The sequence below is a fragment of the Heloderma suspectum genome, chromosome 1 (genome assembly GCF_057233095.1).
Source record: "Heloderma suspectum isolate Gila_16-S chromosome 1, 16-S_ref, whole genome shotgun sequence".
Classification (NCBI taxonomy): domain Eukaryota; kingdom Metazoa; phylum Chordata; class Lepidosauria; order Squamata; family Helodermatidae; genus Heloderma; species Heloderma suspectum.
In genome coordinates this window covers 101,029,880-101,318,237 of record NC_139458.1, presented here as the reverse complement: position 1 = coordinate 101,318,237, position 288,358 = coordinate 101,029,880, and the positions used below count along the sequence as shown (strand labels likewise).

Here is a 288,358-nt window from a genome sequence, read left to right as displayed (position 1 = left end):
CAGGCCTCATCTGGAGTACTGTGTCTAGTTCTGGGCACCACATGTTAAGAAGGATGCAGACAAGCTGGAGAGAGTTCAGAGGAGGACAATGAAGATGATCAGGGGACTGGAAACAACGCCCTATGAGGAGAGACTGAAAGAACTGGGCATGTTTAGCCTTGAGAAGAGAAGACTGAGGGGAGATAGGATAGCGCTCTTCAAGTACTTGAAAGGTTGCCATGGAGAGGAAGGCCAGGATCTCTTCTCGATCATCCCAGAGTGCAGGACCTGGAATAATGGGTTCCAGTTACAGGAAGCCAGATTCCAGCTGAACATCAGGGAAAACATCCTGACTGTTACAGCAATATGACAATGGAACCAATTACCTAGGGAAGTGGTGGGCTCTCCCACACTGGGGGCATTCAAGGTGAGGCTGGATGGCCATCTGTCAGGGATGCTCTGACTTGGCTTCCTGCATTGAGCAGGGGGTTGGACTCGACGGTCTTATAGGCCCCTTCGAACCCTACTGTTCTATGATTCTATGATTTTATGATCTAATGGGAGTATTCATCTTTAAGGTTCTAGCCATCCTGCAATGTTAGTCTTGTTCAGAGCCGGGGCGTTGCTAGGTCCTTAAAAGATCTGGGGCACAGGCCCATAACACAAGTTTGCACGTGTGTGTGTGTGTGTGTGTGTATATATATATATACACACACACACATATATATATATATATCGCCAAGTCTAAGCGGACCTCTAATATGTGTGTGTGTGGGGGGGGTACATGTGGTGTGCTTACGTGTGTGCATAGATTACATACACAGGAAGTGTGCACTGACCCCCCCCCCCCGGCCCCCATTCCGCATTTTGGAAAACATCCCGCTTCTGCTCAGGCCAGTTTGTAGTCAGTCCACTTCAGCTCAGCACCAAACCTGAGTCAAGGTTTGGAAAAATGAGTCTTAATGCTTCCTGTTGACTACTATGGGAAATTAGAAAAAAAAACTGTAACTTTTTTCTCTTGGTCAAAACTGGATGGTAATTTCAGGAATAGTAGCCCCCTAGAAGGGGATTACACCTGCCCAATGTCAGAAAAAAAATAGGTGCAGAGTTCATATTTTGATTTTCTTTTAAAGGGAACTGCCAATAACATGGTTATTCCTGGGAAGAACTGGATATAAATTTCAGGATTCATTGCCCTATCGGAGGAGATGATGCCTACCAACTTTCAGAATGATAGCCACAAGGGGTTTTGTGCAAGGGTGGCCTTGACCTTTTTAAGTCTCCAAAAGAGACATATTTCTCTCTCTATGATCTTTGTGGACCATTGTTCTGAAAATTACAGACAGCCTAGAGGTGTCCCTAAGTAGGAAAGCAGCAAAGTTTCAGAAGGATAGGTGAAGCAGTTCATGTGGAAGGGGAGTTCTCCACTTTGGAGGAGGGAGTGATTTGCTTTCCCTTCCATGCACCCCCTCCGCAATAGTTTTTGGGTAGATTTGTATGAAAATGCACAGGTCATTAGAGGTGTCCCCCAGGCAAGAAACCTGAAAAGCTTCTGAAGGATATACATGCCTGCAAATTTAGAATTACCAGAATTTATTTACATTTCACCAATGTCAGCAGTACGGGAACATGGGTGGGAAGGTGCTATTGCACTCATGTCCTGCTTGTGAGTTGGTCACTGTGTGAACAGAATGCTGGACTAGATGGACCTTGGTCTGATGCAGCATGGCTCTTCTTATGTTCTTAAATAGAGAGTGCCTCTGAGCATATGCAGAATGCTTTTCTTTCACCACTGAACACTTACATTCTCCCCCTACCAATTCTATTCCCCTCCATGCAACCATCCCTCCTCATCCTACCATCCTCCAGCAACTTTTCATAAAAACATATGTTTTGTTTTGTGCAACTCTCCTCTACCTCTTCCTTATTATGCACAAGCTGTCATTGTATCGTCCTCCCCATAACTTCATTTGTGCCAAGACTTCACCATGACTCTGTTTTCAAAACTCAGTAAGTCTGTTTTCAAACCTAGGACTAAGTTATGGAGAAACTCTGAGCACGCCCTAAGTGCCTTTCCCTCACCACTGAAGCTAGAGTTCGTGTAAAACCACCACCACCACCCACAAATGACAAAACATGCACAGGACTGAGCTGAAAGGAACCGGAATTAGCCGGAACTGGGTAGGCATTAAGCCTGCAGTGCCACGCTCACACCCCTTCATGGATCACTGCCTTGTTGTGGCGAAGGGGCTTGAGTAACTAAGTGAAGCCATACGCTATGCTGTGCAGGGCCACCCAAGATGGACGGGTCATGGTGGAGAGTTCTGACAAAATGTGGTCCACTGGAGAAGGAAATGGCAACCCACTCCAGTATTCTTGCCAAGAAAACCCCATGGAACGTATCAAAAGGCTAAAAGAGATGACGCCAGAAGATGAGCCCCTCAGGTCGGAAGGTGTCCAATATACTACTGGGGAAGAGCAGAGGGTATTTCCAAGTAGCGCCAGAAAGAGTGAAGCGGCTGGGCCAAAGCCGAAAGGACACTCAGCTGTGGATGTGTCTGGTGGTGAAAAGAAAGTCTGATGCTGTAAAGAACAATATCATTTAGGAACCTGGAATGTCAGATCAATGAATCAAGGTAAGTTGGAGGTGGTCAAACATGAGATGGCAAGATTGAACATTGACATCTTGGGAATCAACATCAACTAAAATGGACAAGCATGGGCGAATTTAATTCAGGTGACCGTTATATCTACTACTGTGGGCAAAAATCCCTTAGAAGAAATGGAGTAGCACTCATAGTCAATAAAAGGGTAAGAAAAGTAGTACAGGGGTACAATCTCAAAAATGACAGAATGATCTCAGTACGAATCCAAGGCAACCCATTCAACATCACAGTAATTCAAGTCTATGCCCCAACCACTGATGCCGAAGAAGCTGAGGTTGATCGGTTCTATGAAGACCTACAACTAGGGATGTCAAAGAATTCCGCCACGGATCTCAGTGAGGCCGAATGCCAGTGCATTCAGCCCCCCGAAATCCATAGCAGAGCGAAGCCCCCCGCCACCCCACTCCACGAAAGGCACGCAAAATGGAGCACTTACCTGCTGCTGTCCACGCTGACTTGCAAATGGCGGCCGCATCTGATGAGGCTTTACAAGTAGCTGAGGAAAGAAGGGAAGCGAAAAGCAAGGGAGAAAGGGGAAGATATATCCAACTGAATGCAGAGTTCCAGAGAATAGCAAGGAGAGACAAGAAGGCCTTCTTAAATGAACAATGCAAAGAAATCGAGGAAAACAACAGAATGGGAAAGACTAGAGATCTCTTCAAGAAAATCGGAGATATCGAGGGAATGTTTTGTGCAAAGACGGGCATGATAAAGGACAAAGAAGGCAGGGTTCTCACAGAAGCAGACGAGATTAAGAAGAGGTGGAAAGAATACACAGAAGAACTATACAGGAAAGAACTTAATGTCTCTGACAGCCATGATAGTGCGATCACTGAACTTGAGCCGGACATCCTAGAGAGTGAAGTCAAGTGGGCCTTAAGAAGCATTACTAACAACAAAGCTAGCGGAGATGACAGTATTCCAGCTGAGCTATTTAAAATCCTATAAGATGCTGCTGCTAAACTGCTGCACTCAATATGCCAACAAATGTGGAACACTCAACAGTGGCCGCAAGACTGGAAAAGGTCAGTTTACATTCCAATTCCAAAGAAGGGCAATGCCAAAGAGTGCTCAAACTACCGTACAATTGCGCTCATTTCACATGCCAGCAAGGTTATTCTCAAAATCCTACAAGCTAGGCTTCAGCAATATGTGAACCGAGAATTACTGGAAGTACAAGCAGGGTTTCGAAGAGGCAGAGGAACTAGAGATGAAATCGCCAACATGGAGATTTGATCATGATCCATCATCATGATCCATCATGATCTAATCATGATCCATGATCCTGATCATGATCCATGATCTGGATCATGGAGAAAGCAAGAGAATTCCAGAAAAACATCTATTTCTGCTTCATTGACTACGCTAAAGCCTTTGATTGTGTGGACCACAACAAACTGTGGCAAATTCTGAAAGAGATGGGAGTACCAGACCACCTTACCTGTCTCCTGAGAAACCTGTACAAGGGTCAAGAAGCAACAGTAAGAACCAGACATGGAACAACCCATTGGTTCAAAATTGGGAAAGGAGTACGACAAGGCTGTACATTGTTGCCCTGTTTATTTAACTTATATGCAGAGTACATCATCAGAAACGCCAGGTTGGATGAATCACAGGTCGGAATTAAGATTGGCGGGAGAATGATCAACAACCTCAGATGCTCAGACGATACCACCCTAATGGCAGCAAGCGAAGAGGATCTCAAGAGTCTCTTGTTGAGGGTGAAAGTGGAGAGTGCAAAAGCTGGTTTGAAACTCAACATTAAAACAACTAAGATCATGGCATCTGGCCCCATCACTTCCTGGCATATAGGAGGGGAAGAAATGGAAGCAGTGACAGATTTTATTTTCTTGGGCTCCAAGATCACCGCAGATGGTGACTGTAGCCAAGAAATTAAAAGACGCTTGCTCCTTGAGAGGAAAGCTATGGCAAACCTAGACAACATAATACGAAGCAGAGACATCACCTTGCTGACAAAGGTTCATATAATCAAAGCTATGGTTTTCCCAGTAGCAACATATGGCTGTGAGAGCTGGACTATGGGGAAGGCTGAGCGCAGGAGAATTGATGCTTTCGAACTGTGGTGCTGGAGAAGACTCTTACGAGTCCCCTGGACTGCAAGGACGTCAAATCAGTCAATCCTAAAGGAAATCAACCCTGACTGTTAGGGATGGATGAAAGTCCCTTACCTGTTCTCGAAGCTTGCTTCACGGTGGGGGGGAGGCGCTTCACTTCTCCCCCCAAAGTTCAGGCAACGGGGGGGAGGCGCCCCACCTCGCCCGGCCGAAATTCAGGCTGGGGGGGAGGCGCCCCGCCTCGCCTGGCCGAAATTCTGGATGGGGAGAAGCGCCCCGTCTCCCCAGCCGCAAAAGAAAAAGTGAAAAAAAAAAACCCTTGATAGGCTACGTAATGATTAACGTAGCCTATCACGGCTAGATTTCCAAAGTCAGCCATGATAGGCTACGTTAATCATCACGTAGCCTATCACGGGTGACTTTGGAAAAAAAAAGCGCGTACGCAAATGGCGGCGGCCCATGGGTTCTTTATTTGGATAGGGGTAGTCTACGTAAAGATTTACGTAGACTACGGCGAAAATAAGGGAACGCTATTTGCGTTGTCCTTATTTTCGCCGTAGTCTACGTAAATCTTTACGTAGACTAGACTTGCCAAAATAAGGAACGCAAATGGCGGTGCCCATGGGCCGCCACCATTTGCGTACATGCTTTTTTTTTTCCCAAAGTCACCCGTGATAGGCTACGTGATGATTTACGTAGCCTATCACGGCTGACTTTGGAAATCTAGCCGTGATAGGCTACGTAAATCGTCACGTAGCCTATCATGGGTGACTTTGGAAATCTAGCCGTGATAGGCTACGTAAATCGTCACGTAGCCTATCACGGGTGTGTGTGTGTGTGTTTTACTTTTCTATTTTGTAATGGCAGCAGCGGCGGCAGCAGCAGCCGGTCGGGAGACCAGCCGCCGCACCCACCCCCGACGAAACGCCGCCGAAACGCCGCCGGGACCCGCCGCCAAGAGGGACATTCGGCCACGGTAAGTCCCATCCCAGGGGGGGCGGGGGGCCGGCGGAGAATTTCCCCAACACTTTCGGGGGGCCGAATGCCTCAGCGCTCAGCCTCCCGAAGATTCGTGGAGAAATTCTCCGCCATCCCTACATAGGGATGGGGGAGAATTTCTCCCGAAACTTCGGGGGGCCGAATGCCAACGTGTTCGGCCCCCCGAAGTGGTTTCGGGGAGAAATTCTCCGCACCCCCCTGCCCCCGCACCCCCCCCGGGACGGGACTTACCTTTCCCGAATGTCCCTCCCGGCGGCTGGTCCCGGCGGCGGTTCGTCAGGTCTTCGACAGAGGCAGAGGCAGCAGCCGGTCTTTTGACCGGCTGCCGCCGCCGCCATTCCAATAAAAGTAAAAAAAAAAAAACGCCCCCGTGATAGGCTACGTGACGATTAACGTAGCCTATAACAGCTAGATTTGCAAAGTCAGCCGTGATAGGCCACGTAAATCGTCACGTAGCCTATCACGGGTGACTTAAAAAAAAAAAGCATGTACAGCTAATGGCGGCCTCCATAGGGAGCTGCCATTCACGTTCCTTATTTGGTCACTGTAGCTTATTTGGTCGCTTATTTGGCTTGCCATTTGCGTTGCCCTTATTTTCGCCGTAGTCTACGTAAAGATTTACGTAGACTACAGCGACCAAATAAGGAAAGCGAATGGTGGCTCCCTGTGGGGGCCGCCATTTGCGTACGCGCTTTTTTTTTTTAAGTCACCCGTGATAGGCTACGTGACAATTAACGTAGCCTATCACGGCTGACTTTGCAGATCTAGCCGTGATAGGCTACGTTAATCGTCACGTAGCCTATCACGGGGGCATTTGTTTTTCTTTTACTTTTTATTTCGCGGCCGGGCGAGGCGAGACGCCTCCTCCCTGGCCTGAATTTCGGCCAGGTGAGGCGGGAAGCCTCCCCCCCGGCCTGAATTTCAGCCGGGCGAGGCGGGAAGCCTCCCCCCCCCGGACTGAACTTCGGGGGGATCAGCGAAGTGACTCCCCCCCACCGCAAAGCAAGCTGTTAGACCAGTTAAGTGGCTTTCGTGCACCCCTATGATGCAATGAATATGAACTTGAGCACGCCCCGGGAGAGAGCGGAGGACAGGAAGGCCTGGTGTGCTATTGTCCATGGGGTCACGAAGAGTCGGACACGACTTAACGACTGAACAACAACAACAAATAGATTAATGATCACTTGTCCCATTTTTAGTAAAAAGTTAATGCAAGATTTTTCTAAGGGAAAGTCAGTTGTGTGTGAAAAGGGGGAAGCATTATGTGGAGAGCTTTGCTATCTTAAATCAGGAATTTGGAATCCCTGGGTCCAAATCTTGTCTCTGCCATGAACTCATTACATGGCCTTGGCCAAACCAATATTCTTTCTGCCTCAGTTACATCATCTGCAATATTGAACGACTATATCTCTTGTAGATTTAGGGTGCAATCCTATTGCCATTAGACAGTGGCTAGAAAGCCATAGGATTTTTTTTTGTTTTCTGGGAACTGAGCTCAGAGCCAGTGCTCCAAGGTCGGTTCCCAGAAAACTGCCTCCCAGCTGCCTCCTTGTAGGTTCATCCCCAGCTCCATGCTCATAAGAGCAGCAGAGAGCGGGGGAAAAGAGGGCATTCCTGGGGGTGGGGAGGGGATGGCAGAAGTGCTGTTATGGCGCTTCCTCTGTGCTATCCAGCCTCCCCCCACCCTCATGCCAAAGCACCCCAGCTAGACAGCTGAAATCAGCCATCTAGCCACAAATGCAGGGCAGCCAGAGCATGGAGGAGAGGATCCCCTCCGTGCTCTGCCTGCCCTGTATTGGATAGTCAGCCACCTCCGAGTTCAGAGGCGGCCGACTATCCCCATAGGATTTCACCCTTAATGTCAAAATTGTTGATAATGTATACAAAGTACTTTGAACACTTTAAAGTAGGGATGGCGGAGAAATCCGCCACAGACTCCAATGAGGCCGGATTCTTTAGAATCCAGCCCCCCGGAGTCTGTGGCAGAACTGACTACCCCCACCACCATCCCGCAGAATCCCCCCTGGGATAGACCCTACCTGGTCATTGGCTGGTCCAGTCCATCCACAGCTGTTCACTGCTCCATCTGCAGATGCAAATGGCTGCTGTCTCCTGAGGACAGAGCAACGGAGAAGGTGGTGGTGCGGCAAAAGCAGGAGCGTCTCTGCTTTAGCTGTGATAGGCTACGTAAGTCCGCTGCACCATTTGCATTGCTACTCTTTTCATGATAGGCTACGTAAATACTTACGTAGCCTATCATGGCAAAGAGCAGGGATGCAAATGGCATCCGCTATACCATTTGCGTGCCTACCTTAGCCGTGATAGGCTATGTAAGTATTTATGTAGCCTATCACAGCTAAAGCAGGCACGCAAATGGCATCAGCTATGCCGGACTCTATTTGCTTCCGCAGCCTGGCAGTGGATGGAAGTCTGGCTGCAGCCAGGGAAGATTCCGGGGGGAGGGACGGATTGCCTCTCCCCCCACCCCAGAGGATGCCCCGGAACGGAACCAGGTAAGTAATCCGCCCACCCCTACTTTAAAGTGCTATCTCAAGGCATTTGTATGGGGGGGGGGTTGTTGTTGTTTTAGTGCCATCAATATGCATGTGGCTTTACCATTTACAAGAGGGCAGATCCCAGCCCCAAGGAGCTTACAGTCTAAAATTTTCCTTAGGGGAAACAACAGAAGAAGGGGAGACAGGGGCAAACATGGAAGCAGTGGGCAGTTATTTCAGTTGCACATATTTCAGCTTAGTTACACGTTTAGTTAGACTAGAGCATGGGAGTTAACAGGCTCTGCCAGAGACTCCACATAAAAGCTATGTTTTGAAGTGGGATTTGAGAGAAGTGAGAAAGGGGGCATCTGCAGGTGTTCTGGGGCAGCAAGGGAGAAAGGGCAGAGTCTCTTGAAGGCACAGCAGACCTTCAGAGAGTTGGGGGTGATAGAGGTTGAAAAGCAAAGGAGATAGGTAGGGATGGAGACATATAAGAGAAATAAGGTGAGGCCATAGAGGGCTTTGAAGGTAAGGACAAGGAGCTTGTGCTGGATCTAGGAGTGGGTAGGAAGCCAATGTAGGGCTTAAGGAGGGCATCATAAATTCCAGGCAATGAGACAGTGAGGGGATGATTTTGCCAGCATGCTGGACAGAAGAGGGGGAACCAAGATGAGACAATGGAAGACCAGAGAGGAGAAGATTATCCTAGTATCAGTAAGAGATGGCTTGGACATGGAGTTTTTGACTTATTTTGATTTATCCAAGGGTAAAGGTGTGTCTCCAGCAAAGGAGATCGTTACCTTGTCGTGGTGCTAGAGCTTGAGCACCTCAATGATGTCATGAGCTAAATCGTGAAGGGACACCCAAGATGGGAAGGTCGTGGCAGAGAGGTCAGACTAAATATGATCCCTGGGGAAGGAAACGGCAACCCACCCCAGTATTTTTGCCATGAAAACTAAATGGATCAGTACAACCAGAGATATGTCGGTATACCATCGGAAGATGGGACTCCCAGGTCGGAAGATGGTCAAAATGCTACTGGGGAGGAACAGAGGATAAGTTCAACTAGCCCCAGATGTGATAACGCAGCTAGCTCAAAGCTGAAAGGACAGCTAGCAGACGATGGTGCTGGTGGTGAATGACAAATCGAATGTTCTAAATATCAACACACCATAGGAACCTGGAATGTAAGATCTATGAGCCAGGGCAAACTGGATGTGGTTATTGGGGAGATGTCAAGATTAAATATAGACATTTTGCATGTCAGTGAACTGAAATGGACTGGAATGGGCCACTTCACATCAAATGACCACTGGATCTATTACTGTGGATAAGAGGACCACAGAAGAAATGGAGTAGCCTTCATAATTAATAATAAAGTGGCTAAAGCAGTGCTTGGATACAATCCAAAAAATGACAGAATGATCTCAATTCAAATTCAGGGTAAGCCATTTAACATCACAGTGATCCAAATATACGCCCCAACCACAGATGCTGAAGAAGCAGAAGTAGATCAGTTCTATGAGGAACTGCATCACCTACTGGATAGTACACCAAAAAAAGATGTTATTTTCATTACAGGAGACTGGAATGCTAAGGTGGGTAGTCAAACGACACCTGGAATTACAGGCAAGCATGGTCTGGGAGAACAAAATGAAGCAGGACACAGGCTGATAGAATTTTGCCAAGACAACTCACTGTGCATAACAAACACTCTCTCCCAACAACCTAAGAGATGACTTTATACATGGACTTCACCAGACGGTCGACACCGAAATCAGATTGACTACATCCTTTGTAGCCAAAGGTGGCGGACATCTATGCAGTTGGTAAAAACAAGACCTGGAGCTGATTGTAGTTCAGATCACGAACTTCTTATTGCACAATTTAGAATCAGACTAAAGAGAATAAGGAAGACCCATAGATCAGTTAGATATGAGCTCACTAATATTCCTAATGAATATGCAGTGGAAGTGAAGAATAGATTAAGGGGCTAGATTTAGTAGATAGGGTCCTGGAAGAACTATGGACAGAAGTTCACAACATTGTTCAGGAGGCAGCAACAAAAAACATCCCAAAGAAAAAGAAAACCAAGAAGGCAAGATGGCTGTCTGCTGAGATACTGGAAGCAGCCCAAGAAAGAAGGAAAGCAAAAGGCAACAGTGATAGGGGAAGATATGCCCAATTCTATGCAAAATTCCAGAGGTGAGCCAGAAGAGATAAGGGATTATTTTTAAACAAGCAATGCGCGGAAGCGGAAGAAGATAATAGAATAGGAAGGACAAGAGACCTCTTCCAGAAAATTAGAAACATCAGAGGTAAATTCCAGGCAAAAATGGGTATGATCAAATACAAAGATGGCAAGGACCGAACAGAAGCAGAAGAGATCAAGAAAAGGTGGCAAGAATATACGGAAGATCTGTATAGGAAGGATAATAATATTGGGGATAGATTTGACGGTGTGGTCAGTGAGCTAGAGCCAGACATCCTGAAGAGTGAGGTTGAATGGGCCTTAAGAAGCATTGCTAATAACAAGGCAGCAGGAGATGACGGTATCCCAGCTGAACTGTTTAGAATCTTGCAAGATGATGCTGTCAAGGTGATGCATGCCATATGCCAGCAAATTTGGAAAACACAAGAATGGCCAACAGATTGGAAAAAATCAACCTATATCCCCATACCAAACAAGGGAAGCACCAAAGAATGTTCAAACTATTGAACAGTGGCACTTATTTCACATGCCAGTAAGGTAATGCTCAAGATCTTGCAAGGTAGACTCCAGCAATTCATGGAACAAGAATTGCCAGATGTACAAGCTGGGTTTCGAAAAGGCAGAGGAACTAGAGACCAAATTGCCAATATCCGCTGGATAATGGAGAAAGCCATGGAGTTTCAGAAAAACATCTATTTCTGTTTTATTGGCTATTCTAAAGCCTTTGACTGTGTGGATCATCACAAATTGTGGCAAGTTCTTGGTGGTATGGGGATACCAAGTCATCTTGTCTGCCTCCTGAGGAATCTGTATAACGACCAAGTAGCAACGGTAAGAACAGACCACGGAACAACCGACTGGTTTAAGTCTGGGAAAGGAGTTTGGCAGGGTTGTATACTCTCACCCTACCTATTCAACCTGTATGCAGAACACATCATGCGACGTGCTGGGCTTGATGAAGCCAAGGCTGGAGTTAAAATTGCTGGAAGAAACATTAGCAATCTCCGATATGCAGATGATACCACTTTGATGGCTGAAAGCGAGGAGGAGCTGAGGAACCTTCTGACGAAGGTGAAAGAAGAAAGTGCAAAAGCTGGGTTGCAGTTCAACCTCAAAAAAACCAAGATTATGGCAACCAGCTTGATTAATAACTGGCAAATAGAGGGAGAAAACGTGGAGGCAGTGACAGACTTTGTCTTTCTAGGTGCAAAGATTACTGCAGATGCTGACTGCAGCCAGGAAATCAGAAGACGTTTACTTCTTGGGAGGACAGCAATGACAAATCTTGATAAAGTAGTGAAGAGCAGAGACATCACACTGACAACAAAGGTCCGCATAGTTCAAGCAATCGTATTCCCTGCAGTAACCTATGGCTGCGAGAGCTGGACCATAAGGAAGGCTGAGCGAAGGAAGATAGTTAGATGCTTTTGAACTGTGGTGCTGGAGGAAAATTCTGAGAGTGCCTTCGACTGCAAGAAGATCAATTCAAACCAGTCCATACTCCAGGAAATAAAGCCAGACTGTTCACTTGAGGAAATGATATTAAAGGCAAAACTGAAGTACTTTGGCCATATCATGAGAAGAGAGGATACCCTGCAGAAGATGCTGATGCTAGGGAAAGTGGAAGGGAAAAGGAAGAGGGGCCGACCAAGGGCAAGATGGATGGATGATATTCTGGAGGTGACGGACTCCACCTTGGGGGAGCTGGGGGTGGTGACAGCCGACAGGAAGCTCTGGTGTGGGCTGGTCCATGAAGTCACGAAGAGTCGGAAGCGACTGACCGAATAAACAACAACAACAAAGGTGTGTGCCTCTATTCATAGTTGTTGTTTTACTTCTGCATGATATATTATTGGAGCACAGAACAGAGCATATAGCCCTTATTCATAATGCTGTCACGGGTTGATCTAGTTCTTCTGACAGTGTTAAAAATGCCAATGGGTTGTTGTTGCTTAACAGACATTTTGTATTTCACATCCTCATAATTTTAAATGTCAATACCACATATTTTGAGAAATTATTCATGCCATATTCCTAATGAATTGGAGAACTGGGGGCCATGAAAGTCAAGACCATTTCCCATTCCAGTCATTCATGCCAGAAATCCATTTAGTAGAAGTCTCCCATGCAGAAATATGTTATCTCATTTGACCTGAAAAACACTCCCAATCTGAAACAACATAAAAGCTTGTAAACATTCAATACCATAGTGGTGAAGCTATCACAAATTCACGCAACAAACAAACAAACATGTCAGATGGGGGATGTGAGAGAAAGCTGTTGCAAGAGATCAGGTTTGCTTGATAGAGGTTGCATTTCCAAGCCAGCAAATTAATCTTTGTGTTCAAAGCTAATATACATCCATTTTGAAAAATGGAATTTGAAATATCTTTCAAGCACAAGTTTTTTTTGTTTTTTGTTTTAAGGAAATAATTGGTGGAATCATGTTGCCAAAATGAACCATCAAGCCTTTGTAAGAGAAATGATATCAAGTTAATCTAAAAAGGCATAAATGCTTTCACTAGAAGTTGTAATCTATGCTAACTTTCTAATTCTTTTCATTTTCACAGCCTAAATTAAACAAGTGGGCCTTATTAAGGTCACGTAAATGTTTATCGGTGTTCCAGGGTAGGCTAACATATCAGCATGGATCTAAATGAGATAGCAGAAGTTTTAACTAGTTAGGAACTTGAGTCAGCTTTGAGACTTAAAGAAATACATTCTTTTCTTACAGAAGCATGCCAATTAAATAATCAACTTAAAAAACAAACAAACTTTAACAAGGAAATCAGTTGTATGAGTGAATGAAACCCATGTGCAAATAAGAACATCTTGATTTCTGGAAACAAGAAATTGTATTTAAAAGGTGTGGAAGAAAAGAATCAGGACCAACATAATCTCATAGGATGGGCAGTTGGTCAAGATGACCCCCACAGGATCCTTTCCAACTCTGTAATTCTTTATTCTAAGACCTGGTTCACACAACTGAATAGCCCACCTTGGTTTATGTAAGTCACTGTGGGCTGTGGTGCATGAGGGCAGCCATTTTGAATATTCAGCTTGTTGTATCATGCAAACCCAGGGCTATTTTACCCTCACATAACCCATGGTCCCCAGATTTGCATGACATGCAAGTGACAGATGGGCATTCAATATTCAAAATGGCCACCACCATGCGCCACAGCCCACCATTAGGGATGTATGAAACCACTTACCTGTTTTGTAAGTGGCATCCGCGGTGGGGGGAGGCACTCCATCCCTCCACCTGGAATCCTCCCTGGCCAGCACCGCTCCACAGCGACTCCACAGAGCTGCCGGCCAGGTGCATCCGCCGCTGGACATCTGGCTGCGGCAGGTCTGCGGACGCAAATGGTGGCCGGTGTAGTGACCGCCATTTGCGTCCCTTTGCTGAGCCGTTATAGGCTACGTAAATATTTACATAGCCTATCACGGCAAAAAGCAGGGATGCAATTGGCATCCCCTGTGCTATTTGCGTCCCCGCTCTTTGCCGTGATAGGCTACGTAAATATTTACGTAGCCTATCACAGCTCAGCGAAGGGACGCAAATGGTGGCTGGTGTACCGGCCGCCATTTGCGGCCGCAGCCTGGCAGCAGCCAGAGCCACCGCTGCCAGAGCTGTCACCATTGGAGCCACTGCCGCCACAGCCAGGTAGGCTCTGTTTCCCGGGGCTTTTGCGGGGTGGTGTCGAGGGTTGCTCCGTTCCGCCACGGATTCCCGGGGGCCAAATTCACTGAAATTCAGCCTCCCTGGGATCCATGGCGGAATTCTCTGACATCCCTACCCACCATAGATTAAATCAGCCATGGTGGGCTGTTCATTTATGTGAACTGGCTCTAAGATTTCTGTAACTAGAGCTATCAGTGTGGGTACCCTGAGGCAGTACCTCTCAAGACCTGACAAAGGATAGTGTATAGTTGATAATGTTCTGGTGATGCATTTCAATGTGAGCTCAGATGGCCCAAGAAGCCATAACAAATGGGCAGTGGTGACTCAGGTTTTGCCCCTGTGCACTAGAGGGGGGAGGCAAGTGATGTCTATTTTCTAAATTTATTTTTATTTATTATTCAGATTAATATACTGCTTTCCACAAAAGCAAGAATTTTGTGTGTGGCAGGAAGTTACTCTGTGCCTGAACGGGGTCTGAAAAGTAGGGATGTACGAAAGTCCCTTACCTTTGATGAAAGTTGATTCACGGTGGGGGGGAGGCGCTCCGTCCCTCCCCCCAAAATTCTAGCTGGGGGGGAGGTGCCCCATCCCTCCCCAAAAAAATTCTGGCCAGGGGGGGAGGCGCCCCGTCACTCCGGCCGCGAATCCTGCTCTGCCGGGACTGCAAATGGCGGTGGCCGTAGCCGCCGCCATTTGCGTCCCTGCAGTCAGCCATGATAGGCTACGTAAATGTTTACGTAGCCTATCAGGGTTGAGTGGGGAAAAAAAACACGCATGTATGCAAATGGCAGCGCCCATGGGCGCCGTCATTTGCATTCCTTATTTTGGCACGTGTAGTCTACGTAAACATTTACGGAGACTACGGCGAAAATAAGGGGAACACTATTTCCATTCCCCTTATTTTCACCGTAGTCTACGTAAATGTTTACATAGACTACACGTGCCCAAATAAGGAACGCAAATGGTGGTGCTCATGGGCACCGCCATTTGCATACGGGAGGGTTTTTTGTTTTTTTCACTCAGCCGTGATAGGCTACGTAAACATTTACATAGCCTATCACGGTATTTTTTTAAAATCTAGCCGTGATAGGCTACGTAAATGTTTATGTAGCCTATCCCGGTTGAGTGGGGAAAAAAAACAATACGCATATGCAAATGGCGGCGCCCATGGGCGCTGCCATTTGCGTTCCTTATTTTGGCACGTGTAGTCTACGTAAACATTTACGTAGACTACGGCGAAAATAAGGGGAACGCTATTTGCATTCCCCTTATTTTTGCTGTAGTCTACGTAAATGTTTACATAGACTACACGTGCCAAAATAAGGAACGCAAATGGTGGCGCTCATGGGCGCCGCCATTTGCATACGCACGGGTTTTTTGTTTTTTTCACTCAGCCGTGATAGGTTACGTAAATGTTTACGTAGCCTATCACTGTATTTTTTTAAAATCTAGCCGTGATAGGCTACGTAAATGTTTACGTAGCCTATCAATTTTTTTGGTGTTTTTTTTTTTTAACTGGAAATGGCGGCGGCGGCAGCCGGTCTGAAGCCCGGCCGCCGCAGACGACGATGACGCCGAACCGCCGCTGGAGCCGCCGCCGCCAGGGACATTCGCACAAGGTAAGTCCCGTCCCAGGGGGGCGTGGCAGACCGTTTTGCCATCAATTTTGGGGGGCCGAATGCGCTGGCATTCGGCCTCCCCGAGATTAGTGGTGAAATTCTCTGATATCCCTACTGAAAAGGAGGCAAAGTGCTAACTTTGGTTTCTGCGGGCAATCCTGTGGCACTATGGATTCCCCTATAAGTCTGGCTAAAAGAGATGACGCCAGAAGATGAGCCCCTCAGGTCGGAAGGTGTCCAATATACTACTGGGGAAGAGCAGAGGGTATTTCCAAGTAGCGCCAGAAAGAGTGAAGTAGCGCCAGAGTGAAGCACCAAGTAGCGCCAGAAAGAGTGAAGCGGCTGGGCCAAAGCCGAAAGGACACTCAGCTGTGGATGTGTCTGGTGGTGAAAAGAAAATCCGATGCTGTAAAGAACAATATTGTTTAGGAACCTGGAATGTCAGATCAATAAATCAAGGTAAGCTGGAGGTGGTCAAACATGAGATGGCAAGATTGAACATCGACATCTTGGGAATCAGCAAACTAAAATGGACAAGCATGGGCGAATTTAATTCAGGTGACTATCATATCTACTACTGTGGGCAAGAATCCCGTAGAAGAAATGGAGTAGCACTCATAGTCAACAAAAGGGTGGGAAAAGCAGTACTGGGGTACAATCTTAAAAATGATAGAATGATCTCAGTACGAATCCAAGGCAAACCATTCAACATCACAGTAATTCAGGTCTATGCCCCAACCACTGATGCCGAAGAAGCTGAGGTTGATCGGTTCTATGAAGACCTACAACACCTTCTAGAACTAACACCAAAAAAAGATGTCCTCTTCATCATAGGGGATTGGAATGCTAAAGTAGGAAGTCAAGAAATCACCGGGATAACAGGCAGGCATGGCCTTGGTGTACAAAATGAAGCAGGACAAAAGCTAATAGAGTTTTGCCAAGAGAACACACTGATCATAGCAAACACTCTTTTCCAACAGCACAAGAGACGACTCTACACATGGACATCACCAGATGGTCAATATCGAAATCAGATTGATTATGTCCTTTGCAGCCAAAGATGGAGAAGCTCTATACAGTCAGTAAAAACAAGACCTGGAGCTGACTGTGGCTCAGATCATGAGCTTCTTGTTGCAAAATTTCAGCTTAAATTGAAGAACGTAGAGAAAACCACTAAACCATTCAGGTATGACCTAAATCATATCCCTTATGGATATACAGTGGAGGTGAGGAATAGATTTAATAGATCAACAACCTCCGATATGCAGACGATACCACCCTAATGGCGAAAGCGAAGAGGATCTAAAGAGCCTCTTGTTGAGGGTGAAAGAGGAGAGTGCAAAAGCTGGTTTGAAACTCAACATTAAAAAAACTAAGATCATGGCATCTGGCCCCATCACTTCCTGGCATATAGAAGGGGAAGAAATGGAAGCAGTGACAGATTTTACTTTCTTGGGCTCCAAGATCACCGCAGACGGTGACTGTAGCCATGAAATTAAAAGACGCTTGCTCCTTGGGAGGAAAGCTATGGCAAACCTAGACAGCATAGTAAGAAGCAGAGACATCACCTTGCCGACAAAGGCCCATCTAATCAAAGCTATGGGTTTCCCAGTAGTAATGTATGGCTGTGAGAGCTGGACTATAAGGAAGGCTGAGCGCTGAAGAATTGATGCTTTCGAACTGTGGTGCTGGAGAAGACTCTTACGACTCCCCTGGACTGCAAGGAGGTCAAATCAGTCAATCCTAAAAGAAATCAACCCTGAGTGCTCATTGGAAGGACAGATACTGAAGCTGAAGCTCAAATATTTTTGCCACCTAATGCGAAGAGAAAACTCTCTGGAAAAGACCCTGATGCTGGGAAAGATGGAAGGCAAAAGGAGAAGGGGACGACAGAGGATGAGATGGCTAGATAGCATCACCGATGCAATGAATATGAACTTGAGCACACTCCGGGAGAGAGCGCAGGACAGGAAGGCCTGGCGTGCTATGGTCCATGGGGACACGAAGAGTTGGACACGACTGAATGACTGAACAACAACATAAGTCTGATGGGGAACAGGAATCTGTTGGAGAGTTAATGCTGTGAACTTGCATCTTACGCTCAGCCTGTTGTTGTTGTTGTTGTTGTTCAGTCGTTCAGTCATGTCCAACTCTTCGTGACCCCATGGACCATAGCACGCCAGGCCTTCCTGTCCTGCGCTCTCTCCTGGAGCGTGCTCAAGTTCATATTCATTGCATCCATGATGCTATCTAGCCATCTCATCCTCTGCCGTCCCCTTCTCCTTTTGCCTTCTCCTTTTGCCTTCAGCCTTGTCGTACTCCTTTCCCAATTTTGAACCAATCGGTTGTTCCATGTCTGGTTCTTACTGTTGCTTCTTGACCCTCGTACAGGTTTCTCAGGAGACAGGTAAGGTGGTCTGGTACTCCCATCACTTTAAGAATTTGCCACAGTTTGTTGTGATCCACACAATCAAAGGCTTTAGCATAGTCAATGAAGCAGAAATAGACGTTTTTCTGGAATTCTCTTGCTTTCTCCATGATGCAGCGAATGTTGGCGATTTGATCTCTAGTTCCTCTGCCTCTTCGAAACCCACCTTGTACTTCCGGTAGTTCTCGGTTCGCATACTGCTGAAGCCTAGCTTGTAGGATTTTGAGCATCACCTTGCTGGCATGTGAAATGAGTGCAATTGTGCGGTAGTTTGAACACTCTTTGGCGCTGCCCTTCTTTGGAATTGGAATGTAAACTGACCTTTTCCAGTCTTGTGGCCACTGTTGAGTGTTCCAGATTTGTTGGCATATTGAATGCAGCACTTTAACAGCATCATCTTTTAGGATTTTAAATAGCTCGGCTGGAATACTGTCATCTCCGCTAGCTTTGTTGTTACTAATGCTTCCTAAGGCCCACTTGACTTCACTCTCTAGGATGTCCGGCTCAAGTTCAGTGACCGCACTATCATGGCTATCAGGGACATTCAGATCTTTCCTGTATAGTTCTTCTGTGTATTCTTTCCACCTCTTCTTAATCTCATCTGCTTCTGTTAGGTCCCTGCCTTCTTTGTAGGGGTGAACGAAAGTCACTTACCTTTTCTCGCAGCTTTTTCGCGGTGGGGGGGAGCGCTTCGCTGCTCCCCCCGTGAAGTTCAGGCCGGGGGGGGAGGCTTCCCGCCTCGCCCGGCCGAAATTCAGGCCGGGGAGGAGGCTTCCCGCCTCGCCCGGCCGCGAACACGAAAGTAAAAAAAAAAAAACACGTCCCCTGATAGGCTACGTGACGATTCACGTAGCCTATCACGGCTAGATCTGGAAAGTCAGCCGTGATAGGCTACGTGAATCGTCACGTAGCCTATCACGGGTGACTTTAAAAAAAAAAAGCGTGTACGCGAATGGCGGCCCCCATAGGGAGCCGCCATTCGCGTTCCTTATTTAGTTGCTGTAGTCTACGTCAATGTTTACGTAGACTACGGCGAAAATAAGGGCAACGCAAATAGCCAACGTCACGTAGCCTATCACGGCTGACTTTGCAAATCTAGCCGTGATAGGCTACGTGAATCGTCACGTAGCCTATCAGGGGATGTGTTTGTTTGTTTTTTCTTTCATTACAATGGCGGGGGCTTTTTCTTTCATTACAATGTTCCCGCCCCGCTCGAACACCGGACAAACCGCCAGCCGGACCCGCCGCCGGGAGGGACATTCAGGGAAGGTAAGTCCCGTCCCGGGGGGGGGGGCGGGGGGCGGGGGGGCGGAGGATTTCTCCCCGAAACTTGTTCGGGGGGCCGAACACGTTGGCGCTCGGCCCCCCGAAGTTTCGGGGAGAAATTCTCCGCCATCCCTACTTCTTTGTCCTTGATCATGCCCGTCTTTGCACAAAACGTTCCCCTGAGATCTCCAATTTTCTTGAAGAGATCTCTAGTCTTTCCCATTCTGTTGTTTTCCTCGATTTCTTTGCATTGTTCATTTAAGAAGGCCTTCTTGTCTCTCCTTGCTATTCTCTGGAACTCTGCATTCAGTTGGGTATATCTTCCCCTTTCTCCCTTGCTTTTCGCTTCCCTTCTTTCCTCAGCTACTTGTAAAGCCTCATCAGACAGCCACTTTGCTTTCTTGCATTTCTTTTTCTTTGGGATGGATTTCGTTGCTGCCTCCTGAACAATGTTACGGACCTCCGTCCATAGTTCCTCAGGCACTCTGTCTATCAGGTCTAATCCCTGAAATCTATTCCTCACCTCCACTGTATATTCATCAGGGATATGATTTAGGTCATACCTGAACGGTTTAGTGGTTTTCCCGACGTTCTTCAATTTAAGCCGAAAATTTGCAAGAAGCAGCTCATGATCTGAGCCACAGTCAGCTCCAGGTCTTGTTTTTACTTACTGTATGGAGCTTCTCCATCTTTGGCTGCAAAGGACATAATCAATCTGATTTCGATATTGACCATCTGGTGATGTCCATGTGTAGAGTCGCCTCTTGTGCTGTTGGAAAAGAGTGTTTGCTATGATCAGCATGTTCTCTTGGCAAAACTCTATTAGCTTTTGTCCTGCTTCATTTTGTACACCAAGGCAAGGCCATGCCTGCCTGTTATCCCAGTGATTTCTTGACTTCCTACTTTAGCATTCCAATCCCCTATGATGAAGAGGACATCTTTTTTTGGTGTTAGTTCTAGAAGGTGTTGTAGGTCTTCATAGAACCGATCAACCTCAGCTTATTTGGCCTCAGTGGTTGGGGCATAGACTTGAATTACTGTGATGTTGAATGGGTTGCCTTGGATTCGTACTGAGATCATTCTATCATTTTTAAGATTGTACCCCAGTACTGCTTTTCCCACCCTTTTGTTGACTATGAGTGCTACTCCATTTCTTCTAAGGGATTCTTGCCCACAATAGTAGATATGATAGTCACCTGAATTAAATTCGCCCATGCCTGTCCATTTTAGTTCGCTGATTCCCAAGATGTCGATGTTCAGTCTTGCCATCTCATGTTTGACCACCTCCAGCTTACCTTGATTCATTGATCTGACATTCCAGGTTCCTAAACAATATTGTTCTTTACAGCATCGGATTTTCTTTTCACCACCAGACACATCCACAGCTGAGTGTCCTTTCGGCTTTGGCCCAGCCGCTTCACTCTTTCTGGCGCTACTTGGAAATACCCTCTGCTCTTCCCCAGTAGCATATTGGACACCTTCCGACCTGAGGGGCTCATCTTCCGGCATCATCTCTTTTAGCCTTGTGATACGTTCCATGGGGTTTTCTTGGCAAGAATACTGGAGTGGGTTGCCATTTCCTTCTCCAGTGGACCACATTTTGTCAGAACTCTCTGCCATGACCTGTCCGTCTTGGGTGGCCCTGCATGGCATAGCTTATGGCTTCATTGAGTTACGCAAGCCCCTTCGCCACAACAAGGCAGTGATCCATGAAGGGGGCTCAGCCTGTATCTATGCATAAATAAAACATATCTCACAGAGATGCCATAAGTTTCCAGTGGCCTCCATCTAAGGGAGCTTGAATCCTAAACTCTGGAACCCCTGAGACTTCTCACCACTGCAAGTAAGGTGTATGAACCTAACAATATAGTGGAAAAGTGATGATGGATCTAGCTCAAACAAATAATTCCAGAGGAAGGGAGAGATACAACACCTCTAATGGCAACCAAGAAGAGTTTTACCTCCAAAATTTAAATGGTCAGAAGGAATTTCAGAGTCTTCACTGGAAAGATCTGACCACCTGATCTTGGAGCCAGGGTCTGATACACATCCTCCTTCTCTGAGAGATCTGCAAGGTAGTTCTCCTTGGACTGTCTTTCAGGCAGGTTTGAATGCTATGAGATCTCTAGGCCAGGAGATTTCCTCCAGCACTCAGGCACAGAACAGACATTACTTTAAATCTGTATACAGCAGCTATGCCTTTCCCCCCATTTTTAATCTAGAGTAGGTGCAGGGGGGCAATCTGGATCAAGACAGTGTGGAGGCTAAAGGGGCTTTTTTGTTCTGGATTGGGCCTTCTGTGCCTAGTCTAGAGTGAAAAGGGGTGGGGGAGATCTAGTCACTAAATACAGATTTAAGCTTTAATGTAATATCTGTTGTGGCCTTCATTCACTATAGATAGGTTCCAAGAGCTGGGTTATGAGTATGACAGGCTGTCCCAGGTTCAGCCAGTATCAGGGGCCAGAAGTGTGGGGTAGCTGCCAAAGTACATGCCTATGCATAAGGTCTACTGACATTCCTGTCTGCTGCTGTTCCTCTCACCCAGAGGGAAAGTGTGAACCCACTTCCAGTTCCCTGGGAGAACTTGAACGGTCTGAACTGGCTTTGAATTGCCTTGTTATGTGAAATGTCCTTAACTTCTCAACACCACACAGTTGCCGCAGTGTGGCCTAATTGCTGTCCAAGAGAGCAAAGAATTAGTTATTGATTGAATTGCATATGGATACTGAGTTGTGCTCCACTGCAGCAAAGTCTGTCAAACATGCTGAATGTAAGAGAGGCCTCTATCTTGGTCATTTTGATCAGTGACAATGTGAATGTCATGAAAATCCACTTCCCCATTATCATGCTGTCACTTGCCAAGGCTCTACCTTTCTTTCCATTATCTTCAGCAAGAAACCTTTTCAGAGATGGTTAATAGTGCAATTCCTCTAGAGTTACTTTTATGTCCTGTATCTTCATTTGCATATGAGTGGAGGAAAGGACAGGGGGGAGACGACACTGCATTGTGAAAGGTACCATGCTCACTCTTTTAACTCTGTTTGGTTCTTAGGATTTGACAATCAAAGAGCAGTTCTGTGGTTTGCAACAGCTTCATGCTGACTGGAAATTAGTCTTTTGAATTTTAAGAAATTGCATTAGCCAACATGAATGGTTCCACTGAGGAAAGTTCTTCTAGTCTAGATAATATATCAACCTACTTTCCTTTCTTTCTTTCTTTCTTTCTTTCTTTCTTTCTTTCTTTCTAGAACTGGAAGGGTTCAATGGTCATTTTGTCCAACCTTCTGCCGAACTCAGAAACATTCATTTATCATTCCATAAACCTAGCCAATAAAAACCATATTGGGGCTGTTTGCATGATTCAAGAGCCCATCATGGGTTATTTAGCCCACAGTGAGGCTGTGGTACGTGTGTGTGTGCGCGCGCGCGTGCAGTCACCATTTTGAATATGCAATCCTCACTCGAGGGATGTTGTGTTATGTGAACATGGTGAGCTTGGGTTATGCGGGGGTTAAACCACTCTTGCATAACCCTAAAACAAACCATGGATTATGTGAGGGTTCTTTAACCCTTGCATAACCCACATTCACCAGGTTCACATGACACCATAATCCCCAAGTGGGGGTTGCATATTCAACCTGGCACCTGTGGGCACCACAGTTCATCAGGGGTTAAATAACCCACAACGACCCGCAGTATGTCATCTGAATCCAGTCAACATGTCACATGAAGAGGGCATGGACATTGCAGAAAGATGCCTACAAACCAAATAGATCAAGACAAATCAAGAAAGAGATTCTAATTTCAGGGGATTCCATAAGGGTAGGCAAGGCAAACATAACCCAAGGAAGATCTAATAAGTAATTGGGCTTGAGAGTTCATTCCTTTCAACTTGGTGTGTGGTGCAGGGCAGTAGATATGATTTTGGACTTGGACCAGTAGGATCTGAATTAAAATCCCTGTGTATCTATAAATATTCTTACTGTGTGAGTTTGGGCCAATCAATCACTTATTTTCTCTCAGCCTTATTAATCGCACAGGATTGTTGTGATTTTTTTAAAAAAAGATTGGGATGCAAATGTATACAATAAATAAATAATAAATAATCGAACTGAATGAATGAGAGAATGAACAAACTCTCTTCCAAAAGGTACATATAGTTCAATGTTTTAAATTGGGTGGATCATTTCTTTACCACCTGAATTCCCTGATAACTCCACTTTATGAATTCTATGGGCTGGCTTACACAAGCATGCACACCACTTGATTTCTGATCCACCCTTCCTTAATATGTTATTCATTCATTCTATTTTTAATCTGCCCAAGAACTAAAGTTCTCTGAGTGGATATTGTCATATAGTATTTATGCTAAGTTATTGAACAAACACATCAATACAGATTAAAGGACAGTACAACTGTGATATGTAAAAACTCTTGAAAACTGATTGCTGATCACTTCTGATAACTCTACACTGGATGACTACTCACAGCTGCACATGTTAACTGATTCTACTGAAAAGCATTGGATTTCACGTGAATGTTCTGTCTGTGGTATTGGGCTCATTCACACATGCAAGTCTTGATGTCACAGTCAAAAGTGATTGTCATGCATTTGTGTGAACCAACCCAATCTGTCAGCATTTGTTTATGATAATAGTATTCCTTCTCATCCAAACAACTGATTATCCACGTATTCTGGTTCCCACTGAGGACTATTCAAATAAATAGGATTTCCTTTGATGGATGAATTACCAGTGAAACTTTGCTCTGTGTTTGACCAACTTAAAGTAAGCTCCATTCACCTTTCAGTATACTATAGAAGCAAAGGATGTAATCCAAAGGAGAACCTTAGAACCACATGATTAAATGTTTCTCAAACACCCCATTAATTTCAATAGGAATTTAAGGATGCCTAAACTTCTATTTAAAATCCTAAAAGATGATGCTGTTAAAGTGCTGCACTCAATATGCCAACAAATTTGGAACACTCAACAGTGGCCACAAGACTGGAAAAGGTCAGTTTACCTTCCAATTCCAAAGAAGGGCAATGCCAAGAGTGTTCAAACTACCGTACAATTGCACTCATTTCACATGCCAGCAAGGTTATGCTCAAAATCCTACAAGCTAGGCTTCAGCAATATGTGAACCAAGAACTACCAGAAGTACAAGGTGGGTTTCGAAGAGGCAGAGGAACTAGAGATCAAATTGCCAACATTTGCTGGATCATGGAGAAAGCAAGAGAATTCCAGAAAAACATCTATTTCTGCTTCATTGACTACGCAATTGTGTGGATTGATTGTGTGGTTCACAACAAACTGTGGCAAATTCTGAAAGAGATGGGAGTACCAGACCACCTGACCTGTCTCCTGAGAAACCTGTATGAGGGTCAAAAAGCAACAGTAAGAACCGGACATGGAACAATTGGTTCAAAATTGGGAAAGGAGTACGACAAGGCTGTATATTGTTGCCCTGCTTATTTAACTTATATGCAGAGTACATCATGAGAAACGCTGGGTTGGATGAATCACAGGTTGGAATTAAGATTGCCAGGAGAATGATCAACAACCTCAGATATGCAGACGATACCACCCTAATGGCAGAAAGTGAAGAGGACCTAAAGAGCCTCTTGTTGAAGGTGAAAGTGGAGAGTAAAAAAGCTGGTTTGAAACTCAACATTAAAAAAACGAAGATCATGGCATCTGGCCCCATCACTTCCTGGCATATAGAAGGGGAAGAAATGGAAGCAGTGACAAATTTTATTTTCTTGGGCTCCAAGATCACCGCAGATGGTGACTGTAGCCATGAAATTAAAAGATACTTGCTCCTTGGGAGGAAAGCTATGAGATGGCTAGATAGCATCACTGATGCAATGAATATTAACTTGAGCACACTATGGGAGAGCAGAGGACAGGAAGGCCTGGTGTGCTATGGTCCATGGGGTCACGAAGAGTCGGATACGACTTAATGACTGAACAACAACAACAAAACTTCTTCAGAATTGTGGCCAAACTCTTTAGGGAACAATGCTGTCATTTTTAAGATGGGAGCTCATTATCAGTTGAAAGTACAAATAACAACAACAACAATGCAACATTCTCAGTGGGTTATTCTTCACCAAGTCCAAGAACCCTTTAAATCACTGTTCAAACAGCTATGATAATAAGATGAAATCACAAAGACAGCAGTTCGGCTTAAGCATTCCTGAAGTGATGAAATGATCAACATTGTACTTTGCATTTCCATTTTAAATACAAAAAAACTTGTAAACCATTTTTATATGAAATAGGAGGTCCCATTTATGCCAAAACCAAGAACAGTCACAGCGAGCTTCCTGCTAACATTTTTGAATTATCTGAGCATCTGAATGATAACTTGCATTTCTTTGAAATGTCAGTGTTTGCTACAGCTAGCTAGAGGTATGGAGAGACTTTCCTTTGATATGCAAATCATGACAGGGATCATGCACCAATGTCACTTCTTTATGATTCCTCAACATTTAAGGGGCTTCTAGTGTTTCTCAAGCCCCAAACCAACAGTAGCAGAGTTTACAAAATGTGAGGCTTCATATAAGCCATGTTGCAGCCTCTGTCATTTGAATTTTTTTATAAATCCCTTGAGCAAAAATTAAAAACAGGTTATCACACTGATTGGATGAAGGAATGCGGGGAAAACAGTATTCCAGTCCCAGGCCTACAGCTGACTGTATATGGATGGCAGCAGTAATTGATACCATAATATTGCTTTTGCAAAATTTACAAATGATACAACAGGAGATTGGAGTGGGCAACAAAGGCACTTGTTGACTTGATTGTACAGCTCATACAATGAAAGTCAGATCCCAACGCGGGAGAAAAAAAAGGAAGTGTGAGGAAATAAATGGGATATTTAAATCAGACTCAGTTATGTCCAGACTCAGTTATGTCCACCTGAAAAGAAGCAAGATGCTTATAGGTCCACCTGAAAAGACCCACTTCAAATGCTGATGATCATGTAAAATGGCTGGTGGTCAAGGTTTCTATTCCTTACGTAGAGTCCCCCAGAATTGCTTTCCTCCACACAACTACTTCTGGAACACTTTCATTCCTACTTTCTTCAGTCATTGTCATTATAGACACCACAACTACTTTGCCCCTAACTTACTGATTGCAGAACCTATCATCCCCAAAGAAAAGGCAAAGATGTGGAAGGGGCTTCCTTAAAGCTCCACCGTCTACAATCCCATTTCACAGGTATGCTTTCAGCACTAAATGTCCAGGGCTAGAAGTTAATCTTGGTTTGTTGGGTCCATTCCAACTCTGCCATTTTGATTTTAGTGATTTTGAAATATTCAGATTACAAAATTGTATCATTTTGTATTCTAATGAGCAGCACATCTTAAAAGCATGAAAAAGCCAAACTCTTTGCATTGTGTATTTACAGCATTTTGATGCCTAACTTAAGGAGAACAAAAGAAAAAATTACCAACCAGGTTCTCAGCACACTGCTGTACTCTAGTGAAAATGCCTGTCTGCAGATTTATTAACAGGAGACTTTCCCAAGGATACCTCAGGACATTCATGGGAACATATGCTGCAGTCATTTATGAGAAGCACACTTGGCTTAAAAATAAAACTGTTTAGTTGTGAATCAATTTTCCTTCCTTAAGGAAATTATAGATTGTTTGCAACAGATCTCAGCAGTGTTCCAGATTTCCACATACAGAGTAATTAAAATATGTGACATTCAGTATCAAGAATAGAAGTGTGGGAATGCTGGGAAATAAGTCATTTAAATTCAATGCATTCTGGAAACATCAGTGGGACATAGAAGACTGTGCCACTTGGAGGCTTACTTGTATGACTAATTTTGTTGCTTTCTATGCAGGTATTTCTACAGAATGAGGTAGAAAGCAAGGCGCTTACTCAAAATTAAACGTCTTGTACATGTAGGTGGTACATTGCATTTATATTAGAGATGGGAGAACTCTCCCCAGATTGACCAGAAATGAACTGATTTGTTCCCCCCGCCCCCAAATCAGAAACAAATCAGTTCATTTCTCAAGCCCGTCCAAGAGGCTCAGGTAACGAAGCACTTCTTCCCATCAGCCTTCCAGCCCCCAAAACAACACTCCCGTTACTTACGTGCAAGCAGAAAAGCAGTGGCAGTAACAGCAGCAGTGAGTGGGGAGAAGGGAGCTGTTTTCCCTCTAACTTTGCCCTCCCCCTCCATCGTGATGTGCTTCGCAATGCATCAGGACTGAAAAAGCAGTGGTGCTTGGAATGTGGGAGTCTTCACTGTCTTCTGGAACCAATGACCTGGGGAGGTGGTGGGCTCTCCCATACTGGAGGCGTTCCAGACGAGGCTGGACAGCCATCTGTCAGGGATGCTCTGACTTGGATTCCTGCATTGGGCAGGGGGTTGGACTCAATGGCCTTGTAGGCCCCTTCCAACCCTGCTATTCTATGATTCTGCTATGGCCGCCCTTGGGAAAACTCCGATTTTCTGCTGCAGGACACATGAGGTGACAGGGGAGGAAAGGGAAAGGGGGAAAAGGTTCCTCCTCCCCTTTCCCTGCTGCTGCCACCATTCTACTTTAAGGTAACTAAGGGAAAGTTGCTTTAGGGGCTGTCAGGCTAGTGGGAATGTAGTTGAAACAGTAATGGCAGAGGACCAAACCCCCAAAGGTTTCAGGCTAAGGGTTAATTGTCCTTAGAGTTTTAAAGCAGTGACAGGCACAATAACAAGAGTCACTCAGGGTCCAGAGCTAATTAACAGCTCTGGATGCGTTGGGTGCAAACAGGTCACAAGCAGTGTGTGCAGCGGGGTGGAGCCAAATAAGTTTCCTTTTCAACCTGTTTTTTTTTTTTAGTTCATTCATTCATTCATTCATTCATTCCATTTCTATACCACCCAATAGCCGAAGTTCTCTGGGAGGTTCACAAAAATTTAAACCCACAGCCCTATGTTGGTATAACTCACAGTCCCATGTGGGTTCCATATAGCCATGTGTATACAGAAAGGAAATCTAGGGATGCTGCCTGCCCCACAAAGCACACACACACACACACACAAACACACACACACAGCTAACAACAACATTAGGGGAGTCAAAAGGAAGTTTGGGGTTCCACCACAGGGCCCTTCCTTTTGCTTTCACCATTGAAATAATCCTGAGGGTGGTGGAGAGAGCTATCTAGTTGAGAGACAAATCTCTTATTGCACTCTTCTTGAAACTTGCAATGTTTTGTACCACCACTACAAGCCTTTCTACATGAAGTTTTTATTGGGCATTTGTGATTCCTCACTCACAGTAGTTTGCATGATGTCATTGTTCCCCAGGGCCTCTCCCGCACTTTGCAACCATCACTGCAGGGTTTTTTTCTAATGAGGAAAGTCTGGTATTATTTAGAAATGGCGGAATGAGAAATGGCGTGTAATTGCACAATTCTGCTATAGCACAGTGCCATCTAGTGGTTGTATAATGAAACTTATGGAAAGGCAGAAAAAGAAAACCCCAGGGGAAAAAGCACGTGTAAAGGAGCAAATTTTAATCCCACAAAGAATCCAGAATCAGAAGCCTTGGCAAAGATGCGGGATAAAAGCCTCATGTAGGAATGTAGAAAGGGACCACTTTTTTCTACAGAAAGTGGTGGAGCACATACTTTGCCTGCGGAAGAGCCGTGCTTCAGTCCCAGGTTTTAAAAAGAATCAGGCTGCAGGCAGTGTGAAAGACCATGCCCTTGCTTGAGTCCCTGGGGAGCAGCTAGCAGTCAGCCTTGACAATGCTAGGCTAGATGGACAGTCCGACCTGGCACAAAGCAGCTTCCCATGTTCTTATGAAACTAGGTATAGTTTATGTCCTGTTGTCAGAAGATGAGTAGGAACTATTGATTAACCCTTTTGTAGAGACACTGTAAAGCAAGTAATGGAAAGATGTCAGCAGGGTGATTCAGAGATGCCAGAATTGCTAAGACGTTTTAGTAGCTGTTGGTAGTTGAGGGGGGTTTATATTCTTTAAACAAATAAAAGGAGACATAGGTTACTATAGAAACCAGTTCAGCCATTCTCCTGACAAGTAGATACACAAAGTAAGGATGGTTTCTCAGAGAAACGGAAAATGTATACCAGATGAATCCCATCTTCTGCAAACCATCTGGCATTGAAGTTCATAATGTCTTTGTGTATGTTACGCTACATTTACAAAGCTTAATGTGGCAAGAAAAAAGGTAGGAGGAAATCTGAATAAGAAACTCTGTAGGAGCTAAAGGAGTGGAGAAAACAACATTCCACTCAGAACATCAGATTTGAACATTTCTCATCATCCCTAAAGCAATAAATTACAATGTTGGAGAGTTTCACACTACAATAAATGTACTGAAAGCAGACATGTCAGTCAAGCTTGTGTTTAGAATGATATGGTGCCCATCCATCCAGAGAAGGCAAAAACTGGGTTCAACCCATAGAACTGCGTCTTCAACATGCTGGCATATTTCTGATATCTCAGGCTTCAAGACAGAGATGGTACAAACACGAGAGAAACAGAGAATGCCAACCGGCAAGTTAAACCACAAACCTCACTTTGCTGAGACAATTTCCTCTTCTTTTTTTTAAACTCCAGTACAATATGGGCAAACTGCTAGCCTGACAGTTTTGTGATACTGCATTAATGTAGCTGTTGGTTTGTGTCAGGAGCTTCTGGGGCTCAAACTGATAGTCTTTGGATTTCTGTGCAGATGAACCGCTGAATTACAGACTCCAGCAACTACTTACAGTACATACTGAAATACTTTCAGGCCCTAGGCTGACTCTACTTTCCCAGGCTGGCCGCTGAACTTTCCTAAACCAGAAGGAGTATAAGTGGGCTTCCTGATGCAGTTGAGCATTGTCTGAGTAATAGGGATGTCTGGATTTTGTAAAATCCATTCTGTCTGAATTTCATAGATTGTCAGGTGCCTTTCGTTCTGTCGTCCGCTCAGTGATGGAATTGGATTTTTCCCATTTCCGGAATTTGCACAACTTCGCATTTGTGCAAGTATGCACTTGCGAACCCCCCTCCCGCCCGCAAAATGTACAAATTATCTCCAAATGCACATTTCAAGCTTTAGCCTATGGGGGAAATGTGGATTTTCGGCCATTTTTTAAATTATTATTATTATACGTATTTGTCCATGACTAGATTTGCATAAAACTGTGGAAAGTTTAAAAAAAAAAAAAAACGGTCTGCAAGTCCACAGAATCTGTGTGATTCAGGAAAAGCCGTTCCACTGCAGAATCCAGGGGTCTGATTCATAGAAATTGGAACTCATTTGATTCTGTTACAGATTTCTTCAACATCCCTAGGGGTGGACGAAAGTCCCTTACCTGTCCTCGAAGGACATTCGCGGTGGGGGGGAGGAGCTTCGCTGCTCCCCCCGCGAAGTTCAGGCCGGGGGGGGAGGCTTCCCGCCTCGGCCCGGCCGAAATTCAGGCTGGGGGGAGGCTTCCCGCCTCGGCCCGGCCGAAATTCAGGCTGGGGGGAGGCTTCCCGCCTCGGCCCGGCCGAAATTCAGGCTGGGGGGAGGCTTCCCGCCTCGGCCCGGCCGAAATTCAGGCTGGGGGGAGGCTTCCCGCCTCGCCCGGCCGAAATTCAGGCTGGGGGGAGGCTTCCCGCCTCGCCCGGCCGAAATTCAGGCTGGGGGGAGGCTTCCCGCCACGCCCGGCCGAAATTCAGGCTGGGGGGAGGCTTCCCACCTCGCCCGGCCGAAATTCAGGCTGGGGGGAGGCTTCCCGCCTCGGCCTGGCCGAAATTCAGGCTGGGGGGGAGGCTTCCCGCCTCGTCCGGCCGAAATTCAGGCTGGGGGGAGGCTTCCCGCCTCACCCGGCCAAAATTCAGGCTGGGGGGAGGCTTCCCGCCTCACTCGGCCAAAATTCAGGCCGGGGGGGAGGCTTCCCGCCTCGGCCCAGCCAAAATTCAGGCCGGGGGGGAGGCTTCCCACCTCGCCCGGCCGAAATTCAGGCTGGGGGGAGGCTTCCCGCCTCGCCCGGCCGAAATTCAGGCTGGGGGGAGGCTTCCCGCCTCGCCCGGCCGAAATGCAGGCTGGGGGGAGGCTTCCCGCCTCGCCCGGCCGAAATGCAGGCTGGGGGGAGGCTTCCCGCCTCGGCCCGGCCGAAATTCAGGCTGGGGGGAGGCTTCCCGCCTCGGCCGGCCGAAATTCAGGCTGGGGGGAGGCTTCCCGCCTCGCCCGGCCGAAATTCAGGCTGGGGGGAGGCTTCCCGCGTCGCCTGGCCGAAATTCAGGCTGGGGGGAGGCTTCCCGCCTCGCCCGGCCGAAATTCAGGCTGGGGGGAGGCTTCCCGCCACGCCCGGCCGAAATTCAGGCTGGGGGGAGGCTTCCCGCCACGCCCGGCCGAAATTCAGGCTGGGGGGAGGCTTCCCGCCTCGGCCCGGCCGAAATTCAGGCTGGGGGGAGGCTTCCCGCCTCGGCCCGGCCGAAATTCAGGCTGGGGGGGAGGCTTCCCGCCTCACCCGGCCGAAATTCAGGCTGGGGGGAGGCTTCCCGCCTCACCCGGCCAAAATTCAGGCCGGGGGGGAGGCTTCCCACCTCGGCCCAGCCGAAATTCAGGTCGGGGGGGAGGCTTCCCACCTCGCCCGGCCGAAATTCAGGCTGGGGGGAGGCTTCCCGCCTCGCCCGGCCGAAATTCAGGCTGGGGGGAGGCTTCCCGCCTCGCCCGGCCGAAATTCAGGCTGGGGGGAGGCTTCCCGCCTCGGCCCGGCCGAAATTCAGGCCGGGGGGGAGGCTTCCTGCCTCGGCCCGGCCGAAATTCAGGCCGGGGGGGAGGCTTCCCGCCTCGGCCCGGCCGAAATTCAGGCCGGGGGGGAGGCTTCCCACCTCGCCCGGCCGAAATTCAGGCCGAGGAGGAGGCTTCCCGCCTCGGCCCAGCCAAAATTCAGGCCAGGGAGGAGGCTTCCCACCTCACCCGGCCGCGAACACGAAAGTTTAAAAAAAAAAAAACGCCCCCTGATAGGCTACGTGACGATTCACGTAGCCTATCACGGCTAGATCTGCAAAGTCAGCCGTGATAGGCTACGACAATTGTCACGTAGCCTATCACGGGTGACTTAAAAAAAAAAAAAAAGCGCGTACGCGAATGGCGGCCCCCATAGGGAGCCGCCATTCGCGTCCCTTATTTAGTTGCTGTAGTCTACGTAAATGTTTACGTAGACTACGGCGAAAATAAGGGCAACGCAAATAGGAATACCTTTGGTGTTCCTGTATCATTTAGGGTGCAACCCTATGGGTACCCTAGATACTTGTAAGTCCCTGAACTCAGAGGAGTATCCCATGCTGCAAAGGAGGTGCCTCATGCCTCCCACACAACATTTTAACTAGAGGGACTATTTTGCCTGTCTTCCAGAGGTTCTGGGGAGGGGGAGGGGAGGAGGCTGGGAGAGCAATAGGAAAAGACATAAGCCAGCCGCTCCAGCCTCTTCCCCTGCCCACCCCCAGGAATGCCTCCTGTCCCCATGCTCCATTTACCAAGCGTGGAGAGGCACATGGTGTGGTTCTCTCCATGCTGGCTGCAAGGAGGAGGGGGCGGAGAGAGTGGTTTCCTGGCTACGAGTTCAGAGCCCTGTCTTCAAGGAAAGTGAAAAATCCTATGTCCCCCAGACACTCCCTAGGGGACGTAGGATTGCTCCCTTAGTTGCACTTTGGTCCTGCCCCTGATTTGTCCTTTCATCCTGACTTGCTCTCCAGACCTTACAGCTTTGTCCCTTGGCTCTGTCTGAGCCCTGGTACAACTGCCTGTGGCTCAGTTCTGACAAATTGCCTCATCCAACACCCATACGTTAGCCCAGCAACCCTTAGAGCCATTCCAATATAATGTTTAATTGCTTTTGTATGTAGATACAGCATAATGCATGTAAAGCAATGACAAGAATGGCTGTGTGAGGGTATATATTGACCCTAATAAAGACATTGGGGAGCCAATGCCCACCCTCATAGGTTTCTCTAGCCACACATTGAAAGCAAATCAGAAACTCAAGGTCATTTGTATAGGAATATGAATTGATGTGTAAATAATATGGGACTGTACCCTTGAGCCTGGGTTCTTGGGCGTTGTTTACACATGTTTATAAAGGGAAAATGCATTACAAAGACAACATTCTGAAAACATCCATCTGGCTGAGGTGCATTTATAAAATAACACATGTAGCTAACTAAAGATTATACTTGCTTACAGGATACCAGGATGGCACTGGAGACAAGTTCTAACAAAACCCAAATAGCTGCAATCCAGTGAATTTGGATGTTCTTATACCTCCATGGGAACAATGATTAACCTGTTCTCTTTTGCAAGCAAGATAATATCCTTGGGTATACTACTAGGCCCTAGTAGAATTGTGCAATCTGTACACTGTACTATTGGACTGTACAGGTTCTGTGATTTATGCCTGTGCACATTAGGATCTATGTGCACAGCCCTTAAACAAATATAACCTCCAATATATGAACAGCAGGCATGCTGAGGGGTTGGACCTAGGGATGTACGAAAGGCACTTACCTTTCGCGGATTATGTTTATGGTTAGAGGGGAGGCGTTCTGTCCCTCTCCCTGGAATCCTTGCTGGGGGGGGAGGCGCTCCGTTCCTCCCCCCCCCCCCGGAATCCTGGCCAGCCGGCTGTGCTCCACAGGGATTCTGCGGAGCCGCTGGCCGGCTCCGCCAGCAGCCGGACATCCGGCCGCTGGCTAGCAGGGACACAAATGGCGGCAGCCGTAGCCGCCGCCGTTTGCGTCCCTGCAGTCAGCTGTGATAGGCTACGTAAATGTTTACGTAGCCTATCACGGCTGACTTTAAAAAAAAAATGCGCATACGCAAATGACGGCGGCCACGGCCGCCACCATTTGCGTTCCTTATTTTGGCACGTCTTAGTCTACGTAAACATTTACGTAGACTAAGACGGCGAAAACAAGGGGAACGCAAATAGCATAGACGCTACGCTATTTGCGTTCCCCTTATTTTCGCCATCTTAGTCTACGTAAATGTTCATGTAGACTAAGACGTGCCAAAATAAGGAACGCAAATGGCAGCGGCCACGGCTGCCGCCATTTGCGTATGCGCATTTGTTTTTTGTTTTTTTTTAAGTTAGCCGTGATAGGCTACGTAAACATTTACGTAGCCTATCACTTTTTTAAAAAAAAAAACTAGCCATGATAGGCTACGTAAATCTTTACGTAGCCTATCACTTTTTTTGTTTTTTGTTTTGTTTTTTAAACTGGAAATGGTGGCGGCAGCAGCCGGTCGGAAGACCAGCCGCCGCCGCTGCCGCCGCCGAACCACCGCCACCGCCAGAGCCGCTGCCACCAGGAAAATCCGCCCAAGGTAAGTCTCGTCCCGGGGGGGGGCGTTCCACCACCAGTTTCGGGGGGCCGAATGTGCTGGCATTCGGCCTCCCCGGGATCCGCGGCGGAATTTTCGTACATCCCTAGTTGGACCAGCGGGCACAATATCAATTCCACTCCCATGCACACATAAGATAAAAGTGCTTACCAGGTTCTGCACAAGGTAGTTCCCATAGTTGAACTATCTTCAGTCTTTTAGGGAGCAATCCTATGAAAGCTAGACAGTGGCTGGATGGCCATAGGATATGCTGTTTTCCAGGAACCGACTTCAGAGTCCACACTCCAAGGCCGGTTCCTGGAGAACCGACCTTCCCCCAATTCTGTGCTGCCTCGGAGGCAGTGTGGAACAGCCCCGTCCTCCACGCTCGCAAGAGGAGCATGGAGCTGCTGGAAAGGGGCATGTCTGGGGGCGTTCCGGGGTGGGGAGAGCATAGCTGCCTCCACAACACATCCAATGTGTCGTACAGCAGCCTTCTCCCCCATGCTGTGCTCCTGTGGCTAGACAGCCGTAATCAGCTGTCTAGCCGAAAAACAGGGCAGGAGGAGCATGGAGGGAATGATCCCCTCTGTGCTTCTCCTGCCCTGCTTTGGATAGGCAGTTGCCTCCAAATTCGGAGTGGCCGCCTATCTAGATAGGATTGTGCCCTTAAGGTACTGGTAAAAGTATTATCTTTTCAGTGGGTACAATGTTCTGGTAAAGTAGACATCCTTCTATGCAGAAACTAAGTCAACCCAATTTCCTTTTGTTCACTCTGCCCTTTAGTGCACTTACTCATTGTGATGATGGTTAATAAATCCAACATTCACAATAGAATCACCTTTCTTTATTTTTGTACAGGTGTTTTGGACCTTAAGAAATTATAGTCTGGGTGAGCCAAGAGGATATTTCTGGTTTCCCCTGGGGTATTTCCCCAATATATGCCCTTGAAAAACTTCTGAGATGTCTCAGAAGGACTGCAGAAGACAATAAAGTACCTCATGCAATCCATATTGAATTGAATGGAAGATATTCAGCAGCCCTGCTTATTAGATCACACAGATCACCACAAAACTTCACTGTTCAGCCATTACATGGTTAAAGCAGAGAAATGTTTTTAAAAAATTAAAACATGCTATTTTATATGCCAACCCCCTCCCCACAGTCTGTTTGCAAAGAATTAGAAGCACCCCCAAACAATGTCAGCATATAAATACTGATGTAATCTAAAGATAATTGTTTTTACAATTTTGTTTGACATAAATCACAGGACAGTGCAGGAACAGGAAAAAGGGCTGGAACTTCGATTAACATGGAAATCACTTATTGTTATTCATAAGCAAAAGGGAATTGAAGCCACATCATCATCTATATGCAACTTATCTAATTAAGGAGATACACCTAATCATGTTCTGCAGCACTCAACAATTTATCTAGCACAAAAATATAGAAATAGGAGATAATGAGAAATACAACATGGCATAATTTATTTATCACTCTTCCTGCAAATGATTTCCTAAACGGAATGAACGGTGAGAAAGAGAGAGAGAGAGAGAGAGAGAGAGAAGAGTCCCAACAGCATTTGGTTAAGCAACTCTCAAACACCAGAAGAAAGGAACCAATGTTAACACTTAAAAAAAATCATTATGTGCCCTTTTAGAATCATAGAATAGTAGGGTTGGAAGGGGCCTACAAGACCACTGAGTCCAACCCTCTGCTCAGTGCAGGTATCCAAGTCAGCATGAGTATAAGGTAGGGTCAGGCAATTGGTGGCCTGGATGTCCAATTGGGCCCAATGGGCTTCCCTTTTGGATCCTAACGTGGTTCCAGCAACCAGTGGTCAGTGGCATACTGCCTATGAACAGGGAGATTCTAATTTAGCCATCGTGACTAATAGCCAACTGACAGACCTATGTGCCATGAGTTTGTCTAAACTGCTTTTAAAGCCATCTGAGCCAGTGGCCATCACCACATCTTGTGGCTTTGAATTCAATTCATTCATTCATTCATTCATTATACTTTTAAATGACCCAGCAACCCAAGTTATCTGAGTATAAACAGTAGGGATGTCAGAGAATTCTGCCACAGATCTCCAGTTTAGATTCTCTAAAGAATCCGCCCCACCGGACTCCGTGGCGGAATGGCCTCCCCACCACCACCACCCCGCGGAATCCCCCCAGAACGGAGCTTACCTGGTGGCGGATGCAGCAGTGGCGACAGCTCCGGCGGCAGCAGATGCAGCAACAGATGCAGCGGCTGGTCTCCTGGCCACTGCCAGGTTGCTGCGGCCACAAATGGTGACCATTGTAGTGGCCGCCATTTGCATGGCTTCCTTTTGCCGTGTTAGGCTCCGTAAATACTTACGTAACCTATCATGGCAAAGAGCAGGGGCACAAACGGCGGCTGCTATGCCATTTGCGCCCTTGCTCTTTGCCATGATATGGTACGTAAGTATTTACGTAGCCTATCATGGCAAAAGGAAGCCACGCAAATGGCATAGTGGCTGCCATTTGCGTGGCTGCCTTTTGCTGTGATAGGCTATGTAAATACTTATGTAGCCTATCATGGCTTGGCAGCCACGCAAATGGCGGCCAGTGTAGCGGCCGCCATTTGCAGCCGCAGCACCCCGGCTGTTGCCGGAATTCCAGCTGTGGCCGGCCCTGGCCAGCGGCTCTGCAGAGTTGCCGCAGAGCGGAACCGGCCGGGGAGGATTCCAGGGGGGGGGACAGAGCGCCTCCCTCCCACCGCTGATGCTCCGGAACAGACAGGTGAATGGGATTCGTACATCCCTAATAAATAGTGGTGGCTAGGCAGCTTCAGACATTCTTGGAGGAAACTGATTTTCTGGACCCATTTCAGTCTGGTTTCAGGTCGGGTTACGGCACTGACATGGCCTTGGTTGCTCTGACTGATGACCTACTCTGGGTGAAAGACAGGGTGCTACCCTGTCTTTCACCTGGAATGCTACTCCGTTGATCCTCCTGGGTATTGGTATCAGCCTAATGGTTTAGTACGCTTTTCGCTGTTTAAATTATTCATTGTTTTATACTGTTTAAATTGATTTTATCTGTATGCGGCCCTGAGATCTTAAAGACATAGGGCGGGAAACAAATGTTTGAAATAAAAAAAAGCAAACAAACCATGAATAAAAACAACACATAATAAAACCAAGATAAAATCAGCAGCAAAGACCATTTATTTATTTCATAAATTTTATATACCACTTAGCATATTTATAACTATCTCTAAGCAGCTAATAAAAGCACTCCAGCCCAAAGTAAAAGTGCAGTGACTGGAAAGTAGTAAAAACAGTTCTTAAAATACCTGGGCAAATAAAAAGATCTTCACTTGGTGCTAAAAAAAATTATAATGTAGATGCCAGGTGAGCCTCTCTTGGGAGGGCTTTCCACAGATGGGGAAGGAATTTTTAAGGACTATAAAGACCCTGTCTCTGGATCTATCCACCTTACCTCCTTTGGCAGGGGTACCTGGAGGAGGACCTCAGATCGTGAGCTTAGTATCAAGTAGGCAAATATGGGAGGAGATGCTTGTTCAGGTAAATTGGCCTCAAGCCATTTAGGGCTTTAAAGGTCAAAAAATGCATTTTGATTTAGAAACAGAATGGCAGCCTTAACACATTCATATTGTGATTTGTGTAGAACTATGTTATTTTGTCTCTTGTATCTGCCCATCTCTTCTATCTTGTATCCTTTTTTAAAGCCATCTAAGCTTGACAAACCAGTCCCTAACCACTCACTCCCAAATTCTGAGCTCTGTTGTATGTCACCTATTCTCCAAAGTACACATTTGCGAAGTTCTTCATCCCACATTGGTATGTATGCCTTATGCATTTCCTGAATCTGTTTTTTTGAGGAGCAATTCTAATATATAGCACATAAACAAACATACTAGCCAAAGCAGCAGCAACTACTTCACGCTGAGTTATGTAAATCTGCTCTCACTATCCCAGCATGCTCCCCTGTGTTCACAGTAGGAAACGCAGGCATGCTGGGAACGGAGCAGAGATTACAAAGGCTCAGTCTTATTTAGCCTGCAGCCCAGACATTCACTCGCTCAGCTAGAGCCATTTCCCTTGTAAAGCACAGTAATTAACGTGGCATCCTGACACTCAACAAGCTGGGGATGTGGCACAGATGCACTCAGCAAAAATAAACATGTACGAGCAGAAGAGAATAGGGGCGTTAAAAAGTGGAATAGCTTTATTCTGTTCCTTTCCCCAGTATGTTATTGAGCCTTCCCTCAGAAATGCAGAGGGTCTTAAGCAAGTGCTTAAGTGCTTTGCTGTAAAAGAGGGGCCCTGCAAAGCCCCCTATTTAGCAGATGTTATGCAATACTTGAATATCACAGAAAACACTGCAAAACGTCGACCACGTCTGCCAGAGAACTTATATATGTCATTTGGTCCCATGAACATCCATGTTATGCGATTCCGGAAGCAAAAACCCTACATCTTCAAAGCACTGCTTTCCAAATAGTCGTGGAGGAGCAAACAATGCTGCCTTATACTGACTCAGACCACGGCCAGCAAAAAACCTACATCTTCAGCACACCGTTTTCCAAATAGTTATGGATGATACAATGGCCCCTTATACCGACTCAGACCACTGGTTCTTCTAGCCCAGTATTGTCTACTAATAGGCAGCAGTCAAGGTCTCCAGGCAGGGAAGGGGCTTTCACATCTCCTGCTCTTTTATACTTTCAACTGAGATAGGAGGAAATGAACCTGACAGCCTTTGTACCCAAACCATATGCTCTGCTACTGAGGGACGGTCCCTCCACTATCTAAGCAGCCGGTAGAGCTTCAAAAAGACCCAGTAAAAGGCAGCCAGTTAATACTTGGCTGCTCACCTCCTCTTCCCAGCCAGACTAAAGTTTAAGCCGCTTGTCAACTTCATGACCTCAGCAGCCCTGCCCCTCCGTGTGGGCGCCATTTTGGCCTGGCTACAGCTGGTAGCTCTTGGGCTTATTCAGTTGGGCCTGGCTGCTGTTAGCCTGCTGTCATGCTCATTGGCTTGTGGCCCCTTCCTTCCCAGGTGCTTCAGCCTAGCCACTAGGGATATATGAAAGTGACTTACCTTTTTGCAGATTCTGTTCATGGGGGGGGAGGCATTCCGTCCCTCCCCCCGGAATCCTCGAGGGGGGGAGGCAATCCGGTCCTCCCCCCGGAATCCTCGATGGCCGGCTGTGCTCCGCGGCGGCTCATTGGCTTGTGGCCCCTTCCTTCCCAGGTGCTTCAGCCTAGCCACTAGGGATATATGAAAGTGACTTACCTTTTCGCAGATTCTGTTCATGGGGGGGGAGGCATTCCGTCCCTCCCCCCGGAATCCTCGAGGGGGGGAGGCAATCCGGTCCTCCCCCCGGAATCCTCGATGGCTGGCTGTGCTCCGCGGCAGCTCCGCAGAGCAGCCGGCCAGGCCCAGGCCAGGGCTGTCCACAGCCAGATTTCCGGCCACGGAGGGCTCTGGGTAACAAAACAACAACAACAACAAAAACTTCATCTTAGTCTACGTAAATATTGACGTAGACTAAGACGGCAAAAAATAAGGAAAGCAAATGGCAGCGGCCGTAGCCGTCGCCATTTGCGTATGCATTTTTTAAAAAACCCAGACGTGATGGGCTACGTAAGTCTTTACGTAGCCTATCACGTCTATGGGGAAAAAGAAAAAAAGACACAGACTGCAAATGGCGGCGGTGGCAGCCATTCGGAAGACCAGCCGCCGCTGCCACCACCGCCGAAGCCACTGCTGGATCTGCTGCCGCCCGGAACATCCGCCCCAGGTAAGTCTCGTCCCGGGAGGGATCTGCGGGGGGGGGGGGTGGCAGGCTATTCTGCAATGGATTTCGGGGGGCCAAATGCCCTGGCATTTGGCCTCACTGAGATCCGTCGCGGAATTCTCTGACATCCCTACTAGCCACAACTTGCAGGCTTTGGTTTCCCAGCACTGGGCCTAGGAGTTTTTTACTTTGCTTGTCTGCAGCTTCAAGTATTTTGGCACCCCCTGGTGGGTATTCTAGTGCTGTTGTTTTTTTTAAAGTAAAATACAGTTTTGTTGCCTTCTGAAGGAGCAGGGCCTTAAAGCACCAGCCTCCAGGAGCGGCTGCAGCCTAGTTGAGACACATTACTTTTTAAATAAATAAATAAATAAATCCTTTGCCCTTGGTGGCGTCTTATAGACACCTAGTTGATTGAGTTTCCCCTCCCCTATTTCCTCGTTGGGACACCCTTCCCTTTGTTTTCTTCTCTACATTGTACCATTTTTATTGCACCCAGAACTTTAAATTGCAGATTTGCTTCACACTTTGGATAGCTCCTTTAGAGTTCTGACCAGTTCTGACTGAAACCTGGGGTGGATTCACCGCCTCACTGATATTGGAGCTCCACTGCTCAGAAGTCTGGAGGAAAGCCTGTGCACCAGGCTGGTAAACGCCCCAGCCGATGCTCTCTCCTGACGAGGAGGGGGACATGCCTGATGTGCAAACCCAAGTAGCAAGGAGTGCTGCTCTGGTGAAAGGCCACAGGGCTGTTTCCACACAGGAAGCAGGGGTTGCAAGGATAGCGAGGCCAGTGGGTAAGACAGCCTGGGTAAGATGCTAAAACCTATTTCTTCTCAAGTACAGGTTTTGGAATCAACAGTCGCCAGTGAACAGCCAGGTCCTTCAGGAGTTGTCAGGGGATGTACTAGAGATGCACGAAAGTCACTTACCTGGTCTCGCAGCTTGCTTTGCGGTGGGGGGGAGGCGCTTCGCTGCTCCCCCCGAAGTTCAGGCCGGGAGGGGGGAGGCTTCCCTCCTCGCCCGGCTGAAATTCAGGCTGGGGAGGAGGCTTCCCACCTCGCCCGGCCGAAATTCAGGCCGGGGAGAAGCGCCCCATCTCCCCGGCCGCGAACTTCAAAAAAAAAAAAAAAACACGCCCCTATGATAGGCTACGTAACGATTAATGTAGCCTATCACGGCTAGATCTGCAAAGTCAGCCATGATAGGCTACGTTAATCGTCACGTAGCCTATCACGGGTGACTTTGAAAAAAAAAAAGCGCGTACGCAAATGGCGGCCCCCATAGGGAGCCGCCATTCGTGTTCCTTATTTGGTCCCTGTAGTCTACGTAAAGTTTTACGAAAATAAGGGCAATGCTATTTGCGTTGCCCTTATTTTCGCCGTAGTCTACATAAATCTTTACGTAGACTACGGGGACCAAATAAGGAATGCGACTAGCGGCTCCCTATGGGGGCCGCCATTAGCCGTACGCGCTTTTTTTTTTTTTTTTTAAGTCACTTTGCAAATCTAGCCATGATAGGCTACGTTAATCGTTACGTAGCCTATCACAGGGGCATTTTTTTTTTTTTTTTACTTCGCTTGTAATGGCGGCAGCAGCAGCCGGTTGAAAGACCGGCTGCCGCCCCCGCCCCTGACGAAGACCTGCTGAACCGCCGCCGGGACCCGCCGCCGGAGGGACATTCATGAAAGGTAAGTCCCATCCCGGGGGGGAGCGGGGGCAGGGGGGGCAGAGAATTTCTCCCCGAACAACCTTCAGAGGACCGAATGCATTGGCACTCTGCCCCCCGAAGTTTCGGGGAGAAATTCTCCCCCATCCCTAGGATGTACCCCCTATTATCCTGGATGAAACATCAATACCAGGTGAGCCTTCTACCAACTTTGCCTTGCTTCCTAGCCCCAGTGGTTTTACAGGGTTGCCATCTCACTTACCTGGGTCCTCATCCTCTACCTGTGCTTCTCATCTTGCCCTCCTGGCTTCAAGCTCCAGTTCTGCCACGGAGCCTTTCCCTTGGTGGCAGCTTATCTGTCTCCTTTTGGTTTGCAGAAATATATTGTTAAAAATCTTTAGAAGAAGAACCATAAAGTAGGACCACCCAAAACAGCCCAATGAGGACTGTGCATGTACAGTAGCCCCAAAATGCTTGCTGATGGCTAAAGATGTAGAAAAACAGATAACCAGGGAGAAGGGGGAAATCTAGAACTAGAACATAGAATAGAATAATAGAATCATAGAATAGTAGGGTTGGAAGGGGCCTACAAGGCCATCGGGTCCAACCCCCTGCTCAATGCAGGAATCCAAGTCAGAGCATCGCTGACAAATGGCTGTCCAGCCTCGTCTTGAACGACTCCAGTGTGGGAGAGCCCACCACCTCCCCAGGTAATTGGTTCCATTGTCGTATTGCTCTTACAGTCAGGAAGTTTTTCCTGATGTTCAGCCGGAATCTGGCTTCCTGTAACTTGAACCCATTATTCTGTGTCCTGCACTCTGGGATAATCAAGAAGAGATCCTGGCCTTCTTCTCTGTGACAACCTTTCAAGTACTTGAAGAGTGCTATCATATCTCCCCTCAGTCTTCTCTTCTCAAGGCTAAACATGCCCAGTTCTTTCAGTCTCTCTTCATAGGGCTTTGTTTTCAGTCCCCTGATCATCTTTGTTGCCCTCCTCTGAACCCTCTCCAGTTTGTCTGCATCCTTCTTAAAGTGTGGTGCCCAGAACTGGACACAGTACTCCAGATGAGGCCTAACCAGTGCTGAGTAGAGGGAAACTAGTACTTCCTGGGATTTGGAAGCGATGCTTCTATGAATGCAGCCCAAAATAGCATTTGCCTTTTTTGCAGCCACATCACATTGTTGGCTCATATTCAGCTTGTGATCGACAACAATTCCAAGATCCTTCTCGCTTGTAGTGTGGTTGAGCCACGTATCCCCCATCTTGTAACTGTGCATTTGGTTTCGTTTTCCTAGGAGCAGAACTTGGCATTTGTCCCTATTAAATGTCATTCTGTTGTTTTCTGCCCAGCACTCCAGTCTATCCAGATCACTTTGAATTTTGTTTCTGTCTTCCAAAGTATTAGCTATCCCTCCCAATTTTGTGTCATCTGCAAATTTGATCAGCATTTCCTGCACCTCCTCCTCCAAGTCATTCATAAAAATGTTGAAGAGCACTGGGCCCAGGACTGAGCCCTGCGGTACCCCACTCGTTACCTCTCCCCAGTTTGAGAAGATCCCATTGATAAGCACTCTTGGAGTCCGATTCTGTAGCCAAATGTGGATCCACCGGATCGTTGTTTCATCTAGCCCACTTTGAGCTAGTTTGCTCATCAGGATATCATGGGGCACTTTGTCGAAAGCTTTGCTGAAGTCGAGGTATATGATGTCTACAGCATTCCCATGGTATACAAGGGAGGTGACTTGATCAAAAAATGAGATCAGATTTGTCTGGCAGGACTTGTTTTTGACAAATGCATGTTGGCTTTGAGTAATCACGGCATTGTTGTCAAGGTGCTTCCAGATGGATTGCTTTATGATCTGCTCCAGATTTTTCCCAGGGATTGATGTCAGACTGACTGGTCTGTAGTTCCCAGGTTCCTCCTTTTTACCCTTTTTGAAGATAGGGACAACGTTAGCCCTCCTCCAGTCATCTGGCACTTCCCCGGTCCTCCATGATTTCTCAAAGAGAATAGACAGCGGTTCTGAGAGTTCTTCTGCCAGTTCCTTTATGACTCTAGGATGCAGTTCATCTGGCTCTGGAGATTTGAACTCATTCAAAGTAATGAGGTGTTCCTTGACCATATGCCTTTCGATCTCAAGCTGCAATCCTGCCCCTTCAGCCTGTACTTCGCCTTTGCCAGGGGGGGTCATAGACCCTCTTTTGGGAGAAGACTGAGCCAAAGTAGGAATTGAGCACCTCTTCCTTTTCTTTGTCATCTGTTATCATTTTGCCATCCTTATTTAATAGCTGAACAACCATTTCTTTCCTCTGCCTTTTACTATGCACATAGCTGAAGAAAGCCTTTTTGTTGTTTTTAACATCCCTTGCTAACCTCAGCTCATTCTCAGCTTTAGCCTTCCTGACGCCATCCCTGCAATTCTGTGCTATCTGCCTGTACTCTTCCTTTGTTACTTGGCCTTCTTTCCACTTCCTATGTGTGTCCTTTTTCGTTTTCAGGTCATCCCTAAGCTTTTTGTGAAGCCACATTGGCTTCTTCTGTTGTCTTCCAACTTTTCTTCTTGTTGGAATTGCTTGTGATTGTGCCTTGAGAATTTCCTTTTTTAAAAGCTCCCACCCATCTTGGACTCCTTTTCTCACTAGCATCGCTTGCCATGGGACCTTACTGATCATTGTTCTGAGTTTATGAAAATCAGCTTTCCTAAAATCCAGGGTACACATTTGACTACACTTGGCTTTTGCTTCCCTTAGAACCAAGAACTCAAGTACAACATGGTCGCTTTCCCCCAGAGTTCCTGTAACTGCTACTTTATCCACTAAGTCATCTCTGTTGTTTAGGATCAAGTCAAGGATAGCCGATCCTCTAGTTCCTTCCTCTACTTTCTGTAGGAGGAAGTTATCCGCCACACAAGTCAGGAATTTCCTGGAGGGGCCATGTTTTGCAGAATTTGTCTCCCAACAAATATCGGGGAAATTGAAGTCCCCCATTACTACTACATCATGCTTCCTTAAAACATTGGCTATTTGCTTTTCAAAAGTTTCATCCTTGTCTCCTCCTTGATTGGGTGGCTGGTAGTAGACTCCGACCACCAGGTTCCTTTTATTCTTTGCTCCATTTATTTCAACCCAGATGTTCTCGATGGGGCTACCAAGCTCCTCCTCCTGTATTTCTGTGCAGAGATATGTATTTTTCACATACAGTGCAACCCCACCTCCCTTTCTGTTCCTCCTGTTCTTTTTGAACAAGTTATATCCTTCAATTGCTGTATTCCAGTCATGAGAGTCATCCCACCAAGTCTCAGTTATACCTATCAGGTCATAATTTCCCTCTTGTATTAAGAGTTCAAGTTCATTCTGTTTGTTCACATCTCCAACATCTCCAACATCTTCACATCTCCAACAGATGGCTGCCCAGCTTCTGCTTAAGGAGAGCCCACCCATTTCCCCCCTCTCCTAGGTAACTGGCGCACATGTACACATTTTTAACCTATAATGCTGCTCCTCCTCCCTTTCTTTTGCATCTATTCCTTTTGAATGACTTCTATCCTTTGGCTGTTACATTCCAAACATGGGAGTCATCCCACCAAGGGCTGGATCCAGAATCTGCCAACCGTGAGAGGAAGGGATGTGCTCATGGAGAGTCCCTACACACAATTGTTGAGGATTTCCCCGTCACACACACAGCCAACCCCATTCAGCAGGGTCTACCAACTCTGTTTATTTTCATGGGGCCTGGAGGGGCTGCCGTGGGAAGGAGGGGTGGGGAAGTCCACTTCCATCAGTGTGGTTGATCCAGCATAAATCTGGATCCAACCCCACATTTTGTTTATATCAGTCAAGTCATATTTACCTTCCTGTAGTGGGAATTCAAAGTCATCTTGTTCATTTCCATAAGAACATAAGAAGAGCCATGCTGGATCAGAACAAGGCTCCATCTAGTCCAGCATTCTGTTCACACAGTGGCCAACCAGCTGCCGACTGGAAACTCACAAGCGGGACATGAGCTCAACAACACCTACCCACCCATGTTCCCCAGTAACTGCTGTACACAGGCATACTGCCTTTTCCCATAGACTGCATTACTGTATAGACATCTAGAACCTTAGATATTCTGCTCCAATGCCACTCCTGCTATTTTATTGTGGGGTGTAGTAGGCACTCCACCCAGTTTCTCCTGTAGCACTCAAGTCTCTATAATTAGTGCTTACTTTATATTTGCCTTCTAATTATTGTCTCCAACCTCACAGGATTTAACTTAAAGCCTTTTGTTCAGGTTGATCATGCTTGTGCCAAAGATTCCTCCCTCCCACCAACATCACCAGTCCTCAAGGCACAGTCCATCTCCTGCCAATAGTCCTTCATTGAGGATGAAGCTGAGCCATGGTCCCAGAAACCAAACCTCTCTCATCATCAATACCAGTCACTTCTCTCTCTTTTGTAGTTCTCTTCTTTTTACAGGAAGAATTGTCAAGAACACCACCTGAGCACCAAAGTCCTTCTCCTTTCTCCATGGAGCTTCATAAACAGCTGTGATACATTCACAGCTGTGCCAGGAGTGTCATTCATCCCCATGTGGAAGAGCAAGAAGGGATAATGATCAGTGGATCTGATAGGTCGGGAACTGCCCATCACAAGCTGGATCTGCAGACCAGAGAGGCAGCATATTTCTCCAGTCAACAAGTCAACACACAGCCACCTCCTTACTTCTCAGTAGGGAGTCCACCACCCTTCTCCCCTTCCTGATGCTGGTGGTGGAAACACTCCTGTTCTTGAAGGGTCAGACATCTTCCCACCTAGACTAACCTGCTGCAGCTGCCCTCCACAAGAATCCTCAGAACCACTCAAAGTAAGATTTAAATAATACTGAGCATTCAGATCAGGGGTGTGGAACTTCTTTGAGCCCGAGGGCCAAATTCCATTTCAGAGAAGCTCTTGGAGGCCACATTCCAGTGGTGGATGGGGCCAAAGGCAAAAGCGGCGGGGCCAGAATATCATGTTGTAGCTAGGGGTGTGCGAACCCACCCAGCCCTTGCCCCCACTCACCAGTCCCTAGACTCAAGCCCCTCCTGTGCCCAGCAAGTGGCCTGCACTCACCCCGGCAGCCTCAGCGAGCTCTGTGGTTGGCAATTTTGAAAATGAGGGGAAACTGCACCAAAGCCAGGAAACCACCCAATGATCAGTGGCTGGGGAAAAGGGGGTGGGGCCAGGGGAAGAATGCATGTCAAATTGGGGAACCCAGGAAGGCCAATTTGACCCCAGACCTAAGGTTCTGCACCCCTGATTTAGACAGTGCTTTCAGGGCTTCACATGCATTATTTTGTTATAATCCTCACAGCCACCCTCTAAGGTATGTCGGTGACATTAACTCCACATTTCAAGTGGCGGTGAGGATCCTGGCTAAGAGATGGTGGCTTACATAAGGCCATGGCAGAGGTGACAGCAAGTGAGTGAATTAGGACACATTCCGATGGGCCGCACCCTCGATGACTGTAAGCCCCTGTCAGGGGCTTACAGTCATCCAATGCAGGGTGGGAGAAATGGTGGAGGCGATCTTCACCTCCCTGCCCGCATTTTTCGCTAGATGGGCTTTTGTTGCCCATCTAGCCGGGGTACTTTGGAGGGGGAGGAAAGGAGGCTGGAGAGGTTTCAGGATATAGCTCATATCCTGGCCTCTGCAGTCTCCTCCCTCGCCACCCACCGGAACACCCCCTACTCCAAGGTTGAGTTCCTGACTTCGGAGAGCAGCCAGCGTGGTTCTTTCCATACCAGCTATGAAGGGGGGGGGGTGTCAGAGTTCCAATTTCCCCATCTGAGGTCAGAGCGCTTTCTCTAATCTCAGATTGGGGAATCCAAAATATCCTTGGACACCTCAGACACTGTCTAGGGGCCAATAGGATTGCTCCCTTAATTATTTAACGGCGGAAACCTATCTATGCAAATTTATGCAGAAGAAAAGCCTACAACTCCCTGAATGCCCCAGGCAACCTGGTTGGTTGGCTGATGCTGGGAGTTGTAGGCTTTTTTTTTATCTAAACTTGCATAGGATTACGCCTTAAATTCTGTTATAAACTATATTATTAAATTTTATGTGGTTGTAGCACATTTAGGGATGTACAAAAGGCACTTACCTTTCGCGGATTATGTTTACAGTTGGGGGGGAGGTGTTCCATCCCTCCCCCTGGAATCCTCACTGGGGGGGGGAGGCGCTCTGTTCCTCCCCCCCCCCCGGAATCCTGGCCAGCTGGCTGTGCTCCGCAGCGATTCTGCGGAGCCGCCAGCCGGCTCCGCCAGCAGCCGGACATCCGGCCGCTGGCTAGCAGGGATGCAAATGGCGGTGGCCGTAGCCGCCACTGTTTGCATCTCTGCAGTCAGCCGTGATAGGCTACGTAAATCTTTACGTAGCCTATCATTTTTTTTGTTTTTTGTTTAAACTGGAAATGGCAGCTGCGGCAGCTGGTCGGAAGACCATCCGCTGCCGCCGCCAGACTGCCGCCGGAGCCACCGCCACCAGGAAGATCCACCCAAGGTAAGTCTCGTCCCAGGGGGGTGACTGGGGGGTGGCAGGCCATTCCGCCACCGATTTCAGGGGGCCAAATGCGCTGGCATTCGGCCTCCCCAAGATCCGTGGCAGAATTTTCGTACATCCCTAAGCACATTAGATTTCCAAATACAATATGGGTCTTTTCAAAACTAATCCAACCAAACCAAATACCCTATGCATAAACAATGTATTTACTTTACTCAATATATAAAAACATATGTGAATACAAAAGTAGGATCAGTTTCATCAATACAGATGTGAGAATGCACAATAGAAAACGTGTATCTCAGACTCCAATCGACAGCATAGTCGTACTTGTAACGAAATTTTACCGGTACTCTGGAATTGTGATTGGAATCTGAGGTACGAGTTTTCTCTTGTGCATTCTCACTTATGTATTGATGAAATTGTGTATATATCCCAGTTTTATATTCACATATGTTCTCTATATATTGAGTAAAGTAAACATATTGTGTATATAACTAGGGATGTACGAAAGGCACTTACCCTTCGCGGATTATGTTTATGGTTCGGGGGGAGGCGTTCCTCCCCCCCCCCCCCGGAATCCTGGCCAGCCGGCTGTGCTCCTCAGCGATTTTGTGGAGCGACCGGCTGGCTTCGCCAGCAGCCGGACATCTGGCCACTGGCTAGCATGGACGGAAATGGCAGCAGCCGTAGCCGCCACCGTTTGCATCCCTGCAGTCAGCCGTGATAGGCTACGTAAATGTTTACATAGCCTATCATGGCTGACTTAAAAAAAACATTTACATAGACTAAGACGGCGAAAATAAGGGGATCGCAAATAGCGTAGACGCTACGCTATTTGCATTCCCCTTATTTTCGCCGTACTCTACGTAAATGTTTACGTAGACTAAGATGTGCCAAAATAAGGAACGCAAATGGCGGTGCCCATAGGCGCCACCATTTGCATACGTGTGTTTTTTTGTTGTTGTTTTTTAATCAGCCGTGATAGGATACGTAAACATTTACGTAGCCTATCACGGCTGACAACAGGGACGCAAACGGCGGCGGCTATGGCCACCGCCATTTGCGTCCCTGCTAACCAGCAGCCAGATGTCCGGCCGCTGGCGAAGCTGGCCGGCGGCTCCGCAGAATCCCTGCGGAGCGGAGCCGGCCAGACGGGATTCGGGGGGGGAGGGACGGAGCGCCTCCCCCCCAGCATCAGCATAATCCGCGAACAGGTAAGTGACTTTCGTACATCCCTAACGTAGCCTATCACGTTTTTTTTTAAAAAAAAACTGGAAATGGCGGTGGCGGCAGCCGGTCGGAAGACCGGCCGCCGCCACCGCCGAACCGCCGCCAGAGTCGCCGCCGCCAGGAAGATCTGCCCAAGGTAAGTCTCATCCCGGGGGGGCGGGGGGGCAGGCCGTTCCACCACCGATTTCGGGGGGCCGAATGCGCTGGCATTCAGCCTCCCTGAGATCTGTGGCAGAATTTTTGTACATTCCTATATATAACACATCAATTACAAACAACCTAAGCAACCAGAAATCCTTGGAACAGTGATGGTCACTCACTATTTTGGAAGCAGGAATGTTAGTGAGAAAAATGCATTCTCCCTTAATACCTTAAAAAAACAAGTATTTCAACTTGCTCTTTGCATACTTGCTGCTTAAGGAACAGGGTAATGTGCACTGCTGAGCCACATTAAAGAGCAGCCATGCGAAAAAGGACTTGCAAACAAGAAGAGAATGTCAGAATATTGCCCTCAAGATGCAAAATTTTGAAAAGGTCAGATCAGCAATAAGTATGCTAAATGTATTTTGCCATGAAAATACCATAGTAACAGTCTTCATTTAAGGATCACAATTGTAACAGAAGGTCAAAATATGAACCTCTTGATCAAATTGTTGGTTTCATAATAACTACCTGTTCAGCTGGCTCAAGTGCCCCATCTTGACAAAAAGAAAAAAGAGGGTAGCAATCACAGCAATGTTGCCTTCATATGTCCACATTTATTTTCCATACGCAGAAGACTGTGTGGCCCCCTTCACCCTCACTCAGCAGCATGGTTTTGTGATACCATACCATTGGGGAGCATATATGGATGCTCCAGCCACATGGAATGAGTGTGCTGATCAGGTGAGAAAGACCCACATGGTTACAGTATTCGCATGCACTTCATGCAGTTGTGGGATCACAGCAGGGGAAGTGGCTTCCAAACCCATGAATGTGAATGTGTTGTTGTTGTTGCTGTTCAGTCGTTCAGTCGTGTCCGACTCTTCGTGACCCCATGGACCATAGCACGCCAGGCCTTCCTGTCCTCCGCTCTCTCCCGGAGTGTGCTCAAGTTCATATTCATTGCATCGGTGATGCTATCTAGCCATCTCATCCTCTGCCGTCCCCTTCTCCTTTTGCCTTCAGTCTTTCCCAGCATGTGAATTAGACTGTATGTAGTTATGACAATTAAGGATGGGTGATTTTGCTTGGGTTCTCATTTTTTCACTTTAAATTTGTCCATCGTGGTACCTCATTGGATTGCTTTTTTTTTTTAAGTCCGCCCCAAAATGTGCATGTATTTTCATCTGCATTTTTTTTAAAAAATATATATATATATTGCATGAATTTTAAAAACGTGCACACTTTTGTGTGCACTTCTGCAAGCGTATGCATTTGTGCACTTGTTGCAAACTTCAGAAATGTGTTGATTTTTATTGCAAACTGCATTCTGGTTTAGGTTCGGAAAGTGCACATCTGTTATGTTCACACTGAAATGCAAGCCAAACAAATTTCTCAACCATCTCTACTCACAAATTAACCCTCCTTAATTCTGACTTTCTGCTTTATTGCTAAAGTGACCAATGCAGCTTACATCAAAATATTTTTAAAAATCAGGAAAAATAAAAATATTAAAAGAATAAAAATCCATCCGAGTATGGCAATTTTAAAAAAATGAGCATGAGAAAGCATCATAAATTGTGTGAAAAACATTTTCTAGTCTAATTCAGGGGTGGAGTTATGTTCCGGAACGGTTGGTGTTTCCTAGCTGTGAAGTTTTAGCTGACTTCAACTGAGCATCCTAGATGTATTTTAACCCATTGTTACCCACTTGAAGTATGAATTGGGGCAGACATTTAAATTAATAAAGAAAAAGAAGCTATTCCCACTCCCAAATGCTTAAAATTCTTCAAACATGAAGCCACAGCAGTTCCACAGATTGAGCATTCATCTACGATACCACAGTACTCTTTGCTGATGCTGAAATGGCAACTGCAGTACACTGTCAAACTGATGCATTTTTGACTGATGACTGCAGCATACAAAACAGGACAAGCTTGGATTTCAAACCCCTCTTGACTATAACTGGCGCACACACATCCTGAAAAAATAACATTAGACACAGAGGTATCTGGGAGAAAAATTGGATCCCAACAGCAAAAAGAAAGAACTACTACAGCAAATAGGGTCGTTCTGAAAACAAGCAAAACTTTATGCTTGAATGCTTGCATTGAGTAGTTTGCCTATGTAAATGTCAGGGTGGAAACTGAGCCCACAGAGTAGGGATGTCAGAGAATTCCGCGACGGATCTCGGTGAGGCCGAATGCCAGTGCATTCGGCCCCCCGAAATCCATCGCGGAACAAAGCCCCCGCCTCACCAACCCACGAAAGGCGTGCAGGACGAAGTCCCCACCACCCCAACCCAAAAAAGGCGCGCGAAACGGAGCACTTACCTGCTCCCGTCCACGCTGCTTTGTGAATGGCGGCCGTCCTGCAGCTGCCATTCGCTTCCTCCTCTTCATAGCCGTGATAGGCTACGTAAATACTTACGTAGCCTATCACGGCTAACACAGGGTCACCATTTGCATCCCTGCGGAGGCCGTGATAGGCTATGTAAGTATTTATGTAGCGTATCACGGCAGGGGGGAAAAAACCCAGCGTATGCAAATGGTGGTGGCTACCACCATTTGCGTACACTGGGTTTTTTTCCCTCTGCCGTGATAGGCTACATAAATATTTACGTAGCTTATCAAGGCTAAATACAGGGACGCAAATGGCGGCGGCTACGACAGCCACCATTTGCGTCCCCGCAGGGCTGCCCAGCAGCTGGATGTCTGACTGCGGGTGGCCGGAGCTGGCCGGCGGCTCCGTGGCTTGGCCGTGGAGTGGAGCCAGCCGGGCAGGATTCTGAGGGGGAGGACCAGATCGCCTCCCCCCCGTTGAGGATTCCGGGGGGAGGGACAGAGCGCCTCCCCCCCCAGTGGAAACAGAATGGAACGGAAGGTAAGTGTTCCGTCCATCCCTACCATAGAGCCCCAGAGCAGTTCTGATTCTGAGGAAGAGCAACAACCCGTGGGAGAGGAGCTCGCTCATCGCTCACAGGCACAGCGGCAGGGAGAGATTCCTCCTGCCTGCATTCCTGAGAAAGATAGTGACCCTGGCAGCGAGAGAGTGTGGGAGGGGGGCTTGCTGGATGCTGGATGCCGACGCCAGGAGCGACGACAGATGGAGGGCGCCGAGAGGAGGTGCTCTGCTCGCTTGGCGCTAAAACAATAGTCGCACCCCGAGGACACAAGGGTAAGAGGGAGGATCTCTCCATAGCCCATAAGTTCAGAGTCTTCCCACACTTCTCCTTCAAATGGGGACCAACTGCCTTACCTGGAGCTTAGGCTACTCTGCTATCTACCCCAGTGCAGTTCCTTGCTTAGTTGCTAGTGATTAGTATCTGTAAGAGTCATTAAGTAATAAAGGAATAAAGCCTTTGAAAGAATCCTTTTCGTCTGTGACTTGAGTTGGCTATTGGAAGGGACTGTAAGTGGCAGCTAGGGCACTCCGGACAGTAAATTACTCTGCCTGTCATCAGCTTGAGGACATGGGAAAACTCATTGTTTATTCGTGATGAGTAGCTTCACTATTGGAAGCTAAGAGATTCAATGGTGACATTCAGCCCTTCCAAAAAAGGAAGTGGGAAGTGTTTCTGTTTGTGCAGAGGCAAAGATTCCTTCTGACAGCAGTTGAGGGTTTCTTTATTTATTGTACTTTTGAAGTGCCCAATAACCCAGGCACAATGTGTTAAAAGCACAATACAAACATTAAAACAAACAAACAAATAAAAACGCAGCAGAATAAATTAAGTTAACCCAGCAGGAAAGGGTAAATGCATCCCAGCATATAAAACCAAATTAAAACCAGCAGCAGAATACAGAGCTGAAAACACTAACACAGTTCTTAAAATGTCTGGGAGGTTCTACTCCAGAGGACCCCTGACCTCTGGAGAGGGCTTTTTGGGAAAGTGCAAGGACAACCACTTGAACAATGTCATTATAGTGGATAGTGTCATTATATAGATTAGTCACTAGGTGGCACTGCACTACGTTATATGTGGGTGGAGTCAGGAGCTTTCTAGGTCAGTTCTGTGTGAGTTCAAGAGAAAAATTAAGGTTACTGTCTAGCTTCTTAACTGGTGTGTTTTCTAAGCCTCCCAGGTTTTCCCACCACTTCTTTCACCTTTTGTCTAGGGATGGCAGAGAATTCCACCACGGATCTCGGTGAGGCCAAATGCCAGTGCATTCAGCCCCCCGAACTCCGTGGCGGAATGGCCTGCCCCCCCCGCCCCCCCACAGATCCCCCCCGGGACGAGACGTACCTGGGGCGGATCTTCCGGGCAGCAGCGGCTCCGGCAGCGGCTCCGTTGGCAGCAGCTGCAGTGGTGGGTCTTCCGACCAGCTGCCGCCGCCGCCATTTCCAGTGTTAAAAAAAAAAAAAAGACGTGATAGGCTACGTAAAGATTTACGTAGCCTATCATGGCTAGGTTAAAAAAAATGACGTGATAGGCTACGTAAATCTTTACATAGCCTATCACGTCTGACTTTAAAAAAAAACACGCACGTACGCAAATGGCGGCGGCTACGGAAAATCAACCCTGACTGCTCATTGGAAGGACAGATACTGAAGCTGAAGCTCAAATATTTTGGCCACCTCATGCGAAGAGAAAACTCTCTGGAAAAGACCCTGAGGCTGGGAAAGACTGAAGGCAAAAGGAGAAGGGGACGGCAGAGGATGAGATGGCTAGATAGCATCACCGATGCAATGAATATGAACTTGAGCACACTCGCGGAGAGAGCAGAGGACAGGAAGGCCTGCCGTGCTATGGTCCATGGGGTCACGAACAGTCGGACATGACTGAACGACTGAACAACAACAACAACAAAATCATTTGCTCACCCCTTGATCATTTATGAACAAGTTAGAAAGCACTGGCCCTAGTACAGATCCTTAGGAGATACTATTGTTTCCATCCATTCGTTGTGAGAACTGTCAATTTATTCCTGCTCTCTGCTTCCTATTCTTTAACCTGTTACTGACCTATAAGAGGACAATGACTGCTAAGTTAGCTCTGGAGTATTTTGTGGTGTTGCGGGGTGGGGGGAGGATTTGGCAAAAGCTTTTTGAAAATCTAAGTAATCAATGTCTACCGTATCACCCCATCCACATGGTTATTGATCCTCTCAAAGAATTCTAAAATGTTATTGAGACTGGATAATTTAGGAAGTTAGATTGTAATTCTGTGCATGCTTACTTGAGAGGAAGCCCCCATTGTAGTCAGTGGGACTTCCGAATAAATTTACCTAGGACTGGACTGTACAGCTCATGTAAATGATGAAATCATCTGGAAGTAGTTAACTTTGTATTGTCACTTGAAAATCTAGTTGTTTTGTTTCTTTTAATTTCTCAGATTGGTAAAATTCGTAATTTGCCAACTGGTTGCAGTTTTATGCCAAACGTGTACCTGATAAAATGCGTGTGTGTGGCGGGGGGATGTATTCCAGCTGTCTTCATTTATTTGGCAAGAAATACCTTCTGTCTCCCTCTCACCTCTGTTTTCTCAACTTTGCCAGTGAATTTAGAAAGGTGGAATATCTGGGCAAACAGCATCTCTATATTAGCGATTTTTCATGCATTGGATTTACCCACAGAAGTTTGTGAGCCCCTTTGCAAAGTTCTGGATTGTGCAGGTCCAGTTAATGCAATGACTAGCTGCATTAGCGGAGTTTATTCATTGGTTTTTCCTCATGAAATTTTCCTCATGAAATTTTATTTTATTTTGAAATAAGGTCAACAAAATAAAGGCAACAAAAAGAAGAACATACATAATAATAAATCAAAATCACTAAAGAATTAACTAATTATAAATCTTAGCCTATAACAGATATGCTTATGGAACGTCTACAAAAAAACAGCCTAAGCAGGAGTGCAGTACCTAATGAAAGTAAAAATACAAGTTCTACAACATATAAAAGGAGCCTGTGTAAGTGTATGCCATTTTGTGTGTTTGTGCATATTAATCAGAAAAAATATAGGCAACTCTACTTTTTTGGAATGTTATCAAAAGTTTGAAGTACCTCAGTGGAGGAAATGAATAGAAACCATGATGCCTTACTATCATTCCTCAAGTTAGGATTCCTTGCTCACTGCACTTGCCGAGTAAGTTTGTTACATTTGGTTTATTCATTGGCTTTATAACACATGAAGTACATCCAAGCCATATAGCCAAGAATGCAGAGATGGTCATGATTCCAAGAAATCCACAGAGCTAAGAAAAGGATTGAGGAGTGGTTGATGGGAAACACCTCTTCCTGAGACCAGTACTAGCCAGAGTAGACAATAGTGGACTGCAGATCAGCCTCCCCCAACCTGGTGTCTTCCAGATATTTTGGACTACAACCTCCAGTATTTTTTATGATTGACCATGATAGCTGGGGATGATGGGAGTTGATCCAAAACATCTGGAAGGCATCCTCCAAAACATATGGATCTGCCTGGATAAAAACTCTTACCTTGGATAAGGCTGCTTCCTATCTTCCTAAATGGAAGAACCCTTATTGCGAACAACAAGCACTTTCCCAGATCCCGTGCAGCTACAATTCACCCTTTGCTCATAGGAGGCTTCTTATGTCTTCACAACTTTCTGAAGCACAGAGCATAGAAGTCTGGCGCAGACTAATAGTACCTGAAATGTTAGGGGCGGTACTGATAGATCATATTCCTGGTGAGCCTCTTCTTCTCCATAGATAAAACCTTGTTATAGAGCCCCATCTGGTGGGACTAGAGAGAAAAAATGACAGTTTCTTATAACCCAAGCCAGCTTTCCATCCCAGGAAATTAAATATTATGCCCACTTGAAAGGAATGCAATATGATAACACTTTATCAACTACTCTAAAGTGTTGCTAGAATTTCCAGAGAAGTGGTAGGATATGATTGACACTGTTACGGAAAGTGTTCCAACATTGGTTTGCGTTTTAGCAAATGCGAAGTTCCTTACATGAAAGTAAGAAATGAAAGAAGTGCCGGTTTTGATAATGTTTCTTGAGGGAAACTACTCACCTTCACTGTAAGCAAGATTTTGCGAAATTGGCTAATGCAATTACCCAGTTTCCAGATAACCGAAAAAAGCCATTATCACGAACCGAAAGGCATTAACCTTATTTGACTTCAATGTCAAAGTATATGCGGTATGCTATTACTGAAAACTAACACCCTAAGTAATTGAGGAAAGTACATTCCATGCAGATAAGTTTAAACGATCATCACTATTAATAACTGGGGACAATATTCTTTCCTAATTGAGGCAATTAGCTCAAGACCCTCAACATTACTCACAACCCACATTGGGGTGGTTTAGCAAGTGCCTTGCTACAAGACAGCCTGTCCCAACCAGGTGACCACACTACATCCTATCCCAGCCTCCAGATGCATTGGACTGCAACTCCCTCATTCTCCTCTAGCTAGCATTTACCATACTGGCTGGTAAGGATGGGAGATATAGTCCAACACATCCGGAGACAGCATGTGGTTGAGGGAGGCTGGGATAGAACGTAGTGTGGGATGGGGAACCTCAGGCCCAGGGGCTCAATCTGGCCCTCCAGGGTTCCCCACATGGCCACGCCCCTCCTTTTCCTCCAACCATGGATTGTTTGGTGGTTTTCCGGCTTTTGTGCGGTTTTTTTCCTCCATTCTAAAAGGCTGAAGCTTCTCTGAAGGCTTTGTGACTGGCAGGAAGAGCTTGAAGCTATAATATGCTGGCATTTTGCCCCACCCCTTTTGCCTTAGGCTCACCCACCACTGGAATGCAGACCCCTGATATCTTCTCTGAGATTGAATTTGTCCCTCAGGCTGAGAGGTTCCCCACCTCTGATGTGGCATATGATCCTTGAATGGAAGAAAAAGGAATGACTGAAACAGGCCTCTTTCCTCCAACTGAGAAGCCAGAAGACACAGTCCTGGAGGCACCACCATGTTTTCTGTTGAAGTGGAAAAATACCACTTAACATTGTTAGCATGGGAATGTGTTGCTGAGGTGCCGAGAATCATGTTGGACGTAGTGATTGGGTTGGTGCTAGAGGATGGCGGCTGATTAACTTAATGCGCATGAGTCACAATGCCTAGCATGGCCCTTGTCTTTGGAAACTGGAAAACTTCCTCTGAAGGAAGTTTGTAGCCCCTTGACTCAGCACTGCACCAAATACTGACCAAAGCCTACATCATGTGCCTTGTTTACTTGCTTGTATAAATACCAAAGTCGCCTATTGTTCTGAGTCCAGTCCCAAGGGGCCACACTGGCAACTCTTGCTAGGGATGGACGAAAGTCCCTTACCTGGTCCCGCAGCTTGCTTCGCAGTGGGGGGGAGGCGCTCCATCCCTCCTCCCGAAATTCTGGGTGGGGGGGAGGTGCCCCATCTCTCCCTGCCGAAATTCTGGCCGGGGGGGAGGCGCCCCGTCCCTCCGGCCAAAATTCTGGCCGGGGGGGAGGTGCCCCGTCCCTCCGGCCCCAAATCCTCCTTGCCGGCCGGGACGCCAATGGTGGCGGCCATAGCCGCCGCCGTTTGCGTCCCTGCAGTCAGCCATGATAGGCTACGTAAATCCTTACATAGCCTATCACAGCTGACTTTGGGGGGAAAAAAGCGTGTACGCAAATGGCGGCGGCCCATGGGCACCGCCATCTGCTTTCCTTATTTTGGCACATCTAGTCTACGTAAAGATTTACGTAGACAATGGCGAAAATAAGGGCACGCTATTTGCGTTGCCCTTATTTTCGCTGTAGTCTACGTGAATCTTTACGTAGACTAGACGTGCCAAAATAAGGAACGCAAATGGCGGCGCCCCATGGGCCGCCGCCATTTGCATACACTTTTTTTTTCCCCAAAGTCACCCATGATAGGCTACGTGACGATTTACGTAGCCTATCACGGCTGACTTTGGAAATCTAGCCGTGATAGGCTACGTAAATCGTCACGTAGCCTATCACGGGGTCTTTTTTTTTTTTAACTTTTTGTTTCGCGGCCGGGGAGACGGGGCGCTTCTCCCCAGCCTGAATTTCGGCCGGGTGAGGCGGGAAGCCTCCCCCCCCTTGCCTGAACTTCGGGGGGAAAAGCGAAGCGCCTCCCCCCCACCACGAAGCCAAGCTGCGAAAAGGTAAGTGACTTTCGTACATCCCTATCTACATGGGCCACTAAGCACCACCCATCCAGATTTATCATTTTATTGAAGAAGAAGAAGGAGAAGGAGAAGCAGCAGCAGCAGCAGCAGCAGCAGCAGCAAGAAAAGCTTTCCCTGCTCTTACTCTCATCCTACCCTGCTACCTCTTTCCCTCAGAGCTAAGTCAGGGGAGCTAGCTCATTTTGAATTTGGGGTTTTGGCTTTTTTAGCAAACTGAATAAGGGGACTCATGAAATATGCTGGATAGATAGTGTCTTCTTTCTTTCCCATCACATTTCCCAAAGAGCTGAGCTCTGAAAAGGAGAAACATCTTTTACCAGGCATGTAAGCCCAAAGGAACCTGGAGGGGGAGATAAAAGGCAAAAAGCAGGTAGAGGCTACAATCCTTGAGGCCTTAAAGTAGGTGGTGTAGAATCTCTTCCTTACCTTGCCTTGCTTTCCATCTTCTTCCATGTCTTTGAACTAATTGGCTGCCAATAGTGCTGATGAGTCTGGGAGATTTGGGGACATATGGCAGCTGTGACAGCGGGCCCCTTCACTTACTTGTTTAAAAGATGTCAATCCTGCCCTTTGGCAGAGCTTGAAAGCCAATTTACAAAAACAATATAAAAGACAAAAAATGTAAAAATACACTTACAAGCCTGGTAAAATAAAATAAAATCATCTGGTTAAAAAAAAATGGTCAACCCCCCACCCTGGTAAAAACAACAATATTGGCTCCAGCTGGGCCTTTCTCAAGAGGGGATTCCGCAAATGAGGCACCACCACCAAGAAGGCTCTCTCACTGGTCACCATTATAATTGCCTCCATGGGTCATCTACTAAGGAATCCTGTGGTTGGGTCGCAGTGATAGAGAGCAGGACAAGAGCTGGAGGCCATAGAATCCCTATCTGCACAGAAGAGGTGTGTGTCTGTAGTATGCCTACATATGAAGAATGGGAATTTGTGAGTAAGGGAGGTGCTGGGCTCTCGTTGACTACCAATATTGTTAAATTCCAGTTGACTCTGATGTGTGTCATACAGAACCTCTTTTTCAGGCATTGAAAAAGTCTGTTCAATTAGCACAGGTGAGTGGGGTGGAAGCACCCCGCACCCCACCCCCAATTAAGTACATTCATCAAATCCTGCATGGAGTTTCCATGCATAGAACTGTATAAGAAGGGACTCCATTGAGACATTGAATACGCACATGTGGATCAGGTGTGGAGCGTGCCATCACGATGCTGACTCCCAACTACAATCATTGAACATGCTTTTTCATCATCGTCATCATCATGCTTATTTGCACAATGTTTTTCCAAGGTAAACCGTAGGGATGGCGGAGAATTCCGCCACGGATTTCAGTGAGGCCAAATGCACTGGCATTCGGTCCCCCAAAATCCGTGGCGGAACGGCCCGCCACCCCCCCGCGGATCCCCCCTGGGACGAGACTTACCTGGGGCAGATGTTCTGGACGGCGGCGGCAGCTGGTCTTTTGACCGGCTGCCGCAGCCGCCATTTCCAGTCTGTTTTGTTGGTTTTTTTTAACCTAGACGTGATAGGCTACGTAAAGACTTATGTAGCCTATCACCTCTGGGTAAAAAAAAATCACAAACAAAAACGGCGTATGCAAATGGCGGCGGCTATGGCGGCCGCCATTTGCACTCCTTATTTTGTGCCGTTTTAGTCTATGTAAATATTTACATAGACTATTATGGCAAAAAAAAGGGGGAACGCAAATAGCATAGTGGGCGCTATTTGCGTTCCTTTTTTATTCACCGTTTTAGCCTACATAAATATTTACGTAGGCTAGAACGACGAAAAATGAAGGAACGCAAATAGCGCCCACTATGCTATTTGCGTTCCCCCTTTTTTCCCCGTTTTATATTATGTAAATATTTACGTAAGATAAATTGGTGAAAAATAGGGAACGCAAATGACGGCTGCCGTAGCCTCCCCCCCTCCACCGCGAAAGATTCCGCGAAAAGGTAAGTGGGTTTTGTACATCCCTAGTAAACCGTGCTCAAAGCAGCTTACAGAGCATTTTAAAAAATTACAGAATAAATACAGCAACAATTCAGGATGGTTAATTCACCTTTATAAGTCATAACAAAATTTAAATAGTCATACAAATAGGCTAAACATCTCACAACAAATATGCAGTAAGATTAAACAATCCACTAATAATTTATACTAAGACCTAATGAAAGGGAAATGCAAAAAAGAAAAGAAAAAAAGAACCACCAGATAGGAGAAATAATACATCTTATTTAAAACTACATGTTATCCCAGCCACAAAACCTAAACAATGATGGTCTCGAGGCATCTTCAGCAGCTGCCTTTGTAGCTGGAATCAGTCAGGACCCGGCCCTGCCAGGCTAGATGGAGATGAGCCAGGGACCAGGTCTTGCAGGACTCCCAGCAAAAATACTCAAAGGGGCTAGGTTAGATCGTAACCATTTCCTAAATGATGTCTTAGCACCAGTGTGATGCCAAGGGTAAAACACACAACACCCCCTTGCAGTTTGCAGCATAGACAATGTAAACTGCTGCACAGATGATCAGTAAGCTTAAAATGAAACAGAAATCTCCTATTGGGACATGAAAGCAGAAAATATATAGGAAGGCACAGTCCTATAATTAGGACTAGGATATGAACTAAATGAACTAAAAGCTGTGCCATGCTCTTCCATCTTCATGCCCCCATTATATATATTTTCACAGTGTTCTAGCCATATATCTCAAGGATTAAGTGGTCATCAAATATTTTTATTCTACGAAAAAAATATTTTTTATTATAATTTTATTTTATAGACCAGTCAGTCTGACATTAATCCCTGGGAAAATTCTGGAGCAGATCATAAAGCAATCCATCTGGAAGCACTTTGAAAACAATGCAGTGATTACTCAAAGCCAACATGGATTTGTCAAGAACAACTCCTGCCAGACGAATCTAATCTCATTTTTTGATCAAGTAACCTCCCTTGTGGACCATGGGAATGCTGTAGACATCATATACCTCGACTTCAGCAAAGCTTTTGACAAAGTGCCCCATGATATCCTGATGAGCAAACTAGCTCAAAGTGGGCTACATGAAACAACGATCCGGTGGATCCACAGTTGGCTATAGAATCGGACTCAAAGAATGCTTATCAATGGGATCTTCTCAAACTGGGGAGAGGTAATGAGTGGGGTACCGCAGGGCTCAGTCCTGGGCCCAGTGCTCTTCAACATTTGTATTAATGACTTGGAGGAGGAAGTGCAGGGAATGCTGATCAAATTTGCAGATGATACAAAACTGGGAGGGATAGCTAATACTTTGGAAGACAGAAACAAAATTCAAAGTGACCTTGATAGCCTGGAGTGCTGGGCAGAAAACAACAGAATGACATTTAATAGGGATAAATGCCAAGTTATTCACCTAGTAAAAAGAAACCAAATGCACAGTTACAAGATAGGGGATACATGGCTCAACAATACTACAAGAGAGAAGGATCTTGGAATTGTTGTCGATCACAAGCTGAATATAAGCCAACCATGTGATGTGGCTGCAAAAAAGGCAAATGCTCTTTTGGGCTGCATTCATAGAAGCATCACTTCCAAATCCCAGGAAGTACTAGTTGCTCTCTACTCAGCACTGGTTAGGCCTCATCGGGAGTACTGTGTCCAGTTCTGGGTGCCACACTTTAAGAAGGATGCAGACAAACTGGAGAGGGTTCAGAGGAGGGCAACAAAGATGATCAGGGGACTGGAAACAACGCCCTATGAGGAGAGACTGAAAGAACTGGGCATGTTTAACCTTGAGAACAGAAGACTGAGGGGAGATATGATAGCGCTCTTCAAGTACTTGAAAGGTTGCCATGGACAGGAAGGTCAGGATCTCTTCTCGATCATCCCAGAGTGCAGGACCTGGAATAATGGGCTCCAGTTACAGGAAGCCAGATTCCAGCTGAACATCAGGAAAAATATCCTGACTGTTAGAGCAATATGACAATGGAACCAATGACCTAGGGAGGTGGTGGGCTCTCCCACACTGGAGGCGTTCAAGACGAGGCTGGACAGACATCTGTCAGGGATGCTCTGACTTGGATTCCTGCATTAAGCAGGGGGTTGAACTCGATGGCCTTGTAGGCCCCTTCCAACCCTACTATTCTATGATTCTATGGGCGCTTTTACAGCCATTGATCACCATTATACACTATTCTCCTGTAGTGGAGAAACCCATGGTGGACATCACTGAGATGAAAATATTTCCAAAAGTCAATCTTAACTGCTTTTTGTTTTATAAATGATTATACTCGTTCTGCTGTGCTTTCCTTCCTTGTTGTAGTTACTTTTGCATTCCTTTATGAAAAGTAAAAAAAAACCCAACCACTGTCACATTTAACTTCTCAGAAGCCACTTCCAACTACAGACAATACAGTTGCTGCCAAATAAACCCTTCAGGGAGCCTAAGCCTGTTCCGGATTCTCCATTATTGTACCTATGTGGTATACAAGTTGCCAAGCGCGTGTCACATTCACACTTAAAATGTCAGATGTGTACACTTAGAAATGGTTGGCAGGCTGCTTGCTTTCTCAGCCCCAAGAAGCACTTCTTCCCAATATCTTGTGTGACATGGTGCTGCCACTTTAAGAAATTCAGCCTAGCACAGAGTTAACTTATAGTTTGGAAAACTTACAGGACCGTCTGAATTGGAAAGTATTTGTCAAGCAATTTTATGAAGAGGTCACTAGCATTTGATCAGAGATTAAGCAGAACGATCTAATCAAGCTTCACTAGCTTAAGTGCTTCACGAATAGATTAGGCACAGTAATTGGAAATCAGATTGGAATACACCTCCAGGTCAAAAATCGTTCTTCAAGGGTGTTGCATAATTATTAATAAGTACAATGACTGAGTGATAATTCCCCACCCTCAAGCATCACAATCACAAGCAAGTATTGTCTTGATTAAATTGAGCAATGTTTGGGGAAAGGATTTGTTCTATTGAAACTTCTGTTCACCTGGACCAGACGTTGCTTAACCTCTTTTGTCTGCTCTGTCTTAGCTGGACCCAGAGCTTTGGTGCTTTTGTTTAAACCCTGTAACACCTGTCAGCACTGATGTCCTAGACATTCCTGGCCACCCAAGGCAAGGTACCACTCAGCTGCTGAAATCACTTGGTAGCTCATCCGCCATCAGTTAGCCATCAGTTGCTATACTTTGCTGCTGCTATCACTTGTTCCTGGCCACCCAAAGCAAGCACCACTTTGCTGAAATCACTAGCTGAAACCACTTGGTTCCTGGCCTCTCCTACGGAGGCAGACCACACTGCATTCCTGGTATGTGACAAGCTGCATAGCACCATGGCCTCCTGAGGGCCCAATAACCCCACTCTTTGGTTGTGTGACAAGCCCAGTGCCCTGGTTGCATCCACTGGTTCTCCCACTCCCTCGCTGAAATCATTTGAAGCCGTGGAACCTGAGGTTCTGCCACAAAGCTTGGTCACCCTTTCCCCCAACCACCCAGTTCTGGCTGCCTAAATCCCCACTCTTGCTTGAGTGGAGACCTGAGCTGCATCTGCTAAGAGCTTCGCCGAAAGGCCCCCTTCTCCGTAACAATCCCAGAGTTTCCCTGCATCCCAGTGCCCTCTTCAGGAATGATCCATCAGGATCTTGGGACGGGCATCTTTTAAAGCCCATTCTATCTTCTGGAGGTCATTTACCAATGCTGTGTAGCCTCCAACACTGTACTCACTTTCTCTTTTGGGTGCTGGTTGGATCACGGGGTTCTAGTAAAAGATAAATTGGAAACATGAAATTTGCCCAGTCCTGGTCTAAGTGTGCTTTCAGCCACTACTTTTATTGTGCAACTGCCCTGCCTCATTCACAGAATTTCACAAGGTATCCAGCTGATGTTATCTTCTATTTGTAACCTCCCATGCTTTCCCACCGCTTTTTCTGTCTTTTTTTCTTTCCACAAAAATCTAGGAATGTTAGAGAATTCCGCCACGGATCCCAGGGGGGCCAAATTCCAGTGAATTCGGCCCCCCGGAATCCATGGCAGAACAGAGCCCCCTGCTGCACCACCCTGTGAAAGCCCCGTGAAACGGAGCCTAACTGGCTGTGGCTGTGGCCGCTGCCAGGCTGCTGCGGCCGTAAATGGCAGCTGTCATAGCGGCCGTCATTTGCGTCCCTATGTCGGCCCATGACAGGCTACGTAAGGGGGACACCATTTGCGTCCCTGCTTTAGCCGTGATAGGCTATGTAAATATTTATGTAGCCTATCACGGGCTTGCGTAGGGACGCAAATGGCGTCCCCTACGCAGGACGCCATTTGCGTCTGCACCAGCCCAGCAGTGGCTGGAGGCCCCGCTGTGGGTTGGCCTGGCCGGCGGCTCTGCAGCTTGGCCGTGGAGCGGAGCTGGCCGGGTAGGATTCCAGGGGGGAGGAACGGATAGCCTCCCCCACCCCGTTGAGGATTCTGGGGGGAGGAACGGATCACCTCCCCCCACTTGCGGAACCTGGTGGAGCCAGGTAAGCGGGGTTTCGTACACCCCTACAAAAATCTGCCAAGGAGGAAAAGACACAATGCACAATGTCTTCATTGGTAGCACTAGGGGCTCCTTCACACCGAGCTTTTATCCTGTGATTGAGATGGCTCCATCACGGAAGTTTGCAGGCTCTTTACATGATGCCGTGATCATTCAAAGGCATCTCCTGCACCAGATGCCCTTTGTTCTGTTTTTAAATAAATCGTGGATAATGAGCTATCAAATTACCCCGTTGTGTTCCACTTCACTTTCCTGTGAAAAGAGTAACAGTGGCAAGAAGAAGAGTGAGATCAATGAAAGATAATGAAAGACTCAGCTACAGGGAGAAGGAGGGGGAAGGGGGTGGGGGGAAAGGAAACACGTGAAAAAGGGAGTCGTTGTGATCCTGCATTTAAAACGGAAGCAGAAAGCCCCATTTTAAATGCAGGATTTTAAGCTGGTGTAGCAATGCCCTAGGACCCATCTATCAGGAAGCATCCCAAGACTGCCTTGAGTTTTGGTTGTCTATTTATATGCTTTAAAAGTCTGTGTGGGCCTGATCCCTTCATCACAATTAATGGTATAGACTCCATGCACAAGAGCTTTTTGGCACATCAGAGAACAGATTCTTCTGGATTCAAGTGAATGGATTTCAGGATGGATTAGGAAATTGTCTTTGGTAAATTCAAGCATCTTTCATAATTTTTTTCAACATGGGATAGTTAATCAACAATTTCCTGAATTCATCTCTCTTCTAATTTTAAAATAAAACTGAGTTTTGTATAGATACGTTTAAGTGCTCATTTACATTTGCAAAATGAAAAAAAATACATCTGATAATTTGTTTAGAACTGTTTTGTCATGCGATTGGAAAATAAATCCACATTTGTTTTGACAAACTGTATGAAAGTCCTCCTTTATGCTATAAATGTATGTTCTTTTATTCGTATTTTCATCTGATTTTTGGATTATCTCAAAGCAATACAAAAGACCAAAAATATAAAATCACCTCTAAACATTGATCAATACAAACACAACACCACAACTCCCTAGAGATTAAGAACAAAGCTACCTGTGTGATTCCCTAACATCCTAAACTCAGCTAGTGATTCTTCTTCCCTAAGTCCCAACACAAAATCCTCCACCTTCCAGAGATTCACAGTACAGATTTACACATCATGTATGTGTCATGTATGGATAAATAGTTCAGTAATAAACTGTATAGTGTGTTGTACCTTCTCTTTATTTTTGGACCTATCGGTTTGTATTTTTAAAAACCTACACACAAATTGTGTGTGCATTTAAGTAAATATGCTCTGTGTGCATTTACGTAAATATGATCTGGGATCAATCAATTTTATGGTGTGAAAAGGTATATTAGCCCAGAAGCAAACACTTTCCCCCCTTTATATAAAATTAATTCACTCCAGTCCAGGGTACCATGTACTCCCTGATGTTTCAGGGAGTACATGGATAGAGTATTATTACTCTAATAATGCAGAGTTATTAAGAGTTCTCTGCATAACATTTACTCCATTAATTTCAAATGTGGAAGCACACTCACACAGGCCAAGGAACATACAGAGAGATCAGTTTTCTCCATCAAAATAAATAGGGATACCATTGAGAAGAGAGAGGTTCCATGACTACTTGAAAGTTCAAAGTAATGCACCTTGACCAAAAATTCCAACTTTATATCGATATTGATGGAATCATACATATGTGCCTGTCCTGCAGCACAAGAACAATCTTTCTTTTTATTTTCCCTGCACTGAAAATAACCTTGATTCTTTATTTATAGGATAGTACTTCTCTTCCCCACTGATTTTCTCATTCTCATAAAAGAGAGACTACCATAACACGATTTAGGATTATCATTTCAAGCATGTTTTCAAAAGGCTGAGTAGTTTAAGGAAGCCTTCTTGGCAGAGTACGACAACCCAAGGAAAATTCAAATGCATGAAGCAAAAGCAACACAAGAACTGTGCAGACAATTCTGATGGATAATGATTATTGGTTATTAACTCTCAGAAGAAGCCAAGGCTCTATACCCACATTAAATATGTTCTTATTGAAAATTCATTAATTTTTAATGCAACAATAAGTATTTAATTTAATTTAAAAATAAGGTGTAATCCACTAAATGATTTTGGGGTTATGAAAAAAGGGCAACAACTCCCTGGCTGACCTAATGCCAAAGAGGATCAGGACACACAGGACAGTCTCTAGCTGTAATTGGCTCAGGGTGGCCACTTACTCAAAGCCAAAGAAGTGGAAATGCATCTTCAGAAAAGAGGACACCAATCTGGATAAAATATGCAAATGTATATGTATAGATGCACATTTGGAAATAGTAACTATAATTTAAAAAGAAATACAGCACATTTCACCATAGTGGAAAAGACTGACTGGGTGACCTGTGTGGCTGCTCAGTCTGCTATCCAGGTACTAAGTACTGATGAGCAATGTCAAGGCCCCTGCCAATCCCTCCTTATGGTTCTTTGACTTTAAACCAGACTTGGACTAGGCTGCCCATCAAACACAGAACTGTCCTTTTGACAGCTTTCCAGAATAGAGGACTGTCCTCTTTAAAGTAGGACACCTGGCCACCCTAAATTGGCTGAGCTACTCTGCTACTAAAGATGTCTGACCACTAGTGACTGAACTCCTCTCTGAACATAGAGAGGAGCAGGACAGGCAGAAATGCCTTCGGAAAAAGGTGCAAAGTCAACATCAATCTATGAAGAGGCAGAAAGCCATGGGAAGTAGAGGAAGGCGCTACGTAATGAGTGATAGAGAGCATACTCCAAAGCAGCCCTTCCCAAAGTGGTTGGGGATAATGGGAGTTGTAGTCCAACACATCTGAAGAAGCCAGTTTCGCGAAGGCTGCTCAAAAGGAATGAAGAGAAGAAGACAAAGCTAGAGTCTGAGAGGAGAAGGAAAAGGCAGGAGATATGGATGACCGAAGTTCACATACATATCTAATAGAAATAACCAAACACTTAGCTGTAGCCCTCTAGTATCAAATCAAACTCTTAGGAGTTGGTGCCCCTGTACAAAAACTGCAGAACAAGTCAGATAATATTTTTATCTGAACTCACCAGTATTTAGATTGCTGGAAGTAAGCTTGCACATCACATAGGAATGGTGCCACTTTCATGTAACTTAGTAATACATACATAGACGTTTTCAGAGAGAAATGAGGCATTCTGAGGTCTAAATGCTTAGAATTAATTATAGATTGGCAGCGACAGAAGTAGAAATGAATTTGCTTTTCAATGTACAATCAAGGCCTACTGCATACAGCCTCCCCTTAGATCCTCTTCCCAAGTTCAAAAAGCCACTTTTAGTGATGCAAAGGCAAGAGTATTGTTATACCAAAAAATCCTCATAAAAATTAACAGTATTTGAACATGAATTGACTGCATTTGGACATTATTATAAAGTAAGGTGATTGAAAACTTTTGCTTCCATTTTTAACTAACTGCAGTTTAGCATTATATCCAAACATGGACAAACTGTGGTTAGACTTAACTATGGTTGACAGAAACAAGCCAACTTCAAACTGTGGTTTATGAAGCTGGCTAATTTCAACAAACTATAGTTAAGATTAAGATGAGTTTAGGGTCTGGACATAATGCTAAACAGCGGTTAACTGAAAACAGCAGCAAAAGCCCCCAATATCCTCATGGGTGTGCCCAGTGAGAAGGGAGGGGGAAGTACATAAGCCCAGGGCTTATTTATGTAATGATAAATGTAGTCTGAGTGAAATCTTGAATAAGAAGTGGTCACGGCACTTACCAGTTGTGGTCATTTATATGCCATGAACCTTCTCACTAGTAGTTTCTCTCACTTCTGGATTTTATATATAAAATGAAGCCGTTCCCATTTTGCTAATACATGACCCACTTATAAATCCAGATGCTCAGACACTTCTTTATAAAACTATCAGCCTCGTAAGATCTGCTTATCAAAGTCACCAGGGTCATAGAGTAAGAGTGGGACAGACAGTTCTTCAACTTTTCTTTGACAGTGAGATGGAAGCAAGGTGGTAGAGTTCAAGTATGATTAATAGGTGTCATGTCAGCCAAAATAGGAAATGTTGGGGAACTGGGAGCAAGAAAACCTGATTCAGAGAAAGTAATGATTCTGCATTAACAAGCACTATCCCAGATTCAAAGGAAACATTGAGTCCACACAGGTGGTCAAAGCCAGGCTCTTACATACTCTGGCACAAAAGGTAAGGAGAGAGAAACACTCCAAAAAGCAGAACAACACTGCCAGCTACATTTCCAGCATCTACTGCAATATCACCAACACCCACCAATCAGTGAGTGGCACACCAATGACTCGTCTATGTGAACCAGCCATGGATGGAGCCAGTCCACTCGCATGTGATGGGGAGATGCCTCCATGACATCGCCGCACCCTACCACATGCACTACAAACAACCTATGAGACACAAGGTCATCACAGAGCCTTCTACTGCATGAGCCACTATGCCACCATCAGGAAGAAAAGGCCAGAAATTTGGAACTGCCAGGGATCCCAGCACAAAGGGCTTCGAATCCCCTTATATCAGCCACATGCTGCACCACACAAAGGGAAAATAGCTCCGTGGGCAACATATATAACAAACACACTGGCCAAATCCTATGCGCCTTCAGACCCCTTTCCTGGCCCTATGCCAATGCAATGTAACACTAACTACAGAGGTCATGGAAGCTGATATTCAGCCACCAAACGCAAAACAAAAAAACACTGTCTCCTACCGCCACAACCTCCTCCTATTCCACCATGATGGATCATAGGATCAGACTAACTCTGGGCCATCCACCAGCAGAGTTAGATACACCAGTGCAGCATTATAGCAATGCCTACCTGACATATGCCAGTATATTTTTCACTGGCAGAGACATACCTTGAGATGCACCAGTATAAGGGATTTCCACCAAACCCTAAGCTGCCCAGCCACCATATTGCCAGCAAAGGACTGTGCTGCTAGATATACTTGTTTAAGCTCACCTTTAGTGAATATTATCAGTTGAGGTTTTGAAATATATATACACAGAGAGAGACACTGTTATTCTGTTATACTGTCATTCTACTGCTTTGTTTTACGGTTGTTGGGTTTTGTTTGTTCGTTTTCATATTTTAAATTGCATTGACAGAAGCTAAACTCTCAGGAGGCTATGAGCCAAACATCACAACTGGTGGTGGATACAGCAAGGGCCCTGATCCACTCAGCGCTCTTCCTGCTTTTGATACATTTTACATTGTTTTCTGCTAGGACCATAAGGAGTGCCTAGGTTACATGTACTAACAGAGTATGTTGAGTAATATGCATGCCCAACTGCCCCTCCATCAGAAACACCCTTGACCACCACCTCAGTTGCAGAATGGAGGAATGGAATTGCTATGCCTTTGGAATCTAGAAATTGTATGAAAGGAGTAGTTGTCTATTACAGTGGATATGTGTCTATTTACTTGAGCTTCAGAGACCTAGGAAATGAAGGATGACTTGAAATACTTAAAAGTTTTGCCTTTAACAGTTTAAAACTGATTGCCAATCTACTTTAATAGCTATTATTTTACAAAAGAGCACAGATTCATTGGATATCAATGAATTCCACTTTCTAACCATATGTGGAAGTAAAGCAAACAATTAGTGTTACTTGGCACCAATAGATACCAGGCATTACTCAAGAAAAATGGGCAAAGACTGACCTGGTTGGCATGACACGACAGCCCACCATGGGTTAATTTACCCGTGGGGGCTGTTGCATCATGCTGGGTGACCGCGGGTGCCATTTTTGCATGTTGCCCATAGGCACCTGGCTCGCCTTGGCTAATCATGATGTGCAAACTCAGGTGGTAGGGATTGTTCGGGGTTAGACAACCCTCAAATAACCCATGGCTTATTTTGAGGTTATTTGAGGGTCGTCTAACCCTCAAACAAGCCCTGCTGCCTGGGTTCGCACATCGTGATAAGCCAAGGCGAGCCAGGTGTCCATGGGCAACATACAAAAATAGCACCCGTGGGCACCCAGGATGATGCAACAGCCCCCATGGGTAAATTAACCCATGGTGGGCTGTCGTGTCATGCGAACCAGGTCAGAGTCAGAGGCCCTGCATGTAAATTAAGCCATGGAGGGCTGTCATGACATGTGAACAGGCCCTCTGTGTCAAAAAGCTATTTACAGATGTGACCATTTTCATGTGGAATCCAGACATGAATGTTAGTGTTATCAGGGTGCAAAGGAAATTAATTTAAATGCTCCCTTCTGTCCTTGCTTAACTAGTATGCTTTCAACCATCCATCCCAGATCCTGTTTCACTTCTGCTGTATTATTCTGCAGGTCCCCCAAACTCTAGATATCTAGAAGAGGTTTAACATGACAAGCGGGGCATGATCTGTTAGAAACCACTTTGATCTTAAATGGAAATATTCTCATCCCCACTCGGAGGTGGATACTGAAAGCATATATCAATTCTTAAACCTGTCGGCATTGATTGGCTATTATTTATATGGAGGCTTTCTCTCTTCTCCAGTTTGCTCTAAGGCCACTCAAATTGCAATTTAAAAAACACATAAAGGGGAAAGCAATCTTTTTATCCTCATCATAAGGTAATTGAATAAAGCATTAAGGTGTTCTCAGCCATTTTTCTATGTAAGTAATTGTTATCGCAAGTCAAGAAGCTAGAGTGGGAGAAGCTTTACCGTCCATCAAGTACAATTCCTTGGAAAGAGTGCACGTTATAACTCTGTGGTATTGTCCCAAGACAGTACACTAATATCTTTTTGAGCACTTTTTCATTGATGGCTCCCCAGTGACCTATTCTTGGCAGTTTCTCATTTATAAAACAACGAGAAATGTAATGATATCAGTACAAACTGATGGGTGAGGGAAACCCTAAAGATGAAAAGTGTCAATATTACTTTTTAGCAACCCAAAAGTTTCTGATAAGCTATTGCTGTGTGCAAAATACTGCTTTTCACATTGGCAGGAACTGTTTTAATGTACTTTGTCTATTACTATCTTCCACTGTTTGTTTAAATTACAGAAATCGCCCCAACAGTCCTATCATTCTATGCTTCAGTAAGTGACAAAGGACTATTCAGTGGCAGTACATGGCCATGGAAGCCAATCCCCATAGTAAGGGGAAGATAAAGAGTATAATTAATCATTATAGTAGGAGTAACAGTTCCACAGGCATCCTGGGTAACAAGTTGAGGCCTTTATTGTAACCATGGGTCATGTCCAGGCTATCATTGGGGCAAAAGTCATAGAATCATAGAATATTAGGGTTGGAAGGGGCCTACAAGGCTATCGAGTCCAACCCCCTGCTCAATGCAGGAATCCAAGTCAAAGCATCCCTGACAGATGGCTGTCCAGCCTCATCTTGAATGCCTCCAGTGTGGGAGAGCCCACCACCTCCCTAGGTCATTGGTTCCATTGTTGTATTGCTCTAACAGCCTGATGTTCCTGATGTTCAGCCGGAATCTGGCTTCCTGTAACTTGAGCCCATTATTCCGGGTCCTGCACTCTGGGATGATCAAGAAAGGATCCTGGCCTTCCTCACTGTGACAACCTTTCAAGTACTTGAAGAGCGCTATCCTATCTCCCCTCAGTCTTCTCTTCTCAAGGCTAAACATGCCCAGTTCTTTCAGTCTCTCCTCATAGGGCGTTGTTTCCAGATCCAATCATCTTCTTCGCCCTCCTCTGAACCCTCTCCAGTTTGTCTGCATCCTTCTTAAAGTCCAGAACTGGACACAGTACTCCAGATGAGGCCTAACCAGTGCTGAGTAGAAGGGAACCAGTACTTCCCAGGATTTGGAAGCTACGCTTCTATTAATGCAGCCCAAAAGAGCATTTGCCTCTTTTGCAGCCACATTACATTGTTGGCTCATATTCAGCTTGTGATCGACAACAATTCCAAGATCCTTCTCGCTTGTAGTATTGTTGAGCCATGTATCCCCCATCTTGTTAACTGTGCATTTGGTTTCTTTTTCCTAGGTGCAGAACTTGGCATTTATCCCTATTAAATTTCATTCTGTTGTTTTCTGCCATTCTGTCTATCAAGATCACTTGGAAATTTGTTTCTGTCTTCCAATATACTAGCTATCCCGCCCAATTTTGTGTCATCTGCAAATCTGATCAACATTCCCTGCACCTCCTCATCCAGGTCATTAATACAAATGTTGAAGAGCACTGGGCTCAGGACTGAGTCCTGTGGTACCCCACTCGTTACCTCTCCCCAGTTTGAGAAGGTCCCATTGATAAGCACTCTTTGAGTCCGATTCTGTAGCCAACTGTGGATCCACCTGATAGTTGTTTCATCTAGCCCACTTTGAGCTAGTTTGCTCATCAGGATATCATGGGGCACTTTGTTAAAAGTTTTGCTGAAGTCGAGATATATTATGTCCACAGCATTCCCACGGTCCACAAGGGAGGTTACTTGATGAAAACATGAGATCATATGAGTCTGGCAGGATTTGTTCTTGACAAATCCATGTTGGCTTCGAGTAATCACTGCATTGTTTTCAAGGTGCTTACATATTGATCGCTTTATAATCTGCTCCAAAGAACTTTCCCAGGGGTTGATGTCAGACTGACGGGTCTGTAGTTCCCAGGTTCCTTCTTTTTGCCCGTTTTGAAGATAGGGACAACATTAGCCCTCCTCCAGTTATCTGGCACTTCACCTGTCCTCCATGATTTCTCAAAGATAGTAGAAAGTGGTTCTGAGAGTTCTTCTGCCAGTTCCTTTACTACTCTAGGATGCAGTTCATCTGGCCCTGGAGATTTGAACTCAAAGTAATTAGGTGTTCTTCAATCATATGCTTATCAATCTCAAGCTGCAATACTGCTCCTTCAGCCTGTACTTCGCCTTTGCCAGGGGGTTCATAGACCCTCTTTTGGGCGAAGACTGAGACAAAGTAGGAATTGAGCACTTCTGCCTTTTCCTTGCCATCTGTTATCATTTTGCCATCCTTCTTTAATAGTTGAACCACCATTTCTTTCCTCTGTCTTTTATTATGCACGTATCTGAAGAAAGCCTTTTCGTTGCTTTTAGCATCCCTCGCTAACCTCAGTCCATTCTCAGCTTTAGCCTTCCTGATGGCATCTCTGCAATTCTGTGCTACCTGCCTGTACTCTTCCTTTGTAGCATGGCCTTCCTTCCACTTCCTATATGTGTCCTTTTTTTGTTTTCAGGCCATCTATAAGCTTTTTGTGAAGTCACATTGGCTTCTTCTGTTGTCTTCCACCTTTTTTCTCTTGTTGGAATTGTTTGTAATTGTGCCTTGAGAATTTCCTTTTTTAAAAACTCCCACCCATCTTGGACTCCGTTTCTCATTAGAGTTGCTTGCCATGGGCCCTTACTTATCATTGCTCTGAGTTTATTAAAATTGGCTTTCCTAAAATCCAGGATATGCATTTGGCTACACTCAGCTTTTACTTCTTTTAGAACCAAGAACTCAACTATAACATGGTCACTTCCCTCAGAGTTCCCCATAACTACTACTTTATCCACTAAGTGGATAAAGCTCAGAAGCAAGTCTCATTGGGATTCAATGACGCTGACACCTGGGGAACGTATAGCCACTTACCCAGGAGTAAGCCTGTAGTAATTGGAAACTATACAGTTAAATATTGCCTGTAGTTATTATGGGTTGGAGCTTAGACTCAACCCGTTTAGCTTGAGCTTACTTTCGTTTTCTGTTTAGTTCAGCATTAGCCTGTTCATCAATAAACAACTTCTTGTTTGGGCTACAAGTGAGTACTCTGTTTCATTTATATTACATACGTGAGAACTTAACAAAGCCCCATTGAATTCAACGGGGTTGCCTTTTGAGGGGACATATATAGATAGCTGAAGAAGCACGTCTATATTTATTTAATGGTTAAAGTGGTTAAAGTCGACAGGTCCTCCGTCGCACCTCAGCCAGATTTCCAGCAAGCAAGAGATGGATTTTAGGGCCCTCTCCCCCATGGCTAGGGTTGCCTTTCCCCCTTCACGTCTCCTGTTGGAGTTTAGTGTATGGATCTCTCCGCAATAAGTTTAGTGTATGGATCTCTCCCCTGTAAGTTCCCCCTTCTTCCTCCACGTCTGCTGTTGGGAGTTTAGTGTATGGATCTCTCCGCAGTAAGTTTAGTGCATGGATCTCTCCCCTGTAAGTTCCCCTTTCCTCTTTCTTCCTCCACGACTGCTGTTGGGAGTTTAGTGTATGGATCTCTCCGCAGTAAGTTCAGTGCATGGATCTCTCCCCTGTAAGTTCCCCTTTCCTCCTTCTTCCTCCACGTCTGCTGTTGGGAGTTTAGTGTATGGATCTCTCCGCAGTAAGTTCAGTGCATGGATCGCTCCCCTGTAAGTTCCCCTTTCCTCCTTCTTCCTCCACGACTGCTGTTGGGAGTTTAGTGTATGGATCTCTCCACAGTAAGTTTAGTGTATGGATCTCTCCCCTGTAAGTTCCCCCTTCTTCCTCCACGTCTGCTGTTGGGAGTTTAGTGTATGGATCTCTCCGCAGTAAGTTTAGTGTATGGATCTCTCCCCTGTAAGTTCCCCCTTCTTCCTCCACGTCTGCTGTTGGGAGTTTAGTGTATGGATCTCTCCGCAGTAAGTTTAGTGCATGGATCTCTCCCCTTTAAGTTCCCCTTCCCCCCTTCTTCCTCCACGTCTGCTGTTGGGAGTTTAGTGTATGGATCGCTCCCCTGTAAGTTCCCCCTTCTTCCTGCACGTCTGCTGTTGGGAGTTTAGTGTATGGATCTCTCCGCAGTAAGTTTAGTGCATGGATCTCTCCCCTGTAAGTTCCCCCTTCTTCCTCCACGTCTAATGTTGGGAGTTTAGTGTATGGATCTCTCCGCAGTAAGTTTAGTGCATGGATCGCTCCCCTGTAAGTTCCCCCTTCTTCCTCCACGTCTGCTGTTGGGAGTTTAGTGTATGGATCTCTCCGCAGTAAGTTTAGTGTATGGATCGCTCCCCTGTAAGTTCCCCCTTCTTCCTCCACGTCTGCTGTTGGGAGTTTAGTGTATGGATCTCTCCGCAGTAAGTTTAGTGCATGGATCTCTCCCCTGTAAGTTCCCCTTCCCCCCTCCTTCCTCCACGTCTGCTATTGGAGTTTACTGCATGGATCTCTCTCTCCCCCACACACCTCCTTTCCCAACTTTCCTTCCTTCCTTCCTTCCTTCCTTCCTTCTCCGGCTCCAGAGCGACAGGGGGCGCCGTCCGGGCCTCGCAGAGGAAGGCAGCCCTGGCGCGGCCAGCGTCGGGGGGAGGCGCCGTGGTCAAAGGACGCCGGGCGGGGCCGTCAGCGAGGCTTCTTGCGGCGGCTTCTGCTAAGGGGTGACGTGACGCTCCCCGGCCAGGGTGGCGGGGCCAGGATGGGGCTCTGCTTGCCTTGCCTGGGGGGAGCCGCCGACGACGTGGTGGAGACGCCGGACCCCGTGAGTGCGGAGAGCCGCCCCGGTTTCGGGGAGTCCGAGCTGCTGGCCTGACGCCGCGCTCCCCAGGCTGGCCCGTGGCTGGCGCGCCCCCGCCCCCTTCTGCCCCCGCCGTCGTCTTTGCATTCGGGCTCTCGCAGTTGTGCTTCCCTGCTCGCCGCGCTACGCTAGAGACCCCTCCCCGGGTTGTTACCCTCCGGCCCCAAGCATTAAGTATCGCAGTTCGCACGTTAATCCTTACATTCCGCGGAAACTTTATTTTCCCTTCGGCGGTGGGGAACAAATGTTCAGTGCGTTTGCCTTGTTCTCTCAAGCGGTGTTTTGCTAATTCAGGGCATGTCCCCTTCCTTTCCCCGTTAATTGTTGAATAAAACACAACACAAGAACAAAATATGACGAACAGACCTTTTAACTACCGTCAGCACAATCGTATATATGTCTACTCAGAAAAAAGCCCCACTGAGTTCAGCGGAACTTACCCCCAGGTCAGTGACTAAAGGATCACAGCCTTAAAATAACCCCTAAGGGTGCAACCCTATGCACCTTCAGAGAGAAATGAATCCTACAATTCCCCGCATCCCCCAAACTGCGTGGCTGGTTGGGGGAATGCTGGGAGATGTAGGACTTCTTTCTCTCTAAACATGCATATGATTGCACCCTAAACGCTTAGCTTGATCCTGTGCTACTTAATTGGAAATCCCATTGTGTTTAGTAGCAGTTACTTCCAGGTAACCCCTTTGTACACTGTTGTCATGTTGTCTTGCTGCCTTTGTGCACTGGAAGAGTCAGAAAAATATTTGTTCCCAAAGTTGCAGGTAGAGAGTTCCCAGGGAGAGAGCACAGTAGTAGCTCTATGTTTCAAAATACTTGTCAAAGGGACAATCAAGCATAGGATGCACAAGCCCTGGCAGGAAAAGGCCATGTTTTGGTGCTATTTATCCGGGATATGCGAGCTGTTTGCTCAGATGCCTAGTTCTGGAGTGCTTAAAGTATTTCTGAAGGGGGGCAGCATATGAAATGCAGTTGTGTAATTGCTTTGTGCTGGTATGAGAATGCTCTGGTATGTGTGGGTGGATATAATGGATAGTTACTGATGACACAGTCCTAGGCATCTTTACTCAGAAGAAGTAAATCTCACTTTCAGCCGGGCTGACTCCCAAGTAAACTGTGCATAGGATTGCAAGTCTTAGTATCTGATGATATAGGTTTTAACTACTGGGTTGGATCCAGACTATAGCCCCTGTTCAGGCCTTTGGTACCCGTGGGGCTGAATGCATGAAGGGGCCATCAGGAATGCACGCACCTTGCTCCCAGGGTGCCGGATCCGTCAGCAATGCTCCCTGGACAAAGAATGTTCAACATCAGTCTGAAGGGGGCCACTTCTATGCATGTAGGGTTTCCAACATGGACATGTTTACAGTACCAGAACAGGGCTTCAGCCAGTTGTACTTGCAGCATAATTGTATGTATATCAACTGAGGTCAGTGGGACTTTCTCCAAGGTAAGGCTGTATTAGAATGCAGGTCCAGTTTCCATTGAAATCAATGGGACTTAAGTCAGTCATGACTAATTTTTCATACTGATTTCTTAGGGACCTTAATGTGACTAACATGGTCTAGATCTAAGCACTGAATGCTTCTGTCACAATTTGTTTCAAAGGTGCCTCAAATGTTTAGTTTTGCTTTGATGCACATACTTCAACTGTGCTGAAATAGCATGGCTGCATGAATGAGAAGAGCCCTTCTCCACTCCCCCTCAGCCTGCAAATCAGACGTCTGTATGATTAGGATCTCAAGCGGAGGGCCTGGTCCACGCTAACTGTGGTGGAGGGGAGGGATTTGCGCTGCTCCTCCCCGCCCCGCTAGATGTATGAACCAGGGTTCATACTCCCCTATAATTTCTCTGTTAAAAATACCACCATTCCCATTTTGCAGACAAGAAATTGAAGCTGAAAGTACCTTGGCCAAGTCCTCAAAGAGTTCATGGATTGAGTTTATTTAGAAGAGAACTGGCTACCCCTTCCCAGTCTATCTACTCATAAGCATGTTTTGAATATTTGATCACTGGGTCAACACACACAGCAGATGTGAGATTGGGGTGTCTACTATGTATTATAGTAGAGTGACTTCATTTTCCAGTGCAAGCAAAAACCTTTAGTCAGGTTTATTGCTTTCGCTGCTATAATAACTGCTCCAAAATACCTCCTTCCCCAAGCATTAAGTGTATGCACGTGTGTGTGTATTGTGTGTGTATGTGTTAGAATTGATGTACAAATGTTCAGAAAAAATAAATAGGCAAGAAATAAGCTTCTTTGATAGCAGGATATCTTTTTGAGTTCCTTAGCTACAATTAGGCTTCGGGGCGGAGGGGTCTTCAGAACAGTCAGAAGGCCATTCTTACTGTTGACAGTTATGCAGCTGGATTTGCTGGGATTGCATCTAGCCCAATTGATTTTTTGGTGGTCTGGCGGCAGCAGCCGCTTCCATCCAGGATATCACGTTGAGGATCTGGGCCTATTTTTGCATGATATGCACGGGGAAATAGACACTAGAACACATACATACACACACACACACAACCCTTGGTCTTTGCATTGGACTGCACAGAAGCACCCAAAAGTAATCACTTTCTTTAAGAAGTGGCTGTTCTTTCATTCTGCTCACTTAGCCCTTTGTCCACAGGGTGTGGAGGTTTTGGCTGATTAAAAAATATTGGTCTTTTTTGCCAGTTAACCATTGGATACACTATTATTAGTAGTAGTAGTATTATCGTTACTATTCTATTGGGATAGCAAGAGCAAAATGAGAGAACATCTTGTTCCCATTTAGGACAATATGAATGGGAAAATGATATCATTTTCATAGTGAGAAAAATGCACAGGAAGAAATAACATTTTGATTCCCACACTAAACTTTCCCTTTTAGCTCTGTGCTTGCAGTAATCTTCCCGTGATTACTGCTGAATACCTATTGGCATTCATTCTACTTGAATGTGTTTATTTCAGGACACAACTTCAATGTGGCTGTATTTCTTCACTTCCTGCTTTGGGTTATTGTTTGGAACTCCTTATATAGTTGGCACTCCATATATTTGCTGGAACTCCTCATATAGTCGGAGAAGCTCTTGGGAGCTGTATTCCTGTGGTGGGCAGATCTGAAGGCAAAAGGGGTGAGGCCAGAGGCAAAGAACGGAGGCCAAAATACCAGCATATTTTGGCTGAAATATCTTACTGCCAGTAATTTGGCAACACATATAAACCTTTTAGAATAGGGGGGAAATGTGAAAAAAACAGGACACTGCAAAATGCCAGGGGGCATGGCATTCATTTATTAAATTTATTAATCGCCCATCTGGCTGGTCACCTGGCCACTCTGGGCGATGTACAATAATAAAAACAGTTTAAAACAATAAAATTCTACATTAAAAACATCATATTTCTAAAAATACCCTAACCCACCCCAAATGCCTGCCTGAACAACCACTTTTTTAATGCATGGTGGAAGCTCATTGAAGAGGGGACATGGCGGAAGCTCATTAAAGAGGGGGCATGGCAGAGTTCCCTAGGGAGGGATTTCCACATAGTGGGGGCCACCACAGAGAAGGCCCTCTCCCTCGTCCTCACCAGCCTAGCTGTCCTGGCTGATGGGACAGAGAGAAGGCCATCCGAGGCTGATCTTGTTAAGCAGCCTGTTTGGTGTTACTGGAGGCGCTCCTTGAGATAGGCTGGGCCGGAACCATATAGGCTTTTAAACGTCAAAACCAACACCTTGAATTTGGCCTGGAAAACAGCTGGTAAGTAGTAGGTCCCACTTGCACAACACAGTTGGCAGGACCCATCACTTGTGTGATGGAATCAGTGGGGCAGGAAAGAACTGGCGAGGGCGTAAGCACCCGTTGAATGCTGCCACCAGTGGAGCTGATTTGGCCACTAGCAATGAGGTTAAGCGTGCCTGCCCTCCATGTATGTATGTATGGCACTTCAAGCATTCAGCCTGAACATGTGAGGGTACAAAATATTTAATGCCCCAGCATAGGGAGACATTTTTTCCAACCTCAACATAGGGAGACATAGGATAGGAAGACGTTTTTCTCCTTCTCTCACGAAACTAGAACCCAAAGGGGTCATCCCGTGAACCTGATAGGTGGGAGATTCAGAACAGATAAAAGGAAGTACTTTTTCCACACAGTGCATAGTTAAACTATGGAATTCGCTACCGCAAGACGTAGTGATGGACACCAGTTTGGATGGCTTTAAAAGATGGTAAGATAAATTCCCGGAGGAGAAGGCTATCAAAGGCTACTGTTCTGATGGTTATTTGCTACCTCCAGTATCATAGGCCGTATGCGTGTGTACACCACTTCCTGGGGAGCATGAGTGGGAATGTGCTGTGCTGCTCATATCCTGCTTGTGGGTTTCCTGTGGGCAGCTGGTTGGCTACTGTATGAAAAAATTGCTGGGCTACATTGACCTTTGGTCTGATCCAGCATGGCTCTTCTTACATTGTTATGCTCTTAACCTCTGCATGCATTGGTCCCACCCCCCAACTTCTGACTTTAAGTGTGAAGGGGAATTCCAAGCGCATCCAGCTGAAGGTCATCATAGAATAGTAGGGTTGGAAGGGGCCTACAAGGCCATCGAGTCCAACCCCCTGCTCAGTGCAGGAATCATGCTGAGTAGACAATGGTCAGGAGTTGAGGTGGGGGAGCTGGTATACGAGGAGACATTGGGGTGGTGCACAAGCCCCTGGTCCCCCCCACACTATGTGCCCTCACACATCCAGGCTCAACCACTGAATGGCACTATTGGGAATGACCAGATAAAGATTATAAGGTAATATTTGACTATATTCTTCTAGGATCCATAGCCACTTGCTTGTTTGCGGTGCTGCTTACTTGCCTTAAAGATTGATATAAATATCCAGAACTCAGCAAGAGCAGTAATGGTTTACAGTAAGCCAAGCAATGTGGCTGTTCTTTTATGGACATATGGACATATCCAGTTCCCACTGTTAACATGCTTGGATGAATCCAAAATGCATTCAAGCTGTCTTATTTGGTTCATTGGCTGGATGTTTGGGGCCAGAGCTGAAGCCGCTAACAACAGTATCTGTTCTGTGTTTGCAATTTCTTTATCCCTAACTCTTGGAGCACTTTGAAGGTCTTCCATATGTGTAGGTTAATGATACTGAGAATATGGAACTTCTCTTACCACTTTTATGCAACCCAAGGCTACATACATGGGAAGTACTTGGATCTCACATTGGCATCTAGGACTTTAAATTGTTTATTCAGTTGTGGGCAGAATTGGCACTTAAAAGCTTAGTTCTGGCTCCCAACATTTTGAAATATACTACTGTGTTGGAAAGACCCTTGGAAGGCCAATCCCCTCCTCCAGTACAATTCTCTGAAATAACTTTTTAAATGGCTCCTTTTTGTATTTTCTCTAGGAAATGAGAAGACAGCAACTCGCAGAAGCTGCAGAAAAAAGGCAAATGGAGGTAATCGGGTGCTTGGCACAGAGACTTACTCAGATATTTTCTTACATAATGAATGTGAACAATAGATAGATGGATCTTTTTTGGAAATCACACGTTTTAAGAAGGTGAGGGAGTGGTCATGATTATGCCATTGCTGTTGGCTTTGTTCTGGATTATACTGAAGATGGAGCTTCACAGCTAATGTTTATGGATATTGGCATCCAATTCACATTCATGTCCATTAAGAATTTCTAGGTGTCAAGCATGTAATAAAAGCTTGTGAGTAGAAATACCCCAAAATAGTGAGAAAGACTTTGTAAGGTTGTGCGCTCAGTTTTTCACCAGTAGCATACAGACCAGTACCAGTGGAGTTGGTTTGTGTGTATGCTCCTAGGTCAGGGATGGGCAACTTGGGGCATTCCAGCTGTTGGACTACAGTTCCCATCAGCCATAGCCATAATAACCACTAGTGAAGGATGATGGAGTTGCAGTCCAACTTCTGGAGGGCTCCAAGCTGCCCACTCCTGTCTTCGGTTTTCAACTATCACAACCAGGGGTGATGCTGGAAATCTAGAGATCCAGAGGTACCAGTTTTCCCTTGTTCAGATTAGCCAGAACTGCTAGGGTCTGAGTTTCCCTTTAGGGCTGTTACAAACATTGCAAGCCACCATGTAAAACAAAGCAAAAATTGCTGTTGTGAGCAGGGGCCGCCAGGAGGTTTGTAAATGCCTCGCCACATGATGCCTCTTTGAAAAGGTAGATACGCCAGCATGTCGCTTTGGTTTGGGCTGGAGCATGACACTGGGCCTGTTACCCTTTCCCCCTCTGCTGTTTTCCTGGTTTAAATCCCTGCCTCCATCCCCAAGCTGCTATGTGTGCCAAAGGAAAACACCTACAAAGCATGATGAAGACTCGAAATCGCAGATCTTCAGATGTCGTGTTTAGTTTTGGCCCTCAGTGTTGCCATAGAGTTGTGACACTTCAGTCCAGGCACTTCAAGGCTAGCCCTAGAATAGGCCACCGCAGACCCTCTGTTCTAACTATAGCTCTCCTCAAGAAGTCGCTGAAATCACAGGAATGTGTGGCGCTTAAGAATGTTATTATTTATTTGATTGATTGGTTTGCAAGGAGCTCTGGGTGGCTAACAACCCATATAAAACAGCACAATGTGTAAACATTAAAATCATAACTCTAAAATTAGAATTACATAACATACAATAAATCCATCATTAAAATAGATAAGGTACTTGCTTATATGCCAAACGTCTGTACAAATAAATATATCTTTAGTTGGCACCTGAATGACAACATTGTTCAGGACAGCCAAATCTCTACCAGAAGGGAGTTCCACAGCCAGGGCGCCACCTCTGAGAAGGCTCTGCTGTGTGTTGTAGCCCCACAGGCTCCATTCCTCAAGGGCACCACACACAGTGTTTCCTTGGCCAATCGTAAATTCTGGGTTCGTCAGTAAGAGGGGAGGTGGCCCTTCAAGCACCTGGGTCTTGAACTGTTTATTTTGCATTATCAAATTTGGCGGCCCTCAATATGGAGCAGCGCCTCACAGACCTCGGGGCTTCTGCGCAATTCTAGCCAAGGAAACGTGTGCCCCTCTTGAGCTCTGCATTTCCAGCATTGCCCCCTCCCCCGATATACTTCATACCTGCTAAAATTGCAAACAGTAACCTACCATGAAGGCCTTCTTCTAAGCACTCCTGAAGATCTCCAGCTTCACATTAGGCTTGCATGTTGCTCAATGTATTTGTTGAAATAATCATTCTATTCACCTTAAAGTATGAAATGGTAACGATAGTGGGACTGCGGAGTATTCTATCCTTACAGAGGATGAAGCTGAAAGTTTTATTGATTTATGGTACCTTGATCCCTTGGATGTGGTTGTTACCACCATTTTGTTGATTCCTCAGTGCCTTATTGATGACTAGGGTGGAAAACTGCATCCCAGACTTCTCAGTCTCTATTACTGTTATTATATTTATATCCCAGCTTTTTCCCCAATACTGGGACTCAAGGTTGCTTTACAACATTAAAGATGTGTACAGTTAAAACATATAAATAGAAATATACAAAAGTTAAAAATATAATTAAATCATCAATAATATTAAAATTGAATAAAATTTTAGTATTTTAAAAAGCCATCAACAATATAAACAATCGTATCAATCCATCATATTCTCACAGGTCCAGACTATCCCCAAAGGCCTGCCGGAACAAAAAGGGGTTGGCCTGCCTATGAAAACATACCCCCCAGGTCTTGCCTGCTGCTGGATAGAGAACCCTGGAGGGCAGAGCTGAGAGAGATTAACCCCCCCCCCCCCTTAATCCAACCAGGTCTCTGTAATACAAGCCAGGTCAGTGCGCTCATCCAGGATCAAGTCCTGGATAGTAGTTGTTTTAACATTCACCGACCTGGCATTCAGCAGCAGCAGTTTCAACCCAGGGGGTCTGTTGCCAGGGCTATCCAGGTTATTTGAGTTGGGGGACAATTTGGGGACAGTCAGCACTCTGTTGTTATACACTCCTTTAGAGTGTGACAGTCTCCGCCCTCCGTATCTCCCTCTGCCCTGTAGAAACATAATGGCCACTCCCTGGCTCCCAGCACCTCCCCGCTTCTTTAAAAAACACATCTCTAGTGCAGGCAGCCCTGCAGGCCACACTGAGGCAAGCAGTCCCCCTCCCTCCTTTCAAGCAGGGGGAGAGGCCCTTGCCCTTGTGTTCCCCTGAAGTGGCTCCCAGGCAACCCCGTTTGTTGTCATCCCCTTCGGAGGTGACTCTTGCCAGCTGCAGTCTCACCGGCCCTACCGGGGCCTGGGTTTTATGCCCCAGCTCCCCCTGGTGTTGCAGCTGGGAGCGGGGAGGCACTTGGCTGGACCTGGGTCTGCAAGGAGGCAGAGCAGAAGTCCCCCAGGTGGAGGTTGAACTCCAGCAAGGCAGCAGCAGCAGGAGCACTGTAGTGTTTCCTCCCCTTGCAAGCAGTGATGGAAAATCCAATGTTTGCAGGGTTTTCTCCTACATAGAGAGTTGGGCCAAAAATCTCCACCATTTCCGCCTGTTGAAAAGGTGGAGGCTTTTCTGCCGCTTTTGTACGTGAGGGAATGTGATACATTTTCAGAAGGCTTACCTATAGAATTCAAGATGGCAGAGGGTTTTCTTCCTTTCAAACCAGGAAAAAAAAGGTTCTCGAAACAGTGGCAGAGCCCCAAAATTAGCAGCCCCGTTGTTTGATTTTGGCGTATAGAATGTCAGAATGGGAACAATTCATTCCCACTTGGGCATTCTGTAGGACAGAAGCGTCCAATGGGAGCTCCACCACCATCTCACGTGACAGCAGAGGTTTAAAAGGGAAGAAAAACTTAAGGACACTCTCTGCCACTCCATATCCTATAGGTAAGCACACACATGCATACAAATATGTGGGGCTGCCTGTGAAGATGGTTCAGAAACTGCAGCTCATGCAAAATGCGGTGGCCAGATTGCTAACGGGGACCAGAAGGTCTGATCATATAAGACCAACTCTGGCCTACTTGCACTGGCTGCCTGTATGTTTCCGAGCCTGATTCAAGGTGCTGGTTTAACCTATAAAGCCTTACACGGCTTGGGACAACAATACTTGACAGAGCGCCTCTCCCGACACTGTCGCTCAATATCTAAGGCTCTCCTCTGGCTGCCTACACCAAGGGAAGCTCGGAAGACGGTGACAAGGGAGAGGGCCTTTTCGGTGGTGGCCTCCAAACTGAGGAATTATCTCCCCGATGAGGCCCGCCTAGCGCCAACATTGTTATCTGTTTGGCGCCGGGTTAAGACCTTTCTCTTCTCCCAGGCATTTAGCAGTATATGGTAAGTGTTTAATTGATCCTGGAATGTCTTATGGTTATGGTTGTTTGTTTCTGAGATTGTTTGTTTGAAGTTGTTTTAGATATATGTTTCTTTTGTGTATATTGTCTGTTCATGTGTTCTTATGTAAATGGTGTTTAATCACTGTATATTGTATTTTTAATGTTTTTAATCTTTGTAAACTGCCCAGGGAGCTCCAGCTATTGGGCGGTATAGAAATGTAAATAATAATAATAATAATAATAATAATAATAATAATAATAATAATAATATAGATACACACAGACACACCATGTATATAATTTGTTCTCCAGGGAAAGTTTAGCTGTGCCCTTTGTCCCCACCCACACCCCAAAAGAGTTGGGCCAAAGCATTCAGAGTTCTAGTTCCAGGCCTGCTGATGGTGACTGGGGTGTGGACGCATTGTTCAGTAAAGCCCAGTGCTTTCACACATAGATACTATCACGGTTCTATGTATGATTATGTGGATTTAATAGAAATGTATGAATAAGGCCAGCCTTGTCCATACTTGATCTTCACAAAAAAGAAATATGGAAAAGGTATTTGTTGTGATTCCTTTTCTGTAGGAAAACTAGATTGTAATATTCTTGTGCCCAATGTTTCTTTTCCAAAGGCTGCTTCGCGTGGTATTAAGAATCTGTCATCTGTGGAGCAGAGGAAAAGAAAACAGGAAGAAATGGAAAGACGTCTTGAATCTTCAGGCGCTGGACCAGAAGGAGGCGGACTAAGAGTAAGACCATAAGAAGAGCCTGTCTCAGGGGTAGGCAACCTTGTGCTCGTCAGATGTTTTGGACTACAGTTCCCATGATCCCTTACCACTGGCAATGCTGGCTAGGTGAGACGTGTGTTGTACTCCAAAACATCCAGAGGGCACCAGGTTTCCTACCTCTGGGCTAAGTCAGAGGTGGGCAACTTCGGGAGGTGCAGGGGCCCTTTTTGCCCCCCTGGACCCTCCCCTCAGCCACACCCCCTCCTGCAGGTGTTGAAAATGGGGAGGGGCAGTGAATAAATAAAAAACAAAATGGAGTCTGGAGCTGCTAATTGTGCCCAATGGGTCAAACTTAGCTTGTTTTCAAGCTAATTTTAACCCTTTTGGGTCTCCGTAGCAGCTATTGACACCATTTTGTTTACAAAAAAGGGGGGGTGTTTTTCTGGTGACCCTGCATGTCAGTGGGTAGCTGATCTTGGGGGCTGCATATTGCCCACCCCTGATCTAAGACCAGTATCATTTTTTGCACAGTGGCCAACCAGATGCCTATGAAAGCTTCCAGTCAAGACATGAGGCAATAGCCCTCTACTGTTGTTGTTTCCAAGCAACTGGTTTTGGATTGCTTATGCATATTTACATAAAATTAAAAATTGTAATTTCCCTCGGTGCTAAAAACAATAGTTCTTGGATGACTCTCTTGTCCTTCAGTGGAGTGACTGCCTTTGTTTTTAGAAACAAGGGTGCTTTGTAAAGTGATGTGTGTTGTAGGCTTTTGGCACAAAGAACCCAAATCTCTTTGATAGTTTAGTTAATGCTTTGCAATTGCACTTAAAATCTGAAAACCCCTAGCCTTTAGTCAAGATAGGAGTGTGATGGATTCATATAACCATTTTTTTAAAAATTCAGTAGTTGCAGTTGTTACATCATGAACATACTGTGTTTATCTTTTATGTAGGCTTTTCCTAGTAATTTATTTTCATGATATTCATATTCTGTTATACATATTCTGATGGTCTAAAAGGAATAAAATACCAATATAGAACAGTGTTCTTCACTTCAAGGCCCGAGGGCTACAGGCAGCTGCCACTCACCTAAAGTGGCTCCTGCTTGAAAAATAGTGAAGATCATTGATATAGAATGCTGCATTTCATTTATGTTTTATATGGGGAGATTTTGCGTAGCTTTTGTTTTGTGTAAAGGAATTGAATACAACTCTTCCACTGTCAAGCAGTGCTGTGAATTTAAATCACCTGAACTTTTTGTGTTCTTTTTGTTCCTAGTGGCAAGTTGGATAACTTTCAGCACAGCTCCCCGAGGGAAGAGAGCGTGAACGTCCTACTGCCAATACCTTGCCAGTTCCTGCAGCTGAGTGGCACTTGTTCATTGTTTGGCTTTAGCTGTTGTTTGCCTCTGAAGACGCAGCAGTACTTTGCCGTTGTGGCAGGGCGGATGAAAGATGTGCACTAAGGATATTGTCAAACCAAAACCTCACAAAGTACAGCAGAGATGGCCAAAACCAGTCACTTACCAGTTACGCTGCCATATTGTTTAATTTTGCATGTCTTAACATACATACTTGGAGTTGGGGGTCAGATTGTAAATGTGACAGTTATGTAGATAAATAAAATTTTTATGCCCTGATTTTTTGGGGGGTATTGTGCTTCTAAACATGTCCCTAGATACTTAATGGTTTACTCCCCCCGGCCCCGTATCATACTTGTAAGATCTACGCCACAGTTCTCGGATCTTTTGCTCCAGGCTAAACCTGCTGAAGTCAGCAAGCTTGTCTGAGAGTAAGCTTTTGTGCCTTATAGGGGTGAATTCAAATGCTTAAGAGACATTGTCATGAAGTGAGAAATCCCTGTCCTTGTGTCTTTATTCTTATAAATGCTATCTCTGTGTGTGGGATAAAGAAGTAATAGCAAGCATAGATAGTAGACTGTTAATTTTTTTTAGTAGGGAAAAAAAGCATGCGCGGCCATACTTCTGCTTCACCACAGGGGTGTATATTTTGTAAGAAGGAACTACAGAAGGACAACTACAGGGACTTCACTACCTTGTGGTGAAATTTCTCTCTTAAAAATAAAAGTGTAAGTTTATCCTGATAAGTCCTGGGAAATGGCTGGAGAAAACTGGCTTCTGAAAATTTAAAAAAAAGCTTTACAATATTCTGTTGAAGTAAATACATTTATGTAATTTATTCTGCCATATCTCAATTTTTCCTATTTATAGCATTTGGGGTATGTGATGTTACTCACCCAGCTGCAGGTGTGTGTGTGTGTGTGTGTGTGTGTGTTTGTACACATATCTTACTGGGTGATGCCAGCTATGAATTAGGTATACCAACAATGTGAATTGGGTATACAATGGAAGTGTCTGACTTGTTTTGTTTACTGGCCAATGCATTTGGGAAACCCAGTTAGTTTCCCAACTGTCGTGGGAATGGGCACCACTGGCTGGCTGGATTCCCTTCTGCCCTATAGCTTCCCTGCATACCCCCAAACCGGATTTGGGGGACTCTTGGGGGACCCTTTGGAGCAGATTTGTAGGAGAGGAAGGGGAACTTCCAACACACAAGTGAATTCCCATCATGCAGTGTTGGGTAGAACCCATTCTATTTTTAATTAGTACGTCCAAAGAGTTACATGTCCTATTCATGCAATCTTGTTCTTGAAGATGATTTGGCAATGAAATCAGTTCATGGTGGGAGAAGTTAAGATGCAGTTGATTTTGCCTTTGAAAGTAAAGCTGGTGATTTCTTGTTTGTCCCCAAGGTGGTGTACGTTGCTTCTTTAAATTAAAAAAGGCCTCAATGGAATGCATATAAAACAAAACCTGCACTATATGCAAATTGTAGCTCTGTGTGTGTGTGTGTGTGTGTGTGTGTGTGCGCGCGCGCGCGTGAGTGCACATATGAAAAAAGTGCCCATATAAACTTTCTATACCATAAATGTATAACTTTCCCCATCCCAGAGCATTGTGAATAGTGATTGTTTTAAAGATGCATACAAACTCCCAACAATATTCGACTAAAAGAGAATAACATTCATACAGCTTAAAAGCTCCCAACATTCTCTCAAGTTAACCTTTAGTATAAAGTATGTTCCTTGATTTCTAGCCTGCAAATGTACAGTAATATAATTTTTATCTTGAAATCCCCACTGTCCTTTGACTTTCATAAACTATGCTGTATTTATACAAACTAAACTTGTCTGAGTGCTTTAGGAATTTTAATTGGAATGGGATGACTTATCTTCATTGCAATAAATAAATAAATAAATAACAGCACAGTTTTTAGGTTTGCAATGATGCATTTGACCCAGTTTGAGGAGGAAAGTGATTGGGCTTGATAACCTCTCTTTTGCTCATGATCGTTACGTGCTATCTCTGATTGTACCTTCCGACAGAGTCTAACTCCTGCTTTCATTTTTGTTCATTGTAGTCTGGTTGCGTTAATAAATATTGTGCAAAAGGTTTGTGGCCTTGTTGTAAAATACTGATACCTCAGACCTGCTGGTGATGGGCATTTGTGTTGCTGGCATTCATACCATGCTGTTTTACTGCTTTCTGCTGATGTTATACCAACGTACCAGTAACTCAGAATAACTTAGTAATGCACAGCATCCTTGAGAGGATGGTGCCAAGAAAAATTGATGTTAAAGTGCCAGTTTGAAGTCTCCTGTACTTTTATTGTTTTTGTCAACATTTTAGAAATGGGATTTGTGTTTGATTAAGAGCTATTTCTAAGGACTTCTTGCATTCATGGGTGCATTATCTCTTAGCTGTGTTCTTTTGATAAATTCACCTACAAGCTCTGTCATTCAAAGACTTACGGTTCTCATGAGAAACTGATTGTCATACTTCAAAGGCCCAATTACTTTTGATTCTCAGAGCCTCAAGTAAAGTGGGCTTTGTGTTTGGGAGAAGTATTTTTTTGTAACAAGTCACAGTGTTGTAGAGGAGTCCTGCAAGTATGTCTTCGATAGTAGTTGTTCCACTTGCTTTTATTTGCCTTAAAATAGTACAAAAGGCTTTAATTCAGAAGTATGGGTCTTCAGAGGCATTTTCAGGAGTAAATTTCTCTAATTTCAGTACAATTTACTTCCGAGCAAGACTGTGGATTACAACTTTCGATCCCACTATATTTGCTCTGATTTACCCCAAAGATGACTTGCATACACATAAGGCTGCAAAGCAGTGGATGTAGCCCTGCTCACTTCAAAGGCTACTGCCGGGCCAGAATGAAGAGCTCTTTCTTCATTTGGACTCGATGGTCTTGTAGGCCCCTTCCAGCCCTACTATTATATGATTCTACTGTTGTATGATTCTGGTCTGAATACAGCCCAACAAGCTGATACTAGGCCTTCCTCCTCTGCCCCCTTTTCAATAAACTAGTGATAAGCATGCTGATGATGGGAGTTGTAGTCAAACACAGCAGGGAGTGCCAAGTTGGGGACAGCTGCTCTAGAGCATCCTAAGGCATCTGACGACATGATGTATTCTGCTGGGATTCTTCATTTTGTGTACACAGAGCATTCACTATTATTGGGGGGTGGGGGAGGCAACTCCTGTCTGCATAGGGCTCCAACTTGTGCTAGGCTTTTTGTTGGATTGGAGCAATAGTGCTTAAAGATCCATACCATCATAGCAAGTGATGGTATGGATCTTTAAGTGAAGCAAGTGATTGGCACTGATCAACTGGAGCCAGTGTTGATGGAAACTGAGTCCCTAAATGATCGCAAAGATCTGAGTAGGCCTGTGTAATGGCTGTCAGCATATTTGTCTGTCAGATCATTGTGTTGCAAAGAATAAATGAGTTCATTTAAGCATTTTTAAAAAGTATCTGTTTATTTCTAATGCACCATGGACTTCAGCTCAAATTTATACAGTCATCATTCAAATAATTCTTGAACAATGATTTTTTTCTAGCAAGGCACAAAAGTTATCAAATATAGACAAAAATTAGCAAAACCTATAAACCAAACCCCAGCACTCCTATATATCATGAAGCTGTGTAACCTAACCCCCTCCCCGCAACATTTATCTACAGAGAATGCTCATTGTATTCAGTATGCATAAAACACTTGGATAAATCCATAGACTATCCCACCGTATCACGTAGTGGGATTCCTGTCTATACATGTCCATAACTGCCTTAAACTATACTGTACCCTTCACTCACAACAGATAGTAAAGCCCAATCTAAAGGCAGCTAACAAGCACCCAAGCGGCAGACCCATGTGTCATTTTCTACAGGTGATTGTATCCTCATGTCAAATTTGAAAGGTAGGACTCCTGTGTTAAAAAGACTTAGATGTTTTTGCAGTTAACTTACCCTGGGACTTGAACAGTAGTGCTTCCAGAAGTGGTTCACAGGTCTGGCAGGGAGCCAGGTGAATGTTTTACTCATTCCAATAAATTGTTTGTTTACACCTCTTTTGGGACATAGGAATGGGTTTATAGTGTCTTTAAGACTTAATAGGAAGAGCCCTGAATTTATGCTTCTAGTGGTACTTTAAAGCTATGAAATATGTGAGATTGGGGATGCTCCAAGAAATTGTTGATGTATCTGAAGTTCCTCAACTCCTTCCACTTCAAAGGCACCCTTCTACTCATCTCTTGTCATAGCCAGCCTTAGCTTGTGTGATGTCCAGATGAAATGGAGCTGATGTTACCTTCTGACTCACCACCTGCCTTCCTCTGGCTCTCTGTTGATAATAGTTTAAACAGCGTCATTGTTGGCAGTAGTATGAGTGGAGGTTCTCCGATGGGATGGGATGCATCCATAGGTCTGCTGCTAAAAAGATGTGCATGGCAGTGCAGGCTGCATGGTGGCTTCAAGTAGGCCTTATCTTAAAGCAAATTCAGTGTCCATGTGGTGGCGTCTTGGGGCAATCAGACTATTCACCATCAGTTTTGATGATACTCGACAAGAGATGCAAAGGACAGCCTTACTGCAAAAGCTGCCTCCCCTTAAATCTGAATCTGCTTTCCAAAGCAAGGCCTTCACATTATTTCATCAGGCTAGCCTTGCTTATTCTCCAGAACCAAAGTCAGGCTACCTAAATCATTACATTTTTTTAGTGAGGATGTATCCCTACATTCACAAGAGATACAGGGTTGGATGCAGAGTTATGTTCAGAGTTCTGCTGGTACTGGAGGAAGGCGGTGAGTAGTGATTTGCTGATTTCTCCCACCCAAAGCCCAGGCAGCCCTCTGCGCCACCTGAAAAATTGCTCCAGAGGGTCAGGGGACTGTCCTGAATAGCATGGGAGGTGGTGCTAAGAGCTGCAAGTGAAAGGAGGAAGTGGCAGAAATCCCCACCTCACCTGCTTCCTCCAGTAGGGAACCTCTGATGGGTTCCAGTTCCTTCAGAATGGAAGGAGCAAGTCTGGATCAACCCCATAATTTGCTATGACTACAGAGGCATAACCTCCTTACTTCGTGGGCTGAACTACACATTACACTAGATCTGTCATTAATTTCCTGATATGTTGTCCTTTAAATGCAGACATGTGGATTGAATTAGAATCATAGATCATAGAATAGTAGAGTTGGAAGGGCCATCGAGTCCAACCCCCTGCTCAATGCAGGAATCCAAGTCAGAGCATCCCTGACAGCCTCGTCTTAAAGGCCTCCAGTGTGGGGGAGCCTACCATCTCCCCAGGTAATTGGTTCCATTGTCGTATTGCTCTAACAGGAAGTTTTTCCTGATGTTCAGCCGGAATCTGGCTTCCTGTAACTTGAGCCCATTATTCCGTGTCCTGCACTCTGGGATGATCAAGATCCTGGCCTTCTTCTCTGTGACAACCTTTCAAGTACTTGAAGAGTGCTATCATATCTCCCCTCAGTCTTCTCTTCTCAAGGCTACACATGCCCAGTTCTTTCAGTCTCTCTTCATAGGGCTTTGTTTCCAGTCCCCTGATCATCTTTGTTGCCCTCCTCTGAACCCTCTCCAGTTTGTCTACATCCTTCTTAAAGTGTGGTGCCCAGAACTGGACACAGTACTCCAGATGAGGCCTAACCTAACCAGAATTGGACTACTAATCTGGTGAAGTAGCACAAGGAAGAAGGATGCTTAGTGCTTTTACCTGCACTATTTTCTGATATAATTTGTCCTCCCCTATAGGTGCTATTTGTTCTGTAGGGGCATGATACAGAGACATTTTTTTTTTCTTCACAGACCAAATAATTTCAGTTTTAGACTGTAAAAAATGGTTTAAGGCGCCCCCCCCCCAAAATCCGGCTCTGTTTCCTAGGTTTAATTAGCAGCCCATGCACTGTGGCAGCATTTGGAAAGCAAGAGATCAGCTGTAGATTCCTTGGTGTAATGTGTACTGGGATTATCATATACTGGCTATGTTAAAACATGCCAGTATATAATAGAACATAAATGACCTTAACACTTTTCCCCATTACTTCATTCCCATCTAAATCTAAAACAGATTCTAGCAGTTAAAATCAACCATAGGTTACAATAGCACACATACATTAATTTGTGTGGGGTGTTTTTTTTTTTGGGGGGGGGTTAGAACACACAACTAATGCATGCCTGTTTTCTTTTATCAATTAGAAAAAGCTGCAGCCTATAAAACAAGAATTCTGACATTAATATATATACGTTAAGAAGAGCTGGTATTTTCCATCAGTTTCCGCACAACCTATATTTTATTTTCCTCTCATATCGTAAACACGCTATCACCCTGATTCAGCATTTAATGATAGGCATGGGGCTATTGGATGCAAGCAAGAAGTTATCCAGCCTGTAAGAGATGTCCCATTCATTTCAGTGGAGTAACGTAATGAGCAACCCCCCACAAAGAATGTGTGGGCCAGTCGGGGCCCTTCCATGAATGAGGCAGCTTGCAAGAGTAGGAGCTCACCATGTACTGGAACAGAGGAAGGACCTTTTATTAGGTCAGATTATCTATCTAGCCAAGTATTGTTAGCTCTAACTGGTTGCAGCTCTCCAGGACATTGGGCAGAGAGCTTTCCTATTCCCTGCTACATCATCTGGTTGTTGTTTTTTTAACTAGGATCAAACCTGGTACTTTCTGCATGTAAAGCAGGTGCTCTCCCACTGACCTACACATAACTCTGGCTTAGGGCAAATGATTGGGAATCAGATGTTTTCCATACAAATATATCACATTTTATTACTTTAATGTGAGTCATATTGTTTAAGTCATTCTAAGAATACATTCATAGAGTAATAATTTGGCTAAAAATATATGTCTATTTTTATCTGATTGTAGTAATTAACCTATCAAGAGTAACTTGCTATAAAAAGGTACAGTACTAGAAATAAATAGTTCTATAGTTCAACAATCCACAAAATGGGTTGTGATTTCCAGTCTGCGTGTAATTTTCAGAAGTCCTTTAAAAGCACCAACTAATTTGACTACACTCAAGAAGATAGTGTGGGCCTACATATACAGAGTCCCCAATGAAATGAGAAGGCAATTTCACTTAATCTCCTTTTTGGTTTTGTAATGGGCAGAAACAACCAAGTAGCTGTCTGGATTCATGTCCTTGATGGTTGGAGACTTGTTCTGGATTGGGGACGTTTTTCCATCCACCCGAGAGATCTGCAGCATTCGGCATGGATCATGTTTCAGCAAGTACCCTGCAAATGTCTCCCATCCTCCTCCTACACGAACCATCACATGTTTGTTGTGGAGCATCTGTATTGGCAAACAAAACAAAACAGGAAAGTCTTGAAGGGCAGCATTCATGATTGCAAACTGCCGTTCATTGCTGAAAACAGTAAAAATGCCAATCCATTTGAAATCGTTGGGAGTAGGAACCCAATCCTAAAGATGTTCAGTGCTAGCAAATTAAGACCATTCCACAAATTACATGAAAGACAGCCCAGCTTTTGTCACTGATTCAATAGGGAGTCACAGCCAATCTTAATTCCATTACTTGCATATGACGTGTGTTCCAGCACATGTTTGTCTCCTTCACACTTTACTTTAAAAGAATGCTCCAACTCAGGTGGAAGTAATGGAAGTATGCCACTTGACAGTGTTGGACCTGAGACATGTAGCACCATCATAATGGAATATTTTTAAAATCTAGGTTAGATATTCCCAGGCTTTACCATAGTAAGGTTCAGTGAGTAAAAATGAATTAGAAGCAATTCAAAACTCCATACACTGAACAGAAGATGGCTCATGGGACAGAACCTAAAGCTGGCTTTTCCTGGAAGTAGGGATGCTAGAGAATTCCGCCATGGGCTCTAAAGAATCCAGCCCCCCGGAGTCCGTGGCGGAACGGAGCAATCCCCCCCGCCACCCCACGAAATTTCCCCGGGACGGACCCTACCTTTTGTCGGCCATCCAGTCCGTCCACTGCCCCGGTCTGCGGCCGCCATTTGCCTCCCTACTTTAGCCATGATAGGCTACGTATTTACGTAGCCTATCACGGCAAAGACCAGGGACATAAATAGTGTCCGCTACGCCATTTGCGTCCCTACCTTTTGCCATGATAGGCTACATAAATGTATACGTAGCCTATCACGGCTAACACAGGGACACAAATGGCGGCCGCTAGGGTGGCCGCCATTTGCAGCCGCAGCCCGGCAGTGGACAGAAGTCTGGCTGCGGGTGGGCCCAGCTGGTGGCTCCGTGAGCTCGCCGGGGAGGATTTTGAGGGGGGAGGGACAAATCGCCTTCCCCCCCACCCCCAGCAGATGGCCTGACTGGAATGGGGTGAGTAATCCATACACCCCTACCTGGAAGAGAAAGGAGATTGAACAAAGCCTTAAGGGGCCAGAGGAAAGCAAACTAGCTTGCATAGAAATGTGTCTCATTAGGTATAAGAGGAATGACACATATGGGGCAAGGGCGAATAAGAGATGATATTTGCTCTGGAAACTAGGGATGGCCCTACCACTAGGCAGAGTGAATTGTCCACCTTAGGAATGGATGTTGGAGCAATGGGAGCAGCCCTGTATCATTCCCCCTGAGCACCGGTGGTTTGGTGGTAAATTCTGAAGCTCACCATGACAGTCCTCATAGCCACACCACCAAGGAGTAGGGATGTACGAAAGTCACTTACCTTTCGCGGATTATGTTGATGGTGTGGGGGGAGGCGTTCTGTCCCTCCCCCCGGAATCCTGGATGGGGGGGGAGGCGCTCCGTTCCTCCCCCCCGGAATCCTGGCCGGCCGGCTGTGCTCCGCAGGAATTCTGCGGAGCCGCCAGCCGGCTCCGCCAGCAGCCAGACATCCGGCCGCTGGCTAGCAGGGACGCAAATGGTGGCGGCCGTAGCTGCCACTGTTTGCGTCCCTGCAGTCAGCCGTGATAGGCTACGTAAATGTTTACACAGCCTATCATGTCTGACTTAAAAAAACAACAACGCACGTACACAAATGGCGGCGGCCACGGCCGCCGCCACTTGCATTCCTTATTTTGGCACGTCTTAGTCTACGTCAAGATTTACGTAGACTAAGACGGCGAAAATAAGGGGAACGCAAATAGTGTAGCAGACACTACGCTATTTGCGTTCCCCTTATTTTCGCCATCTTAGTCTACGTAAATGTTTACGAAGACTAAGACGTGCCAAAATAAGGAACGCAAATGGCGGCGGCCATGGCCGCCGCCATTTGCATACGCGCGTTGTTGTTTTTTTAAGTTTTTTTAAAAAAACAGACGTGATAGGCTACATAAAGATTTACGTAAAGATTTACGTAGCCTATCACATTTTTTTAAAAAAACCTAGCCGTGATAGGCTACGTAAATCTTTACGTAGCCTATCACGTCTTTAAAAAAACAAACAAACTGGAAATGATCCAGGAAGATCCGCCCCAGGTAAGTCTCTTCCCGGGGGGGGGGGGCGGGGAGGCAGACCATTCTGCCACCGATTTCGGGGGGCCGAATGCGCCGGCATTCGGCCTCCCCGAGATCCGTGGCGGAATTCTCTGACATCCCTACCAAGGAGAGTCCAGAATTGCAGGCAGCTGTGTTGCTCCATATCAACAAGCTAATATTCATTTGCTATGAGCAGGTCTTTTGTAAATTAAATGGGTCTTAATTGCCCATTCAGACAAAGGGACCCCCAAATACTTTGCATTACAACAAGCAACAATATATCTTTGCTGGACACCGCCCCCCCCCCTCCCACACACACAAGCTACTGTGAGCAGTGCAGCTAAGCTCAGGGGGAACAGGGAATTCTGAGGATTCAGAGTATGCTTAAAAGTATGTGATAACAAGAAGAACAGTGCATAACGGTGACAGCATTAATAAGAGCTTGTCTTTGTGGAAGACTCACTTTAATTCCTTTTTCACTGAATTTGTAGATATGATAAAATAAAAGATTCACAGACATATTAGCAGCTACTGTCCCTAGTTTGGCACAACAGAAGAAAAACAAAGTACTGTACACTTCTTTAAAGTGACAAAGGGCCATTTCAACCTTATTTAAGGTCACAATCGTTTGGCCACTAGACAGTGGTTAGACGGCCATAGGATTGGTCAGTTTCTGGGAACTGACCTCGGAGCCTGCGCTCCAAGGTTAATTCCTGGAGAACCACCTCCCCACAACCTCCCCTGCTGCCTCGGAGGTGAAGTGGATCGTCTTTAACCCATCAGAAGGGAGAACAGGGCCTTGAAGTTGTCCATCAACAGTACCTAGGTAGCAAACGGAGCAGGCACACAGGTTACCTGGTCACAGCCTCCCCCCTTATAGCGAGATGTATTTCTATTTAAATTATAATAGTTGTTTCTAAATTTGCATCTATACATATAAATATGCATATGCATTTTTATGCAAATCAATGTCCTCTTTTTTGGTGATGCCACCCTAGTCCTACAATACAATGTAGCTTCAAAAATATCTCTAGATTTAGCAAATTCCTCTGTCCCAACACTTTCAGTTTCAGCTTGCACTTCCTTTTATAAATAATACCGTTCCACTCTACAACTTTCTTGAGTGCTAGAAAGTTTTATGGGTATCTTTACAGGAAAGTGTAGGGAAGCCTTACAATTCGTTTTTACAAATGTATAGCACTGAGCAGAGGAAGAGAAAGCATACCATCAGGCAGCACATCATCTGTCCAGCAGCTCAGTATCTTAGGAGATGCTTTGGCCAGCCAGAGACTCTTAGGGTGGTATCCAATGGGGCTGCTCCATCTCCACGGGTTCTGTTGCACACGCGGGAGCGATTGCTTATCCAACAGAGATTTCGTGCTTCTAAAAATAACCCCAGAAACAAGTGGAAACACTTGTTTCTGGATTGAGACATGTCAGTGAAGCTCCCTTTTGTGAACTTCCCTAACCTGTCCCACTCTGGAAAACAGCATTTCCACTTGTTCCATGTTATTTTTAAAAGTGTAAAAGCCCAGTTGCACAAGCAGTCGCTCCCACAAGTGCACGGGCACAATAGGATACTACTACCTTTAGCCTACAGTTCTAAACCGCACAGCTGTTTTTTCCTTTTTTCCTACCCAAAGTCAAGACTGCAAAAACTGTTTCTTTCAGCCTCATCCTGGCAGATGGAGAATACAAATTCCCGTGGCTTGAAGTAGCCATGGCCATTAAGGCTGCAATACTATGCACACGTACCTAGGAATAAGTCCTATTGTACAAAGTGGGACTTACCTCTGGGTGAACATACAACATCACACAAATGGGCAGATGTTCACCCAAAGGGGTTTCCCCTTCCTCTCCTCCCCCTGCACCCTTCCAGGTCTGCTCCAGTGTCCCCCATCCCTTCGAAGCATATTTGGGGGGAGGGGCTGTGTCCATTCTGCTGGCAGACCCTCCGATTAAACATGCATAGGAATCCACTGTATGCTAGCATGGATTTCACCCTCTGGATTTCACCTTCTGATTAAACATCCATAGGATTATTCTGTAAACTAAGGGCATTAATTATGGGGCCGTGGTGGCTTAGTGGTTAAGACACTGAACTGCAGACTGGAAGGTCGGCAGGTCAGCAGTTCGAGACCCGAGTGCCGCGTGACAGAGTGAGCTCCTGTCTTCAGTCCCAGCTCCTGCCAACCTAGCAGTTCGAAAGCAAGAAATTGCAAGTAGATAAATAGGTACCGCCTCGGTGGGAAAGGTAACAGTGTTCCGTGCACCTCGGTGTTCAGTCATGCCGGCCACATGACCACGGAAGCGTCTTCGGACAGCGCTGGCTCTTCGGCTTAGAAACGGGGATGAGCACCGCACCCTAGAGTCGGACACGACTGGTTGGGGACACCTTTACCTTTTTAGGAACCCATTACCCGCCATTCAGTACTACATATCCCTTTCCCAATAAAATGTATGCTGAAAAGAAAAGGGAAAACTTATCAACCCCTAAGGGGGCACTGTCACTCAGTGTTTTGCAATGTTAGTGCTCTTCAGAAAGCAAAGGAACTTTTAAACGTTTATAGTCACATATTGCTATCTTAAGCAGCAAGTGCCTGCCCAAAGCTCTGTTCAGTGAGAAGTTTTGCTTTGAAGATATAAATGTCTTCTAGCTTTATTTGGTTGTTGACAGCAATTGGAGTGGGGGTCATTTAATAAAATGTATTTTATAAAATCACTGTGATGGTGCGAACCTTGTTTGATCATCCAAAATCTTTGGAGATACTACATGTGCCAATGAAACCAATGCCATGAAACAAATTGTGACAAAAAACACAACATCATAGAAGAAAAAGTTGAACTTGTTTATGTGGTGAAAAACTGGTTGTGGGTCCTTACTAAGATACTGCAGGCTGCAAGGCACATTACATCACTATTCTGTGCAAAAAAACATTATTGGCCATGGCTCTGAGTAGCCTTCATGCTGTTTTTTAAAATTATCGCTTCACTGTTTTATGAAAGAAAAAGGTTTTAGGAGAGGCAAATGTGAAGCCAATTTTATAAAAGCTGCAATCCTGCAACAGTGAGGCTGCTAAAATCCAGCCAAAGTCAATGAGATTTAGGGTGCAATCCTATGCATGTTTAGACAGAGAAAGGGCCTACAACTCCCAGCATGCCCCAGCCAGCCATGCAGGATTGCACCCTTAAGCAACCTAAGCAGGTGGAGGGTTTCAGCTAAAAGGGGTTGGTATGGTACATTTAATTAAAAAATGGATAACATCTGCTTTGCTAGTTTCTACTCTGCCTTTAGTCTTCAGTCTGAGAAACAGCAGAATAATGTAATAAAATGGAATAATAAAATAATCATTAGATATGGCTGCAAGAACAACAGCAGAGGATGCTTGACTTCAAAGAAGTCTCATCGCCTGAAGGAAATGCCATTTCTGTCCTGCCAAGTTAGGATTCAATAAAAGATTCATAAGCTCTGGGGTAGATCAATCAATGCACACCTTTAGAGGTCACCATTCTACCCAGGGAACAAATGCTTGGACTTTTGAAATGCGATACAACTATATGTTGAAGGCATTTACCTCCCAATCATGTTACTCATTTTAGAGACACAAGCAGATCTGAGCAATGCTGAGAGTCTTACAGTTATTTATCAAGTGTCAGCAGCTTCAAGTTTCGATATGCAAGAATGCTTTACCTCAGGCAAGCTGTTTTCATTTCAGATATGAACACTTCTTAACAGACTTTTGGTTGAAGAGGAAATAGAAGTATTTATGTTGCTTTAGAAAGCCCTCTGCACCCTGCTATTAACACACAAACACCTGATTGGAAAGCGAACTTGAATGGTGAAATGTCCATTAATTAATTACCTGTCAAGGCCCTGGACCAAGAACCCTCAGAGACTGAGTTCTGCAGCAGCAGCAGCAGCTCTGAGGAGAAGTCAGACTCACTCCCTGGTCCTTCCCAAGTAGGGCCTGATGCCTTGAATCCCGCACCCCATCCACTCAATCTCAGGGATGTACTGCTGCCCTCTGGGACTCGTCCAGCAAGCAGGAAGGCTCTGTTGAGTTTCCCCCAACCAGATCTCCACTCAGACCCTCCTGTCCAGAGGCAGCCAGCAACTGCAAGAAAAGAAGTGCTGCGAGCCCTTTAAGACAGCAAGCTACAGCATTTGAGAGGTGGAGCTTCCGGAAAAACCTCCCTGGCCAGGCTGTACCATGCAGTTGCTGCAGGCCAGTGCTGAGGTAACTTGCCTCTTACCTTAGCTGCAGAATTGCAAGAATTGCAATTAATTATTCTTAATTGCAAGAATACCTGGGCCAGTATCCTGATCCTGCTTCATTCCAGATTTGCACCACCTCACTGCCTTACTTCATGCCCTCTCATTGGAGCGGTCTTGTCGCTGGCATTATGGAAACCCTGATCGATCTGGACATCACCAGTTTTACTTTTTAAAGCATTTGCAGGGGCAATAAAAATGTATGCCCCTTTTTTTTTTCAAGTAGAAACTCACTTTTTCTTTCCGAGATGGCTTCCTTCCTATACCAAACATTCTCCCCAATTAATAAAAACCAAGGGAAGCCCAGGACAAGATCATGAGAACTGCCTTACAGGATCAGTCCAAAGGTTCATCTATTCCAACATTTTGCCTCCAAGAGTGGCCAGCAAGCTGACCCTGGGAAATTCATAATCAAACCATCATGCAGCCATGCTTTATTGTTTGTCTTCAACAACCAATCATTAGTAGTTTGTTTTTAGCCATCTATTGGTCTAACCCTTTTTTAAAGCCATCCAAACTGGTGGTCATCACTACATGCCGCCAATATATCCAATATGCTAACTATTCACTGAATACCACCTTTGGTGTGTCCTGCTGCACTTGCCTTCCATGAACTTGGGATAGGAGAAATAATTGAGCTATTTATTTCAATGAAAAAAATGGGCACTGTCCCAAACTCAATGAATAAAAACGGATCTGATCAATATGAAATAAGTGGGCACTGACTCAAATGCAAATGATAAAAAATGAAGTGTCTACTCATTATTTGTTACAATAATGAATTGACAGGAATGTGCAAGATGCATGAAGAGTAGCATTTTCAAAAGTGACTCTTGATTTTTAATAGCTTAATTTTCTGTTTCCCGATTTTATCAGTTTGAATCCAAAGATGCACTAGTAGAAGAAATTATGACAGTGGCGCTGCTCTGTGAACAGTTGTACAAGAGCTAGTAGAAAACCTCAGTTTTCCAAATATCGGCACAGGTTCAGTACCCAAGGTGAAGTGGACAGCCTCTGAATTGGTCCAAACAGAATCGGGCCATTTTCTGAAGTGCTGAATTGCGGTGAGAGTTGAATTGTGTGGTTGGTACACACCTCTACTGTTGATTAATATCACAGTAATTTTACTTATTAGTTCGCTTACTTCTTCTTCCACTCCACATTTAGATTACTGCCCATTTTGCAATAGGAAATGTCTACTCTCTGTAAAGCAAAGCTTCATTTATGAATGAGTCAGATACCAACAGCAGGAGCTTAAGGAAACTAGATCTAGAATTTGGAACACTTCAGCTTCCTGGGGAATACTGTAGCATGTGTTTTCAAACACCTACTTATATTTTCCATTTGCAAGTTTTCTTTGCAGGCTATTTATCCATTAACTGGGCCTTCTCTCCCCCTTCTCTCTTTAGCCATCTGATTGTTACATACTGAGACTGTTTGTCTTCTTTATGGGTCAACACACTTTCTGTGCTGTTTTATATATAGTAATGTTTGGAGATGGCACCTTAGCAATATAAGGTTGCCAATGTCTGAGGAAATGTGTTTCTTGTTGAATGCTGAAGAATATAACAGGAGTTGAATCAATTAACTGAAAAGCAGAATACTACAAACAGTATATAGAAGCTTTATGGCAGAATGCTTGATATAGTTTGGTTTAACACCATTTGCAAATGGAGAAATTGTCCTATTTTAATCTCTGTGTTTACATTTCACAAGAACATACATATCGCCTACCCCCCAGGCCTCATGGGAGGCCTCACTTTGTTCTTCTAATTGTCAAGTGCCTTTCACACAATCTCTTTTTCTTTCTTTCTTTCCTGTTTCTATTGTTGTTTGTTACCTTTTCTATATTTAATGGTGGGCAACTAATGCACCAGCCTACTAGAAACCTAACAGAATAAGCACTATGCTTCTCCATAAGTGACAATATTGATTTTTATAACAAGAAATTATGATGTAATATAGGGATGGGGAACAACAAAAGGGATGACCCTGACCCAGCCCTCACCGGTCCAAACAACAGCAGTGGGTGTGGCCACATCCCCTGATATCAGTGGGCAAGGCTACATCCTCCAACATCATTTGGTCCCTGGCCGAAGCACTGGCTGGAACTCCTCTAACTGGGACAGGGAGCAATGTGCAGGGGAATTCCGGCCTTATCACAGATCAGAGATAAGAGCAGGGTTCCTTCCCCCCCCTCCTCCCTAGGCTCCTGGTAGCCTCCCATGGAGGGATCCCAAGCTCCATGGGCGAGATAGCAACCAGTTCCCCATCCATGGCATAGCATAATAGATGAGTTACAAACCAGGAAATCCCTGATTCAGGGCAAGCCTCAGACATGAACTCATCTAGGAAGTCTCAATCTAACTATCAGCAATATGTGAATGATAATACTGATCCACATTACAGAGTTGTAAAGATTACAACATAGTAAAATATGTGAATCATTTTGAACACTCTCAAGTGCCATGAAAGGGCCTCTGCACATGATATAGTTCATTTGGGTTGTGGAGTTTCCCAAGGCTTGGCCAGACAAGTCAGGGATTGCATAGCCCGTCATTCACATTCCAGAGCTTGCCCATAGTTCCATGGAGTCTTAAATATCACATGTTGGGGCATTTACTTAGCATTGTCTCAGCTGTAATTAGAGTTACATCACCCAGTTGTCTTTTGTGGATTATTCCTTTCTAAGACAGAGAGAAAGGAAGAGCATCGTTAATTTGAATATGCTAGTTATTTACAAAAAGCACATTTAAAATTCCATTTTGACTGACCTTGAGGATGGGCTACAGGGGAAGAAAAGGTAGGTGCCATGCTAATTATCAGGGATAAGACGACTGTAGCATTTCTTCCCCAACCTGCTGCCCTCCAGATGTTGTACTACAACCCCCACCATCCCCAGCCAGCATGGCCTTTTCCTTTGCCCCCAGTAGTCATTGTTGTTGTTGTTCAGTCGTTCAGTCGTGTCCGACTCTTCGTGACCCCATGGATCATAGCACACCAGGCCTTCCTGTCCTGCGCTCTCTCCTGGAGTGTGGTCAAGTTCATATTCATTGCATCAGTGATGCTATCTAGCCATCTCATCCTCTGCTGTCCTCTTCTATTTATTTATTTATTTATTTCATTTCTATACCGCCCAATAGCCGAAGCTCTCTGGGCAGTTCTTCTCCTTTTGCCTTCAATCTTTCCCAGCATCAGGGTCTTTTCCAGAGAGTTTTTTCTTCACATTAGGTAGCCAAAATATTTCAGCTTCAGCTTCAGTATCTGTCCTTCCAATGAGCAGTCAGGGTTGATTTCCTTTAGGATTGACTGATTTGACCTCCTTGCAGTCCAGGGGACTCGTAAGAGTCTTCTCCAGCACCACAGTTCGAAAGCATCGATTCTTTGGCGCTCAGCTTTCCTTATAGTCCAGCTCTCACAGCCGTACGTTGCTACTGGGAAAACCATAGCTTTGATTATACAAACCTTTGTCGGCAAGGTGATGTCTCTGCTTCTTACTATACTGTCTAGGTTTGCCATAGCTTTCCTCCCAAGGAGCAAGCGTCTTCTGATTTCATGGCTACAGTCACCGTCTGCAGTGACCTTGGAGCCCAAGAAAATAAAATCTGTCACTGCTTCCATTTCTTCCCCTTCTATATGCCAGGATGTGATGGGACCAGATGCCATGATCTTAGTTTTTTTAATGTTGAGTTTCAAACCAGCTTTTGCACTCTCCTCTTTCACCCTCAACAAGAGGCTCTTTAGATCATCTTCGCCTTCTGCCATTAGGGTGGTATCGTCTGCGTATCTGAGGTTGTTAACAATTCTCCCGGCAATCTTAATTCCGACCTGTGATTTATCCAACCCGGCGTTTCTCATGATGTAGTCTGCATATAAATTAAATATGCAGTCTTGTCGTACTCCTTTCCCAATTTTGAACCAATCAGTTGTTCCATGTCCGGTTCTTACTGTTGCTTCTTGACCCTCGTACAGGTTTCTCAGGCGACAGGTAAGGTGGTCTGGTACTCCCATCTCTTTCAGAATTTGCCACAGTTTGTTGTGATCCACACAATCAAAGGCTTTAGCATAGTCAATGAAGCAGAAATAGACGTTTTTCTGGAATTCTCTTGCTTTCTCCATGATCCAGTGAATGTTGACGATTTGATTCTAGATCCTCTGCCTCTTCGTAACCCAGCTTGTACTTCTGGTAGTTCTCGGTTCACATACTGCTGAAGCCTAGCTTGTAGGATTTTAAGCATAACCTTGCTGGCACGTGAAATGAGCGCAATTGTACGGTAGTTTGAACACTCTGGCATTGCCCTTCTTTGGAATTGGAATGTAAACTGACCTTTTCTAGTCTTGTGGCCACTGTTGAGTGTTCCAAATTTGTTGGCATATTGATTGCAGCACTCTAACAGCATAATCTTTTAGGATCTTAAATAGCTCAGCTGGAATACTGTCATCTCCACTAGCTTTGTTGTTAGTAATGCTTCCTAAGGCCCACTTGACTTCACTCTCTAGGATGTCTGGCTCAAGTTCAGTGACCGCACTATCATGGCTCTCAGGGACATTCAGATCTTTCCTGTATAGTTCTTCTGTATATTCTTTCCACCTCTTCTTAATCTCATCTGCTTCTGTTAGGTCCCTGCCTTCTTTGTCCTTTATCATGCCCATCTTTGCACAAAACGTTCCCTTGATATCTCCGATTTTCTTGAAGAGATCTCTAGTCTTTCCCATTCTATTGTTTTCTTCGATTTCTTTGCATTGTTCATTTAAGAAGGCCTTCTTTTCTCTCTTTGCTATTCTCTGGAACTCTGAATATATTTTCCCCTTTCTCCCTTGCTTTTCACTTCCCTTCATTCCTCAGCTACTTGTAAAGCCTCATCAGTAGGAATGGGCAAAAGTCACTTACCTGATCCCGAAGCTTGCTTCACGGTGGGGGGGAGGCGCTCCATCCCTCCCCCCGAAATTCTGGCCGGTGGGGAGGCGCATCGTCCCTCCCCGCCGAAATTCTGGCCGGGCGGAGGCTCCCCGTCCCTCCCCGCCGAAATTCTGGCCAGGGGGGAGGCGCATCATCCCTCTGGCCGCGAAACGTCGTCTCCTGCCGGGACGCAAATGGCCGTTTGTGTCCCTGCAGTCAGCCGTGATAGGCTACATAAATGTTTACGTAGCCTATCACGGCTGACTTTGAAAAAAAAAAAAAAAGCGTTGCCCTTATTTTCGCCGTAGTCTACGTAAATCTTTACGTAGACTAGACGTGCCAAAATAAGGAACACAAATGGCGGCGCCCATGGGCTGCCGCCATTTGCGTACGTGCTTTTTTTTTTTTTCCCCAAAGTCACCCGTGATAGGCTACGTGACGATTAAAGTAGCCTATCACGGCTGACTTTGGAAATCTAGCCGTGATAGGCTATGTTAATCGTTACGTAGCCTATCACGGAGGGTGTGTGTGTTGTTTTTTTACTTTTTCTTTCGTGGCCAGGGAGACGGGGCGCTTCTCCCCGGCCTGAATTTCGGCCGGGCGAGGCGGGGCACCTCCCCCCCGGCCTGAATTTCGGCCGGGCGAGGCAGGACGCCTCCCCCCCCCTCGCCTGAACTTCGGGGGGAGAAGCGAAGCGCCTCCCCCCCACCACGAATCACCCCTGCGAAAAGGTAAGTGACTTTCGTACATCCCTATCTGATCCACAGTCAGCTCCAGGTCTTGTTTTTACTGACTGTATAGAGCTTCTCTATCTTTGGCTACATTGTACATAATCAATCTGATTTTGATATTGACCATCTGGTGATGTCCATGTGTACAGTTGCCTCTTGTGCTGTTGGAAAAGAGTATTTGCTATGATCAGTGTGTTCTCTTGGCAAAACTCTATTAGCCTTTGTCCTGCTTCATTTTGTACACCAAGGCCATGCTTGCCTGTTATCCCTGTGATTTCTTGACTTCCTACTTTAGAATTCCAGTCCCCTGTGATGAAGAGGACATCTTTTTTTGGCGTTAGTTCTAGAAGGTGTTGTAGGTCTTCATAGAACCGATCATCCTCAGCTTCTTCAGCCTCAGTGGTTGGGGCATAGACTTGAATTACTGTGATGTTGAATGGTTTGCCTTGGATTCGTACTAAGATCATTCTGTCGTTTTTGAGATTGTACCCCAGTTTTCCCACCCTTTTGTTGACTATGAGTGCTACTCTTCTAAGGGATTCTTGCCCATAGTAGTAGATATAATGGTCACCTGAATTAAATTCGCCCATGCTTGTCCATTTTAGTTTGCTGATTCCCAAGATGTCAATGTTCAATCTTGCCATCTCATGTTTGACCACCTTGATTCATTGATCTGACATTCCAGGTTCCTAAACAACATTGTTCTTTACAGCATCGGACGTTCTTTTCACCACCAGACACATCCACAGCTGAGTGTCCTTTCGGCTTTGGCCCAGCCGCTTCACTCTTTCTGGTGCTACTTGGAAATTCCCTCTGCTCTTCCCCAGTAGTATATTGGACACCTTCCGACCGGAGGGGCTCATCTTCCAGTGTCATCTCTTTTAGCCTTGTGATACGTTCCATGGGGTTTTCTTGGCAAGAATACTGGAGTGGGTTGCCATTTCCTTCTCCAGTGGACCACATTTTGTCAGAACTCTCTGCCATGACCTGTCCGTCTTGGATGGCCCTGCACGGCGTAGCTTATGGCTTCACTGAGTTACGCAAGCCCCTTCGCCACAACAAGGCAGTGATCCATGAAGGAGCAGTGATCCATAACTGCCCAGCTAATTGGCTTTCATTCTGTCCAAGTTTTTTTTACTCAACTAAGAGTGACTCAAACAGTAACTGGCTACATCAACTTATGACTCACACCTCAGGGGCCTCTAACAAGCTTCCAGAATTCTGGATAGCAAAGGAATTAAACTGAAGCATGTTTGTTTTGGTTGTTGCATGATGAGCAAAAGATCTGTTACTGCTAACACAATTTGATATTCCTTCACTATGATAACTTGGACAGTATCAAAAAAACTCACTAACATCAGTAAGATAGTAGTACTAGTAGGCAATCGCTCTTCCAAATAATGTACTTTTGAAAGAAGATGTTTCACTGCATGGTTAAGGGACCAATCCTACCAGGATAAGTGGCCGCCTCCAAACTCGGAGGCAACCACCTATCCAATGCAGGGCAGGAGAACCATGGAGGGGATCATCCCCTCCGCACTTCAGCTGCCCTGCATTTGCGGCTAGACAGCCGATTTCAGCTGTCTAGCTGCGGGAAGGCAGAGTGGGGGAAGCAGCAGCCGGACGACACATTGGATGTGTTATACCGGATTTCCAACTTCCCGGCACACTCTCAGGAACACCCCGTTTTCACCGCTCCGCACTCCTCTTCCGAGTGCAGAGCTGTTCCATGCTGCCTACAATGCAGCGGGGGAGGGAGTGAAGGTCAGTTCTCAGGGAACCGACCTATCCTATGGCCATCTAGCCACTGACTAGCGGCCATAGGATTGCACCCTAACGTTCTTATTTTTTATTATTACATTTATCCCGCTTTTTTTTTCCTCTTTAAGGAACCCAAGGTGGTGTACATAATCCTCTTCCTCCTCCATTTTATCCTCACAACAACCCAGTGAGGTAGGTTGGGCTGAGAGTCTGCAACTGGTCCAAAGTCACCCAGTGAGCTTCCATGGCTGAGTGGGGACTAAAACCTGGATCTCATGACTCCCAAACACTCTAGCCACTACACCACACTGGCTCTTAAAGGTTGAGTACATGGCCTGCTCATTGGACAGCATTATAAAACCTTTCAATAATTGGATGATAAGATATTCTATTTTCTGTCATTGCCTTGCCAAAGATTAGATAAATGATAAAGTACAAAGGAAGTCCACTAGCTTTTTAACAAAATTTGCAGGATGGAGATTGACAAGTGATGCAGTCGTTCATGTTCCTGCAAAGCAAAAGAGAACTCACACACACCAATCCTATTGCTATATTTCTTTATGGGGGGCAGTATTGCTGGGGGAATTAAGGCCATGTTTAAGCTGGTGGAAGAAAAACTGATGGTGAAGCTGCAAATATGAAACCTACCGCTGGATGGCAGACATGCTCTTTGTACAAGTTACATAGGCCAGAAGAAATCTGACAATCTAAAACCAGCAGTTTATTTATTCTGAGAGACAGGATGGTATTTTTAGTCCAGTTGAGCCAACAAAGTATATCCTTCCTTTATCAAATATTATTGGAAGATAGCACACTGTAGAGCTGGCTTGGAAATCCCCAGCGGTCCTGAATGTATAGGCTTCAAAACATTTGTTACTATGATATATCTATCGTACTCAAAGGAGAAGCTGTAATAAATAAAATGTGGCCTTTTAAAGCTTCCTTTGGCACATGGTCCAGCCTTCAATACAGTGAGATAGGTGGGAGTGCAGAGCAAGAGCTGTCCTCCTCCCAACCCCGCTATCAGCTGCCCAGAGAAGCCCATCTACACACCTTTCGATGGAGATGTACATTTGCTGCTGGAGGATGAGCTGGTTTTGTTTGGTTTTGTTTTTAATATTTAACATATCTTCTGTTGTTGTATTATATAACTAGGGACCTGAGTCACTGACAGCCCAATCCTGTTTACTCAGAAGGAAGTCACGCTGACTTCAGTGACTTCACTGAGTTTCAGTGGAATATAATGTTGTATACGATAGCAGTCCTAGAATTGTTGCTGTTGTGTGTGTGTTTTTAATGAGGCTATATATATAACAAACAGATATAAACAGTACAATCCATCACCTCCTGTACACACAGCTCTATATCGGCTCATGGGGAGCCTATTGAGACTCCCCTCCCCACACACACACAATGGCCCAGTATGCACAATCTCCGCAGCCCAGTGTGGCTTATTTAATGCAAACAAGCCACAGTGGCTTGTTTTATTTAAGCCGCAGTGGGTTGTGGCATGTGCCAGCGACCATTTTGAATGCTGAAGTTGTGGCAGGCACCATAGCTTATGGTGACATCTGAACCCAGTGAGGGTGGGTTGTTGGCGTAGTTAACAAACCACCCACAATACTAAAACGTTTGTTAGTTTGTTAACCATGTCAACAGTCCACCCTTGTCAGGTTCGGATATCACAATAAGCCATGGTGACCACCCACTGCAGCTTGAACATTCAAAATGGCCACCAATATGTGTTGGTACCTAGCATAGCTTAAATAAGCCACAGTGGGCTGCAGTGATCATGCAAACTACATGAATGTCTCTCTGCCGGATGTGTGTTGGGTCAGGCATGCTTGAACACACACCAGACCATTATTGCCATGAACATTTGGCCCTTCTGTACCTTACATAGAAATATCTAGAAACCCGTTCATTTCCAGGCTGCCACCATGCAGTAGAGAAGCTCAGTAGTCTTTTAGTGGTATGCCGAAGATGGGTCCAGTGGAGGCTGTTGGCTCCAACTCGCAGTCAGAATCAGCCAGAACTCTAATGGAGCTCTCCAAGGTGCTGAATCTATTTTGGGGATAGGGGCCTGCACCTTGGATAGGTCCTTTATAGTTCTGGCTGGTTCTCACTAAAACCCCGAATGGATTTAGAGCCCCACTGGAATTGGAGCCACCAGCCTCCACTGGATGTGTCATGTCTTAATTAAAGCCAGGCCAGTAAAGCAACCATTCATTTTTCATATGTTTGTGGAAATAAGTTGTCCTCTCTGACCTGATTAGAGCAGAAGTTTGCCATTTAATCTCTGGTCCTGACCAGGCAGTATTCTTGAACTAAATGTGGTAGTTCCTTAAGATCTGATGTACATCTGATGTCAAAAATAAAAATTCAGTGTTAAATTTTATTAAGAAAGGAAGGGAAAAATACAGACAATGGCTTGGATCTTAAGTTGTTCTCCCATTCATGAAAGGCAGGTAATTTCTGCTGATTCCCCCTCTGTTTCAGGAGGTACAGGGGCTGCAGAGGGAAGGGGGAAGTGGGATACTTTGTACTATTCATAGAAGGAAAGGTAGGATTCAAGCCCCTATCGATGTTTGGGTTTTTAAAAATATAAATCTATGAAGACATTAACAGCGCAGTCCTGTCTACTCAGAAAAAAGTCCCATTCAGTACAATGCGGCTTACTCCCAGGTAAGTGGGTATAGGATTGTAGTCTAAGGGTCAAAGTCCTGATATCTATGTTACTAACTCCATGCACCAAAAGGAGCTTCCAACTGTTGCACTGTTGTTGTTTTAATCATGCTGCTCTTAAACCTGAGGAGTTGAAACTGTTTGTGCAGTGGTATTCCAATTCTCACCATGCACATTCAACTCTTGGGTACTGATAGAAAGGTCTCTGGGTTAGAGCCTAGGATAATAAATTAAATAAAAGACTGCGAAGAGGGTTATGATAAAGGGTTGCAAACAGTTAATGACGAAAATTGCTTTATTTTGAAGAAGAAGAAGAAGAAGAAGAAGAAGAAGAAGAAGAAGAAGAAGAAGAAGAAGAGAAGGGAACTGATTGAGTAAATGGGCAGCAAAATGACAAATGAGATTCAGTGCAAGTGTGATGTGAAGCACACTGGGAACCAACCTCAACTTCACATATTCTATGATACAACCTGAACTGACTGTGAAGTGGTTTTGGAATTGCGGTGGATAGCTTAATGAAAATGTCAATGCACTTTACAGTGGCAGTTTATAGGCAAATTTAAGTATTAGGAAAGGGACTGATAATAAAATGGTCATTTTCACATTAGCATTATATAAATCTATGGTGTGCCCACATTGGGAATGTTGTGTATAGTTCTATTTGTCTAGAACGTCAGAGAGCTGTAAAAGGTGCATTTGTTTCTGGGCCCAGTTCAAAGTGCTGGTCTTGACTTACAAAGCTCTACACAGCGTGGGACCTCAGTATCTGATGGAATGTCTCCTCCCATATGTACCTGCCTGTACTTTAAGGTAATCCACAGGAACCCTTCTTCAAGCGCCCCTGCATTCTGCGGCTCGGTGGGTGGCAACTAGAGGGCATGGTCTCCTGGCCCTGGAAGGCTCTCCCAGAGGAAGCTCACCTGATGCCCATTCTGCTTTCTTGCCAGCATCAGGCTAAGACTTCCTGTTATTCTCCCAGCCTTATATAAAAAAATCAAAGTCTTTTAAAGCTTTAAGAAATATTTTAGTATTTTTCCATTTTATTATCTTGGCTCCTGCAATGTTGTTTATTATCCTAGTCCCTGCAATGTGATATTGTAATTTATGCTCTGTTGGCGCATTTGTTATTCTTATATCATTGATTTTATTGTGATTTTATTTAGATTTTTATCATTACTGTAAAAAAGCCTAGAGAAATTATTATTATTATTATTATTATTATTATTATTATTATTTACAATATTTATATACCACTCCTCATCAGAAGATTTCGGAGCGGTGAACAACATGATAACAATAAAACAGTGGTTAAAAGAGTTTAAAAAGTTAAAACATTTTTAAAAGACAAATCCCAATGAGTGCATTTATGAGGCATTTAATCAATTTAGGGTGCAGTCTTATCAGCATGAATTTAAGCCTCCAAACTCAGAGGTTTACGGCCATCTAGTGCAGAGTGAGAGGAGCGGCAGAGGCGATATTTGCCTCTGCACTCTTCCCACTCTGCATTTTGGCTAGATGATGGGCTTTTTTACTCATCTAGCTAGGGCTCTCTGGAGTGGGAAGGAAGGAGGCTGAGGAGGCCTGAGGATACATTGTCCACCAGTCCACTCTCCGCCCACCTGCAGGCCCTTTTTCCTCCTCTCCTTTGCGAACTCAGAGAGGCAGCTGACACAGTTCTCTCCACACCGGATGCAAGGGGGAGAGGGAGGGAAGGACAGCTGTGCCTGACCTCAGATCCAGGAATCTGAACTATCCTGTCCCTCCACCCCCGGCTCTGTCTAGGGGTCATAGGATTGCTCCCTTAATAAATAAAATAAATTTTTGAGAAAGGAAGTGCCTTTCTGTTGAAGTGAAAGGGATTGCCCTTGTAGACAGGAAAATGGACACATGTGTATCATAACCACAGGAGATTACTGAACCTGGGTTCCCTAAAAGCAGTTTTCAGACCTACTCACAAGTATTCTATTTCACCAAAATACTTCCAATTAAAATTGTTCTGTACATTGTACAGACGTATACTTTTGCTGTCACAGAGGGTTATACATATCAAGGCAACAATAAAGAAGATGTAATTCAAAATTGCAAATGCACACTCAAACTCCCTTTCTGCAGCAGGAGCTGCTTTGAAAATAGGAATGACAGATTGAACTGGCTAGAAATTTTAATTAAAACTGTAAGTGAGAAGTCTGAAGCTAGCCGAGCCTCAGCTGTGTGGTTGCTCTGACCTGGTAGAGGAGATGTGCCAGGAAATAGAAATGATTTGAGAAAGTCATAATATCCTTGGAATCCATTAATTCTGGTCTCAAATAATGGCAGTGCTTTTAAAGGGGGTGGGGGAAAGCTTTAAAAATGACAGAATATACCACACACAATACAAAGCAATATGTCCTTGGTTGCTTAGCAATGTTAGAATAATGAAAAAAGGAGCCCGTTGGGCCTTTGTGCTATGCTCTCTTGCTGAGGGTTATGTTGTATTTGTCTTCAGTGTTTTTGGTAAATCACTAAAGCTTCCCACATAAAAAATCCCTGAAAACATAAAACAGTAATGAGAAAAACACAATGTTGCTCTTTCCATTCTTCCAGGGGGGAAATTGACTTTTTTGTTAGGATGCCTATAGCATTTTTAAAAGATTTTTTTTTTGGAATCTCATCCAGTTGCATAAAAAATTGCATTACTTGAGAGGAGACTGGCTCATTCATAGATCCATAGACTACTTAAGCCAATATAATTGCATTAAATCATAAATCCAATGGGATAATGGGCCACAGGCTATCTATTAGCTACTGAATGCAATGTTCAGAAGGAAATTAAATGAAAAGGTTAATCAGCAAAGCATGTAAACTGGCCTAACTGCACAGACATCAATGAAAAGCAAGTATGAAAAACAAGTGTGCTGGTATTTGGGCAAGTGTTGTGGATCATTCACTCATTTTCTTAACGCCTTGAAAAATCCTTTTCTCCCATATACAATTTTGGAATAGATGAAGGCAAACAGGCTGAGGCTAAAACTTGATAAGATGGAAGTTAATTGGGAAATCGGAGGATCTGGATGGAGGTGGACAACTGGTTCTGGATGGGGTTGCACTACGTGGCCTGGTGGTTCTCCGCGGCTTGGCATTATCAATGAAGACACAGGTGGTGTCAGTGGCCAGGAGAGCTGTACAGGGATGGGGGAGAAATTTTATGAGAACTTACCCAAGCCCATACACAAACTAGAACACAGCTAAACATTGATACCTTTCCAAAAGTTTGCAATCAAAGTTTGCACCTGAAAGATATGCATACAAAAATGCCTACAGACAAGTGCGTACAAAAATGTGTATATTGCAGAGAACGCATTATCTTAGCAAAAATCTCCTGCACAAATGTGTATAATTCAAAACGTGCATACAAAAAAGCATGAAAATGTGTACATTTTGGGCATTTCCATGCAAATTTTTAAAAAGTCACAAACTGAAGTGGAAATGGAACAAACTTAACTTTGGAAAAATGAGAAAATGAGTAAAAGTGAACTTGACAGATTAGTCCATGCCTACAGCTGCAGCTCTATCTGGAAGAAGCAGGCCTTGCCTCAGTGACACACGCTCTGATTACATCCAGGCTCAATTAATGCAATGCATTCTATGGGTGCCTGTCTTTAAAAATGGTTTGGAAACTTCTGTTGGTAGAGAATGTGGCAGCAAGAATGCTTGTGGGGGCCACATCAGAACACACTACACCTATTCTGTACCGGTTACACTGGGTGCCTGTATCTTTCTGGACCTGATTTGGGCCTTTAAAGTCCAAAATGGTTTCAGATCTGATTTCTTTATGCACCTGTATGAGTCTGGCCAAGCTCTAAGATGCATTTAAACGCATTCCAAAGTGTTGTTTTGTGTGTGTGTTTTGCCAACATCATTCTAGCTACTATCCCACACATAATCCCACACTCTAGCTACCATCTAGCTACCATCTCACACATTTCATCACCCCCAACTCCCTTGAAAACCATTTGGTTGTACTCAGTGGGAGAAAGGACCTTGGCCATTTCCACCATTCCAGAGGTCAGGTCAACCAGGGCTTCGACAACATTGCCTGCCAAGGTGACAGGAAAAAAACCCAACAGCCATCAGAAAACCACCTGGATTCATCAGCCTCCTGGGTCAGACTATGTTAACTGGTCCTCTACCACTGCAGGGACTCTGAGTCCCAGTAAGTCTTCACCACACCAGGTAGTGATCTGTCCATTACAATGGAACTATCATAATTTCCTCACACCCAGATCACCACCATCCCACCCAATGCAGAACATGAGATCCAAAGTTTGCCCTGCTGAATGACTGGGGCCATTTGGGGCAGACCCATGAAGTCCTGAGCTATTCCCAACAAGGCAGCCTCAGAATGTACATTGAAGCTCCCCAGCACAACCAGCTGGGGCGACTCTAGCACCACCCCTGAGACCAACCCAGTCCCAGCTAGGAAGTGTCGGGGCACTGTTGGGGGGGGGGGTACAAGAGCGGAATACCTATTCTATCTCAAACACCTACCTTCAGATACCTACTGAAAACTGGAAGGCTGTGGGACTGGGCACATGGTCAGAGGGATAGAATTCCAATAGGCTACTGAAACGTTACCTCTCCCCACCCCCAAGCCTTGCCTGCTGCTACACTGAGAACCCAGGTGGGCAATCCGGGGAGACACACACACAGACTCTTATCCAACTAGGGGGGTGTCTTCATGAGCAATTTACTCCAAGCTGGTTGCGTCTGGAGGTTGTTAGGAATACATGACGTGGCCATCCAGCAGCCACCCCGGAGCTCATCACAGAAAAATTGGATTTCCTGAGACTGCTTAAAGTCCGATTAATTCCTTAAAGAATTAATGTCCAGTTCTTTTCCTTAAGTTGGGTTCTCTGTGGTATAGTTGTTATGTGCCCCAACCCCCGCATTTATCTCCGGTACGCTAGCCCTACCCAGGGGTGTGCCTTTCACCGTGACCCCGGTCAAGGGGTATTTCCTGTCCCTGTGTTTCCCATCCCTGTTTCTCAGCACAAGCATATGTGTGTCTACTCAGAAGTAACTCCCATTGTGGTCAATGAAGCTTGTTCCCAAAATGCGTACTCCCGAGGTTACTGAGATCCCATGAATCAAAATAACACATTTAGGAGCCTTAATGTCAAAGCTTCGAAGCTTGGATTGATCGCAACATGGCAGGGAGAACACTATGTTCCTATGTTCTTTGTTGCTTTAAGGGAGTAAGTAATGTGAGAGTGGGGGAGAGAGAGGGGGAGAGGGAGAGAGAAGGAGATTGTTTGCAGCTTTGGCAGGTTCAAGGCAGAGAGAACACTGTGTTCCTTCCTGTAATGATAGCTGCTTTAAGGTAGTAAGCAATGTGGGAGGGTAGGGGAGGAAGAGAGGAAGAGAGAAAGAAAGAGAGAGAGAGAGAGAAAGAGAGAGAGAGAGAAAGAAAGAAAGAAAGAAAGAAAGAAAGGAGTGATTTTATGAAAGGAGAAAGGAGTGAAAGCATGGATGGGGGAGGGGAAGCCTCTCTTATTGGTTGAGCAGCCCCTTCCAGTCAAATGACGTTCACTCCAACCCCTGCCCCACCCAGAAGTATGTTCTGTGAAGCAACTTATACTGGTGCAGTGCACTCACTCATGGAGCCCTGTGCGGACCAAAGCTGGATCCTTGAAAAATCCGGGTAAGCCACCATTGGCTTGTCCTTCTGACACCTTCCATTCTTGTGGAGAAACTCTGTTGTTAACTCTGCTCTCTGTTGTACAGGCCAGGTTAGCATGCTCATCCAGGATCAAGTCCTGAATGGTTGTTGTTATCCCATTCACTGACCTGCCATTCAGAGGCAGTACCTTCAAACGAGGAAGACTGTCACCAAGGTAGGGATGTCAGAGAATTCCGCCACGGATCTCGGTGAGGCTGAATGCCAGTGCATTTGGCCCACCGAACTCCGCGGCGGAACGGCCTGCCCCCCCCGCCCCCCCACGGATCCCCCCCAGGATGAGACTTACCTGGGGCGGATCTTCCAGGTGGCGGCGGCTAAAGCAGCGGCGGCGGCAGCCAGTCTTCCGACCGGCTGCTGCCACCGCCATTTCCAGGCTTGTGTATTAAAAAAAAAAAAAAGACATGATAGGCTACGTAAAGATTTATGTAGCCTATCATGGCTAGGTTTAAAAAAAAAAAGAAAAAAAAAGACGTGATAGGCTACGTAAATCTTTACGTAGCCTATCATGGTTGGGTGGGTTTTTTTAAAAAAAAAACGCATACGCAAATGGCGGCGGCTATGGCCGCCGCCATTTGCATTCCTTCTTTTTACCGGCTTAATCTACATAAATATTTACGTAGACTATGATGGCGAAAAGAAAGGGGAATGCAAATAGCGTAGCGGGTGCTATTTGCATCCCTTTTTCATTCACCATTTTAGCCTACATAAATCTTTACATAAAAAGATTTACGTAGGCTAAAACGGTGAATGAAAAAGGGATGCAAATAGCACCCGCTACACTATTTGCGTTCCCCTTTCTTTTTGCCGTCAAAGTCTACGTAAATATTTATGTAGATTAAGATGGTAAAAAGAAGGAACGCAAATGGCGGCAGCCGTAACCGCTGCCATTTGCGTACGCGGTTGGTTGTTTTGTTTTGTTTTACCCAGAGCCCTCCGCAGCCGGAAATCCGGCTGCGGACGGCTCTGGCCTGGCCGGCTGCTCCACGGAGCTGCCGCGGAGCACAGTCGGCTGTTTGAGGATTCTGTGGGGAGGAACAGAGCGCCTCCCCCCCTGGCCAGGATTCCAGGGGGAGGGACGGAACACCTCCCCCCCATCATCAACATAATCCGCGGAAAGGTAAATCACTTTTGTACATCCCTACACCAAGGCCACTAAGGTTTCATGAACTGAGATTCAGTCTGGGAGCAACCAATACCCTGTTGCAACTCCTTCTCCTATAACAGCCTGGCTTCATCCCACCGCATAACCCGCTCTGCCATGTACTGTTAAAATGGCTGCTCCCTGCTTCCCTCCATCTCTCTGAACCTTTTCAAAGTGCATTTCTCCCCCCAGCTAATGAATAGGAATGTTGGAAAATTCTGCTATGGACTCCAGTGAGAATTCCGCCATGGACTCCAGCAACGCCCCCCGCCACCCCGCGGAATCCTCCCTAAACGGAGGATACCTGGCGGAAGCTCCAGCGGCTCCGGTGGCAGCTTCGGCGGTGGCAGCTCTGGTGGTGGCTCCGGCAGCACCTCCAGCAGTGGCTCCAGGTGGTCTTCCGGCCAGTGCCAGGCTGTGGCCGCAAATGGCGGCTGCTACTCTGGCCACCATTTGCATCCCTGCCAAGCCATGACAGGCTACGTAAGTATCTAATTAGCCTATCACGGCAAAAGGCAGGAACGCAAATGGCGGCTGCTACACCATTTGCATCCCTGCCTTTTGCCATGATAGGCTATGTAGATACTTACTTGGCCTATCATGGCTTGGCAGGGACAAAAATGGCGTAGCAGCCGCCATTTGCATCCCTGCGGAAGCCGTGATAGGCTACGTATATATTTACATAGCCTATCACGGCAAAAGGCAGGGACACAAATGGCGTCGCGGCCACCATTTGCGTTCCTGGTTTTTACTGTGATAGGCTATGTAAATATATACGTAGCCTATCACAGCCTCCACAGGGATGCAAATGGCAGCCACTACGGCGGCCACCATTTGTGGCTGGCACAGCCCAGCAGCGGATGGAAGTCTGGCTGTGGGCAGCCCTGGCCAGTGGCTCCGTGGAGTCGCCACAGAGCAGAGCTGGCTGGGGAGGATTCCAGGGGGAGGGACAGAGCACCTCCCCCCTCCACAGACGCCCCGGATCGGAAAGGTAAGTACTTTTCGTACATCCCTACTAATAAAAGCTTCATGGCCCAATCAGCTGAAAAAGGTTTATAATACAAATAGACAAAATTCTGAACCACAAAACCAGAGAGCATCAATTCCCGCTTCCCTCTCTCAGACAAATAAGGCAGCCCTCACTTTCATTCACCCCCAGAGTCACTGCCCTGAAGTGGAGATTTCCTTTGATGCCTGGGCTCCTAGGAAGGGAGTGCAAGCTCATGCAATCTAGCAGGAAACTGCTGCTGGAAACTGCTGAGACTTGGCTGGGTCGCTTTAGCAGCAAAGACTCTCTGGGCACCAGGGATTACTAAGGAAAGGCCACAGGTAAACATGCAACAGATGGCAAAGCACACTCACCTTCTACCTGGGCAGGTGGTCTTTTCATCTTCTCCCTCTCCTGCTGGGGGATGATGGTATTCCAGTACTGTGTTCCTTTCATGGAATGTCCTCCCCAGTATGGCCCCATCATTGGTGAATTTTAGAAGACCTCTTAAGGCTGCAATCCTATAGCCACCTACCTCGGAATAAGCCCCGCTGAACTCAATGGGAGGTACTTCTGAGTAGACATGCATAGTCTTGCATGGTAAGATCTATTTATTTCAATCTACTTTTTATTACACCTTCATGGATCACTGCCTTGTTGTGGCAAAGAGGCTTGCGTAACTCAGTGAAGCCATAAGCTATGCCCTGCAGGGCCACCCAAGATGGACAGGTCGTGGCGGAGAGTTCTGACAAAATGTGGTCCACTGGAGAAGGAAAAGGCAACCCGCTCCAGTATTCTGGCCAAGAAAACCCCATGGAATGAATCACAAGGCTAAAAGATATGACGCCGGAAGATGAGCTCCTCCGGTCGGAAGGTGTCCAATATACTACTGGGGAAAAGCAGAGGGAATTTCCAAGTAGCGCCAGAAAGAGTGAAGCGGCTGGGCCAAAGCCGAAAGGACACTCAACTGTGGATGTGTCTGGTGGTGAAAAGAACGTCCGATGCTGTAAAGAACAATATTGTTTAGGAACCTGGAATGTAAGATCAATGAATCAAGGTAAGCTGGAGGTGGTCAAACATGAGATGGCAAGATTGAACATCGACATCTTGGGAATCAGCGAACTAAAATGGACAAGCATGGGCAAATTTAATTGAGGTGACCATCATATCTACTACTGTGGGCAAGAATCCCTGAGAAGAAATGGAGTAGCACTCATAGTCAACAGAAGGGTGGGAAAAGCAGTACTGGGGTACAAACTCAAAAATGATAGAATGATCTCAGTATGAATCCAAGGCAAACCATTCAACATCACAGTAATTCAAGTCTATGCCCCAACCACTGAGGCCGAAGAAGCTGAGGTTGATCAGTTCTATGAAGACCTACAACACCTTCTGGAACTAACACCAAAAAAGATGTCCTCTTCACCATAGGGGATTGGAATGCCAAAGTAGGAAGTCAAGAAATCACCGGGATAACAGGCAAGCATGGCCTTGGTGTACAAAATGAAGCAGGACAAAGGCTAATAGAGTTTTGCCAAGAGAACACGCTGATCATAGCAAACACTCTTTTCCAACAGCACAGGAGGCGACTCTACACATGGACATCACCAGATGGTCAATATCGAAATCAGACTGATTATGTACAATGTAGCCAAAGATGGAGAAGCTCTATACAGTCAGTAAAAACAAGACCTGGAGCTGACTGTGGTTCAGATCATGAGCTGCTTTTTGCAAAATTTTGGCTTAAATTGAAGAATGTAGGGAAAACCACTAAACCATTCAGGTATGACCTCAATCATATCCCTTATGAATATACAGTGGAGGTGAGGAATAGATTTCAGGGATTAGACCTGATAGACAGAGTGCCTGAGGAACTATGGACGGAGGTCCGTAATATTGTTCAGGAGGCAGCAACTAAATCCATCCCAAAGAAAAAGAAATGCAAGAAAGCAAAGTGGCTGTCTGATGAGGCTTTACAAGTAGCTGAGGAAAGAAGGGAAGCGAAAAGCAAGGGAGAAAGGGGAAGATATACCCAACTGAATGCAGATTTCCAGAGATGAGCAAGGAGAGACGAGAAGGCCTTCTTAAATGAACAATGCAAAGAAATCGAAGAAAACAACAGAATGGGAAAGAGTAGAGATCTCTTCAAGAAAATTGGAGATCTCAAGGGAACGTTTTGTGCAAAGACAGGCATGATAAAGGACAAAGAAGGCAGGGACCTAACAGAAGCAGATGAGATTAAGAAGAGGTGGCAAGAATACACAGAAGAACTATACAGGAAAGATCTGAATGTCCCTGAGAGCCATGATAGTGCGGTCACTGAACCTGAGCCGGACATCCTAGAGAGTGAAGTCAAGTGGGCCTTAGGAAGCATTACTAACAAAGCTAGCAGACATGACAGTATTCCAGCTGAGCTATTTAAAATCCTATATGACGACGCTGCTAAAGTGCTGCACTCAATATGCCAACAAATTTGGAACACTCAACAATGGCCACAAGACTGGAAAAGGTCAGTTGACATTCCAATTCCAAAGAAGGGCAATGCCAAAGAGTGTTCAAACTACCATACAGTTGCGCTCATTTCACATGCCAGCAAGGTTATGCTCAAAATCCTACAAGCTAGGCTGTATGTGAACCGAGAACTACCGGAAGTACAAGTGGGGTTTCAAAGAGGCAGAGGAACTAGAGATCAAATCAACATTCACTGGATCACAGAGAAAGCAAGAGAATTCCAGAAAAACGTCTATTTCTGCTTCACTGACTACGCTAAAGCCTTTGATTGTGTGGATCACAACAAACTGTGGCAAATTCTGAAAGAGATGGGTGTACCAGACCACCTTACCTGTCTCCTGAGAAACCTGTACGAGGGTCAAGAAGCAACAGTAAGAACTGGACATGGAACAACGGATTGGTTCAAAATTGGGACAGGAGTATGACAAGGCTGCATATTGTCACCCTGCTCATTTAATTTATATGCAGAGTACATCATGAGAAACACTGGGTTGGATGAATCACAGGTCGGAATTAAGATTGCCGGGAGAATTATCAACAACCTCAGATATGCAGACGATACCACTCTAATGGCAGAAAGCAAAGAGGATCTAAAGAGCCTCTTGTTGAGGGTGAAAGTGGAGAGTGCAAAAGCTGGTTTGAAACTCAACATTAAAAAAACTAAAATCATGGCATCTGGTCCCATCACTTCCTGCCATATAGAAGGGGAAGAAATGGAAGCAGTGACAGATTTTATTTTCTTGGGCTCCAAGGTCACCGCAGACGGTGACTGTAGCCATGAAATTAAAAGAACCTTGCTCCTTGGGAGGAAAGCTATGGCAAACCTAGACAGCACAGTAAGAAGCAGAGACATCACCTTGCCGACAAAGGTTCGCATAATCAAATCTATGGTTTTCCCAGCAGCAACATACGGCTGTGAGACCTGGACTATAAGGAAGGCTGAGTGCCAAAGAATCGATGCTTTTGAACTGTGGTGTTGGAGAAGACTCTTACGTGTCCCCTGGACTGCAAGGAGGTCAAATCAGTCAACCCTAAAGGAAATCAACCCTGAGTGCTCATTGGAAGGACAGATACTGAAGCTGAAGCTCAAATATTTTGGCCACCTAATGCGAAGAGAAAAGTCACTGGAAAAGACCCTGATGCTGGGAAAGATTGAAGGCAAAAGGAGAAGGGGACGGCAGAGGATAAGATGGCTAGATAGCATCACCGATGCAATGAATATGGACTTGAGCACACTCCGGGAGAGAGTGCAGAACAGGAAGGCCTGGCGTGCTATGGTCCATGGGGTCACGAAGAGTCAGACATGACTGAACGACTGAACAACAACAACAACAATTTTTTATTAACCATTGTGTCTTGATGAAGTTTTTGTTGTTATTGTTCAGTCGTGTCTGATTCTTCGTGACCCCATGGACCACAGCACACCAGGCCTTCCTGTCCTGTGATGAAGTTTTACTGATCACTTTAAGAGGTGTAATATAGATTTGAACTTGCTTCTATATTGTTATGTTTACTGTGTAGTCTGTACACTGCCTTGTAAGGGCAATTGCCCTGAAAAGCAGCTAATCAATCAGTCAATCAATCAATCTTTGAATGTTAAATCCACTGTGTTCAATGAGGGTTACTTCCAAGTAGGTATAGGATTGCAGCCTTTGTCTATAGATAGTCCAATTAGGGCACAATCCTATGCATATTTAAACAGAAAAAAGTCCTACAATTGCCAGCATGCCCCAGCCAGCATGTCTGGCTGGGGCATGCTGGGAGCTGTAGGATTATTTTCTGCCTAAACATGCATAGGATTGCACCTTTAGGCTTCAATCCTATGCCAATTTACTTCAGAACAAGCCCCACTGAACTCAGTGGTTCTTCTGGCTTTCTTCTGGGGAGACATGTACAGGATTGCACTCTCAGCAGAAATATGGTTGCCACATTTCTCAAGAGAAAAAAGAGCCATTAAACATTTGAATATGTGAATTCATCCAAAATGTATGCATATTTTTTCTCATGCCATATTTGAAGACAGTCACCTATATTCTAAAACAGGATCCACAGCCTAGGGTGTATTCCCTTTGGTATGTGGGGTTCTGATTTTTGCCTCACGATAGTAGTGAAGAGGAGGAGGAACATTATTTTATTTCATCCTCATGACACTTGATGAGTAAGCAGCAAGGCACTTAATTCTGAAATCCATCCAACTAATGAAATTGCTACAGAGAGGTCACTTTTCATGGATCTCTCTCTCTCTCTCTCTCTCTCTCTCTCTCTCTCTCTCTTGCCCATGGGTTCCAGGGGAGATTCAGTGCATTCTCCAAACACCACATTTCCTAATTATGGAGGTACTTGATAGCCTTATAGCTCTGATAATTTTTTTTGTGATATGAAGATAAATGATCTGAGTTTAGAACTAGCCATCCAGAGTGGTGTTCACTGCCAAATGCAACATGGAGACGTTTAGGCATAGCCCCGTTGAAATCCCCTAATGTAAGAAATTTGAGTATGTTGGATGTCTTTACATTCATCAGTTTTATATCTTTCCCTTTACACTAGAAGACACACAAAAAAAGGCTTTACAGACTCTGGCAAAGGTATTGGACCAGGAATATGCTCTAAATGCCAGGAAAGTGCTGATTGCTGAAACAGAGTATCCGGGAGCCTTTATCCTCCTATTTCCTTTCAGCATGAACAACTGGATTCTGGTGTAGAATTTGGCCTTGTGACAGGAAGGTGTTTGCTCACAAATAATTTGTGAGTCGCTTTCTTCACAGCCTCATAGTCTGTCTCTGTATTGTAATGCCTGTTAGCCCCTATGGAGTAGATAAGCATTCACGGAAATAAATTTGTGATGCGTGTATATGCTAGTGGTGTTGAAGGAGACGTGTCCTGGAGCTACACAGGCAGAAGACACTTCCATCAGAGAATTTGGCTTCTGTATGCAATAATATCTGCTCAGGAAATAAAGAGGAAGAAATGGACCAGCTCCCCCTCATGGATCATGTTTTGGGAGGCTTGGAAAAATTACCCCCTGGCCAAAAGTGTGTGTGTGTGTGCGCGCGCACACACACACACACACACACACACACACTTAGACAAGTACAAGGATCCTCTGCAGGGGGTAGGCTTTTGCCCCAGGCCTCCAGTTTTACCAGGGCCATCTCTTCAAATCTTCCCCCTAGACAAAGCCATGGTACCTCTGTTGATTTGTGTGTGGGGGGGCTGTTTTGAAGAGGTGCATCTGGGGGAAGTGCTGGAGAGGGGCAAAAGCAAGGTGGTACCCTGTAGAGAATGGGCTTTTGTCCTCCAGCAGCAGCTTTCCTGGAAGCAGCCTTTGAAAGCAGGAAATATGCCAGAAGGTCTTCTCTGGTTGGTATTTTAATGCAAGCTGGAGAACGTGGGAGCTTCTAATGCTCACCTCTCCCTTGAGTTGAGCACTACTGGGCCCACGAAACTCATTTCTGGGTCTGAGCCCAGTGAACTTCACTGACTTCTCAAGAAGAAGAAGAAGATCATTGCCATCAATTTTTTAGTGCTGCACCAAAAATTTCTCCCACATTTTTTGGGTTTGGGGGGCCATTCCCATTCAATTTCAGAGAAGAGGAATTGCTTTTGAAAAGAAATACAAGACATTTTGGAGAAATTCTCACGGGTTGGGGTTGGGTTTCTTGGGCTTACCTTACTTAGGAGGTGGCTGAGGAGTGAGCCCAAGTGCCCTGTTTTTCGTTGTACAATCATCTCTCTGGCCACCTGTAGCCTCCTCAGATTCCTACACTTCAGTTAAAGCCTAGTTTAAGGCACCATGAGGTAATTCCTCCCATAGGGCTTTTTCAGATCAAAACATGCAGGCAGCCTGGGAGGCAAGCTGTGATTAGGTAGGCTAAAAAAACCCACAAAAATAAATTATAAAACATCCTGAATGAGGCAGAACAATGGAAGCCTCCTTCATGTGGGGAGCAAACTTTCAGGAAATTGGAGGACAGATTTTGGCAGAGCACTAACTCCACCTCATCCCTGAAGCTGGACAAAACACTGTCCAAAACACTTGCATTGCGGTGGATGCAAACTGAGGGCTAGCCTGCCAAGACAGTAGATGCTGCTGCAGCACAACCTCACCCCCCCCCAACCCTTACCCAAAATGAATAAAGCTATGCTACAAGCCCTGCCAATGGGGAGCCCTAGCTGGGAGAAATGGTTGAGAATTTCTCCTTCTGCTGGAGAAATTCAGTGAAATCGTCTCCCAAATTTCTCTGTCTACAAGTAAGGTGGAGAATTTCACGAGGCCATTTGTGCACAGCTGTACGGTTCTTTAGAAAATATATTTCTAGATTCTAACATTGCTGAGAAAGATTTAGGGGTTGTAGTAAATAACAAACAAAACAGAAAAAAGTGGTGTGGCCATTCACATTCTAGATTTTAGAATGGATGGCAGGGAGTCAACAAAAACATCGCTGAAGATTCCATATCCTGTGCAGACAGGTTCTTCTATTACTGACCTGCCCACTTTGTAGAGAGAAGTGCTTTTCTGAATCCATTCTATGGTATAATCATCACAATGTGAGAAAGCTTTGTTGCCCATCATAAAGGCACTTTGGGATGGTCTACATCTTGTCTGAATCATGCCAAAACTAAGATTATTGACCACTGTCAATGCTGGCTGGGGCTGATGGGAGTTAAAGTCTAAAATATCTGAAGGGCACCAGGATGGGACAAGCCCTAGAGTCTTCGTAGGTCATTCTCCAATCAAAATTAAAAAAGACAAATTTCCCAGAATCAGAGAACAATCACAACTAAACATGGATAAAATGGAGAGAAGGATTGTGTAAACTGCCTTGGGTTCCTTGCAAGAGGAAAAAAGGCTGGACATAAATGTAATAAATAAATAAATTAACCTCAGTCTAAAGGTTTTAGCACCAGCATTTCCTTGTTGATGACCTTCCGCTCTCAAATGCTTTTCAAAGTAGGCTTGAATAGGCAGCCTGTGCTTTGCTTGCTTTTTCCTCATCTGTCTTGAAGACAGATGAATGGGCTCACCTCAAGATGCATGTGGTATACAGGGACTGAATGAACTTGGACGAGCTTATCAGATCCAAAACCAATTCCCATACTTATAGCATATATGAATGGCCACTGAAAATCTGTAGGGTCCTTACACCATGTTTCCAGTAACTCAGAAATTATGTTTGTGCTCCTACCTGCTTTCTGGAGGATTTCACTGTCCAGATCTGTTTGTGGGCACTTTTCATTATTTCAAAATTTACTAAATCACGACTACAAAAATTAAATGATGACAACATATGCACCAGAGACAAGTAGGACTGGGGACGAATGTACACTCTCAGCATGAACTGGACATGACATCACTTTCTTGGCTTGCTACAATCATAGACCTTGGGGAAGGAGGAGGGGGAAGGAAAATTAAAAACAGGGCTCTTTGTACAAGTCTCAAAATGTTATATGACTCTCTTCCTTTCCTCTTAGCAAACCATAGTGAGCAACATGACATAACAAGCAACTGTTTGGCAATATGAACCAAGAAATTAGCTCAAAATAGCCTTGCTGTTTCTGAAAAACAAGTATAAAAATCAATCAAGGAAAGGTAAAGTCATCTGGATGAAATCCAAGTTGTACTCAGAAAAAGAGCTCACAAGCCCCATATAATTTTTAACTTCAAATATAAACATACTGTATTTCTGGATTCATCTCTGCAATTGAATTTCACATCCACCAACTAAAGTACTTAGTTCAATGGCTGTGTTCACATATAATGGAAAGCCAGGAATCCTGACTTAATAAACCAGAATTTGAACAATCTGCAGGCTAGTGCTCACAGCCTGTTCACTCCTAGGTCTTTCCTCCCTTTGCACAAGTGGATCAACAAACCAGAGAGGGATTGCTTAACACAGGGGAAGGCTACATTTCTGGGCCATGGGCACATTTAGCAATTTGACAAACTGTCCTTGGCACCACCACAAAATGGCTGCCATGGGAGGCATGGCAAATGACAAGTAACCTGCCCAAAGACTAAATACAAGACAGAGGTGGGGCCTGAGTCCCAAAACCCTAAACAACTCCTTTGAATCCGGTTTCCAGCACCCAATTGAAACCTAGTTCACAGTAATCCTAGCTGCCATTAAGAAAATGTATTAATTTAAAACATGGGAGAAGAGGGTATGGCACCTTGGTGGGAACCAAGAAAGATGTCTTACTGGGATTATACCTTACTATAGCCAAACACGCAAGGATTCATAAGGCATCAACAAGTCCTTGTTTTAAAACTGGCTTATACTTCTTGCTTGTTTGGGAACAATAAATCAAAATCCCATGTTAGGTCATCATGCTAATTTATCCCTGCCTGGCTTGTTTACGCACTTGCTTGAAGCAGGAGCAAATAGGCTGTGTGCATGAGCGCACTGTTGTTGTGTTGTTTGTTTTTACATTGTGGTTTAATAAGGCATGATTCCTGTGTTATTGTTATGTGCGAGTGCAGCCAATGAGTCAAAGACTGGAAGCACATTTAACTGTGTAATTTTTTTTTTAAATGCCAGTCATGCCACTCTAGAAAAAGTGAATCTATTTACAGCTGGAATGTATAACATATTGGTCTTGCTCTGCAAACCATTAATACTCTTGACACACTGAATCATCATTCTTCACAGTAATTACAACAACAATACCAGAGATAGGAAAACCAGGACCGTGTTTCCACGACAATGCAAGGAGAAGCTAATGGAGGAGTACCGGATTTTTTAAAAGGAATCGACTTCGCTGTGAGCTGGGTTCCACAAGCAGATTCTCCACAGCAGTAAAAATGGCTTCACAGAACATACTTCCTGGTGGGGGTGGGGTTTGGAGTGAACATCATCTGACTGGCAGGGGCTGCTCAACCAATAAGAGAGGCTTCCCCCCTCCCCCCTTCCTGCTTTCCCCTGAATGTCCAGATGCACCTGCATTTCAGGAGCAGGCCTCATTGATCACAATGAGCACAATTACTTCCGATTAGACAGACAGACATATGCTTGTGCTGGGAAGGGGGGGGGAACACAAAGATGGAAACCAGGCCCCATTTTAACCTGCAGGACCTCATTGACCACACTAGAAGTTACTTCTGAGGAGACAGTAATGGGTTTGTTGTGAGAAAGAGACCAGTAAACACAAAGACAGAAACCAGCCTCCATTGTAACCCGCAGGATATCTATAATGAAGCTGTGACGTACTTACTTCCTAAGGCAATGAATAGGAGCCTTGAGATTGCGCTTGATCGCATTTAAGGAATTGGGCTTTAACAGGTGCCATTTCAATTGAGGAGGAATCTCTGTAAGTTCTCATGTGGGCATTCAAAGACAAGCCTCATTCAGTACAATGGCAGTTACTTCTGAGGAGACACTAATGGGTTTGTTGTGGGTAAGAGAAGGAAACCAGCCCCATTTTGACACACAGGATCTCTATAAGGAAGCTGTGAAGTAGTTACTTCCTCAAGGCAATGAATCAGAGCCTTGAGATCACGCTTAATCGCACTTAAGGAATTGGGCTTTAAAATGTGCTGTGTCAATTGAGAGGCTTCTGTTATTTCTGTGGGCATTCAGAGGGCAAGCCTCATTCTGCACAATGGGAGGAAACACCCCTTGACTGGGGTCATGTTGAAAGGCACACCCCTGGGCAGGGCTAGCATACCCGAGGTCAATGTGGGGGTTGGGGCATACAGCAACTATACCAGGGAGAACCCAACTCAAGGAAAAGAATCAGACTTCAAGCAGTCTCAGGAAATTTGGGTTTTCCCTGATAAGGTTTGGGGTGGCTACGGGATGGCCATGACATCATGTATCCCTAACAACCTCAACACACAGCCAGCTCAGTGGAAACACCCCCCAGGTTAGATGATTAAAGGCAGAGTAATCAATTAAGATGCTGTTGACATGATAATTGCTTGTCACTGGCAATAAAACTATAACATTTAGCATGGTATAGACAAGCTATAGGAATTCCCCACCTGGCATCTTCTTCCCCTGACCTCATCCCTTCTGCATGTTGGAAAAGCTTTTAGCTCCAACCAGCAGCTAATCAAAGATAAGTGCTTTTCCTTACTTAGCACTAAAAAAGACACCTTCAATTAGTTGCTGAGAGGCGATAAGAGGGGCTGAGGCCAGGGCAGAGTAGGGCAATGCTGAGTAATCCAGTCCTGCTTCCTTTTGAGCTTTGTAATGCAAAGGCTTGTTCTGCTTAATTCTGAGTTGACATGCACAGGCTTTCATATTTGGGATGCTAACTGAAAGTGCTGCTGAGTTATTCTTTCTTACTTACTTCGGAGCAGACATGCAGAGAATTGTCATACTTAATTTTGAGTAATGCTGTGCATGCTTACTTCTGGGTAGACATCTTCATATGATAAATTGGTAGCAATGGAAATCGTGGGGGGAGTGTTTCAGCCCTTCCCTCTTTTGCCTATGGCTCTGACCACCACTGGAAAGCAGCCGCTGCAAACTTCTCCAAAATGGAATCTGGTCCTCAGGTCAGGAAAGGTAAAAAAATTAATGGTTGTGCAATCATTCTTGTGAATTATTTGATTTTTTGCATTTGCAAAAAAAAAAAAAGTCAGTAAAATGTGTGTTCATTACAGTGGTGGTTGTGTGTGTGTAGATATACACACATATATGTATTTTATTAAACATACTAGTCCAGGAACTTATTTGTTCACAATGAAGGATGTGTGTACTAGTTTAAGAGTCAATCTGAGAACAGAATAGACCTAGAAAGCCTTCTTGTTCCCTTGAATTCATTTTTATCAGTTAATCTCTCATGCCAGCCACTGATATCACTAGCCTTCCCTGCCCTCTTTCATTCAGAAGCCAGATTTCCATGTATAAAATAATTTTAAGAAGGCCTTGCTTATGCACATGGGACTACTCTAAGCATGAACATGAGAGAGAGATTATAAAGACAACATGTTTTGCATTAAAAGGGCTATATAAAGTAATGGAAAAGACTGGAAGGCATATGTGTTTAAGAACATGGCAGCATCACCCAAAAAATTTAGAATAGATTGTGTGAGATGTTCACAGTCAAGAGTTTTCAGATGCATCATATTTGTGGCTCCACAAATTAATAATCACTAAAATGTTATCTTGGGATTTAGGGGTCTTGTGAAAGGCAGATGGCAACTATCACTACAGCAATTTGGGATGTCCAAATCTTGGTCACCAGCAAATCAGATGAAAACCAGAACAAACAACAAAGGAGCACCAAGTGAAGACTACCTGAAACTCCGCATCAACCAGATATGCCGGTGAAAGGGGAATAACAGAGCTTTGGCATGGCAAAAATTCTGGATCTAAGCATAACACTTGCTTATTGGAATTTGGAGGCCATAGCTGTTCACACAGTTCACACAGTGCAATTACCTGTAGGGGAAAGTTTGCAAGTCATATCTGGTAATTGAAAGGACGTGCAAGTGTCCTGTGATTAGCAGCTGTTTAGTAGAGGACAGGACACCTGATGTGAGGCTGTGGTGGTGTCTGATATGACCAGGCAAGCACATTTTTAGCATCAAAGCTGCACTATGCTCAAAGCTGCACAGGGTCACATTTTTTCAAAAAATAAAATGGAACACCTTTGTCCCTTTCATAATAATGGATAACATGTAGGTGGCAAAACCATTTATATCCACATAATTATATTTCCTAGGGCTCTTCATGGAAGTTTTGAGAGCTGCCAAATGAATCTCATCTAATGTTTAAGTAGCACGTATAAAAGAATCCTGACAATCTGGCTGAATTATGAGGCATCTTCAACAACTGTCCTTTTAGTCTGTACATATGCATTTACATTATGATGTATGAACTTCTTTCATGCTACCTAAAAGAAAAGTTTTGAAAACAAATATGTATACAGCTTCAATTCAAACTATTATTCTCTTATTACAAAGACCCATGGGCAGCATCCAGCGCATCTCCACTCATCCTGTTGCACCTGCCGGGGCAACATGAGGGACCCCCTTACCTACAGACCTACATGGGAGAAACTAGTATGGGGCAGTATCCAATACTGCTGCAGTGCCTCTGCTGTTTGTGTTGCGCCAGTGGGACTCATCACTAGCACAAGGGGAAGCTAGCACGTTCCAAACCAGCCCCAGAAATGAGCCAAAGCACTCATTTCCAGAATGGGACTGGTGTGAGGAGCTTCCTTCTGCAAGCTCCACTGACTTGCCCCATTCCAGAAATGAGCATTTCAGCTTGTTCCCAGTTGCTTTAGGAACTTCTACCTTACTATAGCCCTAGTGGTAGGTCCTGCTGGTGTGCAGGCAACTTTGTATACTTCCCACTGAAGTAAAAGAGGCCTGGCACCAAGAGGAAAGTGACCATGAGGTCTGCCACAAGGCCTTCTTTAGGGGGATACACTGGTTAAAAGATTCTAAAAACCTGGGGGTGGGAAAGGCTGTGAAGCACCTCTCCTTTCCTCTCTGGTTCCAATCAGATAATGGCACTCCAGTGATGATGTAGAACAACCTTCCCCAGCCTGGTGCCATCCAGATCTGTTGGACTACAACTCCCAGCATCTCCTAGCCAGGATGGCTGGCTGGTTGATACTGGGAGATATAGACCAACAGTTCTGGATGGCACAAGTTTGAGGAAAGCTGATGCAGAGTGTGGGTCAAGCTTATCGTTTATCTGCCCAGAGATTCTAATTCATAACAGGAATGATGCAGCTTCGATGGACAAGTCTCGTTGGAGCTTAACCACAGAGTCATGTTTTCAATGCTAGGGCTTAATCCTTGAACTTAAGTAGTAATACTAAATAGCATGGCGGTTCTGGCCTTGTACAGAGTGACTTTTCCTTTCCTTTACAACTGGGTAAGTGCAGCAACTAGCCTGTCAGGGTGGAAACTGAGCCGAGAGAACCCCAGAGCTGTTCTGATTCTGAGGAGGATCAGCAATCTGTGGGAGAGGAGCCAGCTCATCCCTCACAGGCACAGCAGCTGGCAGAGATTCCTCCTGCCAGCACTCCTGAGATAGACAGTGACCCTGGCAGTGAGCAAGTGTGGGAGGGGGGCTTGCTGGACGCTCAGAGCGACGACAGCTGGAGAGCGTGGAAAGGAGGCGTAGCGCTCGTTTGGTGCTCAAGCAACTGTCATGCCCCGAGGACCCAAGGGAAAGAGGGAGGATCTCTCCCTAGCCCATAATTCAGGGTCTGCAAGTGATTCTCCTTCAAATGGGGACCAACTGCCTAACCTGGAACATACGCTACTCTGCTGTTCCTTGCTTAGTCGCTGGTGATTAGCATCTGAAAGAGTCATTAAGTTGTAAAAGGATTAAAGTCTTGAAAAGAATCCTTTTGTCTGTGTCTTGAGTTAGCTATTGGAGTAGACTGAAAGAGGCCACCAGGACGCTCCTGACAGCTTGGTCCCCGTTCCTCTTTTTTTCTCTCTCTCTCTTCTCCTACTGCTGATGGAGGTTGCCAGGGACCCGGCAGTGCAAGCTCTGGCACAAGAGAACCAGGCTCTTCGTGATCAAGTGGCTCAACTGACGACTGCCATACAGAATCTGCAAGCTGTGGTTCAACCCCCACCACCTCCGATTCCCTCCCCACCGCAAGTGCCCGGTGGCTCTGCCAGAGGAGTTTTCTGGTGAGAAATGACTTTTTCAGATTTTCTGGGCCCAATCAGAGCTGTACATGCGCCTCCGACCTGAGGATTTCCTGACAGAACAGGTTCGTGTGGCTTCATCATTAACTTACTTTCAGGCGTGGTGGCTAAATGGGCTTCAGGACTTCTTCTCACTAATGACCCCCTGCTCGGGGACTATCACGTTTTCATGACAGTGATGGCCAGATTTTTCGGTGACCCCCTGCGCACGCAGATGGCTTCTCGGGATATTCACCGCCTCAGGCAGGGCAAGGCCTCAGTTTCCAGCTATGCGACGACTTTTTGCTTGCTGATGCAGGATTTACAGTGGAATGATGCTGCGCTGGTGGCTCAGTTTTTGGACGGTTTGAATGACGAGATCTTGGATGAGTTGGTGTGCACGCCTAGCCCGCCTACTTTGGAGGACCTCATCCAGACCTCCCTCCAGATAGGCAGTCGGCTGGAGGGCTGCCGGCAGACCCGGCAGGGCGCCGGGGGCCGAGATTTCCCTCCTCCCATTCCCCCATGTTTCCGGCTTCCTCCCCCACCCCCCGCCCCTGCGGTGGGGACAGAGGAGACTGCAATGCAGCTGGGAGCTACCCAAGTCCCGCTGCCACCAGAGTAACTAGAGCGGCGGCGCGCGGAGCGCCGATGCTTTTGGTGTGGAAAGCTGGGACATTTCGCCAAAACCTTCCACGCTTAGGGATATCAAAGAATTCCGCCAGGGATCTCGGTGAGGCCAAATGCCAGTGCATTCGGCCCCCCGAAATCTGTGGCGGAACGAAGCCCCTGCCCCCCCAACCCATGAAAGGCACACGAAATGGAGCACTTACCTGCTGCCGTTCGCGCTGATTTGCAAATGGCGGCCGCCCTGCAGCCGCCATTCACTTCTTCATCATAGCCAAGATAGGCTACATAAATACTTACGCTAGGGGTGCACGAAAGTCACTTACCTGGTCTCGCAGCTTTTCGCGGTGGGGGGGAGGCGGTTCGCTGCTCTCCCCCCGAAGTTCAGGCCGGGGGGGGAGGCTTCCCGCCTCACCTGGCCGAAATTCAGGCCGGGGAGGAGGCGCCTCGCCTCGCCTGGCCACGAAATAAAAAGTTAAAAAAAAAAACGCCCCCGTGATAGGCTACGTGACGATTAACGTAGCCTATCACGGCTAGATCTGCAAAGTCAGCCGTGATAGGCTACGTAAATCGTCACGTAGCCTATCACGGGTGACTTCAAAAAAAAAAAAAAAGCGCGTACGCAAATGGCGGCCCCCATAGGGAGCCGCCATTCGCATTCCTTATTTGGTCGCTGTAGTCTACGTAAATCTTTAAGTAGACTACGGCGAAAATAAGGGCAACGCAAATAGCAAACCAAATAATCGACCAAATAAGCTACAGTGACCAAATAAGGAACGTGAATGGCGGCTCCCTATGGGGGCCGCCATTAGCTGTACACGCTTTTTTTTTTAAGTCACCCGTGATAGGCTACGTGACGATTTATGTAGCCTATCACGGCTGACTTTGCAAATCTAGCCGTTATAGGCTACGTTAATCGTCATGTAGCCTATCACGGCGGTGTGTTTTTTTTTTAGTTTTATTGGAATGGCGGCGGCGGCAGCCGGTCGAAAGATCGGCTGCCGCCCCTGCCCCTGACGAAGACCCGACGAACCGCCGCCGGGACCCGCCGCCGGGAGGGACATTCGGGAAAGGTAAGTCCCGTCCTGGGGGGGGGTGCGGAGGGCGGGGGGGTGCGGAGAATTTCTCCCCGAAACTTCTTCGGGGGGCCGAACACGTTGGCGCTCGGCCCCCTGAAGTTTCAGGGAGAAATTCTCCACCAACCCTAACTTACGCAGCCTATCATGGCTAACGCAGGGATGCCTTTTGCATCCCTGCAGAAGCCGTGATGGGCTATGTAAGTATTTACATAGCCTATCATGGCAAGCCAAAAAGAAAAAAAAAGCATACACAAATGGCGGCGGCTACAGCGGCCACCATTTGTGTTCCCTATTTTTAGCTGTTTTAGCCTACATAAATATTTACGTAGGCTATTACGGCAAAAACAAGGGGAACGCAAATAGCGTAGTGGGCGCTATTTGCGTTCCCCTTGTTTTTCGCCGTAATAGCCTACGTAAATATTTACGTAGGCTAAAACGGCTAAAAATAGGGAATGCAAATCGCGGTCGCCGTAGCCGCCGCCATTTGCATACGCTGTTTTGGGGGGGGGCTTGCCGTGATAGGCTACGTAAATACTTACGTAGCCTATCACGGACACTTCGCAGGATGCAAATGGCGGCCGCTATGGCGGCCGCCATTTGTGTCTGCAGCAGCCCGTCCACGGTTGGAACTCTGGCTGTGAACTGCCATGGCCAGCGGCTCCATGGAGCTGGCCCAGGGAGGATTCCAGGGGGAGGGATGGAGCGCCTCCCCCCCACTGCAAATCCAAGCTCGGCAAAGGTAAGTGACTTTCGTACATCCCTAGCCACACTAGACTCGCAGCCCCACTGCCTCCCCCTCCTCTCCTTCCTCCTCCTCCTTGTCCCCAGGCCTGACTAGGCTGCCCCCCAAGCCTGTTGGGGGTCTCCAGTGTGGGGGTCGGTTCCCCACCAGCTGGGTGCCTTCCGCAACCCCCCCACCCTCCCATCTGCTATTGCGTATTCACCTCCGCTCCTCCCAGTGGGGTTCGGTGGAGGCCCTAGCTGTAGTGGACTCTGGGACTACGACCAGTTTCATGGACGAAATGTTCACCCTCTTCCACAAGAATTCTACCCTGCCTCTTCCTGCCCCATTGGCAGTGGAGACCATCAATGAGCATCCTCTTTCTTCAGGCACGGTGACCCGGATTATAGCTCCACTCACTCTGCGCGCCCAGTCCCACGTTGAGCAGATTCAGTTTCAATTGGCCAAGGTTCCTCAATACCCAATCGTGCTGAGTGTTTCCTGGCTCTCTAAGCATAATCCTCAGATTTCTTGGGGGCTTCAGCAAGTGGAGATTGCGTCTCCCTACTGCTGGGAGCATTGCCTCCCAACCGAGGCGCCAGTCCCAGCCTAGGCCTTAACCCTTTCCTCCCCCTCCTCATCTGCTTCTGGCAGTTCTTCAGCTACCGTGATCCTCCCAGAGAAGTATGCGGCTTTTTGGGATGTTTTCAACAAGATGGAGACCGACCAGCTCCCCCCTCACCACCCTTTTGACTGAGCCATTAACCTCATTCCTGGGGTGACCATCCCCACTGGCCGGCTGTATTCGATGTCAGAGCTGAAACTTCAAGCTCTATGGAAGTTTTTGGACAACTCAGATGTGGCTTCATTTGCCCCTCCTCCTCCCCCACCTGTGCCCCTACCATCTTTGTGTCCAAAAAAATTGGGAGAACTCCACCCAGTGCATGATTACAGAGCATTGAATTCAGTCTCAATCCCCGACAAGTACCCCCTCCCCTTCATACCTGAGATGCTGGAGTGCCTGGGGCGAGCCACGTTTTTCACAAAGTTGGACCTGCGTGGCGCCTACAATCTGATTTGCATCCGGGAGGGGGATGAGTGGAAGACCTGTTTCAGCACCCAGTACAGAGCGTATGAATACCTAGTGAAGCTGTTTGGGCTCGCCTGCGCCCCCATGAAAACACGTTTTCATGTTTTATGAATGCCATCTTCCGGGACTATTTGGACACTTTCCTCATTGTGTATCTCAATGATTTACTTATATTTTCTGAGGACCCCCACACCCATCAGCACCATGTCTCCGCCATCCTCCAGCGCCTCCGCAAGAACCATCTGTATGCCAAGCTGGAGAAATGTGCATTTGCCCTAACCTCTTTGGACTATCTTGGCTACAATATCTCAGCTGACGGTATCAGGATGGATCCTGCAAAGGTCCAGGCTGTCCTTTCTTGGCAGGCTCCATCCACCAAGAAGGACTTGCAACGTTTTCTGGGGTTTGCGAATTTCTACAGAAAGTTCCTGCCTAGCTTTGCTCAGTTGACGTCTCCTCTCACGGACCTCCTTAAGGGCAGGAAATCTCCTTTTCATTGGACGGCATCGGCCCAACAGGCTTTCAAGGAACTTAAGAAGCTTTTTAGTTCTGAGCCGATCCTGTTACATCCCGACCCGAGGAAGCCTTTTGTAGTGCAAACTGATGCCTCTGACTTTGTGGTGGGGATGGTGCTTTTTCAGCCAGATCGGGCGGGCGGCGGGTTGCAACCCTGCGCCTACCACTCCAGGAAGCTGAACATGTCTGAGAGGAATTATACCATCTGGGAGAAGGAACTGTTGGCCATCAAGTCCGCTTTGGAGACCTGGCGTCATCTGCTAGAGGGGGCACAGCACCCAGTTGAAGTTAGAACTGACCATCGCAACCTGGAACATCTTCAGACAGTCCATGCCTTAAACCAGCGGCAGATTAGGTGGTCCTTTTTTTCCCCCCGGTTCCACCTTAAGATTTGCCATGTGAAGGCCTCCGACAACCTACAAGCAGATGCTCTTTCTCATAAGCCGGACCTCCAGCCAGGGGGTGAGGGAAATCCCCCCCCCTCTGATTCTTCCCCCCCCCCCGAGCCTGGCAGCAGCTGCAGTGCCTCACTCTTGAGAGGAGCTCCTTCACTCTGCACAGGCTCAGGATGCTTTTGTTCGCTCAAAAGTGGAGGAATTAGGGCTAGCCTCTGCCCCCCCCCACTCTACCCCCTTCTCTTTGTGAGGTGGCCTGCTTTACCATTCTGGCTGGGTCTATGTGCCTTCTAGACCGCTCCGCAAGAAGGTCCTCCATCAGTGCCACGACTCCCCCACCGCTGGGCATTTTGGCTTCGCCAAGACCCTGAACAGCATGATGCAGGATTTTTGGCGGCCTCGTGTGTGTCGGGACGTCAAGACCTATGTCGCCTCCTGCCCAACCTGCCAGCGGGCAAAGGGCCCCTCAGGCAAGCCCACAGGCTTGCTTCACACCCTGCCTACCCCTTCAGGCCCTTGAATACTGCTCTCCCTTGACTTCATCACTGACTTGCCTCGCTCGCACGGTAAGACCACTATTCTGGTGGTGGTGGATTTGTTTTCTAAGATGGCCCATTTCATCCCCTGCTCTGGGTTGCCCACAGCCAGAGAGACGGCGGAGCTTTTTTTGGCGCATGTTTTCCGGCTCCACAGATGACCCGAGGGTCTCATTTTGGATGGGGGGGGCAATTCACTGCCCATTTCTGGAGGGAGCTACTTGGGCTTCTCCAAGTGACACTCCGTCTTTCCTCCGCCCACCATCCACAGACAGACGGTCAGACCGAGCACACCAATGCAACTCTGCAGCAATATTTGCACTGTTATGTCAATTACCAGCAAGATGACTGGTGTTCCTTGCTGCCTCTCGCAGAATTTGCTTATAACAATGCCTGCCATGCTTCCACCCGCCAAACTCCATTTTTTGCCAATTTTGGTTATCACCCCAAGGCTTTCCCATCCACCCTAGCTCCCTCTTCAGTGCCAGCGGCCCATGACTTTTTAGAGGAGTTGCAAGCGGTACACCACCTCTTACGGGACTCCCTCGAGCAAGCCAAGTCAGCCTACAAGGCCTCTGCAGACCGACGGTGCCAGCCGGGTCTGTCTCTGCAACTGGGGGACTGGGTTTGGTTGTCCACCCAATACCTCCCCTCTCACTCACCCGCAAGGAAGCTCACGCCTCGCCACACGGGGCCTTTCCAGATTACGGCCCAGATTAACCCTGTTGCTTTTCGCCTGGCTCTCCCCTCCTACATGAAGATCCATCCTGTTTTGCATCGGTCCTTGCTGTCCCACCTGGTTTCTGGCAACCCTCATCGCTCGGCCGGCTGCCCCCTGCCGCCAGTGTTGGTGGAGCGGGAGGAGGAGTTTGAGGTCATGGAGATTCTGGACTCCCGCCTTTCTCGTGGCCACCTGCAATATCTAGTGGACTGGAAGGGGTACGGGCCAGATGAGCGGTCCTGGGAACCTGCAGAAAATGTGCATGCTCCGTTGCTGCTGAGGCGCTTCCACCAGCTGTACCCCCACAAACCTGGGGCCCCAGGGAAGGAGCATGAGGGGGGGCCTCATGGGAGTGGGGATGATGTCAGGGTGGAAACTGAGCCTATAGAACCCCAGAGCAGTTCTGATTCTGAGGAGGAACAGCAAACCGTGGGAGAGGAGCATGCTCATCTCTCACAGGCACAGCAGCTGGCAGAGATTCCTCCTGCCAGCATTCCTGAGATAGACAGTGACCCTGGCAGCAAGACAGTGTGGAAGGGGGGGCTTGCTGGATGCTCGACGCCGACGCTGGGAATGACAACAGCTGGAGGGCGTGGAAAGGAGGTGTAGCGCTCGTTTGGCACGCAAGCAACGGTCGCGTCCCGAGGACCCAAGGGAAAGAGGGAGGAACTCTCCCTAGCCCATAAGTTCAGGGTCTGCAAGTTATTCTCCTTCAAACGGGGACCAACTGCCTAACCTGGAGCATAGGCTACTCTGCTGTTCCTTGCTTAGTCACTGGTGATTAGCATCTGAAAGAGTCATTAAGTTGTAAAAGGATTAAAGCCTTGAAAAGAATCCTTTTGTCTGTGTCTTGAGTTAGCTATTGGAGTAGACTGAAAGAGGCCGCCAGGGCACTCCTGACATAGTCTCAACACATTTAAGATTCAGGGGAAGGGACTTCGGATAACATAACATGACTTTTCCTTTTAGAAATTAAACTCTGGTGATATCTTCTGCAGGATGTCTGTATCTGTTAGTACCATCAAGAAATTCTATACTCCAAGCTCAAGGCTTAGTCACCTGTGCAAAAATAACATCTACTATATCATGAATAAATGTGAAAAATGTTTAAGGGCATCTCTACAGCAGCCTAAAACCCTGCTTTTAAAACGGGGATTTCTGCTTCTGTTTTAAATGCAGGATCACAATGACTCCCCTTTTCACCCATTTCCTTTCCCCTCTCTCCCTTCCTCCCCCCTTTTCCTCATTATCTTTCATTGATCTCGCTCCTCTTCTTGCCGTTTTTTCCTCTTTTCACGGAGGAAACTGTAGCGGAACACAACGTTTGATAGCTCATATCTGTGATCTATTTAAAAATGGAACAAAGGTCATTTATTGCAGGAGACGCCTTGGATGATCTCGGTGTCATGTAAAGAGCCCACAAACTTCTGTGAAAGAGCAATCTCAATCGCAGGATAAAAGATCCGTGTGAAGAAAGCCTAAAACTCACCCACCTAAAAAAATAAATTGTGGAGGAGAGAAAGGGAGAGAGAGAGAAACTCTCTTTAAACAGGAAAATTTAACACAAAAATTCAGAGTATTTTCAAGATGATAAAGAACTCTGATCATTTCCAGAAATTTGAGACAGAACTTAAGCAACAATTAAAATAAATCCTGTTGATGTTTTGATATATGGTATGCTCTTTCTTAAAATATTTTAATGCATATAATTATTGGAAACTGGCTCATAGCGAACCATCTTTTATCAAAGGGTAACACAGTGTTGATTGATTTATCTTTTTTAAAAAGGCATGGCTGTGGCAGCATGTGCTTCTTCTGCTCTTCTATTGCTAGCAGCATATTGTACTGTATTTCTGTCCTATGTGTTTTGGGACTTTTTGATCATTTAATCTATTATTATTATTATTATTATTATTATTATTATTATATTATTATATTTATTTATACTCTGCCTTTTTCCCAGTACTGGGACACAAGGCGGCTTACAAAAATTAAAACATATACAATTAAAACATATGAAAATATACAAAAGTTGAAATATAAATTAAACAATATAATTAAAATTATATTAAAACATTAAAACAGCATTTTAGCAGCTTACCCCCAGGTTCCAACTATGTCCCAAAGGCCTGCTGGAACAAGAATGTTTTAGTCTGCTTCCGGAAATGCATCAAGGAGGGAGCCATCCTAGCCTCCCTGGGAAGGGTGTTCCACAGCTGTGGGGCAGCCACCGAGAAGGCCTTCTCCTGGGTTTCCACCAAACGTGCCAGTGACAGTGGTGAGACTAAGAGAAGGGCCTCCCCAGAACATGGGCAGGTTCATACGGGACGATACGGTCTTTCAGATAACCTGGACTGGAGCCATATAGGGCTTTATAGGTCATAGCCAGCACTTTGAATTGTGCCCGGAAACAGAGTGGAAGCCAGTGAAGCTGTTTTAACAAGGGAGTTGTATGCTCCCTGTAACCAGTCCCAGTCAACAGTCTGGCAGCAGCTATTTGAACCAACTGCAGCTTCCGAAAACTCTTCATAGGCAGCCCCATGTAGAGCGTGTTGCAGTAATCCAAATGGGATGTAACTAAGGCATCTATCACTGTGGCCAGATCAGACATCTCCAGGAATGGGCGCAGTTGGTGCACTAGTTTTAACTGTGCAAACGCACTCCTGGCCACCGCTGAAACCTGAGCATCCAGGCTTGGGGTTGAATCCACAAGCACCCATCTATCATTTAACAGAGAGACTGTTTGTTTAGAATGCTTCTAAAACTCAACTTTCCCTGAAACCGTAGTGGTTTCATGGGTGGCAGGCCTGCTGAAGCAGTGCATCTGACATTCACAAATCGCTCTGGGACCTCCACGCTAGACCAAGGCAAGAAGGACCAGCACAAGTAGTACAATAGCCATCGTGCAGGACAAGAAAAGAATAGCTTTAAAACTCCACTATAATTAGTACTTCTTTAAGGCACTTCCTGGTTCGCCTCCTAATTTGACACTTCAATCACTATGGAAACTGACATCTGGAATTACTTTTAGATATTTTTACATACGCCATGGGGGAAGCTTAAACTAAATAACTCCAAACATTTCCCTAACTGGCAGACATTGGCTGTTGGGGTCATTTAGTCACTCTTTCCTGGTCATAGAATCATAGAGCTGGAAGGAAACTCAAAGGTAATGTAGTCCCACCTCTTGCCTGTGCAGGAAATGCAGCATTCCTGATAGGTGGCCACCCAGTCTCTGCTTAAAAACCTCTAACGAAGGAGAGTCCATACTTTCTAAGGCAATTTGTTTCACTGTCAAATAGTCACATGCAGGAAGTTCCTCCTAACGATTAGTCAAAAAACACTTTCTTGTAATTTGAACCTGTTTGTTCAGGTCCTACCCCCCTGGAAGAACAGAGAACAAATTCAGTCAATCATCTATGTGACATGCCTTCAACTATTTGAGGATGACAGTCATATTGCCTCTTAATCATCTTTTCTCCACACTAAATATACCCAACTCCTTCAATATTTCCTCACAAGACTTTGTCTCTAGGCATCTCACATCTCTGGGTCTTACAGGCCCTCCTCTAGTCATGTTTCAGTCTATCTATCTTTTTTTCTTTATTTATTACATTTCTATACCACCCAATAGCTGTAGCTCTCTAGGCGGTTCACAACAATTAAAACCATTAATATTATATTTTATTGTGCTGTATTTAAAGTTCAAAAGTTTAAAGCTACAATATCAAATAAAAAGAAAAATCAAAATAAAAACTAGCAGCAGTGCAAAGATTTAAAATACAGTAACAGATTTCCTTCTTATATCCTTCTGAAACTGTGGCATCCAGAACTGAACAAAGTACTACTCCAGGTGTAGTCTGGCCAAAGGAAAATACAGTGGTACCACTACTTCTCATACTCTGGACAGTATGGGCAGTATCCTGCTAGCACTAACGTAAATTAAGTTGCTCTGGTGTAAGGGACTCCTAGCACAACACCAATTGCAATTAGGTTGCAATGGGTTTTCAGGGGAATCCCATAGCACTAGCTAACATTACTGGTGTTCTGCTAAAGGTCCCTTACGTTAGCACAATGTAATTTATGTTAGCACTCGTGACCAACTGGATACGGCCTTAAACTTCTGTTGATACAGCCTAGAATTCCATTTGTCTTTTTATCTGCTACACCACATTGCTGACATGTTTAGCTTGAGCAGTTATAGAGTTATTTCATTAGCATCAGCCTACTTTTTCTTCAATATCCTTCAGGTCTCAGAGGCACCCTGTGAAACCTTTGAATATTTTTTGCAGCATGCTATTTAAGGCCCTGCATATTACTTTGAAATTAATTACTGATAATGATAAGAATGGGGGGGGGGGAATTAACCATACTAGGCAGTAAAAATGGCAAGGTCTTGAATCCAATTGGCAGCAGGGGTTCTTTGGCTATCTTCCTTGAAAATTAAGATATTTTCAGTGAGCAGGTACTCTGAGCAGAAGAAGAAAAGATGAAGTGACCTGACGAAGTGACAGAGTGATTGGAAAACCAGAGTATTTAAGTCACTGGCTATTACTAACTCTCCTTTTGCTGCCTTAAACCACTCAGGAAAGACTGCACGTAATTTTGAGATGGCATTCCAGCAGAAATACTTTCAGAGGGTGGTCATGTAATTATGTCCTCTTCAAAGTCTCTCTATGCAATGTCTTCTTGTTTATATGTTCAAACATTTCTGTTAGAAATAATCCTATAAATCAAGGATCCCTTAAAGCAAAGCATTTTAAAAGAAGAGTTCCATCTCCACTGTTTAAAAACCGCTCATGTATATAATTATAAGTTAGGGCATCTCTGCTGGAAAAAAAAAAAACCCTAATAATAAGAAGAGCCAAATTGCCATAGGCTTTATGTCAACACGGCTCAAGAATGTGTTCTGCTGTTTTGTAAATGTTCTGCACCGATTGTTTCAAGGAAGATTTTCTTGTGGGTTAATGACAATATTGTGCAAAGCTTTTTTCAGATCAATGCATAAAAACATTCACCATCCAAAATCCTAATTGCATATGTAATTGGGCCTCCCACATACCCACACCTATTGGAGATCATAAGCCCAGCAATTACTCTCAGAACCAGGGCCCTCTTTGTCCTGTTTCCACAGGGACCAGCAACAGGAACTTCTTGTCTGTCCGATTTAAAGTCCCTTCCTCTTCAAAGGTCAGGGAGGGGGAAGAGAGAACACAAAGCAGGACTGGTGCCTTCCAGATATCGTTGGCATCCACCTCCCATCAACCCCAGCTAAGCATGGCCAATGATCAGGGATGATGTGCCTGTACTCTTCATTTTGCCTGTACTCAACACTAAGAAAAAGCAGCCATGGAGGAGCTTCTTTTAACCCATCTTCTGAATGTACTTACCTCCACAGTGGATCTCCCCTTTGCAGCCTCCTTGTGCTGCAAGCTAGGGAAGCAAATTGGCTGCAGCTTTCTGACTCCCTGAGACAGTGCCTGAACTATTCCAGGGTCTTTGCTTTGCTTTTCTCTTCATAGTCCCAAATAAACTTAGCAAAGGATAAGACTCTGCAGAGTAACTCCAGACAATTTCCCCATTTCTTGGATGGAGGCCATGGAACGTGCTTGGCACAAAGGAAAATATAACAACGTGTTTCATATTTATAGTATATAATTCTGTAACGTATGCCAGCCTTCCCCGACATGGTGCCTCCCAGATGTTTTGGACTACAACTCTCATCAGTCCTAGCCAGCCTAGCCAATGGTAAGGGGTGATGGGGGCTATAGTCGAAAACATCTGGAGGGCACCAGGTTGGGGAAGGCTGACCTATGCAGTAGCTCTATGGATACACAAACCAGATATGGAGCTGTTTATAAAGCCAAAGGGCATTTTTCAGACAATGAAGAGTATAACATTATAGCCAGATCAATTTTTCCTCTACTACTTTTTTTTGTCAAAGTTTGGCATGAGCAGGAAAAAACAAAGGACTTCATTATTTCACCCAAGTGTAAGAATATGGATGGGGGAGGTGGGGAGAAGGCCAATTTACCTAATCCTACTACTGCATTCCTAAACCTGTTTATTTACAAGATCAGGGGGTGGGCAGATGGTAGATCTTGGTCTACAGGTGGACCACTAACCAGTTTCCATTGGACTACTTGATGCCTGCTATTTATGGGATTCTAACAAAGAATGTTTGGTCTGACTAGCAATGCCATGTCTTGTCTTCTTAAGCAAAAGTGCACATTGCCCAGAATCACTTAACACAGATTTATGTCTTTATGTTACGAGATCCTGAGCATGCACTTAGTCTATAACATGTGGATTTCTCCTGATTTATGGGACGATGCACCACCTTACAGCACACGCCCATTATATTAGTGATGTGAGCTCTCCAAGCATTATTTTAAAAAAGACAAGAAAAGACTACTACACTTGTATAAGGAGTAAGCGAATGCATGCACTTTTAAAACCATCTGAACCATTTTTTTGGACACTCATTAAGTGGCAAAGAAATACTCAAACCACTCCAGACTGGATTCAAACTACAGCAGAGCCTCAATGCTACACATTGTTTTAAACTCTGAAAGTTCTTCCTTTTAAATTCACAGCATTATCACATAGTTCTGTATTTGGGAGAACACCCACACTCACCCATTTTGACTGCCAACCCTCAACTAGGTTTCTATTTCTTCCTTCCCACATAACCCTTTGCTCTAACTGAATGAACGTTTGTATTTCCTGATTTAGAAGGAGGATATAGACTGTACAAGTTATGATATTCATCTGTTTTACGCCCCATTCTGTTGATGTTTACCAAGGTCAGCCAAGCATACTTCCAAGGAAGTGCAAAAAGGACTGCAGCCTGAGACACATCTCATGCATGAACAAAAATGTGTATCGGAATATATGTGGAAGCATTTGAGAATGCCTAGAGCAGAGGACAGGAAGGCCTGGCGTGTTATTGTCAGGAGCGCCCTAGCGGCCTCTTTCAGTAGACTCCAATAGCCAACTCAAGACACAGACTGAAGGTTTCTTTTCAAGGCTTTAATCCTTTTACAACTTAATGACGCTTTCAGATGCTAATCACCAGCGATTAAGCAAGGAACAGCAGAGTGGCCTATGCTCCGGGTAGGCAGTTGATCCCCGTTTGAAGGAGAGTCACTTGAAGACCCGGAACTTATGGGCTAGGGAGAGATCCTCCCTCTTTCCCTTAGGTCCACGGGAGATAGCCATTGCTTGCGCGCCAAATGGGCGCTACGCCTCCTTTCCGCGCCCTCCAACGCTCGTTGCTCCCTGCATCTGTGTCGAGCATCTAGCAAGCCCCCCTCCCGCACTTGCTCACTGCCAGGATCACTGTCTATCTCAGGAATGCTGGCAGGAGGAATCTCTGCCAGCTGCTGTGCCCGTGAGGGATGAGCTGGCTCCTCTCCCATGGATTGCTGATCCTCCTCAGAATCAGAACTGCTCAGGGGTTCTATCGGCTCAGTTTCCACCCTGACAGCTGTGGTCCATGGGGTCATGAAGAGTCAGACACGACTTAACGATTGAACAGCATGTAAGTTCAGGGTATTACTTCCAGACCTTTGCACTGAAGTCACTTATGGGCTTAGGGATAGGTTAGATGTCTGCTCCCTGAGTAAAGGCTACATGTAGCACAGGAGTTTGATTGCGCTCCTGCCCACCAGGCATCTCTTTCCTGCCTCTAAGCCTGCTTGATGTCCACACATGGACATAATGTTTGCTTGTAAAATCCAATGTGTGGTCCTGGATTGTATGTGTGATTTAAATGTATGTCCATCGGGTTTTGCATGTGTAGGTCCTATGCAAACATTATGCCCACAGAGTGGACTTCCAGCAGCTCAGAAGTGGTGGAACATGAAGGTACAATTTCACTTTCTGGTGATGGGTAGCCTTTTTCTTGGCAAGAAGATCATCCAACTCAATTCCTAAATTTATTATAAAAATTTCAACACTCTTCCCATTTATTCAAATATTTATTCATGCGTGAACACTTTTATTAGTGTGTGATGTCAACTAATGACATAACAGTTAACTATAACATAATTCAGTGCCAGAATGTATAAATGATAACAGTAGGGTCATCTATTTTTAAATGTTCTTGTACTTTTAAGAGCAGAATGCACACAGAAATTAAGTGAGTCAAGCTTTTCCATCACTTCCATCTTTAGAAAGCTGCACCTGTTCAATTTCTGTGTGTCACATTGCTGCTAAAGACACAGAAGCAGGGCCCATAAAAATGATAACTGTACATACAGTTCCCATATAATAAATTCATTTGATAATTTCTGTATCAGAGAGATTCTCTACTGGCCTGGTTTCATAAAGAATGTGCAGAATTATGCACATTGAATGCAAATTATTGGGAGTGACTTGTCAGTTTGCACCAGCTCTGATCCTTTAGAACACAGCCCCCCACCCATTATGCCATTTACCTGATTGAGTATGAACCTTGACAGAAGGTGAGAGAACAGTAATTACTGCTTACCCAGTTCTCATCTGCCAAGGAAAGTTAACTGTGTACTTTGCAGGAGTGCTGAGCTGAAATATGCAAACATTTTCACATTCTCACAAAACGCTTCTCCCATGTCAGCAATTTTTCACACCTCTTTGTAAAAGAGTGCAAAACTGTTGGCAAATGGTCAGGAAGCAGGAAAAGAGCTAATATGCTCTTATTGGCAAAGTAATCTAGCCAACACTTTCTCAAACAGGTCTAGTTGCATGCTATTCACTAGTTCCGTCTTCCCCAACCTGGTGCCCCCCAGGTGTTCTGGATTACAACACCCATTACAGCAGGCAAATGTTGTAGTCCAAAACATCTGGAGGGGCACTAGGTTGGGAAAGGATGGACTGTTTGGTCCAGAACGTGAATGGGGATGTGCATTCAGGTACACATCCAAATGCAGGCGTTGTCTGTCTATACTGCATTGCTTTCACCAGGATATACATTCTCATCCACAGTCTGTCCAGCCAGTCATGTGCAACTGTCTACCATTAGAGCTAGTTTATTTGTTTGATGTCCCTAAGATCAGCTTCTATACCAGAGGCCTGGAAGATGGCCAATGGAACACCAATTTGCAAAAAGGGACCCAGGTGGGATCTGGGAAATTACAGGCCTGTTAGCTTACTGTCTGTTCCAGGTAAATTGGTTGAAGGCATTATTAAATATAAAATTAGCAAGCATATAGAAGGACAAGCCCTGCTGAAAAAGAAGCAACACGGCTTCTGTCCTGTCTCACTAACCTTTTGCAGTTCTTTGAGAGTGTCAGTAAACATGTAGACAGGAGTGACCCGGTAGACATTGTTTACTTGGACTTCCAAAAGGCTTTTGACAAAGTCTCTCACCAAAGACTCCTGAGCAAACTTAGCAGTCATGGAATAAGAGGACAGGTCTCTGTAGGTCTCTGTCCTCTGTACTGTCAGGACAGTAACTGGTTAAAAAACAGAGAGTAGGAATAAATGGTAAATTCTCCCAATGGAGGGAAATAAATAGTGGGCTCCTACAGGGATCTGTGTTAGGACCAGTGCTTTTCAACCTGTTCATAAATGATCTGGAATTAAGAGTGAGCAGTGAAGTGGCTAAATTTGCAGATGACACCAAATTATTTAGGGTGGTTAAAACAAAAAGGGATTGTGAAGAGCTCCAAAAGGATCTCTCCAAACTGGGAGAATGGCATCTAAATCAGTGTAAGCAAGTATAAAGTTATGCACATTGGGGCAAAAAATCCGAACTTCAAGTATAACCTGATGGGATCTGAGCTAGCAGTGACCGACCAGGAAAGAGATCTTGGGGTTGTGGTGGGCAGCTCAATGAAGATCTCAACCCAGTGTGTGGCTGTTATAAAAAAGGCAAACTCCATGTTAGGCATAATTAGAAAAGGAATTCAGAATAAAACTGCCAATATCATACTGCCCCTATACAAATCTATGGTGCAACCACATTTGAAATACTGTGTACCATTCTGGACACCACACCTCAGAAAATATATGTAGAGATGGAAAAAGTGCAGAAAAGGACAACAAAAATCTCCCCTATGAGAGAAGGTTACAACAGCTGGGGTTGTTTAGCTTGGAAAAAAGGAGGGTAAGTGGAGACATGATAGAGGTGTACAAAATTATGCATGGTGTGGAGAATGTGGATAGGGAAACATTCTTCTCCTTCTCTCAAAATACTAGAACCTGGGGCCATCCTATGAAGCTGATTGGTAGAAGATTCAGGACAGATAAAAGGAAGTACTTCTTCACACAGCGCATAGTTAAACTATGGAATTTGCTACCACAGGATGTAGTGATGGCCACCAATTTGGATGGCTTTAAAAGGGGGTTGGGCAAATTCCTGGGGGAAAAGGCTATCAATGGCTACTAGTTTTGATGGCTATGTGCTACCTCCAGTAGCAGTGAGCTACTCCAGAGGCAGTGAGCCTATGTATACCAGTTGCTGGGAAACATGGGTGGGAGGGTGCTGTTACCCTCATGCTTGTGGGTTCCTGGTCAACAGCTGGTTGGCCACTGTGTGAACAAAGTGCTGGACCAGATGGACCCTTGGTCTGATCCAGCATGCCTCTACTTTCGTTCTTATGTTCACTGTGATGTCATCATGTTCACCTGTTGATTCCTGATTGGCTGGCATTATGCAGTGAAAAATCCCTTTCAATCTTTTCTAAAGTATCTAAGCTGTAGCAGATGATAAGCCAGGGTTGCAAATAACCACTGAAAACTGTTGAAATCTAGTAGGCAGGCTTCTTTCTTTCTTTCTTTCTTTCTTTCTTTCTTTCTTCATGAACACCCTCTACTCATCAAAAACTGAATCTCTACATTTGTCACAACACTACTCTAGTATTTCTTTTAATCACCACTGAAGCTCAGAATGTAACTACAGAATTTAATGCATAAGAAAATATAAAGGAGAGATGGGCACCAGCTCTGCAAACCCTGTTTCTCAGATGTTCTGGAATATGCAATACAAACCTAGGCATGCCTACTCAGAAGGAAGTCATACTGAGTTCAGTGGAATTACTCCCAGGTAACTAAATCACAGGGGAACCTACATGAGAGTGAGCAAGAGGCTGAAGGTCAGTCAAACAGAGGCGATGAAACCCAGGCCTACAACAACAAGAAGAGAAGAGTGGTAGTAGTGGGAGACTCCTTGCTGCATAGGATCGAGACCCAAGTATGTCGCGAAGACCCGTGGACTCGCCAGGTATGTTGTCTCCCGGGAGGACGAATTAGAGATGTGACTGAAAGGGTGCCTGCACTCATAAAGCCTACTGACAGGTATCCCTTTCTTCTCATCCATGTGGGAACAAATGATACCGCCAAGCGGAGCTACGAAGAGATCACGTCAGACTTTGAAGCTCTGGGAAGGAAACTCAAGAACTTTGGGGCCCAGACAGTTTTCTCATCCATCCTTCCAGTAGTTAGAAGAGGGATAGAAAGGGAACGAAAAATACTCCGGGTGAATGACTGGCTACGAAGGTGGTGCCGATGAGAGAGATGCGGATTCTGGGACCATGGGCTATACATCCTGGAAGATGGGCTGTTGGCAAGGGATGGGTTGCACCTCACAAAGGATGGGAAGAATACGTTTGGCCACAGCATGAAGAACTTCATCAGCAGGGCTTTAAACTGAATCCTATGGGGAAGGGAGATGCAATGTTGGGGGTAACAATGGACGGGGTAACAATGGACGTAGGCGCATGCACTGCAACAGAGAGAACAGCTCTGATACTGCCCAGTAATAGTCTTCAGACACATGTAGGAAGAAAGCCAGACTATGAAGCACATGTTCTTTGATGTCTATATACTAATGCCCAGAGTATGGGAAACAAACAGAACGAACTTGAACTCTTAATACAGGAGGGAAATTATGACTTGATAGGTATAACTGAGACTTGGTGGGATGACTCTCATGACTGGAATACAGCAATTGAAGGATATAACTTGTTCAAAAAGAACAGGAGGAACAGAAAGGGAGATGGGGTTGCACTGTAAGTGAAAAATACATATCTCTGCACAGAAATACAGGAGGATGAGCTTGGTAGCCCCATCGAGAGCATCTGGATCAAAATAAATGGAGCAAAGAATAAAAGGAACATGGTGGTCGGAGTCTACTACCGGCCACCCAACCAAGGAGAAGATGAGGATGAAACTTTTGAAAAGCAAATAGCCAATATTTTAAGGAAGCATGATGTAGTAATAATGGGGGACTTCAATTTCCCCGATATTTGTTGGGAGACAAATTCTGCAACACATGGCCCCTCCAGGAAATTCCTGACTTCTGTGGCGGATAACTTCCTCCTACAGAAAGTAGAGGAAGGAACTAGAGGATCAGCTATCCTTGACTTGATCCTAACCAACAGAGATGACTTAGTGGATAAAGTAGCAGTTACAGGAACTCTGGGGGAAAGCGACCATGTTGCATTTGAGTTCTTGGTTCTAAGGGAAGCAAAAGCCGAGTGTAGTCAAATGCGTACCCTGGATTTTAGGAAAGCTGATTTTCATAAACTCAGAACAATGATCAGTAAGGTCCCATGGCAAGCGACGCTAGCGAGAAAAGGAGTCCAAGATGGGTGGGAGCTTTTAAAAAAGAAAATTCTCAAGGCACAATCACAAACCATTCCAACAAGAAGAAAAGGTGGAAGACAACAGAAGAAGCCAATGTGGCTTCACAAAAAGCTTAGGGATGACCTGAAAACAAAAAAGGACACATATAGGAAATGGAAAGAAGGCCAAGTAACAAAGGAAGAGTACAGGCAGGTAGCACAGAATTGCAGGGATGACGTCAGGAAGGCTAAAGCTGAGAACGAGCTGAGGTTAGCGAGGGTTGCTAAAAACAACAAAAAGGCTTTCTTCAGCTATGTGCATAGTAAAAGGCAGAGGAAAGAAATGGTTGTTCAGCTATTAAATAAGGATGGCAAAACGATAACAGATGACAAAGAAAAGGAAGAGGTGCTCAATTCCTACTTTGGCTCAGTCTTCTCCCAAAAGAGGGTCTATGACCCCGCTGGCAAAGGCGAAGTGCAGGCTGAAGGGGCAGGATTGTAGCTTGAGATCGATAGGCATATGGTCAAGGAACACCTAATGACTTTGAATGAGTTCAAATCTCCAGATGAACTGAATCCTAGAGTAATAAAGGAACTGGCAGAAGAACTCTCAGAACCGCTGTCTATTCTCTTTGAGAAATCATGGAGGACGGGGGAAGTGCCAGATGACTGGAGGAGGGCTAATGTTGTTCCTATCTTCAAAAAGAGTAAAAAGGAGGAACCTGGGAACTACAGACCAGTCAGTCTGACATCAATCCCTGGGAAAATTCTGGAGCAGATGATAAAGCAATCCATCTGGAAGCACCTTGACAACAATGCCGTGATTACTCGAAGCCAACATGGATTTTTCAAAAACAAGTCCTGCCAGACAAATCTGATCTCATTTTTTGATCAAGTAACCTCCCTTGTAGACTGTGGGAATGCTGTAGACATCATATACCTCGACTTCAGCAAAGCTTTCAACAAAGTGCCCCATGATATCCTGATGAGCAAACTAGCTCAAAGTGGGCTTGATGAAACAACGATCCGGTGGATCCACAGTTGGCTACAGAATCGGACTCAAAGAGTGCTTATCAATGGGACCTTCTCAAACTGGGGAGAGGTAACAAGTGGGGTACCGCTGGGCTCAGTCCTGGGCCCAGTGCTCTTCAACATTTGTATTAATGACTTGGAGGAGGAGGTGCAGGGAATGCTGATCAAATTTGCAGATGACACAAAATTGGGCGGGATAGCTAATTCTTTGGAAGACAGAAACAAAATTCAAAGTGATCTGGATAGACTGGAGCACTTGGCAGAAAACAACAGAATGACATTTAATAGGGATAAATGCCAAGTTCTACACCTAGGAAAAAGAAACCAAAAGCACAGTTAACAAGATGGGGGATACGTGGCTCAGCAACACTACAAGCGAGAAATATCTTGGAATTGTTGTCGATCACAAGCTGAATATGAGCCAACAATGTGATGTGGCTGCAAAAAAGGCAAATGCTCTTTTGGGCTGCATTAATAGAAGCATAGCTTCCAAATCCCGGGAAGCACTAGTTCCTCTCTACTCTGCACTGGTTAGGCCTCATCTGGAGTACTGTGTCCAGTTCTGGGCACCACACTTTAAGAAGGATGCAGAAAAGCTGGAGAGGGTTCAGAGGAGGGCAACAAAGATGATCAGAGGACTGGAAACAAAGCCCTATGAGGAGAGACTGAAAGAACTGGGCATGTTTAGCCTTGAGAAGAGAAGACTGAGGGGAGATATGATAGCACTCTTCAAGTACTTGAAAGGTTGTCACAGAGAAGGCCAGGATCTCTTCTTGATCATCCCAGAGTGCAGGACACGGAATAATGGGCTCAAGTTACAGGAAGCCAGATTCCGGCTGAACATCAGGAAAAACGTCCTGACTGTTAGAGCAATATGACAATGGAACCAATTACCTAGGGAGGTGGTGGGCTCTCCCACACTGGAGGCGTTCAAGACGAGGCTGGACAGCCATCTGTCAGGGATGCTCTAACTTGGATTCCTGCACTGAGCAGGGGGTTGGACTCGATGGCCTTGTAGGCCCCTTCCAACCCAACTATTCTATGATTCTATAAAATAATTTTTTAAAAAACTGTATATGATAACAGCCTTAAGATGATTTAGTTCCACTTGAGGACAGTGATCAGAAAAACTAAACATGGGTAAAAGTGTGGCCAAAATTATATATGTAGGCTGCACTAACTTCAGTTAATTGCACAGGATGAACACAATGCATTGAAAATGTGTGGGGTGGGTGGGCTCTTGTAATGTGCCATTTCCATTATGTAGAGCAGGTGTTCCCAACCTGGTGCCCTTCTGCCATTTACAGCTCTCATCGTCACTGACAATGGGTCATGCTGGCTGGGGCTGATGGCAGTTGTAATCCTAAACATCTGGGGGGTACCACAGTAGGAAGGCCAATGTAGAGACTTGTCCTACAATATTAATCCCTATGGGTTAAATCCAATGTTACACTAGCAAACTTCTGCTAGCCCATCTGGACTTTCTCCCTCTCTTCTCCCCCTTGCATCCCTTCATACCACCCAAAAATCTGTTCTGGATGGATTCCTAGCCCTTCAGGACAATATTGAGGGCACACAGGGGGTTGCAGTGGGGCGGGGGAGGGAGAGGAGGAATCACCCCTTCCCAGTTCCACTGACGGAAGTGCTTTTTGTCAACAAAACACAATTGGATTGAATTCTATGATAGCTACTTCACTTTTCTACTGCAGCTTCCACTCAATAATATCAAAATGCTCTGAATTAAGTTTCATTAGACACTAATAAGGTCAGCATCAAACGGAGAAAGACCAGCACAGAGCTTAAGTGACTGGTCTGTGATTTGTGGCTGATCTGAAATTGAAACCAGATGCCAGGTGTACGTTTCCTGAAAAGGAAAGTACACTATTTTTAATAATGGTATTGTGTGTGTGTGTGTGTGTACACACACACACGCACATGCGCGCGCGCGTGCGCGCACACACACACACTATATATATATATAGCAGCGCATGGCAAAGAAGTTCATCTGAGAACAGGCATGCTCATATTTCTTGGGGAACTTCTAGACATGACTTCAAAAGCTATGTACATCTGTGTCAAGCTGACACATGCTACAGCTCAACTCGCTGCATACAGGAGGACCAATCTGGAGAATGTTCCCCAGGCACACTGTTTTGTTATGCTTGGTGGTTGTGACTGATCTGAGTCGGTTCCAGGTCAGTGATGGGGAAATGTCAGGCAAGTTGCTTTTGAAATAAAAAGCAAACAAACTTTATATGTTTGGTAATTAGGGGTTAGGAATAAAAAAATTTGGATAGACTCAAGCTACACCTCACAGATGTCATTATCAGTATCATATGCTTAAACTAAATACGTTCTTACGTGTAGGCTTCTTGAACATGAGAAGGTACTATTATAATTATTTTTATATGAGAAACATCTTAACAAGAACATGAGAAGTTGCCTTATATCAAGTTAGACCATTGGTTCATCTAGCTTGATATTCTCTACACTGACTGGCAGCAGTTCTCTCAGGCTTCAGACTGGGGTTTTCCACAGTCCTCCCTGTTGACACAACCTGGGATCTCCTTCATGCAAGGCAAGTGCCCTACCACTGAGCTATGGCCAATTCGTAACCTTTTGACAGTCATTAATAATGTCTCCTCACTCCCCGCCCCACTGCAGATCCGTGTGCCCCTAAAAAGCCACTTCTGAGGACTGGAGGAATGGAGGTGGGTGAGGTACAGGGGTGGATGATAGAAGAGGTTTTCTGTGGCCTCTAACTTTGTAGATTTGTATGTTGCTGCTGTTTTAACGTGTGTTAGATTCTTTAGAATTGCACCTTGTTTGATTAATATCACAGTATTCTAATATAAGAATCTCGTGTAGCGCAGAGTGGTAGGCGGCAGTAATGCAACCGACACTCTCCCCATGACCTGAGTTCGATCCCAGCGGAAGCTGGGTCCCAGGTAGCCGGCTCAGGTCAACTCAGCCTTCCATCCTTCCGAGGTCGGTAAAATGAGTACCCAGCTTGCTGGGGGAAAAGTAGCCACGACTGGGGAAGGCAATGGCAAACCAACCTGCTATAGTCTGCCATGAAAACGCCAGTGCAAGCGGCGTCCCTGTAGGAGTCAATAATGACTCGGTGCTTGCACAGGAGGAATCTTTCCTTTCCTATTCTAATATAGTTTTTTGTAAGTTGTTTTGAGGCTCTTGTAGGTGAAAAAGCAGGATACACATTTCAATATAAATAATTTTAATTAATGGCTCCTTTTCTTTTCTACTCAAGTGCAAAATATGGTTCCATCTGAACCTAGGGTTTTGCTACTATACATCAATGACATCCTTGCCACTTCCATTAATAAAACACTGAGGCATGCTGGGATGTAAAACTCTAATTCCCAAGAAACACCACACAGTTGTGAGACAGAAAAGTAGTCCATTATTTTTATTTTTATGATCAGACAGACAGACAGACGTGCGTGTGTGTGTGTGTGTGTATATACACACACACACATGCACACACACAGAGCAAAACAATAAGAAATAAAATGGTAATGCACTCAAAAGCCCAAAACACAGAAGTACATTTGAAGGTGTTATGCAAAAAGATCTGTTTTATACAGAGTACTCAGCTTTTAAACTTTTTAAATCACTACCACCATTTCTAAAATATTCCAGAATGAAGCCGAAATATATGCATCTGCACTTGTTCATATGCATCTCTTTATACATCTGCTTTTTCTTTTCCTCCCATCCTTCCCTTCCCACCATTCCCTCTCTGCCAAAATGTGTATTGCAAATTTCTCAGATTTGGACCCATCTCTTTTCTATCACTTTGTAAAGTGCTACATGCACTGTTGGTGCTATATAAATAACAAACAGCAGCAATAATAATAAACATGATGTATTTTGATTATTTTTTCATCCATATTTTACTTAGGTAATAGAATGGAACAAGTCAACATTATCATACTGCCTGGTTATTTGTTAGTAAATTTCATTTAAAAAAAACATTGGATTTCAGTGCTGTCAGTCTTCATGAGACAGTCACAAACCTTTCTAGAGAGAAAGACAGAAAGGCAGGTAAGCCCCTACTAATATACTAAATCCCCAAAGAAATGTCCTGGCTCTGTTACCTTAGCAACTGCACTGCCTTTCTTAGCTAAAGTTTTCACTGTGAGTTAGCATCTTGATAACTCCTTCAGTCTTACAGGTGGAGAAGAATACTAAACATGCTCAACGTTTAGATGGATCCTATGTGTATGAGAAAGCCTATGCAATTAATACTTGGCTCCAGAAAAGGCCTTTTGCAAATGACTGATTAACTTTCTACATAAAAAGAGTAACAAGGCAAAGGTCATCTCATCTCAAACTGGGATTTAATCTATTCATAACCACTCCAAACCAGCAACTGGGTGAACCAGTACACATATGGCCTACAAATGGTTTTCTCTAAATTTCAATGTAGGAAAACTACTGATGTGCATATTTGGGTCGGATCCTGGTATTTGCAAGTGGATGGAAGCTTTTGGAAAGGGACTACCACCTTTTCCTCTTCAATGAAGCCTTTTCAAGCCCCACCCCCAAAAGCAACTCCTGAGGGTCAGGGGTGCTGCAGAACAAGGTGAGATGAGCAAGAGGGGCTGAATAAGGAGGTGAAATAGCAGGCCAGAATTGGGCAGAGGCACCTTATGCCAGCAGAGTTTCTCCACTCCTCCACCAACCCCTGCGACTCACCCAGCCCCATTTGAGAGGGTCCTCCGATCCTTAGGAGTAGCTTTTCGGAGGTGCATGGGACAGGAAAGTCCTCTTCTGAGAGATTTCTTCCAGTCACCATTCTGAGGATCTAACCCAGTGCACTGTGTGTAGATCAGTTCCTTCCATATTAAATGAAGATACATACAGACTTGCATGCACGCACACACACGACTTAAAAGTTAGTATCTCTATTTGTGCACTGCAGTGCATGTGAAACTCTGCAATGGGCAAGCCACGATAAAAGGTTTTTTTAATTAAAAAAATGAGAAATGTTCTTGCACCTCTTCGAGAATGCTGTTACTCATTTATTTATAACCAATTGCATCATTTCAGCCCTTGCTGTTGAGTGTTTAATGTTGCATTGCTTATGTAAAACACATGGGCGTAAGTCACACTGAACTTGAGTAAACTTGCATCAGATTATGTTACACATCTTAACAATGGAACAGTTAAAGATCACAAAACCATTCAAGACCAAATGTATATGCAGCCGCTTCTTGTAGTAAACATAGATGTGTGTAGAGACATGTCATATATCAAAGGCGCAGGCCTTAGCCTCAGTACTCAGCTGTACTTTGTTGTAAAACAAGTTTTAGCTTATCTGAAATGACATCTCAAGTCCTCTGTTGTTTTATGGTTTTTACAAATTCTACTGCATGCAAGTGTGTTAAAATGAGTGGTTTAATCATCAGTTTAACATACAACTAAAATGAAAATAGAGACAGGATGTAACTTATCGAGGGATCGCCAGCTTGCATCCCCAGAACCTGACTTCAGTGCCAAAAGTCAAACCCAAAATATGCTTGATAATTAAGAAGAAACCTCTTTTGAGCTCAGTTATTGTTATTTCTCTTACCACTGCATAACCACAATTAGCCCTCACACACTTGGACTTAGGGTCAGAATTTCCAAATCATACAGTATGGCTTCCCAGCAGTTTAAAAATCTTCCATATTTCTTTCTCTTTTTAAAATGTATCTAGGGGACAGAGGAAGGGTTTATCCAGATAATCAGCTGGAGCTTACCTGCCCCCTTATAAACTTAATTTCAGTCTCTGTCAGATTATCCCTGAAGCCAAAGTTCAGTGTAATTCCTATGTAATGGGAGGGGGTAGTTTTGCTGCAGTGGGGATAGCTGTTCACGACTACTTTTTTTTAACAAACAAAATGAGCATTTCAACCCTGGAGATGTTAAGCCCATAACTTTTGAAGTGCGAAATAACAACACAAAGAAATGGAGTGTTCACAAAAGTGTGGGCACGGCTGTGGATGGACCGAACTACATATTCACTTCTGGACATAGGGCTGCAATGTGATGCACAGAGACTTGGAACTGCAGAGGTACATTGAACTCAGTGGAACTTAATTCCATATACAGGATTAGGCTGGACATAATACAGCAGGGAACACTCAAACATTCAAAAACAATAATTATACAGAACTTGAAAGAAGTTCTCAAAGTATCATGGGCATGAGGAAAATGCAAAGGGTTATGTTGCTCTTCACTATTCGCATCAGAAGTGCTATTCACGTGATGACTCTGAAAGGGAGCGACTCAACCACATTTTGTACAATACTAAATATGGTTTCCAACAGATACACTTGGTAGGAGAAAAGACTGATTTGCGGCTTGAGTGTGGCGAAAATGTGCTGTACGCACACCTGAAGTGGTATCTGGAGAAAGACATTTGGATTTCCAGCAACAAGCCAGTAATGGATCCATTCATCAACCTCCCCTAACCTGATGCCCTCCAGATGTTTTGGACTACAACCCAATCATCACTGACCACTAGCTTGCTGCCTGAGGATGGTGGAACTTGTAGTCCAAAACATCTGGGGAGCACTAGGTTAAGAAGGCTGGCATACATGTTATGCAAGAAAATAATTTTCTGAAGAAGAAAAAATGATGATAAAAGCATACAGATCACCAGTGTCTTAATAATCAGATTAACTGGGAAAGGAGTACGACAAGGCTGCATATTGTCACCCTGCTTATTTAACTTATATGCAGAGTACATCATGAGAAATGCCGGGTTGGATGAATCAGAGGTCGGAATTAAGATTGCCGGGAGAATTATCAACAACCTCCGATATGCAGACGATACCACCCTAATGGCAGAAAGCGAAGAGGATCTCAAGAGCCTCTTGTTGAGGGTGAAAGAGGAGAGTGCAAAAGCTGGTTTGAAACTCAACATTAAAAAAACTAAGATCATGGCATCTGGCCCTATCACTTCCTGGCATATAGAAGGGGAAGAAATGGAAGCAGTGACAGATTTTACTTTCTTGGGCTCCAAGATCACCGCAGACGGTGACTGTAGCCATGAAATTAAAAGACGCTTGCTCCTTGGGAGGAAAGCTATGGCCAACCTAGACAGCATAGTAAGAAGCAGAGACATCACCTTGCCGACAAAGGTCCGTCTAATCAAAGCTATGGTTTTCCCAGTAGTAATGTATGGCTGTGAGAGCTGGACTATAAGGAAGGCTGAGCGCCGAAGAATTGATGCTTTCGAACTGTGGTGCTGGAGAAGACTCTTACGAGTCCCCTGGACTGCAAGGAGGTCAAATCAGTCCATCTTAAAGGAAATCAACCCTGAGTGCTCATTGGAAGGACAGATACTGAAGCTGAAGCTCCAATATTTTGGCCACCTAATGCGAAGAGAAAACTCCCTGGAAAAGACCCTGATGCTGGGAAAGACTGAAGGCAAAAGGAGAAGGGGACGGCAGAGGATGAGATGGCTAGATAGCATCACGGATGCAATGAATATGAACTTGAGCACGCTCCGGAAGAGAGCGCAGGACAGGAAGGCCTGGCGTGCTATGGTCCATGGGGTCACGAAGAGTCGGACACGACTGAACGACTGAACAACAACAAATCTAAAGACACTACTCCATCCTGATGTTCATATGCATACATGTTAATTCTGCCCTTGTAAGACTCTATGTAGTAATGGCGACATGTATATGGAAATATAATACTCAGTACAGCTTTTCCTATTAAAGTGTTCCTAGATGCCACTCTACGAAATGAATGGTAATTTTTTCTTACCCTGATGAAAAGGATCTTCTCCCCAACTCTGTATCTTCCTTGTGAAAGACGCTCCACACAAAATTTACTAGGGCATTTACAAGGAGGATCTTCAGAAATATGTTTGACCTAAAAAAGGGCACACATGTTACCATGTTAATGTGTTCAGAGAACTACTGTGCCATTATAACAGGTTATATCCAAACTTCCCTTTCAGTTATTGACATTTTTCAACTTCTATGAAATTGTACTTTCTTCTAAACTTAATAGATCTTCACACGCACGTGTGCGCACACACACAAGGGGGGAGATGGAGGGGGGGAGATGGAGGGAGGGGGGAGAGGGAGGGAGGGAGGGAGGGAGGGAGGAAGAGAAAGCAGTGGTGCAGCTAAATAATTTCAGACCCTGAACTTAACTGTCTTACCCCACACCCCACACCCATTTAGAGAGCTATGTGTATAACTTCAGTTTCACAACTAACATTTCTCTTCTCGCTCCCCCTCCATTCCATGCATTACAACTGCTTCTACATTCCTGACCTGTTAGAACAAAAAAGAAAAAAAAATATTTGCCGACTGTGATAAACAAAAAAAATATTCTGAGCACATGCAGCTTCACCATTACAAGTTAATTCATAGTACCATCATGACTATTGGAATAAAATGGACTTTTCTTTTGCTGTCCTCGTGGTAAACACATGTACTTGGTGGGAATAAGCACCGTTTTGTTGTAGAAAATAATATATTTTTACAGTAAAAATAATACAATTGTATTGTATAATACAATAATACAAATATACTACAATGATCTGTAGATGCCTGGCTAACTACACCTGACTATGAAACGTCCACTTACTATAAAAAAATAAGAAAGTATGTTGCACCAAGCAGCCCCAGCCATAGAGGACCCCAGCACATCAGTGTCAGCCAACGTGCTGAAACTGGGCCTTTTTGTCACTGCCCCCATCACCTGTCACTCTCTGGGTTATCATTTGGGGGTTCCTTGGGCTGCAGGTCTCAGGACTTCAGTTCCGTAGTTCAGACCTAGCTGTACCATTGCTACAGATAAACACCATTAGATGCACCCACCCAATTCCTAAATCCTGCACTGCTTCTTTCCCATTTACTCACTTTTGATACTCAACACAGCACTACTCCACACTGCTCAAATTATGGGGGGAAAGGTAAGGGCCCCTAGTGAAACCCACAAGCCCCACCTCCTCACCCCTCCAATTTTAATCAAATATGCCCCTCCCCAGTGGCCTTCTGAAAACAGTAGCTAAGGGGGCTGCCTCATCAGGTAAGGGAGCCAGCTTTCGTCTTTCAAGGGATGGGAGAGCCAGGGATGCTTGAGTTTGCCAAGATTCTCTAAACTGCACTTTGTAGTTTGGTTCATCTCGCTTCCATTCTTGATTGCAGCCTTTTTTTCCCATTCAAATGGGGAAAGTGTGCATTTCAAACAGAAAGAAGTGTTCATTCTCATGTGCATTTTTCCAAAAGCGCACTTTCCCTCCATTGACTAAAGCATGAAAATGTGCAATTTAAAAAAACGTGTATTTGAAACGGCACACTTTTCAAAATACACATTTTTCAAACATGATCACAACGTTTGCGAACTTTTTCTCAAAAAACAAAACAAAACCCCACAACGTTCACATTTGGGATTGCAAGTGGCGCAAGTTCAAATGATTTGCAAACTGAAACAAAATTGTCATCTATCCCTAGCTCTGCCCTCCCCCTCTGTAATTTGTGTTCAGCTGCCCCTCCTCCATCTTGTAAATACCTCCTCTTCTTCCACCATTTCACCTACAGCCTGAGGAAGCTTGGTGTGCAACAGTCTGGGACTCCAGGACTCATTTCTCCCTTTCAATGACTTCTCTCAGGTTCCAACTCATATTTTGGAAAACCCTGAACCTTGACTTCTATAACATGAAGTCTTGCTGATGCACTCCCCACAGGCATCTCCCTATGGGGAGATGTGTCACTATGTTGTGTGTTATCAGTGCTTATCATGAACAAAATCCATGAGTCTAGTTGTTTTACAGTTGCTTCTCACTTGTTCAGTAAGGTACAGTTTGAATGTGAAGCGTCTCATGGGGAAAACCCTTCCATGAAATGGTGTAGTTTGTTTAGTTGTAGACTCTGGACTTAATATTCTTCAGGGGGAGGGGTCACTACATGGTAAAGTGTATCACACCTGGACTTAAAGGCCTTGCAAGGACAGGCTGTTTTGATAGTAATGTCTATTACTTTACTTGCTTCAAAATGTAATCTAGCCCTGCTGCCCATTGGTGTCATTTGTACCAATAGTTATAATGGTATGATAATGGTATAAATGCTATGTGTAGATTCAATCCTGGTCATTCTGCTGAGTGGGGCCCTGGACCTCTGCCCGAAAGTCCTGCCCTGGATACACTGCTGCTTACATGCCCTGAGCTTAAATTGTTTAAAACTGAGTTGCTGTTCCTACATATGAAACATTAGAAATCCATGGAAGCGATGTTGATGTGGTAATGCTGCAGATTCACTTTATATAGGATGCTAGATATGTGGAATACATCATGGGACAGTATTTTTTTTCATGTGGTCATTCTCATGAAATCATGGGAAATTGATGCTGAATATTCTTTGGCATAATCCCAGATTTGAATCCTCTGAAAATAAATGGTCCTGAATCATGAAGCAAACAACCTACGTAAAGTTGTATCAGAGCGAAAACTGCCAACTGCATCCCCCCTTAATGCTTAGATTATCTCTCTGAGTGGCATTCTTCATGCTGATGGTAGCCTGATGACCCACCCATACTTTGCATTGAAAGGAAAGCTTAAGGACCACCATTTTGGGAACCACCTCTATGTGAGATACTACTGAGCTGCGTTAACATTTAGTGTATCTGGAACTTGTCAGCAAACTGAAGGGAGCACAGACATCACTGCCAAAGAGCAGATCTGGTTGAGTGAACTCTAATTTGACATTCAGGTACTAGCGTTCTTTAAAAAAAAAACCCACCCAACACTGACAAGTGCATGAATACAATAATTTCTACACAATGTAGTTTTCTAGGAGGGAAGCTGACCTAATGTGTTAATGTCAAATGAAGCAAAATGCGAGAAGCACTTTCTAAAGATTTTATCCCCTTCAGATAACATTCCAGAGACCTTTGGAGATCATAAAGTAATGATCTGGAAAGGGAGACTGAGAACAGGCTAAAATGTTCTTAGAATGCCTACTGATGAAAGATTGTTTTTTAATTTTCTTTGAAAGATTTTTCCTATGTATCAGATCATAGGAACACATGAAAAGCCTTGCTGGGTAAGACTGAGGGATGATCTAGTTCAGCATTCTGTTTCCAACAGTAGCCAACCACATGCCCCTGGGACATCCACAAACAGGACATGAAGGCCAAGAGATCATATTCTGATGTTCTGTTATATATTGTACTTGTTTATCAAAAGTCAAGAAAGATGTCTAATGCAAAGAATAAAGGCCAGTTTCAACCTGTGTATGAAGGAAGTGTGATGATCCTATGTTTGCTTGACATGGCTACTCCCATTTTACAGTGCCCAAACTCCATTTTGGAAGCCAGCAAAAGCAGTCTGACTGGATAGATGTGTTTGTCTTTTAAAGTTCTTGTTTTCTTGTCCCTTCTGGGATTCACAGTTTAAATGTCAATACGTTTTGTTACCTATCAGAGGCCTGGTTACTCAGCTGTGGTGCACAATGTCATTCACGGCTTGGGCTTTAATTGGCCATGGTTTAACTAACTTGGGGCTCTGGAAATGTGAAGGCATTGGCCGGGTTCGAATGGTCAGGGGGGGGGGAACAACACAGCGTTGGTTGTTTCTCCTGCCCCCATTCATGCCGGTCATGTGACCAGGATCACCCTAATTACCCATGCCACATTGCAGGTTGCTGTGTTATCTGAACCCAGTGTGTGGTGTGGACATAGTGACTTTTCACCCACCCTACAATATATGGCTTGCAGTACAGGTTGTAGGGTGGGTGAAATGTCACTATGCCTGCGCCACATGCCGGGTTTGGATTAGGGATGTCAGAGAATTCCGCCACAGATTTCGGTGAGGCCGAATGCCAGTGCATTCGGCCCCCCAAAATCTAAGGCGGAACAGCCTGCCACCCCCCCGCGGATCCCCCCCAAGACGAGACTTACCTGGGGCGGATCTTTCGGCCGGCGGCGGCTCCGGCGGAGGCTCAAGCGGCGGCGGCAGCCAGTCTTCCGACCGGCTGCCGCCGCCGCCATTTCCAGGCTTGTGAAAAAAAAAAAAAGACGTGATAGGCTACGTAAAGATTTACGTAGCCTATCATGGCTAGGTTTTAAAAAAAAGAAAAAAACACATGATAGGCTACGTAAATCTTTACGTACCCTATCATGGTTGGGGGTGGGTTTAAAAAAAAACAAAAATGTGTACGCAAATGGCGGCGGCTACGGCCGCCGCCATTTGCGTTCCTTCTTTTTACCATCTTAATCTACGTAAATACTTACGTAGACTATGACGGCAAAAATCAAGGGGAACGCAAATAGCGTAGCGGGCACTATTTGCGTCCCCTTTTGAGTCACCGTTTTAGCCTACGTAAAGATTTACGTAGGCTAAAACGGTGAATGAAAAAGGGACGCAAATAGCGCCCGCTACGTTATTTGCGTTCCCCTTTATTTTCGCCATCATAGTCTATGTAAATATTTACGTAGATTAAGACGGTAAAAAGAAGGAATGCAAATGGCAGCGGCCGTAGCCGCCATTTGCGTACGCGGTTGTTGTTGTTGTTTTACCCAGAGCCCTCCGTGGCCAGAAATCTGGCTGCGGACGGCTCTGGCCTGGCTGGGCCGGACCTGGCCGGCTGCTCCCCGGAGGTGCCGCGGAGCACAGCCGGCCGTTGGAGGACTCCGGGGGGAGGAATGGAGCGCCTCCCCCCCCGGCCAGGATTCCGGGGGGAGGGACAGAACGCCTCCCCCCCCACCATCAACATAATCCGCGAAAGGTAAGTCACTTCCATACATCCCTAGTTCGGATGACACGGCAACCCATGACACAGCACAGATAATTAGGGTAATCCTGGTCACACAACCGCATGAACAGGGACAGCGGAAACAACTAACACTACGTTGTTTCCCCTGCTGATCGTCGGAATCTGGCCATTATCTCATTAGCAAAGAGAAGGAAAGGAAGCTCTTCTTCTCCCTCTGTTGGTTTCAACCTGTACAGGAGATAGATAGGTGCTTAGGTGGAAATGGAGACTTTAGAGACCATGCAGTAGTGCTATCTCAGACTTTGTGTAATTGTCTAGATAAAGAACTTTTGGGATTTGTACATTTGAGCCTGGCTTTCTAATTCCATTTTAGCTAAGCAATGAAGAAAGTCATCCACTTAAATCCACTATGCAACCTCCAGACGTTTTGAATGACAACTCCCATTATCCCCAGCCAAACATGGTCAGGGATTATAGGGATTGTAGACCGAAACATCTGGAGAAAATCTGGAGGTTGCCTATCCCTGACCTGAATGAGCCAATCTTAGAACCTGTTGGGCGCATGTGCGCATTCACCATCCACAGTTTTGGATAGCCAGCACCCAAATGTGGGCATGTATTCAAACTGTAACCACGTTTCCACCTTGCAGTTAATCTGAGGACTTTCTGAATGATGCTGAACCAAATTAAATGTATGAAGTTTACATACTTCTAAAGGGAAATGGCATGGATACTTAAGAATGCTAGGCTTAGCTTGGGTTTGTTTGTTTGCAAAATCTCATCTCTCTCTCTCTCTCTCTCTCTCTCTCCATCTCTCCCCTTCTCCAGGAAAAAAAGCTCTGAAATGAAGTCCATATAAATTTTAAAATGCAGAGATTTGCAAAATTGAAAGCTTTAATATTTAGATGTACAATTCTGAGATTTGCAAGTGTATGGGAAAATTCCCACAATAATTTGGAGAAATGTTGGAATATCACCAAAAATAATCAACATATATTCCTCAACTGGAACAGCATCTTATAGCACATTATATTATAGAAATATTTGTTTTAAGGCCAAAGAAAACATTTACACCCATTTAAAAAAACCCTGACATTGTGTCATTCAAATTTTGGATCTCTTCCCGCTATCCCTCCTCTCTTTCAGGCACTGTGAGGTTTTTCCTTATCCTGCCTGTGCTGTATAACTTTTTCTTCTTGACATATCATGAGGCATATGAGCCAGTGGTTCTGAGAAAAAGTAGGAGGGGGTTTCATAAGAAAACTCTGTGGGGGTTACAGTGCCAACCCCCAATGAAAGGGATATTTTAATAACCATAGATTGTCAAGACACAAAGACCACGGAAATATGTTTCCTGGAAACGTTTTCAGCAGAGGCACTTAAGAGTGGTGGGATGGGAAGTAGTTATAGAAGCTACATGATTAGGCCTGTTTCATATATTCAGCTGGGGCAGCACTGCAGTAGTGTGCTTGAGAAATGGCATGAGCCCCTGCCCTGTGTCAAATAGCCTGCGGTGCTTACCAGAATCTCCAAGAGAACAGCCATTCATGCCTAACCCCAGTTCACATGATTTCACCACCTCCAAATGGGCGGCATTCCTCACCAACTGGGTTTCTACATGAGCAGCTGTCCAAACAGAGGGCCTAGCGTACACTGGAGGCTGTATGATGGCAGAGGGGGGCTCCTGCTGCTCCTCCATTTCACCACTGCAGCAACACCTGGGCTGAATATATGAACTGTGGATAAGGTTTGCCTTAATCCTCCTTGAGGAATTTTTCAGCATGGATATTGCTCTTTTGTCTCAGAGCGAACAGGCTATGAAGCCCTTGAGCCTGAGCTCACTGTCGTTGTTTTTCAAAAACAACAGCAGCATCACCATGCTAAAATTGGGCAGTAGGGGTGTGTGTTTTCGAATATAGGATCCAGTCCTGCTTTAGCTTTAGTCCTATTCAGGCATTCAGATCCCATGTACTCTAGACACATGAGGAGGGGAGCACACTAGCCCTGCCCCCATCCATCACTGTTTCTGTCCCACTCTAATGTGGAGGGAGAGTTTGAAGGGGACAGCTTCCTCTCTCCGTGGAGATGCTCCATGATATTTTCCTCCATCCTGATTTTCCTGGCTTCCACATCACATGGAAAGCCTCCACAGACAGAGGAGGCTCTCCCCTTTAGAAAGGCAGTCTCCATGTTAGAGGGATACATGCTGTCCTTCCTTGTATGTTTATCAGAGCTGTGCACAAATGGCCTCATTAAATTCTTCACCTTACTTGTGGACAGAGAAATCTGGGAGACAATTTCACTAAATTTCTCCGGCGGGAGGAGAAATTCTCAACCATTTCTCCCAGCTAGGGCTCCCCACTGGCAGGGCTTGTAGCACAGCTTCTTTCATTTTTCCTAAGGGATTTGGGGTTTTTCGTGCTACAACAGCATCAACTGCCTTGGCAGGCTGCCCCCCAGTTTGCATCCACTGCAGCGCAGGTGGGGACAGTGTTGTGTCCAGCTCCAGGGATGAGGTGGAGTTAGCGCTCTGCCAAAAATCTGTCCTCCAGTTTCCTGAAAGTTTTCTCCCCCCGTGAAGGAGGCTTCCTTATTCTGCCTCATTCAGGATGTTTTATAATTTATGTTTGTGGTGTTTTCAAGCTTATCTAAAGGCAGCTAGCCTCTCAGGCTGCCTGCATGTCCTGATCTGAAAAAGCCCTATGGGAGGAATTACCTCATGGCGCCTTAAACTGGGCTTTAACTGAAGTGTATGAATCTGAGGAGGCTACAGGCAGCCAGAGAGATGATTGTACAATGAAAAACAGGACACTTGGGCTCACTCCTCAGCCACCTCCTAAGTAAGGTAAGCCCAAGAAACCCAACCCCAACCCGTGAGAATTTCTCCAAAATTTCTTGAATTTCTTTTCAAAAGCAATTTCTCTTCTCTCAGATTGAATGAGAATGGTGAAAAAATGTGGGAGCAGTTTTGGGCACAGCACTACTGTTTATTGTTCACAGAATCCGAATGTCTGAAGAGGGCTTTTGTGGCTAGACCATATGAAGAAGACTGCTGTTAACTTTACAATTAGTGCGTCAGGGAGAGGAAAGGTTAGAGACCTCTCCAAATGACTTTAATATTTGTTCTTCAGCTGCTGTTCTGTAAATTAAAGGAGGTCACCTAAGTCATTCTTCATATTCTCTTTTTCTCCCCTTTTCTTCATTTTCAGGAATTACAGTCGCCTTTTCACTGCAACACATAAGCTTTGTCTCCTTCCTTCTCTGACAGCCTTAGTGAGAGAGTTTGAAAAGTTAAAGATACAGGGGGAAAAAATGCGAAACCTAACCAAGTATGCAGCAAATTATCTCTCATGAGCACTGTTAAATACATCAAATTCCATCTGTTCATTGGGGCTCAGGAGTGGCTCAGGGGCTTTCAAGGAGCGCTTTGTAATTCCCAGGTGGCACATCCCATCATGTGATATAAGAGTTGCCATAGTAACAGGTTCCTTTTTTAGAATATATGTTTTACTTTCCTGTTTAACCCTTAGTTGTCCAGAGCACTGCTTATTCAGTTAGTTGTAGTTCTACGTATGAACTGGAATGTAAACATTATAGTACCTCAAGGAATTGCATGCCCAAAGTCTCAGGTTCAATCTCCAGTTAAAAGCATTTGAGGTAGCAGGATTGGGAACATCTTTGCCTGGGACCATGAATATGAATCTAATCTGATCTCTAATCAGGTGACACCCCTTTTACCTCCCTGTGCTGGCTTCCAATCTGTTCCCAGGTCTGGAACAAGCTCCTCGCCCTTACCATCTATGCCCTCTATCGCCTTGCCTCCCCTTCCTCTCTATGCTCTTATATCAAAATATATTCCTGCCAGTTACCTTTTCTACTCAGGTTCCACTACCCTCAACTGTCCCAAGGACTCCTGCTTCCTCAAACCATTTCACCCTTTCTTCCTTGCTGTCCCATATTTTTGGTACTGCTTCCAAAAACACTTTGTGTGATGGTACACATCTTAATCTCCTTCAACTCCAGCCTCAAAACCCATCTTAGAGGCCTTTGGAACAAACCCCTAGTTTCCCTTCCTCACTGCAGGGGTGCATAACAGGGCATAGTGTAATTAAGCCTAAATCAGTGTAACTGAAATAATGTCTATTCTTTCTCAGTTTACTCCATTTTCTACCCCCCCTCCTCTGCTGTCTCCCTCCTGCCAAATTATAGATTATAAGTCCCTTAGGATAGGGGACTGTTCTTTTGTACCCTGTAGAGTGCTATGCACATTAATGGAACTATATACACAGAAATAATGTAATAATACTAGGTTCTGGGGTCCCCGACATGGTGCCTATGGGCACCAGTGTGCCCACAGACACCTCTTTTGGCTCCCTGCCCCTCCTCATTATTATTATTTTTTTAAACAAAATTATATTAAAGACAATTTACTGGGAGGCCAGCATGCTGTGAAGCAAACTGCCAGCCTCTAGAGCTGCTCCATCTTTATTTCCAAGAATAAAGTTTCCTGGAAGTGTACTTGGAAAATGAAAATGTATATGGCTGCAGCCCAGTGCTTTATTTTGAAGTGTGCTTTCCATGAAATTGGTGTTGGAGCCCAAAACGGTGGGTTCAAAAGATTGGTTTTGTGTTTTGGGAACTCAGGACCCACCTCTGCTTTGTACTCAGGTTCTTCAACAATTTAGTTTTCTTTTAGTCTCACCAGTTTGTATTTTTTGGAAATGGGTAGGTTTTGTGACTGGCCAGGCCCAGCATGGTAGCCATTTTGTAAATGGGAAGCCTCTCTCATGGCAGCCATTTTGTGAGCACACCCATGACACACACTCAAAATCCCAAGTATGCCCACCAGACCAAAAAGGTTGGAGACCCATGGACTAGATGGACCAATAGTCTGATTCAGTATCGGGAAGCTCACATAATTAAATTGTGAACAAGTCCTCATGAGGTCTTGGAGAGCTAAAAGTATGACTCAGCAAGGGGAAGGGATTAAATTTCCATAGTGAAAAACAGAGGTGTAGAATTTGCATTATTGGCACTAACTTTGAAGAGGCTTAGATCAAAATGCATGCAGCCATCTAGATGATGACTTGGCCCCATAGCCCCTCCAAACTAGTTCTCTATGACCCATTCCCTAACAAGTGCTATCAACTAACTTAACAGATATCTTTCTCTTATCCACTGCAGCAATATAGCATCTACTGAGAGAGGTGTGTCAAGGTGTCAAAATAAGGCCATTCGAGCTTGGCAAGATACACTTACCGCATCATCCAGGAGTTTTCCTGTGCTCTTTTTGCCAGGAGACTTTGATGGGGAGGGTGAAGGGGATGGAAGAGGGGTTGAAAGTGTTTCTTCTTGTTCAATCTCTTTCTCCAGCTTTATTAATCCAGGAGGCTCCACTCCAAACCTTTTGAATGCATAAAGTTACCAGTGCTTACTAAGCAGTTCATGTATCATACATTGATGTTCCAACAGTATTAGTTACTGTACACTGCCTAATGAACATGGTAAAAAACAAAATCATTATAATAGTACTTGTCTTTGTGCTTTTTACACCCTGTCACTAGTATTAAAACTGACTGCAGACCTCAGGAAGACGGCCTCTTGGAGCACATTCTTGGCTCTAATGTGGCAGTCGCAAATAAACCAACATTACTGTCTATGTCTATGATCTCAGCAGCAGCAGCAGCATATTTTATTTATACAACACACCTAAAGCACAATACATTTTGAAAAGAGAAGTCCCTGCCACAGGCTCACAGTAAAAAATAGACTGAAGGAAGGGTAGAGCTGTGGATGGAGAAACGGAGAACAAGAGAAGGACATAGAAGGAGATACAGGGGGTGTTCGGACAATCACAGGGTAAAAGAAGCCATTGTGGCTTCTCCTCCCACCCCCACGAGTGCTGCAGGCAACCGCAATTTGCATATTTACCACAATGCAGCACGGGTTGCCATGTCATCTGAACCCAGCACGATGCATGGCGGAGTAGCTTCTTACCTGCTGCCTATGCCACAACCCCTACTACAAGCCATGGGTTGTGTGGCATGGGTAAGAAACCACCCTGCCATGCACTGCACTGGGTTTGGATGACACAGCAACCTGTGCTGCATCATGGGTAATTATGCAAATCGTGGTCATGCATGGCACTCAGGCGGGCGAGGGGAGAAGCCACAATGGCTGCTTTCGCCCCTGGGATCGTCTGAACCCATCACAGACTAACAGATTCTAAACCTATAATTGTAAGAGCTTGAGTTTATAGGTGGAAATACAGTACCAGAATGCAGTGGTGTAGCTAGGGCTGGACCACAGGGCTGAAGTTCAATGACCCACAGCCTTGGGGGTCCCCAAATGACCCCATCCCCAGGGAATGCAAATGATGCAGGGCAGCAACCAACAGTCCTGGCTTCTGTTCCTGGGCTGGCATGGTTATGCTCGCTCCAGCAACTCTCTTATTATTTAAAAAACAAACAAACAAATGTACAGCCAGGGAGTGGCTGGCTGGCCTTGAACAGAGTTACTGCTGGTTACAGATGCTCATTTTATTATTTGTACTTTTAAAATACATATTATCATTTTCTACAGTCAAATGGTGTTTATTCCCAAGTAAATGTGCTTAGCATCAAGGCTGCAGAAGCAAACTCTATTTTATTCCTGTAGCCATGGTGGTACTATGGTTTGAGTTTAAAATGCAAAACTGCACATGTTCAGAGTATTTCTTTTATTATTATTATTAGAGTTGGGAATATTTTTTTCTCTAACATATCAGGAATTTAGAAGCTATTGTGAAGCAAAGAATGGGAGGGAATGGGGAGAAGAGAAATGTTAGTTTTGTACTTCACAACTAAAGTAATACAATATGACCATCTAAAAGAGCCCCCCTCCTCCTGAGAACATTAAATCCAGGGTCTAAAATTACCTAGCTGCACCACTGCCAAAAACGTGCATTTTAAAAAGCTTTTTAGAAGAAGAAAAAGAACAAAGATGGATATTAAGAGGCAGAGAGTTCCATACACAGGTATAGCCCAGAGCAATTAATGGAAACAAGATGACTTACTTCTTTATTTAATGTAGTCCTTGATCACAATTGATTCCAGGGCAGTTTAAAACCAAAGGTTAGACTGAGGAGAGCTTAAAGACTGAGAAGGCACATAGGGAGGAACAAAGGAAGAAAGACTGGAAGAAGCTAGACTATGCCTTAAGGGCAAGAAGTTTATAATGAATACAGACAAGGGGCAGTGACCCAGTCAACAGAAAAGTAAACAGGTGATACACGATTCCTGTCCTGATGGCTAGCTGAATTGTCAATGCCCTGAGCAACTTCTGCTATGGAGAAAAAGCCCAAGTGAATGGGCACATGATCCCAACTGACTGACCACTCCTGCCTCTAAGCAGTCCTGAACTGAACATTCAGACCAGCTGAATTTCTACAGTTTGGGAATGTAGGGGGGCAAAGTTCAGGTAGGGTGTTCTTACTATTACATGAGGTGGCCAGGTGTTTTTTCTTCATTTTTTATTTAAAAAGCTTAATTCCAAAGGCAAGCAACAGCTGTGCTTCCATGCACTTTAAAACTTGGCATTAAGTTTTTTAAAAGAAAATAAAACCAACTAGCTACTTCATGTAATAGTAAGTACCCTCATCTGAAAGGTTATCAGCCCCCTTTGAAAGTCACAGAATTCTCTCCCACCACTTTTGTATAGGGTAAAAGTCCACTAAGGTGGGAGAGACTTGTGTTTCAGCTTGACTTGTAACAGCCCAATCAGCTCCTTGGTTTTCTTGGGGCAATGAAGCAGCAGGGATGAGGGCTAGATTAACAGAAGAAGAAAAGATGAGTCCAACAGTATATAGGCTAGAGCCCAATTCAGAATCTTCTCTGAGGCAGTGATGGTGGTAATACATTGTATTTCCAACCACCATTACACACAGAAAAAAAATGTGCACCTTGCCCCTTTGAATCTCCAGGCTGAGCCTAACACTGAGCTGTCCAAGGTGCTATTCGTATCCTGAAATTTTGACTTGCCTTACTAGAACCTGGACCTTGACCGACTCCTACGTAATTTCACCTTGCTCTGTTTTCTAGAACCAGAACCTTGAACCCCCGCTCCAAAGTGCTGACAGAACCCTTGGAGGTATGAAGCTGACCAGCCTTGCATTCGATCCTTTTCCTTCCTGGCTAATTAAGACAATGGCTTGGCTGAGTGGACAGGAAATACTTCCTTAAGGGAGGGCATTGTACGAATTATTATATTAAATGAAGAGATGATGCACCCATTATTGAAAAAACCCTCATTAAACCCCATTGTGTTGTATAATTATGTACCAGTCTGTAATTTGCCATTCTCAAGGAGGATACTCAAGTATCTGGTGGTAACCCCAGTTCCAGAGTTTTCTGGATGAGACTGATCATCCTTTTTAATCTGTTTTTCCACACTGGTTGGGGACTAAAATGGCTTTAGTTACTCTGGTGGATGATAAATATTGGAGAGTAGCTCTCTATTGGGATAGTGTGTCTCTGTTGGTTCTGCTGGATATCTCAGTCTTTTGATACTTGAGATGCTACAGAATGCTGTAGTGAAAGTTCTAACCAGAACTGGTATACTGGAGCATGTGATTTCTTTTGTTTTTCCAGCTTTACTGGCTACTAGTCCATTTTTGGACTCAATTCACTGCGTAGTGGTTATCATTTTTAAACGCCCAATTCATTTGAGACCAGGTACTTAAAACAACTGTCTCCTCCTCTGTGATCCTGTCATTTCTCTTAGGAACTGGGGAAGCCCTTTTACATGTCCTGCTCCATCTAGGTATAGCTGGTGGGGATAGATGGAAGGTGTCCACAGACCCCATCCTGGGAGATTCCAAGATGGCACCCGTCATTTGCTGAAGTCATATATATTCTAGTGGGCATTAAACCTGGCTAGCTTTTTTTTTTTATTCCTGACTACACTCTCTGGATGATTTCTCTGTCATGCCATTCACATCTGTTTTAAAATTGTTTTTCTTAAATGTGAATATTAGGTGCCTTGGGCATTTTAACCTAAAACAGGATAATGGGATAAAAATCTTATTTAAAATAAATAAATACACACACCAGGGATACAGTATGACAGTTTTTCCCAGCCTAGTACACACCAAATATTTTGGACTTCCATCAGCCCCAACAAAAAGACCAATGGTCAGTAATGCTGGGATTGTAGTCCAAAACATCTGGATGGCACCAGGTTGGAGAAGGCTGCATTATGACATTTTGCTGTGGGGCTCCTCTTGTTGTTTTCTTATTATTTATTTGTTGCAGTTACATTCCACCCTTCCTTCAGGTTGGTCACACCAGCATTTTACAATCTTAGGAGTAATCCTATGACTAGGGATGGGGGAGAAATTTGTTTGGTCCACACTTTAATTCTAACCCACCTAATTCGTGTTTCCCAAACTAATATGTGAACCAGAATGCAATTATTCACTTTTCACACGTCTCTGAATTTTGAGATGCAGTTCTCTGATCAAAAAATTTGTTTAAAAATGTACATTAGGGAAAGTTGCATACAAAATGCGTACATTAGGGGAAATTACTCACAAAAAGGCATACTTATGGGGAATTCCTTCTTTTAAAATATGTATATTTGGGATACTTGCTTGCAAAATAACATGCAGGAGAAACATACCCTTTTCTCCTGTATATTAGGAGGAATTGGTACAACAATGCGTATATTAAGAGAAATACATACAAAAATGCATATGAATTTTCATACAGACTTTTGACCCCCACATTGCAAACTGCATATGGAAATGGGACAGAATGAATGGGTGCTTCAAAAAATTTAAAAGTAGTATAAAGCAAAATAGATAGATTTGTTCATCCCTAATTGTGATAGCAGAGTGTGAAGATAGTGACTTGAATGGGCCTTTTGAGCCTGGCTTTCCTAGTCTGGGTCTGACATTCTATTATAACACGTTGACTCTTTTTTTTTTTTTTCCTTCAGTTCCAAGCCCCCAGGGATTTTAATAACCTACTCAGACAGTGAAAGTAGTCAGACTGTGCTGGGATATAAGAACCTTCTGTGGTATGAAAGCCAAAAATGCAATGTGTATGGATGAAATTTTATAAACATGTTTTTTTGACCCTTGAAATAAATATGTAGAAAACTAAGGGTGAAATCTGTGGTTGTGGTAGCTGCTAGCCAGTCTTTTCTGTTTAATGACATATCAGCTAAGGCTGGAGGAAACACCTATATATAATCCATTGACTTCCTGTCTGTCTGCAGATGCTGACAGGCTGTAAATCATTCAGTTCCCACGGGGCCCTGAGCCCTGACTCTACACCTCCATGCAACCTTACTCATCAGATGTAGCTCTCATGCTCTTCTAAGGAATGCAGTTTCCTTTTTTCTCCAGCCTCTCACAATCTAACCTACCACATTTTTCTAACTTCAGAATAGATGGATTTAAATAGTTTCTCGTCCCCCCTGTCCAGCTGTAATTCTTCCCGGGTCAAACAAATGAATCCAAACTTTTCCACCTCCTTTCATGCAGTGGAACTAAATCCACAGATGGTTATATCCACAGTAGAGTGCAGCACTAAAATAAAATGTAGTTAGGAGGGGTGGAATTGATATGTAAAATCCATTTAGTCATTTCACACAGCTAGCTCAATTAGTGCTGTATTGCTTATGACTGCTGATCATCACAACGCAGTTTTATAAACCATTTTGCATACTTGGAGAACTTGGGGAAAGCGGGGTGGGGTCAGTCCTATCATATCAGCCTTTTAAGACATTTAGAAGCAGCAGCATTCCCACTGCATGAAATGAGAACCAGATCTTTCCCCTCTCCTGAGTCCTCTGTATGTGCCAGATGACTTAGGAGAGAAGTAGAGTCATTGGATGGCCACAAATGATGGCTGGCCATGAATAACAACCTCTTCATTCTTTAGAATTCCACTCTACCAGAGGTCCCACTGCAGTCAGCCATGCCAAGACCACAATATGACTCCAGTTAGGAGGGCAGGGACCACTCCATACTTCACTATGGAAGTGATATGGTCACAGGAAAATAGCTAGCAATGCAGACTTGCTGCCTGGCTGGGATCCCCTACACAGCTCACCCGTACTTTGCCCCACATCAGCCGAACTGGGCCTACACTGTGGGTCATTAATGGCCTATTCAGTACAGCTGTTTTGGAGTGTAGAAGGAAATCAGTTTTAATTTGAAAGGCTTTCCCACAGTCACACTCCCTCCCTCCATTTTACTGCTCATTACCTTGCTATGGGCTGGGGTTAGCCACCAGTTAATGGAGTTGGGAAGGAATTTTACCCACATTGATGATTGGTCTCAGTGAGGTAGGGGGTTTGCCTTTCTCATAGCAATTATGCATTAGTCCGCCATTAGTGCATTACTTTATATTCCTGTCGCAACTTTTCATCATGGGTGCTAAACGCACTGGAATGGACCCATAGCTGGGTGAGCCGCAGATGGGCACCCTGATCTCCATTGGCGGTATCCCTGTAAGTGCTCTTGGGGCTCTGCTAGAAAGTCCAGCCCAGCATGGAGGCTGGCATGCCTGCCATACTCCCTGGTCATAGAATGGGCCTCCATTAGTGGTTTGCACAGTGGCAGACCCAAAACTCCTTCCCCTCCCATGATACTGACTGGGATGGTGATACTGCCAGCAGTTGGGCTGCCCAGCCTTTGGCTCCTTGCCCCAAACCGTTTTTGAGCTGTAACCAATAAAGTTGTGGCCATTCATCCTATGTGTGGTGATGGCTTCCACATCCACCCCCCCTCCCCCCACACGCTATGTTTCTGGCACAGCAATCATTTTTCTTTTCTTTCATATTATTAATGGGCATAACTATCTAATACAAAAAAGTCAGTACAATCATGATTCTTATTTTGCTCTGACTAGAGTGGATGAAATAAAGAGCAATTCCTTTGACCAAGGAGATTATTACCAGCGTTGATGACCAAAGCTATTACATTACTACTTGCATCAGTGGCCCAATCATCCCAATGGAATTAGAACTTGACTAGCATAGTTAAAGAGCAAAAGAAGCCTCAATTATTGCTGTAAATAGTTCAATGTGCAGAGTTAAAAATAATCTAATTTAGAAAGACTTACTCTAACATTAATTTGTTTTCATGTTGGTTTTCCTGCCTCAGTTTGAAGCTGGCAGACAAGCTCTATCACTGTATTATGGGAGCCTTGATTGTTTTTGTTTGAACAACTGCCCACAATATGCTCCTGTGTAGACACAGTTGGGCCTTTGCCTTGACCCCGGCTAGTGCAAATGTTAGCTTGAAGATGTGCTGAACCAGTAATGTGCTCAATAGCTGCTGCTGTCAAGAGTGCAAATATCGCCCGGTTCCTTAAATATTTTGCCTACCTGGCAGCAATCCTTCCAAGTTCAAGCAAACAAAGGCACACTTCTCTGGGCTGTTTGTGGAGGACTGCAAACGCAAAACAGAGAAAGGAAGTATTTATGACAAAGATATCGTAAGTATCCGAATGATGCACCAGACGTCCAGACCGAGTTTGAGCCTCATGACCTCAGAACCTGAACTCCTGATACAGACACATGATCAAATAAAGGATGTCTGCAGTAGTTGTCATTGATTAATTAGGCAGCGGGGGGCGGGGGTTCAGAACAAAAATTTTAATATAAGTATTTACATAAACCATGGCTGTCTTATAAAAAGTACGCCCCCTGTTCTCCCACATAGACAAGGATGCATCTTCCAATGTGACGCCTGATGCAATACATGAAGGCATCATCTAAAAATAAATTATTCTTTTTTTCCCTTATATTCATATGCAAATATATGCAGATGAGCAACTGATTGTTTAATCAATTTATAGTCATATGGTTAACATATCTTTTTACTTAAGAGTAACAGCCCTAAAATAAGCTTCTAAGAGACTCCCCAATAAACAAACACTTTTACAGTGATCTTTTCAGGAGTTAATAGAGCAAATGATTAAGAGGGTGGGTGAGATTAATAGAATTATCACCCAACCTTTTAAAAACTTTTTTTAGAACCATCCCATCATACCATGGGCATGAATGTCCAAATGTACATTGACGGTTGGCCACTGTTAGAAACACACAGCCTGGGAACCTGCTTGAACTACCAGACAGACCATAGTGACTTGGCTTTCATTGTAAGAAAGAAGGGTATTTCAGGAGCAAGTATGTAGTTTGCATAGACCCTCCTTTAAAATAATCCACATATTTGCCAAACAACAACAACCCTGGTCGGGCACTTTAGCACATTTCTATTCCATTTCAAGCATATTTTGGTTCATATTGCAGCAACAGTGATCATGGAAGCAACTGTAGCCCCTTCACGTGTTATATGCACAAAGAGAGTCTATGCAATGACTGATGAGTAGGGCCACCGCACTGGGCCCAGCCTTGAAATCATGTGACCAGGCTAGTCCTGCTCCTAACATGCATGCACTGAGCCTCTGAAGAGCCTCCCTACATGTGGTTGTCAAGGACTTGGGCTAGCTTGGCTGCACAATACAAAGGATGGGGCCAGTGGCCCTTGTGTATGAGTGGTCAGCTCACACTTTATTTTGTTTCTGCAAGTATACAATACAGGGAGTGACTCCACCTGGCCCCACTGTAACATGAAAACCAGTTCTTAGTCTTACATGCCTACAGTTTGGAAATGGTTAAGCCTGATACATAGGTTGATAGAGTGGATGAAAGAAAGAACAATTCCTGTATGACCAAGGAGGTTATTACCAGTGTTGATGACCAAAGCTATTACATTACTACTTGCATCAATGGCCCAATCATCCCAATGGAATTAGAACTTGACTAGCATAGTTAAAGAGCAAAAGAAGCCTCAATTATTGTGCAGAGTTAGTGCTAGGCCCCAGGGAGGAAGAACATTGTTGTGGGAAAGAACCACTGCATTTTCCCAGACTACAGTGTTCCTCTTTATAGGTGATACTCATGTGGTGTGGCATAGGACCATACTGAAATCAAGTGGGTCCCATGCCACAATAGTAAGGTAGGGATTGGGTCATTCATTCCCCAAAATCAGAGGTTCTGCTCATGTGTTTAAAGTCACCCAACCCCATGTGAGGGCTAATTGACAGATATGTTTTGCAATGTAGTTTGGACTCCACATGTTTTGATATGCTGGCAGCAATTGCACCACCAAGGTAAAATGGGAATCAGGTCTTTGTACCGCTTCGAACTTGACTTTCCCCCCCTACATGGAGCACATACATGAACATGAATATTGAAATACCCTTAAATATAAGCTTAGAGAAATCAGTTCTGAAACATCCTGTGGGATATTCAGACATATTGTATTAATTTTTAAAACACTACAGCATTTCAAGGGATGACAGAGTGCAAAATGATAAGAAGACAATTTTAACAAGTGAGAAAATGTTTCTGCCAGAGTTTTGCTTCTCTGTTCAGAATTAAAGTGCTTCTGTGCATCTGGCTCAAAATATTCTAGACGTGTCTCATGCATTTCATGATGAACAATGTGAAACAGTGAAATCATTGTTAGCGCACGACAGACAACACAGGCAGTAGCCAACCATAAAACAAACAAATAATCTGGTGACGTGGTAAGAGTATGGTGATATGTTTAAAAGCAAACCTGCTCACATCCCTGAGGACTATACCAGCACTGGCATGCATACTTTTGAACATAGGGTGGGGTGGGGAATCTATTTGCCCCAAGATGTGCTGCACACCATCATCTGATTCTTTTGTGGAAACAGAATTACTATTTCCTCCCACACGCAGCCAAAATCATCATGAGGCTACACACCACTGCTCTTAGCTCCCTGGCATAAGCGACAATACAAATGTAATTTAAATTAAAACATGAATACAGAGCACTAGTCAAAGATTTGCCAGTTCCTGGAGTTCATCACATAGTGCACTACTGGTGCAACTGGTGTACATTCATGGACCAGAATAATTTCTAAAAAAAAAACCCAGTATGCCATCTGGATTAACTGTTGTGTATAATAGCACCATGAACAGTTTTTAGTCACTGCTTACAGTAGTGCACTTCTTTTGAAATCCATGGGACTATCCCAACTTAAGTGGCCACTGAATTAGCTCAAATCAACACAGAGGTGTTGTTATTTTATTATTAAAATCAATCTATGGCACATGCTTTTATAATAATATTTTTACTCTTATTTCCATGAGGCTTAAACATGTTTGCTAAATTAATTATGAAACAGTGGTCCTTAACTGTACACACAACAGCATCGTAAGGTCTACCCTCTCATTGGTATTATGATAACATGTTCAGAATGGTGTGTGAATGTAGAACTTGGGTGTTCAGTCCACAGTAGGAGGGTCAACACATGTAGCACAAACAGCTGGAACCTGTGGCACCCTTGGAGAGCAGCAGGAAGGCCTGCGGGCTTGGTTCTAGCACTATGTTCCTTTCTGCTTCTTTCCAGGGCTAGGCTACTGCCTGCTCTCCAGCTGAGTAGACTGGAAGTCAAAACACATCAAAGCACAGGGGTTGCATATTTACTGTGATGTGCAACAGTAGTCCTTCACTCTTTGGATTTGATTAGGGTGCATCTGCCAAAACGTTGGCAGAACGTTTAGTTGGCATTAGTTGGCATCTGCCAAAACACTATTAGTAGGCCTATGTATGTGATATATAAATCAATATCCCTGATTCTGATACACTGTAAACAGATACATCTAGCATAGTATACATTACACATTGTTGGACTGCATACATACATTACAAACTCCATATATATGTTTTTGCCTCTAAAAGTTTAACTTTCAGTGATAGGCACCTTCTGTGAAATATATGTAGAGCAACCACTTGGAACAATTATAGTCACAAATAGGGCCCCTTGTAACTATGGCCCAGGTGTACTTTTTTACATCCCGGTTGGTGAACGTTGCTTACTGCTACAACTACTTCTGTTACACATTCTTGTAGTGCCAGCATGTGATGCAGAAAATAAAGCTGATGCATTTCTTGTCCAGACTGCTTAGAATCTAGATTATGTAGACATGTTAACAGAGGGAGGAGGTCTGAAAGCAGTTGGAGAAAGCTGGATGGCAATGCAGGTGAAGGCAAGGTTAGTTAAGGGTGATTCAGGAAGGGTTTGTCAGATAATGTTGGTTAGAAAAGAGGAACTTGAGGGGCACTTGTTAAGGAGGAATGGGAGAGGGAGGTGACTTAATGGATGGGAGGCAGGGGATAAGATTGTCCCAAGACTAAGAAAACATAGAAGAAAATGAAAAAGGAAGTAGTAACTGGAGATACAGAGCAGAGAACCGGCAAAAAGGAGTTTACATTTGACTTCAAGGGAATGTTGAAAAGTTATTTTTCAAAAGTTTATATCCTCCAATCTTTATTGATACTTTCGTATGGAACCCGTCACTCATCTTACACATATAGTGTAAAGGCAATTAATATGATTGGAGTTGCTACAATTGCTTTTGTCTAGGTTTTATCCACCAAATCTTTTCATCCATCCAGCCTCCATTCTTATTAAAAACAATTCATAGCTGTCTTCTACTGCCATTGTTGTAACAACCCAACACTTCTTTCAGAGCACATTATTCCAAATCGTCTTCATAGTCACTCATCAATATTTTTTTGCTTCTCTTTTAATACAGCTTGGTCTTCTGGAAGCATTGTTTCACTACATTTTAAAAAAATCAGAATTACAAGCTCCTATATGAGTCTTATTTTGAGAAAGATTATCTAATGACGCATACCAAGTACTGATATCTAGATATCTGAATATCTGATTTTCTCTGCAAGTGGGAAAAAGCAGAATAAGAATTATAGGTCAATTGTCAGTTACTGATTTGCATAACTATAAAATACTGATAAAAATAAACTGTTTGTGCAGTAATAGAAGGATGAAAATGCTTTTATAGTCCTCAAAGTGACAAGTCACACACAAAACTGTGATAGTTTAAGCAAACTCTGTGAAAAAGACAAACAAAAAAAACTTTTCCTGATGCAACAGGGTGCAGGTGTAATATAGCCAAACTTCTATTCCCCAAATTTTTCAGATGTTTTTCACCTCCTTCCATTAGAATGAGGACTGAAGTCCAATGGGACTGAACTTACACATCTGACTTGTTCCATTGATTTCAATAGGAAGTGCAGTACAATCTTATGCATAACTACTCAGAAGTTCATTTCACTGAAGTCAACGAACTCACTTCCAAGGCTACAGTCACAATCAGAAATACATTTCACTGGATCAGGGGCTTTGTCTCTTTTGACATCAAATAATAATACAATGATATTCATTGTTATTTTTAATTTGTAAAACAATACAAATGAACATGTTGAATAGGCAGAAAATTTCAAAGTATCCAGGCAAAGGATAAATATAGTACAGTCATGCAAAATTGTGACCCACCAAGCCAAACAAAGCCTGTGAAACACTTGTGACCCACCAAGGCAACCATATATGGTGGCCTGCCAGGTTCTCGGTACAACTTCCCCACAACCAGGATCTGAGTCCCTCAGTGGACTGCCATATATGGCTGGTAGTTTTAATGGGTTGTCTATGTATTTCAGTTCTGCAAACCTGATGTAGCAGTTTATGTGGAATAAAGGTGTCTTTTTACTTTAAAAATTAAAGCAGATTATATTTTAGGATGAGGGCTACTTAAATGGTAATCACATTTCTATGTGTTGCATCAAAATAAGTCAGTGTCAGACATATGTATGCAATATAAATGCATAAGTGTATACTAGTGTCACAAGCACTGAGGATGAAAAAAAAAGGCCAAATGCTCTAGAAATAAATCACACATATTAGCATGCTAGCATAACTGAAAGCAAACCCTTTTCTTGCCGAGTCAATTCTTTGAAGAGAGTGATGAAGAGTGTTCATTGTCTCCAGATCCTATAACCATTCAACAACATGGGACAGTCATATTGATAAAAAATGAAGAGTTCAGAATGTCATTGGTATACAAAGTAAGCAAGCCAGAGACCCATTTGTTCTCTGTCAAAACTCTCCCACCATAAGTAACAGGAGTTTTTGGCTGAATGCAGCAGTCCACTCAGAACTATATTAAGATACGCTCAGCATAAAATGCAGACTTCCATTAACATTTTGCACTATTCACAGTCACGTAAGCACTCTGGTTCAAATGTGTAACTCACATTTGGGGATGTTGTACTCAGCAGGTGGAGAAGCAACCACTGTCTACATGTTAAAGAACAGACTGGAACAGGATCTACTTATGAAGAATGAGAAGAAGGAGTATTTATCACTAGAGATACTCAAGCAAAGCCCCATAAAGGGCTTTGGAATTGTTTAGAAGATCCAATCTTGGATCATCACATCATAGACAAGAAGTGAGTGTCCATTTTTTGTTATTTGGTCATTCCAGTGAGATGTGCCCCTTATCTTCTTGGGAGGGTGAGGTGGTGTAAACTCTAGAAGACTGCTTTCAAGGGAAAAGGGAGGTAGTGCATGGAGCAGGAGATGCACTGCCATGAAGCAGAAACATGGCAGGCCTCGCAGTATGTCTCTGCCTCCCTTGATGCCTGACTTGCAGCCCATGAAAAGACAAGATGCACTTTACAGGTCATGGAGGATGCCGCCTCTATCCAACACATCCCAGCCTCCTCAGAATGATATAGATCTTGCATTCTGGGCAAGCATCCTACCAAGCTGCCAAGAGAGCAAATGCCCAGACCTCAAAATACATTCCTGAAGCTGCCTTGTGTGGTTTTCCTATTCCTCAGACCTGCTTGCAAGTTTGCAGAAAAGGATGACGCATAAAGGTTGTGAATTACATGAGGTATCAAGCTCTGTTTTCCACAAGATATCAAATATTGCAGTGCTTAAACTAGGTTATCTGTAGACTTGTCCTTAGTTCCCTATTCTCTGTGCCAACAGGGCCATGAGTTGGAACAGAAAACCTCAGGGATTTCAGGCCAGCCAACAGAACCCTCCTGAACTTGGGATTCATATTATGAAGAAGAGCCAGTCACACTCCAATTTCTGTTGCATAGCTTTAAGGCTTTGTTGTCTAGACTCCAGTCTAGGCAACCAAAGGAAGCCATAATTTTTCTCTCTGTGCTTACTGTGCTGTTTCTGTCATGCATCCCTGCTACCCATCACCTTGCTGCCATACTTACTACCTGGTCTGTCTCTTTCTTGCCTAGCTCCATTATAACATGACTTCCCTTCTGTCACAGATTTGGTTCTTTGCCTATGGTAAAGAACCTTCATCTGCCCACCTCCTCTACTCAGCTCACCAGAACTTGTGCCAGAATTTGTGCTAATATACAGTGAGTAGTGACAGAGTTTTCTGTAGTAAACTCCTAGTGTGAATCCCCTGTTGTGTACATATTAGTATGTGATGTATATATCATCCTGCTTGTGGTTTGGGAATTAAACACATGAGAAAGTTGAGTGGGCCTGATTTTCCCCTGTATTGTTTATTTTGTGGATTTTACAGTATACACAAATGTTAAAAGAAAAACTAAAACTTTACATTCACATCCATTTCAACTGAGCTTCAGGCCTGGTTTTGGAACAAAAACTGTCTTGGTCAGACGGTGAGATGAACTTTGGTAAGAGAGGGACAGGGGGAGTGTGACCCTCTTGATTCTCTTGCACCTTCTGGAAAAGCTATCTGGGCTAGGAGTTGGAGGTACTGCACTGCACTGCAGTGGTTTCACTTCTACTTGGATAGCCAATTCCAGAAGATTATGCTGGAGGTGCTCTGTCCCTTGGCAATTATGCCTTGGGGATCCACGGGACTCTATTTTATCCCCCATGCTGTTCAACATTGACATGAAACTACTGGGGGAGGTTATCTGGAGATAAGGATAGAGGTGCCACCAATATGCAGATGACACCAAGCTCTATCTCTCCTTTTCATCAAATCCAGGTGAGGCAGTGGCTGTTCTGTATCAGTGCCTGGGTGCAGTAGTGGGCTCAGGGTCAATAAGCTGAGAAGCAATCCAGACAAGATAGAGGTACTGTTAGTGGGTGGTTCATCTGTCCAGCTAAGTGATGTTCAGCCTGTTCTGGAGGCGGCTGCACTCACCCTAACAGATCAGGTTCGTAGTTTGGGGTAGCTCTTGGATCCAGCATTGCCACTCGAGGCACAGGTGGACTCAGTAGTACAGAGCACCTTTCATCAGCTTAGGCTCATATACCAACTATGTCCTTATCTGGACAGAGACAGCCTAGCTACAGTTATCCATGCTCTGGAAAACTGTTGTCTCAATTACTGGAATGTAATATATGTTGGACTGCCTTTGAAAACAGTCCTGAAACTTCAGCTGGACTAAAATAGGGCAGCGAGATTGTTAACTGGGACTAGCCAACATGATCATATTATGTCAGTACTTTTCCATCTCTGCTGGCTGCTAGTCCATTTCCAGGTCCAATTCAAAGTGCTAGGGTTAACATTCAAAGCCCTTAATGGCTTGGGGGCCAGGTTACCTGAAGGATGGTCTCCTCCCAAATATACCTGCCTGGACCTGAAGATTGTCTTCAGTGGTCCTTCTCCAGGAACCCCCACCAAAGAAAGTGAGGGCCTTTTCTGTTGTGGCACCCCAGCTGGGAAATGAGCTTCTGGGAGAGGCTCGCCTGACGCCTACATTGTGCTCTTTTCAGCAGCAGGTGAAGACCTTATTTTCCCATGCATATTAGTCTTTCAGTTTTTGTTTTTAAAGAGGTTACTGTATTTTAAATCTTTGCAGTAAGTATACATTTGTATAGGGCAAACAGCAATATAAAACTTCCTAGGCAGGGTGGGCATCCTCTTGAAGCCCCATTTATGAAGTGGAAGGTGCCCCACAATATATTGTTATAAAGAAAGATGTAATTTTTATATGCAGTAAATCAATAGTGTATTCCAGGACTCAGAACTTAAGTTCTGTTCTTCATTCCAAAAGACCGATGGTATGTTTTGCCTATGTTTTCTGCAGCAAAAATATAATGCAGGATCCAAAGAACTCTGTGACTAGTTCTTTGTACCCAAGGGCATTTGGCACTTGTGTTTCTGAAAGAGCGGCGAGCAGATGCCATATAACATGGCAAACCTCTTTTGAAACTAAGGGGACTTTGAAAAGTACAAGAGGGGGCTGCTGTCAAACAAACCAATCAGGAGTCCCATGGGCCATGCCATAATATTTTTAAATAGTGGGAACTTAAGTGTTTTCAGTATAATGAAAATCAAATGCTGTGAGTAGCGTTTCCAGAGAGAGGCAGAGACCTGCAAGCAGCACATTAACTGCACCAGCAAGAAAACTGACCCACTTCACAGGGTTCGTTTATATTATCACTCTTCCCAAGATACCTCTTGAACTTGCTTCAACCTTGACTTTGTTTACATACTCAAGGTACAATTCATTTTTTTTTAAAAAAGCACACATGCACACACACACCTTGGATAAAAAGGAGCTCCAGCTTCATCTCTGACTCATTACACAACAGACAGACTTCTTAGTGTGACCAGACAATAACCCCATGTACTAAGCAGTAATTCCATGTACTGAGAATGGATCTAAAATACTGTCTGCCAGCCAGGAAAATAAACCCACCAAGAACAACCTCCAGAGAAACAACTAGGAAAGCAACTTTGGTGTCCCTGATCATATAAAACAAGTCTAGAATCTGCTATAGAGAGAGACATTCTTTCGTCACACCTTCTGATATTGATGACCTTGTAAAGAAATAACTCTGTCTAATTGGGGGATATCTTGCCAAACAGCAGATCATATTTTCTAAGAGCACTAGGCTTGATTTGAACCATCCACATTAATAAAGCTAAACCTTCAAATTATTATTTGCTTTTCTTTTCTGTGCATATGCGTGGATCACTTTTACTGCTATCAAGTCTTATGACATAACTGCTTGCTCCTTCATGTGCTACAGCGTTATAATATATATGTTAAACAATTAGTTCAACGATACATAAAACCATCCAACAGGAATTATTCTGTGTGCCTTGAGTGGTGCAAGCACTGGCTGCATGTCACCACAGTTGTTGTGACATCCAAGACATGGCATATTTGCCAAATATCATTGTTAATATAAGGTCACGTGTACCTTTCAGTCTGTGATAAGACAAAACTGTCTTGCATATATTGGCACCCAGTCTGGTATACTGAAGTTTGGATGCCCCCTCATCTAATCTTCACCCCCAATGATGCCACATCAATGCCCTTTTATACTGAATTGGGTGGAAGGCAAGGAAACAAGTCTTACCACCAATGGCAGCTATTTGCAGTGACACTTGGACTGCCTGATGTCAGATTACCCACTGCTCTGTCACTACCTCAGTAGTGGAATCCTTGGGCAGTATCCAACAGTGCTGATCAGCCTCCACTGTTTCCGTTGCACTAGTGGGACCCACCACTTGCGCAATGGGACTTTCGCACTTCTAAAAATAACCCTGGAAACAAGCGGAAATGCTAGTTTCCAGATCGGGACATGTCAGCGGAGCCCTGACCTGCTGTGTTCCAGAAATGCGCATTTCAGTTATTTTTCTACAACCTTCATTGTACAAGTGGTAGGTCCTGCAAGCATATGGGCAGAATAGGATATTATCCCTTAAATCCAATCCCATGTGATCAAGCAGCAGAGCACTTGATCAGTGGGTGAAGCTGAAAATTATTTTCAGAAAAGTCCAAATGATGGGTGGGGAGGAGTATTAGGGCAGAGGTGGGCAGACTGAGGAGTTTACTTTGTTTTTTACTAGAACCTCAAAGTCCATTAATCAGAGCCACACGCAAATTAGCAGGCAGGGGGGCAATGGAGTCAATTCCCTTCAGCAGGGGTGGGTAGATTTGAGATTTGTTGGATGGATCTACTTTGTTTTTTAGTAGAAATTCGAGATCCACCAACTGGAGCCTGGTGCAAATTTCTGAGCTCAAGCATTTGTTTTGAGTACCAGAACTGAACAGAACTCAGAGCCCTTCCACACTAAAATCCACTTCTATTTTCCGCCCTCCTCCCCACAAACTTTCTTCATTTGAGCACTATAATTTAGTGTGCATGGAGTTATTTTGTTGTTTCTAACAATTGGGAGTCAGAAATCTTTGCCGATCTATTGTGAATTACCCGGAGATCTACCAGAAGATCTATCTTTTGCCTCCCCCTGTATTGGAGGTTTCTAAAGAAATAGGGACAGGTACTGTTAAAAATAATTAGAAAATAAAGAATATAGGGGGATGTAATATATGAAATCAGGTAGGCCAAGGTTCTCAGCAAATGAAGAGTCTAAAGGGGGAACAGAGAACAAACATTTGCTGTGCCCCTGACCGTTTACACAGATTTTTCACACCTATTTGTCTTGCTGTTCATGAAAAAGCTGAGTTGCCTTGGCAACCACCAGGTTTCCAGAACTATAAAGTTACAAAGATACAGAGGTCCTTCATAAAGCATTGCAAACACCAATGTTTCAAGTATGTCCTGTGTAGACTTATTTCACAGCACTATTGAATAGAGCCTTTCATATTGGTTTTTGTCCTTCATCAGCTTTTATTTGCTATGTAGGTGTGAAGTACATCTCCTAACTAAGGTGGATAGAAAGACATTTAATGGTAATTATTGTTATTTGTCTTCATCTAAATAGCATCAGGGCTCAAAGGGAGATAAGTCCTCCCTTTAACAAGTGTTGAGTGTGCAAAGTATGGAAAAATGGAAGGGATCTGCCATTAAATTTCTTCTCTAAAGGCATACAGTCAATCAATAATTTAATTATTTTCAGGAAGTGAATTCCAGTTACTTTCCCATCACACACTTGCTCTGACTTGCTATCCAAGTAAATGGTTTTATAATGTAATATATTGAAATGTGTTCTCCCTCAGTTTTGCTCTGTGAAAAAGCCTAACAAAATTATGGAGGATTAACTATAGGGCCCAGCCTGCTATATATATTTTGCAAAAAGATTATTGTACTGGACATTCTGGAACCCCAAACAACTGATTTTCTGCTACGAAATTCCCAAACTGAGAACATTTAATATTTCATAGTAGATCAAGCTGTAATTGATCTATTAGTTCCCCAATTAAGGGGCACTGAAGAGTAGGAAAAAGAAATTAGCTGGATAATTGAATTGGGGCTGGATACAAGACTTTAGCATACACATGAGCTATAAGTGAAGAAATAGCTGGTGAATCATCTGAAGGGGGTGACTGATTATTTGAGTTTACATATTTTTAAACCACTCCTCAGTCATATATCTAGGATGGTTTACAAAAAGAATAAAACAATTGAAATGAATACACACACATGCACACCCGCACACATACACTAAATCAAAAGCCACAAAATAATAAACGCAGCATAAAAAAGTAAGCAGAACAATAATTCTTAAAAGCTTGGGAAAATAAATGTCTTCGCCTGGTGCTGAAATGACAATAAGATAGGCCCTGGGCAGACCTCTGGGGAGAGTGTTGTATAACAGCAGTACCACAACAATAATGTCCTCTCTCTGGCAGCCACCCACCTCAGTTCAGATGGTGGGGGCACTTGCAGTAGAGTCTTCACTAAAGGTCTTCATGTATAGGTAGGAGACAGGCAATCCTGTAACATTTCCATCTTATGAAAGTGCAGGAAGAAGTGCTTCCCCTTTCAACATTTCCTGTGTTGTGGAAATAAGCTCTAAGGCCACAATCCTGTGCATGTTCAGACAGAAAAAAAGTCCTACAAGTCCCAGCATGCCCCAGCCAGCCTGGGTGGGGAATGCTGGGACTTGTAGGACGTTTTTTCTGTCTGAACATGCATAGGATTGTGCCCTAAGAATGCTACTTCTGGCCTGGTTTATACATGGAGCAGAATCAATGCTGAAGCAGTAGAATGGCGCTGTACCAACTCCATCTGATACAGTGGCTGTGCCTCTACCTCCCTAACCATCTGCTCCCATCAGTAGTTCATGCCCTGGTCTCCTCTCGCCTAGACTACTGTAATGCGCTCTATGCGAGGTTACCCTTGAAGATGGTTTGGAAGCTGCAGCTGGTGCAGAACGCAGCAGCCTGCCTGATTAAAGGCAGCCGTTGGCAAGATCACATCACTCCAGTGCTGAAGGAGCTGCACTGGTTACCAGTTGTTTTCCAGGCCCAATTCAAGATGTTGGTATTGTCCTTTAAAACCCTATATGGTTCTGGCCCAGTCTATCTTAAGGAGCGCCTCCAGCAACACCAGGGATGCCGCTCAACGAGATCAGCCTCGGAAGGCCTTCTGTCTGTTCCATCAGCCAGGACAGCTAAGCCAGTGTGGACTAGGGAGAGGGCCTTTTCTGTGGTGGCCCTCACTTTGTGGAATTCCTTCCCTAGTGACCTCCACCATGCCCCCTCTTTGATGAGCTTCCACCGGGCTTTGAAAACCTGGCTGTTCAGGTGGGCATTTGGGGTGGATTAGGGTTGTGTTTTTTTAGGGCAATGTTGTTTTGTTTATGTTATATTTTGTGTTGTTATTTGTACTGTACGCCACCTAGAGTGGCCGAGTAGCCGGCCAGATGGGCAGCTAATAAATCTAATAGATAAAAATATAAATGGACTTGTCCATTTCAGATTACAGGTGGGTTACTTTATTTTTGAAACCTCCCCAATATTAAATAAAAAAATTCCTGCAAATAAAAAACTAGTAACCAGGGAGAAATATTCTAGCTTTGCCCTTTTCCTGCTGTGCAGTTTCTATTTGCGGGGAGGATTTTTTGTTGTTGTTTTAGCATAGGGGAACATCCAGAACTGGCCTTTCCCACCTGCACTCTGAAGTGGTACAGTCCATTCTGTCTCCTCATTCTGCAGCATGTGTACACCAAAGCCTTAAGTCCTACATAGTTATAACAGACACAACTTGGGTTCTGAGTGGTCTCACTGCCATACCTCTCCAGTCACTGGGGACTAATTCTGATGCTACTGACCCTTTCAGGATATGTATTATTATAAAGTAAAAAGAAAATTGCCCAAAGACTGACACATGTAACTGCTTCAAGGAACTTTGCCAGTTGTATTATGTCTAGCATATGGCTGACTTTTCCAATATGGCAGAAAGACTGACCTCAGATCATTTTAACTCAACATCTCTACAAAAACTGCAAGGAAGGAAAAGCAGTTCTAAGTAGCATTAGTGGATGGCCACTAAACTGTAATGGCTCCATATCTAGCACTAAACCTTTTGCTGCATAGCAGCATCAAGACAGGACTACTCACAAGTCTTTCAGGCCCAGTGCATAGCCCTGTGAATTCACTTCTTCCACCACGCTGAAGTAGCTGTGGTCTCTCCACTGAGGAAGTAAAAGCCTTCACTCTGCTGCACTAGGATTTGGGGAAAGAAATGCCACAAATGGGTTTCTTCCAAGCGGAGTCATCAGCCGACAAGAAATTAAGGAAAATTGGGCAGGCCCTAGTACCACATTATCAGGGCTATGACAGTGGTCCTGGCACCCTTGTGCTTGCATAGAGTTACTACATTCAAAAGTGTAGAAAAAGGCAAGGGGCAGTAGAACTGGGCTGCTCTGCCCACTGTGGGAAACAGGATGTGGGCCTACATAGGACTTTTATCTGATGCAGCAGGGCTATTCTTATGTTCTTACTAAAGCTAAATGGATATGGACCTGATCAGTCTCCTGGAAAAGTGAGATAAAATAAATACACTTCAGGATTCATCCTACAATGCATCTTGCATCTAGTGAGCAGGGGTGGCCCAAGATATTTTACTGCCTGAGGCAGAACAGTAAATGCCCACCCCCATCCCATCAAACTGCACAGGCACCTAAGAACCAAGCCTGTTCAGGTTATTTGGACACCTTTGGCAGAAAATCCCACAAGTACCTTTTCCTGGGAGCAAAAATACAGTAATAATAAATTAAATCATCCTACAATGCATCTTGCATCTAATGAGCAGGGGTGGCCCAAGATATTTTACTGCCTGAGGCAGAACAGTAAATGCCCACCCCCGGGCCCCATCCCATCAAACTGCACAGGCACCTAGGAACCAAGCCTGTTCAGGTTCTTTGGGCACTTTTGGCAGAAAATCCCACAAGTACCTTTTCCTGGGAGCAAAAATACAGTAATAATAAATTAAATCATTCACTGTTTGCTGCCTTTTCATGACACCCAAATTCAGCTGCCTGAGGCAGTTACCCCAATCTGCCTAATGGTACTACCAGCCCTGCCTGGTAGTGAGGCTAATCCAGTTATATCTTCATCACCCCTCCTATAATTTTAATTAACTACAGACTTGGGAGCAAAACCATGCCCTGCTTTTCCACACACTCACAGTTTTGTTTAATATATAGACTGATGAAGTGTTCTGGAGAATTCAAAAGTTGGTTCTGACTTTGTGATGTATTGGAATAAAGGTATTACCATACTGTGTTTTTTGTTTGTTTGTTTGTTTGTTTTCTAATGGACCAACATGACTAACTTCAGTTTTTCTTTTTAATGTATCATCATAAACCAGTTTAACTCTTTCACTGAGAAATTTTCATCAGGTACCTGCAGCTATTGATAGATAGATAAACATAAAAATAAATAAATAATCTCATGAAATAATAAAAATGAGTAATGATAGATGTGAGGGAAGAGCAAGGATAGCATGATCTTCTCACAAAATACAAAGGCAAGGAAAAGGACACTGAAACAGAAGACAAACAGATCAGTTGCAACCCAGATAAGAGTTACACACATTCAGAAACCTTTTGAGCAGTGGAAAACAGAAGCCTCTTGATGATAGAACAGTGGGTTCATTTAGTGCTCCAACAGATTTGTCTTCCATCACAACAGCTTTTCACTTTTATCTGAATTCCAATTCCAAGCAAACAATTAATTCTCTTCATCTTCAGCTGGAATACAATCTTGAGGCAAAAGGGCTGTCCTAAATTTTGTATCAAAAGAGATTTGTCGTAAGTATGAAAGGAAAAAAAATATTATTATCAAGATGATGACTTTGCAGAAATAGTTGCTTTTTGGTGCAGAAGTAGTCACTGTCACCCTCTGCCTCAGCTGTCTGGATGAATCAAATGGAAAAAAACTCAATTTAGGACAGGGAAAGTCATGGTAGCCCTCTTATTTTCTAAACTACTATATGTAATTATTTAATCACATGCCTAGTTGTGAATAGATATTAATTCAGGGACATGAGCACTATTGATCTTTATTCCTTGGAGACTAAAAGGAATTGCTGGATTTATTTTTTACAATTTGTAGAAACAACCACAGGACTTCAAAATGGAACAAAACATTTTCAATCACTCAGTGTTGTAGAGACCTATGCATAAAGAACTACAAAACATTTTTACACCTGCATAAAAACTAAGGTAAAGCTTACATGTGATTTAAAAAGCAAAGAAGCCTTGAATGCCATCTGAAGAAATGGGCTGAATCCAGAGAACTCATGCAACAAGCTTTTTCCACTCCCTCCTTCCCACTACACTCATGCACCCCCGAAGTCTGCTCTTGAAGGTTGGAGGATCTTCCAGAGCAGCATGAGTTGGGTGCATAGGATGGTCTGAAGGGGGAAATCAGAAAAAAAATTGAGAGGGTCACCTTGCACAAGAGCAGACTTTCCACACACACACAAAGTACCTTTGAATCCAATCCAATATCTTGTAATTTTTACACTTATCAGCTCTATTTCAGTTAAACAACACCCAACAGCACTGGAGGAAAAACATCATAAAATGTTTGCATCAGTCTTCCACAACTCCATATTCCAGGAGTCCTTGACCATGACAAAGTGTGAATAGCCCTGTAATGTTTCAGGGGGGCCCTCCTAATTCAGTTTAAAAAATGAAAAATTGGTGTAATTTACAGCTGCTACAGAGCTGTAGTCATTTTGGTGTTTCCATGTGATTTAGTTCATTTTGGGTTTGGTCTAAGCATGAAACCATCATTCAAAATTACCTTATTGAAGGTATCAGTGCTTTCTTTCCCCTCTTTAATTGAAAAAATATGAAGAGTTATATTTAGATATTGGAGAGCAAACCAATATGTTAAATGTTAGTCAGTCATCAGTACCAGATGGTATTCCCAGGGGGGAAAAAAAGCTGAACTATTGATCCTGGCATTTATATTTCTCTAACGTCATCATGTACTCCAGAGGGTATTTGTTTTGGAAATTACTTCAAAAATCCAGAAAACTACATCCAGAAAAATTATTGGCCAGTAAGCCAGATAACAGTGAAAAGAGACTTGTCAGGGCTGTAGAGGGGGACAATAAGTATAATATGTTAGAGTAGAATAACCATACAACTAGGTGAGGCATTCACATCCTAAGTATAATGGAATCTTTTGAGGATGCCATAATTATAGAAAGAGTCATCCAATAAGCATACTTGAACAGCTGAATTATGCAAACATGAATCCTTTCCCAGGAGCAACAACTTAAATATTAATAATTATAAAGTGATGATCCATATTAGAAAGATAGCTCCAATAATACTTTCACATTGTTTCAGTTCCTATTTTTCATAAAATGCAACTTCTCAATATACAATTAAAATGTTATATGCAATTCAACTGTGGTCCAAAACCCAAAATTAAAGAGACACATGTCTTGCAGTCTCTACATTAGCAATTAATATCCAATAAGTGACCCTTGACAGTCAGTAGTCCATGAAAAGATCAATTGAGCAAACTGCAGTTGTCAAAATGGAATAGGGTGTTAGAGATGATTAGGAAAATGACAGGAAATAATACAAAAACACTGGACACACTGAATATAGAAACTCTGGGCACACTGTATTGCATGGTATCCTATGGAAAAATAATGGATTTAAGAAAAGAAGGTTATAAAGAGGAAACTGCTGCACAATCACATAATCAAATGGTTGGATTTTGCTATTCCTTGAGTGCCTTTTTTCTTATTAGAAAGGCAAGGCACAAATCAAATAAATAAATAAATAAATAAATCCCTTGTATTCTTCTAACAGAGAGTCGGTCTATCAGAGGATTCAGAAAAAACATATGGTAATGCCTTCCTGGGACCATACCACTTCAAAATGCAGGTAGGGGATTGCTCTTTGAATGCTTCCCTATGTAAAAAAAAAAAAATCTATGGCAGCCTTTCTCTATAGATTTGTTGGACTGCAACTTCCATCATTACCAGCCAGCACAATCATTGGAGAAAAGGCATTTTGATCTCCTTTAACAATCCTGTAATTAATGCATACAAAAGCCTTCCTCAACCTGGTGCCCTCAGCTGTTTTGGAGTACAACCCCTATCGTCCTTACCACTGGCCATGCTGGCTGAGAATGATGGTAGATGCAGTCCAACACATCTGGAAGACACCAGGCTGGGGAGGCTAAACTATTGCATGTAGACAACTAATAGGTTAATGAGAACGTTAGGCTAGGATCCTTCTTTCTAATATGTTATCTTTCAGTGGGAAAGGAATCACTGACATGGAGGAGCATTCAGTCATGTAATCCATCACCTCCATTCTGAAATGGTACGGTCTGAGAAGGTTTTCTGACATGCAGCACAATCCTATGCATGTTTACTTTCAGAATTATGTCCCACTGTGTTCAATGGGACTTAGTCCCAGGTAAGTGTGCATAGGATTGACCCTGACTGCAGTCAAAATTAAACCAGAGCAGAATCAACCCTTTTCACTTGAATGCCTGTAGAAATGTTTTTATTTTCTTAAAAATGCAGAGCAATGACACATTTATTCTATTTTAAAATAAATAAAGGTGAACACTGTTCTAAAAGAAAAGCAAGTTTGAATTACCGCATTTTGTAAAAAGTAAAATAATCATACGCCACTTCAAAGCAATTATGGTTCTGAAAAATAACCTGATCTCATTATAGATTCGATTCTGCTCCCACCCCAAAATTACTAGAGACATGGCTGACACTTCAATATAAATTGTTATCTGTAAGAGTTGGTACATACCCAAACCCTCGGATTCAAATAGACAAGTATCATCCACTCCCACATCTCTGCACCAGGATAAGAAATTTGCTGTATTGTCCCGTGCAAAAAAAGATCCAGATGGTGCATTGGCTTTGCATGGAATTTTCCTCACTGGCATTATCTGTAATACAAACAAAAAAGCCCCCTCATTGCAAATGTATTTGGGTGGTTAACTGTTTGGACAGTTATTTGGTATTACCCATTATCTGGTATTACCCGTTTTATTATTCTTATTGCCTGGAATTGTATGACCACAAGGATCCAAAGGGCTGTGCATAGACTTCCACTCATATGCCACCAAGGCTTTCCAGATCCCAAAGCCACTACAGCCCCTTATAGTCCCCCCCCCAAAAAAAAAGTACTCCTGAATTGCTGGAGATTTAAAAGAGCTGGAGATTAATACATCCTCTCTAAAAATGGCCAAATTCTCCAACTGTTGTATGACACCAACTTTTAGGTCAAGAATAAACATCATCTAGACAGGGCATATACACATATACAGATAGGGCAACCATGCTGTACACATTCAAAGTTTTGTCATCTCCGAGCAAGTGAGACTAAAAATAAATAGCTATAATCTGTAGCATGGCTATTAAAGTGATTTATGGAGTATCTGCTTCTGTTCTGTAGCTAGTTATTAAATTCAAGGTTTTGCTTAAGCCAAGCCCTAGGAAGCATAAATTATATCTGCAAAAACTTCCAGCTCTATGTCCAGACATAGATTGCTTGTGAAGAACGAACACAAAGCCCCAAATAATTCTTAGAAGCCTCACAAAACGGGGTGGGGGGGGAGCCAAACAACTTGGAATTGAATTGGTTTCGCCTAACCATAGGTACTGACAAACTAATTACAGCTGATTAGGGGTGGGCAAACAAACGATGTTTGAGATTCCCTGTATGTCGTCTTGCCACGCATCTCATGCCCTATTATTGTCTGGTTGCAGTCACTGCTCATTCTGCACTAATGGGAAAAGTGTGCAAATTGAACAGTGATTGAATGTCAAATCTGTGCACATTTCCCCAAATTTGCACACATTTCCTAATTTGCACACATTTCCTCCATAGACTAAAGTGGGGATTTCAGACTGCAGGGAAAAATTAGCACAAAATCAAACTGGGAAAGTTGCACAAATTGAATGCAAACACATGTCTGTCAATTTACAAAAATTTTCGGTGGACCTGAGCATGCGATCGTGTTTGGGGCTCTGAACAGGATATACTCACATGTTTTGCAAGCAAAAATTAAATTCTCATACATCCCTGCTGCTGACATTTGAAAGGACCATCTGTAGTGATGCAATAGCTTTGGGAACAGACCAGGGGCTGCTTTAGGCAGCTAACAGTATATTAAGCCAAGCAAGTTCAGGCCACTTTACTAACAAACCACATGATGAGCCACTGTGCGTGTACCACATAACAATGTGGATTTGGACCCCTCCTAACACATTCTGTCTCTATGTCACCACCAGATCAGATGGCTGCAGGGGAGGCTGGTGGGTCTGATTTCAGCGGGGTGGAGATTCCATCCTGGTTTTAGTTACAACCAGCCAGAAATCTAAAGGAGCTATCCAAGGTACTGGACCCTATCCCCAAAATGGGTCAAGCACCTTGGACAGCACCTTCAGACTTCTGGCTGGTGGCTAAAACCCAGAATGGAATCTCCACCCCACTGAAATCAGACCCACCAGCCTCCCCTGCTGTAGACATCGTACAGGCCAAACCATGCAAGTGACTCACTGCTTCGAGCATACAGATGTAGCAGAAAATAAACACTATACAACAGCCATATCATGAGAAGTAGCTGAGGTGGATTAGCAATGTATTAGCAAGATCCTTTCTGTCTCCCGCTGACTCCCATTTCCCTTTTGTTTTCTGTTTTGATTTAAATCAGGATGTGTATTTTTAAATGTACAGAAAGCACTGTGAAAAAAAAACACTGTATTTTCACCTGCTCGTTTTTGTTTAGCAATGTCTGTATTCTTTGAGTAACCCCTGGGGGATTTTATAATGTAACTAAGTAGGCCAGTAGTCTGGATTTGCAACTCTGTATTGGGACTAAAACAGTTGTGGCTGCCTTAGTTATGGCGACTGTGAAGGGAGTTTCAAGCTGAGTTTGAAAAAATACAGGGAGAGAAGCTACCTCTGGGCATCTCTACACCTCCAGTTTATTTCACATTCATGATTGGCCACTCACTGAATTGTGTGGGTCCATTACATGACGTCATCATCATCATCCAGTCATTATCCTACCATTTCCACCCACCTATCCCGTGTTTTCCTCAAATGGAAAAAATGTGGTATTTTTCGAAATATGCGCAAATGGAGCACCATGACCTCCCTGTGTATTTCTCCCCTAGCACAAATGAACCTCTCTGTGTTGGTGATTGTGGGTGGTTGTTCTGGGTTATTGGGGGTGTGGTCATGATGGCGAAGGTGGTGAAGATGGACCGTGGGGCACGTCGCCTTCCCACGCCTGTGCCATTTGGGGTCCTCGCCATTTTTGGCCTGCAGTGCATTTTTGGCCGTCCAACCTGGTGGGACTCCCCCTGCTGTGCATTCCCAGTAAGCAAACAGCTGAGTAAATGGCAGAGATTGTCAAAAACACCCAACAGGTAGGCAGGGGCCCAGGGAAATCAGTGTGTGTGGGGGGGCTGTCTGTGTGTCAGTCCCCATCCATCAGAAATGTGCAAAGGGAGGGAAAGGAGCAGGAACCAGGGAGGAATTATTGCTGCACCCCAAGCACGTGTAATGCTTCTTTGCAGAAAGGTGGCGATGCCTCTGAGAGGCATCACCAACCCCATGAGAAGGAAAGAAATGAAAAATAACGCAGTGGAGAAAGCCATCTAAAGAGAACAACCCAGTGCTGCAATGATATCGGATAGGAAAAGAACCAGCATTGATGTGGAATTCTCTGCCTGTGTGATGGAGCTCTTTGCTTGGATTGGTCAGCTAAGTTAGAAAATCAATAAGGAGTTTTGAAAAAGTTCAATTAGAAATCTGTTAAAGTCATTTGCTGAGAGTGGAGGAGAGTTGTTAATGGTTTTGGGCCGAATGGAGAGTGCTCAGAGCAGGGGAAAGAGAAACCCCTGATTGAGAGAACCTGGCTGGAAGGTCTGAATGCCAGAGCTGGTTGCTGACGAACTAATGCACTCATGTCCTACTTGTAGGCTTCTCATAGGCGGCTGGCTGGCTGTGAACAGAATGCTGGACCAGATAAGCATTTAGTTTAATTCAGCATGGTTCTTCTTATGTCCTTTGTCTCCTGCCTACACAGAGACCAGATTTATCCTCTCCTCCTGTCTAATGAGCTGGGGTGGTGGGGAATATGGGCGCCCATCGCCCATATCATTTTAGCTTCCATTGAGACACATAAGAAAATAAGAAGAGCCATGCTGGATCAGACCATCTAGTCTAGCATTCTGTTTACACAATGGCCAATCAGCTGCCTGCGGGAAACCCACAAGCAGGGCATGAACGCAACAGCACCCTCCCACCCATGTTCTTCAGCAACTGGTATACATAGGCATACTGCCTCTGATACTGGAGGTAGCATATAGCCATCAGGACGAAGAGCCTTTAATAGCCTTATCCTACATGACTTTGTCTAATTCCCTTTTAAAGCCATCCAAGTTGATTGTCATCACTACATCTTGTGGCAGTGAATTCCATAGCTGAATTATGTGTTGTGTGAAGAAATGTTTCCTTTAATCTGTTTTGAATCTCCCATGAATCAGCTTCATGCAGTGACTCTGGGTTCTAGTATTATGGGAGGTATCCACTTTCTCCACACCATGCATGGTTTTGTACATCTCTATCACATTTCCCCTTACTCACCTTTCTTCTAAGCTAAATAGTCCCAGGTGTTATAACCTTGCCTCATATAGGGCAGTTGCTCCTGCCCCTTGATCATTTTAGTTGCCCTTTTCCACACTTTTTCTAGCTCTCCAATATCCTTGTTTAGGTGCAGTGACCAGAACTGTACACAGTATTCTAAGTGTGGTTGCACCCCAGGTTTGTATAAGGGGAGTGTAATCGTGGCAGTTTTATTTCCAAGTCCTTTCCTAATTATGCCTAACATGGAATTTGCCTTTTTCACAGCAGCCATACACTGGGTCAACATTTTCATTGAGCTGTCCACCACAATCCCAAGGAAGCAGGGGATTGTGAAGCTGTGGTGAAGCTTCAAGCAGGCCACAGAGCCCAGAACCAGAAGGATTCGGTCAAAAGACTGACCAAAAAGGTCTTCAGCAAGTAGTCCCTGAAACAGAAACATCCCAGAGCCCGGCCAGCAGCTTGGTATACACCTGAGCTGAGGGCAATGAAGCAAGAGGGGAGACAGCTAGAACGCAGGTAGAGGAAAACTCGTGCTGAGTCTGACCGAACACAGGTAAGAGCCCACTATCGAGCCTACTCTGTGGCGGTGAGGGTGGAAAAGAGGCAGTTCTTTTCCACCAGCATTGCATCTTCTCAGTGTCGTCCAGCGGAGATTTTCTGAGCGGTTTGCGGCCTGTTACATTCTGGGCCAGAGAGAGAGATGGTGGAACCCTCGGTGGCACACTGTGACGAGTTTTCACGGCACTTTGAAGATAAAGTCGCTCAGATTCGTCATGAATTGGACACCACCATTAATGCAGTTCCATTGGTAGAGGTGTTCAGAGCACCGTCTGGTCCAGTTTTATTGGATGAGTTTCAGTTACTGAGGCCTGAGGATGCAGACAAGGTGCTTGGCCAAGTCCGATCGACCACTTGTGTGCTTGACCCTTGCCCTTCATGGCTTATTAAATCAAACAAGGAGGGGATGGCTGGCTGGGTCCAGGAGGTTGTAAATTCCTCCTTGAGAGAGGGAGTGGTGCCTGCTGCTTTAAAAGAGGCGGTAATTAGACCACTCCTGAAAAAGCCTAACCTGGACCCACAGGATGTTAATAATTATAGACCAGTGGCCAACATCCCCTTCCTGGGCAAGGTGCTTGAGCGGGTGATTGTTGGACAGCTCCAGGCACTGTTGAATGAAACAGATTATCTAGATCCATTTCAATCGGGTTTCAGGCCTGGTTTTGGAGCAGAAACTGCCTTGGTCGCCCTGTGGGATGACCTCTGCCAGGAGAGGGACAGGGGCAGTGCAACCCTGTTGATTCTTCTGGACCTCTCAGCGGCTTTCGATACCATTAACCATGGTATTCTTCTGGATAGGTTGTCTGGGTTGGGAGTTGGAGGCACTGCACTACAGTGGTTCCGCTCCTACCTGGATGGCTGATTCCAGAAGGTGGTGCTGGGGGATTATTGCTCTGTGCCATGGCAATTGTGCCATGGGGTTCCACAGGTGTCTATTTTATCCCCTATGCTGTTTAACTTTCTTGGGCTCCAAGATCACCGCAGACGGTGACTGTAGCCATGAAATTAAAAGACGCTTGCTCCTTGGGAGGAAAGCTATGGCAAACCTAGACAGCATAGTAAGAAGCAGAGACATCATCTTGCCGACAAAGGTCCATCTAATCAAAGCTATGGTTTTCCCAGTAGTAATGTATGGCTGTGAGAGCTGGACTACAAGGAAGGCTGAGCGCCGAAGAATTGATGCTTTCGAACTGTGGTGCTGGAGAAGACTCTTACAAGTCCCCACTGCAAGGAAGTCAAATCAGTCAATCCTAAAGGAAATCAACTCTGAGTGCTCATTGGAAGGACAGATACTGAAGCTGAAGCTCAAATATTTTGGCCACCTAATTCGAAGAGAAAACTCTCTGGAAAAGACCCTGATGCTGGGAAAGACTGAAGGCAAAAGGAGAAGGGGACGGCAGAGGATGAGATGGCTAGATAGCATCACCAATGCAATGAATATGAACTTGAGCACGCTCCGGGAGAGAGCGCAGGACAGGAAGGCCTGGCGTGCTATGGTCCATGGGGTCACAAAGAGTTGGACACGACTGAACGACTGAACAACAACAACAACAACACGCTGTTTAACATCTACATGAAACCGTTGGGGGAGGTTATCTGGAGGTGTGGGGTGAGGTGCCATCAATATGCGGATGACACCCAGCTCTACCTCTCTTTCTCATCAAAACCAGGTGAGGCAGTGGCTGTTCTGAATCAGTGCCTGGGCACAGTAATGGACTGGATGAGGGCCAATAAAATGAAACTCAATCCAGACAAGACAGAGGTACTGTTAGTGGGTGGTTCGTCTGCCCGGCTAGGTGATATTCAACCTGTTCTGGAGGGGGTTGCACTCCCCCTAAAGGATCACGTTCGTAGTTTGGGGGTGCTCCTGGATCCAGAACTGTCACTTGAGGCACAGGTGAACTCAGTGGCACGGAGCACTTTTTATCAGCTTAGGCTGGTATACCAACTACACCCTTATCTGGACAGGGATAGCCTAGCTACAGTTATCCATGCTCTGATAACTTCTCGTCTGGATTACTGCAACGCGTTATACGTGGGGCTGCTTTTGAAAACGGTCCGGAAACTTCAGGTGGTCCAAAATAGGGCAGCAAGATTGTTAACAGGGACTGGCCTATGAGCTCATATTACGCCAGCTGCCAGTCCATTTCCAGGCCCGATTCAAAGTGCTGGTATTAACATTTAAAGCCCTTAACGGTTTCGGGCCAGGTTATCTGAAGGATCGCCTCCTCCCATATCTGCCTGCCCAGACCTTAAGATCATTGTCAGCGGCCCTTCTCCATGAGCCCCTGCCAAAGGAAGTGAGGCAGGTGGCTACTAGGAGGAGGGCTTTTTCTGCTGTGGCACCCTGGTTCTGGAATGAGCTCCCTAGTGATGTTCGCCTGGCACCTACATTGTATTCCTTTCGGCACCAGGTGAAGACCTTTTTATTTTCCCAGGCATTTTAGCATTTTAGCTTTCAAAACTTTTAGCTTTGCTGTTTTAAATCTGTATTTTAAACTCCTGCACTGCTACTAGGTTTTATTGTGGTTGTATTGTTATATTGTGGTTTTAATGTTCTATATATTTTAAATTGTTCTATTGTGTGCTGTTTGGTTTTAATTTTTGTGAACTGCCCAGAGAGCTTCGCCTATTGGGTGGTATAGAAATGAAATGAAATGAAATATAAATGAATGAATGAATGAATGAATGAATGAATGAATGAATGCCAGAAGCAGCAGAAAGAGCAGAGGAAGACTGCTGTGCAGCATTTCTTACTGGCTGTGAAGGATTTGCTGGGGTGGAGTTTAGGAAAATCTGGTCTGAGGGAAAGGGTATTAGGGTGTATTAGCTGGGGAAGAGTCTCCTACTTATTAAGAAAATAACCAAGCATCTGTAACATAACTACGATAAAGCAATCTTAACCGTATAGTCTCTTTTGTAAATGATTGCCTTAATAAATACCAAAGTTTTGCTCATCTTGTCTCTAATGATGATATCAGTCCCATGCCTATGGCATAGGACCCGGGCTACTGGGTTTCTAAAAAGCACAGAGGGATGATCTTTGGTGGCAGCAGTTAAAGGTTTTATAGTTGAGACTGCCTTGTAGCAGGGTGTTCCATACTCCCAAGTCTCAAAGTTTTCAAAAGAGAACAGTGGTGGGAAATCCTGAGGTGTTTCCTCTACAAGCACATAGAATAACAGTGGGCTCAAACTATGTCAAGGGAAACCTGGGGTTCCTTGAAAGCTTATCAGGGGTTCCTCAGTGAGAAGATCAGTAGTGGAGGCCAGGCTTCTCTGGGTGGCAGCTTGTTCACCACTATCCCTCTTCCTGGTCTGCAATGCTGCAGAGGGCTGCAGTGTGAGCATCATGGTTCCAGCGTAACACTGCAACTGGTATAAATGGCAACTATCCAGAATAAAACAAATATAACAATATAACTTAACAGAAATATGACAAATATACTATGGATGCTTCCACACCAGCTGTTTTATCCACAATAAGCATACTTCATTCCTTTGCAATATGTTTTGTGAAACACCTTTTCCCATGATCATCTCCACTTGGCTTTACATCAGCTGGGAATCTACAGTCTGGGTCCCTCCCTTTTCTCTGGTTACACCAGATGTGGCACTTGGAGCAGAGTTGTTTTTCAACAGTGGCACCGCGGCTAGCAATAGCCTCCTGTGGAGGCCCACTAGGTCCTGGCCTTGTTTTCATGTAGGTGCCAGGCTAAAATTCAAGTTGCTTCCACACATTAGCTGTTTTCCCCGGAATGGAGATCATTGCGTCACTCAGTTTTTACAAAAAATCCTGACTATGTCATTGCAAAACTATTGCATTCTAGTGTTTCCTCTGTTGGTCTGTCTGTCATTTTTCAGGTTTGATTTGTGGTATTATTAAAGCACACACACTGTACAATGCAATCGCAGTGCCAACTTGTCCAGTATGAGGCTTCCCCCTCTTCTTGGTTGCTGCTTTTTAGCTAGTTAATTGTTTTCTGTTATTCACATAACCATGGCATACCTGAACTGACCCTTTAGTCATTCAGTCAGTTCTTATTACTGGGGGGGGGGGACTTTAATAACTGGTTTGCTCTTTGGAGCCAGAGTAATTGTTCACTCATTTATTATAGTGTTATTATAATTATTATTTTTAATATTATTTTAATATTATTATTTAATCGCAAATTGCAATTGTGATAATAAAATAAAATATGATGAATGAATGAATGAATGAATGAATGTGCAGTTGCCCTAGCTACAAGAAAAAGCCAAGAATTAAAGGCCCTTCCAAATAAGAGAAACTGACTAATTAAGATGTCAGTTCAGAAACTCTGTGGCTGTAAATGAACAAGAAGTAACTAATTACAAAGCCAGTATCTTTGGAATAGGACAGAAGCCACTTTAAGAGTAAGGCTCCAGAGTAGCATTCCATAGCTGGTACTCTCCAGATGTTTTGGACTACAACTCCTACCAGACCTAGACAGCATGTCCAATTATCAGAGTTGATGGGAGTTGTAGTCCAAAGCATCTGGAGGGCACTATGTCAGGGAAGGCTGGTCTAGAAGCAATGCACTAAGTAAAATCTCAGGAGCAGGGAGAAGCAGGAACTTTGAATCAGACTTGCTTCTGATGAAACATGTATTAGAATTTTCTCCATGGAGATTGGCATTGGAAGAATATTTTAAATAACATAACTGTAGAGCAAGTGCAGTATTCTGAATTCTAATTGCAGTTGCCTGTGAAAGACAGTACTAAACGGCCCTAGTGTGAAAGAAGCATATTGGTACAATTCATCAGGAACTTCTTCAGGGCAAGAACCCATTCAAATGAATGGAAACTGCCCGTATGTAGTTTCACTGCACTGCACTGCACTGCACTGTGGCTCATACAAAAGGGATTCCCATTAATGGATCCAAATTTGTGCAGGAGCCCAAAATACCATTGTGGTACAGTTTCTCAAAAATGCCTGTTTGCACTGAAGGGAAAAAAGGGTGTTTGGTTATTTATTTCAGTAGAGCAAGAATTTTACTCAGTGCATTAAATGAAAGTAAGATTAAACTTATACTGAAGGACTGCAGGGAAATATCTATGTTTTCTTCTCACCTAATAAATTTTCAGCCACCTAAAAATAACTAAAAAGTCCTTTTTATTATTCTCAAATCTGTTAACTGTAAGTTCTAACTCTGAAGTATGAACACTGTTATTTAAGAAAGGTTTGATTCTCAAATGCTTTTTTAACTGATTTTTAAAAATGACTTGAATTTCTCCAAAGTGTTTTGGAACAGATCATCCTGACATAATTAGGTTTCCATATGGCAAAAGTGACTTTTGTTGACATAGTAGAGTATAGCCACAGTTACTCTAAAACAGCAGTGCACACAATTGCTCCTATCAAATATCACAAAAAACAGTTCCCCAGTTGCACTCCTTTTACAATCCTGTCTTGTTGATGTGCATGCAGGAGGTTTAATGCAGGATGTGAAAGTGTGAGTGAAACAGATGATGTAAGCCTGGAAAAATGTGGTCAGGTTTGCTTCTGCACCCCAAGAGAGGCTATGGTTCTATGAAATCACATGGAAAAAGAAATATATTGATATAATTTTTCCAAAAGAGTTTCCATAATTTTGTTTTAAAATGTTTGCTTTTGGGATACTCAAAGCGTATTTTAAAATCTCTTGAAAAGAGAAAGTATCCTTTCTTCATTCACTTCAAATTCCTGTGAATAAGAAAGCCCTAAAACAGTGGGGGTTGTGGTCAGTCAGGCTGTTTATAGGAATAGGACCCTGATGATCTGAATCGCCTAGGTTATGAAAATATAAGAGTTAATCTTTTATCAGTACTGCAGTAATCATTTATACCTAAATATCATTCAATGATCATAGAAAATAAAGAGTTTCAGTATCTCAGACGTTTAAAAAAAACGACCCTATGCCTGGGGAAACGATCATTTCCATTCCATGGATTCCTTCTCAAAAGAACTGATCTACACGTACAGGAGAATCACATGGAAAAGCTTGTCTTTAATCATTCTACTTCAGGTTCTGCAGGTACCAGAATCTCATTGTTAACCTTTTCCCCATGAGTTACATGACTGATATACTGATTAGCTGGAATGGCCACTAAGGAGACTGTTTCAATAGAGGAGGCTTCAAAATAGCAGTTGGCCTCAGTGACTCAATAGAGTAGGTTTTGCTCTCCCTCAGACACAGCCAGGTGGAAATGGCTGCTGCTGGAAGCAAATTAATGATCCAGTGTTCACATAAGATGGTTCCTTAAAGCAACCAATGCCACAGTCAGGAAGACAGTGATTCATTTCTAAAAAGAGAGGTACAAGGGTTAAAGCTTGCCAAGAAACCACAGCAACTAACCAGGAAACCCTGTCCTTTAGGTCAAAGATGGGCAACCTGTGGCCCTCCAGATGTTTTGGCCTACAACTTCCATCAGCCCTAGCCAGCATAGCCAATGGTGAGGGATCATGGGAGTTGTAGGCCAAAACATCTGGAGGGCCACAACTGGCTCCCCCCTGCATTAGGCTGTGTACAGATCCTTTCATGCTAGTTTCAGTAACTTGAAACCAGCATGAAGGAGACATCAGTACTCATGGTATACACACACTTTTTTTTTTTCTGGCCTGTTACGGTGGCTTGACCGACTTTTAAAGCACCCCAAAGCTATAGAAAACTTAGCTTTTCCTGTGTATCACTACAAATATTCTTTAGCAACCTTTCCAAAATACCTTGGTCCCTGTCTCGAATCCTCAAGAAGGTATCTGACTTATTTCAAACACCGACGGGCAGGGGAGGGGAGGGGGATCAATCACTTCAGTTTTTGTATCTTCTTGTAGTCTAGATCATGAATATGACAAAATGTTAGCAATTCACTGCTTGTTACTCCTGAAGGAATTAGAAGGCTGCAGTCAGATTACTGACTGGGGCTGGTTGTAGGGAGCGTAACTCACGTGTTATAATAGGCTACTAGTCACTTTCCAAGCTCAGCTCAAACGTCTGGTTATTACCTACTCCATCAAGTCACTGAGGCCAACTGCCATTTTGGCTCTTCCTCAAAGGGCTGGATGAGCCTGATCTCAGAAGCTAAGCAGAGTAAGCCCTGGTTAGTACTTGGATGGGAGACCGCCTGGGAATCAGGCTTCCTGCACTGAGCAGGGGGTTGGAACTGATCGTCCTGTAGGCCCCTTCCAACCCTGTGATTCTATGATTCAACACTACATGATTTGGGACCAGGTTATCCAATACAGTATTCTGAATCTCATGAGCCTCTCTGAATTTTAGGGTCTTGATGAGAAAGGCCTTTCTTTCTGTGCAGCCAACATCTGAAGCATATTTGGCAGGAACTCAAGTGAGAACCTTCTCAGTGGCTGTTCTACGGCTCTGGAGCTCCTTGCCAGTGGAGGCTCATCTAGCCCCATTTCCAATGACATTTTTATCAGGACTGTTTTTATTTTATTAATGTATTTTAACTGCCTTGCTTTTATGTTCTTTACTTTGTATTCTATTGTTATTCTATTGTATTTCATTATTTTATTACATTTGTATTTTATCTCCATTAGCCACTTTTAGCACCACTTGGTGGAAAGGTGAGATCAAATTTTATATAAGAATACAGTAGTGTGAGGCTTATTAGTAGAGATCTACCAGACTGATTTTGTTCACTTTTGTTTAAACTGAAGCTTGAGCCATGCAGAAAATTTTGAAACTTCAAAAAAGTTCAACGCTTGAGCTTTGGGGAGCTCAGAAAGGGCAAAGGGATGAGGCAAACATATGCCCCACTACATACACACGATGTAATGTAATATGTGACACACTGTGTGAGTGCATGTGTAATGGTACTTTATCCTGTGAGCTCTTAGAGCGCTGGGCCAATGAAAAGGCAGGCACAGAATGTTGGGAAAGGGGCTGAAAAAAGTCAGTTGGTGATAGATTGGGAGGAAGAGAAGCTGAGCAGAAAGAGCTGAAAGGACACCAGAGGGAGAAGAAATAGAAAAATCTTACATCACGTGTTTTCAGCCAAACAGTATGTTTCCACGACCTGGCCAGGAGCCTGAGGTAGTTGGGGAACTAAAGCTCCCACGCAGCTCCATGCCACACAGGGAGAAAAACAAAATGGTGGGGACAGAGGGAGGGCCTTGGGCTTTCAAGTCAGGTTAGCATGATGTCCAAACCTGGACCGCTGGCTTGTCTCTTCTCCTGACAAGCCAGAGAAAGAATCCACTGTTTGTTCTAAGGTTCTTTTTCTGGCTTGTCAGGGGAGAGACAAGCCAGAGGTTCAGCTTTAGACACAACACTAAACAATCCAGGCAAATAACTTCCCAAGGTTTTTTAGCCACTCCTCCTTGCAGCAAGAACAATCGGAGAGCATGCACCAGGGCGCTGCCTCAGAGTTTAAAAAAAAAAAAATCCTGGTTTTTTGTGACAGGTAAACCAGGCCAGTATCTGTCTATGCCTCTCTTTATAATCCTTTAGGCATCTGGTGAAAAAAAATATTGTCTGGAAATCAGGATATATGATCTTTTACTGTCTTTAGCAGTTTTAATTGTTGTAGTGTTTTATATTTAGCATTATATTCTTGTATATTTGTGGGGTTGTTGCTATTTCTATTGTGAGCCATCTTCTGCCACAGGCTGTTTGGAAAGAAGCTAGTACATTTTAAGAATAAAGGAGCAAATAAATAACCCTGGAGGAGGACAAAAAGCCTTGTGAAGACATGTTCTGCGGGGTTTTCTGCATAGCCAAGCCATGTTTCAACTATGTTTTAACTTTTATATTATATATGCCCCTTTTTAATGATAATACTTCCATATGTATAGGTAGGAAGGGCAACAGGATGCTGCAATATGTTTTTGTTTATTTATTATTAAGCTTGTTATTGCTGTCACTCACAGCAGTGTGCAACAATTTAAAAAATCATAATGACTCATAACTATAAATAGGCCCAATTATCTAGATTCATGCTATTCAAATAACAGTAATAGCTAAAAAATAAATCATGTTTATAAGATTGGGTTTTTCCGATCCTGTCATTCGCGCCGTTAAAAATATCCAGCTAGAGATGTCAGCAACAGAGAGGGAGCACTCAGCATCCAAACATTAACAAATGCATGCATAAAATAAAAGGTATCATGTCTGGAAAGAAGCAGATAGCTACGTAAGGATGGGCAGTACACAGCTTGGTGTGTACTTAAGCAACAACTTGCTCACACTGAAAAGCCAGGCCAGAGATTAAGAGGTTTTGTACAAAAGGCATTCATTGTGCACTTGTTATTCCCTTGCTCATGGTTGTTTACAGTTTCTTTGGACTATGACATGATCCTCCAGTTTTCCTTCTGTTTTTAAACAGCATTTTCAGTGAGTATTTTTAGAGCAGGGGAAATGATATTATTTGTTAAAGTGAAAGAAAACACTTTTTCCATTTGTGTAATTGTGCTATTCTGCTATACCACCATGCCACCTAGAGGTTATGCAATGGAAAATCTGGAAAGGAAACATTCTTTGTGTAGTGCTGGGATCTCAATTCTACAACAAAACTGCAAGTAGGTACAGCAGATTAACAGCCTTGTGTAGAAAAGCTCAAAATTTTTATAAGACCAAACAAAACATTGGCCCCTCGTGTCACTTGATCCCTGCTAGACAGTAACTGCAGTACCCCCACTCCCTCACCACTGGTGGGAGTGGCATTCCAGCACAGTCGAGAACAGACTAGTAGCTTCCTTCTCTAGCAAGGTGCCATAGTGGCACAGAAAATAAGATGTCTGGGTCCTGCCACTGGCTTGCATCCCTCAGTACCTTACAAAAGGTTTCTAAAACAGTAGGCCCTGTTGATGGAAAGAAAGTAGTCTTGTAGGTACTTCCACATAAAATGGTAAGATAAGGGCTCCCACCCTGGAGATGTTCTGGAGTAATCAACCTCCTTTTTTATTCCTCTCATTCCCAAAAAGTACTAAACCTTTTCCTTCCACAAACTTTACAAAAAGCAATCAAACTGAGACAGATCATGCTCTTTCATTTCAAAATGAATGCTGCTCTTTGTCATCAAGTGCAATGTAAGAAGAGCCCTGCTGGAACAGACCAAAGGCCTGTCTAGTCCTGAAACCTGTTTCCCATAATAACCTACCAGATGCCTATGGAAAGCCCACAAGCAGGCAATAGCACTGTCCCACTTTTGTTCTCCAGCAAATGGGCATGCTAACTGTGACCCTGAAGGCAGTCTGTAGCCATCATCACTAGGAGCCCTTTAGCCTTATCTTCTATGAATGTGTCTATTCCCCTTTTAAACTTATCTAAGCTGGTGGCCATCACCACATCTTGAGGATGTGTATCCCTAGAGATGTAACGTTTCCAGAAATGTTGAGGCCATGGGGGGGGGGGAATGTGTGGGGTTGTTTTTCCCCCTGTTTTTTCAGGAAAAATGGAAATTCTTGGGAAAACAGAAAAATACGCAATACTTATTTCTTAGTACTCTTTACAGATCTAAAGTCACTTTGTTGCTTTAAGGCAGCCCTCCCGGACTTGGTGCCCTCCAGATATTTTGGACTTCAGCTCCCATCAGCCTCAGGCAGCATAGCCAATGGTCAGGAATGCTGGGTACTGTAGTCCAAAACATCTGGAGAGCACCAGGTTAGGGAGGGCTGCTTTAGAAACATAAAGCAGCCTTTCTGTTCCTAAAGTTATTTCTGCATAACTTAGTTTGCTCATACAGTTATTATATTTTAAAACACTTAAAAGTAAACTCAATAAATTTGTAATTATTGCCTTAATAGATTAGAACTACATTAAATGACTGTTACAGCAGACACAGGACATGTGAGGTGACTCTACTCACATGTCAGGAAACTGAGCATAAATGTCTATCAGTAAAATATACTTTAGATCAATAATCTTAACAAGCAATGAAAGAAATAACTATGCTGGGAACCTTACAGAGAGCACTGAAAAAACATTCTCCCCCATGGCTTCATTGTTTCCAGACATTTTACATCTCTAATTTTTCTATAAAATAGTTATTATATAGTTTTTAGAAATCATTTTACGGGGAGTAAAGGCTGGGTAACAATATATAAATACTTTGTCTTAAATTCTAAAAGTAAATGTTTCATAATTCAAAGCTGTTTGATGTTTTTTTTGGGGGAAAAAAGGTCCTTGGGGAAAATCAGAAAACCCATTTTTTTTCTGAATTTTTCTGGTTTTTTTCTGGGCCATCGCATCTCTATGTATTCCTAAAAGTTTCTTTTATCCACTCTCTCCACCCCATGCATAATTTTATACTCCTCCATCATGTCCCCCTCTTACTCGCTTTTTCTAAACTAAAGGGTCCCAGATGCTGCACGTGAACTGTAAATATCTTTAGTGAAAAAGCCTAACATCCTTAAACCAGCTGCTGAAGACCACTAGTCCTGAACTGTGACCAGTCACACTGGGTCACACCCTGATCTATGGTAGATTGCACCAAAGTTCTCTCTTGTACTTGTTTAAGATTTTTTATTTTTAAAACATAATCCTAAGGGAAAAGGAAAGAGAAGATAATACAGGAGTGAGAGAGAAGGCAGAAATATGATCTAAAAATTAAAAATGGGTCTCATGTTGCAAGGTGGGGCTAAAGGTGGGTTATAAATAAGTCTGAAACATTTAAAAAGATGACAGCTCTGGATTGATTCTATTAAGTTTAAAAGGGCTATTCTAATGTACATTGTAGAGAACTACTGTCAATTATGCCACTTCCCCTGAACTTGGGAACAATGGCCATTCTTTCCAAAGAACCAACATTTGACTCGTTTTTTTGAAACTGCAGACAGCCCCACACTGAAATATGAGTAATAAATGTAAAAATCCATGCAAATTCAGAGAAGCAGTTAGGACCACATGGAATGTGTTGTCATATTCAACTTATCTCATCTCCTTTTGTTTTCCCATATTTCTTAACTGTGAGTCTCATGCTATGCAATTCTCCAAAATGTACCATTTCCCCCCCAACTCTTCTGCAAAATTAGTTCCAAATGGTGCTTTACCTTTTATGAGCCAAGTGTTAAGGAAATACCCCAGGATAGCAATTTAGATAATATAAAGAAAGAATTTCCTAATTTTTTTAAACATATTACCGTTGCTGTCATTTTTCAGACTGACAGATGCTCAGAGATGTTGATGCTGTCACCCAAAATGCTCACAGGGGATTTCATTCTTGACTTTTCTGAGGTTTAGTTTGACACTCTTCTAAAAATGTTTCATTTTTGCCTCTGTGATAAAGCTTCTAATTTTTTTCTGTACCTTTCCAATCAGAAACCACAAAGAAGCTGCTGAGAGTTTGGGAATTCAAAGCTGGACAGGACTTTTTTTTAAATGGCTCCATGATTTGAAAAACATGTTGGAATGTTAACTGACAGAGCCAAATTTCCAAACCAACCTTAACTCAGTGTCTGGAATTCTGAAGCACAGCTTTCCTGTGTACACTTATTTGCCTAGAGAGCTGTGATTTTTGCAAACACAAATATATGCAAACACATGCTACAAAACGTTTTCCTTGTCCCTTTGTCTGCCCAGTTCAGATGTGTTCTGACTAGGGTGGCCATTTATGCATTACCAAAAGAGGATCTCAATTTGCATAACATCTTCATATGCTAATGTATATGTATAGATGCAAATTTAGAAATAATGACTATCATTTAAATAGAAACACAATCCCTCTATCACCATACTGTGGGGTGACCTGTGTGCCTGCTCAGTCTGCTGTCCAAGTGCAAAGAATTGATGGGGAGCTCCAAGGCCCCTGCCCTCACTTCTTGTGGTTCATTTATCTTTAAACTGACTTGGACAGGACAGTCCTTCAAATAAGTGGACACTTTCAAGTAGAGGACTGTCCTCTGATTGACCTTCAAACAGAGGACTGCCCTCTGTAAGGTTGGACACCTAGTTCTGATGTAGTTATAGACTTTATGGTTAATCTGATTGGGGCTGCACTGCTGAAGGAGGGACCCATGTGGTACCTATATGTTTTCTCCTGTGGGGCCAACAGCATCTTGGTGGGGGGAGGGATGGGATTCCTAGGAAAAACAGCCAGGGGAAGGAAAGGTACAAACATATGCACGCGCGCGCGCACACTCACACACACACACACAATACACACACAGGATTGATCATGGATCTCTTGATACCACATCTAGTTTGGCCCGCAAACGCATCTTTTCCCCCCAAAATATATAATAGACTAGCACATATCATTCAGACTAGATTAGAATGGACCACAAGGCAGGTGTGCAATGCCAGATGTTTGGGAACATGTCATATCAAATAAATGTGGGTATGGTCCAGAGGCTGAGTATGTTAGTTAACTATTTCTCCCTAGGCTCAGAGACCAAGGAATTCTGGTGACCTATCTCATAGGAGTGGTGCACAGATAAACGAAAGCTAAAGCTAAATGTGTAAGGTGTTTTGCATATGCTACAAAAGGGCTGCAGTTCTTTAAAAACTGAGAAATGTGGATGGTTCAGGCAAGCTAGGGTGAAAATTCCTCAGAGCCAAGCAGGAGCTAGCTAGCTAAATAAATAAATAAATAAATAAATACTTTTTACATGATGCCTGAATTATAAAAGCAAAACTTGGACAATGAATCTCAATATAACATATCAAAGATCTCTAGTGTTCCCCAATATCTGGTGTTCTAATTAAAACTCAAAATCCTACTAGTTCATCATAGCTGATATAGTTAAGGTTCATCTGTTCTTAAGGCCTATTCATCAATTGTTTAATTTTTGAACATAATTTCATAAGGATGTCCATATACCCAATCAGAGCCATGCATTTATGCCCAGAAGCTATAACATCATCCAATAATGTAGGCCCACATGCAGTCTCACATTACAACACACTAAGCAGTTATAAAACTATCCAAGTGATTTTAAAGTACTTAAGAAATAATATGACAGTGATGTATTATCATGTCTCTGGTATAAATGGGAATGCAAACTTCTTCTATCAACAATTAAAACAATATATCTCCTTTTCCATCTTAATATTGGCCAGATCATTCCACTCCACAAGCGTCTGGGATGGAGCGGTGATACATCATGTAGAAATCTAAGTACTTCTAGTATTTTCATGGAGCGATATTACTTACGTAATCTAGATAGCCTGGAAATAATTAACACAGAAAGGGTAAAAGGTATAGACTGTAGCCAAGAGACTCTTTGCCCATCACCAGCACAGATTAACCATTCCAAAACACAGCAGAAGCACAAGAGCAGCTTCCCCATGGCTCAAATGGTAACACCCAGCTCTCAAAACACAAGAAAGGAGGAACCACATTGGAAGGCTGGAATCATACGGAAAGGACAGTCAGAGGCTGGATCAGGGAGATGGCGTAAGTGTGAGCAATCCCACCCTATGTCTGACTCCAAAAGATGGTGCTGGCTGGGCAACTCCTGCTTGGCTCCATGCATTTATGCTACGGGGTTCCATCCTGTCCCCCATGCTGTTCAACATCTCCCTGAAGCTGCTGAGTGAGGTTCTTTGGTGATCTGGAGTGAGGTGTCCATCGTACACAGATGCTACCCAACTCTACATTTCTTTATAAAATCTGATTCAAATGAGATGATGCAAGTGCTGAACCAGTGCTTGAACTTAATAATGGACTGATTGAGGGCCAATAAATTGAAACTCATTCTAGGAAAGACAGAGGTGTTATTGGTGGGTGGGTGGTTCATTTGCTCAGTATTGGAGTTCGACCTGATCTTAATGGGGCTGCCCACCTCTAAAAGGGGCAAGTTCACAGTTTGGGGATACTCTCATGAGGCAGAATCCAATGAGGTGCATACGCCCCCACTGATTCCTTTCTGCCTCACTGGTTCTCTTCCACAAGCAGTGGGTCATACTGATTCCCTTGTGTAAGTGGGGACCAGGGGAGATTTAGCACTTCCTACAGGAAGCTCTGGAACAAGCAGAAAAACTCATTTCTGGAAGGAGGCGGGTTGGTGGGCTCTCTTATGTCAGCTCCACCAACTTGCCTCTGCAGGTGTTTCTGCTTTTTTCAGGTTGCTCCCAGAAGTACTAAATGCACATGCGGTGGGGACCACTTGGGCAACAGAATCGGTAGGGTGTAGTACAATTGGCGGGGGAGTAAGTGCCCCATTGGATGCTGGCCATGGAGTTTTGTTACTGGAGGTATAGGTGACCTTCATGGCACTTTTCAGGAGCTTCAGCTGGTGTGCCAGCTGCGTCCCTTTCTGGACAGAGATAGCCAAGCCTCAGTTATCCATCCTCTTGTAATCTCCAGGTTAGAGTATCGTAATGCATAATATCTGGTGCTACATTTGAAGATGGCTTGAAAACTGCAGTTACTTCAGAAAATAAGTATAAGACAGGTAACTGGGAAGGTATACTGGGAACATATTTCCATTGTATTTAAACAACTGCACCAGCTCATGGTCCATTTCCAGGCAGTTCACAGTTCAGGTGCTTGCCTTTAAAGTCATTCATAGTGCAGGTGCTTGCCTTTAAAGCCATTCATAGGAGCAGCGTACCAGAGGGACCATTGATTTCCACATGAGTCTGCCTGTTAACTGAGATCATCACTGGCAGTCCCTCACTGGCTATACAAATACTGGTAGGTATATACTTTGGATATATAAATACATGTCACAGAGACACTGACTGGGTTCACAATACATGACAACCCATGCTTAAGGTTGAGTGTGAGTTGGGTGTGGGTTGTCATTGAAGCGTGGGTTGTTGTGTTATGTGAACCCAGCCAGGCTAACAAACCATGATTTGCTAACCATGAAGAGAACCCATGGTTTGTTGTTGGGTTGTAAACTGTGGGTTGTTCATGGTTAACAAACTATGGTTTGTTAGCGCAGCTAGGTTCACACATCACAAGAACCCACGGTTCAACAAAAACCCATGGGTCAACAACAACCCACACTCAATCCATACTCAACTTTGAGTATGGGTTGTTGAGCTGAGTGAACCTAGCCAATGAGTGGCAAATAAAGTCTGCCCCCTTTCAGTGGTGGTGCCCCAACTGTGGAATGCCCTCCTTAGAGGATCAATTGTGCCAGCTTCATTGTCATTTCAGCACCAGGCAAAGATTTTTTAAAATTTCCCTAGCCATTTTTATGAGTTTTTTCTTCAATACGAATATTTATTACATTTATATCTTGCCTTTTTTCACCTTGCAAGGAACCCAAGGCAGTTTACATGAACCTCCTCTTCCTCTCCATTTTATCATCACAACAACCCTGTGAGGTAGGTTAGGCTGAGAGTCAGTGACTAGCCCAAAGTCACCCAGTGAGCTTCATGGCTGAGTGAGGACTAGAATCCGGATCTCCCAAGTCTCAGTCCAACAGTTTAGCCACTACACCACACTGGTTCTTTTATAATGCTTGGCTATTTTTATTTTGCTTTTCATCAGTAGTTCTTATCTGCATTCTATTTATTATTGCTTTGTCTGTGAACCAGCAGTGAGAACACATCTGCCCAGGAATGTCCTGTACTCCTGGTGCTCTAGTGCTGAATTTCGGAAGTGCGAGGGAGGCTGATAGCGTGGTGCATTTTAGTGAACAATATTCAGCTGTGTTTCCTCGGACTCAAATGTCAAATCAGAAGTCAGTCACTGGAAGCGGTCTTATCCCAAGGCAGACCATTAGTTTGTCTAGCTCAGTACTGTCTGCACTGACTGGCAGTGGCTCTCCAGGGCTTCAGACAGGAATCTTTTCCAGCCCTATCTGGAGATGCCAGGGATTGAACCCGGGACATAATGCATGTGCTCTGCCACTAAGTTATGCTTGATGTGAAACTTGTCCTGCACTTTCTTTTCCAACTGTTCACTTGACTTATCAGGCCAACTGCAACTTCCTACAGCTATGCATAGAGCACTTTGGGCACAAGCTTCAGTAGACACAGAGGATAAAGAGGAGGTCTGCTTCATTTGCCTGCTCTAAATTAGGCACTGAATCTTTTAGGGCCTCTGGAACATGGGTGCAAGACATTGTTGACAACCCAGACAAAGATACAAGGGAGCCTCTTGCAAGCAACTTTATAGTCTTGTGAAAATAATCATGTCCAGATGGATGAACACATGTTAAGGCAGCATTAAATCTTCCCAATTCAAACCATATATCAATAACATCTTTGCTCAAAGCAATAAAATGAAAGTTCAAATAAATAAATAAATAAAACAAGACCTACTATGCTTAGGTTGAATGCTTTGGAGAAAGGTGAAAATAACAAGACTTGGTTTGTAGTGGTGGTGGTAGTAACAGCAGTAGTGAAAAAGTTCACAAAACTGTATGTCCAGTTAGATATTTTTTGTCAATGTCTACTGCCATTTTAAAAAGCGTATTTATTATTATTTTATTTATTCATATCCCATTTTTCTACTAAATGTACCCAGAATGGCAGACAGCATAATCATAAGAACATAAGAAGAACCGTGCTGGATCAGACCAAGGCTCCATCTAGTCCAGCATTGTGCTCACACAGTGGCCAACCAACTGCTCATGGGACACCACAAGCAACAGCACCCTCCCACCCATGTTCCCCAGCAACCAGTTTACATAAGCACACTGCCTCTGATACTGTAGGTAGCATATAGCCATTAGGACTAGCAGACATAGATGGCCTTATCCTTATGAATTTGCCCAATCCCCTTTTAAAGCCATCCAAATTGGTGGCCATGACTACATCTTTTAGAAGTGAATTCCACAGTGTGAAGAAGCACTTCCTTTATCCATCCCAAATCGCCCACCAGTCATCTTCATGGGATGACCCCAGGTTATGAGAGAGGGAGAAAAAGTATCCTCATCCACTTTCTCCACACCATGCATAGTTTTGTGCACCTCTATCATGTCTCCCCTTACTTGCCTTTTTTCTAAGCTAAACACTCCCAGATGTTGTAACCTTTCCTTTTCCATAGTTTAACTATGCACTGTATGAAGAAGTACTTCCTTTTATCTGCCCTGAATCTCCCACCAATCAGCTTCACAGGATGACCCTGCATTCTAATATTATAAGAGAGGGAGAAAAATGTCTCCCTGCCACATTCTCCACACCATGCATAATTTTGTACACCTCTATCATGTCTCCCCTTACCCTCCTTTTTTCCAAGCTAAACAATCCCAGCTGTTGTAACCTTCTCTCATAAGGGAGATACTCCAGCCTCTTGATCATTTTAGTTGCCATTTCTGCACTTTTTCCAACCCTACAATATCCTTTTTTAGGTGTGGTGACCAGAACTATACACAGTATTCTAAGTGTGGCCACACCATAAGTTTGTATAAGGGCAATTTGATATTAACAGTTTTATTTTCAGTTCCTTTCCTAATTATGCCTAACATGGAGTTTGCTTTTTTCACAGCAGCCACCCACTGAGTTGACATTTTCATCGAGCTGTCCACCACAACCCCAAGATCTCTTTCTTGGTCAGTCACTAGTAGCTCAGATCCCATCAGTTTATACTTGAAGTTGGGATTTTTTGCCCCAACACACAAAACCATATTATATAATCATGAAATTACAAGAACAATTAACAATCTATTGCTAAAAGCAAGGACCAAAAACATATAATATAACCAACGCTTTAAACAAAATAAATACAACAATCGAATAGCAGCAAGGGCAACACATTAAAACTGGCAGCAATAGAACTAAGTGTTACGCATTAAAAGCCCATCAAAATAAAAGTGTCCCATTTCTGGCAAAAGACCACAAAAAATGAGTCTGGCAGATTTCAACCAGGAGAGGCACCATCACAGAAAAGGCCCTGTTTCATTCATTTATTCATTCATTTCATTTATATCCCGCCTTTTTTCCTCTTGCAAGGAACTCAAGGCGGCTTACATTCTCTTCCTCCTCCTCTCCATTTTATCCTCACAACAACAACCTTGTGAGGTAGGTTGGGCTGAGAGTCTGTGACTGGCCCAAAGTCACCCAGTGAGCTTCCATGGCCGAGTGGGGACTAGAACCCGGATCTCCCAACTCCCAGTCCAGCACTCTCACCACTACACCACACTGGCTCTCTAGCCAAATATCCCAAGATGGCACTAAGAAAAAGGCCTCTGACATCTGCTAATCTCTTGCTAGGGAGCTAGCTGCTCCTCAGCAGTGCAAGAAAGCACTCAGCACATACTCAAATGCACTGTTTTCTGAATACATATTCCAGACTTGAGCTACACACTGAAGCTACATTCTGGGGCTAAGCCCATGTGTGCTCTCCTTAGTGCCCATTATTTTTACTTATTTATTTGATTTGTACCCCACTTTTCTACCAAGAAAAATGGCACTCGGGGCGGCTTTATACGAAGATGGCATCAGATCAGATACATGCTCTGGCCCAATTCAGTTACAAATAAGCTACACGGTACACTAAAAGCATAGTGTGCAGCGGCCCCTCCCCTTGTTTTTTACTCACATATAAGCATATGGGGATTGGGACCACCATGCACGGGTAGGGAAAGTTTAAATGTTTCCCTCTGGCCCACCAGTTGTTTTTTGGAATTCACACACACACGCACATGCAGGACCTAAAAGAAAAACGGCCTCCTTGATCTAGACTTGATTGGTGGTCTTGATCCAGATTGGGGTCCTGCATATGCTTACTTGTGAGTAAAAAACAAAGAGAGGGGCAGCTGCATGCTACATATTTAACATATCGTGTTGTTTGACCCTTACACCTATGAAATGTGTGGTTAAAATTTCCCTAAGGAAATGCCAGTCAAGATCCTATGATTCAGGCCTATTATTAAGTATAATCTAAATTCAATTCAAAGTGAGAATGGTGTGCTGATTCAAACTTGCAGACACTCACTTGGTAACATCCTTTTATGAGACTAAATCAGCTCAGAATGTATGTGGGAGGCTGCCTATTTGAAAGCACATCAAAATCTCCTCCCACTGGAAAAATCAAGGAGAAGGGTTCTGACCCTGGAGGGGGATGCATTATTGTGATTATTATCCTTATTGTGAGGATGCATTTAAAAAAAGAGAGAGGGAGGTGCCCCCAAACAGTCATTTCTATACCTGGGATGGCTACAAACCCCTTCCCCCTATCAGTGGAACACAAGTTAAGAATAGTTGTGGACCTTTAAAAGTACTGCTGTAGAATGTTACATGTCTCTGAAGTTGTCATCCTCTACTGGCAGTATTCATAGGCTGAATGTGTTTTACTGTGTTAGGCTATATGCATAGGGCCACCCACTGGTGCCACTCTGCCTGGCCTGCTGCTCCTCAGCCTCTGAATAAATGAATATTACATAATTTAACTTCTAAAAGATACTCAATTTTTAGAGAAGTCAGTATATGCATATCTTCCACTTTGTACCCCTTCCCAGGTTGCACCCATGACAATGACTTTATCCCCACATGCAACTGAGGTAAGACAGCTGTGTGAAAGGACTACATCATGCAAGTGCCTGCATATTAGAATCACTCCTGGACACCCATTTTGAGAGCTACAGAGCCATTCCATCTCCTTTAATATGCCTTTATTTCAGAGCCTAGTGTTATTCATTAGTAACAACAGCATAAAGGTAATCCATCTTCAGGTAGAATTGGAATAATGCCCTGAATATTATCCTGATAACTATTAACACACATGTTATTTGACTTTACTTCAAATCTATAAAAAAGGACGGTTCTTTCATAATTCCAACCTAACGTGGGCTTTGCACATACCACACATGCCTCAGCGCTTTAAATTTGTTTGTACAGCTGCGAAATTCTCAAATTAACTATCTGTCAGAAGAAGTAAAATATGGCCTGGAGAGCAAGGAGATGAAATCCAAGCCACTGGGAGAAAATTACAAAATGGACTCCTGCAATATGAATCACTTTTTAAAAGAATCACACTTGCTATAATAATAAACCTGCAGTTTGGGGGCCAGTAGGTCATTAGCTGTAACATGGATAGTTCCAGCCATTTACTACTATACAAATCCCCAGCATTTATTAACATAACTGTCACTGAATCTCCCTGTCTCTTAAATCTGCTGGAATATAAATTTACTCATAATGCAAATACCACACGGTGTCCCTCAGGTAGGTTCGCAGGGAGAAAAATGGAATCAGCCTCTTCAGAAATGATCACTACATTCCACTGTATTCACTCTGCTGTTAAATCTTCGTCCAGTTTTTACATTTTCTTGATGCCAATTATGGTTGTAAATTCATATGAAGAAGTATTATTTGTTGTTCTTTATGGTGTCAATAAGCACTGGATAAGAGACAGTCCTTAGTTGTATTTTGAAGTTATTTTTATCTCAGCCATCTTGAGGACCTTTTAAAGGTTGCCAGAATGGATTGAAATGTAATAAGCAATCAAAGGAAGTGACAGATAACCAAGTACCTTTTCCTTCAGTCCTTAACACAGCAAGAACTTTTACTGCAAACCAAGGAACTATCCCACATCCTCAATCCTAGACTGATTTTAGTTATTAGTAAGTCCTATAGATTTCAGTGAAACCTTCTTCCAAAAAAGTGTGCTTAAGGCTGCTGCTGAAAGAGGCAACCCTGTGTCTACTTCCTGTCTCTGTAATAACTAGTGCATGCCTGATGCCACTGCATTATGTGTTTTCCCTCAGCACCCAATAGTGTGGAATGGAAATGCTGTCAGGACTCTGGATAAGTTGTACTAACTAGATGATACGGAGGGAGAAGGCGACACAGTACTGCCATTTTTTGTGGCAGCCCTGTGTTTCTTGTAATATTTAAGTCTGCCTTATTATGCTTTTCAGATGATTCCAGACAGACGACTCCAAGCACAATGAGTTAGAAAGCACCGCACAGCTATTCCATCTTTTCCTGCTTAACATCTTTTTCTCCCATCATGCCTCACCATTGGCTATGCTGACTAGGGCTGATGGGAGTTTCAGTCCAACAATATTTAGAGGGCCACAGGTCACCAACCCCTGCTCTAATGCACAGATTGGCCAAATATAAAAGCAGTACAGGCATAGGGCAGTGATTTTCAAACTCTCGTTTGGAACACACCAGATGTTTCAGAAGACTTACATGAGTCAACATGTTTGGATTGTATGAAAAAAAGGATTGAGGAGTGGTGCTTCCCAGTCAAGAGATGGAACAAAAAACTAACTGTAAGTTAAGACAAAAAGATATTGTTCTGCCTAGAATGAAAACCTGGGAAACCACTGACATAAAGAAACAGAAATCTTCATGGACATACTAACAACGTCTTTTGTATTTGCAAAGTATTTCTTAATGCCTATCCAGAGAAGCAGCTCCAGGCAGTTCTGCAGGCAAAACCAAATGTAAACCACATGACCTGCGAAAATTTAATGCCCCTAATATGAACTCCCAGTTCCCCAGTTGCTATCCCAGATTGTTCACAATAGGGCCCTTTATAGTCTTGGTATCAGCGACTTTGCATATTCCTGCCTCCCTGGGAACTATTCTCAGTGCTTTATAATATGGAGACAGCAGTGTTCAAATTGATTTTGACAGGGCCAGTATCGTCTCTTGCATTCCATCAGTTTGAGAAGGGGATAATGATGCACCCCTATGCTCCTATGGCCTCTGAAAGCTTGTCAGCAAGAGAGGAAAGATGCAAAGGAAGTCTTTTTTTTCTCTCTCCTGTGCAATTGGAGATAAAGCCATATAGGACCACACTAAGTGCCAGATGGTGCTCATCTTCTCGCTGACGCTGAATGGCCCTTATAGCATTAGTCACTCCAAATGAATCACTGTGAATGTGAAATACGAGTGTCGTTAAAGCCCTCCACAAGTTTGTGAAATAACATTTTGTTCTAAGTGGGTAAAATACAAGGTCCGCTGACCCCTAGGCAACATCAGCACCATGATTTTCACTTTTGCAAAACTAATTTTTGATTCCGCTAAAATTGCCACATCGTTGTTTTTTCCTGACAGGGCTACTACACCTTTAATAGTTGCACAGCAGGCAGTAATTTATCATATGTCATGCTGAGAAAAGCTCAACAGGTTGAATTTCTCCCTGCCGTGCTGTTAAAAGGCACAGGAACCCAAAATAAGGGGAAGAAAGGTATCAATCCTACATTGTGCTAATATAATTACTACTATTTGGGGTTTATTTTCAAGGGAATATAATGCCTTTTAGCTGTGATATTCTCAAAGGCAACACACATTTTCACTGCTTTGTCTGAAGTGACCTTGAAATCTAATTAACATTAACTCTGAAATATAGTAAAAATATTGTCTATCCAAAAATGGTGTTTATTCTCTCTGAAAACAGCACACTTCATTAGAGAAACATATAACTACCTAATGTCTGTTTATATTTTTTGTTCCGAACGCTTACATCTCAAGCTTGCTTCCAGCATTTGAAAAAAATAAAGGCCAATCAAAACATCACCTCAGGTACATAGTTGGCTTGCTACTGAAATGGTTTGTGGCTACACACTGCCACACGATTGTCCAGATTGCATGGTAAGTACTAGTGCTGTGCCGAAAATTTCTCCCACATTTTTTCTTTTTACCATTCTCATTCCATTTGAGAGAAGAGAAATTGCTTTTGAAAAGAAATTCAATGGTGAAGAAATTTCAGAGAAATTCTCATGGGTTGGGTTTGGGTTTCTTGGGCTTAGCTTACTTAGGAGGTGGCTGAGGAGTGAGCCCGAGTGCCCTGCTTTTCATTGTACAATTGTCTCTCTGGCCACCTGTAGCCTCCTCAGGTTCCTACACTTCAATTAAAGCCCAGTTTAAGGCGCCATGATGTAATTCCTCCCATAGGGCTTTTTCAGATCAGGAGATGCAGGCAGCCTGGGAGGCTAGCTGTTGTTAGGTAAGCTCGAAAACACCACAGACATAAATTATAAAACATCCTGAATGAGGCACAACAATGGAAGCCTCCTTCATGGGGGAAGAAAACTTTCAAGAAACTGGAGGACAGATTTTGGCAGAGCACTAACTCCACCTCATCCCTGAAGCTGGACACAACACTACCCCCACCTGCATTGCTGTGGATGCAAACTGTGGGCTGGCCTCCCAAGACAGTTGATGCTGTTGCAGCACAAAGACCCCCCAAAACCCTTCCCCCCCCAAAAAAAATAGCTGTGCTACAAGTCCTGCCAATGCGGAGCCCTACCTGGGAAGAACTGTTGAGAATTTCTCCTCCTGCTGGAGAAATTTGGTGAATTTGTCTCCCAAATTTCTCTACCCATAAGCAAGGTGGAGAATTTCAAGAGGTCATTTGTACACAGCTCTAGTAAGTACCCAGATCAACAATGCCAGCGTCAAAAGTGATGTGGCAGCAGCATAGCTACTTACCACATGATCTAGCCAACTTATGTCAAAAGGCAATGCAGGAAGTAAATGTTCCACAACCATGCAGAACCATGGACCTGGAGGATGTTAACACCTATAGGCCAATGGTAACATCCCTTTCCTGAGCAAGGTGTTTGAGTGGGTGGTTGCCAGCCAATTCCAGGCACTCTTGAATGAAACTGATTATCTCAGGACTGTTTTAGAACTGAAACTGCCTTGGTTGCCCTGTGAGATGACCTTTGCCAAGAGACAGATGGGGAGTGTGACCCTGTTGATTCTCTTGGACTTCTTAGCGGCTTTTGATACCATTGATCATGGTATCCTTCTGGATAGGCTGTCTGGGCTGGGAGTTGGAGGCACTGCATTGCACTGATTCTGCTACTTTGATAGCCAGTTCCAGAAGGTGGTGCTGGGGGATGATCCCTTGGCAGTTATGCTGTGGGGTGCCCATATTTTATCCCCCATGCTGTTCAACATCTACATGGAATTGCTGGGATAGGTTGTCCAAAGGTATCACCAATATGCAGATGACATATCTATCACCATCTCTCCTTTTCATCAAATCCAGATGAGGCAATGGGTGTTCTGAATGAGTGCCTGGGCACATGAATAATCTGGATGAGGGGCAATAAATTGAGACTCAATCCAGACAAGATGGGCTACTGTTAGTGGATGGTTCTTCTGTCCTGATAAGTGATATTCAACCTGTTCTAGAGGAGGTTGCACTCCCCCTAAAAGATAAGGTTCATATTTTGGGGGTGCTTAGGCTGATATACCAACTATGATCCTATCTGGATAAAGAGAGCCTAGCAACAGTTATCCATGGTCTGGGAGCCTTTCATCTGGATTACTGCAATGCACTGTATGTGGGGTTGCTGTTGAAAATGGTCCAGAAAGTTCAGCTGGTCCAAAATAGGGCAGTGAGATTGTTAACAGGGACTGGCCAATGTGATCATATTATGCCAGTACTTTTCCATCTGCACTGGCTGCCAGTCCATTTCCAGGCCTGATTTAAAGTACTGGTGTTAACATTCAAAGCCCTAAATGGCCTGAGGCCTGGTTACCTGAAGGATAGTCTCCTCCCATATATACCTGCCTGTACCCTAAGATCATGTTCAGAGGTCCTTCTCCAGGGACTTCCACCAAAGGAAGTGAGATGAGTGGCTACTAAGAAGAGGGCCTTTTCTGTTGTGGCACCCTGGTTGTGGAACGAGCTCCCCAGAGATGCTTGCCTGCTACGTTGTGGTCTTTTTGGCTCCAGGTGAAAACCTTCTTATTCTCCCAGGCATTTTAGCCCTTCAGTTTTTGTTGTTTTAAAATATGTTACTGTATTTTAAATCTTTGCACTGCTGCTAGGTTTTATTTTGGTTTTTATTTTTAATTTTGGTTCTAAACAGTAGTTTTAAACTTTTAGAACTATGTTATGGTAAACTGTTACATTTGGGAGGTGTTGGGAGGAGGGCTAGCCAGTTTAGGGGAACACAGCCCAGACAGTTAATGGCTGTGCCATGTTCTGGCCCTCCCCGCAGCCGCAGGCATGGTGGTTGCCTGCCCTCGGGTCTCTGGTTGCTGCTTTTAAATGCAAGATCGATACAAAATAAGACCTCCCTCATCCATGACTTTATAGTGAATGAGGTGGCTGATCTGGCATGTATAACCGAAACCTGGGTGGGTGAGCAGAGAGGAGTTAATTTCTCCCAGCTCTGCCCACCTGGGTACTTGGTTCAGCATCAGGGAAGACCTGAGGGTCAGGGAGTGGGAGTTGCTGTGGTCTATAGGAATTGCATCTCCCTCTGCAGGCTCCCTGTCCATGTGACTACTGGTCTGGAGTGTTTGCGCCTTGTGTTTGGCCTGCGGGACAAATTGTGGACTCTGTTGGTGTACTGCCCACCCCGCTGCTCAACAGATTCCCTACCTGAGCTGACGGAGGTGGTCTCTGGTGAGCTGTTGCAATTCCCCAGACTGTTGGTTCTGGGGGATGTCAACATTCGCACTAAGAACACCTTGTCCGGGGCAGCTCAGGATTTCATGGTCTCCATGATGACCATGGGACTGTCCCAACATGTCATCAGCCCGACGCATGTAGCGGGGCATACTCTAGACTTGGTTTTCTGAACTGGACATGGAGATGGTGGTCTGAAGGTGGGGGACTTTGCATCAGTCCCCTTGTCATGGTCAGATCATTACTTGCTGAGGTTTTGACTTACACAGCAGCTTTCCCCCTCTGCAATGGTGGGGGACCTATTAAGGTGGTCTGCTCCCAGAGGCTAATGGATCCGGATGGTTTCCAGAGGACTCTGGGGAGGTTTCTGGTTGATATGGCGGGTTCTCTGTCGAAACCCTGGTTGATCTATGGAATGTGGTTGACAACCCAGGTGTCTGACATGATTGCTCCTGAGCACCCTCTCCTGAGTAGAGCTCAAACTGTTCCATGGTATACCCCATTGCTGAGAGCGATGAAACAAAATAGGAGATGGCTTGAGTACAGATGGAGAAGAACTCCTAGTGGATGCAATCAAATGCTGGCATCTGCTCATAGTAAAGTATATTTAGGGCAGTGCGGGCGGCAAAAAAACATCATCTTGCTGCCTCTATTGAATCTTCTGTCTGCCGCCCAGCGGACCTTTTCAGAGTCATCCAGGGACTATTACATGCCGGCCCTAAGGACATGGAAGATCATTCTGAGGCCCGCTGTAATGCATTTGCTAGGCACTTCCAGGATAAGAGCTCTTGCATCCACCACGACTTAGACTCCCGTGTTATAGCAGGTGAATCTGGTGAGGTATCCAGAGCGCAGCCTTGTCCCGTTCTTCTGGATGAGTTTCAGTTGGTGCATCTCGAGTACATTGACAAGGTGTTTGGACAGGTTCGTGCAACCACTTCTGTACTGGGTCCTTGCCTTGGCTTTAAAAAACTGGCAGGGAAGGAACAGCTGGCTGTGCCGGGGAGGTGATTAATGCCTCCTTGTGAGAGGGGGTGGTCCTGGGCCGCCTCAAAGAAGCAGTAGTGAGACTACTCCTAAAGAAACCCTCCCTGGACCCAGAAAATCTTAGTAATTTTAGGCCAGTGGTAAATGTTCCTTTCCTGGGCAAGATTCTTGAGCAAGTGGTTGCCAACCAGCTCCAGACACTCTTGGATGAGACCGATTATCTAGATCCTTTTCAGTCGGGCTTCAGGCCAGGTTTTGGCATGGAAACAGCCTTGGTCGCCCTGTTTGATGACCTATGTCGGGAGAGAGACAGGGGGAGTGTGACCTTGTTGATTCACCTTGATCTCTTGGCATCAACCATGGTATCCTTCTGGGACAGCTGTCTAAGCTGGGAGTGGGAGGCACTGCATTGCAGTGGTTTCACTCCTACTTGGATGGTCAGCTCCAGGAGGTGGTGCTTGGGGAATATCGCTTGGCCCCGTGGATTCTCCTGTATGGGGTGCCACAGGGGTCAGTCTTGTCCCCCATGCTATTTAACATCCACATGAAACTGTTAAGTGCAGTCATCCAGAGTTTTGGCGTGCGTTGTCATCAGTATACTGACTACACGCAGCTCTGTTTCTCCTATTCATCTTCTTCAGGTGACACTGCGGATGTGCTAAATCAGTGCCTGGCTGCAACAACGGACTGGATGAGGGTGAATAAACTGAAACTCAATCCAGGCAAGACTGAGATGCTGTTGGTGGGTGGTTCTTCTGACCGGATGGAGGGTGCTCAACCTGTTCTGGATGGGGTTGCTCCCCCTGAAGGAGCAGGTTTGTAGCTTGGGGGTTCTCCTTGAGCCATCTTTATCACTTGAGGCTCAGGTGGCCTCAGTGGCATGGAGTGCCTTCTACCACCTTTGGTTAGTGGGCCAGCTATGCCCCTATCTTGACAGAAATAACCTGGCTTCAGTTTTCTATGCTCTCGTAATCTCCAAGTTATATTACTGCAATGCACTCTACATGGGGCTGCCTGTGAAGATGGTTCAGAAGCTGCAGCTCATGCAAAATGTGTTGGCAAGATTGATATCGGGGACCAGAAGGTCCAAACATATAAGGCCGACTCTGGCCCATTTCAACTGACTGCCTGTATGTTTCCGAGCCCGATTCAAGGTGCTGGTTTAACCTATAAAGCCTTACACGGCTTGGGACCACAATACCTGACGGAGCACCTCTCCCGACATGAACCTACACATATACTACGTTCAACATCTAAGGCCCTCACATGGCTGCCTACACCAAGGGAAGCTCGGAAGACGGTGACAAGGGAGAGGGCCTTCCCAGTGGTGGCCCCCAAATTATGGAATGGCGAGGCCTGCCTGGTGCCAACACTGTTATCTTTTCAGTGCTAGGTTAAGACCTTTCTCTTCTCCCAGGCATTCGGCAGCATATGATAAGTTTTAATCAATCCTGGAATGTCTTATGGTTATGGTTGTTTGCTTTTAAGATTGTTGTTTGAAGTTGTTTTAGATATATGTTTATTTTGTGTATATTGTCTGTTTTTTTATGTAAATGGCTTTTAATCTCTGTATATTGTATTTTTAATGTTTTTATCTTTGTAAACCGCCCAGAGAGCTTTGGCTATTGGGCGGTATAGAAATGTAAATGATGATGATGATGATGATGTTTTATCATGTTGTATTTTGTGGTTTTAACTGTTGTGAACCTCCCAAAGAGCTTTGCATATTGGGCAGTATAGAAATGGTATAAACCTGAGTTTTGTTTGTTTGTTCATTTGTGTATTATATTTCTATACCACCCAAGAGCCAAAGCTTTCTTGGCAGTTCACAAAAAGACCAGAAAATAACATGATGAAACACTATAAAACCTTTACAACAAAATAAGTATAAACCAGGGTAAAAGCCAGCAACTTTGTAAAGAACTAAAAATACAATAACACATTTGGGAAAAAAGACTAAGAAAAGACAACAATGTGGGTGCCAGGTGAGCCTCTCTGGGAAGGGCATTCCACAGTCGGAATGCCACCACTTAAAAGGCCCTCTCCTTAGTAGCCACCCACCCACCCCTCATTTGCTAAAGATGATTTTAGGGTACAGCAGGTATATATAAAAAATGATCCTTCAGGTACACTGGCCCAAGCCATTGCTTCCGGACACAAGTATTCAGGTGTCAGATATAGTGATTCACTACCATACTTGCTAACCACTAGCCCTATGAGAACTACGTCACACCCCTGAGGTATTTGGATTATCCCTCTGTGCTTTCAGATGGAGGAGTTTCATGGCACCAAGTGCACTGATTCACATTGACTGATATACCTCTAGCCACAAAAGCATGCTGCTGTTCCTTATTCTGATTTCAGCTAGCTAAAATAACAAATTAGAGAACTGATGGCTTCACTGACAGTGGCAGAACCCTAAATTAGTGATTGTTGCAGAAAACCGAGTACAATTTTGTATCTCTTTTTCCAAGCTCTGCTTCTCACACTTTCAGTTTTATACCACATCACATCATAAGAGGTATGGGGGGATCCGCCATCTTGATTGACCCCAGTTGGTTAAATAAAACCTGCTCTCTATTTCTTGCCCCTCTGTCTGAACCAGTTCCTCAACCAAGAGTGGATTCCCATCAGAGATTCAATGGATGCATAATAAATTATTAAAACACATCCCAAGATGTGTGACTTGGCACTACAACAAACACAGAGAGCTCCTATTACTTTTCAAAGCTGCATTTAAGAGGTACAACGATAATGTGTTAATTCATTTGTGGACATAAAATCAAGCCAATGGCTGACAATGTATTCTGAGGGGAAGTTTGCCCTTTCAAAGAACACAGGTCCTTACTCTGTCAGTTTATGAAGGTACCTAACTTGTAATTTCCCCCCTTTTCTTTTCTTTCTTTCTTTCTTTCTTTCTTTCTTTCTTCCTCTCTCTCTCTTTCTCTCTCTCTCTCTCTCTCTCGCCTCCTCCTACGCTGTCTGCCTCCCCCTCACTCAGCGGCAGCCTGGCTGTTGTCTCCAGCACAGCTCCTCTGGCAGCTGTTTCACTTTTTTATCAGCCGGCACCTACATACATATATATGAATCCAGAGTGGTTTATCTATTTTAATAGCAGCTGTGTCTAAGAGGCCCAGCTGCCTGCCACAAAAGCCATCTTCAAGGTAGCAGCTGGATGAAAGCCATGTTATGCTTCTCAATTCCTATGCAGCCTCGTGGCTCCATGGTAGCACATACATTATGAGTACAGCAAAGAGTAATGGTCCAGGGGAATATTATGGAATCCTTACTATGCTAAATTTCATGCACTCGCATTCTCATATAACGTTCCTTGGCACCAAGGCTCACATTTTCCAGTTATGGAGTCTACTTCTTGAGACTTCTACACAGGGAATTACAGTGTGAAAGAAAAAAATGCCTCCATAACTGTTGGCAACGACATAAAGCCATTACGCGGCCATTTCTTTGCATTCTTATGCTACAGAACGCGAAATAATGTACACACACACACATGCACACAGACTGCATAGCTTTTGAATGAGGTTTTCTAATCTCATTCACATGACTCCAACATTACTCTGAGAAGGAAAAACAACTCCTCAAAATCCAAAGAACTCCACATGCACAAAAGGGAAATGCAAACCTATCATTCTTATATGACATATTCTAGCACAGAACAAATTAAAAGCAAGGTCCAAGGAGTCCTTAAACCAGGGATGTGGAACTTGTGGCCCTCCATATGTTGATGGACAACAACTCTCATCAACCCTGACCATTGGCCATGCTGTCTGGGGCTGATGAGAGTTGGAGTCAACAAAATCCAATCCCCACCCCTGCATTAAGTCACTGAGGGTGGGCTTCCCTGGATAATCCCTCAACTCCCTTTATTTTCTGATTTATTTCTATGACCAAAGGCCATAGAAATTCACCCATTATCAGAGTAAGATACAAATAAACCAACAGCAAAAATTAAGGCTGCAGCAAATATTCTATAGTTTCAAGAATGAGGCAGAAACTACTAGCCCTTTCAGAGGAGACACTTCAGTTAATGTAAATATTCACTTTAAAAAAAAACCTCACTCCGATACCATTGATTCACCTGATCATTACTGTTTCTGTCTCAGCACCATATCCCCCTGATTGTTGCTACTTCTTGGCCTAGTCATAACTTATCATGCAGTGAATGGGACAATATAGTCTTTGGGTTTCTACTTTAAAAGGATCTCATGGGGGAGGGCTGGAAAGGCCTTTGTCTGACTCCTTAGAGAAATGCCACTAGTCAGAGCAGACCCATGGTCTGAATCAGTATAAAGCAGTATTTGGTGTATAAGGCAATATTTGGTGAACATTTTCATGAACAGTGTCAAAAACACCTAAAAGGAGACATTTTTGACACTACATAAAATCCTGAAAGTTTTGGCTCAGCTCTGCAGTCATCAATAAAAGATGTCTCACTTTGAAAGGGAAGGATAACACAGCAACAAATCTCTATCTGAGTCTCTGTGATATTGTTTTTCAGCTACTGGATCATGACTTGCAACTGGATTGTTGACCTCACAAAGGTGTTGCAGATGGAGAGAAAGAAGGAGAAAGATGCAGAGTAAAGGCAGACATCTGATGTGGGTCACTGTGGCTGAAGGCTAGTCTAAAGAACAGACTTCTGACCATTATGGTTGAAGCAACATTTACCTTCCCAAACTTGTTGACCTCAATGCAGTTTTCTTTAAATTTCTCCTGTAACGTCTCAGCCAGCCGACAGAGCAAAGCACCATTATCCAGTTTCTCCATGAAGGTTTCAGCTGTTATTTCCTTTCCTGAAATAGAATAAAAATAATGGCAATCAGCTTTGGCTAATATCCATTAACTGAAAAGGCCCTGTAGTACTGCTGATTGAGTTTGTACAGAATCGTCATTGCTCTCTGTTGAAGAAACTGGTGCCATGTTATAAATGCACACACTCATTAGTTCCTGAAAATGAACTGTGGGGGTTTATTAGGAGAAACCCCTGGTTCCAGGTGAGAGAGTTGTCAGCAAAAACATCTGGAAGGCCACAAGTTGCTCTCTCCTGCTCTAGGTGAATGAGCCAGTGTGAGCCCTTGTCTCATATCCTCCCCTTTTCGTCTCCTTCTCTTTCATACTCACAAAGAGGAAATCAGTTTTGCTTCTGATTTTAAACAAACCATAGTTCCCCATGATTTTATGTATTTATTTAAAGTATTTCTAACCCACCCTTCATCCTTGCAGATACCAGTATGCCATACAATAAGCATGAACACAAATAGTCAGGCAAACTACACCATACAATAAAAACAATAAAATGCAATCATCATAAAACAATTGAGAAGAAGCAATTACAGCAGGACATACTAACTCGGCTTAAAATCCCCAAATAGAAAAGTGTTAAGCTGGCAGTGGAAAGACTGCAGTGTCGATGCCAGTCTCACCTGTCTGGGGAAGGTGTTCCTCCATCAGGCCACTACAACAGAGAAGACCCTCTCTCTTGTTAACCCATAGTGTGTTGAAGGTACTTAGAGAAGAGCCTCCCCTGCAGTTCTGGATTCCCACTCTGGCTTGTTTCTCCACCAACAAGCCAGAGTTCCTGGGCTGCACGTCATGCTAAACAGCTCCAGAGACAGAGTGCCCCTGGGTTGTTTAGCCACTCCTGCTTACAGCATTCACAACAATCCAGGGTGTGTGTTTTTTTAAAATAGGTTGTTTTGATGTTCAAACCAGGCCGCTGAATGAGTAAATAAGCAGAGAATCAGCTTTAATAAATAACAATTAAAAAAAGACCTACAATAATAAAAGACATGAGGTAGGGCGATGGTTAAGATGAGGCCAGAAGACTTTGTCCCGAATAATCACTGAGATGTGATTACCGCTATAACAAAGTCCCAGACTGGGGGCAATAAGTGACAATCAATGGAATAAGATACAGATTCTTAGTCCAGGTCCTCAGTGGCAGAAGGTGTGAAAATGAGCTGTTAAGAACAGCCATAGATGTTGCCTTTGCCATGTGTCTCATCTAGACCTGTCAAGATGATGCTTTCTAAATATTTTACTGCAAGTATATTGCTGGCTTTAAAAGTGAGGTGGGGGGAATTTACTGCTCCTTCAACTGAAGAATGATTAACTACTCTGTGGCAGGCTGCCAACTCACATCACATGTGCCCAAGATAGACTTATGGTAGATATTTTGTTTGCTTTCATTACATCTTGGAACAAAAAGCACAGGATTGAGCTGAGTCTCGGTATATTATCTTTTTGTGATTTGCACTTACAGTGGCATTTTGCAACACACTTTGGCTGTCATCTTGTACATCGTTTGCCTACAGAAACTGCATGCAGGACTGCAACTCTTGTGTGTTGCATTTAAATGTGGTGCTGCAATTATGAATAAATTATTCAGGATCAGAATTATCCAGGCTGGTCCACATCCAAAGAGCAGAGTGGTGGGGGCTTCTTACCTCATTTCCTCTTGTACCTCACTTACATGCATGAGAGAGGCCACTGCTCCCCAGTCCCCCATTGATAGCATCTTTCTGCTCTTTTTCAGGGCAGACAATGCAGCAGAAGTCTAGAGCACAGCATGCTGCTTGCCAAGAATAGCCAGGTATGTTCTCTGCTCACACAGTTGGTGATTGGCACAGAACAGATGAAGAAGTTATAATGCATTAAGCATACAAGAAGAACATTCTATGGAGGTGCTCCTCTGCATTTTTCTCTCTATGGCCAGAAGGGGCCCAACTAGGCCCTCTGACCTAGTTCACAAGTAACGCTAAACCAGAGCTGGACAACTTGTGGCCCTTCAGATGTTTCGGCCTACAACTTCCATCAGCCCTAGCCAGCATAGCCAATGGTAAGGGTCATATGATGGCAGCTGTAGGTCAAAACATCTGGAGGGCCACAAGTTACCCACCCCTACAGAAAACCTTGCATTATAAGGATGAGCTACTATGACTGTCAGGCTCTTGCTCTCCCACTTTTCTCTGTCTCTGCCATGGCCATGAGGAGATTGGAAGCTTCCACTTCCATTTTAGATTAAGCCCAGTTTAGTGTTAGGTCCAAACTCTAAACTGTGGTTAACGTCAAGGATGATTTGTTAAGACAAGACAGCTTCTTAATCTATGCCTTGAAATTGGCATGTTTCAACACACCATAGTTAAGATTAACCACAAATTGGTTGGATTTGGATGACATGGCAAGCTGTGGTTAATCTAACACAGAAGCAAAGCTTCCAAAAGGCTTGTCACAGCTACATCAAAGGAGGATGGGGAAGCTGCTAAACTATGGTTTGCTATTACATCTGAACCAGCCCTCTATGTTCAAAGTTTAGACAGCAAAGATTTCTTAACAGGAGTGTCACATCTATGAAACTCTCTTCCCCAAAGACTCACCAAAACCTCATCTCAGGTAACTTTTGGAAGCTTTCAGAATCATTCTTTGTTTTTACAAGAGTATGAAAATTGCATTTATTACTGACTGTGCCTATGATCCAAACAGAATAGGAAATGGTATTAGACTTCTTTCAGCAAGCAGTCACAAATTGCCTTGGGCCTCATTCTGAGGTGAAAGAATGTGGCTCTGGATCAAAGACAACAAGAGACAGGGGAAAAATATGCTTATGTTCAGATGGCAGTTTTGAAGCGGGATCAGTATGGTATCTATTACACATCCTTCCCCAGCAATGAAATGCTAGCAGTACTACCACATGCTCATCCCCCACAAGATTGCCCATCCATATCAAAGGGCTGAAGCAGGCACTGCGCATTCCAGAAATCCTATGAGGTGCATGTGTTCATCCCCTACCATATCACTGATATAATGTGCAATGTCAGACAAATCCATACACCTGATTCTTCCTATCCTTCCATCCCAGACTGATTGATTGATTGATTGATTGATTTCAAGATAGAAGGATAATAGAAATCAGATGTATGCACAGAGAGATGTATACACCAATGAGTGCTATAGCACTCATGTTCTACTTGTGCGTTTCCCACAGGCAGCTGGTTGGCCACTGTGTGAACGGAATACCAAACTAGATGGACCCTTTGTCTGATCCAGTATGGCTCTTCTTATACTCTTTTGACCTGCACAACATGCTACATCTGTGAATGTCCCCTGAGTATACATATATCCAGAGTGGAGAGTGTGTGATATGGCCCACAGATGACAGTGGGCATGGGGCCATGTGGGCCATGCATAGCAGGAACAGTACTGGGGGTGGGGGAAGGATTTGCATTTCCAAAGTCACCTCTTAGCCAGCTCCTCAAACTGCCACAGTTTAACGTGCCAGGAGCATGGGAAGTTACCTTCTTGATAGTCTTCACTTTAAAAAAAAAACCCAGAGCCAATACACACTGTTGATTTAATGTGGAGAGAGAGAGCACATTAGGGTCGTTTGTGACACATAACGTTGTTGCAAATCTGCAGCCACTCCACTGCTTCCCACTGGAAAGTCCTTTTAGTGCATCTTTTTTCCTTAAAGCAGCTTCCAAGTGGTTCTGCCGCAGTGTGCTCGGTCCCCCCACATTAAATCCTGGGCATGGTGTTTCTGTAACCCAGCAGTGACCCAGCAGGGCACCCAGGGCACTTTCGGACACAGGCTCGCCTCTTCAGACTAAGGCAGCAGTTTACTGCATCCATTCACAGACAGAAGCCTCTGATTCATTCATTTCCCCAGTCAAGCAATCGTGCTGTGCCACACCCTCAGAGTAGCGCAGAAGTTTGCTCGTCTCTCCACCCAGGAAGCCTTTCATTCATTTTCCCCAGGAAGTGTAGCCAGCAGGGGCGGCAAGGAGGAAAGGGGTGAGGAGCCAGACTGCTGTTCTCTCTATAGCTTCCGTTTTCTATTCATCAAAGTGCAGGAGCGCTCTTTCAGTCGGTCAAGAAACCACAGCAGGGAATTTAACTCTCTCATAGTTTGCAGCTTGTTTTTCTCATTCAACTTTTAATCTTTTACAATTCCAAACTGTGGATGAGAGAGGAGAGGCATGGGGTTAAACTAAGGGGGGTGAATTCAGCGGTTCCAGAAGGGGAGCATGGGCAAGGCAGGGAACAAGCCTCTCTCATTCACTGAGCAGAACCTACCGGGTTGATGACATTCAGTTCTACTCCACCCAACCCAGAAGTATGGGGATTTCAAGCGTTGTGTGACCTATGAAAAGCAGGGTTTTAGATACAGTATACTCCATTTTTCTTGTTTTGTGTCCCTGATGGACCAAAGCCGATTTCATGAAAATCCAGATAATGCCAGAATGTGCATCTCTTTCTGTTTTCGTGTAGATCCAGCCCCACTGTGTTTTAGAAGATCTGTTTTATTTTTTTCGTTCAAGAGAACATAGCATTTTAATAGAATCTAGATTTGCTCACTGCTTTGAACAGACTTTAATAAATTTACAATATTTTTTGGAGTAATAGTCACAAATGACAGTTCATTTAGCACGGGAGGGGGGTTGTTACACTTTCAAGCATAAGTGAAATGGTCATTATTTTAAATTAAAATCTTTTCTCATAATTTATCATTTAGTCCTACCTCTTTGACTCATTTTATATGTCTAGTCAGACCAATACGTTTTTCTTTAATAATTTAAAAAAAGACTTAATCTGATGCTGGAAGAAATGCTTCTACTATCACAGTCTAAGATCCACCTTTTTAGATTGAACATTGACACTCATTAATGGTTTAATTATTGTACGTCATAGACAAAGGTGAAGTACTTAATGCAGAGTGAATGCATTTTGCATTCAACACCTGTATTTAATTAAAAATCTGTTACATACATCATCAATATGGTATCTGGGCAATATTGCCCAGATCGCAGTTCCAGAAGGCAGCATTCCCCCGCCCCTCACCTAAAACAGACACCTTCAACTATATTAGGCTGCAATCTTAAGCAAGCTCAATTGAAATCTATGGAAGGATATATCTCAGTGCCTTGCACTTGAAGCCCACTCCAACTCCATGCATGCATCTCATGTACAATAATCATGTGAAAGGGACCAGGATTTTGTTCTGTCAGCCCTGCCTCCAGTGTCACCACATCAGCCCAGGGCCCCCAATATCCACACATTGAGCTGGACATATGAAAAGGAGCACCTACATGCACACAGTTGTATGTAAGTAGGCATTCCACACAAATGGGTTCCCTGGACAATTGCAGTTCCCAAGCACATGGGTCCCTAGCATAGAAGTGGTGAAGGGACAGCCTTTTGCCACTCTTGTGCCTTCATTGGACATGTTCTTCCCCCACGGCAGCATCTGATTGATTCAGCTTGCTGCTAATCAAAGTTAAACAAGAAAAAAACTATTTCCTTTCAAATGGCATGCTGTGGGGTGCTACTGCACTTCCTTTTACCAGAGCCACCACCTGCCAGAACCCGCATTTGGGGGCCCTCCCAGAGCCCCAGACCTGTACCCCATGTCCAGCCCTGGTGGTGCCTGTGTGTGAATTCAGTCCATCCCTCCATGAACACATTGCTTCTAGTCCTTGTCATTGCCTACTGAAGGTTGACAAGTCCCACTACTGTAGTGATAAGCTCATTGTCTCAGTAGTCTACTGTTTACTGTGAAATTGTATCTCTTCTTCAGCCACCTTGCCTCTGGACTCTTCCCTCCCTTGGGTACCATTTTGCTGTCCTCTGCCTATGCCAGAAAGATTTTTCAGTGGGGCTTTAATCTCAAACTATTTTCCTTTCCTCACAGAAGCTGAACTGCAAACTGCAAATTATGAGAATAGCTTCGTTCCCTGAGCAGGTTATGAACATTTTGGCTTCCTACCAGCTCAAGCAATTGGTGTCAGAGGCATCACAGCTAAAGCACAAAACAATATGGATTGTTATATAGGTTGTCATTGTTTTTGACTGGAAAAGTAACAGAAGAAAAGGGCAGAACCACCTGCTCTACGGAGCTTACAATCCAAACTTCAGTACTGTGGGGAAAGGACACAGGAGGTAGGGACAAGATAGGAAGAATATGTGCAACTTCAATTGCATGCACTTAGGCTTAGTTTCGGTAGGGAATGAGGTCTAAAAAGTTAAGCCAAAAGCTTCAGGAAAAAGTGTTTTTGTGGGGAAAAAGAAAGAGAAAGGTGCCATTGTATAGAGGTGACCAGTTCCAGGCACAGAGGGCAGCAAGGGGGGGGGGGAGGGCAAAGGCATTTAACCCATGGGCTGTTTTAAGGTTATGCAGTGGTTGTTTAAACCTTGCATAAGCCAACCTTCCTAGGTTTGCACAACACAATAAGCCATGGTGACTGCCTGCTGTAGCTTGCATATTCAAAAGGGCATCTGGCATGCACCACAACCACCGTGTCTTAAATAAGCCAAGGTTGGCTGCAGTGATCGTGTGAACTGGCCAAGTGAGAGACAGCTGAAGGTGGTGGAACTGGAGGAGCAAATGTCACAGGAAAGGATATATTAGGATATGAGAGCAGAGAGATAAGGGGGCAGGAAGACCACAAAGGACTTTGAAGGCAATCATGCGGAGTTTTGTGCCTGATGTGGAAGCTTTGGTCAGCAACTTTTACCTACTGACTATAAGCAGTTCAGTGTGCCTGTATACTAGATATGCATACCAGAGACACAAATCTTTGCTTCCCCTCCCAAAGGAAGCCGGTTCATTCTTGTTAATAACACAAATATAGTTATTTGAGAAATAACAATAAATGCTTTGAAATAATGGTGTCAGGGTTTGGATGTTTGCTTCTTTGCACTTTAACCTTGACTATATCCAAGAACAAACCTTTAGACCTGGTCAACACTCATCCCACGCTCCAATAAAGCTTCCCTCCTCCCTCCCGACACCTAAAAATGGCACCCCTAGCAGCCACATTCACCAATACCATGTTACATTTAGGGGTACATCTGTGGAGACGAATGGAAGGATCTTGGATATGTGGCCACTGAACATCTAAGGATGCAATCCTGGCTGAATATCTAAGGGTGCAATGCTGGCTGGACAATGCTGGGAGTTGTAGGGCTTTTTTCTGTGTAAACTTGCGTAGGATTGCTCCCTAACTGGTGTAAACTGTCAGAAACAACAGGGAAATCAAGTTGCATGTAAGAAAAGCGATGAAATCATGTGCTTAAGCCAACATATCTTTGAAAATGAAAACATTTTCCTGTAATGGTTTCTCACAGGTAGCCTTTGAAAGTGCTCAGCCTCCTATAAAGCTTTATAAAGTATTAAAATCTGGTGTGGGACTTCAAAGTCTCATATTGCTATGAGCACTTCCTTGCTGATTTCATGTTTGACTTTGTCCATGTGAAAACAGCCTGTGCCAGATTTCAAACAAAGCCCTGTTTTGCCTTCATCAATGATGGGTAGGACCTTCTAATTTAATATTAAAGTTGAACATTTAGTATTCAAACCACAAGGTTCTTGTTCTGACACTACTCCCAAAGCTAAAGATAACTGTATCCTAGTTTAAAAACACACACACACACACACACACGTGGGGAGCTACCTTGAACGTTACTATTTAAACTTACATTTTTAAAGGGATGAAAATAGCGTGTGCAAGTCAGAGGGTGTTTTTATTTTGTTTCCCCTGTCCCGATCCATGTCTAGCCTATGTGTCAAAATGAGCACATACAGCTGGCTTTGCTGGAGTTACTCTCCCTAGAGCTTTGAAGTGTCAGGTGTGTGCATTACTCATTCTAACAAACATTTGCACACCTTTTCAATTCACAACAGTAATTCATGGGAGTCAACCTCTTTCTGTAAATTATAACACAGGGAATAGCTCTGTGAAAGAGAATACTTCATTATTAATATCACCTAAGAACCCATCCAAGCACAGACTTGAGGGACACACCCTAGCATGTTTCTACCTTCAGACTTTAATGGGAATTCCTTGTTGGAATTGTCAGTTACTTGCTCTGGGATTTTTAACAAATCGACTCAGTCCTATGAAGATCATCGCCAGCCTCCAAACTTGGAGACTGGCTTTTATCCTATGCAAGGCAGCTGGAGCATGGAGGGGATCCTCTCCTCCATGCTCCGGCCATCCTACATTTTTGGCTAGATGTGCAATTTCCCACATCTAGCCAGCCAGGGACTTCAGAGTGGGAAGGGGCTGCGCAGCATATAGGAAGCCTCGTAAAGTGGCTTCCACAGTCTCTTCCCCTCCCCACCCCTGGGACCGCCCCCTTTCTTTCATCTCTGTGCTCCATTTCTGAGAATGGAAAAGCAGCCGGTGCAGAAAGAACCACACTAGCCATGAGGGGAAGGGGGATGAGGTTTCTGGGAACCGCAGTTTCTGGGAACTGCATTCAGAGCCTTGGCTCCAACCCCAGTTCCCTGAAATGGAAAACTCCTATGGCCCTCTAGACTGGGTCTAGTGACCATAGGATGGCTCCCTTAGTAAAGGGGTGCAATCCTCAGGACCTCTAGATTTCCCAATATGTCCACTGCCTCTTCCCCTGGCCCCACCACTGATTGGTTGGTGGTTTCCTGGCTTTTGTGCAGTTCTTTCCCCATTCTAAAAGGCTGAAATGCCTCTCCTAAGGCTCAGTGACTGGCAGTAAGAAGTCTAAGCTAAAAAATGCTGACATTTTGGCCCAACTCTTTTGCCTTTGGCCCCATCCACCACTGGAATGAGGCCCCCAAGAGCTTCTTCAAAACAGAATGTGGCCCTCAGGCTGAAAAAGGTTCAGCGAACACCTCTGCCTCAGTACCTTGTAGAATACATGACAAATTAAGAAACGTTTACGAGGGGAAAGTGTTATATAAAATTATGTTTATAAAATTCTCACAGTGAAGATTTTGTAGACTGGTACCACTTGAAAGTACGCTCACACAAACATCTGTCTGCTTCCAGTAAGACAATTGTAAGACAACATGGATTCCAAGGGGCTGCAGGGCCACATGTTTATTTATTTATTATTTATTATTTAATTTATTAATCGCCCATCTGGCTGGTCACCCGGCCACTCTGGGCGATGTACAACATACAATAAAACAATAAAATTCTACAATAAAAACATTTTCTAAAATACCCTAACCCACCCCAAATGCCTGCCTGAACAGCCATGTTTTTAATGCACAATGGAAGCTCATTAAAGAGGAGCATGACGGAGTTCCCTAGGGAGGGAGTTCCACAGAGTGGGGGCCACTACAGAAAAGGCCCTCTCCCTTGTCCCCACCAGTCTAGCTGTCCTGGCTGATGGAACAGAGAGAAGGCCATCCGAGGCTGATCTTGTTAAGCGGCCTGTCTGGTGCTGCTGGAGGTGCTCCTTAAGATAGGCTGGGCCGGAACCATATAGGGTTTTAAAGGTCAAAACCAACACCTTGAATTTGGCCCGGAAAACAACTGGTAACCAGTGCAACTCCTTCAGCACTGGAGTGATGTGATCTCGCCAGCGGCTGCCTTTAATCAGGCGAGCCGCCGCGTTCTGTACCAGCTGCAGCTTCTGAACCATCCTCAAGGGTAACCCCACGTAGAGCACATTACAGTAGTCTAAACGAGAGGAGACCAGGGCATGTACTACCAATGGGAGCAGATGGTCAGGAAGGAAGGGGTGCAGCCGCCGTATCAGATGGAGTTGATACAGCGCTGTCTGGCTCACAGCTGACACCTGAGCCTCCATGGACAGCTGGGAGTCCAAAATGACCCCCAGGCTGCGGACCTGGTCTTTCAAGGGTAGCCGTACCCCATTCAACACCAGCTCAACAGCCCCTAGCCTCCTCTTGTCTCCCACCAAAAGTACCTCGGTCTTGTCAGGGTTCAGCTTTAGCCTGTTCCTCCCCATCCAGCCACTCACCGTCTCCAGACATTTGGACAGGGATTCTACGGCCAACCTTGGTGAAGATTTGAATGAGAGGTAGAGCTGCGTGTCATCCGCATATTGATGACACTGCACCCCAAACCTCCTGATGATAGCCCCCAGCGGCTTCACATAGATGTTAAATAGCATCGGGGAGAGGATGGAACCCTGTGGCACCCCACAAGTGAGTGGCCACGGGTCTGAAACCTCCTCTCCCAGTGCTACCCTCTGGTACCTGCTGGAGAGGAAGGACCGGAACCACCGCAATACGGTGTCTCCAATGCCCAACTCCTCCAGGCGGTCCAGGAGGATACCGTGGTCAACGGTATCAAAAGCCGCTGAGAGGTCGAGGAGAACAAGGAAGGAGCATTCACCCCTATCCAGAGCCCTCCTCATATCATCTACCAAGGCGACCAAGGCCGTTTCTGTCCCATGCCCAAGCCTGAAGCCCGACTGAAATGGGTCTAGATAATCAGTTTCTTCCAAGTGTGCCTTCAACTGCACCGCCACCACCCGCTCAATCACCTTGCCCAAAAATGGCAGATTTGAGACCGGGCGAAAGTTGTTCAGAACTTTTGGATCCAAGGAGGGCTTCTTTAAGAGCGGTCTTATCACTGCCTCCTTGAGGGCTGATGGCATCACTCCCTCCTCAAGGGAGGCGTTCACCACCGCCCTGATCCCCTCACCCAGTCTCTCTCTGCATCTTAGCCATGCCTACGGATGTACAGACTGTGTAAAAAATCCATTCCGTCTGTGTTTCGCTGATTGTTTGGTGCCTTTTGTTCCGCCATCCACTGACTGACAGATGCGACTTTTTTTGTCATGAGGAAAAATATGCAAATAATTACGTAAGAGGTTTTGTAACAATTTACATAATTTACCTTAGTATGTAACCTTTAGCGTATTGTCCCCTATTCCATTCCACTTTTCCTCAGCAGAAACTTGCGCATTTTCCCACTAATAAATATGAGTAAATTTCAGGAAAGTAAAAAAAAAAATCCGAAAGTCTGTGGACTCTGCGCAGCCTGAGGGGGGTGCTCCACAGCGGATTCTGCAGGTCAGATTCTTAGAAATCTGAGCTCCTTTTAGTCCATCTGGAATGTATATAGCATCCATAGCCACACCCTCAAGGTCATATGCCTCCTTCTGGCTTCCCACATGTCGAGGATGAACTTATGCAGTGCGGAGCCTGCCCTACTCATGTAGGCTATCCACACAATTTATCAGCCTGGAATTCAGGGGTCTAAATTGCATGGGGGACCTATATGAGTAGAAAAGGGTTCTCACCACAGAATTTACCCTCAGCGTGTGGGAAGCCAGAATCTCGGGGGTGGGGCTAAATGCACAGCCCTGAAGCCCCTTTGTATGCATCTTGGCCCTTGACTGGAGTAACTCATGACAGCTAACGTTGTTGATTTCAGGTTGTGTTCTGTGAGCATGATCAACATCATTGCTTCTATTTCCAAAGTTTACGGGTGAGTGCTGATCCTTATTCAGCCAAAATAGCACCACATACACACAAGAAGGAGGTTTCAGGATGTTCTAGGGAATTCCAAAATTTACAAATGTTTCTTTACAGAACAGTTAGAGAAAACTTACTGAACATAAAATGCTTTTTTCTAAACAAAAGAAAAAAAAACTTAGAGGGCACCCCTCCCCGCCACCCCAATAAACAACAACACAGTGATTGCATATGTATGCAGTTGTGTGGGAGAAAAGGGACAGAGAAGGAGCAGGGAGAGAAGACACGCACAGCCATCCCTCCTCAGGCAGGGAGTCTGGGCTGCTCTGGGCCGTCCCCCCACCTCAGAAAGGGGAACTTTGAAGGTGTGAATCAGGCCGGCTGACATCCAGTTCCATCTGTGCCATCAAAGGCACAGAAATCAAGAAACAGCTGAGGAAGGAAGGAGGAACCAGGTGACAGAAACACCGCAAATGCAACGCTTTGTTGCAGGACCTTACTTGTTTAATAAATAATAGTCCAGTACCCACAGGAGATCTTTCGCATCAAATGCTGTAATCTGTTGGCACAAGCCATGTAAGCTATGCCAAGCAGACGTTCGCTGGCAGAAGGAGGAGGATTATGTACACCACCTTGGGTTCCCTAAAAGAGGGGAAATGGTAGGATATAAATGTAATAAATAAATAAAATAAAAATTTGGGAGGCAGGAAATGTGACATCTTTTAAACCCCTCCTGAAAATGCACCTTTTCACCCAAGCTTTCCCGGGGCTGTAACTGCTGCTGGGTTTTACTTTGGTTTTATGTGATACTTTTAAAAGTTTTAGACTGTGTTTTGTCATGTAGTATTTTATGGTTTTAATTGATGTGAACTGCCCAGACGGCCTCAACTATTGGGCAGTATAAAAACGTAATAAATAAATAAATCATCTGTGCCCTGGGAGGTGTCCTAGGAGGCAATCCCCCAGTTCATGGCAGAGGCAAAATTCAAACGGAGGACTTTGTTTTTCAAAGCTTGGTCTCTTAGCCTCTATGCTACACCAGATCTCAATTAAACCAGTCCTCCTGGATTATTTCCAAACCGGTGACTTCTGAATTTGTAGCTCTTAGCCCCTACATTACACCAGACATCTGTAGCAAATGAATCATTTGACAGGCACCTGAGGGGAGGGGACAGGAAATGCCTGGCTATAAGCACATTCTTTCTAGCCACTGTCTGTTTAATATAAATTAGGAAGATGTTTGGAAGGGAAGGGATGTAGATAGAGCTGTTTGACCAGAAAAGGGGGACCAGTGCCAGGAAGAACAGGAGGAAAAGCTGACAATATCCTGTTCCTCTCGCAGGTGGCAGAGCAGCAGGAGTTCATGGGGAAATACTTGCCATGCTGTTGTCAGCATCACAGAATTAAAGTTCCAGTCCGACAATAAGACAGAAAATATACCTAGCATGCTGGGCACTTTAATGGTTTTTCAAATTGTGTTCCATGTGGGGACCAATCAAACATATAAATACATCTGGACACTGGCACGAAAATATCAAAATTATATGCTGAGTTTTAAACATTCATAAATTCTGCATTCAGACCTGAAATTATTTCAGTTTCAGTGACCAACACAAAATACACTGGATTGGATCCAAACTAAATTTGTTGCGCTAAGGTCCCATTGAGATCAGTGTGACAATCATGACTTCATTTCCATTGATTTCAAAGGGAACTAAGGGAAACTGACTTAAGACTGGAGCCAACCCACTGAGTGTTAAAATGTCTAGTTTCATCTGTTCTAAAGCCATGCAAATGTCTGAAACATCACTCCCTCTAATAGCGAACTTGGGGGATGAGGGCCAACAGACGTGGAACCGAAACAGTGCCACTGGGAAACGAGAGGAAGGCTTCAGCATGCTCAGGGCAACCTGAACTACAAACTATCTTTTTATAAAAATCCGAAAGGCCAAAAAATAAATAAATCGCCCCAAACAGCATGGGGGCTGAGTGTCATTAGAAACCATGGGATGTTGGAAATAAAAAACTGGGGGAAAGGGGAGTGGAATGCCCTGTTTGGATGGAATGGCTGACTAGAACTCTGAATAGGAGGAAGGATCCGCTATAACATTTTGTTGCAGGTCCCCCTCATGAAGATCGCTTCATAGAATCGATGTTTGGTCTACTACAGGAGTCCTCAAACTGTCTACCCAAGGGCCCACTGAGAGCTGAAAATGACTGAGGCCCACCTGTCTCAAAATGGTGACAGATGGAGGCAGAGTTTGGCATAATCAGCTGACAATTGGTGTTATCATTTCGTATAGATATCTAACCCTTCTTTGAACATTGCTAAATTCATTGCCACAGCTATTTCCTTGTAGCAGAGAGTTCCATAATTCAGCTGTCCTCAAGTTAAGGACAGACACTGGCTCTGGAACTATCATTACTCAGTCTCCCCATTTCAGCAAGAATTTGCTAATCCAGAGGCTCTTAAGTCTGGGTTTCCAACATGGGGCCCATGAGCACCGATGTGCCCTCGGACAACTTTCTTAGTACCCACCAAGCTCCTTGCCTCTCCTGATTTTAATTTTATTTCTTCAGAGTATTTTACTTTTTTAATTTAGAGATTGCCATGCTGTAAAGCAAAGTTCTGATCTTTATTTGGGTTCAAAAGTGGCTTAGTACTTGGGAGCTGAGACCTCCACCTCTGCCTTGTACTTAGGTTCTTGGGCTGGTTACTCTTCTATTAGTCTCATCAGTTTGCCTTCTGCAAAATGTGTTTTGTGACTCGTCATGCCCACGGTGGCTGACGTTTTATGAATGAGAAAGCCCCTCCATGGCAGCCATTTTGTGAGAGTGCCTATGACACTCTAAAAACTCCAAATGTGCCCAATAACCCCAAAAGGGATCCCTGCTCTAAGTAGACAAAACTGTTTATTTTGTACTGCTTTTCTCCTGCCACCCAGGTTGGGAAGTGGTTTGAATTATCAGACTGAACAGCCCTATCAAACAGGAGGGGGGATGACAGACTCCAGAAGGCTAGTAGTTTATTTAGAGCAGGTCTTTCCACTTATGCTTCAAGAACTAAAACCAGAATTAGAGCACAATCCTATGCATGTTTAGACAGGAAAAAAAATCCTAAACAGGTATAAACGTGTATAGGATTGCAGCCTTAGTGTTGCTACTTAGAAAGAACCAACAATGATGGCAAGTAGAGAAATAACCTTACCTAGCAGGTTTGTCAGCCACAGTGCCAAATCCTCCTTCATCGGTAACAAATTAGCCTCATGCCTGCTGGCCAGCCACTGGCTATACTGGTGCATATCAGACAGGCCGGGGCCTCGGGCCTTTGGGCTCAGAGCCGTGCACATCCTTTAACCACTGGTGCTACCTGTTTTGTGGAAGTTAAAAAAAAAAAAAGCAACTTAGCATACCGCATGAAGGTGCATAGCTTTATTCTTTATAGTTGCTAATGGCTCAGATTCAATATGATCTTAAGGTAGAAGATGCCAGACAAACAGAGGCTTGTTCCATGAAAACAACGTACATGATGGCAATCTTGTGTTTATTTTTAAAATGGAGCGTTTTGTGGATGTGATGATCTAGGAACAAGGAATAGGTGACTGTGTGCGTACTTACCCCTATACACATATTGCCAAAAAATCACTGCAAGCAGGGATTAAAAATTCAAATACAAAAAGGTGATTAGGCAAAGAGGTAAATTGCATCACATAAAGATATTGTGATAAATGGGGAAGATTCCCCATGACAGGCTCAGTCTTCAATATTTGGAGAAAATGATATCATCATATATTAAAATGATCCCTGAACAGCCCCAAAGAAACCACCCATTGAGTGTTCCTGTCCTACTCAGAGCCAAACCACACATGACACTAATTGTGTAGCATGTAGCTGAGGCTTTTTTGTTTCTTTTATTTTAGTGTAAGCATTCATGGAGGGTTTTTCCCTTTTGTTAAAAAAATGGTGTGTGGGGGGGGAGGTTTAATCTTCCCCACCTGGAGTGTGGTAGTCCCAATCTGAATTACAGCCATGCATGCTTACACTAGAGTAAAACAAAAGACAAGCCTCAGCTACATGCTATGCTATTAGCATAACATGTAGTACGGCTCTAAGTTGAGTGGTACATGGAAGGACATTTCTACACGAGGCTAAAATCCCTCACCCTTAATGGGGTTTCTGCTTCTGGATTCCTTGCAGGATTAAGATTGGCTCCTTTTCACATGGTTTCATCTAGGGTTTTTCTTTCTGGGCAATTCCTAAATGTTTCATTATACAGCCACTAGATGGAGGTGTGATGTAGTTGCGCTATAGCAGGATTCCAGAAATTCTCCGCAAGTTTATTGTGCTTCAAAGCATGATAAAATCTCTTACCGTATTTTCTGTTTTGAGAATAAAGCCACTATAATGGCCAGAAAGCACAGGAGGGGCCTTGGAGGTTGATGACATAATGTAAACAATGCGCAAAAAAACATGGATGAACAATCATGAGCGCACAATAAAAGCCTCGTGTAGAAATGCTTGTAGAGACTATGCTTTATCTCTGTGAATGCAATCTCTGCTTCCCCTTTAGGTCCTTCCTGAAAACTTATTTCCTTTGTACCTCAAAAAGAATCCTATAGCAGCTAACAATAACATACCGAAACAAATACAATAATATCAGAGCTAGTTTGTCCAAAAGTTTGTAAGGAGCCTGGGAAGATCATATCATAATTTCTATCACGTCCTGAATGGTGGCTAGCACACTGTAGTTTATTAGAATATGTGTCAATTTCAGATGTAACACATAGGTAAGAACATAAGAAGATCCATGCTTAATCAGACCAAGGCTCCATCTAGTCCAGCATTCTGTTCAACCAGCTTCCCACAGGAAACCCACAAGCAGGACATGAGTGCAACAGAACTCTCTTGCCCATGTTCCCCAGCAACCAATGTACATAGGCATACTGCCTCTGGGACTGTCGATAGCATATAGCCATTAGGACTAGCAGCCATAGATGGCCTTATCCTCCTGAATTTGTCCAATCCCCTTTAAAGTCATCCATATTGATGGCCATCACCACATCTTATGATAGCGAATTCGATAGTTTAACTATGTGCAGTGTGAAGAAGTACTTCCTTTTAGCTGTCCTGAATCTCCCACCAATCAGCTTCATGGGATGGCCCTGGATTCTAGTATTATGAGAGAGGGAGAAAAACGTCTCCCTGTCCACATTCTCCACACCATGCATAATTGTGTACACCTCTATCATGTCTCCCCTTACTCACCTAATGTACAAATGTATACTATGTACATGGAAACATATGTATGTAATGTCCCGATAGGCCCAGAAAGTGGAAAACACAAGTGCAATTTGGACAGGAATGTTTTTTCACCTCTAGCAGCCTTGGTCCCAACTGGTTTCAGAACCAAGAATACTCAATAAGGAACAAAGAACTACAGGTAGGAAATAGAAGAAAGGAACAGCAGCAGCTCTCTGGAGTACCTGTTGGAACCACTGGATTGTATCCAGTGGGTAGTATCCAGTGTTAGGCTACCTTAGGTCCCATTCATTTCAATGTCTACTCTTAAGTTTGATATGGGAAACAAGCCATTGGGTAGAGTCAGGAAGGAGGAGCAGCTAGAGCAAAGAAGAAAGATCTTTATACCAGAACAAAACAAGCTGCTGCCTTTTGAATTGTAACTTCCCTTTTGTTAAATCCAGTTTGTCACAACCTTAGCACCACTCAGCCACATGAGGTCCGTCTCACCCAGAAGGAATGAAAGGCCAAGATCTGCAGAATTCTGTTGAAACTGCAGATAATTCTCACCAAACATGCATAGGATTGTGCCCTAAGTGTATGTCACCAGTATCCCACAAATAACCTTTTAATTCTAAATTCACTATTATAACTGAAGATTGCTGGTGTCCATATAGTAGGAAATGCAACCTCACCCTGGAGCACAAGATGGAGGATAAAAAACTTAAAACAGCACAAGAGCAGTCTACTTTCCATTATGAATTAAAGGAGAATTTTATGCTTCATCCTAAAGAGCCAGCCAAGCCGGGGACCTGGATGCCGTCCCAGTCAGTAGGCAGGGTTGCATGATCTGTCACCTGGCATCAGGATTAGAATCTAATAATCTAGCTAGTTACATGACTCTGAGCAGGTGGATTTACACAGGGAGCCCGCAGTCTTTCTCAAAAGACCAGTGAGATAAGGACACTATTTCTCCAGGTTCTTTGTAGGCATCAGCACGGCCTGTGCAATTGCCAAATGACTACAGGGTGCAAACCACGCAGCTCCGCCACGCAAACCTCTTTGCAGCTTGCAAGAGAGTGAAAGTGTGAACCACAGAGTATTGCTAATGCAGCAAAATTATTGATGTTGTTCTGTTCCCATCAATTCTGTCTTGAGGACATGACAGTCTTAATTATGGATCTCTCCCTCTCTCTCTCTCTCTCTCTCAAAATAAAAATAATATATTTTTACAAGATTTCACAAGACAGCTTTGCACCTTCCATTCAGCATGATTGATAATGCCTTCCTTGCAAACAGCTTGCCAGGCACACCACTGCAGCCAACAGTGTGACATGTGCAGCCCAATTCTATCCATGTGTACTCAAAAGTGAGTCCTGCTGTGCTCATGCTCAATTCCCAACCCAATCAAGTATGCCCAAGATCACCATTGCTGGCTGTTTTGTGTTTGTGTTCTTAATTCATTGGCAAGCCTGACTGAAGGTTGAACAAAAAGATTCAATAGACAAATCTCAAAAACAAGGGAACGCTTTGGATCTTGAATGTCTGGAACAAGGGGCATTTGGGGAGTCCTAATTGTTGGACAAATCAACAATCCATTCTGTAATAACTTTGGGGATCTGGAGGGCTTTTAAAACAATGACTCCTTATTTTTGTAACCCCCTGATGAGAGATGATTGCCTCTTATTGTTGTTGTTGTTGTTCAGTCGTTCAGTCGTGTCCGACTCTTCGTGACCCCATGGACCGTAGCACGCCAGGCCTTCCTGTCCTGCGCTCTCTCCCGGAGCATGCTCAAGTTCATATTCATTGCATCCGTGATGCTATCTAGCCATCTCATCCTCTGCCGTCCCCTTCTCCTTTTGCCTTCAGTCTTTCCCAGCATCAGGGTCTTTTCCAGGGAGTTTTCTCTTCGCATTAGGTGGCCAAAATATTGGAGCTTCAGCTTCAGTATCTGTCCTTCCAATGAGCAGTCAGGGTTGATTTCCTTTAGGATGGACTGATTTGACCTCCTTGCAGTCCAGGGGACTCGGAAGAGTCTTCTCCAGCACCACAGTTCGAAAGCATCAATTCTTCGGCGCTCAGCCTTCCTTATAGTCCAGCTCTCACAGCCATACATTACTACTGGGAAAACCATAGCTTTGATTAGACGGACCTTTGTCGGCAAGGTGATGTCTCTGCTTCTTACTATGCTGTCTAGGTTTGCCATAGCTTTCCTCCCAAGGAGCAAGCGTCTTTTACTTTCATGGCTACAGTCACCGTCTGCGGTGATCTTGGAGCCCAAGAAAGTAAAATCTGTCACTGCTTCCATTTCTTCCCCTTCTATATGCCAGGAAGTGATAGGGCCAGATGACATGATCTTCGTTTTTTTAATGTTGAGTTTCAAACCAGCTTTTGCACTCTCCTCTTTCACCCTCAACAAGAGGCTCTTGAGATCCTCTTCGCTTTCTGCCATTAGGGTGGTATCGTCTGCATATCGGAGGTTGTTGATAATTCTCCCGGCAATCTTAATTCCGACCTCTGATTCATCCAACCCGGCATTTCTCATGATGTACTCTGCATATAAGTTAAATAAGCAGGGTGACAATATGCAGCCTTGTCGTACTCCTTTCCCAATTTTGAACCAATCGGTTGTTCCATCTCTGGTTCTTACTGTTGCTTCTTGACCCTCGTACAGGTTTCTCAGGAGACAGGTAAGGTGGTCTGGTACTCCCATCACTTTAAGAATTTGCCACAGTTTGTTGTGATCCACACAATCAAAGGCTTTAGCGTAGTCAATGAAGCAGAAATAGACGTTTTTCTGGAATTCTCTTGCTTTCTCCATGATGCAGCGAATGTTGGCGATTTGATCTCTAGTTCCTCTGCCTCTTCGAAACCCAGCTTGTACTTCCGGTAGTTCTCGGTTCGCATACTGCTGAAGCCTAGCTTGTAGGATTTTGAGCATCACCTTGCTGGCATGTGAAATGAGCGCAATTGTGCAGTAGTTTGAACACTCTTTGGCGTTGCCCTTCTTTGGAATTGGAATGTAAACTGACCTTTTCCAGTCTTGTGGCCACTGTTGAGTGTTCCAGATTTGTTGGCATATTGAATGCAGCATCAACCTATCAGGTTGTATCGAGACTTAGTCATACAGAGAGTAGACCCACTGAAATAAATTAAACATATTAGCCATGGCTAACTTAAGTCCCATTGATTTCAACGGGCCTACTCTACATATGACTAAGTATGGATCTAACTCATATTATATATTATGCACACCAACACTTAAGGCTACCTATAGCAGGAACAGGCAGAATAAGGACCATAAGCTTTATTGTTTTGCTGTGCTTAATATTTTTAATCGATAAGACACCTTGAGTTTGATTTTATCATAGAAAGGCAGAATATCATTACCAAAAAACAGGCAAACAAGTCATAAATGGCCCTGCAATTTTTTCCCAATTTCTTATATAATGGCATCTCTGTTGTTGTTGTTGATCAGTCGTTAAGTCGTGTCCGACTCTTCCTGACCCCATGGACCATAGCACGCCAGGCCTTCCTGTCCTCCACTCTCTCCCAGAGTGTGCTCAAGTTCATATTCATTGCATCGGTGATGCTATCTAGCCATCTCATCCTCTGCCATCCCCTTCTCCTTTTGCCTTCAATCTTTCCCAGCATCGGGGTCTTTTCCAGAGAGTTTTCTCTTCGCATTCGGTGGCCAAACTATTTGAGCTTCAGCTTCAGTGTCTGTCCTTCCAATGAGCAGTCAGGGTTGATTTCCTTTAGGATGGACTGATTTGACCTCCTTGCAATCCAGGGGACTCGTAAGAGTCTTCTCCAACACCACAGTTCGAATGCATCAATTCTTCAGCGCTCAGCCTTCCTTATAGTCCAGCTCTCACAGCCATACGTTGCTGTTGTTGTTCAGTCGTTCAGTCGTGTCCGACTCTTCGTGACCCCATGGACCATAGCACGCCAGGCCTTCCTGTCCTGCGCTCTCTCCTGGAGCGTGCTCAAGTTCATATTCATTCCATCCGTGATGCTATCTAGCCATCTCATCCTCTGCCGTCCCCTTCTCCTTTTGCCTTCAGTCTTTCCCAGCATCAGGGTCTTTTCCAGGGAGTTTTCTCTTCGCATTAGGTGGCCAAAATATTGGAGCTTCAGCTTCATTATCTGTCCTTCCAATGAGCAGTCAGGGTTGATTTCCTTTAGGATGGACTGATTTGACCTCCTTGCAGTCCAGGGGACTCGGAAGAGTCTTCTCCAGCACCACAGTTCGAAAGCATCAATTCTTCGGCGCTCAGCCTTCCTTATAGTCCAGCTCTCACAGCCATACATTACTACTGGGAAAACCATAGCTTTGATTAGACGGACCTTTGTCGGCAAGGTGATGTCTCTGCTTCTTACTATGCTGTCTAGGTTTGCCATAGCTTTCCTCCCAAGGAGCAAGCGTCTTTTAATTTCATGGCTACAGTCACCATCTGCAGTGATCTTGGAGCCCAAGAAAGTAAAATCTGTCACTGCTTCCATTTCTTCCCCTTCTATATGCCAGGAAGTGATAGGGCCAGATGACATGATCTTCGTTTTTTTAATGTTGAGTTTCAAACCAGCTTTTGCACTCTCCACTTTCACCCTCAACAAGAGGCTCTTTAGATCCTCTTCGCTTTCTGCCATTAGGGTGGTATCGTCTGCATATCTGAGGTTGTTGATAATTCTCCCGGCAATCTTAATTCTGACCTGTGATTCATCCAACCCGGCATTTCTCATGATGTACTCTGCATATAAATTAAATAAGCAGGGCAACAATATACAGCCTTGTCGTACTCCTTTCCCAATTTTGAACCAATTGGCTGTTCCATCTCCGGTTCTTACTGTTGCTTCTTGGCCCTCGTACAGGTTTCTCAGGAGACAGGTAAGGTGGTCTGGTACACCCATCTCTTTCAGAATTTGCCACAGTTTGTTGTGATCCACACAATCAAAGGCTTTAGCATAGTCAATGAAGCAGAAATAGATGTTTTTCTGAAATTCTCTTGCTTTCTCCATGATGCAGCGAATGTTGGCGATTTGATCTCTAGTTCCTCTGCCTCTTTGAAACGCAGCTTGTACTTCCGGTAGTTCTCGGTTCACATGCTGCTGAAGCCTAGCTTGTAGGATCTGGAGCATAACCTTGCTGGCATGTGAAATGAGCGCAATGGTGCAGTAGTTTGAACATTCTTTGGCATTGCCTTTCTGTGGAATTGGAATGTAAACTGACCTTTTCCAGTCTTGTGGCCACTGTTGAGTGTTCCAAATGTGTTGGCATACTGAGTGCAGCACTTTAACAGCATCATCGTTTAGGATTTTAAATAGCTCAGCTGGAATACTGTCATCTCCGCTAGCTTTGTTGTTAGTAATGCTTCCTAAGGCCCACTTGACTTCACTCTCTAGGATGTCTGGCTCAAGTTCAGTGACCGCACTATCATGGCTCTCAGGGACATTCAGATCTTTCCTGTATAGTTCTTCTGTGTATTCTTTCCACCTCTTCTTAATCTCATCTGCCTCTGTTAGGTCCCTGCCTTCTTTGTCTTTTATCATGCCCGTCTTTGCACAAAACGTTCCCTTGAGATCTCTGATTTTCTTGAAAAGATCTCTAGTCTTTCCCATTCTATTGTTTTCCTCGATTTCTTTGCATTGTTCATTTAAGAAGGCCTTCTTGTCTCTCCTTGCTATTCTCTGGAACTCTGCATTCAGTTGGATCTATCTTCTACTTTCTCCCTTGCTTTTTGCTTCCCTTCTTTCCTCAGCTACTTGTAAAGCCTCATCAGACAGCCCCTTTGCTTTCTTGCATTTCTTTTTCTTTGGGATGGATTTAGTTGCTGCCTCCTGAACAATGTTAAAATCCTGCATTTAAACAGGGTTTCTGCTTCCGTTTTAAATGCAGGATCATGACTCCCTTTTTCACGTGCTTCCTTCTCCCCAACCTCCTTCCCCCCCCTTCTCCCCATATCTGAGCCTTCCATTATCTTTCACTGATCCCGCTCCTCTTCTTGCCACTTTTCCTCTTTTCACAGAGGAAACTGAAGCGGAACACAATGGGGTAATTTGATAGCTCATTATCTGTGATCCATTTAAAAATGGAACAAAGGGCATTTAGTGCAGGAGACACCTTGAATGATCACGGCATCCTGTAAAGAGCCTGATTGAAGGAGCAATCTCAATTGCAGGATAAAAGTTCCATGTGAAGGAGCCCTAGGTCCATGCTGTCACTCAGCAACCCTGTCATTCTACTGCCCCCTGCAGCTCCTTTGGCCAATTCTAGGGGGCAGATTGTGAAAGCTTTTTCCAGAAGGAGAAGGAAGTGTTGCAGAGCAGATATAATGCACAAGTACTGTGTAGCCTACCTACAGCAATGTCTTTCTGGAGTATCCAGAAAGAGAAAGGCAAAGAGAGCACAGAGATACTTAGACAGCAGTGGGTCAGGGCCAAACCAGATGTGACATGTAGGAGATCTGTGAACAGGATCGGCTGCTGGGTCGGTGGGTTTTTGTTTTATTACTAGTTCAAAACAGTTGCAGAGCACAGGCATTTGAAGGGATAGGTCAAAGACTTGGTGCCCAGTGCCATTTTCCCAGTTAAAATCATCTCCAAAGGTGGTATTTGCATCTGTAAACTCCACCTCCCAGGGCAAATAGCATTTGGCGGACTTTTTAAGTGGGAAAATGGCATGGCGGAAAATGGGTTTTAAAACAATCCCTCACCAAACACCACAGCCCTGATCTGAATCAGGCCCCCTGCAGCTGTTTTCACACACACACACACACACACACACACACAGTACAACCTTTCACAGGACTCCTGTGTCACATCTAGTTTGCCCTTCAGATCATCAGTAGGTAACGTCTTATATAACCAAGGCACTGCTGGATATGCAAAGAAAAAGCAAGATATAACACTACAGGCTGGTGAAGGGTGGGGGTTAAACAAAAAACAAATCTATATCTTTTATGAATCTAAATTATCATTATTTGCTGTGAACCAAAGTTACACAGGACAGCAATGAGCCCTACCGATTCCAATACGCTGCCTAAATCACTAGGACCCAGAATAAGAAACCAGCTCACTTCCCCTATCATGTCCCATTCAGTCTTCAAGATTAATCATATGGAATCTCTCAACAATATTATCTGTGCCTATGTGCAATAACAGCTACCATCAGGCAAAGTGAGGCAACTGCCTCAGGCAGCAGACCCTGAGGGGTAGGGAGTGGAGGCACAGTGTTGGAGGACAGAGCTGTGTGTGCCATGCAGCCTGCCCTGTACCCCCTAAGTTAGCCTACTGCCCTCAGGTGTGGTGGTGGATGTTGTCTCTTCTCCAGTGTTGAAGCAAGAATCAACTGCCAGTCCAGCTGGCTTCTGTGTATGGAATGGGGAGAAATATTATCTTGTCCTTTCCCTCAGGCAGCAAAATGTCATGGGCCAGCCCTGGCAATTGCTAAAAATGAAAAATGTTCCATGTACACATCACCATCATAGCAAAGGACAGGGTTTGCACCTTTTCACCAGGTGGTTAAGAACAATCCAGCCATTCACCACGTCAATCTGGCAAAACAAGTAGGACATCATTTGGTCATATCATCACAGATGTTTAGCCACATTGCATTTAATTAAAACAGAGTTGGAAAACCGGTCATGAATAATGAATAGTAAATTATAGCCCCTTAGAAGGCAATCTGTCAGGGTGGAAACTGAGCCGAAAGAACCCTAGAGCAGTTCTGATTCTGAGGAGGATCAGCAATCCATGGGAGAGGAGCCAGCTCATCCCTCACAGGCACAGCAGCTGGCAGAGAGAGATTCCTCCTGCCAGCATTCCTGAGATAGACAGTGATGCTAGCAGTGAGAAAGTGCGGGAACGAGGCTTGCTAGATGCTCGACGCAGACGCAGGGAGCGACGAGCGATGGAGGGCGCAGAAAGGAAGCGTAGCACCCGTTTGGCGTGCAAGCAACGGCCACCTCCCATGGACCCAAGGGAAAGAGGGAGGATCTCTCCCTAGCTCATAAGTTCAGGGTCTTCAAGTGATTCTCCTTCAAATGGGGATCAACTGCCTACTCGGAGCATAGGCTACTCTGCTGTTCCTTGCTTAGTCGCTGGTGATTAGCATCTGAAAGAGTCATTAAGTTGTAAAAGGATTAAAGCCTTGAAAAGAATCCTTTCATCTGTGTCTTGAGTTGGCTATTGGAGTCTACTGAAAGGGGCCGCTAGGGTGTTCCTAACACAATCCTACACATGTCTACTCAGGAGTAGAGTAAAATGGGACTTACTCCCAGGTAAGTGTAGACAGGAATGAATTGTTACTGTCCTACCCAGTCATTTCAATTTTCTGATTAGGTAAAACAAAGCTTTCACCTCATCCAACTTACAGTAACATTTTAGTTAAGCTTGCTAGACTGGCAAATAAACTTTAGAAGACTAATATCAAAGGTTACAAGACTAATGTAAAAAAAATTAAACATCCAAACAATAGCTTACTATAAAATATGCAGCCAAAAATAAATTGGCATTTGAGTTTTTTTATAGAATCCATTTTTTTCAACAGGAAAATCATCATCACCATCATCATCAAGGGACACAAAAGCCACGTTGTACGACATTTCGAGTCGTTTTCAGTTTCAGACCTTTCACTGAACTTCAGGTCTAATCAGTTGTCAGTCTCATTTTTACACAGATACACAATTAAAATAAGCTCTCAAAACTCAAAATTCAAATGCTGATATATCTGCTTACAAATTATTTTTGTCTGTTTTGTGGTAGGTTAAAATCCTGTTAGTCCCAATCAAAATTTTGTTGAATTTTACAGAGTTCACCAGACTGCATATTATCATAATCACATTTCTCAAAAGAGCTCAAGGCAGCAAACATGTGAGTCTGCCCATCTTTATCCTCACAAGAACCCTGTAAGGTAGGATCGGCCAGACCAAGCGGTAGTAATTAGCCCAAGGTCACTCAATAAGCTCCACAGTCTAGCAGGGATCTGAATGTCAATCTTCCTGACCCACATGCAATAGTTGACCTACTTCACTTGTTTTACTTATATACTTCATTTGAACTATCAAGGCCCAGTCTCTTGTCCCTCAGTGGAACTTGTCATGAAATTGATAAGAATGCTGAAGTTTTCCAAGCTCAAACATCAAGGTACCGCCTCATGGTTCTGAATTTGGATTTCAACACGAATACTGCTGCTGTAACATTCATATTGTTTCTACAGAAATCATGGCATGAGACAAATTACCTCAGTCTATCAATTGAATATAAATGCTTGAAATACTTACCTCTTCAAACTCCTATTTTAGTAACAGACCCTCTCCATGCTTCCTTCACAGAATACTTTCAGTGGGAACAAGACTTTATTTACAGTCGTTGAGCTGCATCACCTATTTATGCAATGTTCTCTCTCTCTCTCTCTCCATATCCCCCTAATAGTAATGAGGCATCTCTAATTCTTAGCCTTATTGTCTATGTAAAGAATTTAGTGCAGGATAGTTTACAGTACACCTAATGGCATGTAACAGTTTCAACAAGCAGGAAGGTTACATTCCTCCACATTCACTCCCAGAAAACAGAGAAGTTTTTATGTTCCTAGACAGTAGCGCATTTAGTTTTTTGTGTACTGTAGCTTGCTCAGCCTAGTGGCTTGCCAGGCCTGCAATTTAAACCGCCTGCTGATGTTTGTCAGTGATCTCTAAGGGTAAGCAAGAGAGGCCAGATGACCATTTGCCATCATTCCGCTGGGTTGGGTCATTCTTTTGTTGGCACTAATTAGCAAAAATAATATTGGTTGTGGATTACAGCCACATATGAGTGGAAGAGACTGGTTTGTTCAAGGACTTGGGGACAGCAGGTAATACTTCAGAAATTAACTTTTCAGTTCAGTCCCAGGTGCAATGACTGACGACACAGCTTTGGTGCCTTAGATTGCAATCCTATGCCCACGTACCTGGGAGTAAGTCCTGTTGAACACATGCAAATGGGTACACTGTTAATCTCCCCCAAGGCTGAGGAAATGCCTCTTAAGGCACAATCCTATGCATGGTGAGACAGAGAGAAGGCCTACAACTTTTCTCTGTCTAACCATGCTTAGGATTGCGCCCTTACTTGATTTTTGGGAGGTCTCAATGGCCAAACTTACCAAATCTGTTCTTATGTGCAAACTGTTGCATAGCTGCAGAGAACCGTTACCTATTACCAACGAAGCTGATCTGCAATGAACTCTGGAAAATACTGATAATAACAATTAACATTTAGATCAAGAGTGGGAAACCTCAGGCCCACAGAGCCACTTTAGGCCTTCCAAGTTTCCCCAGATGGCCAGGCCCTTCTCCTGACCCCACCCTTTTTCCCTTCAACCACCGATAGTTTCATGGCTTCCTGACTTTGTGTAGTTTGTTCCCCATTCTAAAAGATTGAAATTCCTCTTCTAAGGCTGAGTTATTGGCAGTAAGACCTCTAAGCTACAGTATGCTGATTTTGATTTTGATTTGTTTGTATTCTGGCCCACCACTTTTTCCTTTGGCCCTGCCCCCTTGCCTTCAGCTGCCTACCACTGGAATGCGGCCTGAGAGCTTCTCCAAAATACATGCCCCTTTTCAGCATGTAACTCCTTTGCTGAGGGAACTGCACTGGCTGCCTATTCACTACCAGGCCAGGTTTAAGGTATTAGTACTAGTGTACAAAGCCTTAAACAACTTGGGACCAGGATACCTGAGAGAACATTTATTCTTTACCAAACTGCACAGTCATGAGGTCACTGGAGGGCTTGCTCGCTCCTGGTGGTTCCACATAGACCTATGGCCCAGTTGGAGTCCACCAGGAAAGGAGCCTTCAGCATGGTGGCCCCCTTCCTGTGGAATTTTCTGCCTTTGGAGTTCAGGCAGGCACAAACATTGTGTTGTTTTCAGTGCCTCCTGAAGACACTGCTATTTCGAGAGGCCTTCCCTTAGTGACCAGTTGCAGTTTATGAAGTTCAGAATCTGTTCTTTTAAAATGTTTTAACTGTTTTAATTATGGGGTTTATTTTTTTATCTTGTTCACCGCTCCAAAATCTTTGATGTGGAGCAGTATATAAATATTGTAAATAAAGAAATAATGGAATTAGGCCCCTGGACTGAAAGAGGTTCCCCAGCCCAGCTAGATAGAGCTTCTTCTGAGGGTTCAATGTAATCTTTACAACAGCCTTCCCCAACCTAGTGTCCTCCAGATGGCTTGGACTACAACTCCCATTATCCCCAATGATTGTGCATACACAGGCTGGGGCTGATGGGGGTTGTGTTCTAAAACATGTGGAGAGTGCCAGGTTTGGGAAGGCTGCCTTACGACAATGCTGTAAAGTAGGTCAATATTATAATCTCTGTATTTCAGAAATGGGTGAGGAGGGATGAAGCTGAAATGACTTGTCTAATGCCACTTAGCAGTTCAGGGTTGAGGAGGAGATTTTAGCCAGGGACTTCACGTTGTTAGCCACTACACTACTCCAGCTTCAGCAACTTGTTAGCCTAGAAGTAGGGATGGATGAATCTTTCCATTTTGGTTTCTTTCCATTTCTCATTTTTTCTAACCTTAAATTCATCTTCTCCTGTTTCTGCATCGCATTGTGATTTTTTTAAAGTTTGCATGAAAATTCATAAACATTTCTGTGCGAATTTCTTTCAACAAATGCATGTTGTAGGCAATTTTACGTAATATACACAGTTCTGCAAACAGTTCCCCTAATACAATGCAGTTTTGTACATTATTTTCAGTAATATGCACACATGTTTGTGTGCATGTTCCCCCAATATATGCATTTTGTAGGAGACTGGAAAAGTGCAAATACCGAAGAATAGCTGCATGTTGGTTTGAGTTTTGGGATGTATAAATTAGATAAAGATCTGAACAAATTTCTTCCCCATCCCTACTATGAGGGATAGCTTGGCCACGGTGGTACAGGTGCTATTAACCTCAAAACTGGATTACTGCGATGCGCTCTATGTGGGGCTGCCCTTAAGGCTGCTCCGGAAGCTGGAGCTAGTGCAGAATGCAGCAGCTTGGCTGTTGTTGGGAACTGCCCCTTTTCAGCGTGCAACTCCTTTGCTGAGGAAACTGCACTGGCTGCCTGTTTGCTACCAGGCCAGGTTTAAGCTTTTGGTACTAGTGTACAAAGCCCTAAACAACTTGGGACCAGGATACCTGTGAGAGTCCTTCTCCCTTACCAACCTGCCTGGTCACTTAGGTCATCGGAGGGCTTGCTCCTGGTGGTTCCACACAGACCTATGGCCTAGTTGGAGTCCATCAGGAAAGGAGCCTTCAGCATGGTGGCCCCCTTCCTGTGGAATTCTCTGCCTCTGAGCAGGTGCCAACGATGTGTTGTTTTCAGTGCCTCCTGAAGACATTCCTATTTCGAGAGGCCTTCCCTGAGTGACCTGCTACAGTTTATGAAGTTCAGAATCTGTTCCTTTAAACTGTTTTAATTATGGGGTTTTATTTTTTTATCATGGCCCCCTTTCTTTGGAACTCCCTGTACCTGGAGGTCAGGCAGGCACCAGCACTGTGTTGCTTCCAGTGCCTCCTGAAAACAGTTCTTTTCCAGGAAGCATTCCTTAACTGACCAGCCATGGTTTTTATTGGCATTCTGTTTTTTAATAATTGTAATATGGTGTTTTAATCTTTTATCTTTTTTTACTATTGTACCTCTTATGTTCACCATTCCGGGATCTGTTTTAGATAGATAGATAGATAGATAGATAGATAGATAGATAGATAGACAGACAGACAGACAGACAGACAGACAGACAGTTGAGTCAATGTGGGACAAGCAAGCCACCCTCCTTTTCCTGACCCCAGTTAGGATAGGATTTCAGCATGAAGTGGCAACTGATTTGGGATATTTGTTCATAAACAGAAGTATACTGCAGCAATGGAACATTACTGGGTTAGTCAATTCAGGGGTGATCACGGAGGCACTTTACCGGGTTATATCACTGGAGGAACCACAGCTGAGTGATAGTGCACATGCTTTGCATGCAGTAGGTCCCAGTTTCAGTTCCTGGTATCTCCACTTTAAATAAGAAAAAGAAAAATGATCAGGGGAGCTTCCAGATGGAGAGTTCCTAGCACTACTAATCAAAAGGCATTGTGCAGCAATTCCATTTCTTTCTTTCCTTCCTTCCTTCCTTCCTTAATGGGTTTTTCACAGTAGGAAAAAAGAAGGAAGAAGCAGTAGGAAAACATGGGAAGGATAGATGTGGAAGATGTCATCTGGACACCCCATAAAATTCCATGAGTGAGGCAGAGCAATGGCAATATAAAAGCCAAGTCTGGAAATATCCCAGATAGCAGAGGAAGGGAAAGACCTCAAGCTGAGTCCCTGAAGAGCCACTGCCAGGCAGAGTAGGCATTTCTCAGTAGATGGACAAGTAGTCTGACCTAGGCAGCTTCTTAATTATAGGGCACCAGGAAAGAGGATGGTGTATATCACAAATCAATGGACATCCCATACCTTTCCAGAGGCAACACTCTCGGAAGGCAATTCACAGTACTTAGGATTGCAAGATTCCTTTTGGCATTGAGTTCCAGTGTCCTCAAATGTTTTTGCCTGTCATGGTACAGCAATGTTGCACCTGCTGAAATTCACTTTCCTATATGCCACTTACTGCAATGAAGTGGGCAAAGGAAAGGGTGGCCATGTGCCTTTCAAGAGTAGTTTTTTCACTGCTGAGAAAGACCATTCCTGCCGCTTGCTGTTCTGCAATGAACATAGCAGCTCAAATTGTATGGCTTTGCCTGACCTGCTGCCCTAACTGAGCCTCTCACCAAGTCTTTTCATCAACTACCTTGAACATTTCTCTGATCACTCTAAACTGAAACGTAACATGGTTTTAATAAGTCTGAGTACATTGCAGGGCATTTTGTGGCCACTGCACGCTCCTGTTGAGCTTGTGTATAAAGAAGATGCCCTGTTGGCCAATCTAGTTATATACTACAGGAAGAGACCACTGGAAGCTAACAGCGATTGCTTGTGCCAAAAATGACTAAAAGCTCCCAAACAGCAGCAGCAACAAAACTAGTTAAATCGAGGAGATAAGGCCTAGAACTGCAGACAATCTTCAGCTTTCATGGATAGAAGGTAACGATAGTGGAAAGCAGTCTTTTGGAAAGCCATGAAGAGCAATGGATCAGAAGCCAAAGCTGAGTTCAGCAGTGTCTAACATACATTTCAGCCACCCCTGCTATTTCTCATTGTCACCAAAAAAAAAAAAGGCATTTAAAAAGAACAAAATTATTCCGGCCCTTCATCTCCCTCCCTCCTGGTTTTGCTCATAGTGTTGATTGAGTTCTGTTCAAACAGGAATGAAGGGAAACTATACCTTTTGTAGTTAACACTGAAACTTGCCAAGCAGGCTGCCAGAAATGAGAAGAGTTGGAGATCAGACATTTATAAATGAGCACTTACATTGTTCCTGCAAAGTATACAGATTAGCTAACATACTTATTGTTGTGAGCAGCTGTGAATCGACACAGAAATGGAGGCTTTTGCATGCAGGATAGTATTGCCAACTGCTCTCAATAATGAACAAATCTTTCTCTTTTCAAAACAAGTGGCGTGTGTAGGCAATGTGCCCACACATCGCCTTGGACTCAGCCCAAAGACTCCCCTTTGCGAAGCAACCCTAATGATAACTCTCACATGATGCCTGGGCCGGTGTCAAGGGTCAGCATGATTGGGCGCCTATCAAGGGCCCACACCTTCTCAGGGGGGCACACTGACAAGAGCCCCCACAATCTGCACCTCCTCTTCAGCATTGCAACCTACTAGTTCAGCCACCTATTGCTCTGGCCCTGAGCGAGCAAGCAAGCAAGCAAACAGAAGTGGTGAGCAGGAGTAGTGGTAGCTGCCACTGCCTGCTTGCTCACTAGCTCTCTGCTTGGCAAGCAAGCAGAAATGATGAGCAAGAGGAGGGGGAGCTGCTGGTGAGAGTGGCAGTGAGGGAGTAGGCTGACTGAGTGAGGGGGCCCCGTTGCCCAAGGGGCCCCCAAAACCTGGAGCTGGTACTACATGAAGCACTTTGATGCAGGTATGCATCTGCAACAAAGCACAGGTACACATTTGGTCCTTCCTCTGTGAAGATGTGGCTAGGAGAGAGCGGCAGCTGAGCAAACAAATTCCAAGCAGGACTGGGGAACAGGCTGAAGCAATAGGGGCATACGCAGAGGGGACAGCGTCAACTGCAGGCCAAAGCCTCCGGGTGCATCCAGATGGAGGGCTCCTAGCACTGCCAAAAGGCAATTTTAGGGTGGCCAGCTGTCCTGCTTTTCAGAGGGCAGTCCTCTGAAGGTCTGTCCGAGGGCAATCTTCCATTTGGAAGTGTCCTGTGTTTGAAGGGCTGTCCTGTCCAGGTCAGGTTTATAGATAAAGAACCATAAGAAACTGTGACCATCTCTACATGAGCAATTTATTTCATGCTCATTATTGGTCACTCTCAGAAGTTTGCAGGTCCTTTACATGACGTCGCCAACTTCCGGGACGTCTCCCACGCTTTCCCCCCTTTATCCCACTTTCAAAAAGATCAGAGAGAAGCTGTAACAAAAGGTAATGGCATGGTATCGGCAGTGTGTAATGCCAGTGTAGTGTGATAATTCAGCTGCTAGACGGTGATGTTCCATTGAACATATAGAGCAGTGCCGAGAAGCGAAGGTTTCAATTCCAAATCATATTTTCTCCATCTAAAGGAGCCCACTGTAAACCCAGAAAGACTCCAGAAGAAGAAAGCCCCAGTAAGGATGCAGGGGTTTTGCTTAATGTAGAGAAGCCCAGTAAGGCAGGAGAGTAGGGGGCCTTGAAGATGCCCATCAACTGCTCCTGGTCAGCAGGCTGTGCAGGCACACAGGTCACCTGGACACAGTCTTCTTTGCTATGGTGAGATGTACTGTATTTCTATTTAAATTACAATCTTTCCAAATTTGCATCTTTACATATAAATTAGCATGTGCAACTGGTGTCCCCTTTGGTCTTTTTTTTTTTTTTGGTGGCAACATGCAACTGGTCACACAAAGGGCAATTCTTCCATCTTTTTCTCCTTAATGGTTTTCTGCAGTAAGCAATAAGACAGAAGCGGTGGGAAAACACAAGGGGGTATGAGTAGAAGGCATCATCGTCTGGATCCTCAGTAAAATCCTGTGAATGAGAAAGGGCAACGGTGCCAGAGAAGCCTCATCTGGAAGCACCCTGAGCCAAGAAGGCCAAATGAAGGAGGCAGGAACACTGAGGCAGGGAAGGTGCAGAAAAACAGGGTGGCTGGTAGGCTAGAGAAACAGGCAGACTGGCAAACAGAGACATGTAGAACAAGATCAGGAGCTACAAAGGCAAGGCCAGAGGAGAGCCAATGTGGTGTAATGGTTAGAGTGTTGGACTGGGAGCTGGGAGATCCAGGTTCTAGTCCCCACTCAGCCAGGAAGCTCACTGGATGACTTTGGGCCAGTCACAGACTCTCAGCCCTACCTACCTCATAGGGTTGTTGTTGCGAGGATAAAAATGGAGAGGCGGGGGATTATGTACACTGCCTTGGGTTCCTCAGAGGAAGAAAGGTGGGATATAAATGCAATAAATAAATAAACTACCCAGGCCTAACCTAGAAGCTTATATAGCCAGGCCAAGCTTGGAGAACCCAATGGACTCTGGGGAAAGGAAGTTGGAGCCATGCTGGAATCACAAGTCTGCTCCTTTACCGATCTTCTTTGTAGCCTTGAGTGCCACACCCCAAGGCTCACCAGTATGTAGATGAAAGGTGCCAGTCCTGATAACTAATATGCCAGCAGAGTCCCGGGTGGATTTTCACATTTGGAAACCAGAGACATTAGTCCATGCTTGTTTTCTACAGGTGGGATCTGCTTGCGTTTGTGTGCAAAGCTTTACAATGGCTTGGTAAATTAGGATCCTGGCAGAAGGTGAAGCAATCACATGCAACTTCACCAGTTATTCAGAAAAGGAATGGGGAATCAAAAAGTATTCATTCAACCCACCTCTCACCACTAAAATCATTTTGTGGGTTGTCCCTAAGTGGCTATACCACCAGTCCCCAACCTGGTACCCCTAGATGTGTTAGACTACAACTCCCAACATCCCCCAGCCATGTTGGCTGGGGGTGCTGGAGTTGTAGTCCAATACATCTGGAGGGCACCAGGTTGGGAAAGGCTGAATATAATGATGATGATCAAAACGTTATGGTTGGTTTAAGCTATTTTAGTTGGTATATAGCTTTGACAGCTTTCTTAAAGAATGTGCCATAAATGGCATTTGACTATATCAAATTTCAGAAATATTAAGAAAATTGTGGAGGCACCACCAGGATTTAAGTCTCTTTTAGCTGACATAACTAAGCCCTGGAATTAAGTTAGAGCTTGAGGGTGAGGTGGTCTTGACAAAGCTAGGTAATTTTCTTCCATTCTTAAGGTAGAATGACTTGGAGAAAAACAATTTTGTTTTCATTCTTACAGCCTGACTCACAGTCACTCCCTGTAATATTTGTAAGATCTGTTTAAAAGACCTGAAATGTTAAAGATTTGTCTGAACATCTTTTGTGCCGTTGGGAGCCTTGATTTTATTCTTTGGTGCTGAGTATTTAATGCTGAGTATTTAATGCTGGCATTTTCTAGTTTGGTTTTATGATTTGGATGTGTATTTTAGTGTTTTATTATGGTAAGCTGCCCAGAAAACATTGTTATTTGGTGGCATATGAATGTGATAGATAGATAGATAGATAGATAGAGAACTCGGCTGGTGAGTGCCGACGAGCTAGTAGGAAAAACGGGACCGTTGAGAAACAAGAGAAAGTATGCTTGGAGCAGCCTTCCCCAGTCTGGTGCCCATGTTGACTGAGGGCTAATGGAAGTTGTAGTCCAACACAACTGGAGGTCACCAGATTAAGGAAGGCTGCTTGGCACAGCCCCTGTTTTTCAGAAGTGCGAAAAGGAAAAAGAAAATAAGCTATCGGTGCAAAAGCCCCCTCCCAAAACAGCTCCATGAGAACTGAGCATGCTCAGTGGCCACAGAATGCTGAGTGTTTGCTGGGAGTGGGGACAGAAATTGGGGACAGGGAAACTGGAACGCAGTATTCTGGAGGAAGGCATTGCTACTTGGCTGGAACTCTAAACAGGAGCACTCCATGCTGCAACTCCCACTTGCACAGTTAAAATGTACATCAAAGTTACTGGATTCAGTCCAGTTTAGTTGCCTGGATCTCAGTGGAACTGAAGGGAAGCCTTTTGATTTAAACATGGACAGCGAATCTTCTAAGCATGGACTGTATCACATGTATATTCTTTACAGTACCTCATGTCAAATAAATCTTTAATATTAACAGTGGAGATTTTTAGGCTGAAGACTTTTTGATTCGTTTTATGTGATGCAGTCTGTCTTGAACAATTCTGCACACAATTCAAGTTAAGGGTTATTTTAAAGAAATAACTAAACAAAGCACAGTAGCAAAGCACATGTTAAGCAGAAGTTGCTGGGTTCAGTCCCTACCATCCCTGGTTAAAGGATCTCAGTTTATAAAGCTGGGAACAAGTTCTACGCTAGACTTCAGGAAGCTGCTGCCAGCCAGAAATGGCAGTATTAGGTTAGGTAGATCTTTGGGTTGACTCAATATAAGGCAACCCCTTACACTACTGATGCTTCCAGGTGAGGCTTTCATTGCACCTTCACCCTGTCTCATTCACAAAATCCTATGGGAGGTCCAGATGACAATGTCTTCCACTTGTAACCCTCACATGTTTTCCCACCATTTTTTTCTTTCCACTGAACACCCATTAAGAGCATTTCTACATGAGGCTTTTATTGCACAGTTGTGACTGGTTACTCACGGAAGTTTGCGGGTCCCTTACATGACGTTGTCAACCTCCAGGGTGTCTCCTGCACTTTCTGACCTTTTTTTCTGACCAGATTTTTTAAAAGATCGGGGATAATGCAGTAATAATTGTTAATCTGCTTTAATGGCTGTGTGAAATTGCACAGTTCCGCTATAACACAGCATCATCTAGTGGCTGTATAATGAAACATGTCAAACTTGCAGGCAAAGGAAGCCCCAGGAAAAAAAGCCCATGTCAGCCATGTAAGGAGCCACTCTTAATCCCACAAAGAATCCAGAAGCAGAAGCCCTGGTAAGTTGCAGGATAAAAAGCCTGGTGTGGAGAAGCCCTAAGAATAAAAAGATGGAAGAGTTGCATAATGTCCTTTGATTGGTAGCACTAGGAGCCCTCAGTCTAGAAACACCCTACATTAAAGCTGCAGTTCTATGAACATTTAAGCAGGAGCAAGTCCCACTGAAATAAATGGGACTTACTGAACAGACAGACATAAGGTTGCATGGTAAGTTATTAGAATCCCTATGGCTGGGGAACTTTATGTGGGTGGGGGCCAGATGACCTCCTGCCAAGTCCTCTGTGGGCTGGATGATGTCAGGGCCAGGGCAATGTTGCCTGGTGTCATCCGGTCTCCAGCCAAAGCACCACCTATAGCCCCCCCCCCCCCCCAGCCGGCATTTTGGTTGGGGATCTAGTTTCACCGTGTGCAGACTTTCCCTGGCTGGGGAAAGTCCATGTACACCAAAACCATCCTGACAAGGTGCCAGCTGGAGCAGTGCTTCCCTAGCTGGCCCCCCAGTTAGGGCAGCTTTGCCTTCCCCGTGCCTTCTCCCATTGGGAAGGACCTTGAATGGGTGAAATAATTAGCATGCTGTTCACTCTCCCAATAGGAATGGGGAGTGGCGCACAGGGGAATCCACAGCAGGGGTTTCTTTCCCCACTAGCCTTCAGTAGGTGGGGTTTTAGGGTGGGGGCGTTGCCTGAGGTCCTGTGGGCCAAATGGGCTGGTCTTGTGGGCCAAATCTGGCCCATGGACTGGAGGTTCCCCATCCCTGCCCTAAGGGTGGAACAGAAGATAGACTCCCAAAATGTTAGGGGAATAGAAGGGAATGGAAGATAGGGGGAAATGGAAGATATACTCTCAAAATCTGAGACTTTCTTTCTGATCCCACAATCTCAGAATAAAAACGAGACATAGATTTATTTCTAATAGTACAATAATTTTCTGCCAAGAATCATTCAAAACACACCATGATTTTGCCATAAACTACAACAGCTACTGAAAAATAAAGCCACAAAGGGTGTAAATAATACTAGAAATGCTCAAAAATAATACTAGAAATACAAAACAGCAGATGCAACTATCAGTCATTAAAAATCTGCTCAGATACACATTTTCTAAAATTCAAAGAGAAACTTAGTGGGCCTTTCCATTTCCTTAGGGAAAGGTTTTTGTAATTATTGTTCCTTCCAAGAAGACGTGTGGACCAGCTTCCTCTCTGAAGATCTTAACTGAGGGGTGGTGGCTTCCTATGGAAAAAGGTGCTCCCAAAATAGTTATCAAATATATTCTATCCACCTAGCACTTATACCACCAATGACCTACATGGGCGTTCTGAAGTACTCAAGTGTAAGATACGAGACAGGGTGATGTCTCCAATAAGCATCTGAGTGAAATACGACAAAGAAATGTAATGCCCATACCATGTATTTATTTATTCATTCATTCATTCCATCATCATCATCATTTTCTAGCTTGGACTCAGGGTGCGTAATAGTATGCTAATTATTCTCTTACTCACCATCCCTGGCCAACAAGCCAATTTGAATTTTAAAATGCCATTTTATCATTTCAGATGTATGGGTTAGGATTTAGTATGTGTCCAGGGCTCCATCTACATGGAAAATAAAAGCTTTCAGGTTATATCTGGATTTTCATGATATTGCTTTGGTCCGTCAGGGGCACATGAAGCAAGAAATGTGAAGTATGCACTCCTAAAACCCTGCTTTCACAGGTCACCCAGCACTTGAAACCCCCATACTTTGGGGTTGGGCGGACGGAGTAGAACTGAACATCAACTCTGTAGGTGCTGCTTAGCGAATGAGAGAGGCTTGTTCCCCACCCCTGTCAACTCTCCTCTGCTCAGAGAAGTTTACTGGAAGTGCTGAATTAAGCCCCTGTAGTTTACCCCACACCTCTCCCCTCTCATCCACCTTCTGGATATTGTGAAAGATTAAAAGACATTGCGCTATTGTGAATGGAAAAAACAGACTACATAATCTGAATGGGTGAAGCAGCTACTGCTCCATTGTGAATGCTTGAAACAGCGCTACTGCAATTTTCTGAATGAGCAAAACGGGCTGCAAACTGTGAATAGGTAAAGCAGCTCCTGCACTATTGTGAATTCCTGAAACAGTACTACTGCACTCCTATGAATGGGAAAAACAGGCTACATATGGTAAATGGGAAAAGCAGCTACTGTGCTATTGTGAATGCTTGAAACAATACTGTTTCAATACCTCTATACTGTGAGTGGGGAAAAGAGGCTAGATACTGTGAATGGGAATGCAGCCCTACTGTGAATGGGGAAAAAGAGGGAAGAGAGGGGAAGGGGACAGCCCCATCCCTTGACCAGGTCACTGCCACATCACAGAAATAGGCATGCCCAGGATTTAATGCGGGGGAGAGGGACGAGGCATACTGCAGCAGAACCATGCGGGAGTCACATTTAAGGAAAAAAGATGCACTAAAAGGACTTTCTGAAAATGCACCTTTCCCAGAAGGAAACTGCAGGATTGCTGAGGACTGGTGACAACATCATCTGTCACAAACAACCCTGATGTGCTGCGACTTCACACAAATCAGCCATGTAGATTGGGCCCGGGGAAGAGAGTTCTAAAGTTATGGAGCAGGTTGTGGGAATGACTCTCTGTGAGCCCTTGTGGATCTGACTGGGTGCACAGACACTATATATCAGAGAGCATTCCAGGTTGAACTTAAAGCTCATGGTGGTGGAACATATGGATGAAGGTTGTCTCTCAGATACATGGCTGTTTATAGATGATGATCCTCCAGCACCTTGTATTGAGGTTGGAATACTGTTTGAAGTCGGTGCAGATAGTGGAGAAATGGGATAATGTGCTCCTTATTAACATTATCAGGCTCACATTAGATTGTAGGCTAGATCTCTTAGGCTAGTCCAGAGAATGAAATATAAGAAAATACATATTAACTCTAACTACATCGTAAGTACACAATATGTGTAAACTTAACAGTTATTTTCTTTCCTCTAACAATAATAAATAACTGGGTAAAGCATAAGCTCACTCATATGCAGAAAGCACTATTATATTTTTGTAAGGAAATTCAATCTTTTTCTCTCCAGTTATTTTATTATCCATATAAACCATACCACAACCAATTTAGCCCAGAGTTCTGGAACTCTCCCAGATTAGCTTGGAGCATACTGTACATGTTAAAGAAAAGGAGGAGCGGGGCGGAAGGAGGGGAACCACCATCTGAAACTCATTAATCAATTAGAATTTTTAAGGGCTTACATCAAAATGTGATCTATTCTGATAAAGTAAACTCTAATTCACAAGCAGCCTTTGTCCTTTGTGTTATGAATACATTTGATACAAAGTGCATGGTGTGCTCAAAATGCAGCAGGACAGGAACCTGGCACATGGTTGCACACTGATGCTTAAGACTTATGTAAGCCTTGTGGTTTGGAAGCCAGCACAAAATGTAATTAGCAAACATATTTATCTTTTTGCAGCTGGTCATTAACAGTGCAGTGCTATACACATCTACTTGCATGCAAGTCCCATTCAATGCAATGGGACTCACCCCCCAGGTAAGTGTGTATAACATGATAGCCTAAACGCCTAAGAACTTCCAGGTCCATTTTTCTTCAGTAGTCTCGCTACAATCAGAATTGCTCAAGACTGACTGAGGATTGGGGCCTTCCATCACCTGTCCTGTTAAGAGTGCTTTCCCCCACACATTTCTCTGATCTTTATTGTGGAGAGGGCAGTTAATGAAGTCTGGTAGGTTTGAGGGAGGCTTTGTATTGGTTATGCATGCCCAGAAATACAGTTTGCATTCTGAAAACATTCATATATTCTTGTTGCCATAGATCATTCCTCTACCACATCCCCATCCCATCCAAAGATTGTTCACCTGTGTGAAGGGAGAAGCCCCAGCCATCATATTTCCAGCCCTACATTTTGGGCTGCTTCCCAGTATATCCCTGTTCCCTAATTAGAGTGCCCACTTACACATCACCAAAAAAGAGGAAATTCAACACCAAGAAAGAGGACACAGATCTGAATAAAATTAGCATGTGCTAATATATATGCATAGATTCAAAGCTAAAAATGATTACTATAATTTAAACAGAAATAAAATCCATCTCAGTGGGGAAGACTGTGACCGGATGGCCTATGTGCCTGCTCCATCCACTCTCCAGGAGCTAACTGGTGATGGCCAAGACCCTTCCCTGCTTATGGTTCTTTATCTTTAAACTGGACTTGGACTGGACAGGCCTCCAAATAGAGGATCGTCTCCTGTAAAGTAGGACACATGGTCACCCTATCCCTAATCCAAGGCTGGTTCAAGTGTGTGATGCATCTTCTCCCACCACTATAGAAGGAAGACCAGTGAAGAACACAGTGCCTTGAAAAGCAGGAATGATGTTGTGAAGGACAACCTGCACACACAAATCAAGACCCGGTACAGATACTGGAACAATGATGGCGTCACACGTTGGTGAACATGTCAGTCTGCAGTCTGGATCCTGCAGTTTATTTGTTCAGATCATCTGTCTCATCGCACACTGCATTTTACGTACATCGAAGATTGGGCCTGATACACAGAGGCACAGATGCCCAGTTATTCATTATATAAAGGGACGCTTCAACCCTCAAAGTTGAATTTGTAAAAATAGAGGTCATGTCAGCCTACAATATGCCCTTTGACCTCAAACCTTTGTCCACATTGCCAGCAGTAAAGCAGTGACCTCCATTTTTTGCAGCATTTGAAGCAACTTATGAGGGTAGTAATGTGACAATCACATGGCCAGGTGGTACACCCCATGATTGCTACGCCTTGAGAGCCTCTTCCCATGTTACAGCGTGGGCGGCGTTCAATGGCATCTTCTTTCCATGCTGCTAAGATTATGTGAGAACGTGAAGGGAACCCTACCAGATCAGACCAACAGCCTATCTACTCCAGCATCCTGTCTCCCACTATGGCCAGCCAGATGCCCATGCAGGCCGTGGCAGCAAAAGCCCTCTTCTTTATTGCTCCCCAGCAACTGGCATTCAGTCCATACCATCTCTGAGCAGGGAGGCTGAAAATAACCATCATGGCTACAAGACACTGCTAGATTTCATTGGATGACCCCATGTTCTAGTATGCGGGTAGGCAATGCGGCACCCTGGGGGCCAGGGCATCCACAGAACCCCCTTGGCACCTCCCAAAGCACCCTCCCCCTCCTGATTTTTAGGGTTTGAAAAATGCTTCCCATTGACTGGGTTCAGTTCAAAGCAAGCTGAGAGCCTCCGGCCACTGCGATCTACATTTCCCATGAATCCCTTTGGGCTCCATGTGGGGCTCAGGGAGACATTCTTAGGAAATGAAGACGGTGGGTGGCTGCAGGCCAGAGCTTTGCTCTGAAGTGTGTCCAGACACCAAAAAAGAAAAGAAAAAAAAGGAACCCCTGTCCTCACTGCTTCGCATGCTGGGGGACACGGTAAGGAGCAGGGTAGGGCAAGGGAGGGAAGCAATGCGGGAGCTCGGGAGCACAGCATGAGCCAGTGCAGGGGTTGGGGGCAGGTCAACAGAGGGGTTGGAGGGCAGCACAGGCCAGCTCAGTGGTGCTTCATGTGTGTGCCAGTGTGTTTTATGTGTAGGGTGGGCCTCTCATTTTTTACTTGCGTTTTCTGTTTGGGATGGGTGTTTTTTGTGTGTGATTTCTGTTTGGGGTGGGTGTTCAAGTTACTGCCTCAACAGTTTATCCAACATGGGAGCCATTTTGTAAACAGCCATTCCCTCCCACCCAGTGGCAGCCATTTTGTGATGGTGCCTACCTGCAGTTCTTCCTCAAAATCCCAAATGTGTTTACCGGTCCAAAAAGGTAGAGAACTCCTAGTATCATGAGGGAGGAATACTCTCCATCACACCATGCATAATTTTATAGGTTTCTTATCATGACACTTTTTTTTTCTAAGCTAAAAAGTTAAACACTGTAGCCTTTCCTTGTAGGGAAAGAACTGCATCCCTTTCCATTCAAATAACTTCATTGCCCTTTTCTGCACCTTTTTCTGCAACCAAAAGCCCAGGGCCATGTGAGAGGAGGCCAGGGATACAGTTACCACATTATTGGACTTGCCGGCATCATTGGTGACACTGACATGGACAGGAGCTGTGGCAGAAGCTGCTCCCATGGGGCCCAGATCTTCGAATGTTACCAGACTGGGACAGGAAAGACAAATGCTGCAGTGGGTCCTTCTCCAGTACCCTAAACCAGGCCTCCCCAACCTGGCACCCTCTGGATATCTTGGACTACAACCCCTATCTTTCCCAGCCACTGCTGCCTGGGGATCATAGGAGTTGTTGTCCAACACATCTGCAGGAGGCCAGGTTGGGGAAGGCTACCCTAAACTTTACATCAGAAGGGGGGGACGCACACCCCAAGATGTATATGGGGGACTGAGTTGCTCAATAGTGATAAAAGGGCATTCTTCATATGCTCTTAAGCATTCTCTATTACTCTGGAGCATGTGGTAGAGTGAATCCAGGCGAGAAAATAGATTCTGAGGATAAAATCCGTGCCCCAACTGAAGTCCCTTGGCCCTCACTGCGGAATTCAGTACTCGAAAGTATCCATTGCACCCATTAATGGCAAACCCTTGGCTTTCCCTGCAACTCCCTAATTAGTCTATAGAAATATTAATCACTTCTGTAGGGACCCACGCTACTTCCCCCATCTCGGATCAATATTTCGCCGGCTGGCTGGAGGCACTGGCAAGCTATATTAAACGCAACTCTGCTACAATCGTGATCAATGGTCTCTTGCACCAGCCGAAAATGCCTAGCAGAATGTCGGCTAATTTCCCATTAAATCACAGCCCACATCACAAAGCCATTACGCTTGGCGCGGCGTCCAGCTACCTCGGCAGTGGAGACCCGATCCAAGACTTAATGCGTTTTGGAGAGGGGCTGGAGGTCAAATACCTGCCCATCAGCAACCACCCCCACCTCCTCTGCCCTTCCTCCTCGCAGCTCAGGGCCATTATGACAAAGTTAGGCTTGCAGCAATGCGGACGCAGAGCTGCGTCGGAGGTGGGGAAAACCTGCAATGCGACGGGCAACCGGTGGGAGAAAGGGGGGAGGGATTCTCTGCCTACATCCCGTTCAGCCGCCTTCCAAATTCAAGGGAGGCAAAAAGCCTTCCATGCGGGGAGGGGAGGGGACAGCTCTCCTCCTCCGATCCCTCCCCCCAGATCCCCTGGCCCCAGGAAAGCGAGCGCGCCTCGATCGGGGGCGGGGGCGGGGGAGCCGTCTGAAGAAGCCAGGCGGTAACGTGATCCCTGCAAAACACCCATAACAGAAAGCCTGCCTCGTTCCCTTGTCTGCATCGAATCTATCTCCACCACAGCGGGATTGGGGTGGGCGGCGCAGCGCGCTCTGTGCCTTACGCTCTGTGCCCTGGGACTGTCCAGGGCTAACCGAACAAAACTAACCCCCCCGCCGCCGTCCCTCGGCAACACTTGCTTCAGCAATCGCTGCGGATGTTGCCAGAGAACAATGCAAAAAGAAAGGAAGAGAAGAAACACCCATCTTGATCATATTTCTTCCTATAGCGCGTGATTAATGAAACAGAAGGTGCTTTTTCGTGGAGAACATTTCTTCTGTTTTCTTCTTGTATCTATTCTCTCCCCACCCCCCTTTGGCTACCCATCCTGAGTCTTCCAGACAGACCCATAGCCAGCCTAAAAGTCCTGGGGGGGGGACAAAAAAAGTGGGGGGGACAATTCATCTTGTTTGCTTTTTGAAGACAAAATTGTAAACTGTTTTATATTATTATTTGTTTGTAAAAACCATTTAGGGGAGCAGGAAAAAAATGGGGGGTAGCCCCCCCAGCTCCCCCCCCGCCCGGCTACAGACTAGCTTCCAGCTGTGGTGGGCGAACTAAACAAACTAAAATAGAAAACGCTTGAAATGGACCACTCTACGCTAAGGAGGGGGAGGCGATCTTCCTAAGACTCTCACATTGAACTCAGCGGTACTTACTTCTGAGTAGGCGCGCACTTGAGCTGTCAGTCGCGGGTTGGTATGAATACCTCGATTCCCGGCGCACACCTAACTATAAACGAGGGAACCAGTCATTTGTAACTTCCCCTCCCATTACAGCCACATGGAGGGCCTGGACTCCAGTGGATCACTCTGGGGCAAACTCCCCCAACTTCGTGTCCTGCAGAGGTGTCGGACTACAACTCCCATCACTCGCTGCCAGGATCACTGGCTAGGCTGGCTGGGGGAGATGGGAATTGCAGTCCAACACATCCGAAGAGCACCAGGTTGGGTAAGGCTGCTCCAGGCGGCTGTCTAAAGACGAGATATCCATGGTTCCTTACCACGCTTCGGACCAGCAGCAAATAATAATAATAACAACAACAACATGCTGAAATCCTGAGAGTCCTTCCCATCTTGGATGGAGCCCTTCGGACAACCTTCTAGATGGATCCGATCCACTCCACCCCGCTCACCCTGGTGATTATAAGCGTGCTCTGGACGTACCTTCTAAAACAATACTTTAATTAAAGATATTAACGTTCCGGGTAGGAAACATGACATAGGCATCTCCCTCACTCTCTCACACACGTGATGCTTTGCTCTGGGTGCCGAGCCGGCTCCTTAAGAGAAAGAGCAATGCGGACATTCATCTGGGGGGCGGAGGTGGACTCCGCTATCTGCAGCCAGACCCCATATTCACGCGCAAAAAGCCCTGCTGCAGAAGCCGAGCCAGCGCCTGCAAAGCGGAGACGGCGCTTCTCCAGGAAAGAGCCCGCAGCGATCCTCTCTCGAGGCCCCCCTCTCCCCTTCTCGGGCACTTTCAGACTTTGCAGCCTTTCCGCTCCGAAGGCGATCGTCGCCCCGAACAGGCGGACTGCGGGACCGAAAGCCGGGCGCTCCGCTGCGCGCACGCTTGTTTGGCGACTTTGCCCGCCCAGCCCGAGCCGGCCGCGCGCGCGGGCGGCTGGCGAACTGTTTGTTCGCCGCTGCGGGGTGGGGTGGGGAGACGATTCGATGCCGGCCGGACGGGGGATAAAGTTGCGCCGAGTTTTCTCGCGCGCTCTTCCGCCGTCCCAGTGAAGTGCGCGCCCGCACGCGCCCGCCCATGTTCAGATCAGCGGCACCCCCCACCCCAGCCCACCCCCCGGTCAGATGTGTTTGCGAACGTGCCTCAGCGGCGCTCACCGGAGTCCTCCCCCCACCCCGTACCGCGATGGCTATTTACTAGTAGACAGCCAGCAGTTCACACCCGTCTCGCTTTCTCTCTCTCGCCCCCGTTGCAAAACATTCTCACTCACTTTCTCTGCGCGAATCGAATGCCCCAGAGCTCGTCTCCTCTCGCAGCAGCCCGTCCTGCTCTCCTCGCCTGAGCAGCTCAGCAGCAGCAGCAGCAGCACTACTGCCGCTCTTCATACTTCTGATCTCTCTGTACTTGGAGCTCTCTTTGGGAAACCTTTTTTCCCCCCCGCCAGAAACAGATTTCCTACATTTCATCAGTCCACATAGACAGAACGGAAGTTTAACGCTTACTGGGGGGGGGGGGGGGGAGAGAGAGAGAGAGAGAACCGACGACACGGCAAATACAATTGACACCGGTTTACCCTTGAAACGCGGAGAGATTGAATTACAAACTATTGGCAGGGACTTTGGGCTGAGAAAGATCCAGCTCTTATTTATGCGGCTTCCAATACTCTAATTGAGGAGAAGGGGGAGGGGGGAGAGACGACTTTAAAAAAAAATATATGCGGGCTGGGATTTATTGGAAGAATTTAATGACACCCTTGTATGCTGTAAAAAGTTTCATTTGGGGACCCAGATGACTTAATTTTAGCTTCATTCCTGAAGGATCATTGGGTGAACTCCACATCCCATTGAAATCAGTGGCAATGTTCCCATTGATCTGAAAGGAGAAAATAAGGGTTGTCGCTGGTTTATTGAAGCATTAGCTTTCATGGGCTCCCCCCCCCCCTTTTATCAGATGTATGGAAAAAAGTCATAAAGATTCATCCACTTAAACCTCTAAATGATTTTTCCCCTCAGTTGGCCCAAGACAAATTTGTGTCTGGCTGCCTTCCCCGCCCTGGTGCCCTCCAGATGTTGTGGACTTCAACTCCCATCAGTCCCAGCCCACACAGTCAATGGTCAGGAATGGTGGGAGTTGTAGTCCAAAACATATGGAGGGCACCAGGTTGTGGAAGGCTTGGGCCTGAGTTGGACTATCCAAGTAAGGCCTTTCCCTTCCACTAACTAATACGGCACAATCTTCCCCAACATGGTTCTCTCCAGATGAAATATCAGCAGGGCCGATAACTCCCCAGCCAATAGCTCCCATGGTCTGTTTGTCTCCAACTTAATCATTTTCACCTGACCCCCAAATTGATAGCTTCACCTTGCTTCATCGTAGGGCTGCTTCCATAGATATGGCTGCCTCTGTATGACTTCTATGTAAGCATGCTTAGCATCCTGTTACTGGATGCAATTCCATTCATACAAGGTCATGAGCATTTTTCACCCTGACATAAATGACAGAGCCCTTCTAAGCAGATGTCTGTGTCACTAGTTCTGCATGCCCGGACCAGAGCTAGGACTGCTTCACACAAGGTGACCACCACATAAACCACACTTGAAATCGGGTAAGTGTGTACAAGTTCTTGATGTGGTGGATCAGTTTGTACTGTGTTCGTGCTGTTTCATCCACCTTGTGGATTGGCTTCTAGTGTTCACCACCATACTATTGCAATCCACTGACATGGAAATATAATGGCACATTGGAAATAAACTTTGTATTGGTGGCTGTTTCATGGGGCGAACCATCACTCAGGAATGACTCGGGTTTGGGATAAATTGTTACATCAATGAAGCCAAGAAGCTTCCACACCTCACCAATTACATGAGAAGGCCAAAGGATGATTTACGCATGGACAGGCTCCTCATCCTTTCATGACACAACTCAAAAGCTGAAAATGTGGGAACTGTCTTTGCAGATGACCTCAGGTGATATGAAAGCTCTGGTTGTGGAGTCTTATCTGTGATGGTTGCTTTACATATGCAGCTCGTCACTTGGTATTTCAATTGGCAGGACGTAATGAATATGCATGTGTTGGGAATGTAGTTTGAGGGGTGGGTTACTCTGGGAGGATGGTGAAGTAGTCATGTAATTGTTTCACCATGTCCCAGATACCATTTTTCCCTGGTTACCATATTTTACCAAATGTTTTGTCAACTAACACTTTCCAAAGCCTAGAGGTGTTTTTGTAAACAGGGATGTTGCTTTGTGGTGAAGCAAATATGGCCATTCATGTCTCTCCACCTTAAAATGGTTGTTTAAGCTAGGGATGGACAAAGTAGAGCTCCAGATTTTTGGACTTTAGTTCCCAGCATTCCTGATGATTGGCCATCATCTCGTCGTTGATGAGAGGCTCCTGAGAGGTGAAATACAAAACTTCTGGAGAAGTATCTTCTGCCCACACCTGATCTAAGGAATGAGTCCCATCATTAGCTTTGGGACTAATTGCAATCAATCCAGACATTTATTTTTTCTACATTGAATGCCTATGTGACAAACAAGTTGTGTGAATTTGTTAATTCACATGACCAAGACAGTGCTCGAATTATGAAGGAAAGGCAGTGGGTCCTTAAATGAAACCCACAGGCTCCAACTCTGACTCCTCCATTATTAGCCAATTCATGCCCCCATAGCCTTGCTAAAGAGTAACTAAGAGTGCATCCATAGGGCAGGTGGGTGGGGGGGAGGTTTAAGGATGGATGGATTCCCTACCTTCCAGTCCAGTGGGGAATCCGCCCGGGGCCCCCCGTGATCAATTCCTCCCCCCTCCCGGAATCCTCTGGAGCAACTCCGCATCCGGAGGATTCCGCGGAGCCGCACTCCAGCTCCACACTGCTGGCAATGTGGTAATGGCAGCCGCCATTACCGTATTCCTTGCAGAAATACAGCTGCAAGTGGCATACAAATACGCTATTTGCATCTGCGTTTTTCCCTGCGATAGGCTAGCCTATCGCGGGAAACTCAGGGCTTTATGGCCGCAAGTGGCATCCAATATGCCATTTGCGTCTGTGTTTTTCCCCATGATAGGTTAGCCTATCGCAGGAAAAAACACAGATGCAAATGGCGTCCACTACGCCATTTGCGGCTGTATTTCTCCAAGGAATATGGTGATAGCAGCCGCCATTACCATATTGCCAGCAGTATGGAGCCAGAGTGCAGCTCCGCAGAATCCTCGGGAAGCAGAGGTGAGTGGCGCTGTTCCGCTGTGGATTCTGGAGGCCGGATTCCAAAGAATCTGGCCTTATTTGAATCCGCGGCAGAATTGTCCGCCATCCCTAGGGAGGTTAGACAAATTCCTGGAGGAAAAGGCTATCAATGGCTACTAGTCTTGACTGGTATGTGCTACCTCCAGGACCAGAGGCAGTGAGCCTATGTACTAGGGATGTCAGAGAATTCCACCATGAATCTCGGGGAGGCCAAATGCCAGAGCATTCGGCCCCCCGAAATCGGTGGCGGAACGGTCTGCCACCCCCCCCCGCCACCCCCCGGGACGGGACTTACCTTGGGTGGATCTTCCTGGCAGCGGCGGCTCCGGCGGTGGTTTGGCGGCCGGTCTTCCGACCGGCTGCTGCCACCACCATTTCCAGTTAAAAAAAAAATAAAAAATGATACGCTATGTAAAGATTTACATAGCCTATCATGGCTAGATTTTTAAAAAACACCGTGATCGGCTACGTAAATGTTTACATAGCCTATCACGGCTGATTTAAAAGAAAGAAAAAAAACGCGCGTACGCAAATGGCGGCGCCCAAGGGCGCCGCCATTTGCGCTCCTTATTTTGCCACGTCTTAGTCTACGTAAACATTTACGTAGACTAAGATGGCGAAAATAAGGGGAACGTAATTAGCATAGCGTCTACGCTATTTGCGTTCCCCTTATTTTTGCCGTCTTAGTCTACGTAAATGTTTATGTAGACTAAGATGTGCCAAAATAAGGAACTCAAATGGCGGCGCCCATGGGCGCCGCCATTTGCATACACGTGTTTTTTTTTCTTTTAAATCAGCCGTGATAGGCTATGTAAACATTTACGTAGCCTATCACGGCTGACTGCAGGGACGCCAACGTCCCTGCTAGCCAGCGGCCAGATGTCCGGCCGCTGGCGGAGCTGGCCGGCAGCTCCGCAGAATCCCTGCGGAGCGGAGCTGGCCAGCCAGGATTCGGGGGGGAGGGACAGAGTGCCTCCCCCCCCGGCCAGAATTTCGGGGGGAGGGACGGAGCGCCTTCCGCCCACCACGATTGTCACCCTTCAAAAAGGTAGGTGACTTTCATACATCCCTACTATGTACACCAGTTGCTGGGGAACATGGGCGGGAGGTTGCTGTTGCACTCATGCCCTGCTTGTGGGTTCCTGGTCGACAGCTGGTTGACCACTGTGTGAACAGAATGCTGGACTAGATGGACTCTTGCTCTGATCCAACATCGTTATGTTCTTAGAATGGGAAGAAAGTCCCCCTCCATCAGCAAAGAGCTCCACAGGCATATCTCTACTACCAGCTGTAGGCCACAAAACAGGGCATTCCAGAGGCACTGTAACAGTGCAACCAGATGCATGTCTGCGAAGTAAGTAGATTGCAGCTTAGCAGGCCATTCTCAACAAGTAAGGGGGATGGTTCCCCTCTGGCTCCCTGTAATTTGAGCACTGAACTGAGATAATCTGTATTTGTGAAAGCTGATTCATACAATTAGTTCATAACAGACACATGCAGGAAGGACCCCAAATGTTGGCATGCGACTTTGCTTTTACTTCAGAGTAGTTTGTGTGTTTTTTTAATCATTGGGCTTACTTCCGTGAAACTGTGTTTAGGCTGTGGTCATGTGAAAGGTAGATTTTATATAAATTACGTATTTGACAGATATATGTATTGGGTTAGCCATTTGAAAGAACATAACAGCCACATATCCACATTCATTTTACTACATGCATTTGCTGATTAATATACCAGTCGTAATGTTAACCAACAGTTGCTTATTAGCTCAGTCATCTTGTCATTGTGCAAAGAGTTCTTTCATTAATTCAGGAGGGAGAAACAGACGTTGGAACCTCTGTTTCAACTGTTGTATGGATATAGATCATTGTCTAGTTGCATTTCCTAAGAGTTATCCTGCCCAAGAAGGAGTGTTTCAGATGGATGGTGTTTGTTTTTTCTAGCTGCACATTTTGAACAAGTAGGACCTGCAGCAAAATGTTACACTGCATAATCAGCCCTAACAGAAGTGCTCCTCTTCTGGGTTCAAGCCAGCTATGTCCTCCTCTAGGACACTAAGCTATAAGGAACAGAGCATTCTGCCCCCATCTGGTTTTCCATTTTTCTTTTCCAGCCAACGCTCAACATTTTGTGGTTAGTGAACATGCTTGGTTTGTGGGGGCGGTGGGGGACGTTGCTAAATATTTTTGGTCCTTCTGCAAACCATGGTGTTCAGCCAAGCATGCTGATACCTACCTCTTGTTATTATTCACTTATTTTGTTTTAGCTCCAATCATGTCAGCACTCACCACTTGAGTTTAGTATTAGAGGGAGTGATGCTATGAAATTATGGATGCAATCCTACACACGCTTACATAGGACTACATTTCTACTTCTAGGAGTACACACAGTTCTGCTTCGGAACAGAAGTGTGTAAGACAGTGATGCATGTTCCCTATTTAGTAATGCAGGAGTTGTGATCATCTGTGTCATATCTCAACTGATCACATATAGTTTATTCCAGGGGTGGGCAGAAAGTTGATCTCCAGGTGTTTTGGACTTCAGTTCCCAGTATTCCTGACCATTGACCATGCTGGTGGGGGCTTCTGGGAGTTCAAGTCCCAAACATCTGGAGATCTACATTCTGCCCCACCCCACTGTACCCCTACCTAAAACAACCTAAAATCTTCTGTGGTAAATAGCTGAGGATTGCAAGTGCAACTGACAATTCTGTAACTTAATTATTTCTTAACCAGCTAATTCTTGAGTTCCAAATAGCCCAGAGTGTACATTTATGGAAATACTTCCAGTTATAATCAACTGTTCTTGACCTCTTTGTCCTGACTGACTATTTGCTTTAAAGTCAAGCCACGGGGATTTAATAGCTGGAATTTACTATTTCCCTTTACAACAGATGTATCTGAACAACCCTTTCCAAACACATTTTAAACAATGCTTTTCCCTTGAGCACTTTTTTATTTGCACTAGTCCTGTCTAGCACCCGCTGAGGTGTAACCAGGTAATGGAAGCTGAGGTAGCTGCAGGGGTCATAGCCTTGCTATGTAGGAATTTAAAAATGTTGGAAAGGCTGTGCACATTTTAAGACAGATGAAGGACTATGGGCAGTATCCAACTGTGTCATTCCATTAGTGCAAATGATGTTGTGCTAGCAGAAACTAGCTTCCAAACTATGTACAAGGGAAGAATCCAACTAAAGTTACATTTGCACAAGTGTGGTTGTGCAAACAGTTTTGCTTAACTCTTGTGCAAACCATTGTGCAACTGATTATGCAACTGCTCACACAAACATAATGGGCAACTCCTTGAGCAATGGAAAGATTCAATGGAGCTCTGCTAGTGGTATTTGAGTTTGCAGAATGTCACCCTTGGATACTGCCCATGATCTCCAAAGGAATGGCATAAAAAAAGTAGGAGTGTATAAAACTACCATACCTGGACTCTGCAGGGGTCTGCGGGGCAGGGGAGGTGATCCGTCCCTTCCCCCCCCAGAATCCTCGCTGGCCGGCTCCGCTCCGTGGCAAGTCTGCAGAGCCGCCGGCCAGCTCCCAAGTGCCAGCCATACGGCCGCCATTGCCATATCGCTGGTGAGCCGGACTGACTGCAGATGTGGCATCCGGACTGGACTAGATAGTTCTTTGCTCTGATCCAGCATGATTCTTCCCATGTTCTGATATCTATTGCTTCTGCAGAAAGAGCTCTGTAATGATGGGAATCACATAGCTAGAGTTTGATTGGATTACACCAGGACTCTTGCTTGCAACCCTTATGTGATATAGTGCCTTTTCATAAACTTTTTTTAGGGATGGGGGAGAAATCCTCCATGGACCCCAGTGAGGCCGCATTCAAAAGAACCCGGCCCCCCAGAGTCCGTAGAGGATTGGAAGACTTACCTCCGCCTCCACGAGGAATCCTCGCTGGCTGGATCCTCCCTGCTAGCTGGCTCCGAAGTGCCAGCGATACGGCCGCCATTGCCGTATCGCTGGTGGGCCGGATTGACTGCGGCCGCAAATGACGTCTGGGATGCCATTTGCGGCCATAAAGGCCTTAGTTTAAGGTAAATGCAGCCGTAATGGCTGCATTTACTACGGCAGTCAATCCGGCCCACCAGCGATACGGCAATGGTGGCCGTATTGCTGGCACTTCGGAGCCGGCTAGCAGGGAAGATCCAGCCAGCGAGGATTCCTCGTGGAGGCGGAGGTAAGTCTTCCAATCCTCTACGGACTCTGGGGGGGCGGATTCTTTTGAATGCAGCCTCACTGGGGTCCATGGAGGATTTCTCCCCCATCCCTAAAAAAAGTTTATGAAAAGGCACTATATCACATAAGGGTTGCAAGCAAGAGTCCTGGTGTAATCCAATCAAACTCTAGCTATGTGATCCCCATCATTACAGAGCTCTTTCTGCAGAAGCAATAGATATCACATGGGAAGAATCATGCTGGATCAGAGCAAAGAACTATCTAGTCCAGCATTCTGTTTACTAGAGCTGTGCATGGACTCCCCTATCTGACTAGGAAGCTACTTTGTGGCTTCTGAGGTGGGCCCGATTTGGTTTGGGCTGATTCGGGGGTGGGGGGGGCAACCTTACTTGGCCCCAAACCTGAAGCAGGATTCGGATGGCTGAATCCCGCTTTGGGCTTCCCCTGACGCCCCCATGCAAGCCCCTAGCTCTTTACCTGGGCCACCGCCACCACATCAATATAATAATCAATATAATCCATTTTACTTTTAATATATCAGCAATGGAAAACCCTCTAACATAAAAACAACAGCTGTTCCTAACAAGACGGACCTAGCTAGTTTCTTCCAATGGGCCGAACACCTATGCAGACCACCCCCTTCTCTGGACCTGTGTCATGGTTCTGCTGTCATGGGCTGGGCTGACTAAGGCAGCCTTCCCAAGCTGGGGCCCTCTAGATGTGTTGGACTACAGCTCCCAGCACGCTCCAGCCAGCTGAGGCATGCCAGGAGGTGTAGTTCAATATATCTGGAGGGCATCAGGTTGGGGAAGGCTAGAGGGGTTTGCTCCTTGTCGTCTATAATAATAAAAGAAGATGTGTGTCTGCCTGCCCATCCATCCGTCAGTGCCACAGAGCCAAGACCATAAAACCTGGACAGGTGAAACTTGGCATGCATACTAGGGGGACCCTAGGGGTGTGTACCTTGGGGTTATTTTGATTTTAAAATACAATAATTAATTTTAAATAATGGAGGGAGCAATCCTATGGCCACTAGTCAGTGGCTAGACAGCCATAGGATATGTGGGTTCCCAGAGAACTGGCCTTCCCCCACTCCTGTGCTGCCTTGCAGGCAGCTCGGAATGGCTCCATGCTCCGCGCTCAGAGGAGGAGCACAGAGTGGCGAAAATGGGATGTTCTGGGGTGGGGAAGGCAGAAATGCCGGTATAACACATCCTATGTGTCATTCGGCAGCCACTTCCCCCACACCGCCTTCCTGTGGCTAGACAGCTGAAATCGGCTGTCTACCTATGAATGCAGGGCGGCTGAAGCGCGGAGGGGACAATCCCCTCCGCGCTTTTCCTGCCCTGCATTGGATAGGTGGTCACCTATGAGTTTGGAGGCAGCCGCCTATCTCCATAGGATTGTGCCCTTAAATGTGCCCATGTGATTGAAGCCTGCAGTAACACCTTCAGCCATTAGGGGCAGACTTCCCTCACCAGTACGTACCTTTGCATTCAACGCAGGTTGAAGCCAGGGAGATTAATAGGGCAAAGGACAGATGGCCCCTCCCCACTGCTGTGGGACAGCCCCCCCCCAGGGAATGGAGGGACAGACCCCTCCCTTAAGGGGCTATAGGGGTGCACCTGGCAGGAACTGTGCCTGGGGGTGCCAGCGGACATAGCTTCATTCAGATGTGGGCACAATGGCGTGGGCACAATGGCGTGGACACAATGGGCCCAGCTTTCTGACAGCCGTGTAGGTTTCCTGGAAGGCTTCACTGTATTAAATTCATGGCTATTTAGTAGGCCTAGGGACAGAATTATATGCCTGTTCCCTCCCCACTGCTGTGGGACAGCCCCCTTCAGGGAATGGAGTGGGAAGCCCTCTCCCTCTGGGGTTATAGGGGTGCCCCATAGCAGGGGCCAAGCCTAGGAGTGCCAACAAGCAGGGCATGTACAGTGTGTCCAACTCTGATAGCTCCCTAAGTTTGCTTGCAGCCTTTGCTGTACAAACACGAGGGCTATTCCCATGCAAGTGAAGCCGGGCCTGTTCAGAGATGGATAATATGGAATCTAGCTTTCCCCAGGGTACATGCACCATGATCTCCTTGGTCCCTACACCTAGACTGATTGGAGCGATTGCTCCAGAATCCGTATACAAATTGTATATTTTTCCAAAATCGCCATCATAAAGGGAAAGAAACGTGGGTTTTGCCACCATGGCAGAACTGAAAGTAGCTGCTTAATCAGCCCACTGGCACCATTCATGCTACTTCTTGTGTTGTGGTTCCGTTGAACAGTCTCTGAAGCTTGATTTGGTGTGCTTTGGAGACGTAGCGCTGAGCCACAGGATCAGACAAATCCAGAATTTTCCAGAAAATGCATTACTTCATACTTTGTTCAAGATAAATCCTGCATTTGGAATGAAGCTCTGAATCTATTCCAGATTTCAGGCTATAAACTAGCCAGTTATGTATATGTGCATTTCACTGCAAA

General features: G+C 44.7%; 2 protein-coding genes across 4 annotated transcripts; one reads left to right on the top strand and one right to left on the bottom strand.

Annotated features, from left to right (window-relative positions):
• The first annotated feature begins 77,042 nt into the window (after positions 1-77,042).
• SVIP (small VCP interacting protein) lies at positions 77,043-90,692 on the top strand. Of its 2 annotated transcripts, none has more exons than XM_084852431.1 (4): positions 77,043-77,163; positions 82,608-82,658; positions 87,121-87,237; positions 88,497-90,692. In XM_084852431.1, exons 1-4 carry the CDS (start codon positions 77,101-77,103, stop codon positions 88,509-88,511), a joined length of 246 nt encoding a protein of 81 aa, XP_084708557.1. In that variant the 5' UTR covers positions 77,043-77,100; the 3' UTR covers positions 88,512-90,692. The 2 variants fall into 2 exon arrangements, with proteins under 2 accessions (XP_084708557.1, XP_084708548.1); XM_084852422.1 differs by having other exon boundaries at positions 77,043-77,645.
• Positions 90,693-92,050: 1,358 nt separating this feature from the next.
• Positions 92,051-278,927, bottom strand: GAS2 (growth arrest specific 2). Of its 2 annotated transcripts, none has more exons than XM_084852401.1 (8): positions 278,712-278,927; positions 248,236-248,397; positions 233,483-233,607; positions 197,213-197,354; positions 178,733-178,796; positions 171,617-171,761; positions 161,397-161,504; positions 92,051-95,900 (listed from the first exon to the last, which is right to left on the bottom strand). In XM_084852401.1, the coding sequence occupies exons 2-8, from the start codon at positions 248,375-248,377 to the stop codon at positions 95,682-95,684; spliced, it is 945 nt and encodes a 314-aa protein (XP_084708527.1). In that variant the 5' UTR covers positions 248,378-248,397; positions 278,712-278,927; the 3' UTR covers positions 92,051-95,681. The 2 variants fall into 2 exon arrangements, with proteins under 2 accessions (XP_084708527.1, XP_084708536.1); XM_084852410.1 differs by lacking the exon at positions 278,712-278,927 and adding an exon at positions 259,547-259,826.
• Positions 278,928-288,358: the final 9,431 nt, after the last annotated feature.

Bases quoted from the DNA above. Each gene is read 5' to 3' on its own strand.
- GAS2 (XM_084852401.1), bottom strand. From the start codon at position 248,377: ATGTGCACGGCTCTGAGCCCAAAGGCCCGAGGCCCCGGCCTGTCTGAT. The intron at 197,355-233,482 runs GTAAATGTTGCT...TTTGTATTACAG, and splicing joins AGGTCAACAAGTTTGGGAAG to ATAATGCCAGTGAGGAAAAT. The intron at 171,762-178,732 runs GTAGGCAAAATA...TGCATTCAAAAG, and splicing joins CTTGGAAGGATTGCTGCCAG to GTTTGGAGTGGAGCCTCCTG.
- SVIP (XM_084852422.1), top strand. From the start codon at position 77,553: ATGACGAACAGACCTTTTAACTACCGTCAGCACAATCGTATATATGTC. The intron at 77,646-82,607 runs GTCAGTGACTAA...TATTTTCTCTAG, and splicing joins TCAGCGGAACTTACCCCCAG to GAAATGAGAAGACAGCAACT. The intron at 82,659-87,120 runs GTAATCGGGTGC...TCTTTTCCAAAG, and splicing joins CAGAAAAAAGGCAAATGGAG to GCTGCTTCGCGTGGTATTAA.